This window comes from Rhineura floridana, chromosome 5 (genome assembly GCF_030035675.1).
Source record: "Rhineura floridana isolate rRhiFlo1 chromosome 5, rRhiFlo1.hap2, whole genome shotgun sequence".
NCBI classification, from domain to species: Eukaryota; Metazoa; Chordata; class Lepidosauria; order Squamata; family Rhineuridae; genus Rhineura; species Rhineura floridana.
In genome coordinates, this window is record NC_084484.1 from 129846030 (window position 1) to 130134387 (window position 288358).

The 288358-nt window shown below is 41.2% G+C and overlaps 4 protein-coding genes across 12 annotated transcripts; 2 read left to right on the forward strand and 2 right to left on the reverse strand.

Moving 5' to 3' along the window:
• Positions 1–60375: 60375 nt before the first annotated feature.
• Positions 60376–90916, reverse strand: NSUN3 (NOP2/Sun RNA methyltransferase 3). Its single transcript, XM_061629716.1, is given in 9 exon segments — positions 60376–60637; positions 69838–69953; positions 77220–77374; positions 80507–80807; positions 80809–80851; positions 83394–83407; positions 85556–85666; positions 90304–90347; positions 90883–90916. Coding segments are annotated over 9 exon segments (1080 nt in total).
• A 6065-nt stretch (positions 90917–96981) lies between these two features.
• ARL13B (ADP ribosylation factor like GTPase 13B) lies at positions 96982–160719 on the reverse strand. 9 transcript variants are annotated; one of them, XR_009762849.1, is made up of 13 exons: positions 160339–160599; positions 157921–158100; positions 154602–154672; positions 151673–151922; positions 119004–119109; positions 117678–117880; positions 111116–111230; positions 108799–109054; positions 106645–106761; positions 104313–104384; positions 102546–102585; positions 101728–101776; positions 100170–100257 (listed from the first exon to the last, which is right to left on the reverse strand). XR_009762849.1 is itself a non-coding variant. In XM_061628058.1 (12 exons), exons 2-11 carry the CDS (start codon positions 157977–157979, stop codon positions 102578–102580), a joined length of 1257 nt encoding a protein of 418 aa, XP_061484042.1. In that variant the 5' UTR covers positions 157980–158100; positions 160339–160599; the 3' UTR covers positions 96982–99259; positions 102546–102577. The 9 variants fall into 9 exon arrangements, 7 of the variants coding, with proteins under 7 accessions (XP_061484042.1, XP_061484038.1, XP_061484044.1 ...); XM_061628058.1 differs by lacking the exons at positions 100170–100257; positions 101728–101776 and adding an exon at positions 96982–99259; XR_009762850.1 differs by lacking the exon at positions 104313–104384.
• Positions 128596–136792, forward strand: STX19 (syntaxin 19). The gene is made up of 2 exons (XM_061629518.1): positions 128596–128846; positions 134319–136792. Exon 2 carries the CDS (start codon positions 134375–134377, stop codon positions 135254–135256), a length of 882 nt encoding a protein of 293 aa, XP_061485502.1. The 5' UTR covers positions 128596–128846; positions 134319–134374; the 3' UTR covers positions 135257–136792.
• Positions 160720–165445: 4726 nt separating the features above from the next.
• PROS1 (protein S) lies at positions 165446–227574 on the forward strand. The gene is given in 16 exon segments (XM_061628061.1): positions 165446–165654; positions 177712–177869; positions 178956–178980; positions 186262–186348; positions 192076–192198; positions 192343–192474; positions 193264–193389; positions 197740–197861; positions 205808–205926; positions 206910–207099; positions 207889–208056; positions 211773–211941; positions 221436–221587; positions 225187–225403; positions 227123–227292; positions 227294–227574. Coding segments are annotated over 16 exon segments (2097 nt in total). The 5' UTR covers positions 165446–165575; the 3' UTR covers positions 227354–227574.
• Positions 227575–288358: the final 60784 nt, after the last annotated feature.

Below are 288358 nucleotides of genomic sequence, written 5' to 3' on the forward strand. Positions count from 1 at the left end.
AGAGTACCTAATATCCCATGTGGATAATCCACGTGGAGTCATATGGTTATACCCCACGAGGCATCTAGAAACTGATACCAAGATGAGAATTCTGACTAATCTCATTGAACTTGTAATTCCTCAAACTTTGCATTTTGATCAAGGGCCATGTTTCTCCACTGGAACTGCATGACAGTGTAGAGCAGCCTTTCCCAACCTTTGAGTCCCCAGATGTTGCTGGACTATAGTTCCCATAATTCCTGACCACTGGCCATGCTGGCTGGGGCTGATGGGAGTTGTAATCCAGCAACATCTGGGGACCCAAAGGTTGGGAAAGGCTGGTGTAAAGAGAAGGCATCGAAATGGGAATGCAGTTCACTGTGCCACTCCTATCGTACCAAGGAGTGGAATAGAAAAAAAAGGGATTGAAATGAACTCTTACCAAAGTATTAGTTAATAGCACCAAAAGCAGTGCAGCATAGTCCAGGATGTCCAAATGAGAATGTGATGTATCCAAAAATAAAGCTGGGAGAACTCCTCATTATTTGATGTACAGTGCCTTGCAAATGTAATCGGATCCCTGACCAATGCTCTCATATTACTGGATTAGAAATGGTAACACTGTAATTTCATTCTATATGATATTTTATTTTGAAAGACTGAAGCTCAAAATCAATTACTGTAAGGTGACATTGGTTTTATGTTGAGAAATGTTTGTAAAAAAACATTAAAAACTGAACCATGTTGCTTGCATAAGTATTCAGCCCACACACATTAATATTTGGTAGAGCCACCTTTGGCTACAAAAACAGCTTTAAGTGTTTTGGGGTAGGTATGTACCAGCTTTGCACACAGTGTCGGAGGGATTCTGGCCCATTCTTCTTGGCAGATTTACTCCAGGTCTTTCAGGTTGGTTGGATGTCGCTTGTGGACTGCAATTTTGAAACAGCGCCACAGATTCTCAATGGGATTGAGATCAGGACTTTGACTGGGCCACTGTAGGACATTCACCTTTTTGTTCTTGAGCCACTCCAATGTTGCTTTGGCCTTGTGCTTGGGATCATTGTCCTGCTGAAAAGTGAATTTCCTCCCAAGCTTCAGTTTTTCAGTGGACTGAAGCAGGTTGTCTCGCAGTATTTCCCTGTATTTTGCTCCATCCATTCTTCCTTTGATTTTAACAAGATGCCCAGTCTTTGCTGAGGAGAAGCATCCCCACAGCATGATGCTGCCACCACCATTACAGTGTACCATTTGTAATTCAGTAATAAGAAAGCATTGGTCAGGGGTCTGATTACTTTTGCAAGGCACTATGTATTTACATGTGGTGCCTGAATGTTTTTGCAACAGGTTATAGTAACAATAACAGTCATTTGATCCTGCTAGAATGAAGAGAAGCAACTACTTGTTCCTTCTGAACCAACTTGAGAAGAATAGCTTGCTTTCATGCCTAGCAGAGCTACACTCACAGTTTGGATCCCAGCTATGGATCAACTGGTGTAAGAAAGGATAAATGTAAATGTACTGCCTTCAAGTCGATTCCAACTTATGGCGACCCTATGAATAGGGTTTTCATGAGGCTGAGAGGCAGTGACTGGCCCAAGGTGACCCCGTGAGCTTCATGGCTATGTGGGGATTTGAACCCTGCTCTCCCAGGTCGTAGTCCAACACCTTAGTCATGGCAAAAACCTAATTGCTGGCAAAAATGATGGAAGCTCAGGTGACCACAACTTTTGTCATATATGTACGGACTAGGGGAGTATGCAAGAAGCCACCATCCCGTGTGTTTACAAGAAAGAGATGGTTTGAGTCCATTTCAGTAGTAAGTGGTTGCTCTTCCTAACCGTACTAATAGGAATGAAGGATTAGAATGTCTTGTGTTTCATATAGATTCTTTCCCCAGTACTCAGCAGTGCATTATCTACCTGTGTTCTCCTATAAAAGTGCTTCTTGGAGCATAATCAAATTGTTTGTTTGTTTGTTTCATGGAGTTGAACAATGTTCCTCATGCATCTTGTTAAACAAGAATGCATAGCTACAAACATTCACGCTGTAGGAGACCAGAGGAAAATAAATGTAATAGATACGGAAGTGCTAAGCAAGGCATGCTACTGCAAAGTTTTTCTAACCATATAAATGTGCATAACATATTGCTCAAATTCTTTATGCCCTTAAAGAGCCAGAGAGGGACTGCAAACCTATGAGTCATTAATATATAAAACATGAAATCAATAGCAGTGGTCTCAGAGCTATGGAAAATTGAAATGGCAGCGCTTGGACTGATCATTTGGCTGTAAATATGACAGGCTATAAACAGTGAAAGGCCTTGACCAGAGATGAATGACACATTCAGTTATTGGTAATACTGCCCATAACAGCTAATGTTATCTTTATGGTTGTGCATTCTTTCTAGGTCATGTATATGAGTACATACTTACTAGGAATGTGTGAGAAATTCAATTCACATTTGAAGACGAATCTATGACACTTTCCAAAACAATATGAAATTTGCACTTATTTGAATTTTGCAATGAAGTTCGCCAACCAAACAATGTTTACAAAAATGCATGTTAGGGGAACATGTGTCTAAAAACGAATGTATGAGTGAAAATAGCATACAAAATGCATTATGTGATGAGAAATTGCTTGCAAAAATGTGCATGTTAGTCAAAACCGGCTACAAAAATGTGTTTATTGGGAGAACTTTGCGCTAAAATGCTGGAGAAATTTCAGGAGGATTTTTTTTAAAAAAAAATTGCAAATTGCTGCAGAAATGGGGGAACTGAATTTAAGATAGGGAAAATGAAAAACTGAGAAAACCATAATTGACATAATACACATAGGAAAATAGAAATATTCATTTGCATAGAACCATAGATGAACATGTGCTCTCTGATCATAAAGCAAAGCATACCTCCAGCTTATGCACACAATCCTTTCAAAGATGATGCTACCCTCCCCTAAGCAACTGCTGTGATGTCATCTGTATTCAAGCCTATGTTGTATTATTATTTTTCACACAACCCCTTCCATGCATTGAAATACGATTTGGGGGGATAAAAGTGTGTGAAGAGGAGATCTATGCATGTACCAATGTAAGTGTATATAGGTCCTCCACCTAAAGAGGGACCATGGCTCAATCCCTGTATGGAGAATCAATACAAGAGCAAATTAGTGAGCACATAGAAGTCCTATGCATGTACTATAATCATGTGGGGAACATATCCACAGCTAGGGATGGGCAGTTTCTCTCAGTTTCTCATTTCCCCCCCCCAATCTTTTGTTTAGTTCTCCATATTTCCATCAGTTTGTGATCTTTTTAAAAAAAGTCCTCATGAAAATTCATCAACAAATTTATCTTAAAATGCACATGCTTGTATGCAATTTTCCCTAATATTATACATTTTATATAGTATAATACATTTTAATGCACACTGTACCATAGTGGTATACATTTTTTGTACACATTACTTGGCTGGAGAACTGCATTTGGGGAAGGGCGAATTTCTGAGGATGGCTATGTAGTTACCAAATTAGGTAGGTTCACCTTTTAATGCAAACTGAATCAAATTTCTATCCCATTCCTAGCCACAGCTTCAGAAGAAGACGTATTATTATAATAATAAATAAGACATATACACACAATGTTTTTTTTGCCTTAAAATATAGTTAAAAACTGGGGGGGGGCTTTAAGGACACCAAGGAGTAGGTCAGATTAAAAATGAGCAGAGTACGAAAATCTATCAAGCTCTACAGTCTCCTCATGCCTCAGCTACTTAATAAAAGGCATGCAATCAAGCCACCATTCTGAGCTGAATGTCTCAAACTTATTAATTCCTCACTGACAAGATAAGGTGAAAGAAAACCTCTGAAGCATGTAAAGTCCATTGTTTTAAAGAACAATCACTTTAACCCTCTGTAGTCTTGCCAGAGCTTTGAAGTACATCCTGTCCGCCCCTGAATGTTAAATAGCGGTGTATTTCCCATCTAGTGATGGTTATCCTAGTGTACTTGTTCTGAGCTTAAGAAAACAGGGTGGGGAATGGGGGAGGGGAGTTTATGGGAGGACAGAGATTTAAAGAGCACTTGGCAACAAGATGCAGTTTGCCCCAAACCCCAAGACAAATATCTATGGCAAACTAAATGATTCGGATTAGAAAATGAAGTATTGTGCAAAGTAGATTGCTACTAAAAAGAGAGAGAATAGCTGTGGGATTCTTAAATATATATATATATATATATATATATAATATATACGTAATATATATATAATTATTATTTATTTTGCAGAGGATAGGGCTTGTTTCTACTATGACTATATTTGGAGTCAATACAGATACATTTCCCAGGTCAGATCATTTGGTGATGGCCTTTATAACGAAATGAAATATCCTTGTAGTTGTGAAACTCTGTCTCCACAGAGGTTTACATTGGCTCCCTCCCTTTTAAGGTTTAGGCTAGGACTAAAGATTTCTGCTGAGGTTGTAGTCTTTTAAAATTCTCCCATTGCACTGAACAGGGGGTTGCACTCAATGTACTTATAGTCCCCTTCCAACTGATTCAGTATAAGGCAGCTGCCTACTGTATATTCCTATGTGGGGGTAGTACCTTCTAGACAGCCATGTATAAACAATGGTCTTCAGCAGCTGTCATTGTCTAGGGGTGTGTTCATATGATGCTCTTTCAGTTTGCCTTATTGCTGCTCATAAGTCTGTTCAGAGTACATTTTCTCTCTCAGAACTGATGCACAAGGTTCCATTCACATATGCACATTCATCCTGCTGCTTGTGGGCATATTTGTGCCTCCGTAAAAACAGTTATCTTCTAGGGTTGCCAGGTTCAGGGCCTAAGACTGATCCTGTATCTTTAGGAGAAGAGAATGTCAGCCAAGTGCAGGTGTTCTTGCAACATTGTAATGGGAAAAACCACAATGTGGAATTCTCCCTTCCCCCTGCACAACTTTTAAAGATACAGAAGAGCTCTTGGAGGCCAAGCTTGGCAACCAAGAGGTCTTCTGTATCTTTAATTCTTGCACAAATTCCTGATTTACTTATTTTTAAAAAAGAATGGTGTTCCCGCCTTAAGCGGGAGCATGTTTGCCGCCACCCGACTGCTAGAAGGCTCAGGAAACTTTTCATGGTTTCCAAAGATGGTCAGCTGGGGTTTCCTGACCAATGAGACATGAGGCATGAGTAGGTTTAAAAGCCACTCCTCCCTCTAAACCTTGTCTGTTGTCGCCTTGAGGCAGTGACAGTGTTTGCTCCTGCTGTGACATGAGAGGCTCTGCTCCGCTTTTGGGTGGCGAGTGTTGCCTGTTCATGCGCACCCTGCTCCACAGCAGCTTTCACGCCTTGCTGGACATCTTCGGGCTCCGGCCTGCCTGGGCCCGCATGGATTGAGTTGCGGGAGTGGGAGGTGGCTGCGGTCTTCTCCAGGCACGTGGCTGCGCTGGGGTTGTTACCCCATCAGCTGTTTGGTGGACTGTGGGGGGGGCCTCCCAGTGCCTTGCAGGTGGTGTGTTTGGTGCTGGTCTTCTGGGGCCTTCCTAGAGCGGGCCTTTCGCTGGCGCATTGGTTTGCGGGAGTAGGAGGTGGCTGCGGCCTTTTCCGGAAGTGTGACCACATCAGCTGTTTGGCAGGCTGTGGGGGGGCCCTCCCGGTGCCTTGCGGGACCAGCTGTTTGGCGGGCCATGAGCCTCCCTCCCCCTTATGGGCAGTGTGTTTGGTGCCGGCCTTCTGGGGCCTTCCTAGAGAGGGCCTTTTTGCTGGTGCATTCTGGCACCAGTTCCCCCACCATTTGGTTTTTAGGGGCCTTCATTGCTCTCCACTGGGGCCTTGCTAGAGTGGGCCTTTTATGGACGCACTTCGCATCAGCACCCCTCCTTGTTTGTCAGTAGCCTTCATTATGGCCCCCCTTCTGCTCAGCCTGCTGCGTAATCCCCCATCCCTTTTGGGGTGTTGTGGTGTTGTGTGGAGTTGGGTCTTTTACCCCCTCCCCTTAGGTTGTCCCCCATTGTTCCTTTTGCTCCTTTCATGTCTGGCTAGTTATTTGTGTGGGGGAGGTGTGAGTTGCTTGGAATAATTGCCTTATTAATTTTCTTATATATAAAATAATTTTATTATTATTAAATAAATAAATAATTAGATAAATAAATTCATAAATTAATATTAAAATATTTATAGATATATATGTATATGTATATATTGATTTAAAGGTTATTCTGGGTGGTGGCATTGCAGAGATACAGGTTTTGGATAGACCTTCATTTATTGATCATCTCCATATCAATTTTTATTTTATACACTCAGTTCTGTTCCTCCTCCTAAATTCTTTACTTGAGTTTTATAATGCTGTATTAGATTATTTGCTTCATATTTCTGCTGCATGTATCATGCATGGAGAAAATGATATATGCCTATGCAATATCATCTTTAGAGGGCATAATAGATATTTTACATTAATGTGAGTAAATTAAAATCCCACCTCTCATAATTCATACAAGGCTTCAAATTATGTAAATAAGTGAGACTCAGAGAAAGGTAATGTATGCTATGTAAGTTTAAAGGAAATGCTCTTCAGCCAGATAAAACTCATCATTGTGGCTGTCATTATGAGAGCCAAGACATTTAAGGTAAACGACAAAAATTTAAAAGATTACAAGTTTGCTGAATCTGAAGCCTGGCTTTTTGTATGATTAAGTTTTAACTGTAATTTTCTTAGGGATCTCTAGTAGCTAACAAGCTACTAGATAGTTTTTAATATAGCAGGAGTATAGCAGGAATATTTTGATATGTTTGGTTGCCTAAGGCATCCTACTGCCTGTAGTTTCAAATGCTCTGTTTTCATCCCTGAAATATATAAATGAAATATAAAATATGCTCACTTTAAAAATGACAGATTACTGGTCCTTGCTTCAAATGCTGCTCTAGCGTTTGGTAAATCTATTACAGGGCTTGTTTAAATCGATTTAACTTTATTCCAAAAATATCAATTGTATACTACATGTTTCACAATATACAGGTACCCTCTTAAATCATGACCATTTCTCGGCAGTCTTGTGCATAAGAGGCGATTGCTACTGTCAGATTCACATTCATTCATACTTCAGGCTGGCAGTACTTGTTTATATCATCTGAAGGTAAACCTTCGGTGGGAAGCCTGCACAGGTTGTGTGGGCATTTGCATCATGACCAGGCCGACGTCTAGATCCCGAGCATTTCTCTGGGATTGTACAAGTGCTGCTGGCCAGATGTGTGAATAATTGAAAATTGGCCCATTCGTCATATCCAGTATTAACTCTTTTAGGGCCAGCGCGGTCCTGGCAACTGGTGGCTGGCTTAAACCACTGTGCACAAGCACTCTCTCAGACAGTAACATGCCTTTTTGATGATACTTCAAACACACATTTAAAGGACTTTGTATTGTCATGCTTAAAGGCAGATCCAGTGCATCATGTCATTGGTCCTATGCTTACACTTCTTTTATTTCAGGAGTTGCTTGGTCATTTCTCCTGACGGAGCATTCTTTTCGTGCCTTTGTGAGGACACTTATTTATTTATTATTTTATTTATACTCCGCCCTTCCTTCCAGCAGGAGCCCAGGGCAGCAAAGTGGTGTGCTCATGTTTTTCAGGACATGGAAGTGGTGTGCTCATGTTTTTCATTTCAGTAGAGTCTCAGATATGAGGTGTGAGGATTTCCCCTGTGGCTTACCTTTTGAAGGACTTCAATGGCCGTTCTTTCTTTGGGAGAAGAGGACTTGCTCCTGGACGCTGAACAGCAGGTAAGCTTTGATGCAGTTGGTGGTTGGAATTTTGGTGTCAATTTCAGGACCTTTGGTGTGCTGAGCAATGGCTGGCTGCCTTGAGGGGCATGAGGCTCTCTCTAGATTTTATTTTCTTGGACTATTTTCCAGTTGTGCTCGCGGTACATATGTGGCCTTCTGCCCTTCAGAACCGCACAGTACGTTTTCAGTACAGCACTTGGCTATGGTTCTTTGGTAAATCCGCAGACCCCCAACTCTACTTGTGCGTGCGTTTGTTCTGCAATGTATGTTTTCATATTCTGATCGTAGCTCAGCATGTTCCGTGTTTGCAGAATGATGCAGCTGTGCCATCTTAGCATGCCCTACCTCGGGCATGACTGATATCAGTTTTACACCTTTGCAGTTCATGCTCTCCTAAAAGGGGCAGGGTGTTACTGTATGAAATATCTGGCTGCCTTTTTTGCCCTGGCCTTTAATTTCCAAGCCAAGTGCATTCAGGAACCCACTTTATGAAAATCTAAGGGGGTTGGCTGCATTCCACCCTAAGGCTTCCTGGTCCTATGTGGCCATTCATCCCTGATGTACTCATGATGCTCCTGCCTTCGTTTAGCACTTAGCGCTTCCCTCCTTACGAGGGAAAGTTATTCCAGGCAGTGGCCTTAATGGCTTTTTAGGGAGCCTTTTGCCCTGGTAAAGTCTAGCTTTCCAAGCAAGTCACGTCATGTTGAGCCCCGCGCTTACATTTCTGTGATGTTTTCAGTGCATATGCTTTAGACGGACCAGGGAGGTAGTGGCTTGGTGGTGAAGCAGAGGGGCTGCCCATTGCCCACTCTGTGTCTGGTTTCGCTCTAATGGAGCTTTTTTTCTGTCAGGCCAGCTGGCCAGCGCTATCTTTCATATACATCGATGGATACGCATTGACTCAATTTTAATTATTAGTGTGTTGTTCACAGGGCCATAAGGGCCTGTGGGTGAGATCCCTGAATGTAGGGGTTACATTTCTTTCATATAAGAGCGGCTGCGGCCGTTGCTGTCATGGGCATGCATTCTGGAAGCATTCAGGTCATACACGCCAGCGTTACCTGTTCATACCTCTCGACGGATCCACCCTGACCCAATTCCAATGCTGGCCTGGCTTTCGGGGGACCCTTACAGGCCTGTGGCGAGATTCAGGAGAGTATGAGCTACATTCCTTTCAAAGTGGAGCAGCAGTGGCCGCCTCCCTCGTGGACATGTGCTCAGATTCTATTCAGGCCATACGAGCCAGCGTTACCTCTTCATACATCTTGACGGATCCACCCTGACCCAATTCCAGTTAGAGGGGAGGCCCTACTGGCCTGTAGGTGAGATTCAGGAGAGTATGAGTTAAAATGTTCCACCCCTAGGCCACCTGATCGTATGTAGCCACTTATGCCTGAAGTACTCATGTTGCTCCCCCCTGAGCTTAGCACTTTGCGTTCCTCCTTATGAGTTAAAGTCATGCCAGGCGATGGCCTGAATGGCTTTTTTTTAGGAAGCCTTTTGCTCTAGGGAAGTCTCGGCATCTTCCAGGAAGGACATGTCAGGTCAAGCACTGTGCTTGGGCAATTGGCACACTCTGCCTCCTGTGTGGCTGATACCAGTCTTCATCTGCTGCAGTTTATCAATTAAAAGGGGGCAGGGCATTTCAGTGACCTTTATTTATGGCCACCTTTCCGTTCTGGCTTTTATCCAAGGCTGAATGCCTCCAGGATCGTACTGTAAAACTTAGGGTCAGGAAGGTCCTTGTGGGTTGATTACGTTCCACCCCCAGGTCCCCAGACTGTAGGAGGCCATTCACTTCTAATGTCCTACAGATCCTGCACTTATTTAGCTCTTTATGCTCCTCTCTTTACAAGACACACCTTATTGCTGCAGCTGACTTGATGGCATTTTATGGTTCCTTTCGCCCAGGTGAAGTTTTAGTCTCTCTCAAGACCTGCGGGGCTTATCTATTCCAGTGCTCCCGCCATTGTGTGTTGGGCGAAGATTCTGTCATGCTCTCTTTGCACATCTCCATGACTAAACAGAGGGTCATGGCTGAATTGTGACATGCCCAGCAGGCCAGCATTATCTGTTCATACCTTGATGGATCCTCCCCTTCCCATCACATCTACACAGTTTGACTGGCCTGGCAATTGGTTCATACTTCAACAGTGGTGTTGGGATAGTGTTTTCCAATACATGTCAGATTCAGATAGGACATTTATTAACAGAGGGGGATAGCTGGAGGATGCTGAGGAGGAACTGTTAGAGGTTGCTGCTACTGCTCCTCAGCGTCTGCTGCCTCTGCTAGAAGGCAGAGCTAGCCCTGATTGGCATAACACAAAATGTACATATTCATATTGTAATAAGTGTGAGTTTAGACTAAATCAGATTTTGAGTCCCCTCAACAGGTTCCCTCAGTCCTGTAATTTGAGCTGTACAATTTGAGCCGGCAGAAAAAGGGGGCAAAATGGTCAAACATGTTGTTTGATTAAGTAAATGGCAACAGCCAGTTCTGTTAAGTATCTGCTTTGCTACGGAAGCTTGGGCCATAGTGTTGCCATATAGAAACAGAAAAGCTGGAAACACTTCTGGAAGGTGAGCTGAAGGGGCATGCCTCCACTCCCCTTGCCTTGGCTGGAGGTGATGTCATCAAGGTATTATTAATCAATCAATCAATCAATTATCCCACCCTTCTTTCCAAAGGAGCCAAGGGTGAAAAGGTATGTATCTTTTTTTTTTACAATAATTTTTATTCAAATTTTCATAAAACATACAAAACAAAATCATAAAACATTCAAAGACAAAAAAAAATGATTAAACAAAAAAAATAAAATGTTGACTTCCCATTTGTCGCAGATCAAATCAGTTATAGATCTACAATATATAACAATCCTGTCTCTTAAATTATATTATAAAATCACTTTCCTCCAGTAGTTATCTTAATTAATCATCAAATCTCATAAACATTACTTTATTCTTTCCACAAAAAGTCAAAGAGAGGTTTCAATTCTTTAAGAAATATATCTATCAATTTTTCTCCAAATAAACATGTCGATTAATCCATCTCGTTAATAATAATAATAATCTTATTGTCATAACCATAGTCCAAATAAACATATCGATTAATCCATCTCATCAAAATCTGTTAGGTCCAATAATTTCAATAGCCATTATTCCATTATCCCTATTAATTCCATCTTCCATCTTCAATAGTCCTGTTAAGTCCAGTAATTTCAGTGTCCAATCTTCCATTATCAGTATTCCATAATAATCTTGCTGTCATAGCCATAGTCATATAATAAGAGTCTGATGGGAATTTCCTCTATCCCAAATATTTTCTTGCCATCAATTCTGAATAAGTTGCTGAAATATTGTTGTAAAGTCATATCTGTGTTCTTCTTTTTTACAAAATGCACTGGCTCATCTCTTGAGAGTTTTTCCATTGTCACATGGCTGCAGTTAATTCCATAGATTTTCTCTATATCAAGCTCCATCACGTCATTCCAGTCCAGAAGATTATCCAAGCCATTGATAACTTTATCTCTAATATCTTCATTAATTTCTTCAGAGATAACGTTAAATTCCAAACAGTAGATTTTATTTCTAATATCCATAAACTCCAGATCTTTTTCCAATTCCACATTTGTTCCAATCTCCAGGGCTTGTATCTTCCCTTTATTTTTTCTTTTCTCATCTCTGATCTCATTCTTCTCTCTCACAGGATCCCCTATTTCTTTAAACTCCTGCGTCATTTTGCTCAGTTCAATTTTCAGCTCCTTACTGCCCTGTCGCAGGGTTTGTTTCGTTATCTCAATCTCATCCATTATTTTCTGAAACATAATTACTTCCAGATTCTCAGCCACTTTCTTGATTGCCATTTTTAAAACCACGAAAACAAAACAAAACAAAAATAAAGAAGAACCACTTCTTATTTCAGCAACAATTGGGTTAATATTCCAGGCTTGATGACATCACAGTATAAACAGAGCAGCCTGCCTTATCTCTCTATGTTCAAGAATACAAAACAAATTTAGTTCCCAGCATCAAAACAGTTAGCGGCGTCGTGAAGAAGCAGATTCGTCAAAATAAAATAGACCAAAAAGAGAATAGTCCCAGACAATATAATGTTCCTCGGAATAGAAATCCCTCTTCTGTTTATATCTTTAGAATGCACTTCCAGGACAGCTTTTTGCAATAGAAACAGAGATAAGCTGTTAATTTCGTGAATAACAGAGAAGAGTTATAGCTCACCCAGAAGCTCTTTAAAGCTGATTAATTTGACAAATCTCTTTTTGCTGCAACAATTTAAACCAAGTAAAAAAAAAATAGAAAGAAGGGTGCTTGCCTGTTAGTCTGTTTTCTCTTTGAAGAAAAGATAAACGTATCGCATTAAACAGATAGAGCTTGTTCGGAAGTCCGTCCGGCATTGCTGGCTGGACCTTTTCTCATAAATTAATGAAATCCAGTCCTCCCAACAAAAACAGGCTTTTGAGGTTGATCTCTACGTTTCTCCCTGCCCGGGAGAAATTTCATCAGTCAAAATAAAAAATGTTCTGACTGATTTATATCTGAATAAGCTTCTTTTGAGGAGGGAGCCCGTCTCAAAAGCAGGCACAAGCGAAGTCACCCTTCCCGGAAGTCAAAAAGGTATGTATCTGAAAGAGAAGAGTCCATTTTGGGCCCAATTTGGAAAGAGACAGAGATAACTGACTTGCTGTCTATACTGGAACCAGTGTTAAAGCACTGCAGACCCCGCCCCCTCCAGAAAGATCAGGACCTTTGGCAGTGTTAACGCTATGAACCTTCTGTCTCATGCTCCAGCTGTAGATGTGTGCAAATCAACCTTATATCACAAAAAATGCCAGCAGCCCCCTGTGACTTTCATTGCATGGAAACCAAACCTAGGATACGTGCTGGGATTCTTCAGTTCTCTTTTTACTTGGAGATTGGGGTGTATGTGATACTATGACCCTTAGTCAAATAACAAGAATGATATTAGTTTGAATGTACACAGGTGCCTAAACCCAACTAATGTTAACTGCATGCATGGATTCCCTCCCTAGCTGCATAGGGATGCAACTAAGTTCTGTGCATGTGATTTCGTTCTCTGATGTAGTAGATGGGCTACGTGTATAGAGTCTTCTTTAAAAGACAAACTCTCAACTGTTAACTATTGGGGGGGTGAGATTGAATCCAGTCCCCACCATTCTTCTGTCTCATCAAATAACTAACTGTGTGTCTTAACCTTTTGAAAAAGGATTCTGTGCATATTCCTCTGGATCAGGGTAATGTAACACACACCCCTTGGAATAGAAAGCATGTACGATGGACTTACATTTAGAGCAAGATTGTACCATTATTACATTGCTTAAAATAGCAGAGAATTCCCTAAACTAACATTGATTTATTGCAGAACTGGGCAAAATTAATTTAGTGGAGCCGAGTTTTACTTTGGGCCAAGGGAACAGAGGGAGAGACTTCAATGAATCCAAAAGGCATTTTGAACAAGCTAAAAATTCAAGAGCAGCTACAGCAAGAAATATGGCATTTCTTCTCCCATCTGAAATGACAGTGTGTGTGTGTCTTTTCCATAGAACTTTCAGAGAGAATACCAGAGTTCAGATGACTACATGACTGCAACTCACTCTCTTGCCTTTATGGTATTCATTCATTAGTGTGTGGGGTTTCAGATCCTACTTCTGCAGAGAGAGACTCAGCAGGGGCGAGAGAAAATTAATTTCCCAGAGTATTTGCAATGGCATGCAACCACACAGCCAACTTTTCAAGTGCAGGCTGACAGTGTTCAAAGAGCCCTAACTGTTTGCAGGGAATTGAATTCCAAATGATTAACCCTTACAATGACCATATTTTTTTTCCTGCTATATAGTGTTCACAGGATGGAACTGTTTATGAACAGCAAGTCTGAAAGTAGACCTCTGTGGCTCAAACCAGAGATCTGTCATGGGCACACAACGGCTATAGCCTCACTCAGTAGATCTGAAAGGAGAGGCAAAATCTCTAAGCAAGGATGATTGGAACCCTAGCTTATCATGGAGATACATAGATAATGAAGGAAAGCACCCATTAGAGATATAAAGCTCTGGATAAATCAGTACTTCACAATGTTCCAATGCTGGGTTGGTCCTGCAGTATAAGTAATTTACTAACACTCTGTAATTTTCAGGAGAAAGGGGCAAAAGGAAACACATTTTATATCGAAAGAACCAATTAACTTTACATCTCATTTAATCCTAATATCTTTGTTTGAGAGTTCAAACTGAGATATGAAATCTACAGAGCTGCTTATATTTCTCAGCAGCTAGATTATCTATAGCACAGAAATGGGAATCTAAAAGAATTAAATATAGCATTGTGGTATAGGAGTGAATGGAAAATTGCAGTGGCCAAAAAAAATTACACATTAAGTTACATGAATGAGAAACACAGGCAAACCAAGGGATTTTTATATATTATGGCATACATTTATTTACATACAAATCAGAATGAATGTGGGGGGCCTTACATCAGTCCCTCTGTCATGGACAGATCACTGCTTGCTGAAGTTTAGACTTACAGCAGCTTTTCCCCTCTGCAAGGGTGGGGGACCTATTAAATTGGTCCGCCCCCAGAGACTAATGGATCCGGATGGTTTCCAAAGGGCTCTGGGGAGTTTTCCAGCTGATAGGGCTGGCGCTCCTGTCAAAACCCTGGTCGAGCTGTGGAATACAGAAATCACCCGGGCGGTTGACATGATTGCTCCTGAGCACCCTCTCCTTTGTAGAGCTCGTATGGCTCCATGGTATACCCCAGAGTTGAGAGCGATGAAACAATATTGGAGACAGCTTGAGTGCAGATGGAGATGAACTCCTGGTGGATGCAATTATACACTGGTAAGTGGCCTATGGTAAGCTATATTTAGGGGCAGTAAGGGCAGTAAAAAAACAATATTTTGCTGCCACTATCAAATCATCAATCTGTCGCCCAGAGGAGCTCTTCAGAATTATAAACCGATTCTGGCCCGCTTGCACTGGCTGCCTTTATGTTTCTGAGCTCGATTCAAGGTGCTGGTTTTGACCTATAAAGCCTTACATGGCTTGGGACCACAATACCTGATGGAACGCCTCTCCCGATACGAACCCACCCATACACTACGTTCAAGATTAAAGGCCCTCCTCCGGGTGCCTACTCCAAGGGAAGCTTGGAGAATGGCAACAAGGGAGAGGGCCTTCTCAGTGGTGGCCCCCAAATTATGGAATGATCTTCTTGATGAGGTGTGCCTGGCACCCACACTGTTAGCTTTTCGGCACCAGGTCAAGACTTTCCTCTTCTCCCAGGCATTTTAGCATGTGTTTTATATTGTATTAACTTTTTAAATTGTGTTTTAGATTGTTTTTTAAACGATGTATTTTAAATTGTATTTGTTTTTAGTTACTGTAAACCACCCAGAGAGCTTTGGCTATGGGGCAGTATACAAGTATAATAAATAAATAAATAAATAAATAAATAAATAAAATTATCCCCTATATTAGGCAGCCTTGAAAATATGGAAATCATAAGAAAAAGAATATTAGTAACAGCAAAATAAGGTTCTGAAAATAGTTGCTTTCTCAGATCTATTCCTATAATTTAACTGTTGTTTTTTGTTCTGTACTTGATGCTTCCCCACCCCCATCCCAGGATTACCTTGTAAGTAAGTAAGTAAGTAAGTATGGAAGGGAGAGCAGAGCAGGGCTTAAATAGCCACCCTGCCCCACCCCCTGTGCAACGCAGTGTGCGTGGCCATGCCACAACTGCGGGGCTTTGAAGCCATGCCAGGTTTTCTTTTGGCATGGCTGCAAAGGCCCACCATCGACAGAGCCCTCCTGGTCTGCTGATGGGCAGGAATTGTGTTTGTGTATGTAATTTTTTATTTATTTATTTTTTAGCTAAAACTTCTGAGTCCAAGGTAGTTATGAGATGGGATTTGAATCCAGATTTCCACTATTCTGTCTCTGGGCAACACTGCTGACACCTACATAATTTTCAGTATGGGATATATTACTTTTTGTCAAAGATATCAACTACTCTTAATCATGGTCCTCAATACTAATTTAAAGAAAGTGGATCATTTTTATCATCAAGACTGGGATGAAACTGAATTAGAATTGGCTCCAATTAAGGGGTATTTAGTTGGTTCCATCTGCCAACAGCATTACCTAAAACTATTAATATTTTTAGTTGTTAACAAGAGGAAGAGGGGGACACTGATGTTTCTTCACTTTTGCTTGGAAAGCGTGGAGTCTTAACTAACTGCTTGTGTATTCCAGATAAGTGTTTATATCCATAAAAAGACTTAAGATGCAAAAAGGAGAGAAAGATGAGAATAATTTAACTTCTTCAACAGCTTAAATAGTCTATTGACAAGTTAAATGCTGAAATCAAACTTCTGTACTTCAGAGTGACAATGCTTAGTTTCCCCACTCCCATTTATATGACATACCATTTTAATAAGGACAAAAGTGAGACAAATTGCTTTACTATTTCCAGCTATCTATAGCTGGGCTTGGGGTTAGCAAAATTAGAGGGAATCAAACTTTTCTGGATTTTAAAGACCTAGCCAGAATGGTTTTTCTGGTTGCATTTTGAAGCTACTCTGTCCTCTGCTGGCCACACTTCCTTTCCCCACAGCTGACTTCATACCTTTCAGGACCACCCACAGTAAAGTGTTGGGCCAATCACTGTCTCTGCCTGAGGTTGCAGCAAAGCATTTTCATTGGCTACACCTGAAAAACAAATGGGTTGATCTACCAATCAGTTGCAAAATCTGCTTGAAGCTGAATTAAAAAAACAATAACCCTGACCTCCTCTGACCAGAGTTTTAGAGTAAAAAGAGGCAGAGTTTAACTAGTGTTATGTGCCCCCATTTTCAGAAAAGCGAGATGGAGATGGACTGGGAATTGGCACAACAGTAAGTGTGTCTCTCCCCTAATTGAAAGCTTGATATGGAAAATGAAAGCATGGAAACATTAAATTATACTGAAACTATGCTGTGTGTTATTGTGTTTCTGAAGAATGTGTCAAAATTGAGAGTAAATAGCTATAAAACCTTCTGAGCTGCAAAGAAAAAATAAGAAAAAAAAACCTCTGGTGTGAGGGAAGGTGGAAGCCATAGATCACCAAATAGCTGAAACAGTGTATTAGGCAAACCAGCTTCTTTAAAACATTGTGAACTTCTAGGAACTTTAGGTTTTGGTTGTATTTGTTTTAACCAGATATGTGTGTTCAGAATGAAAATAAAACAATATTGTGCCTGCAACCCTGTTCACACTTATCTGGAGAGTAAGCCCCATTGAATATAGTGATAATCATGTCTGAATAACTATGTAAAGGATTTTGCTGTAAAACATTTCTTACATGTCTCATGTAAGAAGCTGTCTCAAGCTGTTGAATATACATGAATCTCTGAGAACAGAATAAGACATTGGCTAATGATCTGATTAAAAAGAAATTGAATCTTCCCAGAGAAGCTATATCTTCTTCTTACATGGTAAAGAGAACTAAGATGGTCACCAACTCTTTTTGTAATCAGTAATCAGTTTCTGTAATCAGTTTCCTCCGTAGTCTCTCCTAAGTTGTAGGTTAAACTGAGAGAAACAGTTGTGTGACTCTCTGAAGCAAATTATCAAAACTTGTTGGTTCACCTGAAAATAAGGTTCTACATACCAGCAGAATTGTTGTGGCAACTGTTCGCCATGTAATACAATTGCCACCTTTCAACTCTGAGATAGGGCTTTGTTGTTGTTATATGCCTTCAAGTCGATTATGATTTATGGCAACTCTATGAATCTGTGTGTGTGTGTGTGTGTGTATTTTCATAGAGTTTGTATGGTAAGAGGTATTCAGAGGTGGTTTACCATTGCCTTCCTCTAAGCCTATGGCACCCGGTATTCCCAGAAGATCTCCCATCCAAGTACTAACCAGGCCTGACACTTCTTAGCTTCCAAGATCAGACAAGATCAGGCTTCTTCAGGGTAGGATGGCTGTAGGTGAGACAGGGCTTATGTGTATAATATTAAACTTTACCTTTCTTTTACAAATGTGGGCACACAGTTTTACTTTCACTTGCTTTAGTGATCCCATTGTATGCAGGAGTTTTGAGTCTATTTTAGTTGTAAATATTGCCATTATGCAGTAGTAGTAGATGAAGATCAGACTAGAAGTTAGGAACATATAAAGCTGCCTTATGACAAATTGTGTCATTGCTCCTTCTAGCTCAGTATTCCTTGTACTGATGGGCAGTGGCTCCTGATGATTTCAGAAAGAGGTCTTTTCCCGCCTTCCCTGGAATTGCTCGATCTACCCAATGATGTTAATGCAATGCAATGTTTTTCATTTTCATCTATGAAAGTCTACGTAAAGTTTTCTTCTAAGTGACAACTTCACAGATACCACACACAGCACAGCAGACACTCTGTGTGGGTGTTCTGTAGGTTGGGTCCTTAAATAACTCTTTGTTGCAGAGTGTGTGTGTGCGGATTGCAATGGTGTATTGAGATGCTATTTTGCACACATAAATGAAAAAACTGTCTTCTTCTCCTTGCTCTACTGTATATGAATTGCTCAGGTCTGTCCATTATGCCAATTATAGAAATAATTGTGTTTCGCTGCAATGCAGTGGACATGACTTTTTTAATGCAATAGGAGCTACTACTCAGCAAGCAAATTTATTTAGCTTTGGCTTTCTCTTCTAAGTTATATAAACAAGCCCCTGAGTGCTGCTGCCAGAGAGGGGATGACAATACTTATTGGTACTGAAGTGCATGGTGCGTGTGCATCTGTCTGCCATTGGCATTGCCCATCCCATTGCTATATGGCATAAGGGCACGCGCGCCCACATTGTCATCTAATGATGAAAGGATTCCATCTGATATCCTCTAGGCTGCGCTGCTACCAGTTCAGGAATCCTATAGGCTACCATTCCAGTGGTGGTTGACTTTTCCACAGTTAAAAATCAAAAGTACTGCAAAACAACAAGACTAGCAAATAGTGAAAGGGGTGGGAATCATTAAGCAGCACATCAGTTAGCCCAAGAAAAGAGAGACTCAAAGGGGATTATCTCCCTAATTGATATGCAAATAGGGGGGGAAACCACATGGAACACCATAATCATTTTCATAATCATTTTAGTTAAAAATTACAGGGTTTTTTTGCAACAACAAAAAGCAAGTGGGAACAAAAAAAGGGTGAACTGGAAACGAATGATGGACTATCGGAATACAAGCAGATCGGAACTAGGCAGTAAACCCTATCCCTACTGACAACTTATTGGCTGATTTCTATCAAATGCTGCTGCTTTGCATTTTTATATTGTTGTTTCTTTAAAAGTAACAATTCCATATTAGTGGTAGCTTCCCACATGGAAAAAATAACAGCTGTGGGAGAGTGATTTTCACTGGAACCATGGCTCAGGGGGAAAGAGCTGGAGCTCCCTTCACTCACACTGTGGTATCAATTCTGATTATCCCTCCCCCACTAAAGTATTACATTTAAAGTAAAAACAGGACATGTTAAATGTACACATCAAGTTATTTCTATTGTGCTTATAAGAACTTCAAAGTTGTCTTTGTAGCTACAACGGCGGTCAGCTATGTTGAAGCTTCCCTTTGCTTGGGATGCCCCTGTTAGCTTCCCTGAGACCCTTAGTGTTTTGCTGGCAGCCATCTTACAAAGTTCTATCTCTCTATGGTGGGTCCTGACCTTCCATGTGAGAATAATTTGCTTAGAATACCACATTGCCTTCACATTTAATTTCCACATTACCGGTGTAGCTGGATCTATATTTAACAAGAACGATTCCGGTTTTGTTGCTGTATCTATACAAGAAAGCTGGAAGGCTAGAATTGCCTAACCACAGAATACAACTAACTCCATGGAATTCAATGGAAATTATTCATATCCTGCTGGGAGTAAAGAAGGCCTTGGTATCAACCTCTGACATTGCATCTTTAAATCTTCTTGACAAGTACAGTATACCCATCTGTGCTGCTGTCCTGAAAATGAACCTCCTGACATAACTGACTCTTAATCTTTTGGAAAGAGCCATCGAAAGTAACTTTATCTAATGTAACTTTTTTATTACAACTGTAAAACATTTTCTTCTTTTTTGAGGTCATGGGCAGAAAGCTCACCATCACCAAGTTGCATAGCCAAAGTTGTCTATGGAAATCCAGTACACCAGCAAGCAGTATTGCACACTTAGCACTGATCTCAACTACACTGGCCAGCCCATGGGCTTCCCAAGGAATCTTTATACCCCAAAAAAGGAGGAGGAATGCTACAAACCATTTGATTATTAGTTTAGTACTGAGCATAAGAGGATTTAGGCCCAAGGACCATCAAGTCCAGCATCCCTTAGTGGCCAACCAGATGCCTAAGGGAAGTCTGCAAGCAGGACCTGAATGCAACAGCACTCTTCCCACTTGCGATTCCTAGCAACTGGTATTCAGAGGCATGCTGCCTCCAACACTGGAGATAGGACATACCCATTACGTTCTGATGGTGTGGGAGAAGATGTTATATTGTCAGTCTCTTCTGCCTCCTCCATAGTGCTTACTGCTTCACAGATTTCTGGAATCTTATTTGTAATAGCTCTTCTCAAGAACAGCAGCAAAATTCTCTTGAATTATTGTCCTGCCCCACCTAAATTTGTTCTTAGAGGGTTTGGAGGAGTCTCTCATTAACAATGATTGTTACATCTTCTCAGTTCTTCCTTTGGCAGCTTGTTCTCTACAAGCTAACTGGACCCATCAGCCATGGTTTGCTGCAGAGCCACATGGAAGAATATAGTAAAGGGAGAAAGGGAAGACGAGAGAGTTCCACACGAAAATGGAGCAGGGCAGCAGCAGAATGTCTTGTGTCCCAAAAGGACAGTGTAGGGCAGGCAGGGTGAAGGCTGAATGGTCAAAAACCATAGATCATAGAATAGTAGAGTTGGAAGGGGTCTACAAGGCCATCGAGTCCAACCCCCTGCTCAATGCAGGAATCCAAATCAAAGCAAACCAAACAAACAAAAAAGCCACCCTCACTATATAGGGTGGCATTGAGTGCTATACCCACTGAAGTTAATAGACTGTCTTAGATGCATCAGTTTCAAGAAATTGTACACAATAGCTGAGCTATACAAATGAACAAGTGTATACACTTGTTCACAAATATTTGTACATGTGTAGAAGCAGCTTATACTTGTGTTCCATGTAACATATGAACAATCCTAGTACATTAAATGTAAACATTCTACATTCAAACAATAATATACATTACCTATCCATCTATAATTTATAAAACCTCAGGTACACAAGCATTTACTGTAAAAGGCTTAGAATTTCCCCCTCCTTTTTACAGTAAACTCAAAACTGACTTCTTTCAGTTTATAACTGCTCAAGAGAAACTTCTCTTTCAGCTCACGCTAGCAGACTAAAATACAGCCAACCCAATGGAACACACCAGTCTACTTTTCAATGCTTTTACATAAGACATTTCAGATGTGATCTGTGTAATCACAAATGTGTCCAACACACCAAATCCATTGAAAATGTGAACTTGTGCTGATTTCAACACATTAAAAATGATTGCATGAATCAAGCTTTGATTATAAAGGATTGTGGTAAGGGCTAAAGACAATAATCTGAAACTTTGGTCTCTCCTAATGTGTGTGTGTGTGTGTTGGAGAGGGTTACAAACCACAGAAATTCAGCTATGTTACTTTTCATAATGGAATGAATAAGTACTCTTTATCGAAAACCCATAACTACTTGCACAATATAGCTATCTGTGAGCCTCTGAACCTTTCAAAAGTCTCTAATTGGTACCATTTTGCACCGATCAATATGTTACAAGGACCTAAAAGGCAGCCCTGCTTATAAGTGAAAACAATCCACACCAAGAATATATGACTGCATTCATATGTTGAGTGCAAAGGTTAATTCATGCTATACTTGTATTATACTGATCTAATTATCTACTGAAGGAATCTTTTCAAGGTAGGTTGTCAATTCTGCAGACTGAGTTCAATGGAGTGAAACCCAATTGAATGCCTTTTTTTTAGCTAAATATATACACATGAACTTTCTTTTTAAAGTGAATAGAAAAGGTAACCATAACTGTATGGTACTTGTGCTGCCTCCGCCAGATAGGCGGCCTAAAAATAAAATTTTATTATTATTATTATTATTGAATTCTACCTCTTCAGCAATCCTACAATATAATTACCTGCTATCAACCTACTTCATCATCATCATCCTCAGTTCACCATCCCCAGAGACAGTACGTTTTCTTTGAAGTTTCTGTATACTTTTGTGTTTTCTGCTTTAATAAAATAGTTCTGATTAAAAGAGAGAGATTGAGTTGACTGTCTGGCAAAGTGGGTTTCAGAACCACAGGCTCACAACAGTACTAAACATGATGAGGTGGCTTGTGAAGTTTTGCCATTTCCAGAGGCAGCCTTCCATCGCCATTTCCAAGCTTTCATAGGCATGACAAGTGCAAGGGTTATTGTCGGAATAAGCTTGTTTTATTTCATTTTTTTAATGCAAGAGGCTACTTTTTCAGAAGGATTCCTGTTATGCAGTAATGCAAATCTGAATAAAGGGTTTTCAAGAAGCCTTTCAGAACTGGTATTCTAATATGTAATGGCTAGCGTCATAAAGCATGTGACCTTTGATGCTACAGAGACATCTCAAGCACAGAGGATATTGCTAAGAGTTTTTACAAAAGCTCTAGCAGAAACAAAAGACCAAAAAATGGAACCAATTGCTAACAATTTAAGAAGAGAAGAAGGGAGGGAATGGTGATAAATATGTAAAGTCCCATGAAGTTGGAAGATAAAGACTGAACCACAGCTAATTACGATATGAAGGTTTGTAGAAAGCCTTATGTTGTTAAGACAACAGTGTGATGAGAGTAGTTTCTTAAGGCCCAACAGTTTTGTTTCAGCAAACTAAAAGGGGGCAACAGTTGCCATGCTGCTTCAGGATAGAAGCACACTATAATTTATTTTTAGAGAGCTCAATGTAGCATGATAGAGCAATGCCATCATTTTCTGAATGCCATCATTTTTCATCAGTGTTTCAAGCTGTTGTAGCACTTCAACAACTGTAACCAGTATGAACAGAAATGAGGGAGATGGGAACAAACTAGCTATCCCTGGGGTCAACATAGGAAGCTGCCTTATCTGAATCTGACTGCTAGTCCATCAAGCTTAGTATCATCTACGCTGACTGACAGCAGCTTTCCAGGGTTTCAGGCAGAAGACATTTCCAGCCCTACTTGGAGATGTCAGGGATCGAAACTGGAGCCTTCTGCATGCAAAGTAGATGCTCTACCATGAAGCTGCAGTCTCTCTTCCCCCCCCCCGAGTTCCTCCAGCATTGCAACAAGGAGGAGTTTGGAAGCTTTTACTTCTGTTTTGATTAACCACAGATTGCTATGCTGCCCAGACATAGCAAACTATAAATCTTAACTATGGTTTGTTTGAAACAAGCCAACACGAAACTATGGGTTATGCAGCTAGCTTTATCCATAAATTAATCAGGGTGAACCACCAGATTTGGCTGTAACACAAAACCAGAGATGAGGATTCCATGGTTATCCAGATGTGGTTGGACTCCAACCCCTATCAGTCTCAGCCAGTATGGCCAATATGAGAGTTGTAGTCTAATAATATGTTGATGGCATTGGCTTCCTTTGTCCCTGCATTAAACTGTGGTTAATTGGAAGCAAAAACATCTGAAAGAGAAAGAGAGGCGAATGCATGAGACCAGGGTGAAGCTAGACTCATTCCTAGCATAATTAGCCATAGTTTATTATGATGTCTGAACACAGCCTATATATACATTAGAATGGTATGCGAATGTTGCACACGTGTGATAGTAGTACTTTATATTAATATACCTAATCTGTATCTCTCACTCCCCCTGCCCCCGGGTATACATGTGTGCATGAGATATCTGTTCATTATAAATTCTAAAAACTCATCAGAAGCACTATTTTCTGCTAATAGGATTTTTTTTATATATAAAAAAAGTCAAGACAAGTTCAGCACCCAAAGGTGATTGCAATGACATTACTATACACGACATGTACACCTCTCTTTCTATGCTCTGAAGTGTTTTAACAGCAAATCTTATTTTCCCAGCAGCCAATATACTAGCTGCATTACACTGCAAGACAGCTTATAACAAGTATTTAATGGGCTCATTTCCACCAGTGGATGACACAGCAAAAAGTAGTAATAACTTATGGACTGATTTTTAAAAGCCACATTAAAACACTGTACTTTGTCTAAGGCTAAGCCTATCAAATATAGGTGGCAGTTCAAACCAGTGATAGAAATTGGCAACAATAGACCAGCAATATCTAGAGAGGATGGGAGGAAGAAAGGAACTAAAATATAGCCAAAATGTAGATGAATAGGAAGAACAGGAGAATATTAAATCTCACCCAGTAAGGTAAATCAAAGCCTCTTAAATAGTAATAAAAATATATAGGAATACAATACCAAAACTTAAACAAGGTCATTTATGAGAGAATATCTGTAACATAGTTTCAACCCACAGTAGTAGAGAAAATTCATGAATAATATTAGAGGTATTTACATGATCCACTTTCTGCTAGTACAGTGTTTGCCTAATGTAATGAGATCTGGATTGCTCGAATAAAATACAAATTTCAGAGTGCTATATCTGAATCTTACAGTGCACATTTTTATTATTTAAAAGGCAAACAGGAATCATTTTATGCATCTAATACTGAATGTTAATATTGACACTTGCATGCATTAATATTACAGGTTATTGTGAGTGAATTAGCAAAACTTGCAAATTAACAAATTTGTAGATTACATGAGCTCCTTCAGGATAAAGACTCAATGGGATTAATTTTTATTCAGGGCAAGGCCTTGCCATTCTAATTTCATTTGTGAAATTCAAATCTTTTTTTGACAAACAGAGAGTGCATAGAGCAGATAACATCTGCAAAGATATTGAGAGATGGATTCGCTTTATTCACAGAAATACCAAGTCAAATTTATTTTCTTGAGTCCAAGCCTTCCAAAGTCATGGTTATTTAGCTTTACATGTACATACTCACAGAGAGAAGGAGATATATAATTTTAATCTGCCCTGTTCCAAAATGTCTGAACCCTTTTAAAACATTGCTGGTTTGCTTCCTTGGTGACTCCTTCATTTTTATACTGCAATCATATAGTGTGGTTGGAGTATGACTGCAGTGGCTGGAGTGCCTGGTTGAAATCTCCGCTCTGGTTCAAAGCTTAATAGGTGACCTCCAGTCACCATCTTCAGCTTAAACTACTCATTGTGATACAAGAGGGGATCTAGGTACTACTTTGGCCTGTGAACCTTGGAGGAAGAATGGGATAAAAACATCATCATCATCATCATCATCATCATCTCCTTTAGTTGAGAATATAAGGAAAACAGCATTAAAATGGAATCTCAGTGGCACTGGACTCCCTAGAAGAACAAAATGATTAGTAGAGTGTTTTAAGCTGTTTTAATAAGGTATATTATATGCCCATGGGCCTACTGGTGAAGGTTGGTTAATAAATTTAATAACAGCATCAAACAGCCACAACAACAACAATAATAGAGTGGTGGATGGAAAATGTAGGCTCTGTCTTGAGGAACAGGGAGGTTTTTTCTTTAGGTGGTGTAGGAAAACCAAAATATTTTGGCAAATGGTTATAACAATCATTAAGAAAATGTTTCAGGTACAAATCAGTATGGAGCTATTGTTATGCTTTTTAAAATTTAAAATTGTACACCAGGCATATTTATATACCACTTGATTGCAAAAAAACCTTTAAGCAGTTTACAACATGTTTACGAAAACATTAAACATTGTCAATAAAACAATTAAAATGAGTAATTAAAACACTTTAAAAATAATTAAAACAGCAACTAAGTAAAAAGATTAAAACACATCAACATTGATGCGTCTGGATAGATTTCCCAACAAAAAAATTTTAAGCAGGCTTCAGAAACAATACAGATAAGGTGCCTGTCTGATGTCAATAGACAAGTTCGGAAGAGTAGGTGTTGCCACACTAAAAGAACCATTTCTTACAAGTGCAGAACAAGTATTATGTGGCATCGGGACAGTGCTGTTCCATAGATCAAAGGGCTTGAGTGGGTACATATGGGTACATATAGGTTAAGGCGGTCCCACAAATAAAGTGGTCCCAAGTTGTTAAGGGCTTTATATACCAGTAGTAACACCTTGAACTTGGCCTGGTAACAAATTGGCAGTGAGTGCAGAGCTCTGAGCAGAGGCGTTATTTGCTGACAGGATGTCACTCCCATCAACAATCAGCTGCAGCATTAAACTTTCTGCGACAAGTGCAAAGGAAACCCCAACAAGAGTGCACTTCAGTAATCCAATCTTGAGATCACGAATGCCTGAGCTACTGTGGTCAGGCTCTCCTGGTCCAGGAACAGTTACAGTTGTCTTACCAGGCACAGGTGATAAAAGGCACTTCTAGCACTGAGCCTACCCGGGCCTCCAGTGACAGAGCTGGATCCAGAAGCCCACCCAGACTGTACACCTGCTCCTTCAGGGGGAGTGCAACCCCACCCAGGATAGTTAATTGACCAATTTCTTAGATACAGGAACCACTCACCTATAGTGCCTCTATCTTGCCAGGATTTAAGCACAGCTGATTTTCCTTCATCTGTCCCAGGCACTGGTCCAGGTCCCACACAGACTCTGTTGAAACAGATATTATGGAGAAGTAGAGCTGAGTGTCATCAGCATGCTGATGATACCTTCCAGAACTCCTAATGACAACTTCCAGCCGCTTCATATAGATTTTAAAAAAGCATTGGGGATAAGATGGTACCCTGTGGCACAACTGCTAGGGGTCGAAAAGCAACTACTAGGGGCCGAAAAGCAATCACCCAAGCTGTTCTCTGGACTTGGTCCTTCAGGTAGCACTGGAAAATAAGAGATGAAATGAATAAATGGAATCCAACAATTCAAAATATTAAAGGAGCTGGGTATAGCAGATGTAGGGATAGACTGTATACTGCTATAGAAAGCTTAATATATTTAGAATAAGTAACTAAATAGTATGGGTGGTATTTAGTGTTAGTCATACTCAGGGGAGACCCATTGAAATACAGTCTATTTCAATGGGTCTACTTGGAGTATGACTAACATTGGATATCACCTATTTCTGGAAAGATGTATGCGATCATATCAATATGTAGCTATCTCTTCCTACTGCTTTCAGATTCCTATGTCACTCGTTGGATGAGAGAGATGGAGAAGAATCTACTTCTCTGTGGAAGCTGTGGGCAATTATGGGCTTCAGAAGGCCCAATTTCTTGTTGTTCAAAGATTAATAGACTTAAATCTACAACATTGTAGGGCTCCTGCTGGGAGGAAGGGTGGGATACAAATTAAATAAATAAATAATAAAAAAATTAAGACTGTTGCTAACAAATCTTGTTCTCCCTTACTCTATAATCACTTTACCAACTATGGACTCACTGCAGCTTCATATCTGCATACATTAACCATCCCAAAGTACAGAAGAGCATCTACTCTTGCTCTCTTTAATGAGTTGCCATCAGCACTATTAGAAGGACAATTTAGTAAGATCCCGGTTAACAAACAGATATGTCCCTGTGGCGCTGGAACAATAGAATCTGTTGAACATATTCTTTTGTATTGTAACATGTATAGGGAATGCAGAAAGAAGATAATTTTTCCATTATTAACAGCCTTTTCTGGAAGTAACTCCACAACCTTGGAACTAAACTGTTTAAGGGATGTGTCCTCTTATATCACTGAAAGGGTTTCTAAGTTTATTATGATTTCAATACAAATGAAGAAAAAATGTTGGTATCCTCCTGAGAAAGGGAATTTTATAAAACTGTATTTTGCTTTTATGTCATTTTTTAAACTATCTTTTATATGTTTTATATAACTATGCTGGTCTGTGACCATAATAAATAAATACTGTACTATTAATATGGGTATTTAAAGCCTCCAGTTATTATTTATTTTTAAAAGATATTTATGAAATGCTGAAAATATTTATGATATATTAATAGTTACAAAATGTGTATGGTATTGTAGTATATTTAAACTATCTTGTATGTAAATATTTATACAAGAATAACATTTTTAAAGTTAAATTTTTAAAAAGAAAAGAAAGATATTTCATAGAAAGACTATTCCTGTAGCCAATTGGGTGTACCAGAAGTGACTTGCCTGGTGTGCTCTGGATGAGGAGTGCCTTCAGCATCCCACCCTTGTGGTCATCTTTGTAGATCCGCCCAGAGGGTTCATGGGGTCTGATGCAGGTGTGATATTGGAGGCTCTGCTACTGCTCCCTACAAAGACCATCCATGTGTGTGCAAAGCTGGGGGCCACATGTGAGATTTATTGCACACAACAACTACATGGGAGAATTCTTGCCTGCAACTCCTCCTTGCCCTGGAATCAAGAAAAAATTATAGATGTGCTTTATTTTTAATTGCATGGGGATAAGGAAACAGGGATTGGGATATGCTTCTCCTAAGTATCTCCTCCAAATTCCAAACCACTTCTGGCAGAGCTTCTTTCTGATTCCTGGAGCTCAGTCTCACAAATCTTCTGCTGCTGGCCTTCTCCACTACTCAGGAAGGAAGGATTCCTCCCTCAAGGCCTGGTCTCCTACCACTCCTACATCTTTCTCTATAGTAACTGCCACAGAAAATTACTTTCCAGTGGCACCTTGCCTGGAAATCTTAGGTGGTGTTCACTCACTCACTCACTACTTGAACTCTTTCCCCAGTGGGCCTGGATTTCTTTCTGAAACAAGAATAAGTCACTTTGTCTGCCACAAAATTCCTCCTTAAAGCCTTCTCTGTTCCTTCTCTCCTTAGAACAAACTCTGTAAACAGGGCTGTGTGGCCTGAGCCAATCATAAGCCTGACTGACCAATCTTTTCTCTATTGCTGCCAACACATAAAGTTTCTACCTTACTCTGATTTTTAGACTCACAGTTGGCCTTCAGACCCAGCTAATAAGCATAATAAGCAGGCACCTCCTTTCCAGCCTCCCAAGGATACATTTTACAGCCAACTTAAGCCTCAAATTGGCATCTCTTCTATTTCACACACAGCTATGTAAAATATTTACTTCATCATGGCTGGGGAGAGGTCCTATAATGTCATGCTGCAATTCAGCGTCATCTTACACTCTTAATACTCCATTTCTTCTTTTTATGAAGGTATTTTGTGAAATACCAAGAATTCTGGTGAGCAATGCGGCAGGCCAATGGTACACACAGAAACTGAGGCAAGGGGCCCCTAGCTTGTGGGAGCCTGGGGCAAATTGCCCCAGTTGACCCCCTGGGCAGCCTTGCAGCTTTGCTGTTTTACCAAGTTGTATGGCTTGTGCAGGGCTGCAAAACATAGCAGTGTAACAGACTCTGCTACTCCCAGGCTTTTCCTCAGCAATGCCTATGAAAAAGGCCAAGAGTGAGCTACCTCTTATTTGTTGCTTTCCTTCCAGTGCACTCTTGCTTCAGTTTTAGAATCCCAATGAAGTTTCAGTTATGTGGTTTGGGTGGTTTTCAAATGATGACTCTCATGGAGTTGTACACCTCATGGATTTGTAAGCCATATTCGTTATTATGTCCAGCACACACACAAAATGGCTTCTGCTGTAAACGATCTTCCCTGAGCTCCAACACTCCCTCCTCAGCTATCACAGGTTTTATTTTTAATATGTTTTGTAGTAGTTCCTATCTTTTGATAAGCATTCTTTATTTAAGAATATCCATTATTTTCATCTTTAAAAATAATAAAAAAAGTTATAAATAAAAATTTATCCACTATCCAGCAGACCTCTTACAGCCTACAGCTTTATTTGATTATTATTTGTATTATATATTGTGCTTATAGTGTTTATAGTATTTGAAGTGCTAAGTGCTTGGTAACATTGCCTCAAAGTAAAGCTGTGTTCCACTTATTTTTACTTAGTGCAAATAACATCAACGTGGAAATTGAGAAAGAAACATACTTTAAAGCTAAGTGAGGGAAGATCATTTTTGTAGTTAGTATCCAAACAACCTGCAGAACTTTGAAAAGAAGGTTACAGATACTTGTTTTTTGCCACTGTAGCTCACTGCAGACAGTACAGCCACTGAGCCCATCTTGGCACCCACCCATCTCAGCTTGGTACCCCCTCTCCTCAGTTAAGGACTTCCTTCAGCTCAGCTAGGTGTCCCCTCAACACCCCCACAGCTCAGTGCCCCAGTCAACCTCCACCTTACCGACCCATAAGGATGACTCTGGGAACAGCACAGCCTCAACAATAATGTCCTGCTAAGGGCATTGCTGCTGTTTACTGGCAGGAGGAGACATGAGGTGGTGGTGGGTTTGGGGCTATGCTGATGCACCAGCAGAGCCAATCTGATGCTCCCACCAGTATACTCAGGCATCCCAGACCTTGTTGCCTCATCCTACCAGCTTCCAGTAAGTGGCAGTGACACCCCTGACAGGAGGCTATTACTGCAGCTCTGTCCTACTGGGCAAACACCCCTGGAGGAATACTGAATGCATGGAGGGCAAGGAAACACAACTGCAATGTAGGGCCTTACTCCTGGCTTCCATATGTTTATTGACTTTTCTGCACAGATGGTCTCATGAATGTTTATGAAAGGGCAGGAGTGTTATTTTATATTTTATTTTTGACAATCACTGAATCAAAGTTGTTCCAGCTATTAAGACATTGGTTTTCACATTACTGAGCTTATTTTTTGCTTCCTGGAACAGACTTTTTATGCTGTCTTTTTTTATAACAAAACTTATAGTCAGCTTGATTTATTTTTTGCCAAGCACACCAGTCTCTGGGTAATTTCTTAACAAATCCTTTACAAGCGTTGGACCATACCTGGCAACCTTGATAATGGAAATATGGGGTATACAGTACAATACATCTTTAGAGAAAGCAACAGGGACCACAAAAGACCTTCTGGCATAGAAAGACAATAATGTTTTCAGTATGACTTCAGAGCAATAGGGGTCAGCACACAGAGAGAAGCAGTTACATAGTTTTCTACTCTATCATTTGTATTGACATTTCTGAAGAGCATGTGGTGGCAAGATAAATACATTATAATATGGATTCTAAGACATAGTTACGTGAGCTGAAATTAGAAAGCTAGCAAGTATATTGTAGTTTCTTTTGATTTTGAGGAAATGGTAACATAAACAGAAGACAAATCTGAACTTGGCTTGGCATGCTATCTAGAGGAAGTAACTAGAGTATTTCTATAGTACGAAAGTCTGTACAACTGCCTAGGCTGAGGATCGAAGTACTTATATCAGTGGTACATATTATAAGTCATTTCTCTATGTAAAATCACACGCACGCACGCACGCGCACGTGCACGCGCACACACGTGCACACACACAGAGTATCCAAAATGCAACACAAGATAATGCTGGAAGATGAGACCCTCAGGTCAGAAGGCACTCACTGAGCTACTGGGAAAGAACAAAGGACAAGTACGAACAGAGCTGTGACTAATGACACAGCTGGATCAAAGCTGAAAGGAGCCCAGAGGCTGATGTGCACAGATGCGAAAGAAGAGTCCAGAGTTGTACGACGCACACAATAACATGGAATGTGAGAAACATGAACCAAGGAAAGTTAGAAATTGTCAAGCAAGAAATGGAACTCATCAACATTACAATACTTGGTGTGAGTGAATTAAAATGGATGGGAATGGGGCACTTTCAACCAGGCAACTACAAAATATTTTATGCAAGAAATGAGAAATTTAGAAGAAATGGAGTTGCTTCAATAGTGAGGTGATGTAGCAAAAGCAATTAGGAGCTATAACGCAAGGTCTGACCGAGTGATACCAATGAGATTAACCGGAAACCTATTAACATAACCATTATCCAAATCTACACTCCAACAGCAAATGCAAAACAAGAGGAATTGGAGAGATTTTACACAGAAGTACAGGAAGAAATTTATCACATGCCAAAACAAGATGTGCTGATAATCATGGGGGACTGGAATGCAAAAGTAGGGAACAGAGAAGAACTAGAAATTGTGGGGAAATGGGGCTTAGGAGATAGAAATGAAGCAGGAGAAAGACTTATTGAATTCTGTGAAGCCAATAATTTGTTTCTTGCAAACACATTTTTTGAGCAACCAGAAAGATGACTGTATACATGGACATCACCAAATGGTCAATATAGAAATCAAATTGATTATTTAATTGGTAGCGGAAGATGGAGAAGTTCCATACTTACTGTGAAAACAACACTAGGAGCAGAGCTTGGAAAAGTTACTTTTTTGAACTACAACTCCCATCAGCCCCAGCCAGCATGGCCACTGAATTGGGCTGATGGGAGTTATAGTTCAAAAAAGTAACTTTTCCAAGCTCTGACTAGGAGCAGACTGCGGTACAGATCATGAACTGGTAATATTGACAATAAAAAAAGCTAAAGAAGAACAACAAAGCAATCATAGTGCCAAAATACAGTTTAAAAAACATCCCAGAAGAATATAAAGATCACAGATTTGAGGCTTTAAACTTAGGGACAAAGAGAACTATTATAATAGTTACTGTATTAAAATAAAAGAGGACAACAAAAAGGGTAGAACAAGAGCCCTATTCCAAAAAATTAGAGAAATGAAAGAGAAATTTAAACGAAGAGTAGGGATGTTGAATAATCAACGGGAACACACTGACTGACTGAGATGAAATAAAAGGAAGAAGGAAGCAATACACTGAAGAACACTATAAAAGAGATGCAAGGATGACAGATTCATTCATGGAGGAACCATATGATGAAGAACCAAATATTTTAGAATGTGAGGTGAAAGCTGCTCTTAAAATACTTGGAAGAAACAAATCACCAGGAACAGATGGCATACCAATAGCGTTGCTACAAGCTACTGAGACTGAATCTCAGTAAAATCTCTCCAAAAATATGAAAAACTAAACAATAGCCCACAGACTGGAAGCGTTCGATATACATCCCAATTCCAAAGAAAGGGGATCCCAGGGAATGCAGTAATTATCAAATTATTGCCTTAATATCCCATGCAAGTAAAGTAATGCTCAAGATTCTACAACAAAGGCGCTTACCATATACAGAGTGAGAAGTGTTAGATGTCCAAGCTGGATTTAGAAAAGAAAGAGGTATCAGAGATCGTATTGCAAACATACATTGGATAATAGAACGGATCAAGGAATTTCAGAAGAAAATCACTCTGTGCTTTATAGATTACAGCAAAGCCTGTAGATCATAAAAACTACGGAATGCTTTAAAAGAAATGGAGGTGCCATAGCATCTGATTGTTCTGATGCGCAACCTATACTCTGGACAACAGGCTACTGTAAGGGCAGAATATGGAGAAACCGATTGGTTCCCCATCAAAAAGGGTGTGAGATAGGGGTATATTTTATCACCCTATTTGTTTAATCTATATGCAGAACATATCATACGGAAAGCAGGATTGGACCAAGATGAAGGAGGTGTGAAAATTGGAGGGAGAAATATCCGTAATTTAAGATATGCAGACGATACTTAGCAGAAACCAGTAATGATTTGAAACGAATGCTAATGAAAGTTAAAGAGGAAAGCACAAAAGCAGGACTACAGCTGAATGTCAAGAAGACTAAAGTAATGACAACAGAAGATTTATGTAACTTTAAAGTTGACAACGAGGACATTGAACTTGTCAAGGATTATTAATAACTTGGCACAGTCATTAACCAAAATGGAGACAATAGTCAAGAAATCAGAAGAAGGGTAGGACTGGGGGGGGCAGCTATGAGAGAACTAGAAAAGTTCCTCAAATGCAAAGATGCATCGCTGACCACTAAAGTCAGGATCATTCAGACCATGGTATTTCCGATCTCTATGTATGGATGTAAAAGTTGGACAGTGAAAAAGTGGATAAGAGAAAAATGAACTCATTTGAAATGTGGTGTTGGAGGAGAGCTTTGCGCATACCATGGACTGCAGTAAAGACAAATAATTGGGTGTTAGAACAAATTAAACCAGAACTATCACAAGAAGCTAAAATGATGAAACTGAGGTTATCATACTTGGGACATATAATGAGAAGACATGATTCACTAGAAAAGACACTAATGCTGGGAAAACCAGAAGGGAGTAGAAAAAGTGGAAGGCCAAATAAGAGATGGATTGATTCCATCAAGGAAGCCACAGACCTGAACTTACAAGAGCTGAACAGGGGTGGTTCATGACAGATGCTACTGGAGGTCACTGATTCATAGGGTCGCCATAAGTCATAATTGTCTTGAAGGCACATAACAACAGCAACAATCATAGTAAAGCAGTCTTAAGCAGTTTTACGTAAATGTCATGGACTTTTTCAATAGTTTCATATACTGGTTTATTTATTTATTTATTATTTAATTTATATCCCACCCTTCCTCCCAGCAGGAGCCCAGGGTGGCAAACAGGAGCACTAAAAAACTTTAAAACATCATAAAAACAGATCTTAAAACACATTAAAACAAAACGTTAACATAATTTTTTAAAAAAAGTTTACACTAATTTTGTTCTGATGCAGTTTTTGTAGAGATTCTTTTAGTTCAATTTATTATATTTGTAGTTATTGTTGTATGGATTTTAAATTGTGAACCACCCAGGGCACATGGTTGATTGGACAGTATATAAATAAATACATTTACAAGGGTACTTAAACAGTAGGTACTAAACCCCACCTCATAGAGAGACCTGCAATTGCCAAACATTCCTGATGTCCCACACTCCACCTGTTTCTGAACACTTCCAGTTCTTGCCATCTTCTTCTGTAATAGCTCCTAAAAGCTCCAGTATTAATGCTGATTCATTTCCTGCTTTGGTCAAGATCTATCCCTCAAATCTCTCAAGCCACTGTCTGTTTTCCCCTCCTCTTTTCCTATTTCCTCTTGCTATATTCTTTCATTCCTCTTTTTCTGTCCTGCTAATATGAAAACTTTATAACACCACTTTCCCCCTTGCCATTGTTAAAGGCTTCAGAAATCACATTTGTCATGGGGGAATCCACAGAAATGGAATCCCTGAGACATGCATTGCACAATACATGTACTGCTATAATATGTACAAATTCTTTCTATGTGGGAATGTGATTCACCTCATCACGTTGCAAGTAACCATGCCCCCTACCAACAGCTTTCGGAAATACAGTAGGGAATGGCACTAGCCAAAACCTTAAAGTTCAGGAACAGCAATGGATTTCTCCACCACCCTGGCTTTTTGCACAAATGAAATATTCTTGATATTTTATTGATAAAGTTAAACTTACACTAACTTGTTCTGGCCAGAGACAATGACCTTGTGGAAATGTTCTAAAAGGTCATCACCAGTGAAACTGAATTTCTCCTTCCAGTTCACAAAGGCCAAATGGAGGGAAAAGGGGAATCCTTGTCAATTACATGCATTGTACCTATACAAACAAACTTGAAATATAATGAGATGTTAATAAAGTGAGGAAAAAACCCTCTGTGGAACACTTGGACTGGTATTGTCTGCATACGTGCTACTTCTGGAGGTAAGCATGAAGACAACTGTGCCATGTGCTTGTGCTTGTATTGCAAACTCATATATTCTTTAGCCAGAGCTTGGAAAAGTTACTTTTTTGAACTACAACTCCCATCAGCCCCAGCCAGCATGGCCACTGGATTGGGCTGATGGGAGTTGTAGTTCAAAAAAGTAACTTTTCCAAGCTCTGTTTTATCATAAATAGACTTACATGTACACAAATAGAAAATTCACAAAGGAAAGATGAAAGGGTCTTCATAGCAGAAAAGGGTTTAAAAACTGCAATTCTTAAAATTTATTCTTAGAAAACATGGGAATTGAAAACGGTTAGAGAAGTGTTAAAAAATCTGGACCAGTGTATCAGGAGTTATTCTGCGATGTGATTGGAGTTTACGTGATTTAAAAAAAATTAAACTATGGTTAATAACTCTGTTTGTGGGACTTTACGTGCATTCATAAAAAGCTGCCATGTATGAAATGAGACTGCAAAGAACAGAAATTTGAGTTTTGACTAGGAAAACTAAGAAGCATCCTGAGTCATGAGTGGCTTTGTACAAATTGTTTGCTTTCAGTCTTTATTCCCCATTTTAACAAAGGAATAGTGCCCAGATTTGTGTGATTGAAAGATATGAGAACTGCAAAACATCTTAACCATGTGTGTTCTAACACCTTTAAACCCTCTCTCTGAGAACTACTCTGAAAAATTGTGTGCTCCACAACAAGAGACATCCTGGGGTCACTATTCTATGTTAAGCTCCATCTAGAACACCAGGAACAAGCCCCCCAAAGAAATGCTTTGAGGCCTGAGACACAGTATCTAGTTACATTTTAATTTCATTACTGCTAGAAAAAGAAAAAGGAGGAAAAATTACACATAATCCCTCCCCAGAACTCAAGTCTGGGCTCTAGAGACAGCAGCATTAATTGGTTAGGAAACCAAATAAATAGGAAGGTGCTATAATCAAACAGCTGGTTTCAGGTTAGCGGGCCTTATTGTCTTCCATATTCAGCCATGTTATTTGATATCAAATAAGTATCAATGGTATCAAATAAGTCAAGTAGATCACATATTAATCTGACACAGAATCAACCTCATCACAGACTCTATGTACACAAGTGAAGGGTGAATAATTTTCCATGAACCACAATAAGATTAAGACATAAGAAGAGTCTTGGTGGATCACACCAAAGGCCCATCTTGTCCAACATCCTGACCTCACAGTGGAAAAGCAGATGCACATGGGAAGACCACAAGAAGGACCTGAGTGTAACAGTGCTTTCTCCACTCAGTGACTGGTATTCAAAGGTATACTGCTTCCAACAGTGGAGGTATGAACTATCATGGCTAGTAGCCACTGATAGCCTTGTCCCCCATGAATTTGTCTAATTGTCTTTTAAAGCCATCCAAGTTTGTGGAGAACGGGAATGAGGCAGCTACTGCTCACATGGAGCTTCAAGGTATTAGATTGCCATTGAACATAGATGGATGTTAATGACAATTGTCATTATGGATTACATCATCATCATCATCATCACAATCCAGTATATGAAGTGCTATCTCAAAAGTTACTTGCTGCACAATTCTTATACTGAAGGTATTGAAAGTGGGAGGAGAGAAGTGAAGAAACACTATTGCTGTAGCTCTTTTTTATATTTTCTTAATAAAAGAAATAACTTCATTTCATTATATTTATTTATTTTCAGCTTTAACTCTTGCTTGATTTTAATCTTTGAAACCTCTAGAGCTCACAATATTTTACAGCCACTACAGCAGCATCTGCTACTGAAAGTGGGAAGATTAATTTGGAGGCGACCAGCAGCTGCTCCACATTGCCAAACAAAGTGCAAGATGAAATGTCGAAACCATTCCCTTGATACCGGATTTGAACTACCTCATGCAAAAATAATCATTTTTCTCAATTGAAAGCAAAAACAAAACAAAACTGTAGTCTAATAAAAAATATACTGTCATAGCTATCCTAGTTTTAACTAACAAGCATGTAATCATAGTAGAATTTAAAAACTGCTGCTACAAACAAAGGAGGAGTTGTTTTTCATACAGTGTCTATCAAGCACTCTGCAATTTGATCCAACAAATGTTACGAAGGGACCTTGAACTTCCTCATGAGCAGAGCTCACTAGAAGTCCAAATCCCCAAAAGAGAGCAGCAGGATCTTTTGCTGGAGTTACCCGCACATCACCCCCAGAACATGTATAATTTTACCCTTAACCCAATAACACATACACTGAAAGTAAAATAAAGAGTGGTTTTATTAAGAGAAGGAACAAGGAAAAATATTGCAGTTTACAATTGCAGTTAACAATGAGTAGTTTTCTAACTATTATTCATTCATTCATTCAGCAACACTGGATAGACTAAAGCAAAGAGACTAGCCCTATAAACACTTTCACATTAAGCTCACCCACACAGAAAGAAAGAAAAAAAGGAAAGGAAAAAGGCCCAGATAGTTGCATATACCCTTCCTGGAGAGTTGCTGCAAGCCTAAAGCTGAGAGAGAGAGACTTTTGTATCTAGCCCAACGAGCAAAAGCTCCACCCTTTGTAACCAGTGCCAGATTTGAAAGATCTCACCCAAATCCATAGCTCTGAAATTGTCCCAAAGATGCTAGCGTGCGTTGATAAGAAAAGCAGTTGTTGCAGCCCCCCAGAAGAGGAACTGACCTCCCCTTCTCACTCCTCATGTTTTATACCTTTTCCTAACTAAAATGATCCCAAAGTATACCAAAAGTAAATGTGATCAGGAAGGTGGGAACCCACTCATTTCCTGATAAGTTCCTGGATGATAGGTGTGATCTCCCTGCTGTAGATTCCCGATGATTCCTCAAGGTTAAGATTATCATAATCCTTGTGTAAAACAGTTTCTTTGTTTGACAGGAGTTTATCCTGTCTTCTCCAAAGGCTTAGAAATGCACAACACCTCTTAGTTTGAAAGGAGCTATTCTGTTTCCTCCTGGTGGCCTAGATTATCATAAGCATTTCCTTTGTTTGAAAGGAGCGCCTATTCTTACTGGGTGACAAATCCAAATTTCAATGGGAGTCAGGAAGTCTATACCTTCAGGCATTACAAGATATGTACTCAGAGGTCACAGAGGGGCTGTCTCCCAGGAATCTTTGCTGTTGCGGGCCTTTTCAAACTCTGGTTCACTGAGATGAATCAAAGATTAAAAATTCCCAATATTTGATACCTCATAACACAAATGTTAGTTAGTGATGTCACTGGCACTCATTTATTCATCATCAGAGTCATTCAATTGCAGACCATACACCTTTCACAACTGCCTTGGAAGCACTAGTGGGGAAGTGGAGGGGAAGGGAAAAGAGAATTATATTTAATCAGAAATAGCAACATATACTTTGCATGTTGGGAAAATATAAATTCTCTCCAACCATGCCCTTGTCTGGGATAAGTTTCCTCAATCCTTAACTACTTAGGAGAATATTGCCTGGATCCTGTACATATGCTGTGCTAACACAGCACCTTCTTGTGCTGAAGAAGCCTAATAGCTTAAAAGAGCCTTAGAAAAAGTATATGCAGATTTATAATTAACTATTTATATCACACCTTTCCTCACAGATACTCAAAGCAGCATACATGGTTTTCACCCTCTCTGACTTTATCCTCACAACAATTCTGTGGGGCACACTGACACGGAAGTTGGTGCAGGCATAAATAGGCCAGGCCATGTCACCTCCTGAGTCTTCATCTTTGGTAATGATGCGGTGATGTGGAAGGTCGCACATCTGGGTCTATTTAAGCCTATGCCAGCTGCAAGGGAGTATGCTGAGGGTCCACTGTAGTCTGGTGCCGGTCCCGCTCTCTCCTTCTGAAGTCAAATGGACAATGTTGTCCCACTAGGTTATTGTAAAATGATGTGTGCACTTAGGTCTTTATTCCTCAGGGGTTCTGTCGGGCCAGCTTCCCAGCAATGGTGAAGAAACTAATGTTGGTATCTGCTCTGAGCTGCAATCTCCATAGTTCATATTTTCCCCAAACAGCAGTCAAAATGTAAATTGTTAGAGGGTTCAACAATTAAGCAGTACACACATTTTAAAAATAAATTTAGATTAAAGGAAGCACTTCATCAGAAAGTATGGTGGCTTTTCAGAGGCAAACTCTTTGCTAGAGTCAGCCCACGAAGTTTTGCACATGCACACTGGCCAGCACACATATAGTACCCAAGGCTGATCAAGTTATTTTGGCACCTGAGGCAGTAAATCCCACTATTACTTCTCCCTCTCCCTGGTAGTAAAAATATAGTGATAATAAATTAAATAACCGACAATCTGCTGATGTTTCATGATATCCTGGCCACCTCACTCCACCTAATGGTAGGGCCAGCCTTGCTCTTCACACTCTCTGCCAATCCTCTCACAGCTGCATTCACTTCATAATGGAGGTCAATCAGGCCTACAAATTCCCTGATACAAGGGAACAACTCACAAATATCCCTTTTCTGACATAGCAGCAAGCTTTGGGCAAAGCTAGATATGATATGGCAGCCACTCATGTCTGTGCCACTCGTCTTCATATATAATATTTGGAGTGTCTGGCTACTGTTGCGAAGGTGAGCAAAACCTGCTCTTCCCCCCATCTTTCCTCACTGTGTTCTATTACTATAAACTTCCCCCAGAGCTTGGAAAAGTTACTTTTTTGAACTACAACTCTCATCAGCCCAATCTAGTGGCCATGCTGGCTAGGGCTGATGGGAGTTGTAGTTTAAAAAAGTAACTTCTAAGCTCTGACTTCCCCAACCTGGTGCCCTCTAGACGTTTTGGACTATAATTCCTAGTCAGTACAGCCATTGTGCCCCAGGTTAGGGAAAGCTGCTTTAACCAATTTCAAACAAACTCCTACACCTGAACTGAAATGAGCTTAGATAAAATGTCTAAAGTCAAGGAGTGCAGTGAGACAAGAGCCATATTCACATCGTACATTTATTCCACTATTATTCCACTTTAAACAGTCATGGCTTCCCCCAAAGAATCCTGGAAAATGTAATTTGTGAAAGGCATTGAGAGTTGTTACAAGAGCCCTATTTTCCTCACAGACCTGCAATTCCCAGAGTTCCTTGGGAAAAATTATTGATTGTGAAACCACTCTGAGAATTGTTGCTCTGTGAAGAGAATGAAATGGAAATAGACTGCCTTCAGATCGATCCCGACTTATGGTGACCCTATGAATAGGGTTTTCATGGAAAGCGGTATTCAGAGGGGGTTTACCATTGTCTCCCTCTGAGGCTGAGAGGCAGTGACTGGTCTAAAGTCACCCAGTGAGCTTCATGGCTGTGTGGGGATTTGAACCCTGGTCTCTGAGGTCATAGTCCAGCATCTTAACCACTACACCACACTGGATCTCTTGAAAAGAATAGGAGTCTGCTAACAACTCTCAGCACCCTTCATAAACTACACTACCCAGAATTCCGTGGGGGAAGCCATAACTGTATAAAGTGGAATAATAGTGGAATAAATGTATGGTGTGAATGTGACCAATGCAGAGGAGAGGACATGTTTTGCTCCACTCTCTTGCTCATTTTTCAAATAAAAAATAGACTCCCCACATCCCTAGTTTAATTGCAAATGGGACAGACGTGGATAAAATCCATGTGGCTGCCCTGTCAGGTATAGTTTGGTTCTCTGTCCTGTCATTACTGGAACATTTACACATAAATAGATCTTCCATTATTTTTTGCTATGCTCACATTGGGCTACTTATACCTTTAACAAACATGCATCCATACATTTAAATGGCCCTTCTTATATTAGCTTTCATCTCTCTAATTTGTGAAAATGTCCCAATTGATTTCTGAGAATTTGTTTCCTGAGCATTTCTGTCTCTATTAGGGATAGAGAATTAGAATGAAATCATGTTAAAGTACTGCTTGGTACCATGGATACATGGCACTGCCATCATCAGTCACTTAGGGTTGCCAGGTCAGAAGCATCCCAAAGCCTGAGATTTCAGGGGCAGGCCCTACTGATGTATGGGGGTGGGCCCTAATGATGTCATGGGGTGGGCCCTAGTGATTTCACAGGGGCAGACCCTAGTGATGTCATTAAGCATGATACATTAAGCATCAGCCACAGTTGCTTGGCGCATACCACTCACACATACAAAAATCTATGATTGGAAATTAAGATAGAAATCTTAGCTAAATGAGGGTGTTCTCAGGTCCAGCTGAAGTGATGGGATCATTTCTTCTCACCTTCTTAGAGAGCCTGGGTAAGAAACAGTTATTCCAGCCTACTTGCTTCTGGCAAGAAAGGTTTAGGCCAGTCATCAGAAGGCCATTGTAGGAGGAAAGCCTAGCATTGTGGAGATGTTAGATGGGAGCACTCAGGAGTAAAGATGGATGCCCCTGACAGCTGCAATTCTAAAAACACTTACTAAGGGACTAAGCCCCATAGAACTCAACAGGATTGGCTTCTGAGTAGATACGATTAGGACTGTGCTGTTGGAAAGGCTTGACTAGGGATCCTCTGCAACAATATGCATATCAAAGCAGAGTTGGCAACCCCCTGCCTAGAATGCCCTCCCTACCTTTTAACTTGGCTGCTCCAAACTTATTTACAGATTTGACCCTTCACTGAAGAGAGAGTTTGAGAAATGAGTAAGAATTAAGAAGATGCTCTACTCTTTCCTGCCTACTCTGGGCTGCTATAAACTCACTTTGACAGCCAACCCAATTCCAGTGAGTAATAATTGACAGAGAGAAAACACACATGATTTGGTCTACTTTCACAGGCAGTAGATTGGGAACAACAGTAATTGAAGCCACACTTCCCAGTATGTGAATTTGCTTTTAACACTATTGGGCAAGAAATGAACCATTATGCAAATAACAAGGTGCATCATTAGTGGCTTTAAGGTGAGCACATGGAACCACTGTCGGTGTTCCTATGGACGTAAGGGAGTGAGGTCAGAGGTAAATACGTTGGAGTGCGTTGCCATCAGTACGATGATGGCATGCAGCTCTACTTTTCCTTTTCATCTTCTTCAGGTGAGACTGTCAATGTGCTGAATCGGTGCCTGGCTGCAACAATGGACTGCATGAGGGCTAATAAACTGAGGCTCAATCCAGACAAGACTGAGATGCTGCTAGTGGGTGGTTCTTCTGACCGGATGGTGGATGTCCAACCTGTCCTGGATGGGGTTGCACTCCCCCTGAAGGAGCAGGTACGTAGCTTGGGGGTTCTCCTAGAACCATCTCTGTCCCTTTTGGCTTAGGTAGCCTCGGTGGCATGAAGTGCCTTCTACCAACTTCGGTTGGTGGCCTAGCTGCACCCTTATCTGGACAGGGATAACCTGGCTTCAGTTGTCCATTCTCTGGTAACTGTTAGATTACTGCAATGCACTCTACATGGGGCTGCCTTTGAAGACGGTTCGGAAACTGCAGCTTGTGCAAAATGCAGTGGCCAGATTGGTAACAGGGACCAGACGGTCTGAACATATAAAACCGATTCTGGCCCGCTTGCATTGGCTGCCTGTATGTTTCTGAGCTCGATTCAAGGTGCTGGTTTTAACCTATAAAACCTTACACGACTTGGGACCACAATACCTGATGGAACGCCTCTCCCGATACGAACCAACCCGTACACTACACTCAACATCTAAGGCCCTCCTCCGGGTGCCTACTCCGAGGGAAGCTCGGAGTCTGGCAACGAGGGAGAGGGCCTTCTCAGTGGTGGCCCCCGAATTATGGAATGATCTGTTTCATGAGGTGTGCCTGGCACCATCACAGTTATCTTGTCGGCGCCAGGTCAAGACTTTCCTTTTCTCCCAGGCATTTTAGCATGTGTTTTTTAAATTGTTTTAAATGTTTAAATTGTGTTTTAAATTGTTTTTAAAAGATGTGTTTTAAATTTGTATATTTTTTTTGTGTGTTTTTAGGTACTGTAAACCGCCCAGAGAGCTTCGGCTATGGGGCGGTATAGAAATACAATCAATCAATCAATCAATCAATCAATCAATCAATCAATCAAATGCAAATAGAAAAATGAAAGACTGATGATTTCCTAAATGCAATATGATACCAACCACAACAAGATTCCTATGAATAAGACAGAAAACTCAGCATCCCACAACCAGTCAGGGTTCCTAACCAAAACTAAAAAAATCTTGGCAGCCAAGGTCACAGAAATCCCATGCAGCACAACCTGACCCAGAGGCAGCAGTTAGTGCAGAATGTTTTGGCATGATTGTTGACATGAGTAACACTCTATCAGCACATGATGCCTCTGCTCTGAAATCTGCACTGGTTGCTGATTTGCTATCAAGCCAAGTTCAAGGTGTGCTTTCCATGTTACAGGTGCCACATAGTACTTGTTTTGTTCTTGTAAGAAATCAAACCTACTGTGGCAGTACCTACACTTTGGAACTCATTGCCTATTGACATTAGGCAGGCACCTTCATTGTACGCTTTTTGGTACTAGCTAAAAACATTTTTGTTTAGGCAAGCCTACCCAGGCATGTAGAAGTGATTATGCTTTTTATCTGTTTTTAATTCATTGTTGGTTTTATTATTTTGAATGTTTTCAAATACCTGTCTTTAAATGTTTTTTCCAATAATTTGATTATTTTAATTCATTTTATAAACCGCTTTGAGATTTTTTTACAATAAAGTAGTATATAAATGTTGTGAATAAAATACATAAATAAATTTTGGAGTCACTGTGGCCCTTGGGTCTCTCCTCCTTTAGGCACAAAGGAATCTACCTTATACCGACTCAGGCCATTTTGGTCCATGTACCTAGACTCGCATTGGCTCTCTAGGATTCCAGGCAATATTCTTTTCCAGAGATTAAATGTTGGACCTTTGCATGCAAAGCATGTGCCCTACCACTGAGCTACAGCCCTTCCCCTGTTTACAAAAGTATCTTTTAAAATTGTTCATTTCAATTCACTAATGAATGCACAGCATACTAGGGTAGATCCACACCATGCATTTAAAGCACATTCAACATACATTTGAAGCATATGAATCCCACCACAGAATCCGGGGGAGTATGGTTTGTATAACCCTGAGGGGAAAACTACACTTCCCATGATTCTTTGGGGAATGCCATGTGCTTTAAATATGAGTTAGATGTGCTTTAAATGTGGAGCTGCATTACTTCATAAACTTTGCCTGCATATAAATCATTTTAATTAAATTCTAAAATGGAAATAAACTACAAAGTTTACTGGGTGACCATGGGCTACACACCATATCTCAGTCCAATCTGCCCCTAAGGGTGGAAACAATAAAGGGGGACCATGACCACCCTAAGGAAGAAGGGCACACTTAAAATGTAGAGGAAATAATAATGTACAACCATAGTGTGAAATCAAATACCTCTCAGGACATAGTATGATGACATATTTATATAAGCATGAATGTCAAAGATGTTTATTATTTACACAACCTGTAAAGATATTTATAGTGCAATCCTATGCATGTTTATTCAGAAGCAAGTCCCAATGTATTCAATGGGGCTTACTCAAACAGGGAAATGTTCATAGGACTGCAATTCAGTGATAAGAAACTTCACTCACCCAACCCAAAATTCTGAATCATGCCACTTTAAGGTGTTTTGCAACTCATTTATACTTATTTAATGGTTATTGGATTTTAAATGGCTTTCTTTCTTGTTGTGAGTTGCCTTGGTTTCCAACCCTATCTCACAGGGTTGTTGAAAATATTCCATTTACACACACACTGGAGATGTACAAATACATACACCCCATATAATAGTTTATTGTCAAAACAAGTTGATCATTGCAGAACTTTTTTTAAAAATCAGTATTAGTTTCCTACCAAATAAAAGTAGGAACCTATGTAAGCCCTGCCTAATTGCTTTTTAAAAAAGGGTTGGAGGGGGGAGATAAATATTTAAAACACAATCCTTTTCTATGTTCATTCAAAAGTCCCATTGATTTTCAGCACAATCAATGAGATTTACTTTCAGGTATGTGGAATTAGCATTGCAGCTTTATTCCCAGAAAAGCTTCATATTGGGAAGGCTTTCAAAACAGGTTATGAAGAAGACAAAGCAACTGCCCTCTGCAACAGTCCAGTAAAATTTAAAATTTTTATTTTACAATTAAAAAAAACTTTTTAAAATTTCTGTTGAAAGATAAAATTTATAATATGCCTTTTTGCAAGTAATTAAAAAAAACCTGCAGGTAGATTTTTATTATAATTATAACTAAAATTGTTTGCTGTGTATGCCTACCAGGATTTTGCTGTGATCTTATGTTCTAGTGCAATCCTATGCATGTTTACTCAGAAGCAAGTCCCAATGTTTTCAGATCTGCTGTACAGAGAAAGTACTCTATATATTTACTGAATTCCTGATGTGAGACAAGCTGAAAAAGGAAACTGTTTTGAGAACTTGAAATGGGGTTTAGCTAGTGCCTGGGGGTCAACAAATCCCTTGTGAATCACAATGCTGACTTCACTTATTGGCTAAAAACCTGAAAGGGCAGAGATTAGAGCAGCCGGTACTAACAGAAGTTGCGGGGGTGGTGGCTGACATTTTGGTGTATATCTTTTGAACCAGACCACCTAGAAACTTAATTTTTAAAAAAAGAAAGCTAAGAGTCCAAAGACTGGGGTGACTCATCCAGAGACCCAGAGAGGACCCCCAAAACCAGAGTCTCTGGATGAAAACCGGAGACCTGGCAACCCTAATCACCATAAAAGATTTCTGCTAACATGTCAGGCACTTTCTCTCCAGTACATAATATGCTCCAATTGGCATCTCCTTTTCCCAATTGCAAGATTTCAAGCCAGATCTTGGAGGTATCCATAGCTAGCCTGGCAAATCTCCATTTAACTGAAAGGATTCGCATGTCAAGCTAGAATAGATGTTGCAGCAGTACAGAGCAGATAGTACCTACTAGTATAAGACAAATTGATCAGCGCTAAGAAACCATGGAGAATCTAACAGTGTTAATGGACAGTTTTCAAACACTTTTGTTTTGAGTTCCATCCTACAGTTATTAGCGGAATGCTGAAGCACTCATCATGAATCATACAGGTGTTCAGAATGCAAAATGAAATATTTAATGACTATTAAATATTAATAATAGATAATCCAAATTGAATATTAAAATTTTGAATAACATAAACATATCATTGGGGGGGATTGTTTTTGTGGCATGTTAAGGGGAAGACTGCAACACAGAACAAAGACTCCTAGTAAAAATATGTGCACATGCACATAAATAATAAAAGCTATACCAAGCTCAGTTTTATAATTTGACACCAGCCCCTCCCCTTTATAATGGTTTCACAGCTATTCATCCATGAAAGAGAGTTATGGCATTTTTGCTGAAGAAGGAAGTCATTTTATTTTAGTTACTACCTACAGTGCATTTTAAACAGCCCCTCTGAGCGATGGGATGCCTGTCACACACGGCATGTTGCTCTGTAAGCTGTACAAGTGGGGGTCAGGAAAATAATATTGCCAAGCCCACTATACCACCACCCCTGGGTTCAAGAGACATGCCAGGAAGGCTGGAAGACTAGCTGTTGAAAGTACTTTTTGACAGATGTCTCTTTGCTGTTTCGAAACAGTTTATGGGAAATTATCTTCAGTCAAAATCATGTATGGAAGACACAACACTACTTCAAAGATGAGATGAGTGAACATGTACTCCCCATGCTTGCAATCTCACTTTGACAACCTGATTACTGAATAGGTAAATAACTTTCACATTTACCTTCATTTGTATTTAACAGCGGGAAGCTGGCAGAACCTCATGAATCCCTTCCTTTACACTAAGATATGGGATGTTAAACAACAAGACTGGATTTGTGGTCAGTAATACTTTGCTGAGTTTCCCACAAGATGTAACAATAGCCACCAATTTGAATGGCTTCCAAAGAAGATTAGACAAATTCAGGGAGGAGGAGGCTATCAGTGGTTATTATTATTATTTATACAGCCACTAGAGTGGCTGTATTCTATAGCCAGCCTGGATTTTTTGCATTCTGCAATGTTAAATTGAAAATACCCCCATGCTATTCTGATGCTTCCGATAAGCTGATTGCAAAACAAAATATTATGAAACTTATAGTCCTGAACTCAGAAAGACTTGCTTAACAACCCTCTAAGTTTTCATGATGATACACAAAACATTCAGAGAGGATCGAGAGTTCAATGTGTAAAAAGAGAAAGAAAAAAATTCCAGACCCCTTTTGGATTTTTTTCTGTCAGTGGTCTCATAATTCATTGAAATTAATTAAAAATCAGCCATGTTCACAGGGTACCTATAATCCTATTTCTGACCTTGCCCCATACTCTGACCTTCATTGTCTGCAGTTTAAAAGTTTAAAAAAATGCATGGCTGATTGTTAATTGATTTAAGAAAATTAACATTGGAGTCTATTATAGCATCAGGCATGCTCAGTAAGTGTCAGCTCTGCACTGAGTCAGCAGTGGGGTTTGGAAATTCCTGGGTCGTTAGCAGGGAAGGGAAGTCTTTAGCCGGCAGACTGGTTGTAAATCTGCCAGGCCAATGAGGAGGGAACCTGATAAGGGCCAGGCTTGCCTGAAGCTTACTTGCCAAGTCACAAGTCCAGAAGCGAGGTCAGTAGAGGTCCGGGATCAATTGCCAAGGGGTCAGTCCAAGAGATGCTGCAGGGAAACTAGGTATACACGAGCCACGCCTGACGTTGCAGTCAGCAACAAGCTGCAGCCAAGGTGTGCCTTATAAAGAGCAGGGTTGACAGCAGGTGTGAGCCCTCAGCGTTTGGGCCTTAAGGAGACAGGCCTGCCTCTCTTCTGCCTGACCTTCTGCTGTCTACATTCTGCAGGTGAGGGGGGAATATCCTGTTCACTGTCTGTGTCTGGCTGCAGGGCCTCTGCTGTATCTGGGGTGCTCTGCAGCTGAGGGGGAGAAGGAGCTGGATTCTCAGGAATCTCCTCCGTGTCTCCTTCTGGGTCTGCTGCTCCTGGGTCTGCTGCTGTTACTCCCGAGTCGTCCTCATCTGAGGAGTCCTCTGACGGGGCCATGACAGTAAGAACCAATTGTCAGTGTTCTGAAAACCAGACTCACTGCTGTTTGGCTTGGCTAATCAGGGGGCCACACCCACACAAGACATTTGTTCCACTTTAAACAGTCATGGCTTCCCCAAAGAATCCTGGGGTGTAGTTTGTGAAGGGTACTGAGAGTTGTTAGGAGACTCCTATTCCCCTGCTGGAGCTCCAGTGGCTAGAATGGTTTAACAATCAGCCCCTCTTCTGGTGACTGTAGCTCTGGCAGGGGAATAGGGCATCTCCTAGCAACACTCAGCACACTTCACAAACTATACTTCCCAGGATTCTTTGGAGGAAGCCATGACTGTTTAAAGTGGGATAAATGTCTGGTTTGGATATAGCCAGGGACGGCTATGGTTTAAATACGGGTGGAAGACTACATGTGTCTGAAGCAGAACAAAAAGTTAAGGGAAACCTGAAAATGAATGACACTGTTAACAATGTTTTCCTTTTGGAAATGAAAGAAAAGGGGCTTTTCCTCTGCCCAGTACCCACCCACCCAATCTCCTCCCCATCCCTCTCCTTGTCTTCCCTTCATCTTCCTCCCTCCCCCTCCCTTCCCTCCCCTCCCCCTTCACCCCTCCCCCTTCACCCCTCCCTGCCCTTCCCCCAGGTCCCCTATCCTAAGCATGATTGCCCAGGAATAAATCCCATTGAACTCAATACACATGCAAATAATCAAACCTGCACTCCCCTCCTCCTTCTATCTCCTCCCCCTTCTTCCCCTCCCCTCCCCTCCCCTCCCCTCCCCTCTATCCCCTTCCCTTCTTCCCCTCCCCTCCCCTCCCCTTCCCTCTATCCCCTTCCCTTCTCTGCTCCCTTCCTCCTCTACCTCTCCTCTCCCCTCCTCCTCCCATGTGGTCAGTTTAATCTGTCCTAAGCATCTCATTGATCTCAGAGAGGAGGTCAGGTTTCCTGTTCCCCTGGTACATTCTCTATAGCTGCCCAATTTCCCCTTTTTTAGAGTTTGATAAAAATATCTGTTGGCTATAGGTATGTTCTTAAACTGCAAGGGTTTTTTGGCCTGTTAGTGAATTTCTCTGCTTTTTCATCCAGGAGGTAAGAAATTGCATCCTGTGCAGATTTGCTGAGAATGGATTATTAAATTAGTAGTGGCAGCACCACCAGTCACTTTCTGTAACCAATACTCCCAGAGACCTTGCCTCAGTCTCTCTATAGCTTGTTACTTTGTGACTGTGTGCCTATGCTGTTCCCAACCCCCTTGTATCTTTATATATAAAGCATACAACTCTGGGTTGCTCTGGATACTTGACTTGTTACAATATCTCCCTTCACCGCTGCCACCATTAGATACAGTTTCTGTTCAGCCTTGGTAATTACCTTGCACTCCCTTCTGGTCTGTATATTCCCCCAGTCAAGGATCAGGCCTTTGGTAAACCAAATAAGTATTTATTTACTAACAACAGGAAATAACAAGATTACTTTAGGAATGTTTCACAAGCGTATGGTTTCATATATGGTCACTCTTTATGTTTCTGTTCATATATATACTCTTTAAATATCAGCCAAATACAATCCAAACTTCCCTCAGAACTCTGCCAGCCAAGCAACCCTCACCAAACAACCTCACTCCAACCAACTCAACAACTTCTCCCCCCTTAGCCGACTCCCAAACCTCCATTTATACCTTCAGCCAGCCAGCCACTCAGCCAATCATCATCCAGCATACTTCAGCTTCTCACCCTTTCTCTCTCAGTCAATTACCATACATCACCTAATAGACCCGCACTTACCATATTTATGCTTAACCTACAGGAACATCACAGCAGCATGTTTTGTTCCCTTCCCTTTTGTATTCTGAGCTTCCCCCTCTTCACCAAATTCAAGCCACCAATTTGCCTTGGATAACTCAGTGCAAGTAATTAAACAGCTGTTCTCTGGGATTTAATCCTGGAAGAAGACATCAAACTAGTATATAAAACTGAGGATTAGATGGATCAGGGAAAGGGTTCTCTCCTGTCTCAAATGTTCACTGGTGAACTGAAGTTGAGAATGCAGAGCTACATCTTCAGAAGATTCATAGAAATGGTTTTGTTTCTGAGGACTTTTTTACCTTCTGCAGCAAGATGGGATTTAACTGGCTGGTGTGTTATCTGTTTTTATATTGATGTTTGTGCTGCTCAGATGCTTTTTGCCTTGCTTGCTTTATATGTTGTGTTAGCTGCATTGTCGTTTCATTAATTTGTTGTTTTATTGGTTACTGTATTGTTATGATAAATTGTACTGTTAACCACCTCAGCATAAAGAAAAATGAATGAAGTGGTGGTGTGTTGGCAGGCACTAAGGACAGTTCTGTCCACATATGACTTAGGATTTACCAAGAACACCCTTGGTATTTTTCTGGGATCAGAGAGGAGACAAGTGTCTAGGTGCATATTTAGATAAATACGTCCACTTCTTTGTGATCACATCACTTGGAAATTGGAACTGGGAAGTGGCGGTGAAGAAATGGCTCATTCATGTCTGCAAGCCTGAAGGAAAGATAGAGAAGACCTGTGGAAGGACCATTTACAAATGACCGTTGTGCACCACTTGCAAATAATGTAGCCCAGTACTAAATATGGACCCAAACATACATTAACATGTGTTCCAGACTCTATTTCTACTACTGCCATAATTCTGTCAACTTTGCCCTAACTCTTTAGCCACATATCCCCACTTAAATACAACTTTCATACTTAAATCTTGGTTCCTACACTGCCTGGCTGTTGTTGTTTTACCTCCCTTCATACTAAAATTCCAAGGTCCACATGACCCCCGATTGTACAATCTCCAGCTTCTTTATTTCTAGTCTAAGCAAAGCTAGGCAAGGCAGCTAAGAGAAACAATGAATTAACTGTACATTAGTTCTCATTCTCCACTTTCTCTTTTTCTATATTTATCATATGCAAAAAATATGATGTATCTCAATAGGGAAATGGGGGAGAGGAATAGGTTTCAGATCATTTAGGAGAGCACCGTCAATACATAATATTTTTCCTAAATCACCCCACAGGAACATAGCAAGCTCCCTTATACCAAGTCAGACGAATGGCCTGTCTAGCTCAGTATTGTCTGTGCTGACTTTCCAGATTTTCAAACAGGAGTCTTTCCCAGCCCTATCTGGGCACTGCTGTTCCAAGCAATACATTTGGGTTATTACTAGGGATGGGTGAGAATTTCAATCCAGTTCGCATTTCAAGCAGAATTTATCAAATTCGCAGTTTCCGAAATAATATGAAAACTGAAATATAGTCATCCTTTGAAATTCGCATTTATTAGAATTTTAGGATGCAGTTCACCAACTAAACAACATTTACAGAAATGTATATATTAGGGGAAAGTGTGCATAAAAACGAATACATGAGTGAAAATAACACGCAAAAAGGCATGACATGATGAGAAATGGCTTGCAAAAATCAGAGCTTGGAAAAGTTACTTTTTTGAACTATAACTCCCATCAGCCCAATCCAGTGGCCATGCTGGCTGGGGCTGATGGGAGTTGTAGTTCAAAAAAGTAACTTTTCCAAGCTCTGGCAAAAATGTGTACCTTTGTCAAAACTGTCTACACAAGTGTGTTTAGAGAAACTCACACTAAAATGGTGGAGAATTTTCATGAGGATTTAAAAAAAAAATCACACATCGCTGTAAAAATGTAGAGAATGGAATTTAACATTGGAAAAATGAGGAACTGAGAGAACCGACAGTTCTTTCCATCGCTAGTTATTACCACTCTACATTTCCACATCTCTTAGGACATTTCTGAACATTGCATTGTTGGACTCCAATGTGGTTCTTCCCCCCCCCCCGTGTGTGTGTTATGAATTATTAATGGAGTTTTTTAAACACTGAAACAGCCAATTCTATTCAAATTATGAAATCCCTAGAAATCTGCTTATTAAATTTGAGAGAAAGAGGCCTTTTAAAATCTGCTCCATTGATATCATACAAAAGATGTAGCAAAGATGTGTCTCTCCTTCCCTCTGTTTGAGTCTTTCTAGTTCCCCTGGCAAAAATAGCTTCCTGGCATTCTCTCTGATGCTTTTGTTGTTGCTGTCTCAGTCTCCTCCTCCTCAAAGGCAAGGCTAAGAGTGCAGCCTGGCAGTTCAGCAAAAAATCTCTAGTTTGTATTAACCATATCAATCACTTTACAGCCCCCTGACAGGATCATGTTAGACTGGGAACTGCAAACTGTTCCTAGATCTGAACAGGATGCCAAGTGAGTGACTAGATTTTTGTGTGTGACCTGTCCAGGTTTTTGTTTTATTTTTGGCCAGTTGCCAGAATTTTTGTTTGTTCTCTAATTTTTAACTACAGTTCTTGGCATTTCTAAGTAGAAATTGCTGCTGCTCCGTATAACCAGTACTGAGCTAGATGGACCAATGGCAGGTGTCCTATGTGCTGGCTGGTCATCAAACTTGTGGATAAAGCCCTTGAAAGCTGAAGAAGAATCACATGAAGAAACACACTTTCTAATACATTCAGATGACATTCCGAAAACACCTAAAAGCAGTAATCCCCAGAATATTACATGTAATGCCAGAATTTGGAATCGTTTCAAGATATAAATTCAGTTGGGTGGATCACAATATCCCTGTTGTAACACTTTCCAGCCAGTTTTATTTACCATGTAGAAAGTGTAGCAGAAAAGCAGGAATATATTTTATGCAGGATGCAAATACAGCTGAAAATAACTTGAAGCAGTGTAATCCAATGTGGAATAATGTTTGAGAAGCTGGACTTCATTACAGAACTACGGCTGTAATCCTAGCCCCATTGAACTCAATGGGATTTTTTTCCAATTAAGCATGAATAGTATTGCAGTGGGGACTTACATTTATCTGAAAGAAACCATAAACTGTAGTCAACTCAGAGTAGACCCATTGATATTAATCAATCTAAGTTTGTCATGTCAACAAGCCTTTTAAATTGAGACCTATCTCAGTCTGCGTTTGTGTTGGAATTGCTTTTTAATATGTTTTCTTAAAAACAATATGCTTTTTAACCTTTTTTAAAAAAAGATGTCTTTAAAGCTTTAAAAAATGTTTTTAAAGTTGTTTTGTTTTAATGTATTTTAAGGTCTGTTTTTATGATGTTTTAAAGTGTTTTTAGTGCTTTTGTTTGCCGCCCTGGGCTCCTGCTGGGAGGAAGGGCGGGAAAAGCAAATAATAAATAAATGTCTATTAATTTAATGGGTGTACTCTGAGTAGGAAGAGCATTGAATACTACCCTGAAGCTAAAGATGTACCTCTTCACCCTGACCTTTGGGACTTGAGATGTATGTTTTTAGGACTTTATTCCTGTGAAGGTAATGTGTTTTGTTTTTAATACTTTAAATTGGTGTAACTCACCCTAGGACCTATGGATGACGATGAGTGAGCACTACTACTACTACTACTACTCCATCTTTATGTACTTTATCTGTACTTTATCATTAGGCCTATAAATAAATGGAAATTGATGCCTAAATCTGTGACTTGCAGTCACAATCCATACTGAGAGTTTTTACAAGGTAGTCATGGGGATAGGGGAGGGAAGTGTTGTGGGAAGAGCCTCTGTAGTTTGTAGGAAGGTTGGTTTGTACATTTTTTTGCCAGTTTTATGCAAAATGTCATGTATCACAAATTTATTTTACAATTATTTTATAACTTGGTGCTTTTTAATTACTTCACTGTTATGTGGGCTAAGGGAGCTTTTAAACACGCTGTTACTAAATGCTATGTCCTTGGAGGCCAGCTCAGTCTATCGCACCCTTCACAGAGGGCTTCTCAGCCTTAAACAACCAAGGCTGCATTCCTGTGCACTCTTACTTAAGAGCAAGTCTCACTGGACTTTCTAGGTAAATATGAGTCACATCCACAGCATTTAAAGCATTCTTATATCACTTTAACATCGGGTTCTCCCAAAGAATCCTGGGAACTGTAGTTTGTAAAGGTTGACAAGAACCTTAACAATAGTTCCCAGGATATTTTGGGGGAAGCTATTACTGCTAAAGTGGTATGAGTACGCTAAATGTATGGTGTGGATGCAACCTGTCAGTTTTATGCTAAAGGAAACATACAAAATATTAACAAATGTATTGTGGCATGAGCTTTTGTAAGCAAGAAAGCCATTCCATATATGAGTCAGTGTTAGGCTGTCTGTGCAGGAAGTCCCCAAAGGCACCGAGAGCATAGGTCCAGAGAAGTCTGCCTTATATCATTTGAAAACATTGGTCCTTCTAGGTCAGCACTGTCTATATCAGGAATAGGAAACTTGTGGCCCTCCAGATGTTGTTGGATTCCAGCTGACTGGCTATGACTCTCCAGGAATTCAGACAGGGTCTGGAGCTGCCAGGGACTGAAAGCATGCCCTCTACCACTGAGCTATGGCATGCTTGAGGTGGTGCTGTCATAAGAAGGAAAGCCACTTTCTACACAGACACAGCCATACCTGATATTATTTACAGTGCATAGAAATAGCCTCTTCTGTATTATGGCAAATCACAAGAAATTACATCATAACATCTATCTACTTACATGACGGGTGAAACAGAGAAACTGAATTTATTATAGGCAAGTATAACCTCTGGACCCAGAACTTGTTGTTGTTGTTATGTGCCTTCAAGTCGATTACGACCCAGAGCTTAGCTGGAATAAAACCTGCAAAGCTTTAAAACTGAATTGAGCAAAATGTCTTCAATGAGAACCATAGTAAGACAGAGTTCAGACAGCAGTTTATTCCATTTTCTCAATGTTTCCTTACCTGATAAAGTCCACATTTTGCCCACATGACATAAAAGCCACTTCTAGAAATCTGGTGGAATATTTCCATGTTAATTGCTTCCAGTTACTCTATTTGCAACCCCATTAACCCAGTAAGTGAAGGAATTTGGGGTATTACACAGTTCATTTCTACCATTTTCATGGGGAAATCATAGGGAAACAGAAGTGCATGTGTGCAGAAAGGGTGGGGAAGTAGTGATATGTCCAATGACGTTCATTGTTGTGTCACACCATGCCAACTGGTGTGAATGAAATTTAGAGCGATATGGCATTATTTCAATCAAAAAGCTACAGTTCCACAATGCAACAGGGAGTGCAGTGTGAAAGGAATGGGACAGAAATGCTATCATTATAATCAGTAAAACCAACACAATAAACCCCATGTCTGAATGAAGCCTTTATACAGAACAATACAACAATTACTCACATAGGCTGCTTTCACATTGCACTTTATTCCGTTACTCCAGCAATTTCTTACCTGGTAACTTGCACATTTTATTTGACCTTTCACACAATGTAAAAGCTAGTTCTGAAAATCTAGTAGAATATAGTGGAAGTTTAGCATGCATTTCCTTGATAAATGATTCCAGAAATAATCCATTTGCAAGCTTGGGAATCCGGAAAATCATGGGAGTTTTGCGCTAGCTGCAGCCATTCGCATGACAGGCATCCTGGCATGTAATGCATTCCTGCCCTTTATGCGCACATCAAACATTTTTTGCCTGACAAAAATTGTAGCGGTATTCTGGTGCAGGGTGGATAGCAGCTTCCCTTTCCTCCTTCTCCCACACACAACCATGTGTCCAGACACCCCACAAAAATAATGTCAGATGCTAAAGGGAGGGGGGTTGCATGGCAATAGGATGAGGTCTTAGACCTCCTACACAGTGGGGAACTACAGTGTGTATGTGTATAACAGGCAAGGGATGTGTTACACATGTACATGTGAATCCCCAAATGCATACACACCCACTAGAAACTCAAGCACACCTCAGGATCACACTAGGACCTTTTGCTGGAATTAAAACCCCACATTGCTTTTTTCTATGTATTCCCCACGCTCAAAACACCCAATAAAGCACACCAAAGCTAAAAGAAAGCTTGGTTTATTAGAAGAGGAAAAATGTTTACAGTAACTACAATTGAGATTACAAGCAGAGTTACTTAACACCAATAATTCATTCCCTAGAACTGAGAAAGATGAAGAGAGAAGCCTATGCTACGCGCTTCCAAGTTTGAAGACGCATAAACTTGCATTCAAGAAAGAGAGAAAAAGATAGATGGATACCTTTCCTGGAGAATATCAGAACTCAAAGACAGGAATAATACCTCTGTATCTATCCCGTAAACCAAAGCTCTGCTCTTAGTGTAACCTGCAGCTAGATAGCAAGAGTTTTTCACCCTTGCCTTGGACTGATTGTCCCGTGTAGCACTGTGATGTTACCTAGAGAGTGATGTGAAGCATCAGGAATCTTGGGAGCCCCAGGAAAGTGCTATCAATTCCCACAAAACCCTGACCTTAAATGCATTTCTGAATTACATTGAGATGAATGTAAATTGGGAGAAGTGCTGATGCGACAGGTGAAGAACAATGGAAAACTCTAGAGTTTCAAGTGAGAGGCTGGGTCGACTAGATGTATTTCCTGATAAGACTTCTATCTCCTGTAAAATATTTAGTGTAAATTCCTATTTTGGGGTGATCAGTCCCTTATCTCTTAGGGGTCAAAAGATCACACAATTTCTCTCCAGATGGCACCTTTGTTTGTTACAAGCTCTCTTTCCTCTGGTGATGCTGAAACGTAGGAATTTGGTTTATGAACTCCTGAGTCAGGATGATTTTGCTGCCTCTCATGACTTCCTAAACTGCAGGGTTCACAGAAAGGGCTGCTTCTCCCAGGGTCCATTTTGATTCAGGCACTCATGTCACGATCTATTATCACGAACCCAGCTATGAGAACCCCAAAAATATAGGTACCTTCATAACAGACAAAAACAATACATTGGTCATTGCAGCAGTATGAAAGACATTTGCATGAAATGCCAGTATATTGGCCAAGAAAGCCAGTTTCTTAAATGCAGCAGGTACTACAGTGTCAAAGGTATTTTAGAGATCAGGACAGAAGCGCTACCATTTAATCTGAAAAATGGACATGATAAGCCCCATGTGTGAAAGCAGCCGTAGAGCTAAATGCATAAGTAGTCTAATACAAAATGTTGCAACCACTAGTTCCTCTTTAGTTCAAAGAAAATATACAATTCTTGCTCGGCCCCTTTAGGTTTAAACTAAACAGTAGTTCATGGGGGTTACATAAGCTTCACCCATCTCCATGCATCCCCAAATATTATCAAGAGGGTTAGTGCTTAATCAAAATGACATGCATGGTAACCAGGCTTCAACAATAGACTGTATGGGGTTTTGCCAAAATGGTCCATATGCAAATTGTACACATGTACATATGCAGACTGCCTGCAAGGGTAAATGCCATTATTTTATTTAAAGAAAGTCAGCAGCCATTTATTGTTTATAGAGCCAAAATCATCCTACAGAGGGAATATGTGGTGAAATATCACCAATAGTTTAGGATACAAGCTGATGAAAATCATAAGTTATTTGAATCAGGGTTTTGTTTTTGTTGTTTTGTTAATTGTTACGATATATCTATTGGTATATTTGTATTGCTGTGCAATAATAATGTATAGGAAGATTACAAGAGTCTAGTACAGAGAAGCACCTGGACATTTGCTTAAGAACATAATTGCTTGGTTCTTCTCACTCACATTCGGCATAGAACTGACTTGGCTTTAGACAAACCACTTGTGCATATTGTTTATACCAGTAATTATGGCTGCATTTGTGTGGAAATGCTCTTGTCACACTGTACAGTGACTACTGCTATTTGTCATCCTAGTTCCATTTCAAGTATTTGTTTTTGCAGCTGCCAGATAAAATGCATTTATGTCTCAAAACTGCATGCCAAAGCACCACATTTGTTTGGCAATCTGCTGTTTTAAGGGCCTTTCAACACAATCAACTCTTTCATTGCATATTCTGACAGAGGTAAAAGTGGCAACAGCAAGCTGGTCTCAATGTATCATCTGTGACCTCCAAGAGGAAGAAAACAATCCTTTGTAGGGACAACTTAACAAGATATGAGACTGTATTTGTTGGGGCATAGCAAAACTTTACCATAAAAGGGCAGATTCTGCACATAAATCTGATCCTGACATTTTAAAAGTGCACAATCAGGTGGAATGGTGAACGTTATATGCTATGATTGTTAGCCCAAAATGTTCGTACTTTTACATTAGTCTCTCAGTGTTCTGAAAACTAGCCCAGGTAGTATTTAATGCTAGTTCTACTCAGGGTGGACATGGCTAACTTAAGTTCATCAGTTTCAGTGGGTCTATTCTGAGTAGGACTTAGTTGACTACAATCCTAGGCCTCTTCTTTGTGTGCAATAGAATTGCTATTATGCTGTGCGTCCAGCAGTTGAAACTTCTGTTCAACTTGTTTGTTTGGGATAGATGTAAGCATTGTGCAAATTGCAAAGTTTCATGTTAAATATCAAAATGAATATACTCTGTGTAAATTAAGGCCTCATCTGCAGTATACTTTTAAAGCAGCATTATACTACTTTATACAGTCATGGCTTTCCCCACAGAATCCTGTGAACTGCAGTTAAGGTAGTGGAAAGATCCTTCAGGAGTCAGAGTGGTTTAACAAACAATCCCTCTTCCCAGGGAATTGTTTGAATTACTGTAATACTAGGGTTGCCAGGTCCATGGCCTGAGACTGATCCTGTATCTTTAGGAGAAGAGAAGGTCAGCCAAGTGCAGGTGTTCTTGCAACTCTGTAATGGGAAAAACCACAAGGTGGAATTCTCCCTCCCCACTCCACAACTTTTAAAGATACAGAAGACCTCTTGGAGGCTGGGCCAAGAACCTGGCAACCCTATGTAATACTATTTTAAATGTATAGTGCAGATGGGGTTTAAGATTAATTCTCACTGTACAGTTGGGATTCTGAGAGTTTACTGGTAAGCAACAGTGGATACAGTCAAGGCCAGCACCAGGCTACAGTGGGCCTCCTATGCAGCCGGTGTTGGCTTAAATAGGCCCAATCATGCGACCTCCTGCATCACTACGGCAGCACACTAGCACGCTGTGTGGCATGCACATACACACCATCACCCAAGATGGTGGCAGGGCTAGCAACATGCCTCCCCCCCATCTTGGCTGATGGCAGGTATGCACATGCACTCAGCATGCTGATGTGGCAACATGGGGCTCAGGAGGGCACACAGCCAGGCTTGTTTAAGCCTATGCCACTTCCTGTGCTGCAGTGACAGCGTGCTGAGTGTGTGCATACACCTGCATCACCCAAGATGGGGACAGGGACTTGTTGACATCCCTGCTGCCATCTTGGGTGATGGCGTGCATGGCAATGCAGGAAGTTTCATGTCTGGGCCTATTTAAGCCCAAGCTGGCTACATGGGGGTGGTGTTGCCATGCCTTGATCCAAGCCAGCGTCAGGTCATGGGGTGTGATAAAGACAATATACTTAAAATAGAAAACTTTAATGACAAATATACAGATTTTTTCTGTATATGAAATATGTGTGGATGTATCTGCATTTTAAACTTCTTGTATTCTTGTCACTCTATAAATATAAGGCACTGAACATTTGGAAGAGTGAATAAAAGCTGCCAATGTCTCAGCAGATACTGTATAGGCGAGTATATCTTTTTATGTTGCTCAGTAAAGATGGATCAGGTGAATTTGGTCTAATTCATTGTGATATCAATGTTAGGCCTTAGTCTAACAGGATGACCTTTTCCCATATTCTGACCTTCATCTTCTACAGTTTAAATACGCTCAGAGGCACATGCTAAGAAATTCTTCCAAGCTACACAGGAAGTGGATTGGACTGTGAAAGACCAACCCAAATTGTGTTTGCATTTTGACAAATTTGTAGGGCAGTACAATACCTCAGAGAGGAGGTCAGGTTTCCTGTTCTCCTGCTGCATTCACAATAGCTGTCCAATTTCCCTGCTTTTTAAAGTTTGATAAACATATCTGTTGGCTATATATCCATTCTTAAACCACAAGAGTTTTTTTTGTCTATTAGTGAATATAACTGGAATTCAACCTCTTGTTTAATCTTTAATTTCAAAAAGTTAACCCTATTTTTTTTAATATGACTTAAAAAAACTACACAAGGGTCATGAGAATCACACTTTCTTAAATTTATATATATACATTGGTCCCCATGCTTTCCCCCTTTCTGGAAGTACTAGAAGTTCATGCTGCTGCACACCTGACGCAAGAGTGAACTCCTGGGATGTAGAACTAGCCAAGGCACTCATATCCACTGGAAGAACATTGTTGTAGGAGTTACGGATGTATGTTATGACATCACTGTTCTCTGCCTTAGAAAGAGTGCATGTGGAATAAACCAGAGATCCTCCAGGACGCAAGGGTTTAATTGCAGACCTGTAAGCAATGACAAGGAATGGAAAATGTTGAGTTGGATTTATCAACATAAGCATTTCAAATGAGAAAGTCTTTAGTAAGACACAAACTTTAGTAGATTGGGCATCACCCCCTCTAGTATTTCAATAAGAAGTCAAACACTTATTAACACACAATCAATGAAACATATTAAATTACATTACAGAACTCATTAGCGTATTATTTGTAAAAATAATTATAAGACAATGTTATATCATTAAATCCTCTATTAGAACATCACTTTGGGGGCCCTTATATACTTATTAATAGTATCATGTTATGACTGCAATGCTAATTATGTACATGGAAGCCTTAAGACCAGGTATACATAGTGAAAAATGTCACAGCCGCATGCTCAGAAAAAAGACTTCCAATTTGTGTGTGCAGTTATAGCCATTAAGCATCAATAATGGTGCATATGTTTTTAAAACTCACACACAATATTGATTTTACTGAAAACTTGCCTTTCAATTTTGCCTATTATGGGTTCGCCAACTTGATTAGCAATATAACATTAGAAGGCTCAACTGGCAGACTATCTGTACACTGCTGGTGTAGGGATATTACATATCCCGCTGTTAGAATTACTATTACATATGCAATCGCTATTGAAATTCTGCTTTTGCATAAGATGGACAAGGTCAAATTACCCAGTTTATCAGAACTTAGTGAAATGATAAACCATCAACAAGGGCAATATGGTGAATTTGAAAGAGTTCTTATTCTATTTCAAGAGCTAAACTGAACCAAAATTTTCAGCAGTAATCTGCCAACAAACAGGGATCAGAAAACATGCAATACAGGCCATGATCTTTCCTATGGTTCATTTGTGCCAGTGGCACCAAGACTACTTTTTGGGAGAAAGAGAAGAAGAAAGAGAAGGAGATAACAAAAGATCTATCTGTGTCCTAGGTTACATCCACACCATACATTTAAAGCACATGACTCCCCCCCCCAACAATCCTGGGAACTGTAGTTTGTTAAGGGTGCTAGGAATGGTAGCTCTGTGAGGGGTAAACTACAGTTCTCAGGATTCTTTGGGGGAACCTATGTGCTTTAAATGTGTGGTGTGAATGAGACCCTAATCTAGAGAAACTTAGTTGTATTTGTATTACACTGAAAATGCTGGAACAAGAGAGTTGCAACTAACTTGGCTGACTGATTTAATTAAACTTAAGCACAACCAACTTTATTGAATCTCCCGCCCCATGTCACCTGTAATGTTTACATAATACTGGTGAGTCCTACAGTATATTGCTTTAAGGATTACTGAGATAAAATGTGAAGTATTTTAAGCACTTAGGGAAGGGGAAATTCTAAGCATTATTTTGTTGTTGCACCCAATTATTTGTTTTTTTCACAGTCCATGGTATCTGCAAAGCTCTCCTCCCACACTACATTTCAAATGACTTGATTTTTCTCTTATCCACTTTTTTCACTGTCCAACTTTCACATCCATACATTGAGATTGGAAATACCATGGTCTGAATGATGACGATTTTATTATTATTACTATTACTATTATTAATTATTATTATTATTATTATTATTAAGCATGGCTCAATTCATTGCAAATTTAGCAGAAGCTCAAAGAACAACAGTTGAACATGGTGAATGTCTGATTCAGGGAAGTTGAAGAATGTGGACTTAAACCGCAGATATAAATGGAACAATAAATGTATTTTATTCCAACAGCTGTGAAGATCAAAAAGCTGTTAAGACATTCTGAATATCCTTTAAAGGCTTCCATTAGCAGTAACTGGAGAGAAAACAAATACGAAAAAAAAAAAACTCAGGGAAAAGGAAAAAAAGAAACAAAATGGAATACGGGAGCAATAAGTATCATTTCAAATTCTCAGCAACTTTGAAAAACTCAAGACATTTTCAATGTCAAATCGCCCCCCAAACTCTTTGTCACCATAAGATGTCAAAAAGCAACTCCTTCACATTAAGATACATTAAACTTCATGATAGGTTTTTATTTGTCCTTGGTGTTTCAGGCACTTCTCTCTCTCTCTCTCTCTCTCTCTCTCTCTCTCACCCACCCACCCAGAGAGAGAGAGAGAGAGAGAGAGAGAGAGAGGGTAACAGTACTGGTACAGTCATTCATGTTGCAAACTCCACTTCCTCAACCCACTCCTTCAGAGACTAATTATATGTTCTTCATCCTGTTAGAAGGGCTGGCATTAACTATGTCACTAATTTAACCATTCTTTGTATTTTTTTTAAAAAAGCAAAAATTTCAGGACAAATTATGAGAAAACTATGCAGCACTTCAATGCTGCCATCTCGTGTTCACCATTAAAAGACATTTTCTGAGAATGCCGGGCTACTTCTGATCAGCAGAAAAGCAATCCCCTCTAAGCCACTCAAGCAGCTGAAACCACATTTACTTTCATCCCCACATTTCTTCTTATGATCATAGATTTTGTTTTCCTTTTAAAGATCAACCTGGCCTAGCCACATCACAGTCACTCAACTTACATCCCTCCATTGTTGTGGGTTTTCCCCTCCCCATAGAAAATCAATCTGAAAAGGCCAGAAAATCCCTTCTGTATCCACAATACACAATTTATCACATGCCTGTGAAGCGGCGGCATGCTGGCAGTGGTGATATGCCAGCAGCAGTACCAGAAAGCCTCATATTGTGTTTTCCTTCTCATTATGATGGCTCTTGTTGTATAAAAACAAGGCAGGACAGAACAGCATTTCAGGCTGAAACAATATGAAATTGTTTTAATAGGAAAACATTAGTTGAAGGGTTTTAATTCACATAATAATGTGTCCTTTTTTTGTTATCCAATACAGTCCTTGTGGTGGGAGATTTCAACCTTGATTAGCTTCACATTTTAACTACCCAAATATTGCCATTATAACTACAGTACTGCAGGAACTTTGCTGCCTTTAATGTCATTTGCTCCTACAACAGTAAATCAGCTCACAGTTGCTCAATACACAATGAAAAAGAAAGATTCTTCCTTTGCAGGGGGAGCACTGCCAAAAAAGAAGAAGAAAAAGATTATTTATAGGGACATAGGCGATTCTCTCCTTTTTTAGAGTTTCACAGCAGCAGTGATGTGTGTGTTTGTGCAGCCAAGAAAACATGCACATGTGCAAAAGAACATAGGCCTAGGAATAAAAATGCTTCGAGGGACACTGCAACGCATTATGGCTAGGGTTAAAACCTGATAAAAGAAACAGTAATAGATCATACGAGTTTTAGTTAGTTAAATGTTCATATGGGTTCAAAATCATTATGCCTGAAACAAGAAGCATTATTCTTTGTTTTTAGATGGTGCAGATATATGTCACAGGAGACCCCGCATGTGAGAGGAGGGGAAATGCCTCTTCTAAAAGGGTGCTTGCCATCCAGACAATCCCAAATCTAAGCTCCAGCATGTATGTTATCTCTTTGGAACATTGACAGTATTCTTAGAAGTCTGGGTACAGGTAAGTAAATAGATAAACTAGACAAAGAGGTAAAAAATAAACACTGAAAAACCTCCCATCATCCCTGACCATTGACCTTGCTGACTGGGACCAATGCGAGCTGTAGTCTGGCAACATCTGGAGGGCACCACATTGGCTACTCTTGCAAGTGGCTATAACAGGTACTATAAGGTTTTATGTGAGAAAATTAGGAAATGCATCACAGTGACAGGCCACACAATGTGGTGTGCAAAGAACTACTATTAATTATCCAATTGCAGTGAAAAAGCCATTGTGGTTACATCCTTAAGACCAGTTCACACTAAAAAATTAGTGCTAAGACCAGTTCACACTAAAGTTCCTTAAGGCTAGTTCACACTAAAGAATTTGGGCCACATGATCCAAAATTTAGTCTGAATGGGCACTAAGAATCTCAGCGGTGTAAGTAGACAAAATGATAACAATAACAATAATAAATATAAGACATAGCTAATGTACCTTATCTTTTTCACTCTACTGTACATTGCCCTGGGATCCTAGAAGGATGATTCATAAATGCAATAAATGAAATATAGCCTCACCCCTTCTCCTAGGAGCATCCCCATATTTGGTCATACTTACCTTTAAAGAAACAAATGATTTCAACTCTCATTTAAAACGTACTGTAACATACTGTAGTCACATTCATAACACCAAACAGAAAATACTTTGCCCAAACTACAGATAAAAAGGTACACAAGCAAATGTTTGAAAGATAATAGCAATACTTTGTACCTGACTGTACATCACTCACTTTCCTCTCTGTGCATTTTAGTCTTTAAACAATTCATAAAATGTGAGGAAAGTGTTAAATTATTGTGATTCTGTCAACAAAATTAAGTATGCTGTTGGCCCTGTTCACATGTCACAGGAAAACCATGGTCTGTCTGTCAGTGTTATGTCTCAGATTTGTGCAGTCTCACCCTCCTTCTTCTTTCGCTTACTCCAATTCTCTCCCACAGTTTGTCTCTAATAACTTTAGTTCACCATGATGCCTAAATTGAGCAAACTATGGTTACTGCAAACTGTCAATTGCCTTCAAACCAGAACTGGAAGCCCAGTTTAAACTAGCCTTCTTCAGGTGTTCTGATGCCGTGTTAACTAAACACAAAGGGGAGGGGCTGAGCATGCTGGCCACATTCCCTTCTTTGTTTTTGTTGCTCTCCAATTCCAGACAACCACACGCTGTAACCAAGGTTTGTTCTTGGTTTACCGCTTGTGGTTTGTTTGGGGGAGACAGATCATAAGCCCAGTTTGGGATGTAATGCTAAGCCAAACCATTGTTTACTCCTGGTTAGCGTGGCGGCAGCAGAACTCAAGGAGGAGCACAGTGGCTATGATCTTCACTCCAGGAACCTGCATGCTTGCATATTAGCACTAAGCCAGTGTTTTAATAAAACCACATTGAGTGATCTCATGAACACAAACACACATACAGAGCAAGTTGTAAAATCCCACTGTTTCAGAGTATTGCTGGTTCAAGGCAAAACAGCAAAATGTTACAGTATTAATAACACTTTCATTTGTTTTAGTCAGAGGGCATAACCAAAAAAAAAGGATGTCTAACAAATGATTAATCAATTAGTTTATTGTTTTGTTTATTTATGAATTACAGGAGATAGTGAAATTAATATTCAAAACTATGGAAGAAAGGTTATTGGTTTGCAGCTGCTATTGCTGCATATTTCATCTACTTTGGTTTGCTTTGATCAAACACTAACTTCTCCCTCTTCTAGATAGCAGGCCCAATTGGATTAAACGTGCTTTTGGGAGATGGGTAATTTTGGTATGTTTGGATTTTTCTCTACCAGTAAGGTTCTTGCTGTCAAGAATGTTCCACTTTAGTATTATAATCTAGAATGATTTATACAAATTTACAAATATTTCACTGAATGATGTATGCTTCTTTGAGCCAGAAGTTCACAAATTGGATTTTACATGTCAAATATTTGAAGGAGAAAACTGAAGGTCAGTGTTTTAAATGTGATTGATTTCTCCAAAGGAAATGGGTGACATGATACATTACTGCAATAAGACACTCATATTTCAGTTATAAATCACAAGCTTCCTGTAGACCTTTTCCTGAAGAAGTCATGCAAAGGAAAAACCACACTCTCCAACCTTCTCTTGCACTGCCATTATGTGAGCTTTCCATAAAGAACACTACTTTTAGGAAAACAAATGCCTTTATTTCTCTCTCAATTCATCTTGACAGCTGGGATACTTCTGAGGTGAAACATAGCACCACATTAAAAAGCTTTAGTATTTGATCAATAGCCATAAAATAATATCTAGCAGGAGAAAATGACTGAGGAAGAGAAAAAAAATCTTTGATTAACTCATTCGTCCCTTCTTTCAGATATCCTTATATTACATGGCTCTACATTTAAAATTTCTAATCATTTTTACTTCTCTCTGTAAAACAAAAGACAAGGGCAGCAGTGTAAGCAACAGTAGAATCATAGAATTGTAGAATTGGAAGGCACCTATAAGGCCATCAAGTCCAACCCCCTGCTCAATGCATACCCGACAGGTGGCTGTCCAGGTGCCTCTTGAAGGTCTCCAGTGTTGGAGACCCCACCATTTCCCAAGATAATTCGTTCCATTGTCATACCACTCTAACAATTAGGAAGTTTTTCCTGATGTTCAGTCAAAAACTGCCTTCCTGCAACTTGAGCCTATTATTGTGTGTCCTGTATTCTGGGACAATCAAGAAGAGATCCTGGCCCTCCTCTGTGTGTCAACCTTCCGAGTACTTAAAGAGTGGTATCATATCTGCCCCTCAGTCTTCTCTTCTTAAGGCTAAACATGCCCAGTTCTTTCAGTCTCTCCTCATAGAACTTTGTTTCTAGTCCCTTGATCATCCTTGTTGCCCTCCTCTGAACCTGTTCCAGTTTGCCTGCATCCTTCTTAAAGTGCAGTGTCCAGAACTGGACGTGGTACTCAAGATGAGGCCTAACCAGTGCTAAACAGAAGGGAACCAATACTTCACATGATTTGGAAACTATGCTTCTGTTAATGCAGCCTAAAATAGCATTTGCCTTTTTTTGCAGCCACATCACACTGTTCGCTCATATTCAGCTTGTGATCAACACCAATTCCAAGATCCTTCTCACATGTAGTATTGTTGAGCCAAGTATCATCCATCTTATAACTGTTCATTTGATTTCTTTTTCCTAGTTGTAGAACTTTCCACTTATCCCTGTTAAATTTCATTCTGTTGATTTCAGCCCAATGCGCCAGCCTATCAAGATCCTTTTGAATTTTGTTTCTGTCTTCCAGGGTATTAGCTATCCCTCCCAATTTTGTATCATCTGTAAATTTGATAATCATTCCCTGCACTTCCTCATCCAAGTAATTAATAAAATGTAGAGCACTGGGCTCAGGACTGAGACCTGAGGTCGGGCTGCAGTAAACCAAATACACTTAATTCAAAGCTGCAAATCTTCCTGAGGACACGTGTAAAACCCAGAATACATTGTTTAGAAAGTTCATGCAATTGTACAAATTTGGCCATCAGTGACCAACTGTTTATCAAAGGGTACAATGCAGAGCTTGGAAAAGTTACTTTTTTGAACTATAACTCCCATCAGCCCCAGCCTGCATGGCCACTGAATTGGGCTGATGGGAGTTGTAGTTCAAAAAAGTAACTTTTCCAAGCTCTGGTACAATGCCAAGTGAAGTAAATGCAGATAATTTGTCCCATTGATTCAATGGCACTAAAATGTGAATAACTTCCTCTGCATCCAATCCATTCATTTTAATCAGGCTTGAGCAAGAAAACTTCCCAGTTAATTGTTTAACTGGTATAGGTCCCTCTTCCTCCCTTTGAGGATTCCTGGGAATTCTACTTCTGAGAGTTGGCTAGGAATCGTCCCTCCCCCAGATCCCTGGCTCCAAGATTTTCAGTACTTTACAATCCAAACCTATAATTCCCAGATCACCTTTTACTGTTTTAACAATCAAACTAGTCTGAAATAGGTTTGTAGTGGAAGTCACAGCTATCTAAGCCCCACGACTGCTGGCAAGAGACCACGTAAACACCACTGCTCTCCTGCTGGCCTCCTGACATGGCTAAGAATGTTGATGAAACACAGCTTCAAGGCTACATATACTACAGTGGAGAGTTCCACTGGAAACATCTATGAACATGCTCTTACTATGGTAACTACGGTCTTAGGGTAGGATCATAACTGAGAACATTTCTTCTGGATAGAACAGAATTTTTCTTTATGAATCAATAACTGAGATGTTGAAAACTAAGATGCCGTATCGCCAAAAGTGGCACATGAAATACTGTGGAATATACAGAATCTGGAGGACAGTACAAACATTACTCAGCTTCTGCAAATGAAGCCCCTTTACACACACGGGATTAGAAATAGTAGGATACACATCCCTTTTCCCATATGAATCTGACTAGACACAAATAAATCTACCCTGACCTGATTTTTTAAAAAAATTCCCAGTTAGAACTTTGCTTGTATCCCAGCAAAACTGTTTTCCCCCATCGTAGCTATATGCAGAGTTTATTTTCAGTGATACAGATTCTATTTTTGTGACCTCTTTGAGCCCATTTGCATCTGTAAATGTTTGCAAACAACTTGTACCCTCATATCAAAAGGTGGTCAGACTTAATGGCAATTCTCCATCAAGGACCTTCTGTTTACAGGAAAACCTTTTAAAAATGTGTTGTTGAGGGTTGCCTCAAGCATTTTTGAAAGCAGCCAGTCCTTGCAGTTCAAAATCAAGAGCAGATGAGTTGGTTAAGAAACTTAAGAACACATTTACAGGGTTCTGGACAGAATATAGGAACTATCAACTTTCTCTCCAGGATGTCACTAACCAGGAGATTGGATTAAGAAAAACCGGACTCTGGTCGGCACATTGAAAAAAACAAAGAAATAAGAAATTCCCCCACAGTTCCATGCCCATAAATTCAGAAGTTTCAACAGCGGCATTCTTGGTTTACAAAAAGCTTTGTTATGTTTCAAAGAAAAGGAGAATAGCAATTCTTCATTGTGTAATGATTCAGCAATTTCAGATCACAAATCGAAGCCGAAGATTGTTCTTTATTATAACAAAACAGAAGGTGATGTGGAAAACTGTTACCAGATGGCTTCCAAATATGTTTCCAAATACATGATCAAATGGGGAGCAGTGTTCCCCCCTCCCCACATGTAGTAGACACTTCCTGAGTAAATGCCGGTATTACGTGGAAGCAAAACAACTCACAATGGAAAGAACATCCCAAAAGACATCTCTTTGTAACATATCTGGTGGTGAGAAAACCCTGGGTTGAATCTAGAAATAGAGCCAACTTACCAGGGATGTCAACAGAGGCAGCTTACAGCTGGTAAGCCCTGCCACTGCTGACACCAAGGAAAGGGGCAGGTGGTCACGCAGTGACAGAAAATGGCAGCAACAAATGTTTCATGCATGTTAATTATACAATATGTTATTTTATATTTTAAAAGCTTGTCCTATTTACAAGCCTATTGCACTGTATGAAGAGCAGAATGGCTCTCTCTCTTTCAACCCTGACAGTTATCAGAAGATGCCTTTTCAAATGATGACTGGCTCAGTGTGGTTGCATGTGGAGATGATAGTATATGGGTCAACAGACACAGAGCCCCAGAACACAATTCAGCATGTTCTTGAATGCAGGGTTGAGCATTACTGAATTTCAGTCTGCCTTCTTTTGTGCTTCTTACCTTAGCACCTGTATCTGTATAGCAGACAATACTTTCCTTTGTGCTAATCGTAGGGTAGCCGGCTGGATATCAGAACAGAATAACCTGTCATTTGAGCACGGGGCATCCACTAGTACCTGAGTGACCAATAAAAAGTAAAGTAAAATAAACATGGAAACTATGGACAGAAAAATGCTATACTATAGGTATTTGAGAGGATACACCCTGACAAGGCCCTACAACCCCCCCCAAATATTACATTTCAAGCACTACATATATTTTCTACAAATGCAAAAGGTAGTTACCCCCTTTCACAACATTTAGAGAAATGCAAAGAAGTTTTAAAATGTCCTTTTAGTCCTTCTATACCAGTTTCCACAAAATGTATCAGAGTATCATACAAAAATTTAAAACAATAAAATCTGATAAAACTGCATAAGCAATCAGGGCTGACATCAGCCTACCCAGGCCTGCAGCACTGTACACCCCAACACCACCTTCCAATGCAAGCGGCCTGCTCACCCCACCTACCTCCTGCATCAGCATGTGTGCACGCCCCGCACACTGTGCGCACACACTTGCCATCACCCAACATGGCAGCAGGGGCATCAACCCCTTAGAGACACCCCCACCACTATATTGGGTGATGGTAGACATGCTCATGCAGTGTGTGGGGTGTGCACACTGACACAACAGGTAAGTGCAGCAGGCGGGCTTAATTAAGCCCACACCACCTGTATTGGGGAGGGGTGCCTGGGAGCTCCCACTCTGTGATCTGTGGCATTGGGTCCAACAGTCTGATGCTCGTGTGGAGTGGGAGCTCCCCCCCTAAGAAGGGGCCTCTCAGGGTCACAGGCGCCCTCGGCCAGGGCTCAACTCGGCTGCCCACTGCCGTCAGGCCTTTAAGCAATATATACATCATACAGTAGACTAGAAATAAATAACAAACCCTTGAGTTGCTGACTGGGTCTCCAAATGCTTGGGTGAACAAGAAGTCTTCAGTTGCTGGCAGAAACTCATAATTGAAAGTGCCTGTTTGATCTCTGGGGTTGGAGTGGGGTGTTCCATAATACAGGTGACACCACAGAGAATGCCCTTTTCCTGGATGATGCCAGATGAATCAGGGCAGGGGTTGGCACCACCAAGAGGGGCTCATCTGAAGGTCTTAGTGAGCAGGCAGCTTCATATGGGAAAATGCATACTTATCCTACTATTCCTAAGCCTTACAAAATTTGTTAATTAAACCAATTGTGTCATATTTCATGTATTCCACAGTATTCCATCTGTTTGGCAATAGGGCATCTAGTTTCTAAAACTGACTTATCAGTTATTGCTTCATAAACAACATTTCTGTATAAGATTTTTTTATTTATTATTTATTTATTTAAAATATTTATACCCCGCCCTTTTTCCAAAGAACCCAGGGCGGCTTACAAAAATAATCATGAAGAGTTAAAACAGTAAATATACAGAATTAAAACAGTTAAAATGAATTAAATCAAATACAAGGTAAGAGTTAATTATCAATTCAATTAAAAGCCCGTCTGAATAGGATCGTCTTCACCTTAGCACGGAAGGAAAGAAGTGAGGAAGCTAATCGTACTTCACTGGGGAGGGAATTCCACAATCTGGGGGCAGCCAGCGAAAAAGCCATATTTTGTGTCTTTACAAGAGAAACTTGTGAAAAAGAAGTAGAAAGTAAGGCCTCACCTGATGATCTCAGAGTCCGGGCAGGATCATAGGGGGAGATACGATCTAGCATATAACCTGGACCTAAGCCGTATAAGGCTTTATAGGTCAAAACCAGCACTTTGAATTGTGCCCGGAAACATATTGGCAGCCAGTGGAGCTGGTACAACAAAGGGGTTGTGTGTTCCCTGAGCCCAGCTCCAGTTAACATTCTGGCTGCAGCTCTTTGTACCAATTTAAGTTTCCGAACAGTCTTCAAAGGCAGCCCTACATAGAGCGTGTTACAGTAGTCTAATCGGGATGTAACTAAGGCATGTGTCACCGTAGTCAAGTCAGACAGGTCAAGGAACGGGCGCAGTTGGCGAACTAATCTTAATTGAGCAAAGGCACTCCCGGCAACAGCAGAAACCTGGGCCTCCAGGCTCAAAGCTGAGTCCAGGAGTACCCCCAAACTGCACACCTGCGCTTTCAGGGGGAGTGTAACCCCATCCAGCACAAGTTGAATCCCTATCCCCTGATCCGCCTTATGACTGACAAGGAGCACTTCTGTCTTGTCAGGATTTAATTTCAGCTTGTTCATCCTCATCCAGTCCACCACTGATACCAGGCATCGGTTTAGAACCTGGACAGCTTCCTTGGCATCATTAGGTGGAAAAGAGGAGTAGAGTTGGGTGTCATCCACATATTGGTGGCACCGAACCCCAAAACTCTGGATGACCTCTCCCAGCGGTTTCATGTAGATGTTAAATAACATAGGGGATAGAATTGAACCCTGAGGGACCCCATAGGTCAATGGCCAAGGGGTCGAACAGGCATCCCCCATAACCACCTTCTGGGTTCGTCCCTCTAAGAAGGACTGAAGCCATCGTAACACCGTGCCTCCAAGTCCCATCCCAGAGAGGCGGTCCAGGAGGATACCATGGTCGATGGTATCGAAAGCTGCTGAGAGATCCAGTAAAACTAACAGGGACACACTCCCCCTGTCCAGTTCCCTACGAAGGTCATCCACCAAGGCGACCAAAGCCGTCTCAGTTCCATAACCGGGCCTGAAACCAGATTGGAATGGATCTAGATAGTCTGTCTCATCCAAAAAACTCTGGAGCTGAGCGGCCACCACCCGCTCTATTATCTTGCCCAAAAAAGGAATATTGGAGACTGGGCAGTAGTTGCCAAATATTGAGGAGTCCAGGGAGGATTTTTTCAATAAAGGTCTTATCACTGCCTCCTTTAAACTAAGGGGCATTCTGCCTTGTTGTAAGGAGGCATTAATCACTTCCCTGGTCCACTCAACCAGTCACCCTCTGGCATTTTTTATAAGCCAGGAAGGGCAAGGATCTAACATGCAGGTGGTCGGACGTGCCTCTCCAAGAATTTTGTCCACATCTTTGGGTTGAACAAGCTGGAAAGAATCCATTTTAATTAGACAAGCAGGGGCCAAAGTTACATCCACAGAGACTGTATCAATTTTAGCGTCTAAGTCGGTGCAAATCTGAGCAACTTTATCTGCAAAATATTGCGCAAACTCAGAACGGGTTGCTGAGTGGTCAACATCAGATTCATGGGGGTCAGGGTGTAAGAGATCCCTGACCACTCGAAACAGTTCCATTGGGCGAGATCCCGCAGATGCAATGGAGGCGGAGAAGAAAGATTTCTTCTGGGCCCGCACTGCCACGGAATAGGTCTTTAGGTAGACTCTGGCCCGTGTTTGGTCAGATTCGTTCAGAGTTTTCCGCCAACGTCGCTCTAGTCTCCATCTTTCGCGCTTCATTGCCAACAAATCCTCAGTAAACCAAGGGGAGGACTTGGCTCCAAAGCGCGAAAGGGGACACTTAGGAGCGATTGTGTCCACGGCCCTGGTCATTTCCTCATTCCAGAGGTCAACCAGGGCTTCGACAGAATCACCTGTTGAGGTGACAGGAAAATCCCCAAGAGTCATCAGAAAACCATCTGGATTCATCAGTCTCCTGGGGCGGACCATTCTAATTGGTCCCCCACCCCTGCAGAGGTTTTGAGCTCCAGTGAGTTTGAACCTAACCAGGAAGTGATCTGTCCATGACAAAGGAACTAATGCCAGCTCCTCCACACCAAGATCACCTACATCCCGTCCAATACAGAAAACAAGGTCCAAGGTATGACCAGCAGCTTGCGTGGGGCTAGATATTATTTGAGACAGACCCATGGTTGTCATGGAGGCCATGAAATCCTGAGCTACTCCAGTAAGGGCAGTATCGGCATGGATATTGAAGTCACCCAGCACTACAAGTCTTGGGGACTCCAGTACCAGATCTGAGACTACCCTAGTAAGCTCAGGAAGGGAGACAGTTGGGCAGCGGGGTGGGCGGTACACCAACAGAATCCCTATTCTGTCTCGAGCACCCAGCTTCAAATAAATGCATTCGAACCCTGAAGACTGTGGGAGGGGATGCCTGGTTAGGTAGATGGTATTTCGAAAAATCACTGCGACTCCACCTCCCCGTCCCCCAGGTCTAGGCTGCTGATGAACAGAGAAACCAGGAGGACAAAGCTGGGAGAGATTAACCCCCCCAGCCTCATCCAACCAAGTCTCTGTAATGCACGCCAGGTCAGCGTGCTCATCCAGTATCAGTTCCTGAATAGCATTGGATTTACCATTCACTGACCTGGCGTTCACAAGCAGTATTTTTAGCCCGGGGGAAATGTCACCAAGGCTTTCCAGGTTATCTGAATGGGGAGACAACTTGGGGGTAACCAAAAACCTAGTAGGTTTCTCCTTAGCTCGAATGAACAATTGTCTCCCAGGACCATATCTTCCCCGCCCCTTCAAGACACTAATGGGCGCCCCCGGAACCCCCTCCCTTGATTCCTCATTTACCCATATAGAGGATTGATTCCTCTTATTTATAAGAACTATGCGCAGTCAAGGTTTGATCAATTGACCCACTGAGACGGGACGTGGAAGTGCTAAGTCTAGTAAAGGAGTATTATTAATCTCAAAGTATTCATCTGGGATGAGTTCAATTTGTTCTAGAACAGGGTCCAAGCAGCATACATTTGATAGGTGTACTTGTTTAAGGTTTGAAGAAGAACCTCCCGAGGTATAAGCCTTTTGAGGAGAAGCATCTTCACCATTATCCAAGAGCCCTACATCAGTCCAATGAGATAGTAAATTAGACGATGCTGTCATAGTAGGGGAGATAGCTGGACAAACACTCTCACCAGGACCCTGAGGTACATTAAAAAAATTGGACTTAACATCTGCTGTAGGTATAGCGGCAGTGCCGTTACTGGTTACAGGTGGTGCCAGAATTAGTAAACGAAGATCCTCCCCCCATTTATCATTCTTCGGAGTCAGTGACTGAGATGGAGGATCTAATGGGTAAAGAGCGTCAACTACGGGATCCAATTCAATTGTCCCCAATAACAGCTGGTTGTAATGTTATTAATGGTCTTTTTGCATTTTTTTTTATAATCAGCGTGAAGAGCTGATTTCAGTGTCAATACAGAAGTGGTACAGTCTTTCCACATGGCTGCAGTACTTCAGATATCATAGAGTCTGTGTTTGCTTGAAAGCAAGCCCACATGAAAATTACCAGTCACCTCTCCCAGTGAAGGCTGGTATAAACATTAAAATAAAAGTATATTAATAAAATTAAAAGGCAATCATTTTGTGACTTCAGTTCACCAATACCATAGACAAGGGTATAAGCCAGCCTTTCCCAACCAGTGTGCCTCCAGATGTTGTTGGACCACAATTCCCATCTTTCCTGACCATTGGCAATGCTGTCTGAGGCTGATGGGAGTTGTAGTCTAACAACATCTGGAGGCACACTGGTTGGGAAAGGCTGGTATAAGCTAACAAAACGAATGCAATCATAGGCTGCATCCTGGGCTCCTTCTGGGAGGAAGGGCAGGATAAACATTTAATAAATAAATAACAGTGTCCAGATCATGAGAAATAATGGTTCCATTCTATTCTGCGCTGGCCAGGCCTCATCTGGAGTACTTTATCCAGTTCTGGATGCTGCATTTTCCCAGAGCTTGGAAGATTACTTTTAAAAAGGAATAAATTACAATTACTGTTACATGGCCCCAAAAAGGAATAAATTACCATTACAATTATAATTGTTCTGAAAGGAATTGATTGCTTTACCATTACTCAAAAGTAATCACTACAATTACACTTGTTACTCAAGAAAAAAAGCTAGAGTTCCTACAAGATGCCTAGCCTTGGCTGCTGCACACTACGTCACCTAAACCATCATTAAAAATAAACACAGAGAGATAATAATTGTTTTTATCCATAAGGTAGTAGTGGTGGTCTCTCTGCTGGTAAGGGAGGTGGGGAGGGAGGTAGAGGCCACTACTTAGATCTCTGCATGTCAAACCAAGTGCAATCCCCCCACACACACCCTCTCAGCCAGCAAATATCTCTCTCACTCAACCACTTCCTGGACCTGCCCTGCCACCAACTAAGGGACACCCATCCTAGCAAACATTTTCCCCTTAAATGCAAAAAAAATTAAAATACTGCAAATGCAGCAAAGTAGCCAGGGAGGGCGGTGGAGGCTGCTTTGCATGCTAAGTGCAAACACAGTATTCACACACACATTGTCATCTTTCACCTCCACAGTTCTTTATTTCCATTCTGCTTCTGCTTCCTCCTCCTTTATACATGTTCTTACCCTCCGGCTCCTTTCTCCCTCCACTCCATTCTTCTCCACCACCATCTATTTTTTTAAACAATTGTTTTCTCCACTCCACCCTCGTCTCTCTCTCCACCTCCTCCCTCGTCGCCTCCTATGCACCCACAGAGCATGAGGGAAGAGCAATGCTGCACAGAAGCCCAGTTTGAGGCACATGATTTTCATCCACAAATCAGAGGAGCAGAAGACTTCCTCTGCTCCCCTCCCCCCAAGTAATGCCCCAAAGTAATGCTGGAAACATTACAATTACTCCTCAAAAGTAATTAAAATTACTCCTTGTTCTATTACAATCAAAATGTAAGTAATTACCCATTCGTTCCTCAAAAAAGTAATGAATTACAAGTAATTCGTTTTTTGTAACTAATTACTTCCAAGCTCTGCATTTTCCAAAGGACATGGACTAGACAGTGAGGAAACTAGAAACCAAGACCTATGAGGAACAGTTGAAAGAGATGGCTATGTTTAGTCTACAGAACAGAAGGTTAAACAGAGGCAGGATAGTAGTTTTCAAATATCTGAAGGGCTGCATTGCAGGAGATGGAGAAGCCTAATCTGTTGCCTCAGCTAGCAAGACTAGAACCAATGGGTGGAAATGGCCGGAGGCAGATTTTGACTAAATGATAGGAGAACCTTCCAAATGTAGTTTGGCAGAACAGACTGTCTCAGGAGGTGGTGGACTTTCTTCCAATGAAAATATTTAAGCAGAAGCTGAATGGCAATCTGTCAGGGATGCTGTAATTGCATTCTGTACTGTTGGTCTTGCACTGGGCAGGGGATGGATTAGATGGCCTTCACGGTACCTTCCAATTCTATAATGTTATTATTATATGATGTTATCAGTGCCTGGATGGGAGATCTAATGTAAGCCAGTGGGACCCAAAGAATATAGCAAAATTAAGAAATTACAGTTTTTATATTCTGATTTATTTCAGTTTACACAAGGTAAAGTAAGAGCCATCACTGATAATTGTGATGTGTTGAAATGAAGAGTAAGTTGGAGCCCCATGGAATTATCAACCATTACATAGATACCTTATCAAACCCTTCAGGCTGAAGATTTCCAATTTGTCTTCCATCCAACTGCGAAAGAGTAACAAGGCTCATCAAAGGTTCTGGGATGAAGGACTCCAGTGTCTGCTTCAACCAATGTGATCTCAAACTGTCATATTCATTGGCATGCAGAAGCCCTAAAGAAGAACGATCTCAGATAAATAAATACATACAGTTAATCTGCCACCTGCCTAACAAGCTGGCCATGCAAACCATGTTTTAAAGTGTACAATTAGAACAATCCCTGTGTAATAAGAAGCAAAATCTAGAAGCAGCAAGATTATTGCATGAATTAGGATTAATAAACATACACACCCCTTTTTTCATGTAGATGTACCACACAGCATGCAGTGGAGAAGTTATCAACTAATGGGCCTCTCCCATTGCCAGATGATTCCACAGCTCACAATAAGCTAAGTGAAAACAATTCACCACCTAGTGATCTAGCCAGATGGTCAAACAGTTTCTTTCTGAACTCATATATTGTAAGAATGGCATTTAGGGGCAAACTACATGTTACACTGTAGTTGTGTCCAATGAAACCCCTATTGTCCCTTTTTCTGTGGCAAAGCAGCCACATTTTAAAAAATGCAGCAAAGGGATGATCTGCATTTTAAAAAGGGGGGTGGGTGCCAGTCATACTCTGCCAGTCATTTCCACCTGAAACTCACATATACACATTGCTTTTACCTGTCAGATCTCCAACCTGTTTTTCAAGGTCAGTGTGGATTTGGAGCACTAGCAGTGGTCAACAAGAGCTGGGGGGGGAGAGATATGTTCAGAGGAAAAGCAGTCTGCAGGGGAAGGGTTAATAACTCCCTTTCCACTGCATCTCTTCTGTAAAGTGTCCCCTTCCAAGGATATTAGCTACTGGGCTAGGTGCAAGATTCTAGTTTTGGTGTTCAGAACCCTGTACAGCTTGAGACCAGGATACCTGAAAGACCGTCTTACCCCTTATATACCCAGTCAATCACTGTGTTCTTCAGGTGAGGGCAGCGGCATCACTAGCTGGAATGCAGGGGGGTGCGGACCTCCGGCGTGCACCCTCCCAGGGGCATGGACAAGCTGACGGTGGAAGGCCTGTCCAGGCTTCACCACCAGTGAGCGGGCACCTGCTTTCAGCGCGCACTGGACCGGGTGCCAGGGGGCCCTTGGGGAGCCCCCAAATCTTGTGCTTAGGGCATGCATGCATGCGAGGCCAGCCACCCCCATCCATGCGCCTGGGAGGGCATGCGCCGGAGGGACACCCAGCCGGAGAAGCAGGCCTGGGAACGCCGGCGCACCTCCCTCATCCAGACGACACTGCTCCCGGTCTCGCCTGCCAGCTTGCGTGCCTCTGAGGAGGAGTTGGCTGTTCCAACCGACCTGTAGCGCTTCTCGGCTCCTTTGCCGGGCAACGGGGCGGAGCCGCTCTGGGTGTCACCCCCCTCATGGCGTCACCCAGGTGCGATCTGCACCCCCCGCACCCCGGTAGTGACGCCCCTGGGTGAGGGCCTCCTGCAGATACCATCTTATCAGGAGGTCTGTTCCGCACAACATAGAAAATGGTCCTTTAGTGTAGTGACACCTACCCTTTGGAATTCTCTCCCCATAAATATTAGACAGGTGCCATCTCTGTTACTTTTTCAGCGCCTACTGAAGACCTTCCTCTTTCAACAAGCCTATTAAGTAGAGACCTTATCCCAGTCTACATCTGTATTGGAATTGCTTTTTAATATGTTTTTAAACCTTTTTTTAAAAAATATGCTTTTAAAGCTTTTTAAGAAATGTTTTTTAAAGATGTTTTCTTTTAATATATTTTAGAACTGTTTTTATGATGTTTTACAAGTGTTTTTAGTGCTTTTGTTTGCTGCCCTGGGCTCCTACTGGAAGGGTGGGATATAAATCTAATAAATAAATAATATTTTGCAGTGGAGAAGGGGCCATCAGGGCTTCATGACACACAGCTGCAGTGTAGTGTACAATCTGATCTTTAGACCCTGCCTAAATCCAGCACAATGAAGCAGCAATACACAAGGGTATATAAACTTCCTCTTTTTCTCATTAGCACAGCAACGACTTGTGATTTTTAAGAAATACCCATCGAACTTCAACTGAAAACACCCTCCAGCATCACCAAATATGCTGCCTGACGAGATCTGGCTCACAAGACCTTCTCTCGGTCCCACCAGTTAAGACAGCTAGGCTGGTGCGGACCAGAGAGAGGGCATTCTCAGTTGTGGTCCCCACCCTCTGGAACTCTCTGCCATATGACCTTCGCCATGCCCCCTCCCTGGTAGGTTTCCGCCAAGGATTGAAAACTTGGTTGTTTCAGCGGGCATTTCTCCTAGATAATTTTAGTTTAGTGTATAGATGTAGGTTGGTGGATTATAATTGTTTTATATGTTAAAACTGTATTATATGTTGTATTTTTAATTATGTACGCTGCCTAGAGTGGCCGTTCATTCGGCCAGATAGGCGGCCTAAAAATAAAATTTTATTATTATTATTATTATTTAATGAGACACATTCATTGCCATTGTTGATAATCTTATTCCCGGGGCTGGCCCAAAACACTGTACAACCTTAGGGAAAGGGCAAGTAGCCCCCCCCCCCAATTCCATATACAGAAGCTGAATGGACGAGCACCTGAATCTTATTTCAACTCTGGTGACAGAACTGCATCCCTCTGGATCCGAGGGCAGAAAGCTAGCTCAAGGGAGCATCAGGCAGGGCATGTGGTGCACACAGCCCTGTCCTCCAATATCTTCCTGCTACCTCTCAGCATCTGCCTCTATTTGCCTAACAGTAGGGCTGGTCCTGCTAATCCCTTTACAGTCTTAAAATACTGTCTTTTTCTTTTCATGTGTCTTCTGCACGCAACTAACTGGGAAACATTCTTTTTATGTGTTGGCACCCTGTGAGCGCTTTGAGGTGACGTGTTTCTCTCTCTTTAGCTGACCCTGCAAAATTAGAGTACCAGAGTATCACAGAGACGATGTGAAAATACCAGAGGACTGCAAAACACTTCTTTTCATGTGCCTTCAAACTAATGCACGAAAAAACTGGTGTCAGGCAGCAAGGGCATAATATGCAGATTGCATTCGAAACAGAAATTAAACAAGTCTGCTTCTAGTTGCTGATGTGGTGGCTTTTGATTGCAATAGGAACAAGGAATGCCGCAAGAGTTTTCTTAATGAATGCCTCTGAATAACCTGCTTAATAGGTTATTTAAGCAATCTAGCAGCCAATTTGTGTTTTCTAATTGGTTTAAAAGTGCAGTGGTTTACCTGGTCTGGCATATTGAAGTGTTGCTATCAATTTACCCCCTGGAGCCGCACACATATCCAAAACCTTCTCTCCACTCTTGACTTCCAGGGCCAGCACAGCCAGAACCGAAGCTGCATTCAGCAGGTAATATTCCTTCAGTTTGCCAGCTCTGTGTTTTTGAGCAGGGAATCTACCAGGAGTGCTACTGATGTAACACTTGAATGACTGCTGATAACAGGAGGAGGTTTCTGGGAAAAGGAGGTGGTAGCCCTTCAAATGCAAGTCATTCTCCACTTCAGAGGAAAAATTGAATTTATTTAAGGAGGACAGCATACTGCCAGCACAGAGGTGTGGAAAGTACTTGCCTGGAGATTAAAAAAAGAAATACACATGTTAGTGTATATGTTTACACATAGGCATGCCCTGGCATATAAGGCGATGAAAATGCATCAACATCAGTAAAAGAAGAAAGAAAACAGTTCAGCACCCTGCAGAGGTTTATACCAAACTGGTGGGCTACAGCTAATCTGCAGATTCCACTACATGCAAATGCTATTTTCTTTAGCGACATTTGGATCTATACACTGAATGAGAATAACATATTGTGCCTAGTTTTTATTCTGGAATGAGTCACTGTTTAGCATGAGTTGGAGTCTGGAAACTGGCTTAGGAATCCTTCCTTGTCACATGATTTCTTTTCCGTTCACTGTGGTGTAACAAAAGAATCAGTGGTGTAATAATTAGTTGGACTAGGACTGGCAAGAGACAGGTTCAAATCCTGACTCAGGAACATCGCTTGCTGGGTAACCTTGGCTGAGTCACTCTCTTGGGCACACCTTCCTTGAAGGATTAGTGTGAGGATAAAGGGGAGGAAGAATCAGGTAGGTTGCCTTGAGCTCCTTGAAGGAAAGACAAGATCCGACAGAAGAATCCTAATCCCCTTTGTGCTGGGCTGGGGCATCGGACTGGGTGGAGGTGTCACTCTGCCAGTCTCCTGCCACCAGCATCACTCTCTTGGTGTGGAGCTTCCCCTTCCACCTGAACATGTGGGTGGGCAGAAGAGCCAGAAGGGGGCTTTCCGATGGCAGGGCTCTGTTGATCCCGAGCTCGCCCTACCACCATCATATAGGAAGCTGCCGTACACCGAGGCAGACCTTTGGCCCATCTAGCTTAGTATTGTCTACACTGACTGGAAGTGGCCCTCCAAGGTTTTACGGCGGGTTCTCACCTAGCCCTACCTGGAGATGCCAAGGATTGAACCTGGGACCTTCTGCATGCCACGCAGATGCTCTACTATTGAGGTACAGCCATTGGGCACAATTTGGGCTCAATTGTGGCACCAGCTCCAGGCTGGCACAGCAGTCTGCTTGTCATCCCATCCTCCACCCTAGCCAGCATGCCTGGCAAGGCTGCGGAAGAGGCAGCGGCCCCACCATTCTGTAAAGGGGGCAGGAGGGAGTTTTGATTGCTCCCTAGGTGTAATAAACTAATACAAGGTAATATGCTGGCAAAACAAAAGAAAGCATTGAATCCCAGGGGTCCCTTTGCTAGGGCCACATGATTTTGGGCACACTTTTATTTAATCAGATTCCAAAGAATAAATTGTTAGATGGCCTTTGCCTGTAGCGTTTCTCTCTTCACAAAACCATGGCACAGCACTACTACGGCCATGAGTTCTTGGTGCAGTTCAAACTAAAAAGTGCACAGCTCATAGTTAAACTATGGAGTTTGATCTCACAAGAGGTAGTGATGGACACCAACTTGGATGGCTTTAAAAGAAAAGTAGACAAATTCCTGGAGGGTAAGGCTACCATGATGGCTACGTTCTACCTCCACTGTCAGAGACAGTATGTTTTTGAATCCTAGTTGCTGGGAATCTCAGATGAGGAAAGTGCTCTTGTGCTCGGGTCCTGATTTTGGGCTTCCCATAGGCATCTGGTTGGCCACTGTGAAGACAGGATGCTGACTAGATGGAGTCTCTGGCCTGATCCAGCAGACTCTTTTTAAAGCACGCAAGAGTTCGAAGTAAACTCTTCTCTAGAGCCCAAGGTCAGGACAATTTCTAAAACAAGAGTTGCTAGGCTGAAGTCAGCCTTGTTCTTCAATGCCAGAAGCATTATTCCAGACATACAGGTTGGTTTGCATAAATTTTGGTCGCTGGATTAATAAACATGATCAACAATAATCCATAAACAAAAAAAAGATGTTGTTCAAATCCTCAAAGGCAATATTATGTTGTAAGAGGCATTAAAAACATTACATGACTTAGCCCTGTAATTTCCAAGGGTAGGAAATTAGTTTCCAACTAATTTGAGAATTCAATCCAGAAACCTGTAAACAGAATTTCATCATTTTATGTAGATGCTCCTGTGTTATTTGCATGTGTGCTAGGCTCCTGTGTCTAATAATGGACTCTTCTTTTACATCAGATATGGCCAAATAGTAGTGAATAGGTCAGATCAGTTTCTTCTAGACCTTGGTGGCCCTGCCAAATATCATCAAGGTACATTAAACAGCTTGCCCCCAGTTTCATCTGCAAGGGAAAATGTAATTTTTTTGCTTTGAAAAATGGGGTACAAGTTCCTAAGTAAGTAAGTAAGTAAGTAAGTAAGTAAGTAAGTAAGTAAGTAAGTAAGTAAGTAAGTAAGGTGCATGGCAAAATCTTTTTCCAGTCCCTGGACTACTGATCAGAGAATAGAGCAGGGATAGCCAGGCATGGTGCCCTCTGGATGTTGTTGGACTCCCAACTTCCACCATCTTTGACCATTGTCCATGCTAGCTGGGGCTGATGGGAGCTGGAGTCACCACACTGGCTACCACTGGAATAGAGTTTGGCTATCTAAGAATGCAGAAGTTTGTCATCCTTCTTTTACATAGCACTCGGATTCTCTCTTATTTGTTTCTCACCTCAATATAAAATACTGAATGGAAAAGAAAACACATTTGAAAACTTACAACTTCAGACTTCCGGGAAGGGTGACTTAGCCTGTGCCTGCTTTTGAGACGGGCTCCTGCCTCAAAAGAAGCTTATTCAGATATATCAGTCAGTTTTTTCTTTTTTTTTTGACTGATTAAACTTCTCCCGGGTAGGGAGAAACGAAGAGATTAACCTCAAAGCCTATTTTTGTTGGGACGACCAGATCTCATTAATTTATGGGACGAGGTCCAGCCGACGAAGGTGGGACGGATTTTCAACAGCAAGCTCTATCTGTTAAAGCGAACGTTCATCTTATCTTCTAAGAGAGAACGCACTAACAGGCAAGCACCCTTCTTTCTATATTTTTCTTTTACTTGACTTAAATTGTTGCTGTTTAAAAGAGATTTGCCAGATTGATCAGTTTTTGACATCTCACTGGGGAGCCATAACTTCTCTCTGCTACGCACTAATTAATAGCTTATCTCTGTTTTTGTTGCAAAAAGCTGTCCTGGATTTGCATTCTAAAGATATACACAGAAGAGGGATTTCTATTCCAGATTTTTATTTTGAAAAATATTATACTGTTTTGAGATTACTCTCTTTTTGGTCTATTTTATTTTGACGAATCTGTTTCTTGACGATTGCCATTAATTGTTTCGATCCTGGGAACTGCATTTTGTTTACTTAACTATTGGAGAGATAAGGCTGTCTGCTTTGTTTATACTGTGATGTCACCAAGTTTGGAGAATTAACCCAATTGTTGCTGAAATAAGAAGTGGTTTTCCTATATTTTTCTTTTAAAATGGCAATTAAGAAAGTGGCTGAAAATCTGGAAATAACTATGTTTCAGAAAATAATGGATGAGATTGAGATAATGAAAATTGAATTGAGTAAAATGAAGCAGGAGATTAAAGATATAAGGGTCCCTGTGAGAGAGGTGACCCTGGAAGGGGTCCCTGTGAGAGAGGAGACCCCGGAGATTGGAACAGGGGTCCCTGTGAGAGAGGAGACCCTGGAGACTGGAATAGGGGTCCCTGTGAGAGAGGAGATCCCGGAGATTGGAACCAACGTGGAACAGGAACAAGATTTGGAGTCTATGGACTTTAGAAATAAAATCTATTGTTTGGAACTCAATGTTATCTCTGAAGAAATGAATGAAGATTCCAGAGATAAAGTTATCAATGGCATGGATAATCTTCTGGACTGGAATGATGTGATGGAGCCCAATATAGAGAAAATCTATGGAATTAACTGCAGCCATGTGACAATGGAAAAACTTTTAAGAGATGACCCAGTGTATTTTGAAAAAAAGAACAGAGATATGATTTTACAGCAGTATTTCAGCAACCTATTCAGAATGGATGGCAAGAAAATATTTGGGATAGAGGTAATTCCCATCAGACTCTTACTATATGACTATGGCTTTGACAGCAAGATTATTATGGAATACTGATAATGGAAGATTGGATATTGAAATTACTGGACTTAACAAGACTACTGAAGATGGAAGATGGAAAATGGAACTAATAGAGATAATAGAACAATGGCTACTGAAATTATTGAACCTAACAGATTCTGATGTGATGGATTAATTGAAATGTTTATTTTGACTATGGTTATGACAATAAGATTATCATAATTAGTAATGAGATGGATTAATCGATATGCTTATCTGGAAAAAAAAATTGATAGATATATTTCTTAAAGAATTGAAACCTCTCTTTGACTTTTTGTGGAAAGAATAAAGTAATGTTTATGAGATTTGATGATTAAGTAAGATAACTACTGGAGGAAAGTGATTTTATAATATGACTTAAGAGACAGGATTGTTATATATTATAGACTTATAACTGATTTGATCTTTGACAAATGGGAAGTCAATATTTTACTCTTTATTTTTTATTTTTGTTTTTTTTTTCTTTTTTTCTTTTTGTTTAACTATTTTTGATTTTGTTTTTTGTCTTTGAATGTTTTATGATTTTGTCTTGTATGTTTTATGAAAATCTGAATAAAAATTATTGAAAAAAAAAAAGAAAACTTACAACTTCACATTAGTTTGCATTTTGAGGAGCTACGTCTACTGTAATTATTTTATGGAGCATTGGTCAGGGGGAAGAGAAAGAGAGAGGGAGATACGAAACAGAAAATTGACCTGACTTGAGTCCCATGCTTCTCCCAATTCCTTGGAGTATTGTTTCTCAAAATGATCGAGAACAACTTGGCATATTTGCTTTTGAAGCTTTGATTCTGATTTTGTTTCCAACTTAGAGAGATAACAAAAAAGCATATATGAATACCAATTAGCCAAAGGTGTACTGTAATTTACACATTAACTGTATGTAACATTTAAGGTAAACAGCTGGTATAGTACAGTGGGGAGGACAGCCTGGCTGGGAGTCCAGACTCCAAATCCCCGCTTGTGTCTCCTGGGTGTAAAGGGCCAGTTAAAGATCACCCCCACAGTGAGTGGCTCAGGGGTTATGTGCCCTGCCACCTGTGCAGTCGTGGGCAAGCTGCATAGTCCCAAGGAGCCCAGTTGCCCCCCAGCTGGCAGTTGTGGACAAGGAAGGGGCTGGCTTGTGCAGCTGTGGCAAGCTGAGCAAGCCCTAGCCAGCTGGGGAGGACTAACCTCAGAGGGAGGCAATGGTAAACCCCCTCTGAACACCGCTTACCATGAAAACCCTATTCATAGGGTAGCCATAAGTTGGAATCGACTTGAAGGCAGTCCATTTCCATTTTTTCCAACATTTAAGATACTCTCTTCTCAGCAAATAACTGATGTTTCTAAAACTGCATGGCTTCTTAGGGGGTAGCTATGAAACGTGTCAGGAAGATCCTCTTCCACTTCACCTAAAAATAGCTTGGGTTGTAATCCTAGCCCCACTTACCTGGGAGTAAGACACAATTAATTCTGTAAGACTTCTTTCTGAGTAGACAAGGTTAAGATTGCACTGTTAAGTCAAGTTACACTTCTCATAGTAGTCTCCCAATATTCCTGCTATGCAAGTGCAAAAGGTGTATCTCAATTGTCCTGGATTATCTGTGGCATTCTTGATGTTGACCTAATCCAGTGTGGCATAACACTTAAGAGTATTAGTCTTTGACCTGCAAATACCAGATTCAAATCCCCACTCAGTTCACCGGGTGACCCTTGGACAGTTATTCTGTCTCAGTCTAAATTACCTCAGAGGGGTAAGGATAAAAACAGGTAGGGAATGGAAATGATATATGCCATTGTCCCAGGCTTCTTTACCAGCATAAAAGCATAGTTTAAAAATTAAACCATTTTTAGGCCGCCTTTTTATTTCTAAAATGTTTCTGACTCTTGTCACGCGTTGGGATCACTGCTGGCAAACTCCCAAGGTGCTTGAGAACCTAGAAATTTGATGGTGATACCTAAAAATCTGAAATACTTTTGACAGCAATTTGTTTTTACTGTTGCATCTACGTCTATTTTTTTTCCTGTGAGATATTTTAACAATGTAGAAAAGCGTAATTTATTTATTTTTAAAGAAAGAGTTCTGACTACGGTGATAATTAAAGTTCACTGCTCTTGTGAATTTTGTTCTAACCAGGTGTGTGGAAACCTTTGGCCCTCTGGATGTTGCTGAACTATGACACCTATCATCCCTCACCATGGGCTCTGCTTACTGGGGCTGATGGCAGTTGTAGTTCCAACAACATCTGGAGGACCAAAGATTCCCTGCACCACTTCTAACAGACCAATACAGCTTCCTGATTTGAGTCACTTCATTTCCCAGCCTTTCTTCCCACTGTGTTTTTTTGAGTCTCCTACAGTTGACTCAGGGGGATGTAATTTGCTGCCCACTGTCTGGCAGGAACAAAAAGCGGCCACAGGAGGAGGAGTGTTTTCTACAATGCCCCAGCAGGAGGCGCAACAGACAGCCTTTGCCCTGAAGGGGCAAGCAAAGAGGACACTGCAGTGGCTTCCTTTGAGCCTCCCCTACACCCTTTGGTTTTGGACAGTCTCATTGATTCCTTAGATATGATGGCAGTGCCCGCACGAGGGTTCAGGGCCATAGGCTTCTTGCCCTCAATCTCTGGATGGTTCAGGAGACAAAACAGGGCAAGCAATGGTTGTAAGGAACTACTTCTGATTGCTAGCTTGCTGTGCTCTACCTACTAACGTTGTCTGACATCAAACAGGGAGAACTGGGGCCAGCGGGTCCATCTAGAATAAGGAAGCAGAAAACAGCCCAATATATTTAACTGCCTGTAATGCAATGGCCACCTCTGAATACTGCTTGCCACGAAAACCCTATTCATAGGGTCGCCATAAGTCAGGATCAACTTGAAGGCAGTCCGTCCATCCAGCAAAGGACAAAATGCCCCCCTCCCCCATGTGCAGAAGATGGCTGGACTGACAGTGGAAATGTACTTCACTACACCGGCAATGGGATAGCCTCCACCACTGCACACCTGAGGGCAGCAGGCTCATTTAGGGGGTGTATGGTAGGCTGTGTGGTGCGCATACAGCTCTGATTTCCAACAAAGGGGAATGGCCAGGGGTGCTACTGGCCACCACTGCCCAGTATTTGCACATGAGATGGATGCTTCCCTCTGCCTTGGCCTTAATGATAGGGCCAGTCCTGCTGAACCCAATGGAGTTTACTTCTGAGTAGACATGTACTGAATTGCAGCCTTAGACATGGGAGACCAGGGTTGAAATCCCTATTCAGCCATGAAGCTGACTGGGTGGGCACCCTCGCTGTTAATTTTCAGGCATCTTGAGGCCTTTTTTGTGCCAACAAGCCTATCCAGTTTAAATTTTCCTGAGATTGGCCAGTCATTTTAGTAATCATTCTGTATTGTTTTAATGGTATTTTATGCTTTATTGTATTTGTGTACATTTTTGTCAAAAAGACTACAGTAATGACAACAGAAGATTTATGTAACTTTAAAGTTGACAATGAGGACATTGAACTTGTCAAAGATTACCAATACCTTGGCACAGTCATTAACCAAATTGGAGACAATAGTCAAGAAATCAGAAGCAGGCTAGAACTGGGGAGGGCAGCTATGAGAGAACTAGAAAAAGTCCTCAAATGCAAAGATGTATCACCGAACACTAAAGTCAGGATCATTCAGACCATGGTATTCTGGATCCCTATGTATGGATGTGAACGTTGGACAGTGAAAAAAGCGGGTAAGAGAAAAATCAACTCATTTGACATATGGTGTTGGATGAGAGCTTTACGCATACCATGGGCTGCGAGAAAGACCACTAATTGGGTGTTAGAACAAATTAAACCAGAACTAGCACTAGAAGCTAAAATGATGAAACTGAGGTTATCATACTTTGGACACATCATGAGAAGACATGATTAGCTAGAAAATACAATAATGTTGGGAAAAATAGAAGGGAGTAGAAAAAGAGGAAGGCCAAACAAGAGATGGATTGATTCCATAAAGGAAGCCACAGACCTGAATTTACAAGATCTGAATAGGGTGGTTCATGACAGATGCTCTTGGAGGTCTCTGATTCATAGGGTCGCCGTAACTCGTAATCAACTTGAAGGCACATAACAACAACAAATATATTTTTGTATACTGCTGTATGAAATGCCAGTATACAAATATTTAAATACTTTTATAAATAGTCTCTCTGCCTAACCTACCTCAACCTTTCCTCCAAGCTCACGGTGGTGTGCATGACCCCCCTCTATATTATTCTCACAACAAGCCTGTGGGGTAGGCTAGTCTAAGAGTTGATGACTGGCCCAAGATCATCCAGTGAGCTTCATGGCCAAGTGGGGATTTGAACTCTGTCTCCCAGATCCTAGTCAACTGCTACACCACACTGGCCTGGTTAGGGTGGGACACACAAATCTATCAGAATTTCACTCCCTTTCTTTTGCTGTGATACAGAGATAAAGAAGATTTGGGGGGGGGAGGAACTAACATAAAACCAGAGATCAGCATCTGATGAATAGTGAACGTTTTTTGGGTTCATTCTAATTATCACTGTGATTGAGCCCCAGTGTGCCCACATCAACCAAAAGGCAGCAGCAGAACTCTTTCTAGCTGGGGCTACTCCCTAACATCTTATGACAGCCCTGTATTGTGGACTGTTGTTAACATTTCAGGTTGGGAGTCATGCTGAGCCTCTGATAATGTTAGGCTGAGTTACTATATCATTGGTGCAGGTTACTGGGCAGGCCAAAACTAAAAACAACCGCCAGCAGGAAGTAGCACACAACAATCCTGCAATACAGTGCCTTGTTAATAATACAGCCAGCTAGAGGTGTGGCTGGGGCTGGTTTCTAGGTGAAAAATTCCCCTGCAAAACAACCCTCAGGTTTCCTTCACACATCAACTCAGTGCTCAGTTACACAGGCTCTGTTGACCTGCTTGTGCGATCCTATGCACGCCTACTCAGAAGTAAGCCCTACAGAGTTCAACGGGGCTTACTCTCAGGAAAGTGTGTACTAGCATCACAGCCTTTTAAACTTCAAAACCGAAATAATAAGGCGGGGTTCAAAACAGCAGGAACACTATCTTTTGCTACAACCTTTGTTATCGACTAGAAGTGGGGGGGACTGAGACCCACGCTGGTGTCTGATTACGTCGGCGTTAAAATCTTGCGTTTCTTCTGTTGTTTCCATGGACAACCCTTTGAAAGATCCTGCTTTCAATTTTATTTTTTATAAATGTATGAGTGCAGCTACACAGGACTTCCAAGATTGCCCCGGTAGTTTGCAAAGGGTATGCCGGTCTCAAGAAGGAGGGAAGTTCCCCCTCCCCCAAATGGGGAGGATCTAGTGATCGTCTGTTAGCAAGGCTCTGCTTCGCCCCTCGATTTGTTCGAAAAGCCTGGACTTCACTTCTATTTCCTCTTCCTCCTCCTGCTGCTGTTGGCAACGCACGCTTCACTCTCACCTGCTCCGTGACCGAGGAGTAAGTCTTTCTTAGCTGGCAAGCAGCTGCCCAATCTTGCGACTGGGACAGCTAGCCTAAGCGCCGCAGCGAACGCATGGCGTTTGGCAGGCAGCTGGGCCGCCCCTTTGGAGCGGAAATGGCTTAGCAGAGCGCAGCGGCGGGAAAAGGGTTGGGTTGGTTCATGGAGAGGGCAGCGGCCTCTCCAAGCAGGTGAGAGCTGCCGGCCGAAAAGCTGCGCCGGCTAATGTGGTGGTGGAATTCGGGACCCACGCTCTCTTTCACAGAAAGTACTGATTGACGTACATGTTCCCATCACTGCTAATGTGTTCTCTAAGTAAGAAAGGTGCAGACTTTCCAAGTTCCTTATTTGCTTGAAACTTCAAAACACTAAAAAAGAAAAGTTGACAGCTACAGAAACTTCAAGTCAAAGTTAACATGTCTCTGAACCGTGTATGCTATAATGCTGTGATCGGGGGACTCTCCTCGTCAAGAATAACAATACATTAATGCAATAAAAACAATCAGGCTTCTGATATCATAAATGCATAATGATGTCATAAAATCATAAAAAATAAGTACCTGTGGATGCCCGCCCCAAACTGTCATTATTCATGTCGTGCGCCCAGCAAAGCTCTGGGCTAGGAGGGACACACTGCTATGTTATAGAGGACACCCTCCCCTTTTGCGGGGTGTATGGTTTGTCCTGGCCCAGAGCAGATTTTTTGGGTGGGCATCTCCAGTTACTTATTTTTTTTTTGCCTCTTTTTGTCCATTTTTGTTTTGTGTAGATACCATTATTTGTGCCCTGCTCCCAGCAGAAGCTCTAGGCCAGGCAGGACACAATGGTATGTTAGAGAGGACACCCTCCTCTTTCTTGGGGTGTATATGTCCTGGCCCAGAGCAGATTTTGGAGTGGGCACCCTCAGTTACTTATGTTTTCTTGTGTTTTTGTCCATTTTGGTTTTGCATAGATGCCATTATTCATGCCCTGTTCCCAGCAGAAGCTCTGAACCAGGCGAGACACACTGGTATGTTATAGAGAACACCCTCCTCTTTCTTGGGATTTATGATTTGTCCTGGCCCAGAGATGATCGCGGGGTGTGCACCCCGTTACTTTTTCCTTCATGTTTTTGTCTATTTTGGTTTGGCATAGATGCCCTCATCCATGCCCTGAGCCCAGCAGAAGCTCTGGGCCAGGCAGGATGCAGTGGCATCTCATAGAGGACATCCTCCCCTTTCCTGGGGTGCATGATTTGTCCTGGCCCATAGCAGATTTTGGAATGGGCACCACGAGTTACTTATTTTTTCCTGTATGTTTTTGTCTGTTTTGGTTTTGCATTGATGCCCTTATCTGTGCCCTGTGTGCAGCAGAAGCTCTGGGCAAGGCAGGATGCACTACAGTCTTGTAGAGGAAACCCTTCCCTTTCCTGGGGTGTATGATTTGTCCTCGCCCAGAGCAGATTTTGGAACGGGCACAAGAAGTTACTTATTTTTTCCTGTTTTTGTCTGTTTTGGTTTTGCATTGATGTCCTTATCCATGCCCTGCGCCCAGCAGAAGCTCTAGGCCAGGTGGGATGCACTGGAATCTTGTAGAGAACACCCTCCCCTTTCCTGGGGTGTATGATTTGTCCTGGCCCAGAGCTGATCGTGGGGTGGGCACCCCCAGTTACTTTTTCCCTTCGTGTTTTTGTCCATTTTGGTTTGGCATAGATGCACTCATCTGTTCCTCGTGCCCAGTAGAAGCTCTGGGCCAGGCTGGGAGCAGTGGCATCTCTTAGAGGACATGCTCCCCTTTCCTGAGGTGTATGATTTGTCCTGGCCCAGATCAGATTGTTGGGTGGGCACCCCTAATTACTTATTTTTTACGATTTTATGACATCATTATGCATTTATGATAATATCAGAAGCCTGATGATTTTGATTGCATAAATTTACTGTTATTCTTGATGGAGTCCCCCGATCACACCGATATATCACACAGGGTACCCAAACATATATTTTGCGGTTCAGAGACATGTTAACTTTGGCTTGACGCTGCTGTAGCTGTTAACTTTTCTTCTTTTTTAATGTTTTGAACTTTCAAGCAAATAAGGAACTGGAAACTAGGAACCAACTTTAGCGATGGTACAGTGGTGGCTGGTGCCCGTTGCGGCGGAAGGCAGGGAACACAAACAGTAGGTGGAGCCGGAGCCAATGGCGGGTGGAGGCAACTACTACTTTTGTCCCCATCCTCCTCCTTGCAGAATTCTACAAGGTCAACACTCCCCCCCTCCCCCGGCTGGATTTAATTAAAAAAACAGGCAGGTGGGGACCCGGCAGAGAGAGAGAGCAGACTGAGTTTGGCGAGGCAGTGCTCCAGTAGGCCTAACAGACCAGTCCCTGCTGCAATGGTGTGAAATCAGCCAGCACTTGTTCTTTAGTTGAAGGTGAGGCTCCCAAGCTGAATCCTTGTAGACTTGAAGGGCCACACCTATTTTACTGTATGAGGCCATTCCTAGCCATGCTGACACAAAGTCCCACTGCACTCAGAGAGGCTAGTTCCCAAATAAGAGCACCTAGATGATGATTATTATTGATTAAATACTAAAAATATATTTTAAAAACATCTTAAAAAACAATTACAATACGGACTTCCGGGAAGGGTGACTTAGCCTGTGCCTGCTTTTGAGACGGGCTCCTGCCTCAAAAGAAGCTTATTCAGATATATCAGTCAGTTTTTTCTTTTTTTTTTGACTGATTAAACTTCTCCCGGGTAGGGAGAAACGAAGAGATTAACCTCAAAGCCTATTTTTGTTGGGACGACCAGATCTCATTAATTTATGGGACGAGGTCCAGCCGACGAAGGTGGGACGGATTTTTAACAGCAAGCTCTATCTGATAAAGCGAACGTTCACCTTATCTTCTAAGAGAGAACGCACTAACAGGCAAGCACCCTTCTTTCTATATTTTTCTTTTACTTGACTTAAATTGTTGCTGTTTAAAAGAGATTTGCCAGATTGATCAGTTTTTGACATCTCACTGGGGAGCCATAACTTCTCTCTGCTACGCACTAATTAATAGCTTATCTCTGTTTTTGTTGCAAAAAGCTGTCCTGGATTTGCATTCTAAAGATATACACAGAAGAGGGATTTCTATTCCAGATTTTTATTTTGAAAAATATTATACTGTTTTGAGACTACTCTCTTTTTGGTCTATTTTATTTTGACGAATCTGTTTCTTGACGATTGCCATTAATTGTTTCGATCCTGGGAACTGCATTTTGTTTACTTAACTATTGGAGAGATAAGGCTGTCTGCTCTGTTTATACTGTGATGTCACCAAGTTTGGAGTATTAACCCAATTGTTGCTGAAATAAGAAGTGGTTTTCCTATATTTTTCTTTTAAAATGGCAATTAAGAAAGTGGCTGAAAATCTGGAAATAACTATGTTTCAGAAAATAATGGATGAGATTGAGATAATGAAAATTGAATTGAGTAAAATGAAGCAGGAGATTAAAGATATAAGGGTCCCTGTGAGAGAGGTGACCCTGGAAGGGGTCCCTGTGAGAGAGGAGACCCCGGAGATTGGAACAGGGGTCCCTGTGAGAGAGGTGACCCTGGAGACTGGAATAGGGGTCCCTGTGAGAGAGGAGATCCCGGAGATTGGAACCAACGTGGAACAGGAACAAGATTTGGAGTCTATGGACTTTAGAAATAAAATCTATTGTTTGGAACTCAATGTTATCTCTGAAGAAATGAATGAAGATTCTAGAGATAAAGTTATCAATGGCATGGATAATCTTCTGGACTGGAATGATGTGATGGAGCCCAATATAGAGAAAATCTATGGAATTAACTGCAGCCATGTGACAATGGAAAAACTTTTAAGAGATGACCCAGTGTATTTTGAAAAAAAGAACAGAGATATGATTTTACAGCAGTATTTCAGCAACCTATTCAGAATGGATGGCAAGAAAATATTTGGGATAGAGGTAATCCCCATCAGACTCTTACTATATGACTATGGCTTTGACAGCAAGATTATTATGGAATACTGATAATGGAAGATTGGATATTGAAATTACTGGACTTAACAAGACTACTGAAGATGGAAGATGGAAAATGGAACTAATAGAGATAATAGAACAATGGCTATTGAAATTATTGAACCTAACAGATTCTGATGTGATGGATTAATTGAAATGTTTATTTTGACTATGGTTATGACAATAAGATTATCATAATTAGTAATGAGATGGATTAATCGATATGCTTATCTGGAAAAAAAAATTGATAGATATATTTCTTAAAGAATTGAAACCTCTCTTTGACTTTTTGTGGAAAGAATAAAGTAATGTTTATGAGATTTGATGATTAAGTAAGATAACTATTGGAGGAAAGTGATTTTATAATATGACTTAAGAGACAGGATTGTTATATATTATAGACTTATAACTGATTTGATCTTTGACAAATGGGAAGTCAATATTTTACTCTTTATTTTTTATTTTTGTTTTTTTTTTCTTTTTTTCTTTTTGTTTAACTATTTTTGATTTTGTTTTTTGTCTTTGAATGTTTTATGATTTTGTCTTGTATGTTTTATGAAAATCTGAATAAAAATTATTGAAAAAAAAAAAAAAAAAAAAACAATTACAATACAAATGCAGACTGGGACAAGGTTTTGTTGTTATATGCCTTCAAGTCGATTATGATTTATAGTGACCCTATGAATCAGTGACCTCCAATAGCATCTGTCATAAACCACCCTGTTCAGATCTTGTAAACTCAGGTCTGTGGCTTTCTTTATGGAATCCACCTCGTTTGGTCTTCCTCTTTTGTTTTTCCCAGCATTATTGTCTTTTCTAGTGAACCAACTAGCTTCATCTTCTGTCTCTCCCTGCCAATGTTATAGGAAAGGAACCATTATGCAAATATAGACTCCTATTGCAGAATGGATTCAGATGTAGTGGAGACTCCCATTGGAGTTAAATCGGGAAGGCTATTGGGGGGGTAACTTGCAGCCCTCTGTGTCACCTCCCACACTGTTCTGGAAGATCACGCAAACCTCCTGAGTTGCAGGAGTGGGGACCTTATGGACCCCCAGTGGCTGCTGGACTATAGCTCACAACATTTCTGACCCTGGGCCATGCTGCCTGAGAGTGATAGGAGTGGGAATCCCAATCATCATCTGGAGGGCTACAGATTCCCCAGCCCTGCTCCACAACCTATTTCTGGGAAGGACGAGGCGCTTCCCAGAGAGGTATCTGTGTTCTGTTCCTGGCAGACCTTGTGGCAAGAAAACTGGGGTGCTGCTTTGCTAGCAGTGGGAGAAACAGAAGTGCAGCAGGCCATATTTTGCAAAGAAAGGAATGCGAGAAGTTACATAAGTGATATTCTGAACTGCCCTGCAATTCCCACATTTGTTTTTTAAAAGATACCAAATAATTAAAACTTCTGAAATGGAAGCTGCTGCTTTTTAAGTGGCTTCGTTTGTCAGCTACCTTGAGCCCATGTGATGAAGCAGGCTGTTGGGCAGGTATGGGCACGTAAGAGACAGTGTCAGTGTAGAGATGGGGAAATTTATGCTTTCTTTATGCAGAATGAAGCTATAAAGAAGGGGTGGGGATATTGCTAGACTCCAACTCCTAGCAGCCCCTACTAGCATAGCTAATAGGTTAGGGATGATGGGAATTGTCGTCCAACAACATTGGGAAGCCCACAGGTTCCCTATCCAGTTTGGGGAGCTACCTTAGGCAAGTCCTGAACTCCATCCAACTTCAGCTGGGCTCTTTTTTGGGGGGGTGGGGAGAGGGAAGCAGCTTGAAGGTACAGGTGCATCATCTGGGGATATTGTTCCACCTTGTCACTGGAAGCATAGTGAAAGGTGGCACAGAGTAAGTACTTCCAGCTATGGCCATTCCTGGACACAGTAATTCATGCTCTAGAACCTCCCCATTAGACTATTACAACACTCTCTATGTAGGATTGCCCTTGAAGGTGGTTCGACAATCACACTAACGCAAAATACACCCACCAGCTTTGTGCTAAGACTGACAACTTGAGCCCATATAACACTGGTTCTTAAAGAGCTATTTTCTGCTGAGCCCAATGCAAGTTTTTTTAGTCTCAATATATAAAGTCCTGAATGACTTAGTACCCAATTATTGGGGATCTCACCCTGCCATTGTCCTGCCTGGGTGGTCAGATCTGCTGAGAAAGCCATCCTCATTTTTCCATAGGGGATTGGTGACTCATCAGAGGGCTTTTTATGGAATACCCTCCCGCTGGAGGCTTGCCTGGTGTCATCTTTATCCATCTTTCAACATCAGCTGAAGATCTCTTCACACATACTGAGGCATTGAGGATTTAAGGGGTTAAAAGTTTAAGCCTGTGTAATTTTATGAGGACAGATGGTTAGATTTTACTGAACTGTGTATTGTATTCTTTTAGCAGCTCTTTGGATGCATGTGATTTTAACTTTGTAACCCACCCCTGCTGAAGGCTGGGATATGAATTCTGTAATAAATAGATGTAGCCATAGATGTAGCCTTAGATATTCTTTCAGAGGCAATGATATACTTTTCTTCTTAAAAATTATTCATTACTTGTGCCTTAGCTATGATGGGTTATAAATCTACATAAGTTAGCCACAGGTTTTATATACATCTTTACTTAATATATGAAAACATTTAGATGTGATATTCAACAAATAAAAAGCCATTATAATACAGACATAAGGAAAGTGATCATAATATTAATATACAATATGTTATGAAATATTCATAGTACTTTGGTTCCTTAACAATATATATTAACAGCTATAAACAAATGTGTGGTGAACATATATGTAGTACCATAAAAACCAAAACAATGTTTCTCCACTTCAGGAACACCGGATTGGATCTCAGTAGACCTTTTGACTTCAGTTACTGAGGGGGCAACAAACTGGAAAGTGTGTCTTGTGTCCACTGTATGGTATAGGATGATGTCCAAATCCAGAAATGTCTTGGGATTATATTTGGAAACAAAGCATGCACCAGTATTTAACCAGTCCTAGGAAAGCCTTCTGGATTAGAGGAAACAGTATTCCAAAATTAAAACTGATGGCAGCTTTTGCCATTTTACGGAGTAACTAATAAACATTTGGGCAGTTTAAATCTATTTATACCCACCTGCTAAAACGGAAATAAGCAGGCTTTGAATTGGAAAGGAAGTTTGGGTACTTACTGTGAAAGTACTTTCTCTGGAGAGGTGAATGAGGCATCCATCCACTGATGGATTACTACCTCCTTTCACCCCGGTGAGATAATGAATCATATGGCCAGCTTTTAGTCTACCCACCACTTTCTTTCTGTCTGTGGCCAAGACAGTAGATGAATCAAAGTTAGAAAAAATAGTTGCTCTAGAAAAACAACAGATTCTAATCTCAAAAACTACAAAGAAGAAATAAGGTACAAGAGGAATAGGCACAAAAACAATGTATGATCTCATTTCAGGGACAACTACATGTGAGAGACGAGAAAGGCCGGACCTCTGCGACAATTAAATGTGAGATATGAGGAGTGCACACAGGCAGATAGGGTGCAGTTTGAATGCCTTGTTCACCTCTCTAGAGAATGTTCTTTCATGGCAAGTGCCCAAACTTACATTCTCTAGATGGGTTGAACAAGGCATCCATCCACTGATGGGATGTTCCCAAGCTGAGATGTGTAGGGAGGGAATGCTTGCTTGGACTAAGTATTGTGAGGGAGAGAGGACCAATTGGAGGACACCTATAATGGCACATTCATGTAGAGGAAGTCCACAGTCTGCAGATCTCTACTAGAGCAAACATTAGATGAAGATGCCCTGGTAGAGCGGCCTGTGTCATGTTTTGCCTTAGTTATGTGTTGAGAATCAAAGGCAAATAGAATATAGACCCTGAATACAGGTGGCAATAGAAGTACTAGAGGCCTTTGTGCCCAGGGATCTAGGAGGGAATGGAAAAAAAGACAGGAAATTGACATCTTTTGCATGTGCAATTTAGTTCTTTAGTGCCTGTCTTAAAGCATCTCTGTATTTTTCACAGAGACAGGGTCATCATCAGGCTCAATACAAGGTAATCATATGGTTTCTTGCCTCTCTTGAGCAGTAGATGTTAACCAATCAATGGATGGATGCCTCTTTTACCCCATCCAGAGAAAATTAATATCTACACAAGTTTAGGGTAGATATATTTCAGGTAATGTTTTCTTAGTATTACACAACGGGGGTGAAATCACATGTTAATAATGAAAAGTGAGATTTCTATTGTCAGTTTTATCTATGGTGTACAAGTTATTCTCTTCAAATGAAATTTAAACACACACAGTATTGAAGAACTATTACTGTGTTCCTTTCCTGATATCAGTTTCTTAAAATGAGTGTAGAAATGCATTGTTAGAACATGACAATTTCCAAAGTTCCAAAGGACTCTGATATACCAATACAATATAAGCAGAAGCTTCACTTTAATACTGGGGACAGATTTGTACCCACTGTGAACAAAAACATGTATAGGGGCTTCCCTGATCACATGTTCCCATAAACACAAATCTGAGCATGAAAGTGCAAAAAAGCGGAATTTCAGGGTTCTAGAAAATGCATGCACACTAACTCAGGGATCAGGATAGGAACCTGTAGGTCCTCCAGATGTAGTTTGCCTCCAACTCTCAGTCAGTTGCAGAGGTGAGAGATGATCAGAGCTGTAGTTTAAAAGTATCTGGAGGGCCAGATGTTCCCCACCCCTGCACTAAATCATACAATTTCCCAAGAAACTTAAGTTATTTTCAATTTTTTTGTTGTTGCTTGAGGTTTTTGTTCTTGGAACTTCAAGTTTTCATTCTTAAGATAATTCATTTGAGGTTACGACAGTCAAAACTCCTTGAAGCTTCCATAATCACCATAATTTTGGATACAATTCCATTTGTCACATGAGATCAATACAGAGATACTCCAATCTAACGGGAAGAAACGAGTGTGTTACCACTTTGTACATGTTTCCCCAAGATGAAAATAATTCATTCCAGGAACTGTGCTTGCACACATGGACCTCCCATTTATGGATTATGACAAATAATCTATTGGAAAGTAGAGTAGGGTCTGAATTTAGTCCTCTACTCCTGCCTCCAGAAGATATAACTGGTACTACTTTGGAGATTCTAGCTGTGGTTTACTGTGCACAGCACCTGGAATTAGATGAGTGCAACACCCATTTGTGCACACATTTCTTCTCGGGGAAGAAAATATGACATACTATCAACATAACTTGTGAGGCAAGTCACATGAAAACTAGTGTTGTGACAACATGACATTCTTAAATATGTTCTCCTTATGAACGTTAATATTTCAAAATAGTTGAACCAAATAATTCTGTTAAAATAAACAAAATACTAGAAAAATATAAAAATAGTTAAAATGTGGACTTCATATCCTTCCCCATCCTTTGACCATGAATATATTTTACAACCCCCCCCCCAAAAAAAAACTCCTTAAAGTATTAAGCCAAATCAAAGAACAGTCCTTGCATGTGCACAGTGAAGTTGCATTTGGTCTTGAATTGTTTTTTTTTCTTCAGGATTACAACTTTCATTTCCAAGAAGGAAAACAAGCAAGAAACCTTGTTCCCATTTCCCAAGAGTTCTACTCATAAAAGCTTTCTCATTCCACATTAATCCTGAAGAAGAGCTGGTGAGTCAAGAAGGAAATATGTTAAGTCCATCAGGACCATCTTCACTGCTGAGCTTCCAAGGCAATCTTACTGTCCTTGCCCAGTAACTTTTAAGAACAGCAGATGTCTTTTCAAACAAGAAAACTTTGTCTAATATAGGCCTTCCCTTTACATAGTACATGCTTCTTTAAAACTGCTATATTACTGCCAGTTAAGAAATGACTTCATGGGTATCGCTGTTAGGTCTTTGCCGTATAGTCAGCGGAGGCAGCGGCTTTCCATAGAAATCTAACACACATTAGAAAAAAAACCAAATTAACATATATTATACCATCTATCTAAGCTGCTTTTTTGAAAAACAGCAATACCAGCATGGAATTGTCTGCTAGTTTGAGGAGTATGGGAAAACATGGGGCTCTATCTGCTATTACAAGTTTTTTTTGACCCTCAGTTCATCTCATGGCAAAACACACAATATTGAAAAGATGCACCTTTGCTTGAAAGTTTTTTTTAACCCTTATTTTATATTTTGCAATTCCTTCTAAGGACATTATTTTATCACGGGAGTGATTTGCTGAAGGAAAATGGTGTCACACTAAACCGATTTCAGATCAGCAAATATTTAGCCCACAGGTACTCTTATCTCAGGCACAAAGGTAAAAACACAGCAAGAGTGGCCCCTTGATTCCATTGCAATTGCATGTCTTAAGAGAAAACTGTAATGTGTTCAAAGAAATATAGGAATATGGTCAAATGTAATATGAAGAAGAGGGAACAAAATTCTGAAACTGGTTGGGGTGTTATATTGTTTTTATTGTATGCACAGACACACCCCAAACGCTGCCGTTATCCCCATCTACTTCATAGTTAGCAATATAAAGCTGAAGTTGACCAGAAGCAATACAGAAAGGGAAAGGAAGTATCTCAAGAGCCTATTCCCTTACAGGAATCTGCCCTCTTTTCCTCCTGTTCCCACACTGCCCGAGCCAACTATAAAGAAGCAGTAGACTAAAGCAGGGTTTTTTAAGTGGACACCTTCAACTGTGATGCTGCCCAGAGGCACCAGCTCCTGTTCTGCTTGTACACGTCCAAATTTGGCCCATTTGGGCAATTTTTTAGACAATGGAATGTGTTTCTTAAGATGAAGAGGATTTGGGAAAATGAGACCTCCTGGTGCCAATTTAATAAATATTGCTATTAGAGAAGGAAAACATTTATCTTTACACAAACGCTTAAAAAAATTGAGGTATAATACATGCAAGCTTAGCACAGGCAAAATTATAAAGTTAGAAAAAAGGAAACTATTGGTTTGTGTGCTCAACAGGAAGGGGAGAGAGACAGAGAGAACAGAAAAGTGAATACAGGCAGCTCTTAGGATATTTTTAACTTTGAGACGGTAAAAATAGATCTTAAATCATATAAATCTTGATTCTCCTAGTTTTGCTTTAGTTTGTAAAGTTTTTTGTAAACCACTTAGAGGTCTTTACATTCAAGCAGTTTATAAATTTTTAAATAAACTTAAATTTCCCCCCCATGTAATTCTGTTTTAAATATAATGGCTGCTGTTAAATGGCCGCTGTTAATATTGACTGAACCTCTCCAGTTGAGAAAAGCTAGTAGATTCTGATCCATTGCATGATGTTATTTTCATAAATATTTTCTACATAATTTCCTCCCATAAAATATATGCATGAAACCAATGATTCAAATCTTTTTGGTAAACTAAAACTATACTGATATACAAACCCCAAGTCTTACCTTAAAACAGAGATAGAATTGTGAGATAGAATTGTGAAACTTATCCTCTCTGTTTAAAAGGAAAGTAAATTATACAAAGTTGACAAGATAATTTAATCAATATGGCAAATATTTAATTGTGTTTGCTGGTGACTTTGAGGGGACAGAGACCTTCTTTCAAGGGCCTGAACTTTTGGAAAACTGTCTTAACATTCCCCAACCTTGTGCCTTCTCGACGCTTTGGACTACAACTTCCAGTAGCCCTGGCTAGCCATGCTGGCTGGGGATGACGTGAGTTGCAGTCCAAAACATCTGGAGGGCACAAGGTTGGGGAAGGCTCCTGTATCTCCTGAAGCTGAAGAGTCTTAGAATTCTGGCAAATTCATACTTTCTAACTGTTAAACTTAGTACCCATAGGAGTGCCAACAAAAGCCATGATAAAGGTCTCTCAATTGGTGCCCAGATTGTTTCATCGTCTCATATCCAAGTTCTGTGGTTTTATAATGAAATGTGGACAAGAATGCAAGGAACTCCATGAAAGATGAGTGTTATTAATGGTATCTCTTCCTGGTAATCAAATCTATAGGAGGTGAGTATCACTTGCATTATGTCAGCTATGTACCAGATTGAGTAACCAAGTGCAATCAGAAGTATTTCTTGCACCAGGAGAATTTCCATTTCACTTTTACATGTGGGAAAGAAAGGGACAGTAGTTCAGCTTTATGTCTAAGGATACACCTTCAATTTCCATTCTCATGCTCCAGGCACAAATCAGGCTGCCTTGTTATGAGCAAAGAGAACACAATCAAATAATATAAGCCCTTCACTCTCCTCCCTACCTCTGTTGTTCTTTTTTCTTGCTTTCTTCTCTTTATACTCCTTAAAAAGAAAGATGGATTTTGTTATACAAATTTGTTAAAAAGCATACTACGTAATTGTTCCATTACAATGCATAATATCTATGCTTACCATCACAAGTATTCTTATCAAAACAATTTTATTTGAAAAATACTGATTTTTCAAATGTATGAAGCTGCCTTCATCCATCTCACCCAGTATTATCTACTCTGACTGGCAGCAGCAGCTCTCTATGGCATGGGTCTTTTCCAGCCTTTTCTAGGGAAGATCCTTTAAGCAGAGGCGCTAGGATTGTAGATAGATATGCAAGGCATGTACTCTACCACATACATAAGGGCTTTCCCAATTTTAGAAATACTACTCAAGAGGAAGTCGTAAGCAATGAGGACATGCTACAGTACAAAAGCATCTAGATGCCTTGTAAATGTCTTGAAATAATTTGCCTTGGTAGCCATGTAAGAATAAAAGGGGGGAAAACAGCTATATTTCAAGAATAATTGGATCTTTTTATGTATAAGAACTTCCTATATTTTAAAAAGAATTGAATCATTTAATGTACTGCCAATAAGATGTAGAGCAAAATTATATTTTACATAAATTGGAATTAGAAGTAACTATATAAATATTCACTCTTTGCACTTAGCAATTCTTTCTACATAGTCTGAGAAAAATGCATATGGACAATGCATACAAAGGTTTTTCTAGGCATGTTCAGGTGTTTGCTTGAACGAGAAAATGCTGAATCTGTGGATGGGAGAAGGGGCACATGTGCAAGCAGTAGGGTACTGGCAAATTCAAAGTGCAGGGTCCCTTTGTGATAGTCACACCACACACTCTTACAGCCATGCCCCCAGCTAAGATTATACAAACTTCTAAGATTACACAATACAATCAGCTTTCAGTCTCTTACTTTGGAGTACGCTGAAGACATAGGGACCTTACTAGGACCCTGCTCCCAAAACATAAGGGGTCTAAGACCCCTTGGGACCCTGGACTACTACATGCCTGTGCACAAGCCTCAGCCCCCAAAGTCCCAGTGCACGCTGGCTCACCCAATCAGTTCCCGGGCCTCCTGGGAAAGATCTGCAGGGGGTTTTTACTTGTAATTCGGGGCCTGATCATGCGGAGGGTTCGAGTTGAAGAGAACACAAGTAGCCCTCCTGCAGAACTTCTGCACTGAATATAAGGAAAGTGAGAGACTGAGAGGGAGGGTGACAAGCGCTGGGCTACTAGTGTAGGCTTGGGCATGTGCAATCCACAGTTTTAGCTCATACATTCGAGCAAATGTCTGAACACGCCCTCTGCTTTTCTAATTAAGACATTTTAAACAGATTTCTCCTTACCTCACCTTTAGGATTTTATTGATATTTAGGTATAGCTGAGAATATATGCAACTTAGTTTTATTTTTCCTCTGAACGGCACCTAAGAACATTTTTAGTATTATGTGGAATGGGATCTGTTACTACAAGGTGGTGGTGGTTTTATCTGTAAATCATGGTATGTGGGCACACCAGTGATCAATCATCTGTATTGAAGCAAACAGAATGAAGCAAAAAGTTTATATGCAAGACACAGCTCACACCTGCTTTAAATGGGGAAAACTATAAAAGAATGAACCTTTTTAAAAACTTATAAAAATATACTATTAAAGCTGCACAAGATTAGTAGAAATGAAAAAAAAGCCAACATGCAGAATGGAATAGGTTTCTGAGGACAAATAACAAACTGTGATCTCCTCTGAAATTACCATTATGACGGGTTTCACCAAGAGGTTCAAGTTTTCGAATTCTGTTAACTTTAGTAGGTGTTTCCCAGCCAACTATAGAAAAAAATATATCAGAGCTATGCCACATTATCAAACAGAAATCTAGCAAGCATTCATCTTCGTGAAGATGGATGAAAACATCTATTATAATTTATTAATTTATAACTTGCCCTTCACCTTAGGGTCCCAGGACAGTGCACACACATATATTTAAAAACCTAACAATATATCAGATAAAACCAAAATACCGAAGTTACACCATCTCACTGAACATTTTCCTTTAAATGGCAGTGGGAACCACTTATAACACATTTGCAGAGATCTAGGCTGTTGGGGAGAAATAAACTGTACACTGAAAAATTCCAAATTAAAACCAGCTGTCAAGGATGAGAAAGAGCATAAGAACAGTCATGCCCCTTTTTCACTGTGATTAACAGCAAACCCTATCTGTAATGGGCCATTTAATCCAGCTCTCTGTCTCTAATGGTAACCAGTTAACTTTTCTTGGGACATTTATAAGCAGGGCATGAAGGAGAAAGATACTCCATATTTGTTCCCAGTTATTTGATTGGGTGGTATTTAATGCTAGTTCTACTCAGAGTAGACCCACTGAAATTAATATACATGACTAACTTAGGTTCATTCATTTCAGTAGGTTCTACTCTGAGTGGAACTTAGTTGAATACAATCTATTATTTCCAATCCATGTCACTTTCACATCTGTTCAATTAAAATTCACTTTGTCGTGTTTCTAATCTTAGATGTAAAAACAAATCTGCACAAGTACTTGCATTTAAATATATATTTTAAAACATATTTCCCCAAAATAATATTTTAATACCATTTTGAACCAAGAACTACATCAGAACATTTCAGAAGTGCAAAAACTGGTAGATAGCCCATTAACCCCAAACATGTGAATCAGGTGAATTCATTTCAGATATAATGAAGATCAGATTCCTCAAGTATCTTTATTCCAGGCATTGTAAAATGATGCTTCCAACTATTTTTGATACCATTAACCATGGTATCTTTCTGAGCCAACTTAGTGAGATAGGTATTGGAGGCACTGTTTTACAGTGGTTCCAATCCAATCTCCAGGGTCGGTTTCAGAGAATAGCATTGATTGTTGTTCAGCCCCCTGGCAGGAGTTCTGTAGCGTACCATCTTGTTCCCAATACTATTTAACATCTATATGAAGCTGTTGGGAATGGTCATTAGGAGATTTGGGTCAAAGTATCAGCAGTACACTGCTGATATCCAGCTCTATTTCTTGGCAACATCTGAATCAGGAGATGCCATGAAAGCCCGGGCTTGGTGCCTGGTTTGAATAGGGTCATACTCCCCCCTGAAAGAGCAGGTTCATAGTCTGAGAATGCTCCTGGATCCATCTTTGTCACTAGGGGCCTATGTGACCTCAGTGGCTAGGAGTGCCTTTTACCAGTTTTGCTGGTAAGACAGCTTCAGCCATTTCTGGACCATGGTAGCCTGACCGCTGTCGTCCATGTACTGGTAAACTCCAGGCTGGATTACACAATTTGCTGTATGTGGAGTTGCCCTTGAGTTTAGTCTGGAAGCTGCAGCAAAAAGTGACGGCTCAACTGCTCACTGGGCAAGATATTGCCAACACATTACGCTACTACTGAAAGAATTGTACTGGCTGCCAATTAGCTACTGGGCTAAGTTCAATATGCTGGTTTTGGCATTTGTAAAGCCCTATACAGCTTGGGACCAGGATATGTGAAATACCGTCTAACCCACAGTTGATCACTGCGCTAAAGAGGTGAGGGCCTCCTGTAGATACCATCTCATCAGGAGGTCTGTTCCTCACAACATAGGAAAGGAACCTTTAGAGCTTGGCATCTTTGGAATTCCCTCTCCTTATATATTAAGCAGGCACCATCTCAAAAGAAGGTAAGTTAAAGATCAAGGAGTAGAGCATCAGTACAGCAGACAATCACCTTAAAAATGGAAACAGCTATTTGGCAGACTGTATAGGGTATTTTATTTATAGTAGGTATTTCCAATTCTAGAACATCTATTTAATCTAATCCACCTGTGGAATAAATCTCCCATGGCACAACTTAGCTGTCTCTAGTAAACCAAAAAAACTGAAGAAAATCTATACTAGCAGAGTATTTTTCACTCTATGAAATAAAATCAAACGGCAGCAGGTTTATACTTCACATTTCTATTATGTTATGAAATAAGCCAGGTTAAATTTATTTCCCCACATTCAAGAAAGCCATTTCACTACAGCTTTCAGAAACTGACATAGCAGTAGTTTTTTTTTTTCTTTTTCATTTTTACTAACCTGGTGCAAGAGGTGCTAATGGCATAGGATTGGGGGAAACGGTCTCTTCCATATTAACTGGTTCTACTCGGTGACTCCTTTTTAATTTTAGTTTCTTTGCTTTCTTTTTACTGTTCTCTAAAGCAAACACAAGTAACACTGATCATTTAACATCTAGCATTTCACCAATGTTTTGTTTTTTTTAACAAATAAGTATTTTCAGAGTGGCTTACTATATCAAAAATAGTAAGAACAATATAATCTTTAGAAATACAAAAATGAAAACAGCAAATAAACCTGCAGCATTAAAAACAATCTTATCAGAAGTTAAAAGGCCTGAGGAAATTTTTTTTCCTGGCACTGAAAGGACATTGGCATTGGCACCGGGCAAGCCTCCCTGGGGAGAACAATGTAAATGCAGGCTGCCAGTCAAGAAGGCTATCTACAGCTGCCATTCACCTCACCTCAAATATGGAAGCATCTTAGGGAGGGCCTCCAAAGTGGGTCTCTGTGCATGGGCAGGTCAACATGGAAATAATTGCAAATGTTCAGACTAGCCTTCCTAAACCTGGTGCCCTCCAAATGTTATGGCTGACAACTTCCATTATACCCAACCACTGGCCATGCTGGAACATTCTGATGTGAGTTGTACCTGAACAACATCTGAGGGCACCATGTTGGGGGAGGCTAGTTTAGATTAAAGATCAATGACTAACAACAGCAAATAAGCTTGTTTTGCTCAAAGAGTATCCCACCGAGTTCAATGGGGCTTATTCCACAGTGTGTTTAGGATTGCATAGTAAGACTTTTTACTCCAATAATGAAGATGGGCAGGAATCTGGGGAATCAGTATGAAGGAGTGCTGATTGTGGGTTGAGGGAGCATACATTTCACTCTTCTCTGCATTCTACTGTCTCAAAGGGAAGATTTGAAAAAAGAAAAGAAAAAAGCACACCAGCATAAGGCCCTGTTTCTCCTCTAATTTTCATCAGACAGGATGTGCAAGGTTCCAACTCACTACCAGTTAACCATATCAATCCAATGGCTGGTTTCTTGGAAGCAAGCACAAGTGAGCTCAGTGGGGCTTACTCTGAAATATATACATAATTGCTGGCTTTGTTTTGTTATTATTCTTAACAGCTAAGGTTGAAATCCAGTTGTGTCCACTTGCGAGTTAATGGATACCACTGGTGGAACAGACATCCTGTGTTCCCCCAAAATCTGCTCTGGAGGGTGTGTGTTGGGCGTGTGTGAAAGGATGAAGTGGAAGACCACCTGCATAAGTGGAAGTCTACTTGCACGATGTTGGATGCCACCTTGTAATGGGTAGCTTTGCCCTTAAATAAATAAAACAGACTTTCATTAGGCCATACCACTGTACCATAGAGGTAATATATGCACATCTCTTATCCAATTAAGATAACCTAACCTAAGTTTAAGAACAACATTCATGACATGGTATCAGAATTTAAGCCCATCGGTTTATGCAGGAATAAAAAAAAAATCCACTCAATAGCTCATCAAAGGGAAGTATACTCTGCCCCTCTTGTAAGGATATACAACAACTCTTAAAAACCCCAAACCATCTCTGAGCTCAAACTTATACTGCAGTTTGGAAGCAGGAATCTCCCATGTGGTTGCTTATCTACTGCAAACCTCAGTGTACGTGAAATAAGAACCCTTTATTTCTCTCAAATCCTGTGTTATCAGAAGGCATGGGAGGGAAAGGCAGATATCCTGCTGCTTCTTTACTTCTTCAAATTTTAGTGCAAGTAAAAAGAAATTCCTGCCTTTCATCTTCTGAGGGCCTTCTCAGTGGTGGCCCCCAAATTATGGAATGTTGTTGTTGACGAGGTGCGCCTGGCGCCAACACTGTTATCTTTTCGGCGACAGGTCAACACTTGCCTCTTCTCCCAGGCATTTTAACATGTTTTGTTTTTAAATTGTGTTTTTAAATTGTGTTTTGTGTTTTAAAACTTGTATATTTGTTTTTAATATTTTTAATTGCCGTAAACCGCCCAGAGAGCTTCGGCTATGTGGCGGTATATAAATGTAATAAATAAATAAATAAATCTAACCATTCTGTGAATGCCAGGGTGGAACTGTGGCAAACACAAACAGAAGCTGGCAAGGAAGTGAAGCCAATGTTTATGAAGGCCATTAAACTCAACCTACCTATTCCTGAATTCAAGCTGGCATTATCACCAGAATTAAGACTTTCTGAAACTTGCTGGTCATTCTCATCTTCATGTTCCAACCGTTGTGTTAATGCACATTTATAGTTTTCTACCAATCGACTTTCATTTGATTGCTGGCTGTTCAGGCTCTGAGTGTCCACTTGCTCCTGAAACGTTTTAGGTTTCAAGAGAATGGCAACCTTTTCATTCCCCTCCCGCTGCCTCTTCCTTTCTTTTTCAATTTTCTTTTCATTCTAACAAAGCACAGAAAAATGTCATTTAAGTAAAGCAGCAAGGCAGACTTAATATTTTGGGAAGGGAAGGTGGAGTAGGGAAAACATCAACAACAAAAAAAGAAAAGATACTCTACATTATTGAAAGATTTCACATATTAAAGGTTTTTTTTTACAATTCATTTGCTATACATGTTTACAGTACTAACTAAGCAAAGTGTTTTATAATAGTTATTTAATTCAACTCCACAATGAGCCTGTTCAGAGACAAAAGGGGGGGGGAGAGAGAGAGAATTTTGAAAGCAACAAACAGAACTTCACCCAAGCTTGCTCTGGATCCCTATAAGGATTCCGTTAATCACCTAAAAATATATGCACGTAATTGTGATTAACCAAACAGAGGGTTTTATTGCATTAACAAAACGTTTCAGCTTCCGCCTTCATCAGCTGCTAACATACAAATGCTGTTACCAAGGTGGCAGTTATAGAGCTTTGAGGATGGAATGCTCAGAGGGGCTTCATTTGCAGAAGCTCAGTGATGCTGGTACTGTCCTCCAGGTTTCAGGCCATGCCGTGCCAATGTGTCCAGAGAGTATATCCAAAAGTTCTCCCTTTTAGTCAATGCTGCTGGATCTGTTGGCATCTCTATAGCTGTTATAGAAATGTCCAACAGGCTGTGACCCTCAATGTTGAAATATTTTGCAACTGGTTGCTCCACTTTTTTTGTTAAGATTGCCAATTTGTGGTTTCTGAAGCATGTGCGTAGGTCAGTTGTGGTTTTTACTACGTACTGGATATGACATCCTGGTCTTTTGTATTCAATGACAAATTATATTGCAGGACCTGCAGGTGATGTTCTGTTTGATGTAATATGTCCTGCCTATCCTAGTGCTTGTAAAAGTAGCTGTCTCCCCGAGGTACTCACAGGCGATACAGCGTTTGGAGTGACAATATATCTATATATCCCTATTACTCCAAAGAAGTTTAACTAAAAAGGTACCACTGTTAGGAAGCCAGTTACTTCTTTTATGACAGCCTTTGACTCATTGGGGAAGAAACAATTAGGGAAGCTGATATTAATGCTGCTTTTTTATTAACACTGCTTTTTGTTTTGCATTATACTTTATGCTTTCTGGGGCTATTAGCCACGTTGAGCAAGTTTGGAAAGGCACAGATATAATAAAATAAAAAACTGAAATTCAGTATCTACAGTTAGTGAGCATACATGTAACAAGCTCATACGTGTTTTTCCTATAACAAAGATGACAAACCTGTGGAATGGATGCTGCAACTGATACAGCAGCAGAGATTTATGGCACTTCTAGATAGGAGCCAAGCCCCAGTCCTATGCATGACACAGAGCCCATTCTTGCACTCTCATTTGCATTAACTGCAAGGAGCTGCTGCCTAATCTGCAGCACATGTTAAACTATGGAGGAGGGGTAGAGGGCTGCATATATACTGTAATATGAGATTTGTAAATAGTCTGGGATTAACCTTTGCAACATCTACCAAACAAGATGTCCACCACAGTCTTAGCTTTGTTATTTAAGAAACTAGATTATATCCACTGCTGCCATTCTGCTTGTGCAACAAATTGCTGCTTGTGTGATGGACCTTTTCCCTCTTCTCCCCTCCCGTGAACCCTCAAAATCTGCTCTAGAGTTAAGGGGAATTTCTGGAACAGATGGGAGGGACCGGGAGAAGAAGGGGAAGTGGGGAACTCTATTCACACAGTGTTGGATACAACCCACAGTATTTACTCCAAATAAACACCATGATGATCAGGATGCAAATATGTAATTGGGAAACCCTGTTAACTCTTATCTATGTATTTTAAGATTTCTAGACCACCATTCCCAACCCAAATATAATAAACTAGCACTCACCTAGGATAATTAAAATTGGCAGGGGCAGATGCTGATCTGTGTTACTCCAATGATTTTGTCTATTAAGGGGAGGTTGAGCAGGAAGAATGGTTTCTAATCAACATTCAGAATCCAGATCTACTGTCAAGTAGTATCAGTCTCAAATATGTGGTTTATCACAAGCATTTTTTCATACACATGTATGTTCTCATACCTCAGTGATTACAGTTGATATAGGCTGGAATGGGTTGCCAGATATTGACTCAGAGTCATCTTCATCCAAAACGTTCCTTCCTTCATGCTCAGCTTCTTCTCTTTCTTTCCGTTCTCTTTATTATTTTTATTTTAAAAAGAAAGAAGATCTTGAATCAACACAATTCCAAAGGAAACTATTTAGGTTATGTTCCTTAGCACATTATAAGTATCCAAAGCACTTGACATACATTATGTCAGTAATCCTTAACAAAGGCATATTATTCCCTGTGTTGCAAAGGATGGAAATGAAGCTGATGACCTCAAAAAAGCCACAGTGCTCACTAGTCAGTGGCTAAATTGCGAATGAAGCCTGAAACTTCTTGGGTCATAATACACACTCTTTTAGCTATTAGCACCACCAGTTCTCAGTATTTATTTGAATATACATTCTGCTCTATCCTTAAGGCAAGGTATTGAATATAAAATACTTAGTAAAACCAGAAAAACATTTCACAATAGGGCTAAAATACAATATAATCCTTTATTTTTCCAGAGCCACCGCTCTCCAATTTGTTTGGCTGTGTTGTTACCAGCACCTATTTTGGGTTATTTGTGACTTGCCTGTTCTTTGAAAGCACACAACAAGCCTTATTTACCAGGTGCAGTGAGGCTGAAGATAGACAGAAGGGAACCAAGCGTGTTTGGGAATTTCTGGTACAACAGGCTATGTAAAGAGGCAGCATTTAGCCACCTCACAGGTAGTGGTGCTCCCGGGCAATTAAAGTCACACATCCTTCCTTATCTCTATCCTTTCAACCTGGAACTGAAAGGAGAACATAGATGTGGAAGCCCAACTAGGAATAACGTGAGGAGGGGAAGAGAGAGGAGAAATAGTGGCAAGAAGGCTTATGTAGGGGAAAGGGAAGAATTGGCAGAGCAGGTTATTAGCAATATAAAGATTCCATAACAGATTATCTAACCCAGGTGTTCCCAAACTTTCAACAAGCCTTTTAAGCAGAAACTTTATCCCAGTATGCATCTGTACTCAAATTGTTTTTAAAGATGTTTTGTTTGTTGGTATGAAGGCAACATCTTGTCGGTTTGTAAGCCAGCCTTGGAAACTTTTATTATTATTATTATTATTATTTCTACCCCACCTTTTGGCCAAAGGCCACATTGTGGAATGGCAGAATATATCAGTCTTGAAAGCGGACCACCAGTAGTCCGCAAGCTTCGTTCAGGTGGTCCGTGGCATGTCTGTGGATTTGTGATTGAAGACAAGAGACAGCACATCCACGGCATTAAATATTTATACTAAGTTTTAACTGTATTTTAATACCTTCTTTTATTTGTTCTATTGCTTTCTATTGCATTACAATTTAAATCCCATGGAATGCAATAAAATACAATATATAAGAAACAAAAGAAGCAATAAAAATACAATTACAATAATTCAGCATTTAGCACAGGGCATCGCTATTGCTACAAAAGGCAGAAAAATCATTAAGCGGTCTGCCAAGATTCTTAATCAATTTTCAAGTGGTCTGTGGGGAGAAAAATTTGGGAACCACTGATCTAAACTATGGGTGGTGTTAAAGTAACTCATCCTATCAACACAAAGATTACTGCTAGGGCAACAGGATTTCCACCCCCATCCTCCCATGTGCCACCCCCCCATGTGCTCCAGATGATTGGGAGGACCCCTAGAACAGATTTTGGGATGTGTAGAGGAAGAAGTGGGGCCAAAGTCCTGATGAGCTAGCAGTAATCCTTGTGCTGGTGGGATCCTGACTCAGTGCCATGTTGGATACAACTCTATTCTCTTGCATACCATATGCTAAAATGACCAGAAAAGTTTTTTTAAAGAAAAGATCCCTGCTTAGAGAGAGTAACTACAAAAATCAAAGTTTGGGGGGAAGGAGGTGAAAGAGGGGAACAGAGAGATTTGGAAACAGGTCATTACTGTTAACATTTCTTTTCTATCATAAAGCTTCAATTTGGAAAGAAGAATGTCAGCTGGACTTCCGTCTACAAATATTTCCCCAAGGCATAGAACTATTTTCACCTCATTCCCCAGAGAACATGAGCAGAAAGCTGTGGAAACATGACTACGAAGGGGCATTTCTAGGATGATGACACTGAATGAGAAGAACTGGTTTAAGGTTTAGCCTTTCCCCACCTCTTGAGGAAGTATGCAGATTTTCTGCCTGTAATGTTCCATCCTTTACTGTGTTCCCAAACTTTTGTAATCATGGAAATAACTTGATGTGCTTTTCCCTGCTCAGATGGTGGATGCTTATCCTGTTCTAGATGGGGTTACACTCCCCTTGAAGGAAGAGGTTCGTAGTTTGGGGGTCCTTTTTGACCCTTCCTTGTCGCTCGAGGCTCAAGTGGCCTTGGTGGCACGGAATGCGTTTTACCACCTTCGCTTAGTAGCCCAACTACGCCCCTATCTGGACAGTGATGATCTCGCCTCGGTTGTTCATGCTCTGGTAACTTATAGACTGGATTACTGTAATGCGCTCTACGTAGGGCTGCCCTTGAAGACTGTTCGAAAACTTCAGCTAGTGCAAAATGCGGCTGCCAGGCTGTTGACAAGGACCAATCGGTTTGCGCATATAACACCTGTCCTGGATCGCTTGCACTGGCTACCTATCTGTTTCCGAGCTAGATTCAAGGTGCTGGTGTTGACCTATAAAGCCTTACATGGTGTGGGACCGCAATACCTTGTGGAACGCCTCTCCCGCTATGAACCTACCCGTTCACTTCGTTCTGTATCTAAGGCCCTCCTCCGGGTACCAACTCACCAGGATGCCCGGAGGACTGTTACTAGATCTAGGGCCTTTTCTGTGGTGGCCCCCGAATTGTGGAACAGCTTACCGGAGGAAATACGCCTGGCGCCTACGCTTCTTTTTTTTAGGCGCCAGGTTAAGACCTGGCTGTACTCCCAGGCATTTTAATGTTTAATGCTTTATGTTTAATGTTTTTCGTTTAATGTGTTTCTCTGTTACTGATTTTATTCTATATTGTATTTTAATCCTGTTTGTACACCGCCCAGAGAGCTATTAGCTATGGGCGGTCTAGAAATGAAAATAAATAAATAAATAAATAAATAAATAAATGTGTATCAAATTATACCATCTATTAATGTCATAAATTCTACTAAAAAGCAGCTTTCAGTGAAATCCTGACCATGTCTACTCAAAAGTAAGTCCTACTGAATTAAATGGGGCTTACTCCTAGATAAACGTGGTAAGGATTGCAGCCTAAATGCCATGCCTGTTCATTAGAGAAAGTAACAGAGGCAGATGGCTGAGCACATGGACTTCCTATGCTCCACCTTGTAAATGTGACATTTTTGTATTGCTTCTGAAGGGTTAGAAACTGCATTGGAATTCATTATTTAGACTGATTAAATGCTACTGGAGCTCTATACTTCATAATGGTTACTTAAATCTAATGCCTGAACAGTACACGCTGTACTGAATAAAACACTAATCAATGGAAAAGATTGGCATGCCAAGGAATTATGAATTAGGCACATTGAAATTTTTCTGTAAAATCATTCATGTTTTTTTATTCTGGAGCGAAGTACACAGAGCAGGTACAACCTGTGCCTCAGAGCAACAGCCTTACCTCAAGGACACTTCAGGTTTCAAAGAAGCAGCTGACTGCTTCTACCACCATTTATTCCTGGAAAAGTATATTGGCTAATAATCAGGGGCCATTAACAGCTGTGGTTTTAGCCATCTCAAGCATACTTACTTTTCTACTTCAGTTAAATAGTAGCATTATAATAACTATGTTAATCAGTAAAGATTTATCAATGAATGTCCCTGCTCCAGGGGGATAACAGGGCTGTGCAAATTCCATTTGTCTGAGTTGTGTTGTTGGAGCCAATTTGCCATCCAGATATTTTGAAATAATTTATTTGGATATTACTTCAGGAAGTCTCAGTACCAGAGGGGGTTGCACAGGTAAAAAGGGTGAGGGATCAGGGGCGTCACTAGGGCGGTGCGGCAGGTGCGGGCCGCACCGGGTGACACCACGAGACGGGGGTAACACCCAGAGCCGCACCGCTGGGTAGCAGGGCAGGTAGGTGGAGAGCTGCCCTGCCTGCACTAACATGTGGAAGGCGGTGGCCGCAGCACGCAGGGGAGGAGGAGAAGCCCGCGCAGCAGTGGAAGGTGCAGGGGAAGAGCAGGAAGCTAACAGGAGGAAAGCTGCCCTGCTCCCGCCCCGCGCTAACATGTGGAAGGTGTGGCACGGCGGCTAGCTCACCTTGCTGTTGGCGCTGAGCACTGCACCCAGGCAGAGCGTGCCGGGAGGCACCACCGCACCGCCACAGCATCTCCACACTATCCCACCGCCGCCGCAGGAACCAGGCTTGCTTACCCAGCTTGTGCAGCCACCGGCAGACACGTGGAGACAAGCAGTCGCCGAGCAGGAGGAGGTGCCCCCCTTTTCTAACCGCAGAACTCCCGGGAGGGGGCGAGTTAGAGGAGAGGGCAGACTGCACCAGTCAGGTGGAAATGCCCCACCCCCGGATCTAGGGCTCCCTATACTGGTAGGCAGGCTGGCGCTTCACTCTCAGGGGAAGAAGGGGGCTTGCGCCCCACAAAAAGCCACCTGGCCGGTCACCTCACAGGGCGAGGGCTCACGCGAGGAAACAAAACGCCTGGGGCCCCGAACTCCCCGGAGAGTTGCTCCTAAGGACGTCCTCTGGCTCAGTTCTGTGGGGATCAATTCCCACCCGCAGAGGGTTGCAGCGAGGGTTGCTTTCCCATCTCTCTCCCCTGCCCGTTGGAGGGATTCTCTTCCTGCAATTCTGAGGAAAGGGAAGATTCCCAGGAGACCAGGGGCACAGGGGCGTCACTAGGGCGGTGCGGCAGAAGTGGGCCGCACCGGGTGACACCAACCCTAATGACACCACTGTGAGGGATCCCCATGGTTAGGAACATAGGAAGCTGCTTTTTACAGAGTCAGATCATTGGCCCATTTACCTCAGTACTTCCTACACTGACTGGAAGTGGCTCTCTAGGGTTTCACGCAGGAGTGTTTCCCAGCCCTACCTGGAGATGCCAAAGATTGAACCTGGGACCTTCTGCATGCAAGGCAGATGCTCTACCATTAAGCTACTGTTCTTCATTCATCCTACAGAGCTACTATTCTCTGGCCACTAACTCTACACAACTATCTATCCATAAAGTTGTTAGATTGTGCAAAGTGGGCCTCCCTAGGTTATGTATACCCTGACACTGGATGGTGGACAACAGAATTTGCTGATGGCCTAGAATTTGTGTCACACTGCTCCTGCCCTGGTTGGGCTGGAAGGACAAGCCATTCAAGTTTGGAGCTTGACCAAATGGCTGCTGGGCGACAGAAGTACTTTGTCAGGAGCTGGATTGATACTAGACTGATGTTGAATGGGGAATTAGTGCTGTCTGTATGCGTTCTTGCTTTCATCTGCTAACATGCACATCGCATGACAGAAGTCACCATTTGCCTCCAGTGATCTCTTCATGCAACCATAACCTACTGCTCAGAGACGTGGGGACCAACACATCATTTTATTTCAACTTCCAGGCTCCTGACATAAATTCTAAAGCCTTTACAAGTCAGCATCTTAAAAGCAAAATTATGAAAGAAAAATGTAGATGTATGCTCAATTTCTGATGGCAAAATGGAGTAAATTTTGGTGCAGAGGGCAGATAGACCATAATTATTCTCTTCTCTTCTTATGCCACAGTTCAGAGCTGTGTGACAAGTTCTAAATGCCCAGCAGGGCTTTGAATATTTTTAGTTTATACCAAATGGAAAACTGTTGAAATTCAGTGGTGTTTGTACTACAGCACAAGGAAGGAACATTTTTGGTTCCCCTATCCCTCAAAGTTTTCCTGGCTTTCATAAGCCCTTGAGAGCATCTAAAGGTAGTTCTTTGGATTTGGACCTTAACATATGGCTCAAATGAACATTACCCACTAAACCAGGGGTGGGAAACCTCAGGTGCGGGAGCAAAATACAACTCTCCACACCTCTCTGTGTGGCCCTCTGGATTCTCCTCAAGCCACATAGTCTCCCAAGCCACAACCTTCACCAGCCTGGCTTTGCACATTTCTTGAGTGTTTTAGCCTGGCTGGAATGTGTCCTTGAACTCTGCTAAATGTCTCCTGCTTGCATGGATGGAGTTCAGAGAGGGAGATATGAGTGTAAAGAAATTAGCCTACTGTACAAAGGTAACATTCATATTTCTTGCTTTGTCTGCTTCTGCCTCTGGCCTCAGCCTCCTTGGGCTGAAAAAGATTTCCCACCCCTAACAGTACACAATGGCCCAATTTGGGAAGGACATTCTTTGTAAAGCAACTTCATCTAAGCTAAATGAAAGAGCTTGAATATTTTGTTGCTCACCTTTGGAATTTTTTTCATCTTTTACTATGCACTAATAGTGATCATATGCTGTACCGTCCCTTAAAATCTGGTATGATGGGAGGCTGTATAAAATCTTTTAAATAACTAAACAAATTTAACACTTGATATAATAATGTTCTTCCATGTAGTCCCTTCTTATAAAGGAAAGATACCTTTCTTCCCGAATCTTCCTCACTCTTTCAGCCCGTTCTTGTTTCTCTTGTTCTTCAGCTGCTTTCTGCTCTATGGTGTCTTTTTGGATTCGTTCATGTAAGGCATCAAAATCTTTGGCTATAATATGTAACAGCCAGAGTAAACCCTTCTTTATAGATTTGTCAATTTTTTTCCCATAGCCCATGATTGCTGAACAAGGCTCCTATATGCAAGAGAAAAATCAGATGTAACATCATGCTGTTAAATTATTATGAATGTGAACAATAAGATCCTAACTCACTGGCAACTGTACAGGTGCTGTGCTGTTTACTTGTCAATCAGAACTCATACACATTTTGACCTACCTCAGCTGTTAACTACAGCAGTGAACAGTAAAGAGTATCCAGAGAGATAAAAGTGCAGATTTGTCTACACACAGAGAAAATTGCTTTTTCGAAAGCTGTCCCCATAAATTCCCAAAGGTGTTTTTAATACCAAGTTCAAGGATCAGTTTGGCAACTTGAAATTTAAATGAGGATTTAAGCGCCTAAGACAAAAGTTACTAGGGTTCTTTTAGCACATGTGCAGAATAACATGAACTGAATTCAAAAATCACAGTACAAAGAACTGAATTCAAAAATCACAGTATCAATATTGAGATAACCGTTTCCAAAGAACAACAAACCACAGCCAAAGAATAAAAAAGGGGACGCAGATGATCCCAACGAACATCCACAGAATATGTGAGAAAGGCTGTGGAGCTAAGCTTACCAGCCCATGTGTTTGGCAGTGCAGCCAAACATATGGCAGAGACCAACAGATGGGAAGGCTTCAGTGGAAATGCCAATATTACAACTTTGGAATAAAACTTATGGTGAAAGACATTTCAAGAAGATCTGCTGTTGCTTAAATTATTTCACTGGATTACAATAAAGTTTATTGGTCCCTTCCACCCCCTTGATGGGAAACAGAAAAATAAATTTTAGAAAAGCTCAATAGCTACAGTTAAATTTACTGTTATGCTGGACACCACAGCTGGAACAGTTGCCTAAAGCATTTGAGTGGGACCCAAGGCTAGCATGGGTTTGTTTGGGTTTCCTTACAGTCTGGGTATTAAGCAGCCGAAGTAAGTCTACCTGTCCTGTATTAAAACCCTTTTAAACTAACACGGCCATCACAATCAGACTTCAGAAGCACAGAAGCAAGAACAGCATATGGCTGTAGAGTGGATGGAAATAATGGGATTACACAATTCGAGTTTCAAAGTGCTGCCCAAACACAAGGTTTAAGGAAGTTGATCAATCTTATTAAAATACTCCTACAGTCAGTCATTAAAATGCACTTACAATCTGACACAGACATTTGTGCTCGTTGACAAGCTTTTCAAGCGATAAACACTCGATTACATCTGCTTCTGCCAGGGCACCTTCTTTGTCCTGCTTATTTGCTAACCTAAGAAAAAGAAAACTGTCAGGTGAGAAGATGCAACAGTGCTGCTTACATTGGTAAAAGTTCTAGTCAGCAAGCAATAGCAATAAATTGTGGAAAATCTCAATCCATGTGGGCAATAGAAGCCTTATATTTCAACTCAATAACAGTCTCCAATATTGCCAATTTACAATAATTATTCCTCAATGGAATAAGTCACAGAGTTTGGTTAATGCCATTCACAATTATACTCAAGTCACATTAAAAGAATGGTAGTATATTAGGGTTGGCTTCTCTTAAAAATAGAAAAGATTAAGAACTTTACAATTTAAATACTCTTAGATTGCTTTGCTTACTCATTGGTCCTGATCCACAGAATATACAGTCTCCCCAATTACCCCTAGAAAAACAGATGGTCGGGGATGTCAGCCAAAGAAACCTGATCACCTGGGGGTGGGGGGAACAGAATAAGCAGTTGTATTCAACTAAGTCGAACTTAGAGTAGACCCATTGAAATTAATGGACGCAATTTAGTCACATATTAAGTTCAACAGGTTTACTTTAAGTAAGACTAGCATTTAATACCATCTTAGGTATCCTCTAAGTGCTGAATATAGGTTGCTCATTTTAACAATCTATTAAAAAAATTAATTTAAACATGTATAAGTACAAAGATACCCAGATCAGAAGGTCTTCCATGTAAGAATGTCCATGTGGGGCCTGGGTGGCTGTATGCAGGAGGTACAGATACAAAAGGATTATATATTGCAGACTAGCTTCAGGCCTGTCCATGGCACTGAAATGACCAGGTTATCTTGGTTCATGGCATTTGTTGGAAGACAGATGGGGCAGAGTGAGATCCTGCTCATTCTTCTTGATCTCTTGACGACTTTTAATATTGTTGACCATAGTATCCTTCTGGAGTGTCTCAGGGAGGTGTGGGTTGGGGCACTGTACTTTAGTGGTTCCATTCCTACCTCCAGAGCCATTTCCAGAAAGCAGTTATTTATGGGAGGCCACTGTTTGGTGCCATGGAAGCTGTTCTGTGGTGTTCCACAGGTCCCCCATGCTATTTAACATATCTGTAAAGTAGGGTTGCCAGGTCTCTCTTTTTTGTCTAGGGACTCCAGTTTTTGGGGGTCCTCTCCAGGTCTCTGGGTGAGTCACCTTAATCTCTGGACGCTTAGCTTTCATTTTTTTTAAAAAATAAGTTTTTAGGTGGTCTGATTCAAAAAATATAAACCAAAATGTAAACTGCCCCCCCACAACTTCTGTTGTGCTCTAATCCCTGCGTTTTCAGTTTTTTAGCAAATAAGTGAAGTCAGGGTTGTGACTGACAAGATCTGTTGACCCTCCAGGCAATAGCTAAACCCACAGTTCCTGCTTGTCTCACATCAGGAATTTAGTAAATATATAGCTTTCAGCAGCATAAAGAGTACTTTCTCTGTACAGGACTAGGACTTGCTTCTGAGTAAACATGCATAGAATTGCACTACAACTGAAGATCACAAAAGGATCTTGGTAGGCATAAAAGTGTACATGCAGGGGGTTTTAATTACTTGTAAAAATGGCATATAAATTTTATTTCAAATAATTTTGAACAGAAGTTTATGCTGCAGTGCTATACTTTTCTAATTAAGGAGTCAAACAAATTTAAATTTTACTAGACTACTGAAGAGGGCAGTTTATTTGTCTTATTCATAACCTGTTTTGAAAACCTTCCCAATATGAAGCTTTTCTGGGAGTAAAGCTGCAATGCTAATTCTACATACCTGGTAGCTAACCCCATGGAATTCAGTAGGACTTACTTTTGAGTAGATATGGTTAGGATTGTGCTGCAAATCAGTGGGACTTTTGAGTGAACATAGCAAAGGAACGTGTTATAAATATTTCTCTCCCCCTTCAATTCTTTTTTAAGCAGTTAGGAAGGGCTTACTTAGGTATAACTGCTTTTATTTGGCAGGAAACTAATACTTAGTTTTTTAAAAAAATGTTCTGCAATGGCCAACTGGTTTTGACAACACACTATTATATGGGTTGTATGTATTTCTACATCTATAGAATATTTCCAACAACCCTGTGAGGTAGGGATGGAAACCAAGGCAGCTCACAACAAGAAATAAAGCCATTTAAAATCCAAAAACCATAAAACAAGTATAAAACAGTTGCAAAATAGCTTACAGTGGCATGATTCTGAATTTTGGATAAGGTGAGTGAAGTCCCTTATCACTGAATTGCAATCCTGTGCATGCTTCCCTGTCTGAGTAAGCCCCATTGAATACATTGGGACTCGCTTCTGAGTAAACATGCATAGTATTGCACTATAAATATCTTTACAGATTGTGTAAATAAAAAATATCTTTGACATTCACGCTTATATAAATATTTCTTCATACTATGTCTTGATATATCTGATTTCACACTATGGTTGTACATTATTACTTAAAATTATTATTTCCTCTACATTTTAAGTGTGCCCTTTTTCTTTGAGGTGATCATGATCCCCCTCTGTTGTTTTCACTCTGAGGGGCAGATTAGGCTGAGAGATGGTGCATAGCCCATGGTCACCCAGGAAACTTTGTAGCTTATTTCCATTTTAAAATTTAATTAAAATGAGTTATATGCAGGCAAAGTTTATGAAGAAATGAAGATCCACATAATACATTTAAAGCATATCCAACTCACCTTTAAAGCCCATGATTTCCCCCAAAGATTCCTGGGAAATGTAGTTTCACCCTCACAGTTATAGTTACCATCTCCCTTAACAAACTACAGTTCCCAGGATTCTGTGGTGGGATTCATGTACTTCAAAAGTATGTTGAATGTGCTTAACGTGCATGGTGTGGATCTGCCCTAGATATGCTGTGCATTCATTAGTGAACTGAAAACAATTTTAAAATATACTTTTTTAAACAGGGCTCTATCTCAGTGATAGGGCACATGCTTTGCATGCAAAGGTCCAAATTCAATCTCTGGAAGAGACTATTGCCTGGAATCCTGGAGAGCCAATGGTAGTCTTGTTGGCATTAGGCCGTACTGCCTAAGGATATTTTCATCAGGTCTGGAAAGTTACAAGCATGTGTTTTGAGAAGCAGTCTTATCTGCCATGTCTGGCCTGAGAGAGCAGACTTGAAGGTCAGGCAGGTTGTCATGGTAACGGGAGATAACAGCTGGGAAAGTTGTAACAGAGTCTATGTGTTGTTTTCTCTTCTGAATTATGCCTCTGAGCTGAGAGGCTGTGCTTTTGTGTTTATCTATGGAGAGAGATGTACCAGAAGGGGGGTGACTGAAGAATCTCTACATGTATTTACTCTTAAGCCTCTGGCCTTAATGTCTTTCAATAAAGACTCTTAACATGCTCTGAAGAAGTTTCTTGCTCAACTTAACTCCAACGTAATGTATGCTGTTTCACACAACAACGCACACACGCCAACAAGTCTATGTCATCAGTACTGAGCTAGACAGTACCAAATGGTCTGACTTGAGAAAAGTGACCCAAGAGCCACAGTGACTCTGAAATTTATTTATGTATTTTATTTACAACATTTATATGCTGCTGTATTGTAAAAAAACCCTCAAAGCGATTTATAGAAGGAATTAAAACAAAATTATTGGCAAAAAAAGGTAAAGACAAGTATTTTTAAAAAATCAAAATAATAAAACCAACAATGAGTTAAAAACAGATAAAAAATGTAATAGCTTCTACATGTTGGGCTGTGACCCATGGGGATTACTGTCTCTAGTTGTTTTCCATAAAGCCTGCAAGTTTGGAGAAGTAACTGTTATCTCTTGACCTGAGAGTGAGCAGACATTCAAGGCCAGCGGTTGCCATGGTAACGTGAGATAGCAACTGGGAAAGTTCTAACAGAGTCTGTAAGTTGTGTCTTCTGAATTATGCCTCTGAACTGTGAGGCTGGTCTTCTGTGTAATGTCTTTGAACTGAGAACTTCTCTCCTAGAGGGGGGGATCTTAAAGCCTTAAGCCATAATGTCTTAATAAAGACTCTTAACATGCTCTAATGCTCTGAAGAAGTTTCTTGCTCAACTTAACTCCGACGTAATGTATGCTGTTTCACGCAACAACGCACACACGTCAACACTACATGCCTGGGTAGGCTTGCCTAAACAAAAATGTTTTTAGCAGGTGTCAAAATGAGTACAATGAAGGCGCCTGCCTAATGTAAATACACAGGGAGTTCCAAAGTGTAGGTACTGCCACACTAAAGGATCGATCTCTCACAAGAGCAGCAAAAATACTATGTGGAACCCATAACATGCAAAGCACACCTTGAACTTGCTTTGGTAACAAATCGGCAACCAGTGCAGATTTCAGAGCAGAGGTATTATGTGCTGATAGAGTCTCACTTACGTTAGTAATAGGGCTGCAACATTCTGCACTAACTGCAGCCTCCGGGTCAGGTTGTGCTCCATGAGGACTTTTGTGACCTTGGCTGACTGGCTACCAGGATTTTTTTAGTTTTGGTTAGGAACCCTGACTGGTTGTGGGATGCTGAATTTTCTGTCTTACTCATAGGAATCTTGTTGTGGTTGGTATGGTATTGTATTTAGGAAACCATCACTGTCTTTTGTTTTTATTTTTCTATTAGCATTTCAGTTACCTCTGACCTTACTCCCTTATATCCATAGAAGGAACAACAGTGGTTCCACATGGTCAGCTCAACACCATTAAACCCACTGATGATGCACCTTGTTATTTGCATGGTGATTTGTTTGTTGCCCAATAGTGGTAAGAGAATTCATATACTGGGAAGTGTGACTTTAATTGCTGTTCCCAGTCTGCTGCCTGTGAAGGTAGACCAAACCATGTGTGTTTTGTCAATTATTACTCACTGGACCTCGGTTGGCTGTCAAAGTGAGTTGTCCACATAGCAGAGGCAGGAAAGAGTAGAGCATATTCTTAACTCTTACTCATTTCTCAAACTCCCTCTGCCGTGAATTTATTATTATTTATTTGTTGCACTTGTATTCCGCTCCATAGCCGAACCTGTCTGGGCGGTTTACAGCAATCAAAAACATTAAAACAAATATACAATTTAAAACACATATTTTAAAAAGAATTTAAAACACAATTTTAAAATTTAAAACAAAATAAAAACAATTTAAAACACATGCTAAAATGCCTGGGAGAAGAGGAAAGCCTTGACCTGGCGCTGAAAAGGTAACAGTGTTGGCGCCAGGCACACCTCGTCAAACAGTTCATTCCATAATTTGGGGGCCACCACTGAGAAGGCCCTCTCCCTTGCTGCCACCCTCCGGGCTTCCCTTGGAGTAGGCACCCAGAGGAAGGCCTTTGATCTTGAACGTAGTGTATGGGTGGGTTTGTACCGGGAGAGGCGTTCCATCAGGTATTGTGGTCCCAAGCCGTGTAAGGCTTTATGGGTCAAAACCAGCATCTTGAATTGAGCTCGGAAACATAAAGGCAGCCAATGCAAGTGGGCCAGAATCGGTTTTATATGTTCGGACTGTCTGGTCCCTGTTACCAATCTGGCCGCTGCATTTTGCACAAGCTGCATTTTCCGAATCGTCTTCAAAGGCAGCCCCACATAGAGTGCACTGCAGTAATCTAATTTGGAGGTTACCAGAGCATGGACAACTGAAGCCAGGTTATCCCTGTCCAGATAGGGACGTAGTTGGGCCACCAACCGGAGTTGGTAGAAGGCACTCTGTGCCACTGAGGCTACCTGAGCCTCAAGTAACAGAGATGGTTCTAGGAGAACCCCCAAGTTATGAACCTGCTCCTTCAGGCGGAGTGCAACCCCATCCAGGACAGGTTGGACATCCACCATCTGGTCAGAAGAACCACCCACTAGCAGCATCTCAGTCTTGTCTGGATTGAGCCTCAGTTTATTAGCCCTCATCCAGTCCATTGTCGCAGCCAGGCACCGGTTCAGCACATTGACAGCCTTACCTGAAGAAGATGAAAAGGAGAAATAGAGCTGCATGTCATCAGCATACTGATGGCAATGCACTCCAAAGCTCCGGATGACCGCACCCAACGGTTTCATGTAAATGTTGAACACCATGGGGGACAGAACTGACCCCTGCGGAACCCCATACTGGAGAGTCCAGTGTGCTGAGTAATGTTCCCCAAGCACCACCTTCTGGAGGTGACCTGCCAAGTAGGAGTGGAACCACCTGAATGCAGTACCTCCCACTCCCAACTCAGCTAGTCTCCCCAGAAGGATACCATGGTTGATGGTATCAAAAGCCGCCAAGAGATCAAGGAGAATCAACAGAGTCACACTCTCCCTGTCTCTCTCCCGACAAAGGTAATCATACAGGGTGACTAAGGCTGTTTCCATGCCAAAACCAGGCCTGAAACCCGACTGAAATAGATCCAGGTAATCGGTCTCATCCAAGAGTGTCTGGAGCTGGCCTGCAACCACTCGTTCCAGGACCTTGCCCAGGAAGGGTCAAGTCTGTAAAGAAGTTTGGAGCAGCCAAGTTAAAAGGCAGGGAGGGCATGCTAGGCAGGGGGTTGCCACCTCTGCTTTGATATGGACATCATGGCAGAGGATCCCTAATCAAGCCTCACCAACAGCACAATCCTAACCATATCTACTCAGAAGGAAGTCCTTTTGAGTTCTGTGGGGCTTAGTCCTTTAGTAAATGTTTAGAATTGCAGCCTTCTTTACTCCTGAGGGCTCCCATCTAACATCACAACACTACGCTTTCTTTCTGCAATGGCCTTCTGATGACTGGCCTGGCCTGAGAGCACTGAAACCCTTCTTGCGAGAAGCAAGTAGGCTCAATGAAATGTTCCTTACCCAGGCTCTCTAAGCAGGTGAGAAGGAATGATCCTGTCACTTCAGCTGGACCTGAGAACACCCTCATTTAGCTGAGATTCCATCTAAATTTCCAACTTTTTTTTTTGTTTGAGTGGTATGTTGCAAGCAACTGTGGTTGATGCTTAATTTATCATGCTGAATGACATCATTAGGGCCCACCTCTGAAATCTCAGGGTTTGGGATGCTTCTGACCTGGCAACCCTACTGTAAAGACAGTGGGAGCTGTCATCAAGACATCTGGAGTGAGATTCCATCAACATGCAGATGAGACCCAGCTTTCTCTCTGCTCAACTTGGATCAGGAGAGGCAGTTGAGGTGTTAAACCAGTGCTTGGAGGCAGTGAGGACTGGATATGGACCAAAAGACTTAGGCAGAATCCCAAAAAGGCTGAGGTATTATTTATCCTGAGTTGTTGAGTCCATGAAGTGGGGAGACACCCTGTTCTGGATGATGTTACACTTCACTGGAAGCAGCTGATCCATAGCTTGAGGGTATTCCTAGATTCAATACTGTCACTGGAGGCTCACGTGATCTCAGTGGCTAGGAGTGCCTTTTTCCAGCTCTGGCTGGTTCACCAGCTATGGCCCCTATTGGCCAGAAAAGACTTGGCCACTGTACTCCATACTGGATTATTTCAATGCACTGTATGTGGAGCTGCTCTTGAGGACATCTAGAGGGCCATAGGTTCCCCATACCTGCCCTAAAGCATGGTGAAGAAAAGTGAAACTAAATTCAAAGGTGTGCAGGTAGCAGAACGACTTCTTGTACAAGTTACTGCATAAGCAGATCCATGCGAATTTATCTTGTACAAAATTGACAACCTCTTGTACAAGTGATTGCAGAATAGCACAGGTGGCTATTTTCCTTCCACTTGCAAGGTTTTGGTATTAATCCAAAATATTTTAGAAACACAAATATATCTGATTTTGCTGTGTGTAAACTTAATAACACTTCATAAAATGGAATGAAATGTTGATAATTGGTGACATCTTTATCCTTTGTCTAAGGAGCTGAGGATGGCATACATAATTCTTCCCTAATTTATCCTCGCAACAGTTCTATGAGGTATGTTAGGCTGACAATATGTAACTGGCCTAAAATCACCTGGTAAGCTTAATGGCGGTGAGGGAATTTGAAACACTCTTAACCACTCTGGTTCTCACAAAATTGTTTAATTTCCCTCCTTAGTTAATTAAAAAAATACTTTTCTAGATAACATTCTTAAAATATTTCAAGAGCTAGGCCTAATAGAACACATGCAAATTTGCTTGCGAATGTATTGTTTCATTTAACTTTTTCTTCTGATAGATGTAAAAGTACATGCATGGGCATCATGATCTTGAGCATGACCAGTAGTTGCACTGATTTTATTTATTTATCATATAAATTATTTATTTATTATATAAGATAAATCTCCCACTTTTCCTCCAAGGAGCTCAAGTTGGCACACATGATTCTCCACATTTTATATTTCTGGCAACCCTGTTAGGTACGTTATGTGAGCTTCATGGCTAAGTGAAGATAAAACCTGGATCTTCCCGGTCCTAATCTGGCAGATTAACCACTGCAATCAAGATTACATAGTATATAGCGTTTATGTTCACAAGGGTTTTTTTTTTAAGTGTGCAAATAATTCTGCAAGAATATTTAGGGGGTTTCCTTTTAATGACGGTGAATGGACTGAGACAAGCCAATTTGTAGCTGCTAGGAGCTCCAGAACTGCCACCAAATTTCACATAAAGAAAAATTTCTGAAGTTAAAACATTCCTAAAGAGGTTTAAATATCCCAGGAAAGCAAAAAGCACTTTGTCAGGAGTCTTGGAGTACACTTTCCTACAAACAAAGGTACTTGACATCGCTTTTCAAAATGATCTTAAAAGTCCTGATCTTAATATAAACTATGTGGAAATCTATATAGAGTATGAAAGCGAAGCATTTTATTTTTACTTGCATTAAATGCATCTTTTTTTAAAAAAAAAAGACATGAATTTGAAGAAAAGTGTTCCTATATCTAGCATTCATTTTAAACATTTTAAAAAATATTTCAAGCTTGCTAATATTTATAGATGGACCAAACTTTGCATTCTTAATATATAATTAACTATATTTTTAAAGTGGATGAATTATTTCAAGCTTATTACATTGTTATAAATAATTCAATAAAAGGAATGCACAAATTCAGACAAGCAAGAAGTCCATGGCACATTAAAACAGTTACTTTTAAAGAGCGTTCAAACTTATGTGCATTCAGTGGGCTGTACATTATGTCCTGTGCTTACATGGCAGCTTTTCTAAAGGTCATCCCTGCTCCTATTGAAGCAGCATCTCAGGGAGGTCCAAGGGGATGGCACTGGAAGAAAAAAATCAGCCACTCCCAATATATACATGGCAGCACTTTGTGCTCATGGGCCTCTCAGGATCCTAATCAACTATTTTGAAGCATTTTTTCCTTTCATATTATCTGAGACTCCTGGCGGCAATACATATACTATAATAATTCCTCTGATATGCATGCCAAGTATCTGATGTCCAGGGAATTTATTTTTAGAAGTGGAATCGTATTAAGCAATAGGCATTTCCATTGTAAGCAAGCAAGTCCAATAAGGAGGAAGGCACACAAAGGTACTTCCTGGTGTTGGCTAATTAGAATAGAATGGCCTGCCTTAGAAGCAAGGCTGGGTCTCCAACAGGCAGAACCAGATTCCCCAAGTGTAAAGTAACCAATTTGCTCTGTTGTACATCGTAACCAGTGAAGGCTCTCAAGCTCCACAGCTTTCCAAGATGCACTTTCCCAATGGCCATTAAGGTCTAGGAGGATTAAGCAAGCAGAAACTGTTTTAATGGAAATCACACACTGTTATTTATGCTCACAAGGATACTGCAAATTACATTAAATCATTAGATCCTAACACAGAAGTAAGAGAGACTTCCGGCAACTTGGGATTTCAAAAAGGTAAGTAGTTTGTTTTTATTTTAACTCAAATACTGAAAAATAAAACACTAAGCAATTTAAAAGCCTCAAGTGTTAAGATGCATTTCAAAAAATAGGAGACCCTTGCTCTCTCCAAAGTTTTAAAATATTTCCAACAGATATGTTTGTAAAGGTTTATTGCTCAGGTACATGAATACTAATTTGCTAAGACACATTTATGCACCCAAACGTTTCGTTTGGAAGTATGCCAGGAGTAAATCAGAAGCGAAGAGTTCATTTTTAATTTTCCAAGTCAATAAAACCTTTCTTTGCACAAGTGTCTCATTTTAAAATTATAGGAGGCTTACAGCAAAATATGTACTCAAAGCTATATTCTGGGAGAGTGGATAACTTGGTTTGCAAAATTAATACCACCAAGTTAAGCACTGCATGAAGGATACTTGTTTTATTTACATGAACTTGTAAATATGCTTCGATTTGAGAACAGTGTATGCTTATTACTACCTACTTGAAAACACCGTGGAATCAAGAAAACAGAAATAGGTTATGAAGTGCCTGAGGGGACTTTATTACAGCCAGAGAACTTCAGCACTTTTATTTTGGGAATCATGGGAAAGGGAGTGTATGTGTACATTTGACAGAAATGACATCATCATGTGTTTATGGAAAAAAATATTAGTACTGTATGCAGAAACTCTTTCAGTCAAAGTTCTTGCTCAGAGGTAACAGAAGGAATGAAACTTTACTCCAATATTTCCCTTAAGCCTCAAAAAGTTGGGCTATTATTAAAAGCATGAGTTTTTAAAAGTTAAGCTAAACTTGCAAGCAGCAGAGTTAGCTCAATATAATGCCTCACTGCCATCTTCATTGGTTCATAAAAGATCTCCTATAAAGTCTGCTTTTACAAGCAATTTAAAAACATGTTTGTTCCTGCACTTTGAATCTACAAAGCAGTTTTCTTTCACATTCTACACCAACTTATCTGCCAACAAACCACTTCAAAACGTGTGCATTATAGAAAATTATATAATATTCAGAACACACACCTATTCACATGAGGCATACTGGCAAGATCTCTTGTGCTTCACTGTTAGCTTGTGCAAAGTCACTTTATACTCTAGATAACAGGTTGTCAACTGAGGGGTTACAGCAGGGCCTGCAGTGGGTCTTACCAGCAACACCATACAAACATATGTTAAAATATTAACTAATGAACTCCAGTTGGGGCTAAAATATGGATCCCAAGTCTGAAAAGGTTGAAGATTACTGCTCTAGAACACCTGGAACATTTCACTTAGGCTGTTCTTCTCATTGAACAATACCTGATAGCCTCTTAAAGATTCTCATGGTTCCCCAGAATCCAGTTTGGAAAAGACTTCTGTAGATTAATGGTGCAAAAGCAACTCTGCAAACACATAAAACTTAAATCTCTTGGCTTGATTAAATTCTCAATACAGTTGTCAACATTTCAGTAACTCACACTATTTCAGGATACCCAACTTCTTAGGGTGCTCTGCCAATACAGTAGGGCCCCACTCATATAGCGGGCTACGTTCCGGAAAAGCAAAAACCGCTGAAAAGCGGAACTCATTGAATAGAATGGCACGCGACGCCCGAAAACCGCCATAAAAGCAGAACAAGTGCCGTATGAGTGGGGCTTTAGTCTAATTGCGTCTAATTGAGACCGCTGCATTAGCGAAGCGCTGTAAAGCGGGGCCCTACTGTACAGAGACAGGCATTTTGTTAAGCAGCTGAAACAGTTTGAGACACCCAGCTTACCAGAAAAGTCTCAACAAGGGGATAAATCATGCCTTGTCCTCCAGAGCTTGCAACACAAACCTGTCTCATAATGGCAACCAAAATTCCTACAGAGAACAAATCATACCAGTACTGGCATAACCCATATGAACTGGTTCATAGCAGTGTTCAACCAACATTGTAGTTGCAATTAGAAATGCAGTTGATTTCTCCACTCACAAACATTAGATCAATTTATACAGCCACGAGAAGACATGCAAATTTGCTTGCTGAATGTATAGTTTCATTTAACTTTTTCTTCTGATAGATGTAAAAGTACTTGCATCGGCATCATGATCTTGAGCATGCCCAGTAGTTTCACTGATTTTATCAGGTCATAAACTACATCTGTATAATTGCCAAGTACTTAAACTGTTACATAAATATGCATGCAAGGTGTTGCATGTTGCTTGTATTTACGCACAATCTTCTTTCAAAGGCACTGGGTATCTGTAGTGTCAGACAAGCACTACTGCCAATCCATTGATTAAAATATGATTTTCACTTTCACCAAGGTGAAGACTTAATTAATCTGAGAACTATTCCTGAACCAAGCAACTTAGAGAAATTCCACTGCTTCAGTATGTCAGTATTCTACAGTTGGTGGTATAACAATATGTAGGCCACTTTCTGTGTGTGTTGGTCCAATTGAATGTAGAATCTCCACACCAAAACTACACAAACCTCTTGGCCATTACTACAGAGATTTCCTATGTGATCTAGCAGAAGCTGCATAGTAAGTGATTCGTGAGTATTGAGCCTTCTTCTCCATACCAAAATGGGTTTTGCGCTGAGGCAGCCATGTTGAGGGAGCCAATGCTTGACAAATCCCATCAAGTGCAGCTCAAAGCCTACACCTCTGGTTATCCAGTTTTCACAGATAAATCCCACAGCATATGGATATAGGATATAATGAACAGACAACACAGAATAGACAGCAGCATACAAAAATCCAGTAAACAACAGAAAGAAACCACAGTGAACCAGAACAGGAAGTACGGCCTTAATACGGAGGCAATACACCAAGAGGTCAAACTGAAAGCCTACCAAGACTTTATGTTTCTCTCAAAGCTCTAAACCTTTTTGCCTTGTCCCACACAAAAAGAAGTCAATAAAAAACAAGCATCACAAGAGCCATAATCTGGTGTACAATCCTGTGGCAAATAAACTGTTATCAAAGGTCCCTGGGACTGTGTGTTAGGGCATACTCTACTGGGAACAGTTTCTTTGCAGACTTCAAAAACATGAATAGATAATTTCCTCAGGGAAATAGATCCTTAGCTAGCAGTCAACAAGCTATGTACTATGAACTACTTTGCAGACTGTACAATTAATTTTTTTGTAAAAGTCCTTAATCACCTTTTAGCATTGTCCTTGGTAGTGCCTGAACCTTTGTACAGGCTATGCCAAACAGTTCTTTAAAACAAATTCTTTAAATTGGGAGTGGGGTATGTGAGTGTGCATATATGTAAAGATACCATTTACAGATGTAAAACAAAAGAACTCCTACAATGTATAAATTTCTAATAGGACCTTTTTTTAAAAAAAAGTATTTTTATGTTTATTTTAAATACTATTTTATATTTTAAAGGATTGTTTTATGTAGCATCTTATTTATTGTTAGCTAAAAAGCGGGTAAGAGAAAAATCAACTCATTTGAAATGTGGTGTTGGAGGAGAGATTTGCGGATACCATGGACTGCAATAAAAACAAATAATTGGGTGTTAGAACAAATTAAACCAGAACTATCACTAGAAGCTAAAATGATGAAACTGAGGTTATCATACTTTGGACGCATAATGAGAAGACATGATTCATTAGAAAAGATAATAATGCTGGGAAAAACAGAAGGGAGTAGAAAAAGGGGAAGGCCAAACAAGAGATGGATTGATTCCATAAAGGAAGCCACAACCTGAACTTACAAGATCTGAACAGGGTGGTTCATGACAGATGCTCTTGGAGGTCACTGATTCATAGGGTCGCCATAAGTCGTAATCGACTTGAAGACACATAACAACAACAACAACCTTTAGCACCACTGGACAGACTGTCGTTCAGGGGTGAGAAGCCTCAGGCTCAGGGGCCAAATGTGGCCCTCCAGTCTGCTTTATCAGGCCCTTGGGACCCTTCACAGACTACATCCACTCTCACCATCCCTGCTCCATGCCCTCCTTGAGTGCCCATGCCTGGCTACTTTGTGTCCTTGAACTGCGATAATGCCTTATTCGCCTAGATGGAAAGGGGTAGGGGTAGGCAGGGCTGTGGAGTCGGTACGCCAAACCTTTGACTCCGACTCCTCTATTTTTCTACTGTCAGACTCTGACTCCACCCAAAATTGCTTCCAACTCCACAGCCCTGGAAAGTGCTATAAATGTCTTTTTAAATTGGAAGCTCTCATAGGAGCATTTTTATCACTGCCTGAATATGCGCTGATCTTGGCATCACAGCATTTGTCTTCATCTGGGTCCTGTGTCATACACTGACACACAAAATGTTTTCCATCTTGAGTTATGGTGAAATGCTCAAATGCAGCTGACTTCATGGGAAGCTTCTTTGACATTTTGAATTTATATTTTAAAAAATTTATCAATCAAAATTTATTTTGAAGCCGGAGTCGGAACATTTCTACCGACTCCATGACTCTGACTCCACAGCCCTGAGGGTAAGTGTGCACACATGACTTCTGTGAGAATGCAATAAAGCCTACTGAAAAGAGACAGGAATCACAAGCGTTGCCCCACCACCCTCTTTTGCCTATAATCCCATCCAACCCTGGCAAGAGCCTCCTAAAAGGCTGCTTTCAAGTAAAGTAGCTCAGAGACTGAAAACGGTTCCCCATCTCGATATAAGTAATCTGGTCTATCCTAATCAATAAATGAATGGTACTTTTTTCAAGTTTACCACGTATTTCAGGATTTAGAAGCAACAGCTACATCACTTCTTATGCAGTTAAAAACATCTCTCCAAATAGCAAGACAGCTATTTCAACCTCCAAAAGAAGCCAATTTGCAAAATAAGTTTTAAGTCACAGATTCACTTTCTTTTGTTGTTTTTGACTCTAGTCAGAGTTAGCAGATTTCCACAAGGTTGTATGTTCCCCTTCCTTTTCCTTTCCTCTCTTGCACAAGTTATCTTTTCTATTTCATTTCTTTTATAAATGCAGTTGTTATATATGCACAAATTAAATGTCAACCATAGCTTCAAATCAGAAATTAGCTATGGTTAGTGTTTACATAGCAAATTACAAATTAACGGTTAGCTCTGAAAAGAGAAGGAAAAGGGGAGGGATCATCCAAGTCTCCCAATCATAAGGATTTTTTTTTAAAAAAATGTTACATACATAGTTGTCAAGATTTTGCCAAATTACAGATCACTTCAGCTTGCCTCCCCCCCAAAAAAGAATATAGTGCAGAAATAGAATATTGTCTCAGTATTAGACTGTCAAAAATGATGTGTATTTTACTTCATGCATATTTCAAATTAACTTCTGAAGCTAGTCCCTGACCAAGAATTTCAAAGAGCAAGTCTGAGAGGAAAATAAAATTTGCTTTGCACGCAGTATATTTATTATAGCTTGTGCTGCTGCATTTTTCTGACATCCCCCCATCTCCGACAATTCTGTTAACAGTTTTCTGCCATCCTTGCAGTATGTCTGTGGGTAAACAATACCTAACTAAAGTGTTCTTTAATCCTTAGGTTTACGCCACTGTCTGGTTTGAAAAACAACAGAACCATAGAAAATTCTACAAAAGATGAAAGACCGCCTTCAAGAGCTTAAATTGCGAGCAAAGGAACTACAATTACTGGAAGAAAACAGCCGTGTTCCTAGTGTTGTGGCAGAGGAACAAGAAGAACTTGAACAAACTGCTGTCATTTTTGAAAAGGAGCCCACAACAGAAAGGTACCTGAATGAAATCCAGCAGCTTCACAATGATATTAACAATTTGGCAGTAGATGTTCAAAAGTTTAGCCAGCAGCAAAAAAGTCTGGTGGCTTCCATGAGAAGATTCAGTATGCTTAAAAAGGAGTGTAGTATCACAAGAGGGATAAAAGTTCAAGCAGAACACATCAGCAAGTGCTTGGATGACTTGTCAAAAACACTGAAGAAAGCAGAGAAAGAACATGGTTCATCATCTGCCATTATAAGAGTTCTCAGCTCTCAGCGGGCAGTTCTGTTCCGTCGCTTCCAAAATATCATGTTTCTATACAACGATGCCATAACTGCAAAGCAAGAAAAATGCAAGGCTTTTATTGTGCGCCAGCTTGAAGTAGCTGGAAAAGAGGTATCTGAGGAAGAAGTGAATGATATGGTTCAACAAGGAAAATGGGAAATCTTCAACGAAAACTTGCTCACTGAGGTCAATATCACGAAAGCTCAACTATCTGAGATTGAACAGAGACACAAAGAACTGGTCAACCTGGAGAACCAGGTGAAAGACTTAAAGGGCCTCTTTGTCCAAATCTTACTTCTGGTAGAAGAGCAAGGTGAAATGATCAACAACATTGAAAAGGAAGTTGTTAATACGCAGGACTACGTTCAGACAACAAGAGAAAAGTTCAGGCTGGCAGCCAAGTATCGAAAGAAGAATCCTTGCAGAGTATTATGCTGTTGGTGCTGCCCCTGCTGCAAATAGGGGCGGGGGGGGTCTAGGCAGTTAAATATTATTTGCAGTATCCCTGATCCATCATGTAATGACCAGAGGTAGCCCTGCTGCAAGAAAGGGGGGAAATAGCTGCACTGTCGGGCAAATCCACAGTTTTGTCCACTGTTTTTCTTTTCTTTCACATGTCCTGAATGCTACAAAGTGCCCTATGGCACCACTTTAAGACCTAGCAAAGGACTCCTTTACTATAATAGTGAAGAGCGGGAATACGCTACCTCTTTCAAGTATTAGTTGTTTAAAAGGGTAGAAGAGAGTGCTGGGTGCAAAAGGACTGTGTTACCAGTGACAGTTCATCAATGGTGTCACAGGAACTAGTCAAACAGGTGCTTGCGACAACAAGCACAGCTACATTCCACACAACACTCGCCTTCACGTTCGATTCACTTCCTCGGGAAATGACTGTACGCTCGTAGCAATTTTATTCGGCAGTTTGGATGAAGGAAAACTGCAAGTCCACTATTATAAATGCTAGAATGCTATCATCTTGAAAGTGCTCAGAAAATTAATAATGACTGTACGTTCCCCCTGTGAAAACAGGTTGTCTAGGTGCAAAAGGTTTGAATTAATTTGTGACTCTGGTATTTGACAAAATACTAGCTGAAGGAAGGGAAACAACATGTTTAGTAATAAAAGCTACAGTAATAAAGGTTAAAGGAGAGGGGAGGAAGTTACAAAAACATTATATGCATAAAGTCTTCAAGAACACAGTAAAGAATATAGCTTTTATATGTTACATTTTTGTTCTGTGTCATTGTAGAATTCTGTGTAAATGTAGCAGTTCCAGGATATTTTGGAAAATGTGCCTCTGTAACCAAGGTCCTCGTTTATACTTTCAACACATACAAAAATCCTCAGTATATACAGTGTTTTTAAAAACAAGCTGGTGTAAAGGCATATTTGTTATTCCAAAAGAAAAATTATTCTAGCAGCAGAGCTCTTGTGTGTATCTTCAACAAGTGTTAGCAGTGCAGGTTACTTAATTTCATCTTTGAGGCGAGGGCAAAAAGCAATGTGCAAAATATGTATTTTTTAAAAATAGGGCTGCTTCATACATTATACCAGGGACAAATGCATTCTGGTACAGAATGCGGCAGCTCGTCTGATTAAAGGCAGCTGCCGGCAAGATCACATCACTCCAGTGCTGAAGGAGTTGCACTGGCTACCGGTTGTTTACCGGGCCCAATTCAAGGTGTTGGTTTTGACCTTTAAAACCCTATACGGTTTTAGCCCAGTCTATCTGAAGGAGCGCCTCCAGCATCGTCAGGGATGCCGCTCAACAAGATCAGCCTCAGAAGACCTTCTCTTGATCCCACCGGTTAAAACAGCTAGACTGGTGAGGACTAGAGAGAGGGCTTTTTCAATAGTGGCCCCCACCCTGTGGAACTCTCTCCCAAATGATCTCCGCCATGCCCCTTCTATGATGAGCTTCCGCTGGGCCTTGAAGACCTGGCTCTTCAGGCAGGCTTTTGGGGTGGGTTAGGTTTTTATTGTTATGGTTTTAAATGTTAACGTTTTAATGTATTGTTTTTATCTTGTACGTCGCCCAGAGTGGCTGGACAGATGGGCGACTAATAAATTTAATAAATAAATAAAATAATTTGTCCCTTCCTTGTATACATGGCAGGAATTTGCAGCATGCTCTAGTTTCCTGGTAAAAAGAGCCTGTGTAAACTATCATGCCATAGGCCAGGACCTAGAGATCTATTTTAGGCATGTTCAAAGGCTTCAGCGGCCTAATTTTATTTTATTTTTTAAGTTGAAAAATGACACACTTCCATGCCATTAATAAAATCTCCTCAGTTCACAAATTTTGCCATGCAACATGTGAAGGACCAGGGGCTAATGTAACACAAGGTGAAAGCTATCTTGGACACATATATAAAGCTGCCTTATACAGAGTCAGACCTTTGGTCCACCTAGCTCAGTATTGTCTGCACTAACTGGCAGCACCTCCCCAGGATTCCAGGCTGGGTTCTCTCCCAATCCTACCTGAAGATGCACAGCAAATGCTTTACCACTGAGCTATGGCTCTTCCCCAAACACGAAAATTGTTGTGGGGTTCTTTGACCTTCACTATAACATTTGTTTATGTATGCATTACAACCATTACACATGAAGCAGACCATAGACAAAAGCATTGTTAAACAGTCAGTTTGTGGTCGGTCATCTTAATATGAGATTCTTGTGGTCATTTCATATAGTTTGCCCCGCAAGTAAGTCAGAACACAGTATTAAGATGCTGAATAAAAATACAAAATGTTGTATTACAACCGAAGCTACTTCATGCTTAAGTCAATTGATTTCAATCAGTTTTCTCTGAGTATGGTGAACACTGGATATCACCCACAGTCATAATTACTCAGAAACAGCTACTCCCTTTAGGACAATTTTTATGCTTTCAGCAACCTTAGCTCTCCAGAGTTGTCAAACTTCCACATTTCACAAATGCTAATTTAATTTATTTAAGCAGCTAATTTATTTTCACTCAAAGGACCAGAGTACTACTATATATACCGTTGGTTATATAAAGTAAAAATCTATCACTATGCGAGAGAAGCATAATGTACATGTGGGAAAGATTAAATTAAACCATGTTGGCAATTCACATATTGGACAACTATATAAATTGTGTTTTGTTGTAACCACAAGAAAGGAAGGGTAGTAAAATATTTGAAATTTGCAGCTGAAACGTTAAACAGCCCTAAAACAGGAAATGAAATGATGGCTTAACTATAACAGGACAGCCGCTGGACATTGCAAGGGGAGGAAAAATATATATACTTTCAATCTTGTTCCAGACTTTTATAAAGGCTTTATTATATGCAATATAATTGATAACTACTTCATACATGTTATACAAAAATAAAGCCTTTTAAAAATGACTTTAAGATTACAGACTACATTCAGAACAGATTAACACATTACATTTTGAACTCTGGTAGAAAATGTGATGGCTAGGTTTCCTTCACAATCAACATGGAATCAACAAATGAAAAAGGATCTGGCCCCACTTGCAGGCCAAGTTCAGAAAATCTTTAAGAAACCAGGGCTGTAGAGTCGGTATGCCAAACCGTCGACTCCGACTCCTTTATTTTTCTACTGTCCGACTCAGACTCCTTCATAAATGGCAAATGTATATTAACTAGTAATAACAAATATACTGTAGTAAAATGTTAGCACAAGGCATTTCATTACCACCACGTGAATCATCAGGCTAGATTGATAAAACATAAAATATATTTATTTGATTAAAATTTCTGAACAAGAAAACTTTCCTAAATTCCTATGAAAGTTTTTATTTTGAAGTCAGAGTCGGTACATTTCTACTGACTCCGACTCCACCCAAAATTGCTTCCGACTCCACAGCCCTGTCAGAAACTATGGTTCATAAAGCTGAGAATAAAAGTCGGGAATGACCAAGGAATACTCCCACTCCCAGCTTTTGGGCTTCATTCCTGGGTGGCATAAAACCAGAGGGATGTGTCCAAGAAGAACATTATGTGTGCAAAATGACTTCTGCAAGTGCAACAGAAGTTCCCAACCTTCTTTCTCTGCACCACCACAAAATCTGCTGTAGAGGTTTAGGCGGAAAGCCAGAGCAAGGTCCCATTGTGCTTGCATAAGTCATTCTGCCCATGCAGTGATTCAGTTGGAATTTCCCTTTAGGCCAAACCAGGGAACTCCTGCTTAATCCAGCCTTGTTATTGAACCCTTATGGTAAGCACTGGTGACTAAAAGTTCTATACAGGAGAAAGGAGAGGGCTGGAGGATGGAGAAGGAGCAGAGCAATCTGCCCAACAGCCCACCTGGTTTTTGCCCTAGCAGCAGCAGAAGGAAATACTTTCTCTGTGTCACTAGCATGAAAATGCAACGGGCTGGTGGAAGCTAGTCTGCTTGATAAAAGGCTTTTAAAAATAATGAACCTACCAAGTTTCCATGTGAACTGCCAAGTATAGGACCTTTCTGCTATGGCCAATATGGAAATACAGAGTGCTTAATTTGTAGCAGGCTAGTACTTTTTGTTGGCTTACTGACATGGCTGACTTATCCATCTGCTAACAACCCAGGACAGTAAGGCAAAGTCAGTTCTTTGTTTATTATCCTGATCGGTTAACAGGGAGTAAGACGCTATCCCCCAGTTTCCTCTTCTCTGGCTTTAAACAATCCAGAAAGTCAGCTGCAAAGCCAGCATGTGACAGGAGGGGTGAGCAAGGAACACTCTGCTTCAATACTTGTTCTGAGCATCATAAATTATGGTTTATAAAGTCAGGAACAAATGTGCAAACCTGGCATTTATGCAGGGAAATCAAACCATTTAAAAGTACTCACAACAGACTGCACCACATACTTACAATGGAGGAGTTTTTTGTACCAGAGTTCAAAAATCAAAGCGTGAATTGATTCTCAGTAGCTGAAGCTGTTCTTCAGCTCTAACACTTAAAATTCTTTTTCCACAAGTACGGTTTTTAAAAATCCAGTCCTTCCCATTTTGCAAGAGTAGCACATACTAGTTGCTGCCAAGCTAGTCAGGTTTTTCAAACCAAGCATGTCCAGTTAAAATCTCGTGTTACATTTTCTTCCAACACCAGCTTCTTCAGATTCATGCAATGTTGTAATATAAAGTCACCGGAAGGAACAGCTATGGCAAAAATTTAACTACAATACAGAGGATTTTACGTTTGTAGAACAACATTTTGTGTTGAAAAGCAAATGCTTTATAATTGATTGTGGTTGAAAAATTCATATTTAATGAATGTTTTAATGAGGTGAATTAACTACCCTAGAGTCTAAGGATAGTTTTCCTGAACTATTTGTTGTGACATCTTGGTTACCCCCCCCCCCATCCACTCTGGTACAGCACCATAGCATAATGGCTGCATTTACATCCCACACTGGCTTTGGTCACACAATGGCTTAGCATGAATGAGCAAATGCACAATGAGAAAACCACAACTGCTTCGCTCCACCTCCACTTCTACTGTGCTAAAAGCAGCTAAGCCATGGTATTGCTTAGTAATTATGAACCTGGGCTCATAGTTAGTCTCCCCTAAACAAATTACAGGCGGTAAACCAAAAATAAACCTTGGTTACCACTTGTGGATTGTTTGGAACATGAGCCCAGGTTTGGACATAATACTAAGCAAAACCACAACTTCTTGCTGACATGAGTCATGCTTCTGGTCCATGAGGGACCACTAATAGTACTCCCCCAGATTATCTTAATGATCAACCTGGGACATACAGTATAATTACATGGGCATGAGATAGACTGAACTTAATGGGGTTTGCCTCTCAAGTACTTACACAGGGGATCAGGCTTTAGCCATAAGCTCTCTTTGGGTGTTACAATTAGGCGGTAGTAAACCGGTGAGGAGAGGACAGCAGGGATGAGTCTGCTAGCTCTATTTCCCACTGCCCTTGTCACCTTCCAACCTATGGAAGACTGACTGAGAGTGGCTGTATACTACAGCCAGCATGGATTTTCACATTCCGCCATGTAAAATTGAAAATACCTCCATGCCATTATGCTGCTTGTCATGAGTTCATATCAAAACAAAATCTTACAAAACATATACCCCTGAACTTAACAACCCTGTAAGTTTCCATGGTGATACACAAAACACTCAGAGAATCCACAATTCAAAGTCTAAAATAATCCAGACTCCTGTTGGACCTTTTTCTGTCAGAGGTCTCATAATTTGTTGAAATTAATTAAAAAATCAGGCAGATTCAAAGAATACATTTAATCCTATTACTGACCTTGTCCCATACTCTGACCTTCATCTTCTGCAGTTTAAAAGTTTTAAAAATTCATGGCTGATTTTTAATTAATTTAATAAATGTAACAATGGACTCTATGATAGTGCAGGCATGCTCAGTAAGAACCAATTGTTAGTGCTCTAAAAGCCAGACTAACAGCTGTTCAGCTTGGCTAATCAGGGAGCCATACCCATGCCAGACATCTTTTCCACTTTAGACAGCTATGGTTCTCCCAAAGAATCCTGGGAAGTGTAGTTTGTGACTGGTGCTGACAGTTGTTAGGAGACTCTTATTCCCCTGGCAGAGCTCCAGTGTCCAGAATGATTTAACAGTCATCCCCTCTTCCCAGAGAATTCTGGTGACTGTAGCTCTGTAAGGGGAATAGAACATCTCCAAACAACTCTCAGCATTCTTTGGGGGAAGCCATGACTGTTTAAAATGAAATAAATGACAGGTTTGGATATGACCAGGGACAGCTTTAGTTTAAATTTGTATGGGATATTACATGTGTCTGCTGTAGAATAAAAAGATGGCGGAAATCCAAAAAAATAATGATACTGGTAATAACGTTTTACTTTTACTTTTGGAAGGGGCTTTCTCTCTGCCCAGAGCCCACCCAATCTCCTCCCCTTCCTCAGGTCAGTTTTACCTACCGTAAGCATGATTGCACAGGAGTAAAACCCACTGAACTCAATAATCCTGCAAATGATCAAACTTGCGCTCCTCCTCCCCTCACACCTGCTCCCATCCTCATCCTCCCCTCTACCCTTCCTCCTCCCCTCCCTTCTCCTCCCGTGGTCAGTTCCACCTATGATTGCAGGAGAGTAAATCCCACTGAACTCAGTAAGCATGCAAATGATCAATACATACATAAGCCGGCTGGCTGAGGTGGCCTGGGTTTTTGTCTTTTGTTTTGTTTTCTTTTGGGTGCCATTGGTTTTAGCTATGGGTGGGTTCGGTTTCATTTTATATTGTAGTTCTTGGGTTTTTATGTAGTTTGTATGTTATATTTTTCTTTATCTTGTACGCCGCCTAGAGTGGCCGCTTGTGCGGGCAGATAGGCGGCCTAGAAATAAAATTTATTATTATTATTATTATTATTACATTCTCAGCAAACTTTCACAGGATCCCATTTCTTACCTCCTGGATTAAAAAGCAGAAAAAATCACTAATAGGCAAAAAAATCCTTGTGGTTTAAGAGTGTACGTATAGCCAAAAGATTTTTCTATCAAACTTTAAAAAGCAGGGAAGTTGGGCAGCTATAGTGAATGCATGAGACGTCCTCTCTGAGATATTGTACTGACCTGCAAATTTGTAAAAATGCAAACATAATATGAGTTGATCTTTCACAGTCCAACACACTTCCTGTGTAGCTTAGAAGAATTTGGTGACGTGCCTCTGAGCATATGGTGAGTGGTGGCAACACCTGCAATCAGGACTATATCTCCAAACACGGAGAATTACATTTTTTGTAAGTTGATGTTATTCTTACTCTGCTTCTTTCCTGTGTTACTACTGTTTCCACAGAGAATCTAACCTAGAAAATTATATTTCTCTCATTATTTAACCTAGAAATCTGCGCAAATTTATTAATTTCAAAGCCTTTTTATTGGCCAATGTCTTATGATGGTGAAGACAACCTCCTCTTAGTGCCCCCACTTCCAGAGGTGATGTTGGAAATATTGGGACAGAATTTTTGTTTGAGTGGTGGTATCCCATTCCTGGAACACTCTTTCCTAGAGATCTTCCTTTCTTTAAGGCATCAGGACAAGAACTTTTTTTATTTTCCTAACTTTTTTTCAATAAATAGCAATTCTTATTTTCTGTGCTACTTGCTCTTCTGATATTATTTTACTGTTGTTACTGCTTCTTTAAAAAATCATTTTGAGATGTTAGGAGTATCCAAAAAAATTATGTTGGCGCGATGACTTCTGCTGGTGCAATGGAAATTCACCCTCCCTATCCCTTCCCAGTGCCCCCCCCACATCTGCTGTTGAGGTTTGGGGAAACCCTGAGAATAGTTTGGGGTGTGGAAGAGAAGAAGAGGAAGCTCCATTGTGCTAGCAGAAGTCCTTGTGCTTGCACAACGACTTCATTGGCTACAACCCTGTTTTTTTAAAATCACTTCTCATTCTACTGTAGTTTTGTGCCGATTCTGCACTGCTTTCTCCATAGTAGTTCATATTCTCCCTCCCTGTCCCCACTTTTTAAAACTATCAGACAGGATATAGAATGTTCTTCCTCTGTCAAGAATAGTATTATCCTTCTGTAAAGAATTATTGGTGTTGGATCTTGGTTAGCACAAGTATGGTTTTGATAATAGCTTTATCTGACAGGGTCTTGAATAAGAGTTGTTTATTCCAGAGGTAAGATTCAAATGATACAGGGTGGAGATCACTAAGTGAATACTCCCAGAGAAAGATAATGTGATTCAGAAATGAGGAGGAGTACTCCATAAAAGGAAACTGCTCACAGTGAAACTAGAGCTTCAGTTGTCAATCAGCAGCAATGAACAATGAATAAAATAGCACTATAAATTTGCATGGTACTTAGAAAGACCCATAAATAATTCATTAATAGGCAAAAAACCCTTGCAGTTTAAGAACGTACCTATAGCCAACAGATATTTCTATCAAACTTTTAAAAGCAGAGAAACTGGGCAGCTATAGCGAATGCACAAGGGGAGCAGGAGACCTGACCTCCTCTCTGAGATATTGTGCTGCCCTACAAATTTGTCAAAATGCAAACACCATTTGGGTTGGTCTTTCACAGTCCAATCCACTTCCTGTGTAGCTTGGAGGTAACATGTGCATCTGAGCATATGGTGAATGGTGGCAACACCTGCCATGTCCAAGAAAGGAGAATTACATCTTTGTATGTTGGTGCTCTTCTTACATTGCTTCTTTCCTGTGTTACTACTGTTTCTACAAGAATCTAACCTAGAAAATTATATTTATCTCATTATTCATCCTAGAAATGTGTCTCAAATTTATTTTTACTAATTTCAAAGCCTTTTTTCTTGGTCCCTGCCATATGACGGTGAAGTCAGCCTTTTGTGTTTCAAAGTGTAGGTTATGTTCTATTTGTATTTTGGGTGCATTAACAGTTGAATCTGAAATTGCAGTTTGATGTAAAATCTAATTGATTACAATATGTTACTACTTAAGCAATGAATGTAGCTGTTGGGAAAAAAATTAACTTGGCATGCCCAAGATGCATGTTTTTAGCCTGCTATGCTTAAACCACTCTACTTAAGGAAAGGCGGGCATGGTAAATTAAAAATAGAGAGCACACCTAGAATTTTGTTAGAATATATTTCACCTCCCACTCTTTTATCTTGTGCAAACTGAGACACTCCTCATGTCCAGTGAAAATTGTTCTGCAGAATAGTCAGTGCCATTATTGCACAATTATTTTGAGATTTTTTAGTGTTGCAAAGTGTTGCTATACTTCACATATTCACAGAAATAGAAACAAAAATGATTTACTATAGGAAACTTCACTAAAATTGCAAAGTAAATCAGACATATTTAAAGTGACTATCTGAACTATATGAACTGTCTTAATAATGTTGCTTCCTGCTAAAACAAGATCAGCACAGCACATGTCTTCTTTTTATTATTTGGGCTGATTGCAGGTATTGCCACCACTCACCATATGCTCAGAGGCACGTTACCAAATTCTTCCAAGCTACACAGGAAGTGGATTGGACTGTGAAAGACTAACTCAAATTGTGTTTGCGTTTTGACAAATTTGTAGGGTAAGTACAGTATCTCAGAGAGGAGGGTCAGGTCTCCTGCTCCCCTAGTGCATTCACTACAGCTGCCAAATTTCCCTGCTTTTTAAAGTTTGATAGAAATATCTTTTGGCTATAGGTACATTCTTAAATCACACGGGTGGTTTTTTTTTGCCTATTAAGTGAATATTCTCATAGTTGGTGTGTGTTGCTACATTTGCAGAAAAAGTACAGAACGTACTGCAAACAGTCTCAGCTTTCATTATTAGCCATTATTGTTACAAAGACACACTTGAAACCTCAGACCCAGGAGTAGCTGAACAATTTTTAGATGGACCAGAACAACAGGAGTGTTACAGCACATGTCCCATAAGAATAAATGTTTGGTAACTAAGTTCCCTTTTGAGAGGATGCGTTACTAAATTAGCTCTTCCTGGCTGCGCCACTGGGATGCCAACTAAAACAAAGTTTCAAAGAGGACAGCATTGTTTCTGAACATGGAAAAGGCCCAAGATAAGTTTATTTTTACAGGTATGCCAGACAAGCATTTTTCTCTTTGGAAATAAATAATGAACTTTTTGGGTAGCCAGGAATATGTAAGCAGTTGAAGATTTAAATACATTTTTCAATAGCACATCAGATCTCCTGCCCGCTTCTGTACTGCTAGCCATAGCTAACCAGATAGATCAGCACTGCTTTAAGATTCAGGGAGAGTTATGTATACTTGTAGCAAGGATTGTTTTTTAGTTTAGGATTTTTTGTTGTTGTTCAGTATTCCCTTTTAGAAAAAGCATAAATAGTTGATTTTCCCACTACTGTTACTGTATTATTCCCAGATAATTTAGAGTGGTATTTGTTTTCCATTTGAAGGGAGAGGGAAAAGATACTCTACCATCATAATGTGCAAAAATATGTTTGATTTTTAAGGAATGTATTTGATGAGGATACATGCACCAGGGACTCCTAGGCAACAATGAACTCTGTAGCTTGTCCCAGCTTAGGGAAACACATATCATAACTCCCCAAATAGTGAACTCAGTAGTACCACTTTGGCTCCATTCCTAGTGGCACTCACTTAGGAGAATGCTGAAGCTTACAGAATAGAATTTTTAAAAGAAACCTTAAGAGGACAGCCCTTCCCCATCTCCTACAAAATACAGTACTACAAAGACTGAGCATTCTTGAGTGCCTTCTAGGCATGCAAAAGTACATGTGCTTGTGAGTTAAAGGAAAATGACTTGAAAGCTTCCAAAGTACTTCATAGGAACCTGTAAGCTTACAGAATGTTGTCAGCCAAGTCTATAGAGAAAAGGAAAAAAGGATATAAAGCAGAGATGGAGAACTTGTGATACTCCAGACGTAGTTTGGCTACAATTCCCATCATCCTTGATGTTGTCAGTCCCAACATCAGTGATTTCTGGCCAAAGGGCCCAACTGCTCATGAGGGCCCCTTATCAGCCTGACCTGGCTATGCCACTTATCACCTTCCTCAGTCTCTTCAGATGGGTGTTTTAATCATGAATGGGTGGATAAGTGTGTCAGGGGCACCATGCCAAGAGCCCTCTGATATCTGGCTTTGGCCCTGGTTGCAATGTAGACTAGGTAAATGAATCTACCACTCAAGCGTATGAGAGCAGTTTTGAGATAAAGAATGCTTATTTAATAGATTAAGACATACCCTCAGGGGAAAAAATGTGTCTTGCAAGTATTCTGGAAAAGAGGGATGAAGACAATTAAGGTGATGAGGTGATAGGTGATACCCTTCTTTATCTTCAGAACTGTATGGCTCCTGCACCCCATCATATAGCAAAAGTGCATTTGTGGTTTGCAACCCACTTGCCCTATATAGCACAGCAATGCAGGGGGAAGGAGGGGCTGATGTCCTTCTTTCTCCTTCTCCACTCTTGAAACTGAACACTTTCCAGAGATACCTATACAGCACCACAATGGCTCCTGTTCCAACATGTCTGAAGCCATGAATGCTTCTCTTACAGGGTGGGAATACAGTGCAAAGTTTTATTGCTTATCCAACTTGTTCATATGGTATATGTATAACGTAAGGAACTTGATTGATGCCATTTGCTTTGACACTCACTCAAGGCAGTTTGTTTCAATTTGCAAACCTACAGCTCAAGCAGGGCTTCACAAGATATATACCACTCAGCAGTATATAAATAACAGGTTGTCACTGGAAGGAGAGAGGCAGATGAAATAGGGCCAGTACACCCTTTTATGCTTTATACAAAAATGCCAACTTTCCCTGTGTTGAATTCTATGTTCCTTTACTTAATATATGGAATGGCGTAGAATGCAGATGTCCACCATCACATACAACATCCAACACCAAGATTTATATTGTTTCTAGAGACTGCTGGTAGGGTTAAGGAGGATCTCTGTGTATTTTTAAATACCACCTTTCTGTAAAATGCTAAAGATGGCTTACCACATAATTTAATGGTGACTACTTGTATAGCAAGCCATTCTATACGTTACAGCTATTGAAGGGAGAACTTGCCAGTGAGATACAATTTCTCATTAGCCTCTCCATGCCCACTGCAACATATACTCCAACCTAAACTTTGCTGGAAGAGTCTGAATGATGGAATGCTCCACAAGTTTTAGAAGATAACTCCTAGACAATCTTGGACAAGTCTACTGAGAAGTAAACTCCACTGAGTTCAATGAAGCTTTTCCCCAAAGAACAATTGAATAAGAGTTCTAAATCCCCATAAGAAATCCCCATAAGAAGGTATTGCAACTCTAAACGTAGTTGATCAATTCAGTGCAAGAACACACCTGGAGAATGTATTTGCTTTTCTTATCTACAGTTTCCGATTTAAATATTGAAATCCTCACATTCCTGTGAAAGTTTTCGCTGATATATAATGCCAAAGGTAATCTAGAGCTTTATAGCCAATATTTGAAACTAAGCCTTCTATATCCAGTTCCTATGGTCTACATCAGAATAGTCTTTTTCTTGTTTTACTGGGATTGTGTTTGAACGTCACTTTAAGAAGAGAGTATTGGCGGAAGAGTACTTTGTCCCTGCAAATATCTTAAGATTCATACAGACAGCAGGTGCATTCAGATGTCACACTTAACCATGGTGTAGTGAGACATAAACAAGCCTAGTTCCCCCAGCCCAGCAAGGAGGTAAAGTACAGCAGAAGCTTTTGCTTTCAGTTAACCACCATATATCATGATATCTGAAGCAACAAACTATGCTTAAAATTAACTACGGCCAGATCTAATTTCAAACAGTGGTTAATTAACCACAGTTAATATTCAGAACAACATAGGAAGTTATAGTTAACTACTCCTCCCAGGCACGTGGAAGGAGACAGTGGGAGGGGGTGAGTGTGCTTTTATCATAGGATTTGTGTGCCCACTGAACACAATAAAACTTACTTCTCAGTAATTATGCATAGGATTTACTGTACATCTAACACACACGTGTATGTAGATACTTTATTCTGTTAACCAGGCTTAATTTGTTTCCCATCACTCATCAACACCAACTGGAGAAGGATTGAATTTTCAACATGCCCAGTTCTCTCCATTAGTTTTGACATTTGTTGAGGTGTGTAGATTTTTTAAAAACATTAATTAGTACACTGTCATTATCAGCACATCAACATATAAACAAATAAGATACATGCACTTGTAAAGAAAATTTCAATCCTATTCATGCCTCCTTAAGGGAGTCCTGTTGTACTCGGTGGAGCTTATTCCCAGATAAATGGGTACAGGACTATAGCCTAGGTCATTTAAAGATTCTGATGGGAGTGACTCACAAGGAGAAAGCACCATGAGACATCACAGTAATGTAGTGAGGCTATGGTTCAGAAAGAGTTCTGGCTTAATACAATCAGGCATCACTAAACATGGAGGTACTGCTAAAGAATGATTTTTTTGGGGGGGAATCTATTAAAAGCTGCAAAGACATACACTAGGATAATTCGTCCAACTAGTTAAATCAGGACCGACAACTGGCAACATCCCAACCTAAGATGACTTGCACTAATATAGCAATACCACTTTTAGAGCCTTAGTCACATCTTTGCTTTTCTAAAGAGATGAAAAGAAGAGGCAGAAAAACATAGGAAGCTGCCTTATACCAAGTCAACCCATTGGCTCAGTGTTGCTGCTCCTCCTCAAGGTTTCAGACATGGATTCTCTTCCAGCCCTACCTGGGGATGGTTGGGATAGAAACTGGGACCTTCTGCATGCAAAGAAGATGCTTTACCACTGAGCTACAGTCCTTCTTCCCCGTCCCCCAAAAAGTGAAAGGCGGAAAACAGCATGACAGATGTCACCAGATGCAAAGGAGGGCAAACCTTTTGAATGAAAAATGGAAATTCAGCCAATTAAGCATCTTCCAGAATTCCTTCCTATGAAAGAGAAAGAGGAGAAACAGATAGACATATACAGCAATTAAAACTGGGCCCCATCTTTCATCCATGGGTTAAAGGTAAGGGCCCTTGGCATGAAGAAGTTCAAAACTGCTGCACTAAGTAACTTAGAATAAGACACTGTACTTTTGGAAAATTGGAAATTTACAACTCATTTACAATGAAGAAAACTATCACCATAATGAACTTATTTATCTGTCAAGACTTCCGTTTTCTATGATTTGTTAGGGAATACCTGATATGTGGCAGGAGGTATGTGTACTGTAGAGGGAAGGGGGACCATCCAAACAGCATGGGAGATAACACTGTGGGTTGCAGAGTGAATTCTCAAAAGGCACCTTCCTAATGACCCCCACCCCCCCTCTGGTGGATCAGAGTCATTCTAGCAAACAGGAGAGCTTCCATTCACAGATGAGCATATCTGAAGTTAACTCTGGTTTGCTTGTCTTTTTTTTTTTTCATGAAAGGAGTTGGGAGGGGAAACAAATAGAAACAAAGGATTGGTCCAAGTAGTTGCCAGTCCTGAATTCCTGTATGCATAGAGACATATACTCGCATGATTTAGGATACAAATTCTCAAAATTGTTCTACCTCAAAATATAAAATTGTTCTACCTCAAAATATGGAGTGAAGAGATTATGAATATCTAAGATATACTTGTGTGTATTTACACAACAACTCTTGCTTATGTTTTGAGAACAGAGGGTGAAAAAGGAGGGCATTCATGGGCCTGCTACCCCACCAAAAGTTCAGTTTTCTCAGATTACAGACTGTGCAAGCCAATCTACAATTCTCAGCATCTACAACTTAATATAGTCCATTAATAAGACTGTTCAGATCACCACCAAATCCAGTATGCCAAATAGATAAAGCAAGAGTTTAGGGATAAGGGTTAAGTATCTTATTACCTTTCACAGGGAAATATGAGTAGGTGGGCACACAGCATAGACATACACACTCATTCTCTCTCTCTTTGTGGCCAGTGAAGACAGATGGACTTTCTGAAAATATTGACTGAAACTTCAACAGAAGCATTCAAATCTAATTCTAGATAGTGGCCCAGAAAAACAAATCAGGTTAGATGTTTGTCTGCAGAACCATCTATCCTAATGTTACAACCTTGGGCCGCCCTGGGCTCCTGCTGGGAGGAAGGGCGGAATATGAATCAAATAATAAATAAATAAATAAACCTTGTAGTAGCTTTAAAGGGATCATAACAAGAAACTGCCTAAAAATATAACTTCATTTGTTTCACTCCTAATTGTTTTAGAACAAAACTGTCAGCATTTCTGTTATCTAAAGTCTGTTATCTAAAGTGAAGATGGTTGGACTAGGAATCTGATCAATTTTCTTTCCCAAATACGTAGCTCAATAATTCTTTTAAGAAATAAAACTGACAGCTAGGAGCTATAGCTAACTCACTTCAAAACAAAACTGTCATTTTATAATAAAAATGGTTCAATCTTTGTCCTGACCTTATACAGTAATGAAAGTAACTGACTGCAGTTTAAGATAAGATCTTCACCTGTAGGGATCAATCTATATACAAGACGTTCATAGATAGAAATATGGAAAGAGTTCAATTAAAGCATACTTCTGCATTCGCTTCTTGCCTGAGAAATAGCAGGTGTACAGGAAATCACATTTTACACTAATGAAACAGATTATACATATAGGATTCAACTAAAGTTAAGCACTTTTAAGCCCCCCTTTTAAATGAGAAAATTAAGCACATGCTCAATTTTTACATTAATTGGACTTTGTTGTTGTTATATGCCTTCAAGTTGATTACGACTTATGGTGACCCTATGAATCTTTTGGATACGTTCATACGGTTTTCATGGTAAGAGGTATTCAGAGGGGGTTTACCATTGCTTAAAACTGCTTAATTTAGGTGGATCATGCCCATATTGTCCAGATAGGAAGAAGACATTTTACTGTGCAGGTCTAAATTGCAGTCCATCTACTTTCTGCAACATCTTTACACTGTGCATGTTTCTGGATAATGTGTAGTTATTGAGAAACTTGTGGGACAACTGCAGCTCCCAGAGATTAGGTTCTTCCAGTATGCATCACTTGCACCCTCTGGTGTTAAACATGCAATCCAAGGTTTACTAACAACTTCCTTATGTCAGACGACACAAGGGTCATTTAACTTGTGTTGACATATTTGTCAGAATGATTAGAGTTATTGCTACAAGCAACACTGGAATAAAAAAAACAGCATATAAGGAAATTATGTACCTTATTTCAGGAGAGTTTACACAGACAATTCTGCCAGACTAAACCTATCATTTCTAATTACTTTAGTAGCAGCACAATACAATTTCATTTCTCTACTCTGTTATGCTTGAAAAGAAAATATTCAGTTTCAAAGGTAGCTTATGGAATTGGCAAGATCACAAGATCTGAATGTTTTAATAAATTTATTAAGTTATAGATCAGTACTTAAAACAATTGCTTATTTATTTTACTTACACTAATATAGGTTTCCCCGATATCTTGGGATGCCTTAGAACTTCTGACATAGTCTCTTTTGTCTCTTCCATTCTCTCCACATCACTGGAATCCACAACAAATATTACCCCATACGATTCAGCGTAGTAATTCTTCCAGATAGCCCGGATTCGCTTTCCACCTCCCAAGTCAAAGATTGTGACTTCAAATCGACCTTGCTTAAGGTTAATTTTAGAAAAACCAACTGTTGGAGCCACATCCTCAGGGCACTCTGACAAAATTAAAATGTGAGTTATGAAACACTTGTGATGCAGTTTGAATTATTTTTTTGGAACTATTATTTTTATCATATTCCATTGTCCTAACCATCTATTAGAGATTGTTGGTTCCCTTATAGTCTTTAAGGCAGAAGAGCAAAACAATAGTAGTTTGAATTTTAAAATATTGTATTACTGTTTTCATTTTATTTTTACAGTAACATACACACATACATTTAGAATGAAAATTGGGAACAGTCATCCTCATAGCATGTCAAATAAAGAAAAAGTAAGAAAAGAGTAATGTCTTCTACTTCAGGATCAAGGGGGCAAAGCATCAACCTGCTAGCAGAGAAAATGCAGGATTTTTTTTTAATGCTTTCAGGACCAAATCAGGAAGTAGGGTTGAAACTTCTTCTACAAAGAGAACACATGAATTTTACAGGCCCATTACTAGTTTTTGTATAATAGCTGCAAATATTGCAACATGGATCACAAGATGTTTTGCTGACAGAACATATAAGCTGCTGTAATCATGTGTTTCCAATGCTGGAGACAATGAACATAAATTAAACTTCTGATAACCTGCCTTCCTATGAATTACGACCATAGATAGGCTAGAACAGTACTACACAAATTGTAAGCATGTCTTACCGTAGGACTAGAAATTTATGTTGATAATGGCTATTTCACATGCAAAACAATGCCAATTCATCAAGACCTAGAAAAGCTAGGTAGAATATCCTGAACTCAATGGTTCTGAAGAATCAACACAATAAGTACAGGGGAGGTAATTAGCTCCTCATATTGAAAAGATTGTGTTTCATTTGACCCCTATATTCTTAAATTTTAATCCAGATTTCTGGCCATCCTTCTACGAGAGCTTAATTACCAAGGAAAGCTAGAATGAGAATTTGTTTGGAGTTCTAAGCATCACAGTGCCCAAAGAGGCTCATGTCAATGCCAAGAACTTCCAGAGTAGTGAAGTTTTCTCTTTTGGTGCAGAATTCCAGTTAAGAAGCCTAGCCTGGAGAGTCCCCTGATCTCCAGGGGTGGCTTTGCAGGTGTCAGGAGCTTCCACTGAACTGGAAAAAATAAAAAGCCCTTGTATGCAGGCCATTTGGATGCAGGTCATATGACATTTTATCCTGAAGAAGATACTATTTCATACGTGAAACATCCATTATTATCCATAAATAATGCCTTCATGTATATCAGTAAATTGCCAAACACTTAAAAATAGTCACTTCAGAAACTTATTCTCAGCTCAAATACAATAGTTTTATCCAACTTAGAGGCTGCATGCAGTGCGCTGTTTTACTGGAGCTGGCAGAAGGGGGAAATTATGCTAAAAGTGATTTTTATGGTCCTGGTAAAAGTGATCTGGCAAATTGCTGGTACCTTCCCAAATACAAATGGGGATAAAAATCTTCATTAGAATAACGCTTCGTTATGCACATGCAATTTCCTTCCTGCTTAATTATATTATGAGTCAATATAATAACAAAATACCCACAACATTGATTTTTAGGTAAAATTCACTAATGTATGCTCATTACTGTGCATTTTCAGCAAATAAGAATTACTGCACATACAAAAGAAAAAAATGGCAGAGAACCATTGATTTTGTATCCTAAACTAAAATTTGAAATACCTCATTAACCTGAATATTTTATATATTTGCTATATTTAAAACAAATTTATGTCAGCAGTTTCTCTCATACCTACCAAAGATGTTTCCCTTCAGTTTTATGATGCAATGGCACTTCCTAAGAAAAACTATTTTCTCTACAGGGATAGGTGCACTTCTCTTGCTCCAACAGCTCTTTGTAGAACTCTCTCCCACTGCAAGAGCATGCAGTAGAGATATGTGCATTGAAGGGCTGCTGACATTCAGTAAAAGCAACAGCCTCATTTTGTACCTATAATGCTCCAGACATTTTAATGCTATCCAGAAGCTCTGCAAGTACTAACAGACATGTGGCTAATGATATTTTTAAAAAGTGACACCAATGATCACAAAAGAAAAGTATTTTGACAGTGTTAATGAATAGTAGCACCATCTATGCAGGTGTAGTACTGTGTTGAAGGGGGTTTGTTCCTAGCTTAAGTGCTGTCCATATGCCCAAGACAGTTCCAAATATACTGTGGCTCAAACAGAATCCAAAGGAGAGATATATCCATATGTTGGGAGCTTTGCTTTCTCCTATCAACCAGAACGGTATCCAGTGCTGAGGAGACACACATCGGCTTAAAAAGTGGGGCTTCCAGCATCAAACAGCAAGAAGGTCCTCAGTTGTATTACATGGTTTTCTTCACACCATATCTGCAGTCTTTGTCCCTACTTTGGATTACAGACCTCTATGAAGTAATGAAGTGCAATCTATTTAAATACAGCATGTATGCCTCAAAGTGTTAAATATCATATGAGCAACAAGAAGTAGTATATAGTCATTGACATGAACATAAAGAAAGTATTTTTTATTCATTTGGAGGTTTTATTCTTACCAGCATTTTATGACATCTTGCAGTGCAATCCTACCCATGTCTGCATAGAAATAAATCCTACAGAATTCCATGGGGCTTAGGAGATAGGTTGCAGCCTTGGCCTTGTTTTACATTACTTAAAGAAACTCATTTAATATTTTATAAAGACAATTTTCCTAAAGGTGATTAGGTTAGACGTTACTTACCTCCCTGGATTCCTTTCACTGTTGCAGTTTTTCCAGCATTATCAAGACCCACCATGATTAATGTCACACTCCTTTGAATTGTATAAAAAGAAAAAGTTTTTTGAGACTTATTCCTAACCAAATATCACACTAAGTTTTAGAAAATCTTTGCATGCATGCTTGGGAATTGTGACTAAGTACCTATTATTTATATGTAGCACCATCTCTAACTTTATAAAAAACAGGTTTGACAGGCACTACTAACAAGTAGCTTATAATCTTAAATAGATACAGAGGAACAGAGAAAAGGCAAGGGGAATGGAGGCAGTAGTAAAACCAGGGAAGTATTTCAATTATGCATACAGTAGGCTATAGGGACTCAGGGGAAAATTCCAAAGGTTTCCTGAAAGAGGCAAGTATTGAGAAAGGACTTGAACAAGCAAGAGCAATGGTCAAACAGAGGCATCCTAAGATGCAGTTACAGGCATATGTGGCAGCAGAAGATTCTGGTTTGAGTTGTTTCAGGTAGGAGGAGACCTCTGGATGGTTGAGGATGGAGGAGCTGGACAAGCAACAGTGAATAGAAAGGATGTGTTGGGATACAAGAGATGAGCAATTTTATGGGGCAGGTGGCAAGGCAATGGAAGGTTTTGAAAGTGAGGACAAGATGCTTGTGCAGGATCCAAGAGCAGACAGGAAGCTGTAGTGGGGATTTAAGGAGGCATGTGATCAAAGCAAGGAGAGAAGTGTATACCTTTGGCAGCAGAGCACTGTACAGACATGAGTGGACAAAGGCAAGACAATCTTTGAAGACAGAAGACAACTGTAGTTGTCAAGGCAAGAGATAGAGCTGAGGGGACAGAACGAAAGGGCATATTTTCTGTAATGGTGTAAAGAAAGATGTCTGATGATTTGGTTACAGATGAATATGGGGGGCAAAAACAAGACAAAACAATCAAAGAAAAAAGCAAGTGTTTTGTGCCCAGACAACAAAGAGAGAGCGAACAAGGAAAAGTATGGTCTTTTATAGATTGGGCTTGAGACAATGATGACACATCCAAGCAGAAATGTCAGAAAAAACAGGCAAAATATGGGGCATATGTTCTGGGATAGAGGGGTAAAGCTGAGTATCAAGGACAGGGAGCCATGGGATGTGAGGAGAATGTATATCAAAAGGAAAAGTGGAACCTGCAACAAAATGTCACAGAACAGAGTGTTCTTGTTGCGGATCCAACCAGCCATGCCTTCATCCAGGACACTCCATTCCATTCCCTCTCACCTTCGTTGCCTGTTTCCACACACACCATTCAACAGACGGCGTTGGAGCAATCTATAGTCAATTGCTCACTGACTACAGAATGCTCCAACACTTACAGGGCAGTTTTTGGGGTCCCTGCCCCTGCTTAAGTTTTTGTTTCTAACTTTTTTTAATAGTTGTGCAAACCTTAGGGTTTCACTGAGCCTGGTAATACCTTCCTCTTGTGCATGGATGGTGACATTTTGGCTACGTAAGGGTCCACATTTTGAGAATAAGCTTGTTATTGGTATACAGGATGGTAGAGAGCAAAGTACAGACTTCTGAGAAAGGAAAAGCAGAGGAAGTGCAACACTGGAAGAGTAATTAGACAGATCAAAAGAGCACCAACTGAAGACAGACTCACAAGGACTTAGATCGTCAAGTAAGAGTGATCAATTTTAGCAATAGTAGCAGAAACTGAATTGAATATAGGCCTTCAGATTTGGCACTTAGAAGGACCGTGGTTTTTATGAGAACACTTTCAGTGGAGTGCAGGTCAGATTGAAGAGGGTCAAAAGCAGAGTTGGAAGAAAGGTGACAATGTGAAAGTAAGAAGCATGCTCTAGGAGTTTGGAGATAAAGGCCAGAAGTGAAATTGGCTGGTAGCTTTAGAGGGCAGATGGGTCAATGTTGTTAGGAGTTTTTTTTACAACAAAGAAGTGGTGTTTGAATGCTGGAGGCAAGGAGCAAGGACAGAAAGGTAAGGTCATGTGATGGAAAATACGGAAACAGACAATAATACACAATGCATGGAAATCTTTGCACTTCCTCCTCAGTTCCTGTTTGCACTACTCAACCTCTCCTACACTGAACACACACACACACACCCCAGACATGCAGATATTTAATTCAGACAGCCGGTTGTGCCCAGTGGGCCCGAAAGGTTGGTGGCCCCTGGTTTAATGTCTCCTACTTGTCCTGCAACCAAGTCAATCAGTATGAACAGAACTATAAAGATCTACAAAGATTACTTACTAAAGACTATGCTGTAAGAGGATTAGGGTCCATATAGATTCTAGGTCTTTCAAAACCTAATCTTAAAATGCATAGGCTAATAATGGCTACGCAGTAAGGAGGAGGGTGGGTTGTGCAATGTTCAAAGACCTTCATTGCTTCCAGTGGCACTGGAAACAAGTACCAAGGGTGAACTAGCAAGCTTTGGATATTGAGTGGGATAGAAGAAAAACCTTCACTTCCAGCTAAATGCACTTTAGTACTTTCTGAGCAAAAAAAAAGTGGGGGATTCTCTGGGTGTTTACCACTTGGAGCATGTGGAAAGATGCTATCAATTGTGATCCTAAACTGTGATCATGGTTTTCCTTGTGCTGTGCTTCTGTGCCTTTAACTACCACATTTCCCCATGTACAGATAACGTTACTTCAGTTAAGAAAGGCACCATGTGCACACTCAGAAACCTTTTGTTCTTGTACTGATATCCAGCAAAAAGAGGTACAGGCACTGAGCCCTGGCTGAAAGAAAGCCCTGGATTAGGGGATAATGAAGATACATAGGGTCCCTCACCTTTAGATGCTAACAGTTCAAATAAGTTTATAAATAAAATTGGTGAATAATAATGGGCACAGGAATGTCATCAACAGAAGCCTCTTGTATGTATTTGCCCTCCCCAGCTTTGAAAGAAAAACACCTTTAAAACTGTCAATTAATTTTTCTCCTTTTATTTTTTAGTTTTAAATGTCTGTAATTTCAAAATAGTTGTGTGTGTTTAAAAAAAAAACACTGGGTTGTATTCAACACTACGCAAATAGCATTCTGTTCACACACTGAGACTTTGCCTTCCTCTCCTCATGCACCCAAAATATCATTCTAGAGGATCCCCAACTTTCTGGAGCAGATTCTGAGGGTGTGCAGAGGGTTGCAGAGTGGAGGATGGGGACATTCAGTTTACAAGTGGCAGCTTGCTGCATGAATGGAATGGCAGCACTGGATACAGTCCTTGGTTTTAGTGACACCTGCCATACATAGCGTGAGTTTTAGACCACTTCAAGTCATTGAAAAAGATTATTCTAATGTCTAGTTATTTACCTGACAGGTTCTCGCCACCGCTTTAGCCAGTTGCAACAATTGGCCATCAGACTATACATCCCTATCCAACAGCCATTCAGCACACCAAAGGAATTATAGATGCAGCATGTAGACGGATCCTGGAGTTCTAATCAAAGCTACACCACAGTAGAAAATATCAACTCAGATGGTGTCTAATTACTAAAATAAAGAAAGGGAAGGGACTACAATTAGTAACTAGTCACCAAACTTTATTATTTCAAAACCAACTTAGTAAACTCTACAAAAGTGATGGTGCCTAACTTGCTGTTAACTTTATTGTAAAGAGTTACTTTTATAAATTCTAACTTTTTCAGTGGTGTGGCTATGTGGGTAATGCTAGATAACAAACTTTATAAAAGTTTACTATCAAATGTTACCCACATAGCCACACCACTGAAAAAGTTAGAATTTATGAAAGTACAATGAAGTTACCAGCAAGTGAGGCACCATCATTTTTACTTGGGCCAGAAACATGTTTTTTGTACCACAGTAAATTGATATAAAATGTTCTCAGAGACTAAATTTGAAGAATTTATATATAAAAGACAGGATTCCTATCTTATCTACGAGATTTTGCACCAGTGTGGTGCTAGAATACACTAAAGCAATTATTCCTGCTGATTATATTATTTTAACATTTATATCTATTGCTTTAAAATGCATATAGTTCAATAATAAACTAGAGATCAAAAAACATTAAAGCCTGACAAGCTTCCTTGGGGAACTCCAGATTATGGGTGCCATCACTGAGCAGGCACTACTCTTAGTGCCTTTCAACAAAATCTTCAACAAGGCTGACAATAAGACTGAGTCTCACCTAATGACGTTAATTCAATCAGAAAGTGGATCAGACAGGTGAGGCAGATCTGTCTATATGTTTACAAACTCCTGTATCCAGGATGTATACTTTTGTAATTTTTAGTGTCAAAGAATCATGACACAGCTGGTCCACATTTTCAAAAAGAGCTACAGCACACATGCAAAATATTTGAATATTAATTTTTGGATGTATGTGTCAGCACCACAAGTATCTATGAACAACAGCAATGTTGTTATGCCCCAAGGGGCTGAATTTATTATTATACAACTAGGAAAGACAGATGAAAGATTTGTCCGGAGTAGCTTTGTAGAGTCTACCCACAAGTAATATAAGGTTTGGGTGGACACATTAGATTTGTGATTTTTAAGATGAAGGGAATTGGGTCAGAGTCATATCTCCATGAAACCTGATGAATAATCAAAACCACAAAGTCGTTCTTAAAATATAATCCAAATCGCTACTTAGCCTACTAGACTACATGGCTGTCTGGGAATGCATTTGCCACAAAAAGTCATTAAAGGATGGCTACACATATTCATGGAGTTTTACATTACTCTACATTTTTCAAATATTTTATGTACAAATCTAAATATAAAAGGTATAGTATACGTCAGACTCATGAATCTTACAGTTACATCCAACAAGTGCACCAATTGTTAGTGCTCTCTGTCCTGTGTCTACTGAGTAGTGAACCCTGGTTTCTTAATTACCAAAGTAACAACAACAGCAAAAATGCTGCAGATTGACCATTATGCTTCTAGAATTTTTTGTTCATCCATATTTTTAAAATGGATTTTTAGGTTTTGCTTTTTAAAGTCAGTGCTTCACTTTCTAACTTGAACTTGGCTGTTTTATTGTTGTTACCATATTTTAAACCATTTGTATATGCACTGCCCAGAGAACTTCAGTAATGGGGCAGCACAGAAATACTATTAGTAAAGTAAATAAATAGAATACATAGAATTTATCAAAATAGTAGGTTGTATTCAACCAAGTCCTGCTCAGAGTAGACCCATTAAGCTACTGAACCTAAGTTAGCCATATCTGTTCACTTCAATAGGTCTACTGAGGACTAGCACTGAACACCACCCAAAATATCTCAAGAACCTGAACACATTAGTTACATCCGTGCATTCTGTATCCTTTTAGCCCTAAACTTACAACTATTTAGATTTTAAGTTCCTAGAGAGAACAGTCTATTTTTGCCTTTACATTGTACAAGGAGCCACGCTCACCCATAGGCGGGGCTGTATAAATACTGTTTTATTTATCTAGTCATTCATTTTATTCCCTCTCTCCAAGGAGTTCAGAGCGGCAAACAAAGTCCCTATTTTCCCATCCTCGGGTATTCTAACGTGGGTGAGAGAAACAGGCAAAGTGGGGGCTTGCCTTTGTTGTGTCTTGAGAGTCTTATAGACTTTGCTACTGTTATTATTGCTACTGCAAATAACACCTTGAACCCAGATCTCGTTGCTCTAGGTCGAACACTCAAGCCACCCTGGCTTATTCTCGTTGAGCTCATAAGATGCCCAGAAGCAAGCTAGATCCGAGCCTCACAATCGAGCAGCCCCTCTTACCAGCTTCTCATCAGTGCGGCCACCAGGAAAGGAGGGTATCAACGTACGATGCCGGGTCCCAGTTTTCAGCCGCCACCCCCACATCACAGCCAGTCCCACGGAGAGGCCTGCTCTCTTTTTCCCGAAGTGGCGCCACTCAGGGACTCGCCAACCGCTTCCTCCTAACTGTCCCTTTCGCCTCACCCGTTACTCAGAAACCCCCAAGCGACCACGGCTTCTCAGATGGACCCTTCCAGACAACCACGTGATACTGTTCCTTACGCCTACCTTTCCCTCTTCACGTGATGCTGGCAGAGATCGCTTATTGGTCGAGTCCCAGGGATAGTTCGATAACAACGAGACGCAGAAAGGACGCGTAACCAAGCTGGTTTCCAATGGTTACGAAAGAGAGAGCGAAGGGAAAAGAAGGAAGAACAAGGAAAGGAGAGAGCCAATGAAGAGTGGGTGGTTTGTTTGATTGACGGCTACTTACCAACCATTACTTACGAAAGTGCCAGGGACGGTTTCCAGCGGGATCAGAGTGAGCGCTACGCGTGGAATTCTTGAGTAGGGTTGTTCCGTTTTATTTTGCACACATGGAGTAGAGTAGGCTGCCTATTTGGAGATCCTCATCCTATCCAGCTGTTGCATGTGTCAACGCAAGTCCTGCGCCACCAGTGAATACTATGCATGCTTGATTTTCAGTAACACAATCGGGTCCAATGTTGGGAAACAACAGCAAAATGGCATGTGTGCAGAGCAGGTAAATCAAGAAAGTTAGTCGAGCCATATATGCCGTGCATTACATCATCAAGAACTTTGCCGCCTTGGGCTCCTGCTGGGAAGAAGGACGGGATATAAATGGAATAATAAAATAAATAATAAATAACAACTTAAGCAAGTAGAAGACTTTCCATAAACCATCTTCCCTTTTTAGCGATGGGAAAATAACACTTAAGCTTGAGACATTTTAAAGGGTTTTTTTTTAAAAAAAAAACCTGATAGGCATTATACATTTAAGGCAGTATTATAGCACTTTAAATAGGTATGGCTTGCCCCAAAGCATCTTGGGAACGGTAGTTTGTTAAGGATGCTAAGAGTTGTTAGGAAACCCCAATTCCCCTCACAGACCTACAGTTGACAAAAGAGTCAATCCCTCTTCCCAGGAAACTGAAAATTGTAGCACCCTTAACAAACTACAGTTCCCAGGATTTTTTGGCTGTTTAAAGTAATATGATACTGCTTTAAATGTATAGTGCAGATGTGGCACACAGTCTCTCCTGTTTGTGAATTCCCCAAAACAAAAGGGGAATGCTGTTTTCCTTACAAACTTTTGAGAGACAGTATTTATTTATTATGCTGCCTGTCACTCAAGAAGTTCACAACAGCTGCCAGGGCGACGTAAGCAGGCGAGCCCAGATAAACAAGTAGAGCTGCAGGGAGTAGCCCTTGCTTCCCCTTGCTGTCTTCCTTTTGGAGAAGCATCTACTTGTTGGGGATGGACCCATCAAGCTCGGTTCCAACAACCATAAAGAGAGTGCAGACAAGCCAAGTGGATATGCTTGTTCCTTGGACCTGCTTCATCTCAATTCACTTACCTCTACCTCCCTATGGGCATCCTAAGCCACATCTCTCATACACCCTGCTGACAGATAGTATGCAAATGAGTGGATATGGCAACTACTACTTGTGACTTCCTCTCAGGGAGCAAGGTCATGGTGCCAGCAGCAAGACAAAAGCAGCCACCTCCACTCACCCTCCCACTTCCTGGACGGTGGTGCTGGCTTTAGTCTCCACCACTGCCCAGATAAAGGCTAGGCCCAATCCCGGGAGGGGGGGGTTGAGTGAAGAAGAAAAGGTGTTGCCTCTGTTTACTTCAGAGGCAGCCAGTGCCTCTGTCTCCTTTTTCATCTTCTTCTGGATTTATTTGTTTCAATTTATGGACACTTTCTATGAAACATCCCAAAACAATTTAACAATAAAAACATAGGTAACACTGTTTTTAAAAATTTGAAATCAACTTCAGATACAGATTGGGATAAAAAAATCTCCATTAACAGGCTTGTTGAAAAAAGGAAGTTCTTCAATAGGTGCCGAAAAGACAATAGAGATGAGAGAGAGTTCCAAAGTTTAGGATCTGCCATACTAAAAGCCAAATTACTACATTGTACGGAATGGATCTCCTCATTAGATGATATATGGAGGAAACCCTCTCCTGCAGAGTGCAGTGATCAGCTTGATGTGATGATCTTTTAGGTATCTTGGTTCCAAGTTGTATAGGACTTTGTACTCCAGTACTAGCACCTTGAAGTTAGCCCGGGACCTAATTGTCAGCCAACTCTAGAGAACTGTACAGAAAACTGCAGAGAAGAGTGGGCCTATCTGACTCCCTGCTGTCTGTGTTGTAGTGCTGCCTGTGGTGGCAATAACAGTGCCTCCTAACACACCAGCCCATATTTATGGAACAGGTAGCACAGGGCAGGCATTACTTGCTCATCTGCCAAAGTGGATGAGCAAGTGGCAGTCACAAGGAAAAGTTATTTATGCTTGCTCACCTATCCTCCCTAATAGGCAGCAGTAGTGGACCGGTGGAGTCCCCTGAGATCACTCGCCTGCCCTATTTCTCTAAAAAGAATGTTTTATATTCTTATGGGCACCCCAGTCTCCGAGCAGTGCATGACTTCCAGGGGTTCCTGTGTTTCACAGGATTTGGTTTGTTTGGAAAGATCAGCAGATACTATGGTGTCTTTATGATATATGGTTTATTTACACGTATATACAACCTAAGTGTAAGATGAAGGGGTTGTCAGCATTAAGTCCAACAGATCTTGCTTCCCCATCAGGCTTCCAGAGAGGCACCCCAAAGCCATGGCTTCGATTCAGTGCACACAGCAAGCCTCTCTGTATGTCTTTCCAGCTTTACCTAGACTCACAGTAACACACACACACACAAACTACTTCCTTTTGCGAGGAGGATCACTTTCTGGCAAGAGTTCCTAACGCAATGGGACTTCTCTGGACCACATCCTTACATATGCAGATTGATTCATCCAGCGAACAAAGAGACTGGCCAGGCCAGAGTGATCAACATATGAAAGGAAGTAGAGCAGGGCTTCTTCCACTGCGGATCCCAACTTCCAGATCCATATTCCAAATCAGAGGCTGGAAAGGGGTCCCAATCCTACCAGCCAATCCTACAACTGTTAGCCTCATGGCTGATCAGACCTGATGATGTCCTCGGCACTGTTGATGTCCTCGGCACTGTTGATATTTTGGCTGACCAGACCTGATGATGTCCTCAGCACTGTTGTCCACATTGGAATTTATATCAGTAACACTTACATCAGAATGTCCTGGTCACCAGATCCAGCAGTACGCTGCAGATGTTGTGGAAACATTACTACTACTATTATTTTTCCCTTGATCAGAATGTATTGGATACAGGGAAGCATTATAAAGAAGCTTGTTTAAAATCTAGATTCTACATGAAACAGTTTCTTTTGACTTTTCAAGCCTTATATGGCTCAGGACCACTATACCCAAGGAATCATTTTGCCCCATATAAACCTGCCCCATTCTAGATCATCTCTTAGTGCCATCTCCTAGCAGTTAAGGATGCTGACATTTTTAGAATGTCTTTGAGACTGCTCTGGCTAGTCCACTGAACCTGGAAAAGAGTTACCAAAAAGTTACATAAAATATTTTTTTAAAACAACAACAACAACCCAACTTTGTTATTGAATTCAGACCAGTTTGGGGGATAAGAGCAGTGTCCATAAGATGGATAATGTGAATTGACTTAAAATGGCCCACATATACTGATGCTGCTATGACTGCCCGATCTTGGCATTCAGCCAGAGAAGCCCTATTAAGTCACATAATTCTACAGAGGGAGGGCATTTAGTGCACCTGCACCTAGGTTTATTTTATTTATTTAAGGAATTTATATACCACTTAATCATTAGCATTTCTAAGCAGAGTACATGAAATTAAACCATACAGAGAATAAAACAATAAAAATTAATCATAAAGCTAAATAGAAACCCAAACACTATCTTAAAATGCTTGCTGGAAAAAGAAAGTGCTGACATGAGCCAAAAGTTCAGCAAGAAGGGTGTCTGTCTCAGTTGGGATAGAAATCCACAGGCTTGGGCCATAATACTTAGGTTGTAGAATGTCTTGCCTATTACTTCTAAGCAAGCACCATCAGTTTGTTTCAGATGCTTGTTTAAGACACAGGCCTTTTCTAATGTATCACTCAACCATCAGTTGTTGTGTATCGCTGTCCATATCTTAACTTAATACATTTTAAGTTAAGATATGGACCCTTCACCCAAAGGTCCCAGGGTGGGTTACAACAATTTTACAATTCAACTTTAAGAACAATGTAAAAACAACCTAAAAATCCCAAAATAGGGTAAGTCTTAAAAATACATGTCTTCAGTGTCAAAGGCCAAGGTAACGAGATGTGTATTCAGCATTCACCTAAAACTGCACAGAGAAGTTGCAAGATGCACCTTTATGGAAAGGGAGTTTCACAACTTAGGGGCCACCACAGAGAAATTCCAGACCAGCTCACCCTGAGCTTTTGAGGGTAACAGGACTACCAAAGGGCCCTCTTTTTATGGATATGTTATGGTCACCGCCTGTATACTTTGTTTATTGTGCGGCATATAAAACCTATAAATATCTATTAAAAACCTAGAAATAAAGAGAAATAAAAGCCCAGTCAAATATAAAGTAAACGTAGCAAGTAACAGCCCTTGATTTTTGGAGAATAAAGCAGTTGGGAAGGTCAGTGTTCATTCAGTGTCCTGCTAATGAAACTAGTGGGAAATATACAATCGAAAGGCAGCTTTGTGTATAATTCCCTTCCTCTGCTCTCTTTTCCAGTAAGCTGCTGGAAACCAGCACCAAGAGAGGTTTAGCAACCTTTGGGTCATGGACACAAGGTTCCCTCCAGTGCATCCTGTTTACCCACCATCTGAAACAGCAGGAATGTTTCCTGGAAATACCCTGCCTTTAATATATGCAACCAGACCCCATCCCCCCGCCAATCTCCCCTCCCTGTCCCTCAGCAGGGGGAGGTCTGCAACCTGGCAGAACATTTCTCTACTGCCTCCCTTCCAGGCACTGTGTAAACAGAAAGCGACAGGAACAAAGCAATCTGTCAGCAAATGCAAATAGCCCCCTCCCCTTCCTAACCCCCAACAGATACACACGCCCCACATAACCCACTGCAGCTACTCCCCCAAAGGATGAGGCTTTACTGCATGGCTTGTCTGTTTATTTCCTGCCTGTTTATTTCAGCGATCGTTCTCTCTGAAGGAAGGACATGTAAGTAAAAATCGGTTGGATTTCTAACTTTTGTCAAAGTTCATTTTTTGTTTGCTTTTCCATTGAAACTCAGAATAGTGTTGTTATGCCATCTTTCCCCAGCTAGCTGCTTGCAGTGCATAATGAGCAAAAACTGTTATGATGACCATTGCAAAACGTTTTAAAAACAAAGGTAGAAAGAATGCATTGTCCTGTCAACAAATGTTTGCAATCCCTTGGAATAATAAAGATGCAGCCCAGTGCCTTTGCATGCTAGAAGTAAATCCCATTCAGTTAAAGAGAATTTACTTTCAGGGAAGCGGGCATATAGCTGCAGGCACAGACTGATTTTGCTCATTTGTGTCAGGTATTGCTGAGAGATGCTGATTTTGCTTAAAGGGCAGCAAAGTTCTTGTGAAAGAAAGTGATCTTGTTCTGCTTAAGGGAGCCCCCATCCCCCATTCCTGGGCAATCAGTTTTGTGCAAAGCAGGGCTAAGGGCTGAGAAGCAATAATTGTAGTGGAGAAGTAATTAGTAATACTGACAAATAAGCATGTTTCTGATTAATGCAAAATAACTAGGTCACTTTTTTAAAACCACTGATCAATGCTGTGCTGAACAGTGTTTATGCAATATTTGACACAGGATGAAAAAGTCATGTATCGTTTCTGATCAAGGAGCAGCTCACCTCTTATCCAGAATGTTGTACTTTGGCAGTAATTTTTCACTGCTATGCTCTTTAAAAAAAAAAAAACTACTATACTCTTCCTACCACAAATTGTTGTTGTTATGTGCCTTCAAGCCGACTATGACTTATGACAACCCTATGAATCAAGAACCTCCAATAGGATCTGTCATGAACCACCCTGTTCAGATCTTGTAAGTTCAGGTCGTGGCTTCCTTTATGGAATCAATCCATCTCTTGTTTGGCCTTCCTCTTTTTCTATTGCCTCCTGTTTTTCCCATCATTAGTGTCTTTTCTAGTGAATCATGTCTTCTCATGATGTGTCCAGAGTATGATAACCTCAGTTTCATCATTTTAGCTTATAGTGATAGTTCTGGTGTGAGATGTAAGTGTTGTTGAACCGATTGGGAGCAGTGACCACAGTGCTATTAAATTAAACATACATGTAAATGGCCAATTGCCAAGAAAATCCAACACAGTCACATTTGACTTCAAAAGAGGAAACTTCACAAAAATGAGGGGATTGGTAAAAAGAAAGCTGAAAAACAAAGTCCAGAGGGTCACATCACTCGAAAATGCTTGGAAGTTGTTTAAAAACACTATATTAGAAGCTCAACTGGAGTGCATACCGCAGATCAGAAAAGGTACCGCCAGGGCCAAGAAGATGCCAGCATGGTTAACGAGCAAAGTCAAGGAAGCTCTTAGAGGCAAAAAGTCTTCCTTCAGAAAATGGAAGTCTTGTCCGAATGAAGAAAATAAAAAAGAACACAAACTCTGGCAAAAGAAATGCAAGAAGACAATAAGGGATGCTAAAAAAGAATTTGAGGAGCACATTGCTAAGAACATAAAAACCAACAACAAAAAATTCTATAAATACATTCAAAGCAGGAGACCATCTAGGGAGGCGATTGGACCCTTGGATGATAAGGGAGTCAAAGGTGTACTAAAGAACGATAAGGAGATTGCAGAGAAGCTAAATGAATTCTTTGCATCTGTCTTCACAGTGCAAGATATAGGGCAGATCCCTGAACCTGAACTAACATTTGCAGGAAGGGATTCTGAGGAACTGAGACAAATAGTGGTAACGAGAGAGGAAGTTCTAAGCTTAATGGACAATATAAAAACTGACAAATCACTGGGCCCGGATGGCATCCACCCGAGAGTTCTCAAAGAACTCAAATGTGAAATTGCTGATCTGCTAACTAAAATATGTAACTTGTCCCTCGGGTCCTCCTCTGTGCCTGAGGACTGGAAAGTGGCAAATGTAACGCCAATCTTCAAAAAGGGATCCAGAGGGGATCCCGGAAATTACAGGCCAGTTAGCTTAACTTCTGTCCCTGGAAAACTGGTAGAAAGTATTATTAAAGCTAGATTAACTAAGCACATAGAAGAACAAACCTTGCTGAAGCAGAGCCAGCATGGCTTCTGCAAGGGAAAGTCCTGTCTCAGTAACCTACTAGAATTCTTTGAGAGTGTCAACAAGCATATAGATAGAGGTGATCCAGTGGACATAGTGTACTTAGACTTTCAAAAAGCGTTTGACAAGGTACCTCACCAAAGACTTCTGAGGAAGCTTAGCAGTCATGGAATAAGAGGAGAGGTCCTCTTGTGGATAAGGAATTGGTTAAGAAGCAGAAAGCAGAGAGTAGGAATAAACGGACAGTTCTCCCAATGGAGGGCTGTAGAAAGTGGAGTCCCTCAAGGATCGGTATTGGGACCTGTACTTTTCAACTTGTTCATTAATGACCTAGAATTAGGAGTGAGCAGTGAAGTGGCCAAGTTTGCTGACGACACTAAATTGTTCAGGGTTGTTAAAACAAAAAGGGATTGCAAAGAGCTCCAAAAAGACCTCTCCAAACTGAGTGAATGGGCAGAAAAATGGCAAATGCAATTCAATATAAACAAGTGTAAAATTATGCATATTGGAGCAAAAAATCTTAATTTCACATATACGGTCATGGGGTCTGAACTGGCGGTGACCGACCAGGAGAGAGACCTCGGGGTTGTAGTGGACAGCACGATGAAAATGTCGACCCAGTGTGCGGCAGCTGTGAAAAAGGCCAATTCCATGCTAGCGATAATTAGGAAAGGTATTGAAAATAAAACAGCCGATATCATAATGCCGTTGTATAAATCTATGGTGCGGCCGCATTTGGAATACTGTGTACAGTTCTGGTCGCCTCATCTCAAAAAGGATATTCTAGAGTTGGAAAAGGTTCAGAAGAGGGCAACCAGAATGATCAAGGGGATGGAGCGACTCCCTTACGAGGAAAGGTTGCAGCATTTGGGGCTTTTTAGTTTAGAGAAAAGGCGGGTCAGAGGAGACATGATAGAAGTGTATAAAATTATGCATGGCATTGAGAAAGTGGATAGAGAAAAGTTCTTCTCCCTCTCTCATAATACTAGAACTCGTGGACATTCAAAGAAGCTGAATGTTGGAAGATTCAGGACAGACAAAAGGAAGTACTTCTTTACTCAGCGCATAGTTAAACTATGGAATTTGCTCCCACAAGATGCAGTAATGGCCACCAGCTTGGACGGCTTTAAAAGAAGATTAGACAAATTCATGGAGGACAGGGCTATCAATGGCTACTAGCCGTGATGGCTGTGCTGTGCCACCCTAGTCAGAGGCAGCATGCTTCTGAAAACCAGTTGCCGGAAGCCTCAGGAGGGGAGAGTGTTCTTGCACTCGGGTCCTGCTTGCGGGCTTCCCCCAGGCACCTGGTTGGCCACTGTGAGAACAGGATGCTGGACTAGATGGGCCACTGGCTTGATCCAGCAGGCTCTTCTTATGTTCTTATGGTTTAATTTGTTCTAACACCCAATTATTTGTTTTTTTTTTTGCAGTCCATGGTATGAGCAAAGCTCTCTTCCGACACCACATTTCAAATGAGTTGATTTTTCTCTTATCCGCTTTTTTCACTGTCCAACTTTCACATCCATACATAGAGATCGGGAATACCATGGTCTGAATGATCCTGACTTTAGTGTTCAGGGATACAGCTTTGCATTTGAGGACCTTTTCTAGTTCTCTCATAGCTGCCCTCCCCAGTCCCAGCCTTCTTCTGATTTCTTGACTATTGTCTCCATTTTGGTTAATGACCGTGCCAAGGTATTGATAATCCTTGACAAATTCAGTGTCCTCATTGACAACTTTAAAGTTACATAAATCTTCTGTTGTCATTACTTTAGTCTTTTTGACGTTCAGCTGTAGTCCTGCTTTTGTGTTTTCCTCTTTAACTTTCATCAGCATTTGTTTTAGATCATTATTGGTTTCTGCTAGTAGTATGGTATCGTCTGCATATATTAAATTATTGATATTTCTCCTCCAGTTTTCAAAACTCCTTCACCTTGGTCCAATCCCGCTTTCCATATGATATGTTCTGCATACAGATTAAATAAATAGGGTGACAAAATACACCCCTGTCCCACACCCTTTCCAATGGGAAACCAGTCGGTTTCTCCATATTCTGTCCTTACAGTAGCCTCTTGTCCAGAGTATAGGTTGCGCTTCAGGACAATCAGATGCTGTGTCACCCCCATTTCTTTTAAAGCATTCCATAGTTTTTCATGATGTACACAGTCAAAGGCTTTGCTGTAATCTATAAAGCACAGGGTGATTTTCTTCTGAAGTTCCTTGCTCCATTCCATTATCCAATGTATGTTTGTAATATGATCTCTGGTGCCTCTTCCCTTTCTAAATTCAGCTTGGACGTCTGACATTTCTCGCTCCATATATGATAAGAGCCTTTGTTGTATAATCTTGAGCATTACTTTACTTGCGTAGGATATTAAGGCAATAGTTCGATAATTACTGTATTCCCTGGGATCCCCTTTCTTTGGAATTGGGATGTATATTGAACTTTTCCAGTCTGTGGGTGTCAGCTCTACACTGCGTCAGCAGTGCCGGTGGGGGGGCTGGAAATTCCTGGGTGGTTGGCAGGGAAGCAAAGTCCTTAGCCGGCAGTCTGGTCATAAATCTGCCAGGTCTAGGAGGAGGGGAGCTGATAAGGGCCAGGCTTGTCCGAAGCGTACTTGCCGAGTCAGGAGTCCAGAAGTGAGGTCAGTAGAGGTCCGGGATCAAGTGCCAAGGGGTCAGTCCGAAAGAGGGTGCCAGGAAACTAGGAACACACAAGCCACGCCTGACGTTGCAGTCAGCAACAAGCTGCAGCCAAGGTGTGCCTTATAAAGAGCAGGATGGACAGCAGGTGTGAGTCCTCAGCGTTTGGGCCTTAAGGAGACAGGCCTGCCTCTCTTCTGCCTGACCTTCTGCTGTCTACGTTCTGCAGGTGAGGGGGGAGTATCCTGTTCACTGTCTGTGTCTGGCTGCAGGGCCAGTGCTGTCCCTGGGGTGCTCTGCAGCTGAGGGGCAGGAGGAGCTGGATTCTCAGGAGGCTCATCCGTGTCTCCTGCTGCTCCTGGGTCTGCTGCTGTTACTCCCGAGTCGTCCTCATCTGAGGAGTCCTCTGACGGGGCCATGACACTGGGCCATTGTTTAGCTTTCCATATTTCTTGACAGATTTTTGTCAAAATTTGGACAGATTCAGTCTCAGTAGCTTGTAGCAACTCTATTGGTATGCCATCTATTCCTGGTGATTTGTTTCTTCCAAGTATTTTAAGAGCAACTTTCACCTCACATTCTATAATTTCTGATTCTTCATCATACAGTTCCTCCATGAATGAGTCTGTCATCCTTGCATCTCTTTTATAGAGTTCTTCAGTGTATTGCTTCCATCTTCCTTTTATTTCATCTTGGTCAGTCAGTATGTTCCCCTGTTGATTATTCAACATTCCTACTCTTGGTTTAAATTTCCCTTTAATTTCTCTAATCTTTTGGAATATTTATTTATTATTTATTTATTTATTGTATTTGTATACCGCCCCATAGCCGAAGCTCTCTGGGTGGTTTACAGTAACTAAAAACATTAAAAGCAAATATACAAATTTAAAACATATCTTTTAAAAACAATTTAAAACACAATTTAAAAAATTTAAAACAATTCAAAAACACATGCTAAAATGCCTGGGAGAAGAGGAAAGTCTTGACCTGGTGCCGAAAAGATAACAGTGATGGCTCCAGGCACATCTCGTCCAGCGGATCATTCCATAATTTGGGGGCCACCACTGAGAAGGCCCTCTCCCTTGCTGCCACGCTCCCAGCTTCCCTCCGAATAGGCACCCAGAGGAGGGCCTTAGATGTTGAGCGTAGTGTACGGGTGGGTTCGTATCGGGAGAAGCATTCCATCAGGTATTGTGGTCCCAAGTCGTGTAAGGCTTTAAAGGTTAAAACCAGCACCTTGAATCGAGCTCGGAAACATACAGGCAGCCAATGCAAGCGGGCCAGAATCGGTTTTATATGTTCGGACTGTCTGGTCCCTGTTACCAGTCTGGCCGCTGCATTTTGCACAAGCTGCAGTTTCCGAACCGTCTTCAAAGGCAGCCCCACGTAGAGTGCATTGCAGTAATCTAACTTGGAGGTTACCAGAGCATGGACAACTGAAGCTTGGGTATTCCTGTCCACATAGGGACATAGTTGGGCCACCAACCGAAGTTGGTAGAAGGCACTCCGTGCCACCGAGGCTACCTGAGCCTCAAGTGACAGAGATGGTTTTAGGAAAAACCCCAAGCTACAAACCTGCTTCTTCAGGGGGAGTGCAACCCCATCCAGGACAGGTTGGACATCCACCATCTGGTCAGAAGAACCACCCTAACAAGAATTGGGCTCTTGTTCTTCCCTTTTTGTTGTCCTCTTCTATTTCTATACAGTAACTATTGTAATAGTTCTCTTTGTCCCTATGTACTAGTTGCCATATTGTTTCATTTAGGGAGAAATAGATGTGCTGTAGTAACGTGTTACGTTAAACCATGCCTTATAACAAAATATGGTTTAATGTGAATGAGTAGCGTGTTAGTGCATGCTGCTCAGAAGTTCTCACGGTGCCCCTCCCCTCCCATTTCTGCCACGCTGTGGAAACAACAAGCCTGAGTTTGGCTTTTCAGGTTGTCTGACCTGGGCTCGTGGTTTGTTCTCTTTAAACAAACCACAAGCATTAGCTGATCTTGGTTAGAAGTAGGGGAGGAACACCATGGGAACTTTTCAGCAGCATGCACCAGCCCACGGCCGTTCACATGATACTGTGGTTTAATGGAACTTGTAAACCAGGCCTAAATGTAGTTGTTTTCATAGTTCTAATTTCATAAGCCAGGTGCTATCACAAGGTTCACTAGCCTAGTATAGGAGGATGGGAAGAGGTTTTTTATATCCACTGTTTCCCTCCAAAGAGTTCAAGGCAGCATTCATGGTTCTCTCTGCCATTTTGTCCTCACAACAACACTGGGAGGTAGGTTAGGCTGAGAGAGAGTGACCTTGCTCAAGGTCATCCAGTGAATTTTATGGGTGACTGGAGGATTGAATCTGGGCCTGCCCAGTCCTGGTCCAGCATTCAAACTACTGTCCCGCACAGGATCTCAAGGGAGATCCTAAGATTAGGCAAGGATGTATACAGAGCCTGAAGGTGCCCCAAAGGTACAAATTTTACCAGTCACAACCAGGTACTTCATCCCATAGTCTTCACCTTGTCAAACCGTTGTCCGGAACCTTCTAATACTGAGCACATGGAACTGAGGTCTGAATGGAATCACCAGCTTCTTGAGAACAACCTATTTGTTGTATATAAACAAAGACAGAGAAACAGAGCTGTCAAATGGCTCAGCTAAACACTGATACAAGATACTTCTTCAACAAAAAGGCTTAACTTAATCTTAACTGGCTTTCCCAGAAGGATTACTTCTGATAGACCACAGAAACAGATTTTCAGAAAATTAAAGAATCAGAAAAATCCAACAAGGAAATACCAACTAAATATTTTATAAAGTAGACAACACCTAATGCAAAACTGTGAAGTGATTATGTTAGTAGCATTGAGATCTATTTAGGAAGTGCACTAGGTAAGAGTCAATGAATGCATACTAAGCATCACTATGCTATCATCCCTTTCCATCCTACCATAAATCATGTTTTTGTCTCAAACACCTGCACTAGAAAAGTTATCTAACTCAAAACGTTCAGTAATTTGAACATCGGGTCATTAAAAGATAACACTTTCACTTTTGTTCTTACTGAACTATGGAGTCCCTTTCTTTTGGAAGGATCCTGTTGACTTGAGAAAGATGGCTAGGTGTGCCTTTTACCAGCTTTGACTATTCCTGGATAGGGATAACTTGGCCACAGTAATCCAGGCATTGGTGGCCTTGAAGATTGATTACTGTAACACACTCATGTGGGGCTGTCTTTGATATCCTTGAGGTTGGCCTGGAAAGTGCGCCTAATGCCGGGTGCAGCAGTCAGGCTCCTGACTGGAACAGCCTCTCATCAGCATCTAACACCATTGCTGAAAAAACTGTACTGGCTGCCAGTATGCTGCTAGGTGAGATTAAGGTCTTGCTGATATAAAGTCATACAGGTTTTGGGACCAGCCTATTTGAGGGCTTGCCTTATTCCATATGTGCCTGCTCAGGCATTGCAGTTTTCAGAAGATGCACTTTTGACTGTGTCACATGCTTCTGAGGTCCACTTCATAACCACCAGGTGCAGGGCTTTTAGCATTGCTCTACCTATTTCATGGAATTCCCTCTCTGGACATCTAGCAAGTATCTAAGGTGGCATGGTTTGGACCAGGGCTGGACTCCAACTCCCATCAGCGCCAGGCACCATGGCTAACGGTTAGGGATGATGGGAGTTGTAGTCCAGCAACATCTGGAGGGCCACAGGTTCCCCACCCGTGCTTTAGACACTAGCTTAAAACTTTATTATTCCTTGTAGTGTGACCTAGTCACGTTGTCCATGCTATTGAAGATGCTTTACTATTTTTCTGTATTTTATTTTGCATATTCTTTCAAGTCTGAAAATGTGCACTGCTTTAGCATTATATGGTACAGAAATTTCCACAGATATATAAAAAAGTAATATAAAATATACCGTCTACTTTTGATTGGAAAGAGCCCAAAATTCATTTGAGTTACAGGCTTCACCATATTATAGTAGAGCATTTCTAAATGGCTCAATTTCTTTTAACCTGAATCAAAACATTTGGCATGCATGCAAATGAACTTGTCTTTTTTCACTCACAGTAAAACTCTTATTCATTAGTTATCCACTTGCTCAGTTATTTTAAACTCTCGAAACCCAAACCAAATCTTATTTGCTCAGGTGTCCTACTGAAATAAATGTGACTTTCTTTTCAATTAGAACTGCAGCCTTGTTTATCTAAATTCACTGTATTTGTCTGTTATTTGAATAATGTTCCCATTCTGATTATGGAGAAATTTTTCCTTCAGGCCACTCAACTGAATGATTTTTAAAAATTATTTTTAGCAGTAGTTGCTTTATATTCTCATTCTTCAAGTGTTTTTCCTTATGTAGCCAGACTGGCACCATTCACAGCAAGCCTGGGAGAACCCCATGGTTGCAGAAGTTGTTTTTTAAAAAAATCTTCAGGGGGAAAACACCCAAAAACAGCTCAGTAAGGACTTAGGCATGCTCAGTAGCCACAGAATGAGAGGTGTTTGTCGGGAGATGGGGAATAGAAAACCAGGTGGTTGCAGTATAGAGTATCTTTGAAAAAAGCACATGGCTAGAATCCTGAACAGGAGCACTCCCCGCTGCAACAATTTGTTTCATGTCTCACTTGTTTAATATACTACTGCATGATCCCTCTGTCAGGGATCTAAGATTTTAGTACTCGTAGCAGGGCCTTTGCAGTAGTGGTACTGAAGTGGTACTGAAGTACACCATCCCTAGGAAGGCTCAACAGATCATTCTATTACTTAAGCTTTAGGTGACAGTTCTTCCTAAACACTGATGCACACTTGTTGCTGGTTCCGTATTGTAATTTTTATTTATTTATTTTATTTAACAAAATTTATATAACGCTTGATTGTAATAAAACTTCTAAGTGGTTTACAAGAAATATTAAAATTATCAATAATAATGTAATGTAATGTAATTAAAAAATTTAAAAGATGATTAAAATTAACAGTAAACTAAGAAGAGGTAAAAACAGGTCAACATCTACATGTCTGAAATGGAAAAGCTTGTCAAAACAAAAATGTTTTAAGCAGGTGCCAGAAAGGGTATAGTGAAGGCACCTGTCTGATGTCAGTAGGTAAGGAGTTGCAGAGTGTAGGTGCTGCCACACTTAAGGATTGATTTCTTACAACTGCGGAAACATTTATTGTGTGAAAGGTGTAACAGCAGTGCACCTGTTACTTTAGGGCTATAGGAGTATTTTACAAGTAGCCCTCCTGCATAGTCACCACTTGGATTTTAATCACAGCACATAATTAACAGTGGAGAAATATGGAAAGAATGCTCAATTCTAGATAATCCTTCATTACAAATACAAATATGGAATGTCCTTTCTGTACATTGGTATAGACACAAATTTGCTGTTTTGGGATTTGCTACAGACCCTTTCAGGTGTTGAGATCAGCAGAGGAGGCCCATGCTCAGAACCTCCCAGGGAAGGAGTGGCCCAGGAGAGGACATTCTCTGTGGCAGCCCCTAAGTTGAACTCCCTCCTCATCAAGGTGCATCTAGCAACCTCACTCTACACCTTTAGGCAAATGCTGAAGACATAGATAACTCTTTACCCTGGCCTTTAACATCTGAGGCATATATTTTTAGGTTCCACCTTATTTTGTGATTCTAATTGTTTTTAACACTGTATTTTAAGGTTGCTGTAACCCGCCTTGGGATCTCTGGGTAAGGGTGGACAATTAATGATGATGAAGATGATAATATACTATTTGCTTTAACAATGAGGCCTGAGATACAATAATAAATTGTATCTCAGGCTTTATTTTAAATATCTTCTGAGATATACAATGCTACGTAACTAGGCCATTTCAATGTTTTGTTCTTTTTACCCAGTTAGATATGCCTGATCCTAATAACCCTTCTTACATATTCTTAGTAATGCTTACAAGACTTGTCCAAGTAGGAAGATGTAGAGCCTAGTTAAGCTGGAGTGTCCTTGTTCTTTCACTAGAGTGCCAATTATATGCCAAACACTCTCTGCTGTCCTGTGCCTCATACAACACTCACAACATGTTAAAAAGTGAGCTTGTTCATTCCTGTTGTATAGGCTTCATTGATTGTCCATACCTTCAGATAGCTAACTGAAATATTCTTAAAATTACCCCCTCTGTCATTTTGACATATAATTCTCACAAGTGACTGTTCAGTAACAATCCCATGGTAGTGTTTGGGAGGGCAGATAAGGGCAGCTGAGCAATTCTTCATTTTGACCTACCCCTTTCCCATATTTTCTTTTCCAGCTACCACTCAAAATTCTGTGGCTATTGAGCATGCTCAATGCGCTGTCTATGTAGGTGATTTCGGAAAAGATTTCTTGTATGTTTGCAAACATCAGGGCTTCCCCAACCATTCTGATACCACCCTCATGGTTTTCAGTGGCTCTCTTTTGGCTCCAATTCTGTTGGTGCTTAACCTGTGTCTGCTATTAGAGGGAGTAATTAATTCATTTAAGACAATGGTTGTGTTTTTCATGTTCATTGTAATGTGGATGCACATTGGTTGTGGAACAATGTCACCATGAAACTTCCTGTATGAAATGATAGGCCAGAGTGTTATGAAACTTGCCAGGCTGGTGAACCCCATTCTGGTCACATCCACACCATGCATTTTAAGCACATGGCTTCCCCCAAAGAAACCTGGGAACTGTAGTTTACCCCGCACAGAGCTACAATTCCCAGCACCCTTAACAAACTACAATTCCCAGGATTCTTTGGGGGAAGCCATGTGTTTTAAATGTATGGTGTGGCTGTTTGTATGAGGCCTTATGAAAGACAGTGAGGTAAATGTGGTAATACTGTTGCTGGTAAGTAGTGGTAATAAAGCCTTTCCTCGGCCTTACTATGCAATTAAACCTAAGAAGAACTCTGTTCAAAAGGGAGGGTTCCAGTTTGCCCCTATCTTGACAGGCATCTTAGGTTTAGTTAGTGTCCTTTCTGACTGAGTGGAGAAGGGAATCCCATAGCTATGTTCCCACTTCTAGAGTGAAATTGACTGGACCAGAAATAGGTTTCTTTTGAGGAAGAGTTTCCAGTGTTCGTAGGGCTTCATAGATTCATTCTTAATTTTCCCAGCTGGCTTTATAGAGTTTGTGTCACGTTCTTTTATGTTTATCTGGCTCTTATTGGATTAGGATCTTTAACACACAAAGCAATACTGGTATCTGATTACTTTATACTGCTGTGACAGTGGTCCATGTGGTCACCCACATCTTGTCTTTTAGCCTTTGTTCTGATCTAAGACATTGTTTGGTTGCAAAACAGAGATTCTTCAATGCAAAATGTTTCTTTTAAAAAAGTTTTGTCACAGCATCATGCCTCAGAGTTTCTTGTCAGAAAACGCCGAGCAAATTCCTTTATGGAAGAAAGTAAGAAGGGTAATTTGGAACGGGAATGTATAGAAGAATATTGCAACAAGGAAGAAGCCAGGGAGATCTTTGAGAACAACCCTGAAACGGTAAGAAGCTCTTAGGCCTATGGACAGTTACTAAGGGCAGAAATAGTTTTGGGAGAGCATATCCTGGTTCTCTGATTATTTTTTCATTCCCTTCCAATGTTCAAGATATATACACATGCTTATCTTACAGCCATCATAAGGCACATATTTTTGCATTATTATTCAGAATTCCTAAATGTAAATGTACTGACTTCAAGTCGATTCCGACTTATGGCGACCCTATGAATAGGGTTTTCATGAGGCTGAGAGGCAGTGACTGGCCCAAAGTCACCCAGTGAGCTTCATGGCTATGTGGGGATTCGAGGTCTCCCAGGTCGTAGTCCAGCACCTTAACCGCTGCACCACACTAGGCAGATCTAAATGCCAGAAACATGTGTTTAGGGTTTGAATAATACATCTAAGTACTGTGAGCATTCTCAAATCATTAAGCAACTGACAATACATGGGTTGTTCCAATTTTACAGCTTTAGTAACTGTTCAGATTTATACTTAACCTCGCTCTTGTGTCATTTATTTATTTTACTCCTATTCAATCTTCACTCCTGTTCCATTTACATGGAGACCCACCATACAACAAAGCTTTTGGTAGTTCTTATGTGGGGTGGGTGGTATCATCTAAATTGGTCCTTAGCATCCAAGAGTGATCTCCAAATATACATAGCATACATTTGTGTCAGGTTTGACCATAAAATTATGAATCCTTCAAATTCTAGAGCAACCAAACAAATTTCTCTGAAATTGAGAATGAGATTGAATAGTGAACTCAGTTACAGGCTATTGGCAGCATAATCAGAAATGATAATCTGCACTCCGTCTTTTTGGTTCCTAGAGGAATATTTTCAGTCAGGCTGGTTTGCACCCCTGTACTTAATAAATACTCTGTGAGTTGCATTTAAAAAAACCACAATTTAATTGAACTATTAAGTGAACAGCAAATACTAAAAATTAATAAAATCATTAAAACAATTTTATTTTAGTTCAAGCACAAGTAAATTTTAATTATATTGCTAAGCAAAGCAAACAATTAAGCTGTTTCTCTGATTAGATTTGCATTCTAAATGGATCTTTTTTTCTTTTTAAACACAGGAATATTTCTACCCCCTATATTTAGGTAAGTTTCATTAAAAAAAAAAACCTTTAACCTCTAAGGATTTTAGGGAAAAAATGGAAGGTGGCTGAAATGAAATTGTTCTCAGTTAATGAGATCACTTAATGTGATTATATTTGTGAAGCATGCAAGTACTAGTCTGTGTGGGCAGTGTAACCAATTATAGCTTCTTCACTGTGACACAATATGGAATGTTCCTCATTGAAAGCAGGATGTGTGGCATAAAGCTTTTCTGCACTGATGCTATCCTTTCTTCAGTACAATGAAGCTAGCATTATCCTATGAGGTGACTGACTGCCCTGCTGTCTGGATTCTATCTGCAACTGCAATTCAATGGACAAAGAAACTCCACCAGAAACTATCCTTGGGAGCAATGATGCCACTTAAAGATGTCTAACTAAACATCTCTCAAAATGTACACTAAGCCATGTGGGGTCCTCTTCCCTATAGTCCTATCTCCATGACCGCAGTACATGCACAAGTACCACAAACACATGGGCAGGTCTGGTCATATGGTTTCCCTCCCCCACACATGTGATTGCTACCTTCCTTTCTTGTGAGGTGGCAATCAAATAGGAAAGACTTAGGCTGCTTTCACACTGCACTTAATTCCGTTATTCTGATGAATTCTTACCGGGTAATTTGCGCATTATATTTGATCTTTCACATGACGCACAAACTAGCTCCAGAATTCTGGTGGAATAGAGTGGAAGTGTAGCGCTAATTTCCGTGATAAATGATACCAGAAATAATCCGTTAGCAAGGCTGGCAACCCGGAAGATTGCAGGAGTTTTTTGCTAGCTGCAGCCGCTCACATGACAGGCATTCCAGCATGCAGTGCATTCCCGCCCTTTAGTTGTGCTGGGTTTTTGTTTATTTTTTGCCTGATGAACGTTGTACTGGTATTCCGGCATTGGTGCAGATAGCAGCAGCATATCCCACACATACCCCTGTCTTGATACAACTAAAACAATTTAAAAAGTCAGATCCTAAAGGGAAAGGGCTTTCATGGCGACGGGAGGAGATCTTAGACCTCCTACACATTGAGGAACAGTGTGCATGGGTGAGGGATGAAAACAAGCCTTGTGAAAGACTGTTGCATGAAATGCAGGTATATCAGCTGAAAAAGCTGCTGTTCCTTAACGCAAGAGGTACTGCAGTGTGAAAGGAATCTTAGAAATCGGGACAGAAGCGCTACCTTTTTAATCCGTTAAAAGAACGCAATCAGCCCCATGTGTGAAAGCAGCCTTAGGCTCCTACTGGGAGAAAGGGCAGGATATAAATCAAATAAATAAAAAATAAAAGAGCATACACTGCTCTGTGCCCCAACCCCAACAGAAACGGGGTGAGTGGGTACATATGGAGAGGGCCTTTTTGTTGACTCTAAAACATCTTGTCCCTGAAAACCTAGTTGGCCCCCTTTCTCTCTGCCTTCTGCAGAAAAGTAAAAACACTGCTCTTTCAACAGGCTTTGCTTTAACTACTAGTTTTAGTTTTAGGTTAGTTATCAAGTGGCGTTGAGCCTGGTGGAATATTCCCTGCTGCTATTTGTATCGCTTGTTGTTGCTGTGTTTTCATATTGTTTTACTGGAGTTTTAGCTGCTCTGAAGGTCCCATTTCTGGGATGGAAAAGCAGAACAATATCTAAAGAAAGAAAGAAGCAACTATGTGGCTGTGTGCCATTCCACAGTGGGCCTAGCAATGGAGGGGTTGATCTAAAGCCATTGTGGGACACATGAAATGGCCCCCTGGTTCTGTGAATGATTAGAAATAAGTTCAGCTAAGTTTCATGGGAATAGCTCCAAGGCACATGTGCTTTGGACTGTTGCAGCCCTAACCTAATCTTGGGTGGAAATAACTGATTACTCTGGGATTTCTCTCCCTTTCCTTTCTTGTACTGTACAGCATCAAGCACATTTTGTATCCTTGAGCAATCTCCCTTAGGATATCTGTTCCTAGGAGTGATTTTTCTGGCACTGTGTGATGGGAACACCGTAACTTTGTACAGTGTTATTCTGCAGTGGGCACCAGGACACCCCCAAGTGGGTATTGTCTTCCTGTTGCTTCAGGCAGGAAAGAGTAAACACTTCAAGGAACTCTCACCTTAGCCCCTCCCAAGGAGTGACAGTTCATTTTCCTGCCTGGCTTCAGCAGTACTGTTTTCGCATTGCTCTTCAGTCTGGCTGGCTTATATCCTTTCTTAAAATCTCAAATCTTTCTCTACTGTTGTTGATTTATTATGTCTGAGTTCCTTTCTGGGTGGTGTGTGTTTGAGTGTCATTTACAGTTTTTCCAAATGAATTGTGTGTATGTCTGAGTATCCGTTACATCCGTTGGTCAATTTATTATATCGTTACATTGATTGCCCTCAGCATTTGATACCTTGAATTAATTACCTAGATAATTAGCTGAGGTGTTCAAATTAATTTCATTTTATCTAATGACTTCTGTGTATTGATTCAGCTGTGACAAAGAAGACTTCTGAAAAGGAAAAAAAACTGCTAGCATCGAAATGCCTAAGGAGCGCTCAAAAAATAAAATAAAATAAGTATAGAAGCCTGCAAGAGCAGTTGGTGTGGTAGCGCCTTCAGCCCACTCAGAGAAAAAGATGTTGGTTAAAAACACAAGCCGCAGCAGTGCCCACGGAGGCAGCTACCATTTTAATCAACAAACAGCCTCATAGTCAGCCCATGACCCATCCACTCTTGCGGTAGCACAGAGCGAGGTCAGTAATCAGCTGCACAGCACTCTAAAAGATTAAAGTCATGGCACAAAGCGGCAGGAGCGGTAGCGCCTTCAGCCCGCTCTGGCAAGATGACTGTTAAAAACATACGCTGCGGCAGCGCGCACGGAGGCAACTGCCATTTTAATCAACAGACAGCCTCACAGTCAGCGCATGGCCCATCCACTCTTGCGGTAGCACAGAGCGAGGCCAGTAATCAGCAGCAAAGCGCTGTTAACCCTGCAGACAATGCAGCAGCAGAGCAATCGGGGAGGAAGCACGTTGCCAAAACCAAAAATGAAGAGAAGCTTGTAAGAAATGCGGTGGCACAGCTAGCAGGGACAATTTATGCTGCTAAAAATAATGAAGAGTATTAATGAAGCAGTCTTACTAACGTCATTGTTACAGTGCAGAAGGCTGCCATTTCAGCAACAAAAACCAGCCTCGCAGACAGTTGGTGGCCCATTAACTCTTACAGTATCACAGAGAGTGGCCAGAAACATGCACAAAAGCATTACAAACCCTGCAAACGATGTGGTAGCAGAGCAATCAGAGAGGGGAAATGCTGCTTAAACTAATGACAAAAATAAGAATGCAGTTGTACCATAATTATTAGAAGTGCAGAAGAGCAGCTTACGTGGGAGAGCAAAGCCAGCAGTTGGTGGCAGCAAAAGATGAGATGCTCTCTGAGGATGAAAGGTTGGTCGTTTTCAGCTCAAATTCAGAGGAAGAAGAGTGCACTGGGGTAACTTCCACAGACCTGTTTAGATATGGTGCCACTGCGTAATGCTGCTACCTCTGGTCAAAAACGGCAACAAAAGCATAAAGATTAAACACACACAGTTAATTTGCTTTCTGCTGCTATCTCTGGTTTCAGTCAAGAAATTCAGCAGGTGGAATCTTTCCATGTAAGTCCTGCTGCATTAAATCACATTAGTAGAGCCCTGATGAATGACATTTCTGCAGACCTAGCCAGTCCTTTCAAGTAGCACCTGCAAAAATGCAGCAAGTTACACAGTCACACCCTGCGCCAGGGAATAATCACTTACCTTCCAATACATTGCAGCACAGTGTTCATTTGAGTCAGCCAAACAATGCTGCTAATAAGCAGCAGCGGCAACAGAGAACACGTGTCAGTGCTTCACCAGACCCACATGACGTGTCCAGAGGTAGAGCACTGAGGCTGATGGTACAGAGGTTTAGCAGACAACCCACTGAGACGCAACAGAATGTGTATGATGATTCAGTTGTCTCTCTGGAGAAGGATATAAATGGTTCATAGGTGAAAGAGCAGTCCACCCTGATGCCTTTCCATAAAGGATGGCAAAGTCAATTCCTGATGTCTATGTAATTGTAAATTAAGTGTTTGGTCTGAATAATCCCGCTGTGTTCCCTCAATAGTCTTAGGGAGTCCCGTGGCAATGACTGAGCTGCAACTAATGGCCAATACAAGGGCAGCTGAATTGCTGGAGAGCAGGAAGACACGCTATATGAGGGAAGCGTGGCCTGGATGCCCTGGTCAGTTGAAGTGCATTAATTCAGCTTGGCAAACTGCAATGAAGCATGCAGATGAGCTCCTGTCAAATGCACAGCGCCCAGCTCAAACACAAGTACTAGGGGCTGCTTCATGTGCATTATGTGCATCAAGTGATGAATTTGTGGGCACAAGCATCAGACAAAGACGCTTCATTAAAAACAAAACAAAACTGTGGTCTCCACAAAGAAAACGCAGGAGCTATATGTTCTTATTGGCCTACATTCAGATCAACTGAGCAGGACACTTAGTCATGCAGTTATCTGATCTGCATCTGTTCCGCCTCTGTCTCAGAAACTGGTCAGATCACAGTGGCAAGATGCTAATGCATTTTTTCTTGTGCGGCATACTGCCTTGATGGCTGTTATTAGCTCCATGAACATTGAGTCTCTCAGCGAGAGGAAAATAAAATGAAAATGATACTACTCAGTAATTATGGGGTTGTCATATCAGTCATTCAGGAGTGGGGCATAAGATCCAGCTACGAGGGTCAACATCTTTTTTAGTCCTAAAAGCCAATTCATGGGTATTTGGACCCGAGAATGTTCATACAGTGCTGGAGAGTTATAAGACATGTCTGTGGAGACTGTTAGGTTTTTCCCCTCACCACACCAGAACATTAGCTTTTTGGGATGAGTCTGCTGGTTCCTCTAGAGCGCCAGAGGCATATACATAAGTAAATATCAGTTACCTCATGAGCGTCATGAGAATGTGAAGGTTGTTTCTAGGAGATAGCTCTGGAAAATTTTTGTTTGGAAGTATTTTCCTAGAGTAGCAGCACATAGCACAAGTTTGCTGTCCTGGAGAGATGCAGTCCTTAACAGTTGAAGGAATGGATAATTACATATATCAATTCTTGAGGATTTTAAGGGTCCCCTATAGGATGACCTTAACAATAATGATTAAATAGCAACAAATAAATAGAATATAGATTGTTTTTGTTTCAAGAGTTTCCAGGAGGCTTCAGCCATATCCTCTGCAACAACAATATTCCGTATTATCTTCTGCAACAACATACTTACTATTATTTTACTAGGAGGTTCAGTTCATTAACTAAGGAACTGTTGGAATGGTACTGATGTTCATTTTATTGCCTGGCCTTTGCCACCAGGTCCCAGGGCAGCATAAAACAGTTTATAGATTAATATTAATATTACAAATATTAGTTTGTAGATTAAATTATTTTTTGGATCAAAGTAACCTTTGGTAGGGATTACTACTCTGCACAACTTGGTAACTTGGCTAAGGTTCACACTTATGCAGTTTTGTTTTGTTTCCTCCTTCGAGAAAGAGTAGCAAATTTAATGCATATTTACTAAGTTAACTTGTCTTTATTCCTTGTCTTCAACAGGTAGATAGTTTTTATATAGTTTTTTTGAGAATGTGGGCAACAGAATAGAAGACAAACACATGGTTCTTATACAATCCTTAATTCACTTGAAATTAAGGCTACCAGGCCTGTTGTTCCTTTGTGTTCATTTAAACAGCAGGTTACGTTTGCAGATTACTGGCACTCAGCAGGTTCACACAGCATGGCAATATTTGAGGGATTACTGTGTAGGTATGAGAAGTTTCATCTAGTCGGAGATTTCCTGGCTGCTGTCAAAACACTCAGGAAGTTTGGTTGCATAAATTACCCCGTGTCCATTAGTGAGTTCCTCTTAGCGGGAGTTTCTCTGGCTGCTTCCGAAGCATTCAGATGGTCACCTTGCTCTGCACCTGGTATGGCACATTCAACAAGAGCAGCAGCTGCTTATGCAGCACATACAACAAATGTTCCTCCTCAAGAGGTTTGTCGGACAGCCACTTGGGCAAACCTGGATACATTTATCAAGTACTATAAGTTGAGTGTTATGCATCTGCGAAGGCAGCTCTTGGTAGGAGTTATCCAGCAGGTGCTGAAAAATCATTAACCACTTATGGCCCACCCATATAATAGGTCAGCTTTGGAACATCCCACTTGGGGGTGTCCTGGTGCCCACTGGAGAAGGAACTGTTTTAGTCAACATAAAGGTGTTTCTCTGGGGGCACCAGGACAACACCAAGGCCCACCCTGGGATGCAACATGAGGAAGAATAACACAAGGAAAATTGAAGGGTCACGGAACTGATCTAGAAGTCTGCAAGTTCATGTTTCATGTTGGTTTCATCTAATGTTATTTTGAGTCATGTTAGTGTTATAAGTGTAATACTTTTAAGCTTGGCCAGACAGTGAACTCTGGGAGGGACTAAGGTGAGAGTCCCTTGGAGTGTTAACCCTTTTCTGCCTCAAGCAACAGGAAGACAATACCCACTTGGCGGTGTCCTGGTGCCCTCGGAGAAACACCTTCCTGGTGAGTAATACAGTTCCATATACATTTTTATTTGATATGATTTGATCATATCTGGAATATGGACTGTTATCAATTGTGAAATGAGGCAGAAATAGACATGGAGTACTAAAACAGAATCATTTGCCTTTACCACTAAAGAGTGTAATATTACATGAAGCTCTGGCAAAATATAGAACCTATCACCACCTCTAACCAATTTACAGAGCATGAAGAAACTTAGTTTGAAAATCTGGCTGGCTTTCATTTTCTTTCAATCTTATGATTGCTTTTAAAATGAAAAAAAAAGGTCTCTTTAGAATCTGGTAGGACAGAGCAAAATCCTAGTTTCTGCCACTTCAACTTCATACTGTGGGTGGAACACCACATTTCCCATGCATATGGGAAGCTAGCTTGGAAGGAAGAAGGTTGCCTAAAACCATTTCCCCTGACACACTAATTTGTTACATGGGATAATCTTTAAAAATATGTGCACACACCAATTTGTCTGCAGTCTGAAGCAATGTAGTGTTGGAAGGCCTGTGCCATGTAATTTAGATGAATATATAGTTTAATCCTTAGATTTTTAGAACATGAGATTGTGGTTGTAGTGATTATTGTTTATCAGTAAGCACCTTGATTTGTTTTGAGAGGGACCGCCATGAAAAGTGGAATATAAATATAGTAAATAAATATATAAAATTGTTTATGCTTTCACAGACTGCCTGGCTTCATTTCGAACAGGAATCATCAGGGTGCCATCACTGACTTCTGAGTTTCCAGCTGACCTGCGATCCTGTGTAAAAGGTAAGCATTTGTAGTCGTATACCATACATCCTGAACGAAAAGGAACATTTATTATTTTATATTTATTTACAACATCATGGGAGATAGCACTGACAGAAAAATTAACACAGAAATTGAAGATGAGCAAAGGATTAAACAAAGGACACATTCATGAAATTTTGGCAACCAATTATTTTGTCCACATCATGGGTTGAAAGTTGGAGAATAGTACCTACCCGTTATGAGACTGTGGAGATCATGATTACTTTCTGTAGGAATTATGAAATGTGTGAGAACTGTAATGCACTGTGGAGTACAAAATATAAGGTTAAGGACAAACAGGCATTTGGAGCAATGTACGGTGAGTGGGGTGAGGATAGATGTTATGTATAGGAGGCATAAAAATCTGTTTTTTAAAAAGAACATTTCTATCCCATCCTCTTTCATTACTGACCCCAGTTGGTCTACCAGTAATTTTGATTGCAATGAATACATTTACTCAGCTTCTGCAATGCAGCTACTCATCCTACAAGAAGAGAAATTGCTCTTTTCTTGTCTTTTTTTTTTTTAGTTATAGCATAGATCTGTGCAGGCACTGCTACAGAATTGTTCCCAGGTTGATATAATAGACTGAAATAGAATGAAAGCTAACATCATTTCCCTTTCTGAACAAAATGGAGTGGTTGAAATTAAGTGTACTTCAGATAGACCAGATAGGAGACTATAGTTATGTATAATCACATAAGGTAGGTTCATTGGCATTTCAGATACTTACAGGACCAAACTACGTTATTTAAATAATGCTAAACTTTTAGGATTGTGTACAGTGGTGTGCTGGAGCTGGCTTGTACTGGCTCACGAGAGCCGATTGTTAAATTTTCAGGAATTTTCCGAAACAGTTGTTAAACACTTGCCCGTGATTCCACCTGACCCTTCACTGCGACAAGGGAGACCTGGGATGGAAGCCACAGGGCTGTCGAGCCAATTAGAAGCGGCTGCGGCTACAGCACACTTAGCCAATAGGGAGCGCCACCATGGCAGCCGGCGGTCGCTTTCTGTTGCTGCTGAGTTTCTGGCAGGTCAGCTGTGGCCGCAGAAGCGAGAAAGTGGCGAAGGCAGGTCAGGGCGATGGAAGATCCAGCCGGGTGGTGGTGATGCAGGGATGGTTCCAAGAAGGGGGCTCTGTGTTTCCTTTGGACTGGTGCTCGGTGGTGACAATGGCTCAGAGGAAAGGGCAAGAGTTGGGGGGAGGAAGGAGGATATCGTGAAGCTACATGCTTGGAGAGAATGAGATGGTCTGTCCTTGGTGGGGGTGAGAAGAATCTGTGTGAAAGAATGAGGGGAGCTCCTGGAACAATGAGTAGTCCGTGAAATAAAAGGGTTTTGTGTTGTGCTACCTTAAAGATGAACAGAACGGAGAGGTTTGTAGCACCTTAAACATCGAACTCACTTGTTATTGTATCAGGTTATGTGCACCACAGTACCAGACGTATCTAAGAAACATGTTGAGGCATTGATTTATTCATTAAGATTGCTTACCTGCCCTCCTCTATAAGGTCCCAGGACGGGTTGCCATAATATAATCCTATAACTAAAAGCAAGCAAAATAGTTTATCCAGTTTTTAAATCAAGTAAATCAATTCCAGACAAGCGTTTGTGGACTACAGTCCACTTCCTCTGATGCATGTCATCAAATGGGCTGCAGTTTATGAAAGCTTATGCCATGATATATTTGTCCATCTTTAAGGTGCCACAAGGCTCTTTGCTGTTTTTACTTAAGCAGACTAAAGTAGATAGAAAGGCCATAAGGTCAAATTGTGTGTGCATGTACTGAGTTAAAGAGCAGCATTTATGTAATAGAATCTGAAACACAAATGAAAGACATGTGGTGGAACTGAAGTTATGTGTGGTGTTGTATGCATATGTATATTCTGATACATGTGCTCGTGTTCTGTTTGTGGGCTTTCCAGGGTGTCTGGTTGCCCTACTGGACTAGATTGCTGGACTAAATTTGCCTGTGGTGACATCCAACAGGGCTTTTCTTATGCTCATTTAAAGCAATAGTGGCCTACCATTTTCAGTCTGAGGGCAGTGTTCTAAGGGCTGCCTGCCTGTGGTGGTCATGGCCAAAGTTTCCACTGAGCATTTGCTCTCATGTGCACGCACTGCAATTGTGCAGCATATACCACACACACTCTTCACTCATGCACTATTGCAATCAGTAGTGCTGAAACTGAAAGAGGTTTCAGCTGAATGAATATAATTTGCACGAGGGTGAGAAATAGTTTAACAGTAGTTCATATATCAGATTTAATAACAATAAATTTATTGGGAAAAGAGTTAGCTGATTGGGATGCCACTCCATTTGTCAAATCATGGTTGAATTGCAACCGTAGGTTGGCTACGGATACAAGAGTTCGGCAAAAATCAACGAAAGCATTCTGTGAGAATCAACTGGCCATATGGAATTTACAATAAAGAGTATTGTGTATTTTATTATTATTTGTAAATTGTGTGCTACGCATCCTTTATATTAGTAAAATTTATAATAAACTTATGTACATATATATATATGCATACATATTTTTTTTCAGAGAGCCGGTTATTAAACATTAACCAGCACACCACTGGTTGTGTCCAACGTTGTGCTAAGCAAGTGTCCCATCAGTGCAAGAATTTCTGTTTGCGCAACAGGACTTCCTCCCTCTCCTTCCCCCATGCAAGCTGCACAAATCTGCTCTGGAGGATCGAGGGAGCCGCTAGAAGAGATTTAGAGGAGGAGGAAAGTCCAGTTGCACAAGTGAAAATCTGTGCAGATTTATCCTAGATCATCCATACAACATTCCATTAGTTCTGTTATTCTTGCAAAATGTTACTTTATTATTTCCATCCAGAGGGACACTCTTGCCCTATAGAGCAATAAAAGTGGGAGAATAAAAAATCCCAGACCATTTGCGGTATGAAAAGGTGCAGGATTTCAACAGGAAGCCAGGAGACATGCACCAGTTGGAGCAAAGCAGTACATCTGCCCTGAAACTTTTGCAGGTGCAAGTAGTATTGAAAGCAGAGAGGAGAAACAGAAGTATAAAAGATAGAAAGAAGGCCTACAGATACAAATTTGTAGGTTTGGTCTCAAGGTGGAAAAGTTGGAAACTATTGCATTAAATCCTTGCTGATTTCAGTGATTTCTTTCTTTATAACCTTTAAAGTTTCAACTGCAAATGTTGATTCTGTCTGCTTAATCAGATACAAACTACTTTGTTAACCATAATGGCTGAAAAGCAATGTACAGATATTGCAGCTAAATAAATAAATACATCCAAAATTTATGTGGTAAGAAATTAGTAGGAAGCAGTCTCTCAAATACATTATCTTTCCTTTGTTCAAAGTGCTTCTTCTCATTGTTCTTATATCAAAAACTTCTACGTGTTTGGAAAGAGATCCCAAGTGGAACATACATTCTAATCCTTAAGCATCTGTCTCTGTGTTTTGTCCTTGAGAACAGATAAGGGCAAAAAGGAATCCTTGATCATTATCACACGTGCAGTCAGAGATTGAACACAGTTCCCAGACTGCTGTGCCAGCATGCCTGCAGTCACAAATTAAAATGTGTTCTTATTCATCCCTTCTCTCTTTCTCTTACTCTCATTAGATGCTCTTTGGGGGGGGGGATGTGTGAGCATATTATCTTGCTGAATAGTCTCCAGTGAGATATGATGCTGTACTTGATGTTAATTTTATTCCTCATACGTGCCTGTGTCATAAAGTAGTTGTCACAGTTTACCCATTGGAGAAACACTGACGATATTACAAGCAACAACAAAAAAGTATTGTAACTCCAATTTCATAACCTGGCAATCCAGCTTCTGCAGCATCTCACACATATCTGATATGTACTGGGCTTGGTGCATCAGCGGCAGGAAAGTATATGAAGGATCAGAGCCTCCTGCCCTGCAGCAAGCATTTTATGTCTCAGCATTCCCATAAGTTTTGACATTACCTCAAAAGCTTGATGTTCCTTAAACAGTGTTGCCTGATCTCATGGTTCAGTGGATCCTAAGGCAAGTGACATTATAGTCATTTCCAGACTGTCAGTATTTCAGGATTCATGTACTTTAGTGGATATTTTGGTTTGTACAATTAGAGTGGATTAAAGTGCTCTGTCACTCTGGCACAACAAATACACTTAAAAAAACAGATGTTTGCAGTGAGGGAAGTCGTGGGGAAATGCACTTTAAAATGTTAGATGTACAGATGATTAACAGGAAAACATAAAACCAATGCACAAGCAAATCAGGTTGAATTCAGGATGAATGCTCATATTTGTATAACTTCCCCACAAACAAATCAGAATTAATGCTCAATAAAGACCAGCCTGAGGGTAGTAAGACATGCACTGTTCTGACAATCGTCTGAAGGAGCCCTATGTTCTAAGTTGAAGCATCTTAATTCCCTTTCTAGCATTTACAAAGTGCTGGGCCTGATTCATTTATTGAATTGTATGTGTAAGTGTGAGAACCTTGATTTGAAGGCCATAGCATGTATAAAAGATTGCCACATTGCTTGGCAGCAACAGCTTCCTAATCTCTTCTATGTTACTTTTGTTCTGTTTGTGATTCCTTCCAGCCCTAGCACTTCCTTATTGTCTGCTTTTGGTACTCTCTCTTCCACAGCAGTCATTGGAAGAAGCTTTTATAGTGAGGAAGGGCAGTAGGAGGAAAAGGAACCTTAGAGGTGGGCCAATCATTTTTATGCCTGAGACAGAAAATCAAAATGGCACCCCTGCTGTTAAAAAATAATTTAACAGTTTGCTACCTTTTAATACCACCCACAAATTTTCCTTGATGGCCCAACAGATAATTTTTTGTTCACTATCTTACACCATTTTCTTCTGTCCAATGGTCAGCTTTATATATATATTTCCCTCTACCAAACTAAACTAATTCCCTTTAGTTTGCAATGTTTCTTCTTAATTTCTTGATTGATGCAGCCTTTTGGACCTTAGTTTCTGCATTTTTCCAGAAAGTGGTCAGTTACGTGTGATGGATGCATTTCTCAATATGCCTAACAAAATGGTTGAAAGTAGTGACTTTAATGTGACAAAATGGCCATGTAAATCAGACCTAATTTCACTGACTATTTCTGTTCTAGTGTACACACTGAAGTTGGATACAGCGCTGATATTCATTGTTTTTCTGGTTTGTTCTTAAGTTGTGTTCATTCTCTTCTTCTTACATGTATTGGTTACAAAGGAAGAATGATTTATTACTTTTTATTATTTATACATTGTTCTTCAACCTGAAGATTCCCATGGCGGCACACCACAACTCCCAAAAAACCCACATTGATACAAAGATAATAAAATTCACAATATAAATATTAATTAAATTTATATCCTGGCTTTCCTCCCAAAACAGCAAAGAAATCAAAAGAAACTGAAATAACAAAGTCAATAGGAGATTGAGCAGGAACTTATGTCTTACATCAATCGTTTCTATAGGCCTGAAGAAACAAATATATCTTGATTTGATACCTAAGGACAGCTTATGTAGGGGGCAACTGTATCTGTTGAGGAAGTTCCACCCATTTTATCACAGATAGGAAGCTTGTCATTGTTCAAGCCAGTTAAATGACACGGAAATAAAGCCTTTGCTAAATCTGCATCCGTTCAAGAAAGATTAGGAAAAAGCTGATCATAAGACTGAGACCTTGGGGTGGGGGGTTGTTTTGTTTTGTCTTCCTCTGCAGGAATACCAAACCAGTGTATTCCACTGCCATGCAATGAAGATGGTTATAAAGAATGCATAGATGGACAAGCCAAGTTCACTTGTGTCTGTAAACCTGGATGGCAAGGAGAGAAATGTGAAGAGGGTATGTAATTGACATTTTTTTCCTATGGTGGAAAATTGAGCTGTCTCATTTTTAAACATACCTTTCTACATCAAACAAACACTGTATTTGGGCAGCAGAGGACCAAACCATAGTTAAGGTTTGTTTTCATATCCTTTTCCCTAGATATAAATGAATGTGAAGACCTATTAAATAGAAATGGAGGATGTAGTCAAACTTGTATTAATTTTCCTGGAAGTTACCGTTGTCACTGTGAAGATGGCTATTACATTCAGCCTAATAAACTGGATTGCAAGGGTAAGGCAAGAAAATAAATATGCCAGCATTCCATAAAACAAAAAGACATTCTATATTATGTAATAGGATTAGAAGGCGACATGGTAGCTACTAATCACAGTGCCAAGGCCCATACAGGCAAGTTTGAACATGCCCATCTCGTATCTTAAATGGAATTGTGTTTATTACTACCCTGGCCCCAGTAGTAGCTGGTGGCTTGCAAAATATTAGTGTTTTAGCACATTCACATCCCAACCCAGTAAATCCCTTGGCCTTGTTAAAAAATAGAGCCTATATTTTAACAGATGGAACTGATTCAAATGGGTGGGGAGGCTACACTAATGCCTGCCGTGACCCATGTGCTCACAAAGTGCATCTGTTTTCTTGCTGCTGAGGCACTGTGGGCCCTAAATTGTGATCATACTGCTTAATTAAAAGGAAGTGGGGAGTATGCACTTCCAATACTAAAACTAACTGCTTAGCCTGATCACATGGAACCTTACCACCTGGTCAACCACATGGGAGATAAATACAGTGCACTGGGTGAAAATATGGGAAATTAGATAATTATCCCTTGAAAACTGCCCATTCATCTGACTTTTTAAAATTAGAAAAATATCCAGGTTCTGTGGATGTATGGTTTATCCTTCACATATTCACATTTTGCATATTTCATTGCTTCCTATTAGCTACCTTTCTCATTGTCTCCTGAGATCATTTCTGTCCTTAGGGCAAGTGATGAGAGAGTAGCAGCAGAAATGAATCAATTCCTTTTTGTGTGAAATTAATAACAACATTTTGTGTGTGCAGACAGGAATGAATGTATGTTGGACCCAAACATTTGTGGGACAGCACAGTGCAAGAATACGCCTGGGAAGTATGAGTGTGAATGTCCAGCAGGCTACGCCTATAATTCAACTACAAAGAAATGCGAAGGTAGAACTTCAGTTTTTAAGATACTAGACTTTGAATGTTGTAGCATATCTTTCTTAGAGTATTCACCATTATATTCTGTAGACCTTACATAGTTTTTTATAGTAATATATTTGCAATTCACTATTATTGTCTGTAGATTTTGCATTGTTTTATTTATCAATGTATGTGCAGTTCAGAATACTTTTTGTTCAGGTTGCAAATATAATATTGGGACTATGCCACCCAAATAAGCCATCTCTAGTTTCTACCATCTTGTGCCCAAATCATAAAGAAGGCTGAAGAGGGAAGTATTTTTTTTAACTGCACACTCTATGTATCTGCAATATATATGCACACCCAACTTCTGGAATAATAATAGTAATAAACCCTCTGTATGTACCATCTACATGTGAAGCAGTAAGCCCCATATTAGTGCCTTCCTGCTACAGTTGACCATGTCTCCAGGGCAGGCCTGACCATTAGTCTGAGTGAGGCAGGTATTGGGGGGTGGGGCAGGAAGTGACACCAAGATGTGGTCGTTTAGAGCTGTGTCTCCTAGCCATCCTGGGCTCCATCAGTAGAAAGGGTGGGGCATAAAAGCAATAAATACATTTTTTTTATAAACTGCCCCCCTAGCTAGCCTGCTGCCCTCAGCTGTGTGGTGGAGTTGTCAGTACTGAAGTAAGGTTCAGCTACCAGTCCATTCAGTTTCTGTACATGTTTAATCTTATCTCATGTGGTTAGCAATGTCTGATTCCACTCTGAGTTCGCTTGTATCCCATCCTTTCTTTTGGAGGCTCAAGCCATATTTTAGCTGATGTAAGTTACATTTAGAGAAACTTGCTGCTGTATTTTCAGTACCAAATGAAGACCAAGTTACTCTGCCAGGCTTTTTAACAGTCTTTTAAAGAACCTTTTGATCTGATTTTAATGTTGATTTTTAAATTATTTTAAATCACCCCGAAAACTGATCTTGGAAGGCTGCACAGAAATTCTTTAAATAAATAAATTATTTGCCTAAGAATGAAGTCCTATACCTGCTTACCTTGGTAGTAAACTCTACTGAACGCAATGGCACGTACATCTCAATAGACATATTGAGGATTGTGCTGTACCAGCTGAGCTCTGTAGCTTAGCGGGAGTTTAGACCTGCCTTTTCTATATCCAGGTCCAAGACTAATAGCCACCACACCAGACTAATTGCCGTACATGCTTTTCTTCCAAACTTCTCAGTAGATTTTACTAATTTGATTTTGTAAAAGCAGTTACATACTTCATGCTGTAGACATGACTTCTGTGATTACACCAAGTGCTGGTGTTTCCTGCAGTGGCCACACAAACGCTGGACGACATTTCAGTATCCTTAAAGACCCAGAGCCAATCACTGTGCCCTGTTTACAGCTGTGAAGCACAGGCCACATCCAGCCTCCCTATGAGTTTTTTTGTGTCTCTCCCAAACCCCCCAAAATATGTAATTTAAAAAATACCCTGGCCTTTGACACTTTGAGATGTATGTTTTAGTACCCACCCTATTCCTGTGATAGTAATATGCTTTGATTGTTCTTAATATTGACTTTTAATCTGTTGCAACCCTCCCTGGAACTGCTGGTGAAGGGCGAGTAATAAATTTAACAACAATAAGATTTAAAACAATTTTTGACTGCTCCTATGGGTCCCATGCTATGATGCCAAAATATTTTTTTGTGGGCCTCCCAAGATCCTCTCAATTTTCTTCCATTATTTTTTTTACTGACTGCTCCTATAGGTACCCCACTGTGATAGAGTTTTTGTGTGTCCCCCCAAAACCCCCCCATCCTTTTTTAAAATAAAACAACTATTTTTACGGACCACTTTTGCGGATCTCCTGCTGTGATTTTTTGATGTCAAAAGTTTTTTGTGATCTCTCCAAGGTAAAAATTGGCCACACACCCCTTTGGCATACCCACTTTACACTTTGGCCAGGCCCCTTTTGGCATGTGGCCTCTGGAGGGTTACCGATGGATCAGTATGGTCCTTTGCCTGAAAAATGTCAGCTACCCTGTTTTAAAGCTATTGATGTGTTATCTACACTTTAGAAGTTTCGCTTCAGAAAGACTGGTGCAACCCTCATGTATTCCCAGAAGTAGCATCTGCTGTGTATCGTGTGAAACTATCCTTAGTCAATGAATCTATTATCTGAGTAACTAAATCTTCATTGTCCAGTTTTCGACTTGTACTATAACAGTGAAACTATTCTTCTGTGACCACAAATGGGGCAGAAATATTGCCAAAAAGCAGAATGCCGCTGCAACTATGAAAGGGTTAAAATTACTGAGCAGTTTAGAATTCATTGGAAATCTTCAGTTTTTTTAGTCAGACAACACATGTGCTAAGCTGAGCAAAATCAAGCTCTGCAACTTTAATTTTGTACGTATCAGGACATGATAAGCTTTTATCATGCAAGTGTGATATATTAGGGACAGAATTTGCAAGACTTCCTATGCCTGTACTCATCCCAGTGGGATCTTTTCAGGCAGTGGGAGTCTTGTTTACTCTCAGAGAAGACAAGTTACTAATGTGGTCTTTCACACAGTCTTGCGCTTCTAAATTATTTATTGTGCTTAGCCAACAAAGCAGAGAACATACTCAGCTTCACTCAGTCAGGACAAAGTGTATTTTGCGCTGGTCAGCCCACATTTTCTTTCTGAATGAGTGCTTCCCAAGCTCTCTGGGCTTTGCAATTTGGCACACACATACATCTTCTAATGCAATTGCACTGAACTGATTTTTGCTGTGTAGAAGCAGAGTATACTGGATGTATGCAGTGCATTGTGCTTGAGCATATCATAGGGACTATTTTGGGATGCTACTTTTTAAAAAACAAATCGTAACACTATAAACTGAAAACCCTTTGGTCTGAGCTTTTTCACACAAGGAACTCTGGTGGTGATGGTGGTTTAGCTTTGCAGCTCAATTCTGTGAATATTTTTTTTTCTCACACAGTTTGTGCCACACTGTTATCCAGTTCACAGCTTCAGTAGACATTTTCTAGGGGTTTATATATTTGTATGAGTGGAATGTAGTAGGCAGGGGGAAGTGCTTTTGAGTTGCTGTGATTCAGGCATACAGTCACAGGTAAGATCTGTAGCCACCTTTAATTGAAATCATAGAGTTGGAAGCAGTAGTGGCTGGTGCCCACCGGGACTGGTAGGGCAGAAGACAGAGAGACCAATGTCAGGTGGAGCCAGAACCGATGACAGACTGAGCCAACTAGTTCTGCTTTTATTCCCCATCATCTTCCCTGCTGAGCCAGTGCCACCTCCTGCATTGGTTATACGTTTGAAGGCAGGAGGTGGGGCTAGTTGAGGGAAGACTGAGGTTGGCGGGGCAATGCTCCATTTGCCCTAATGGGTCAGCCTCCACTGGTTGAAAGGGACCGGCTCTTACCATTAAGAAGTTTCTTCTAGCCAAAATCTCCTTCCCTGCAATTTTTCCTCATTGATTCTAGTCCTGCTATCTGAAGCAACAGAGAACAAGTTTGCCCCATTATCTGAATGATAGCCCTTCAGATATTTGAAGACCCTCTTACATCTCCCCTTAATCCTCTCTTCCTCAGGCTAAACATGGACTACAGAAGTTAGATTTGTCTTTTGTTCCTTGTACACAAAGCAAAAAGAGACAAATACATGGAGGACAGGGCTATCAATGTCTACTAGCCATGATGGCTGTGCTCTGCCACTCTAGTCAGAGGCAGCATGCTTCTGAAGACAGTTGCCGGAAGCCTCAGGAGGGGAGAGTGTTCTTGCACTCAGGTCCTGCTTGCGGGCTTCCCCCAGGCACCTGGTTGGCCACTGTGAGAACAGGATGCTTGACTAGATGGGCCACTGGCCTGATCCAGCAGGCTCTTCTTATGTTCTTATCCTCAGGCATCCTTAAGATGCATCAATATATAATATATGTCCAGTAGGCTGGCACAATTTGTGACCCACAAAGCTGAGCAAAGCTCACCAGCCAAGTATGGTGTTCCCCCACAGGTTTGATAAAGTTGTTGGTGGCTTAGGACTACAAAATTGGTGTTTGTGCGCATGCGTGCGTGTGCGTGTGTGAAGTATCTGCTAAGCCACAATTCCTGGCCAGTAGACTGTATTTTGCTTGACTAGCCACAGGCTGTTCAACTCTGCAGTAGAGGAATGTTAGCATTCATTTTTTAAAGAAAGGAAGGGGACCATGGAGCCAACCAAAAGGATCTTCATTGCATGTATCTTAAATATGAGTATGTTGCACTCTCCCAACCTTGCAGCATCATGCCACTTAAATGCCAGATTGTTTCCCAAGAGTTCAGGCATGTGATAGATGCAAATGTTGAGCTGCATATTTCCCATTTCATTGCAGATGTGGATGAATGTGCTGAAAATGCTTGTTCTCAAATGTGTGTCAATTCTCTGGGAAGCTACACCTGCTATTGTGATGGCAAGAAGGGTTTCAAACTTTCCAAGGACATGAGGACTTGTGAGGTAATGTATCACAAGGATCTCCTCCTTACTTTTCTTGGTAATGGTAGAAGCTTAAATTTTCTTCCCCAGTGAGGTTGTAAAATACACACTATCAACCATTTATGTCTTGCTTTCTCCCTATGCTCACAGCAGTTTACAATAAAACAATATAATACAACAGTAGTCAATGAGACCACTCAAGATTAAATGCTTTGGGGCTGGTAACCACAGATGTTCAAATTTGGTTTTAAGCATTAGGAATCAAGCCAGTATGATGCAAAATCCAAAGTAAGGCTTTGTTTCATAGGGGTTTCAGTATAACAATGTAAGTAGGCAGTGACCTGTATTCATCACAATCAGTGTTGTTTGAGTCGCTGTCTGCTATTTAATGTAACTTACATTAACTTTTTACTTACATTAATTTCAATGTAAAGGAAAAGTCAAAACAGTGTAAAAAAAAAACCCTTCATTAATTAAGTATTGTTTGTGGCTGTAAAAACAACAATGATGTAAATAAATACCTATCTTATTGTCTTGACTGATTTCTGTTCCTTACCACAGATGAGCACATTGAACTGGAGCAGTATCTGCTTCCTTTATGTTTTCATCAGAATTCTCTGGCATCCTTAGCTGGGCATCACATTCCATGCCTATTCAGTCATAGGAAAAATGTCTGGAGACTTTTCTGAGCTATGCCTCTTCAGCCATTTCTTTGATGTTTTCTTCATCACATTTTTTTTTAAATTTCTTCTTCCTCCAAGAAGTTCAGAGTGTTGTTCCTGGTGTCCACCCATCTGTTGTGATGTAGATTAGTTGAGAGATGGTTACTGGCCAGAACTCATTCGCTGGATAGTCACCTTGTAGTGGTAAGTGGGCTTGTGTGTTCCAGTAAACCCTGTGAGCGATGCCATCGGGAGTCATGTACTCCAGCAGGGTTACCCATGGCGGTAAGGTCAAGGCAGAGGAACCAGACAAAGAATGATCCAAGAATGTCCTCAATGGCAGAACAGGCAGAGGATAACAATGTATATGTTACAACGGCTGTGAAGGTGGATGAAGGCTGCAGCAGATAAAAGACTTCCATTCGTCGTGGTATCCATGCCATTTGATCAAAGCCATTTCTGTCAACGATTGTGTGTTGATCATTGTGCGCTGATCTCCCCATATAAAACAAATTCACACACAGGCGTCTTCCAACCAAAACAAAACAAAAGTCCCATGGCAAATGGTGATGGGGGCAGGACTGTGAAATCTGGAAGCCCCTAGTCATGGACTGGCACATGGGTAGTGGATACATACTCAGTCGTCCTGGATCAAAGACCGAGGCAGTTGAGTAGTTCGGCAGCTATATCCACAACTGAGCAGTCCTATTCAGGATCCGCTCTGCTCACCCTGTATGGGGAGGAGGCTAGAAAATGTGCCCTAAACATAGTCTACCTCAGCTCTCTCCCTGACTGGATTTCCTCATCCAGTGGAGTCACCATTTAGTGGTTGCAAAAGACAATTGAATTTTGGAACATGGAATATACAGACATTGCTGGACAATACAGATAGTGAACGCAGGACTGCCATCATCGTGAGGAAGTGGAGACATTTTAATATTGACATAGGAGCACTCCAAGAAACTCGGAAGAGCAGGAGAAGGCCAACTGAAGGAAGAAAAAGGAGGCTACACCTTCTCCTGGAAAGGTCTGCCTGTACAAGAATGACAAATACATGTAGAAGGCTTTGCTATTAAAAATAATCTTGTGAAGCTCTTGTCAGAAGTTCCTACTGGCATTAATGAATGACTCTCAACTCTCCGGTTAAAACTCGCCCCAAACCAGCAGGCAACTATTCTAAGTACTTTTGTGCCAACATTAGATGCTAATGAAGACATCAAGGACAATTTTTATACCCAGCTCGACACCATCTTATCAGAGATACCTAAGAAGGATAAAATTATCCTTCTGGGAGATTTCACTGCAAGAGTTGGGCATGATTTCGATTTATGGCCAGAAACCATGGGGGAAGAAGGAGTTGGCAATAGCAACCTGAATGGAATTCTACTTCTGACTAAATGTGCAGAGCATAATCTTGTTATTACAAACACACTCTTTCACCAGAAAAATAAATTTTAAACATCATGGAAGCACCCTCGGTCGAAACACTGGCATCTCCTGGATTACGGAATTCTCCGTGCCAGAGATCGTTGTGATGTACTCCTCACCATGACAAGTGCTGATAATGCTGGACAGATCACCGATTAATTCTATCCACTACGGCCATTCATATTATTCCTCAATGTAGGCTCCAAGCAAGAAAACCAAGGGGTAAAATGAACGTCCATGCCCTTCAAGATCCTATTAAGTGAGCTTGCTTTGAACCAACTCTCAAGAAAGATCTACCTACAGAACTCCTGAAAACGTTGAGGAACACTGGATTAAATTGAAGACTTCCATTATCGCAGCATGTGAACAAACTATCGGATACCAAACTAAGAAACATCAGGATTGGTTTGATGAGAATGATAGTGAGATTGAACATATCAACAAAAAATGGAAAGTCTTCCAGATATGGCAGAACGACATTAACTGTGATGCTAAGAAAAACATCTATGCCAGTGCAAAGGCTGAGGTCCAAAGAAGAACTAGAGAACTTAAGAAAGCCTAGTGGATAAAGAAAGCTCAAGAAATCCAGCATTTTGCAGATGCTCATGATGCACGGGGCTTTTTAATGCCACAAAGGCCATCTATGGACCAATAAATTATGATACAAATCCCTTACGTTCAGTGGATGGTACTAAACTTCTTAAGGGTAAAGAATCTATTGCTCTGCGTTGGAAAGAGCATTACCATGACCTTAATCTTAAATCTAAGGTGGCTGGTGAGGTCTTCTCGCAACTTCCACAACAACAAACTAGAGACAAGCTTGCGGTATCCCCTAATTTGGATGAAGTCAGTGCAGCCATTAATCAAATGAAGAAGAACAAAGCTAGTGGACCTGATGGGATTCCTCCTGAAGTCTTTAAATAAGGTGGGCCTGAACTTGCACAACATCTTCATAAGCTCATCGAAAAAATCTTGATGAGGGAGGAGATCCCGGAAGACTTTAGGGATGCCATAATTATCACTCTTTTTAAGAAGAGTGATAGAACAGATAGTGGGAACTATCAAGGTATCTCTCTTCTTGCTACCGCAGGTGAAATCCTTACAAGGATCCTTGCAAATCACCTTCTACCTATCTCAGAAGATATCCTCCCCGAATCCCAAAATGGCTTCCACCTTCCAGGGGGACAGTGGACATGATCTTCACTGCATGACAGCTTCAAGAAAAATGCCGGGAGCAGATTTAACCTTTATATATGGCTTTTATTGATCTGACTCTTTGATACTGTAAATCGAACCACTCTCTGGACCATTCTTCTGAAAACTGGATGTCCTGATAGATTTGTGAATATTTTGTGACTCTTTCATGACAATATGACAGCAACAATTTTGGATAACAATGGCTTTCAGAGCGATTCATTCAGAGTCGGATCAGGTGTAAAACGGATGCATCATTGCTCCAACCTTACTTGCTAGCTTCATTGCTATGATTCTACACTTTATTGAAGGAAAACCTCCTACTGGTGTTGAAATCATATATCGAACAGATGGAAAGCTTTTTAATCTCAGTAGGCTGAAAGCAAAAAGTAAGGTAATGCCAACCTCTGTAATACAACTTCAATATGCCGATGATAATGTAGTCTCCGCACATTCAGAGAAAGATCTTCAAACTATCCTAAATGGCTTTGCAGAAGCATATGAAAGCTTGGGCTCTCACTTAATATAAAAAGTGCTTCATCAACAGGTGCGAACTGGTCCCTCTGTAGCACCATCAATCTAGCTTAGTGGTGCAACGTTGGAGAATGTTGATCACTTTTCCTATCTTGGCAGCCATCTCTCTGTAAAAGCTGACATCGATGCTGAAATTCAACATTGTCTGAGCTCTGCAAGTGCCACTTTCTCCTGAATGAAGTGTAGAGTGTTCGAGGATCAGGATATTCACAGGGAGACCAAAATGCTTATTTACAAAGCCATTGTACTACCCACCTTACTGTACACCTGTGAAACATGGACTATTTATAAACGCCACTCCCAACTTCTTGAAAGATTCCACCAACGCTGCCTCCGGAAAATTCTGCAAATTACTTGGGAAGACAGACGGACTAATGTTAGCATTTTGGAAGAAGCAAAGACTACCAGTATTGAAACAATGATCCTTCAACATCAACTTCGCTGGACTGGCCATGTTGTTCGAATGCCTGATCACCGTCTTCCAAAGCAGCTGCTTTACTCCCAACTTAAGGATGGAAAACGGAATATTGGTGGACAGCAAAAGAGGTTGTTTTTAAAGTTAATCTACAAAAATGTAATGTGAGCATTTGAGACCTGGGAAGCTTTGGCCCATGAGCGTCCCAACTGGAGGTTGGCTATTATAAAAGGTGCTATGGACTTTGAAGAAGCACGAGTACAGGGCGAACGGGACAAACGAGCTACGCGGAAGGCACGTCAAGCAAATCCTCATTGCGACTATCTTCCATCTGAAAACCTATGTCCTCACTGTGGGAGGCTGTGTGGATCTAGAATTGGCCTCCACAGTCACTTATGGACCTACCGTTAAAGACCTTATCTTGGAAGACTGTGAGGATCCCACCTGCTGCCACCTCCTGTCAGGTCCCTCCAGTCAGGATCCTGGTTTTTATTTGTTCTCTCACTGGCTCTAGTACAGATCTCGCAAGATCCCACTGCTAGGCAGCACCACTAGCCACTCCCTATTTCACAATATTGCTTTGAGACTTTGCCTTAGTCTCCTTCTGGCTTATTGTTACTTTGTGTCTGGGTGCACTTACAGGCCACAACCCCCCTGTATCTTTGTGCCAATAAAGCATACAGCCCTGGGTTGCCCTGGATACTTGATGATACACTATCTCTTCACCGCTGCCACCATTTGATACTGTTTCTCCACCTTGGTAATTACCCTGCCCTCCCTTCTGGTCTGCGTAAGCCTCAGCCAAGAATCAGGCTTTTGGTAAACCAATAAAATATTTATTTATAAACACCAGGAAATAACAAGATTACTTTAGGTATATTTAACAAGCATATGGTTTCATATAGTGTCACTCTTATGTTTCCAGTCATATATAATCTGCCTTAATACCAGCCAAATATAATCCAACCCACAACCAACTCCAACCGACAGAACTCCCAAACTCCACCAACAGAACTCTTTCTCAACTGTCATCCTCTCATTTATACCTTCAGCCACTCAAACGCTCAGCCAATCACAATACAGCATTCTCCAGCATTCTAGCCCATGTACACCCCCTTTCACTCACTCTACTTACCACATTTACCCTACAAAACATGCACTTACCATATTTACAGTAATATCTACATACAGGGACATCACAAAGGCAATCTTACTTAGCCGCGACAGATCGCCAATGAAAAAAATGACTGGCCAGAACCTCCTACAGGCTGAATAAGAATTTGAACCTGGGTCTCCCTAGCCTAAGTCCAACCCTATAGCCACTACATTGTATTGCTGGTGCTCAATCGGAACAGAGTCAGTATAGGACTCTTATCATCCTTGCTACCCACTTCCTGGACTTCATTTCCTAATCTCTAGCCAACCATTTTAGGATTTCCACTATCACCTACTTCTTCTCTGCTTTTTTCAGCAGAAATGGAGACGTAAGGAGGGTATAGGAGCTCCAACATGCTATTCCCCTGTGGAGGAAAGGAAAAGCCTGCTGTAAAAGAGGGGACAAATCCTTGACTTGTACCTCCTACACAGGGAAGAGAAAGATCACTTTCACACATATAGCTCAGCCTGTGGAAAGGAAAGCTACAAAATCTTTCCTTTGTTTTTCACCTCTATGAATCTTCCTAATACCAAGGGTCTCTTGGCTCTGCACTTGAGTCAGATATCTTTACATAGGCTTTAGCTGAGTATTTCCATCTGTGATCCTGTCTGGATGGGGATAGCTTGGCTCTGGCGGCCCATGCTCTGATAGCCTCCCATTTGGATGACTGTAATGCGTTATGCATAGGACCATCTTTGAAGATGGGCCAGAAACTTAAGCTGATGCAGAAAATGGCAGGGAGAGTGTAAACTAGGTCCAGAGGGTATGGACACATAACGCTGGTCATTTCCCAACTTCACTGGCTTCCATTTCATTTCCAGGCCTAATTCAAAGTGCTGGTTTTGGCCTACAAAACAGAGCTTGGAAAAGTTACTTTTTTTGAACTACAACTCCCATCAGCCCAATTCAGTGGCCATGCTGGCTGGGGCTGATGGGAGTCGTAGTTCAAAAAAGTAACTTTTCCAAGCTCTGTACAAAACCCTTTGTAGGTTTTGACCTACAAAGCTGGCAAGGAAAAAGGCCTTTTCAGTTGTGGCTCCCCGTCTGTAGAATGCACTCCCCAGTGAGTTTTGCCTCGTGCTTTCATTGACATCTTTTCAGTATCAGATAAAGATGTGGCTTTCCCCCCCAGGCATTTCATAGACTGAAATTATGTCTGTTATTTGGATGCTGCCATACCTTCCTATGGCTGCATGGGGGTGTTGTTGATTTATTGTTTTACTTTTGTAGAGTGAAATATTTGTTTTTGTTTTTAACATTGTTGTAAGTCGCTTCGAGACCTTTGGGTAACAAGCAACTAATAAAACTAACTAACAATAGCAATAAATGGACACTAATACCTAAAGGAACACCTCTTCCTATATGTACCTTCCAATCCCTGAGGATGGAGTGCTTTAAAAACTAACCAGAGACAATGGGGGGGGGGAACAAATAATGGCATGGGAAACAATGCACATAGGACAACACATTCAACTGTCCAACCATTGTCTCAATCTCTGTTCTCCAGACATTGTTTATTATTATTATTACTACTGCCACTACTGTAGGAGGCTTAAATCCTATATTTATGCTAGCTGTTTACTTTGTATAGCATTTTCTAACTTTAACATCTAATATACCTGATAAATAAACATGAGAGTCTGCCTTTTTCTAAAAAAATAATTCTCTCACTACAAGCTAAAAATCCATAAGAGCCATATTAAATGGGCAATGCAGTTTAACATACACACTTCTTCCTGAAGAAATTGTGAGGCTATTCAGGGACTTCACTGAAAACATTTCTCTTTTGAAAACACTTCCGTTATACTTCTTTGACAAGGCTGGGCATGTTGAAGTGTATTCAGACAGCTACCACTTAAAACAAGCTTTGACGCAGTTTAGTATAGTGGGGCTTAAATAGTTCACAGATCAAAGGTTGCTATTGTGCTTGAACATACTTAAGATAACCTAGCCAATGATAGTTAACTGTGATTTAATGATTAGGCAACCTGGGGTGTGATTCTATTCATTGAAGATAATGGAACTGGCAAGCAGGCCATTTATCTTCTGAGTAAATGTTGCCCTGGAATATTTCAGCTGCAGAGGTTTATTTTTTAATGCTAGGTAGAATAAACAGAAGTCTTAGTTAATCAGGGTAGGATTAATATGCATTTCATTTAAGACATGGACATTAGTTAGAAATAATGTATGAAAAGTTTAATACTGGAAACCAGTTAAATTATTTTATTTCACAATATTTAATTACTGCTTGATTGCAATAAAACCTCTAAGCAGTTTACAAGAATATAATTAAAACATTAAAATGTTCAGTTAAAGACAAATACAAGCAGATATTTAAAACATTCAGAAGATAATTAAAATCAATATAAATTAATAAAATTAAAATGAAATTATAGCTCATTCTTTAATCTAGAGATCATTCCAGTATAATAAATACCATTGTGGTGGGGGTGGGTGGGAAGAATTGGTTGAATTATTACATTGGTTAGGAATAAACTACAAAAATGTGACTCAGAACAGAAATGTGGCATCACTTTATCAAATTATAATATAGCATTTCTTTTCCTTTTATTTCTAGGTTGTACAAAATTGTCTCACGCTGAATCTTGAGAAGAATTATGAATTGCTTTATCTGGCAGAGCAATTTTCAGGAATCCCTGTTTTGTATTTAAGGTTTAGATTGCCAGAAGTTACAAGGTAAGTCAATATCAGTATGAATGCACATTTAGGGAGCAATCCAATTTGAGTTTATGCTGGGCTGGGGGGAGTTGGATATGGGGAACCCCTGGCTGAGCTGGCAGGCTCCTCGTGCTGCCAGGCTCCACCAGCAGAAGCCCCACATTTTAGCTAAGCCACAGCAGCACCAGGAGCCTGCCAGCGCTGCCAGGGGTTCACCGGGGACAGCCAGCTTGGTAGATGGAGAGCCGGCAGAAGCTGGTGATAGCCCCGAAAATGGGACATTCCAGGGGCATGGCAGAGGAGAAGCTGCAGGGAAGGACTTACGCAGCATCCAAGTCCCCTTTGAGCGTGTGTGTGTGTGTGTGTGTGTGTGTGTGTGTACTGCCTTCAAGTTGATTCTGACTTATGGCGACCCTATGAATAGGGTTTTCATGAGGCTGAGAGGCAGTGACTGGCCCAAGGTCACCCAGTGAGCTTCATGGCTATGTGGGGATTCAAACCCTGGTCTCCCAGGTCGTAGTCCAACACCTTAACCACTACGCCACACTGGTTCATTTGCATTCCCACCCAAATCTGGCCCAAAGTTCCACTGGCAAAAAGGCCAGCCAGTAAAATTATTCTGATGGTGGTCTATGGGGAGCACTGACTCCCCAGCAGGTCTGTTTGTGGGAGCCAGCTCTTCTCTTCGGGCTCCTGCATGCAGCTCCCGACAGAGTCTTTGTTCAGCTGGACTGGTGGTTTCCGAGTGGCAAGTGGATGCCATGGAGCTCTCTGCCAGCCCCCCTCGCCAGCTACCCCTCAGTTGGATTGCTCTGTCCGTCCTATTATTATCAATGGCTAATGTGGCTGTTTTGCGTGAAAGAGCAGTATGCAGCTCTCATATCAACACTGATTATTAAATGTATTTCATTCTGTTTCAAAATTCTTAATGTACAGATCCAGTCTCTTCATCAGTGTGTCATACTTCATTCTCTGCCCTCCCCCTTCCTCATTCAACCCAGATTTTCTGCAGAATTTGACTTCCGGACTTACGATAACGAGGGTGTTATACTGTACGCTGAATCCCCCGACAGCACAGCATGGTTTTTGCTTGCACTGCGTGATGGAAAGATTGAAATTCAGTTCAAGAATGAACTTGGAACAAAAGTAACAAGCGGTGGCAAAGCCATTAATGATGGTTTGTGGCACATGGTAAGCCTTTTTCTTCCAGCGAGTTAGGAATCTCAACACTGAATCTGCTTATAAAAGAAGAAGCCGTTTTTAAAGTAACTTGATAAATATGCAGTAGTAGCTTCATTTTGTCAGTTGCTTTTCCCAAAATACTTTCATGCCCTCAAAATATTTTCATATCTTCATAATTAAAAACCTCAGTTGGAGCTCTGAGCCTAAGATCCAAGAGAGTTCTTATTCTTAATTCAGACAAGAGTAGCTTATTTTAGAGTTTTCTGAGAGGAAGAAAATGGTTGGAAACTCCTGTTCTGGGAGAGCCTGTCCTTGTCTGTGTTTGTCTGTGCCGATTTTGTTTCCCTGCACTGCAGCCTTGCACATGAAATTCATGCACCCAACTTTTGGAAAGTGGTGGTAGAAAAGGGCCTGGATTTAGTACACTGCCCTGTCTTAATGGACAACTGGGCTTGTCAAGCTGACATAGCCAGAGCTTGGAAAAGTTACTTTTTGAACTACAACTTCCATCAGCCCCAGCCAGCATGGCCACTGGATTGGGCTGATGGGAGTTGTAGTTCAAAAAAGTAACTTTTCCAAGCTCTGCATAATACCCATTTACTTAAGCAAATGTATATGGACCTGATCCAACAACTATCAATGTGCACACCCCCTGGAGGTTACTAAACCCATCCCCTTTTTGCTTGTGCCACTATTCTCTATCAAAGTGGATTCCTTTCTGCACACAGATTACCACTGTTGGTGTAGGATGACTTCTCTCAATGTTTGTAAGCCTTATCTTTTTCCTTTTCCATTTAGATTTCTGTGGAAGAACTAGAACAGAGCATCAGTGTAAAAATAGCAAAAGAAGCAGTGATGAACATTAACAGCCCAAGAAATCTTTTTAAGCCCTCCAATGGCTTTCTGGAGACAAAAGTGTATATTGCAGGGCTACCTCGCAAAGTGGATAACACTCTCATTAAACTGGTAATGTTTAGTGTTAATGTGACATGTCAATTATTCTGTTATCTCCATTATAGTAATTCCAGTTAATGCATGTTTTTCTTTTCAAAACTTCAGTATGGACAATTGTTTCTGGGATACGCTATGAGGCTTTGTACCATTGCATTTGAGGGGCCAGTGAGGGATTACTTTGGTAAATTTCCAAATTTAGTTACTTAATTTCATTCTTAGGAGAATGGATGTAACACATTCTTTTTGACAATTAATCTACAAATCTCGTCTTCCTAGTTCCAGGTGACTCCAGATCCCAGGTAAAAAAGTGAACAGATTAGATATGTGGCAGCTTCACTAAAAATTGAAGTAATCTCTGAATGGAAGAAAAAGTGGCCCAACTCATTGTGGATTGTAACAAAGAGGACTGATATAAGGCTGCTAAACTTGGAAGAGCAAATCTGCAAAAGGCACATTTGTACTAGCAGTTTTATGCTGGAAGTATTGCTGGATTTATTTATTTAATTAGTTAGAAGATTTATACCCTGCCATTTGGCTACATTATAGGTGGATTACAATATAGATGAAAAAAGGACTAATATATATTAAAATTTATTTATTTCAATGATTTATATACCACTTAAGTACATTTGTCTCTAAGCGGTGTACAAGTAACTCAATACAATAAAAATAAAAAGCAGTTAAAACTGTAAAATCAAAATTCAGTTAAAATGCTTGCCTGGAATAAAAAGGTCAGCACCAGTTAGGGGGCCTTTCTGACCTCAGCTGGAAGGGAGTTCCATAAAACTGGGCCCATAATACTGAACAAACAGCTGATATGAGCTGGGCATCCAAGCCATGGAATGGAAATGGACTGCTTTCAAGTCGATTCCAACTTATGGGCGACCCTATGAATAGGGTTTTCATGGTAAGCGGAATTCAGAGGGGGTTTACCATTGCCTTCCTGTGAGGCTGAGAGGCAATGACTAGCCCAAGGTCACCCAGTGAGCTTCATGGTTGTGTGGGGATTTGAACCCTGGTCTCCCAGGTCGTAGTCCAACACCTTAACCACTACACCACACTGGCTCTCTGTGACCACTAACAGTGACTCCCCCGATATAATACAATGCTATTGTAATAAAATGATAAAGAATTGGGGTTAACAGAGCATTAGTAAACTAATTGCAGCAGCAGGATGCAACATTAAAGCAATCCAAAAGTCTGGTGAAATCAAAATATTTTGACAGTTCACCTACAGGCTAAGAGGGAGCCTGGTGAGCTTTCCAAGGAAGGGTGTTCCACATCCACTCCTCAAAAGATCTTGAAACAAATTACAGCTAAAAGAAGCAGCTCTAGTTTCAAGCACTTTGGGGCAACAGTGCTAAAGAGACAAAGAGGATGGATGTTAGGTAGAAAGCAACTATCTGTCCAGCTCTGCTATGAAAAGTGGCATTTTCAGAGGAAGCATTCTGTATATTCCTTAAACCACTGGAAAAAACATGGCCTGGTCAGAGAAAATGCAGACAGGAGCATACACAGGAGCATAGGAACATTGGAAGCTGCCTTATACTGAGTCAGACCATTGGTCCAATGTTGTCTACAATGATTGGCAGCAGTTCTCCAGGGTTTCAGAAAGAGGTCTTTCCCAGCACTACTTGGAGATGCCAAGGATTGAAAATGGGACCTTCTGCATGCAAAGCAGATGCTCTACCACTAAGCTTTGGATCTTCCCCAAGTAATAGTTTAGTTCAAATGGAAGTGGTAGTGAAAACCATAAAGGAGTTTGATTTTACTGCTTCTAATAATACATGATTACATGTAACGTTGGTCTTCCAAGCATGCTGAAGATTCAAGGACTATTTACTGAACTACCTGCCTTAGGGCTTCTTTATCCTATATATAATTTGGTTTTCGATCTTTTCACATGAACTTTAGGCATCTGCTAGCTATGGAAAACGGCTGAATAAGGCACAAGCATGGGGCTTTCAGCCTATGAAGAGCTGGTCATGTGCCTCACATGCAAGGATCAGAATCTGGCATGTCAGCTAAAAGGAAATGACGGGGGAAGCTGCCAATCACACAATCTTCTGTTACATTGAAAGGATTCTTATATCCTTGTTACAGCCCTTCATGTGTAAAATTTTCATGCCAGCAAACTGTGACTACAGTGAAGTTCTGCTGGGGTCCAAACACTGCACATGTACAGATGGGCAAGTTACAAGTTAAGAACCTTGTAAGTGTGAACCCTGGCCCCAAGAAAATCTTAACTTAAGGTTCTTTTTGAGAATCAGTCGGCCCACAGAAAGCTTTCTCCAGAGGTTAGTGCAGGGGTTAATTCCATTCCAGCTCTTATTTTATGAGAGTTACGTATAAATTGGCTTGTCCAAAAATTAGAATTCAGAGCATATCATTTATAGCTCTAGTGCAGCTTGCTGCCCAGCTGACAAAAAATTCACCTCTCTGAAGAAAGTGCAGAAAGCAAAATCCAGACATACTACACAGGAATTGACAGTTCTTTTGTTAGATAAAACCTCATTGTATGATAAAAACTTTTGCATCTTACTTCAGAGACTGACAAGCAATACCTCTTTATCCCAAACAATTCTTTTTTAAATGGAGCACATGGATTTCTTTCCTGAACTGTGATGGGAATGGAGGCGGCCCCTCCTAAAATAGAGCTGAACGTGCTCATTGCAGAGTGCTATGTGCATTTTCCAGAACAAGAACAAGAAAACTACATTTTCCAGAACATGAAGAAAAACACCTTGAATCTGTCTTGTCTCACCCATAATCCTTTTATTTTGCTGATGTGCAAACTGTGTGACATTTATCAGTCCTTGCAGAGGGTTGAGACCATAGTGTACGTCATTTGATTTATGGAGAGCTATGAACATAAGTCATTTTGCAGCTAAGTGCATGATCTAGAATGTCCTGGGTAGAGCTACAAAAACTGGAAATTCTTGAAAAACCTGTTTTTTTCCATTTGAGGGATTGGTGGTAAGATATTTGGGCAAATTGAATATAATACTTTGCTGTTAAACCTCAACTTGTTTTACTGATTTAATAACATAACTGATGCACTATAATTTTGTTAGCATATAAAAGTGTTTTATTTGACATATCTATGAAACTTGCATAGTAAATACAATTTACTATGCATATTTACTCAGAAGTAAGACCAAATCTGTTTAGTGGAGTTTATTCCCAGGAAAGTGCACATAGGACTACAGCTTCTAGAGAACAACTGCCTTAGTTTTATACAAGCAAAATTGAGAATATGCCCAGTGCTAAGATAGAATGTGAGCTACAAACTGATATACTTTATTCTACCTAGGCACACTTGTAGCTTAGTTTTTAGGATGTGAGAAATAGGAGGGAAATACTATCTGAAAATAGAAAGCATAAATATTGTAGTAAACAAAAGACATTTTTTTTGTTTAGACAGAAACCATTCCATGTAGTCACAATATTAAGGACTAGCAATGTATTTGGATATTGATTTAATCTTTATAACAACGCTGAGAATAAAGAGCTCTTCAATAGTGTATTCTCATTCTCTAATGCTATAGATTGTCTTACATAAAATTTTTACGTAAAAAATCTTTCATAAATCCCTGAGTTGAAATCTATATTGTTCCATGTATTGTCCAGAAATTAGGTGTCATGTGGAGTAACTTGTTCTGCATGGATGGGATATGTTTCTGGACCATTGTGGAATGCCATAAACAGTGCTGCAACTTCTTTTGCAGATTAACCCACGCCTGGATGGGTGTATTCGTGCCTGGAACTTGTTGAATCAGGGAAGTTCAGGTGTAAAAGACATCATTCAACAGAAAGAAAGCAAACACTGTTTGATAAGTGTTGTGAAAGGATCTTATTACCCTGGCACTGGAATGGCAAAGTTTCATATTAACTACAGTAAGTAATTCTCCCTCTTTCTCTGAAAATACTTTTATGCTGGGCTAATTAAATATATAATGAACAGGGGGAAAAGACATTGTCATTTACCTCATCCTTAGCTCAGTCATTTGAACTATAATAATTTTCTTCATCCAACCATTTGGGTAGTAGGGCTGATATAATGCCAGAGTTCCCAAAGCAGGAGGCAGTGTCTTCTATAGAAGGTTTGAGTTATTTCCCACGTCTCAGCCCTGCTTCTGTGTATAGGATTATAAAATGCTGGAATACATTTTGCAGTTGCCATGTGATCTCACTTTCACACTGTTGCTGTTTGAGGGTGGGATTCAGTCACGCAGTGGCAAATTCAGATTACATAATTAAATTTGGGCCTCTTGTACAACCAACCGACTTCCTAAAAAAACTGGACTTTCTGCAAATAATGAAAGTGATAGGAAAATACCCAGGAAAGTGTGGGATTACATTTGCTTGCTGCAACAGTTATCTACCCTTCCCACAAACAAATCAGTAAGAATGCTTGATAAATAGCAAATGTCATTTAACCTCCCTGAAAGCCTTATGCTAATAAATCAGGATGTTGCTCAATAAACAGGTTGTCTGGAAGTGACCAAAGTTTCCCCATAGCAAGTGATCCCTATTCAAGCTGTAACATGTAAAATTACTTACCGTGTAGACCACCATGTCATGTTTATTGGCACATTCCTGATTGAGCCTAGTTATGATTTCTTTATTATTGTAGGAGCTTCATACCAATTTTTCTTGAGAAGCCAGTTATTGAATACATACATTAACATTATAGAACCTTAACTTCTCAAGATAAATGCAGCACAAATAGTTAAAAAGACCCACCAATCCATACCTCTTATCCCAGCAATTTCAAACAAAAACTTCCTAAGTTGCTTTTAAAATATAGCCAGGCCAGCAATCAGTTGACCTTCAACAGATATCAAAGGCAGGAGTCCCATATCCTAAGGCTGAGGTGGGAAACTTGTGGCCCTTCAGATGTTGCTAGACAACAACATCTATCATTATTGGAATTGCAGTCTGATGATATTTGGACAGCCACAGGTCCCCCACCCATCCACCCACCTCCAGCCTAAGAGATACTACTGAGAATATCCTTGTGCACTCCTGTAATTCTAATATGACATAGAAATGGTGTTGAGAAGCTATTCTGATATTGGTGGTGCCTAAGACTACAACCACATGGATGGTACCAGCTGCATTGATTCCCTCTTCGTTTCTGGCCCCAATTTAAAGTTGTGGTAGTAACCTTCAAACCTAAAACGGGGTAGCCAATACAGTGCCCTTCAGATGTTATTGGACTACAGGTCCCATCGCCCCTGACCATTAGCTATGCTGGCTGGGCCATAAGAGCTGGAGTCCAACAACATTTGGAGAGTCCCATGCTGGCTACCACTGCCCTAAATAGTTTGGGAGAAGATATTTGAAGAACATCTATACATATACAAATCTGCCTGGGCCTTGTGTTTGGTTTTGGAAGCCTTGCTTATAGGCTCCCCTTTGACATCTATCTATTGGGCTGGTGGGCACAAGAGACAGGACCTTTTCAATAGAAGCCCCTTTCCCCATGCTAGTGAAATTTCCTTCCTAAGGAAATATATATGGCTCCTAACCTCCCAGCTTTTAAACAGATACTGAATACTTTTTTATTTTAAAATGTTTTTTAAAGATATGGTGTCCTGTATTGTTCTAATTCCTGCTGTTTTCATGTCATAATATTTTAATGTTTTAATTTTATTTATTTATTAGATTTATATCCCTCCCTCCCTCCCAGTAGGAGCCTATAATGTTTATTGACATTATGGTTCCAATGTAAGTTATCTTGGGAGCATTTTGCCCTGAAAGGTGGTGTGTGCAGTTTTGTCCTCTGTAAATAAATTATTCCAGACCATCAGGGACAATAGTGAAACATATGGAAGTAGGCAGTTTGGGTGTGCTCCTGGACTCAGCCTTAAACCTGGAGGCCCAGGTTTCTGCAGTGGCCAGGAGTGCTTTTGCACAGTTAAGACTAGTGCGCCAACTGTGCCCGTTCCTGGAGTTGTCTGATCTGGCCACGGTGACACATGCCTTAGTTACATCCCGCTTAGCCTACTCTAACGTGCTCTATGTGGGGCTGCCTCTGAAGACTGTTCGGAAACTTCAGTTGGTGCAACGAGCTGCAGCCAAAATGTTACCTGGGGCTGGTTACAGGGATCATACAACTCCCCTGCTGCAACAGCTCCACTGGCTGCCAATCTGTTTCCAGACACAATTCAAAGTGCTGGTTATGACCTATAAAGCCCTATACGGCTTAGGTCCAGGCTATCTGTCAGACCATATCTCCCTATATGAACCTGCCCGGACCCTGAGATCTTCAGGAGAGACCCTTCTCGCAATCCCAACACCTTCACAAGTGCGACTGGTGGGGACACGAGCCAGGGCCTTTTCGGTGGCTGCCCCTAGGCTCTGGAACTCCCTCCCTAGGGAGGCAAGAATGGCCTCTGTGCAGTTCTTCCGCTGACAGCTGAAGACTTTTTTCTTCCGGCAGGGCTTTGGAACTGAAGGCTTTAAGGGTAGTGATTGAAGAGGGTGCTGTATGTTATTGTTTTACTTGTATGCTCTTAAACTGGGTTGCAGTATTTTAAGTGTATGGTTAATTGGTTTTAACATCTTAATAGTTTAATTCTGTTTTAATGCTGATTTTTATATGTTTTATATGTTTATATGTTGTTAATGATATGTACTTACTTTCATCTGGAAGCCGCCTTGAGTTCCAGTTTGGAAAAAGGGTGAGGTATAAATAATAATAATAATATGGCCTAAATTCTAACCAGATTATTGGGTGAAGAGCTTGTTCTGGGTGATTATGTTCTGACCTCATGTAATTTGCTGGGCAACTTGATCTTTTTTAAAGTTGAGCCACAGCAGGATAGTGATCATTTACCTATCTTTTTGAAATTTAAAATTAGAACCATGGCTACTCATCTAATAGATAAGTTCAGCATAAATTTTACGTCTGCTGATGACCATAAAAGAGTCAGATGGTCTAACAAGCTAGCTAAGTACTAAATTTCTTAGATCTGACAGGGCCTTTCAATTCTGCAATGAGATTACCACAACAAACTCACCTCAGATAGCTATCTACGCATATCAAAATTTAGCCCTTGAGCTGCTACAGGTCCTAACAAAAAAACTCTTGTCCCACTAGTTCCCACCTTATAAAACACAATTCGAAGCCCTGGTTTGACCTTGAGTGTGTGGCAGCAAAGAAACAGCTGGTAGCTCATTATCAACAGTACAGACTAAGTAAAGCTACCTCAATTCCCCCAGCATTACACCTTCAAAAAAAAAATGGTACAAGGAGCTAATCAAAAAGAAAAAGAGGGAGGCATTAACCAAAGCCTGAACACAGTTGATCCAAGCAGCTAGAAGCAATGATTCTTTTGGCATATTGTAGGGAGTGGGCTTGAATTAGATTCTCCTAGGACGACCTGTCTCGTGTGCACTCTATTCAGCAGGGCTAGACTCTGCAATAACCCCCGTTATTAATTTGGCAGATACTCCTTCATGGCAGCCAGTTTCAATATTAGAAATAAGAAAAATTAGTTGGTCTTCTCAAACCTTGGAAGGCTTCTGGGATTGATTGTATTCCATCAGAGCTAATAAAAACAATATAGACTGGTGGGGCCCAGTCCTGGCCTCTCTTTTTACATTTATAGATCAGTCAGCTCAAATACAGACAGACTGGGGCCTGGCCATTATCATCCCAATATATAAAAAGGGACAAAAGGGTGACCCTCCAGTTACTGCAGTACAGTAAGCAAGCTCTAGGCCAGGCACCTGTTCTGGAAACTTTGGGACAGGCTTGATCAGGCAAACGTATTAGTCGAGGAGCAAGCCAGCTTTAGGTCTGATCGCTCCACCACCGATCAATGCCTGATCTTACATCATCTGATTAGGAAATATAGCTGTAGGCCCAATGGAGCTCTTTTTTCAGCTTTTGTTGATTTTTAATCTGCATTTGATAGCATCTCCCAGAACAGGCTGTGGGCAAAACTGGAGCCCTCCTCTCTTGATATCAGACTATTAATATTAATTCGCTCCTTGCATGAAAATAATTCTCTTAGAGTAAGGTGCAATCTGCAGGGTCATCTGTCCCCCGCAGTTCCACTAAACGGGAGTTAGACAGGGCTGCATTCTGGGCCCCCTACTATTTAATATTTACATCAACTCTCTAGTTCCAACCTTAACAAATCCAGATTTTCACCTATCCAAATTAGCGAATCAACCCATTCCTGCCTTATTGTACTGTTATATTATCTTACTCAGAAGTAGGACTCAGGAGAGCTCTTCATGCCTTTATGGCATACTGTACAGAGGAGGAGCTTACAATAAACTATCAAAAGACCCAAATCTTGGTCTTTTCCAAAAGATATAAAAAGCATAGATAGCATATTGTGTCAATGGGCACAATATCAAACAGGTCAAGGTATACAAATACCTGGGTGTAGTTTTTCAAACAACTGGCCTGTGGAGAGCCCAAATTGCACATCTTTCTGAGAATGGCCAAAGAGCTATTTCTGCTATTAGATTTTTCTTTTCGAAAGGGAGTTCCCATATTCCCTCTGTCATCAAAGTTTTCCAGGGCAAAGTGTTGGCCCAATTCCTCTATGGTTCTCAGATATGGATTTATAAAGATTTTTGCTCCCTAGAGGCAATACAGTCCAAGTTTCTATGTTCCATTTTTGGTGCCCCACGTGGCATTCGCAATGCCCTACTCAGATTGGAATCTGGGCTGGTTTCTTTTGAAGCACAAGCATGGCTAAACGCGTTAAGGCTTTTGGCTCAAGCTAAATTTTAGGCCTCAAGGACTAGCCCCCCCTGATGTTAACAGACAATCTGACCTCTGATTGGGCAAGTATGGTTGAGAAAAAAGTACATTTTTATGGACTTTCTCCCTTAGCTCTGGTTCAGCTGGGCCAAAGAAACTGTTAAGAACCGGATTAGGGATGTTGCCTTACAAGAAGACCAGGCCTTCCATTACCCGTTTCCGGTGAATTACAATAAGAATTTTGCACCTGAAGCCTATCTTTGTGACCTAGACATTCCTAAGTATCGTAGAGCCTTTACACTGACTCGTTTTAATTCTTTAGCGTCAGCCTTGTTGGAGGGGAGATACTTGTGTATTCCTTATTCCCAACTCATCTGCCTATGTCAATCAGGTGAGGTTGACTCAATCACACACATCCTGTTACACTGTACATATTATAAGGACATTCATTCCTTTTATAGTGCACCAATTTTTAAAAATTTACAAGGTAAATCTGACACATTTTATACCTCTCAGAAATTTTATACCTCTCAGAAATGTAATAACTTTTAAAATGGCAAAAATTTGTGTCTTAGCATTTACTACAAGGAAACAGATGGTTAATGCACCTTAACTTTAGTATACTAGATTTTATTTTATTTTATTTTTAAAGTTTGTTTATATATAAGCTGTATAATTCAATCTGTTTATTTGTTTATATGCAATTCTTCTGCCTTTCTGCATTTAAATACTTGTGTTTGTATGACTGGTCATTGACCATAAACAATAAAGTAAAAGTTGTGGTGTGTTATGAATCAACAGTTTTCTGTGAACACTGCAAACGTACAATTTGATCAATAACAAAGAATAAATATTTTGGGGCAATTGGCACAAGGTGACTCTGTTCCTTATCAGTTTTACTGGGGCGATGTCTGGGCTTGCTTAGGAGGCTTATAACCGTTAAAAAGGGATCTTTGAGGAAATTACACATGTTAGGTCCAAACCCAACACGCAAGCCGCCCTGTCTCCCCAACTCGCTTATTACACCCGGGAAGAGTGCGGAGCTGAGTGCAAATGAACCCGCTATCAGAGATCAAACAACACAAAACAATACCTTTGCAAAGGGGACCCAATACTTACAAGCCGAAGCAGGCGAGCATGGGAACCTCGTTTATTGGTGTTCAAGGGTTTATATAGGCTTACCCCGAAGTTTACAATATCGGGTTCACGTCATAAAATACAAAAGAAGCAATTGCTAACTGTCATAGCTTTGGGGCATATGTAAGGAGGTAAAGGGGTACAGGTGGAAGGACAAAGTGGAAACATCAAGACTATCTCTTAGACTCTATGTCTGCATATTTCGCATGTCCTTGAGATAAGCACTATGCAGGAGCAGACAAAGGCAACTATTGAGGGGAGGCCCAGCTGCAACCGGGCACCCCCTAAACTAGATACAGACATGGCATTATTCTTGCTTACATATCAAAAGGAGTAATACAAGTCAAGGATATGAGGGGTATTGGAACAGAGCTTGACATTTCTATGTGAGGCACATTAGTAACAATAAGCAAGGCCACAAGCAAGCATGAGATATAGAAATGCATAGTAGGGAAGTTCCCAGCTTAAACCGGCTTTTATTATGCGAGCCACTGGAATGTAGGTAAGGGTCAGGTCACCAGGAAATAAACCAATATTTTATATCAGAAGTCAAATAAAGGCCACTTTGGTTCTATTTCCCATAAAGCCCAAGCTGGTTTAGATAGGACAAGTGAGCTATAGTTTTACAAGCACTGGAGATTTCAATTTAAACACAACAGTCCCCCCTTTCAGCCCTGAGAGACTAACTAGTCTCTCAGGTAGCTGTACCACCTTGCTTGGGTTGCCAAATCGGTCTTAAAGCCATTTCCATGTAAGTTGGCTGTGGTTTCCGGGAAAAGGACAGTGTGAGCCGGTTCAGACAGGCTGAGGCCAATTGCATCAGATTAGGAATACATTGTAGACAACAGCAAACCGAAATCAACAAAGCACATACCATAGCAAGGTAAAACAGAATCTTGTGCCAACTGGGCCATGCTGAAAACCAATCAGAAAACGCTGAGAACAAAGAAAAATTCCCTATGCGCTCTACTTCGTGATAAATGTTCCCAATGTCATTAATGTGTTTTATAACGTCAGCCTTGCTGTCCGTTATGTGGGTACAACATTCACTCCCTATTAACGAACAGACCCCCCCATGAGAGCTCAATAAAAAGTCCAAGGCGAGCCGGTTCTGGAGAACCACGGTTCTAATTTGCCCTTGTTCATTTGTGAGATCTGAAAAGGAAATGGCCGAATCATTCATAAAACATTCAAAGGCTTGAGACAGTTCTATGAGTTCCTGGTATGTTTTGGCTGCACCGTACATTGGAAAGAAGCCTCTTAGCACTGCCTCCCCTGTGCCTCTTTTGTTACAGCGGCGCAGAGTAGGTAATGTAGGGGAAACCCGGAGCCCTGGTACCACCCTTCCCAGGGTACAAGTCCAGGAGCCTGATACCGGCAGTTTCCTTACCGCTGAGTGTCCACAAAGCCACCAGAGTCCAGCTGGGGTTTGGTGATCCACTAAGTCCGTGAGGAAAGGCACCAAATGATGGTCTGCAAAAGTCAGGCGTAGCAGATGCTGCCAGATGGATAGCCAAGTTAAACCCGCAGCTCTGCGTGTTCCGTTTAAAAAAGTCCAATTGCCCGGGTTTGTAGAATAAATCAAGCCATCACACAACATCCCTCCTGTTGGCTGGCTTCCGCTGCCTACACAAACTGATCTAGCGATGGGCCCGCTAAGAACCAACCCCCCTTCTAGTTCCTGTGAGCTGGAATGTGAGGCAAAAGAAAGATAGTCATTCAGCAGCAAGGGGGCCCCAGTCAAGGGGACTCCCGCCTGTCCGTGTGGTGGTGTGTGTGCACAAACATAACAAGTGCCCTTTTTTGGAGCTGTTTCTTCCATTAAGGCGACAAACGTATTTCCGTCCCACCCATCGCCTATTTTTGTGTTTCTTTGTTTAAACCCGCCTAAAATCTTTTTGTTATTTGTGGCTGGTGTTACCTGTTTCTGTACGGGTTTCTGAGCGCTCAGTTTGTCGTTCAACCATGCATAACATGATGGTATGCCAATACCCACACAAAACTTCATTCTTTCTGTCATTCTGGGCTGGATTCTATTATTATGCACCTGGAAAGTAAGCATGTTATACTCTGAACGTATAGATGTTATGTCCACGTTAGGAGGGCAACCATAGTTAGGCATAGGACGGTACTGCCAGCACCGGAGTGCAAGTCTAATAGGCCATTCGATTTCCACTCGAATACAATGTGTTACCCAGCGGCCTGTGTAATTATGTTGCAATATAACGGCTGCTTTATGACACAAACGTCCCGCTATGTCAGCCTTCACCATTCCTTCCTTTATCTGATTCACATCATACAGAAAAGGGTCTGGGCAGTCCTGTGTTTTCGGAATTGTTCGTCCAAAGTCTTTCAAATAGTAATAGTCATTGTCAGTGCATATTTTCACATTTGGGGGGCAGCAGAGGGGCAAGGCATGTTGAATCAGAACAGCCACCCCCCATAGGTAGACAGACATCCTCTCTCTTTGTCGGAGCATTTCTGCGTTGATGTTTACTCAATGTCCGCGTCCTGGAAAGGGAGTTGAGCCGCCTGCCACTGACCGGTTTCTTCGTTCCTCTGCAAACGTATTTTGGGGACCTGGGGTGGTGGTGGTGCCGCTACCACAGCAGGCTTTACGTGGGAATGGTGTATCCACGACCTCCGTCCTTCCAGGAAGACAGCTGCTTGTGTAGTTAACAGGACTTGATGCGGTCCTGTGTATCTCGGCTGCAAAGAATCTCCCCTCACGAACTTCTTTGCCCAAACAAAGTCCCCGGGGCTGTATGGATGCACCTGGTCCTCAAGGGGCACCGTCTTGGTGGATCCGGCAGCTTTCCACAATTCACGGAGTCTATTCTGCAGAGAAAGATACTGGGATACAGCTATGTGATCCCCCCCCAATAGTGAAACATCCACATTTGGCAAGCTCCCCCCTTTTGTGGGAGGCCTGCCATACATTAATTCAAACGGCGAGAGCCCTAACGCACGGGTAGGGCGGGTACGCAAATGGAAAAGAACGAGAGGGAGTACCTGAGGCCACCTTAAACCTGTTTCCTGAGTATACTTAGCCAAAGCTGTCTTAATTTCCCGGTTCTGTCTCTCCGTCGCCCCAGACGATTGTGGATGGTAAACAGTGTGAAATAGATGTTTGATTCCCAGACCTTCTTCAATTTTTGCCAAAATCTGTCCCGTAAAGTGTGTTCCTCGGTCTGAGTCTATTACCTCTGGAACCCCGAACCGCGGTATTATTTCTTTCAGTAGTATTTTATATCAGAAGTCAAATAAAGGCCACTTTGGTTCTATTTCCCATAAAGCCCAAGCTGGTTTAGATAGGACAAGTGAACTATAGTTTTACAAGCACTGGAGATTTCAATTTAAACACAACACACACAAAGTGGTCAGGCAACAAAGACGTTCAGGAAAGATAAAACCCAGGTGTGAAGTGCTTGAGTAGAGATTCAAGTTTTATAAAAGAAACCTAGAAAGCCATTCTTTTGTAGCTTGCTAATTGATTTTATTTGATTTTTTAAAAATAAAACAGACAACAGCCTATCCAGTACAGAAGATTGGTTAATAAATGTGACCATGGCCATCCGTCCATCCACAGGCACTGGGGTCCTGCTTGCCTTGGTTTCTGGTGAAACAGTGCCTCTTGCTTTGTCCATAGATGACTCCAGCTCCACAGACAAACAGGTAGTCCTTTTGTTTCCACTATGGATGAGTGAGAATTTTGATTCAATTTGCATTTCAAGCCAAATCTTATCAAATTCACATTCTGAAACAATATGTGAACCAAAACACAGCCATTCCTTGAAAATCACACTTATTTGAATTTTGCAATGCAGTTTGCCAAGCAAACAATATTTACAAAAATGCATATATGAGGGGAATGTGTGCATAAAAATGAATATATGATTGAAAATTATATGTAAAAATACATTACATAACGAGAAATGGCTTGCAAAAATGTACATTAGTCAGAACTGCCTACAAAAATGTGTTTATTAGGAGAGGTTTGCACTAAAATGCTGGAGAATTTTCATGAGGACTTATTTTTAAAAAAATCCACAAATTGCTGCAGAAATATGGAGAACTGAATTTAAGATTGGAAAAATGACAAACGGAGAGAACTGAAATTGACAGATCTTTCCACCCCTAGTTCCTATTGCATGTATGCATGATGGAGGTTGCTGGTGAGACACTCTTTTGGATGAGTAGGGAATAACTTTTTGTAGGAAAGTGTGGATATCATTTTTTTAGCGCTCACCTTTTCCAAGGAAAATTGATCTTAGTGAAATTCAGTATCAACACACACACAGCTTAAAGCAAGGCAAGGACTCCAGGGGCAATTAACGATGTTTGAACATGTGAATGACTAGATTGACTTTGAAAGGTGTGAATTAAGCTTTTCCACCGACAGAGGTGGACTCTGACCGTGTTCAAAGGCTCAGCTTTTTTTCTCAACTGCATCACTTTGGAATGCCCCTGGGATATTGCTTGCTTGAAAGCTCACTATGGCAAATTTCTCTTAGAAAACTTCTCCCTGATATGCTAGTTTTCTGTGGGCAGAATTTTAATAAATAGATTCTTTAAAGCAAACTCTTCTCTGTAAGGTAGCACATTCCTGTAAAAGTGCTTTGCCTCAGCAGAAAAGAGCAAGATGCTGTGCTTGAAATCCTTTGAAAATGTTGGTACAAACGATTCCTCTTGTGCCGCACTGTGAAAATGAAGGGTGATAGTCTGTCCTACTCAGAGTAGACCCATTAAGTTAATGGACATGGCTAATTTAAATGGCTCTACTCTGAGACTCAGTTGAATGCAATCCAAACTGTGTAACCACTAAAGGTAATAGAAGACTGAGCTTCCCCCAGCCTATATCACTGTCACCTTATGAGTACACTCCAGGCTGGGCTTCAGTCACAACCACCTATGGAGACAGTTGCCTCCAGCAGGTCATCTTTTTAAGTTGCCAGCTGGAGGGACAGAGACTGGTCTCTCCTTATTTCTGCCATTCTTTTAACCCAGGTTGCCTCCAGACTGTCAGTATTTTGCAAGACCTTGATGCAATAAATCCACACTTTAAAAAAAAAAAGTCTAAAAAGAGAGGAAAAAACCTCAGAGCCCTTTTGGACTTTTTTTTCTGTGAGTTCTCATAATCTGTTGAAATTCATTAAAAATCAGCCATGTTCACAGAGTACCTGTAATCCTAATACTGACCTTGCCCCATACTCTGACCTTCATCATTTTCAGTTTAAAAGTTAAAAAAATGCCTGGCTGATTTTTAATTAATTTAAGAAATTTTGGCTGGAAGCCTATGATAACGCGAGGCATGCTCAGTAAGAACCAACTGTCAGTATTCTAAAAGCCTCACAGCTGCTGGGCTTGGCTAATCAGAGGGCCACACCCACACCAGACTTGATTTCACTTGACACAGTCATGGCTTCCCTCAGAGAATCCTGGGAAGTGTAGTTTGTGAAGGGTGTTGAGAGGAGACTGCTATTCCACTGACAGAGCTTCAGTGGCCAAACTGGTTTAACAGTCAGCCACTCTAATTGACGGTCTGTGAGGGGAACAAGGCATCTAACTACACTTCCCAGGATTCTTTGAGAGAAGTCTTGACTCTCCAAAGTGAAATAAAGGCCTGGTGTGGGTGTGGCCTGGGACAGCTTTGGTTTAAATTTGGGTGGGAGGCTACATGTGCCTGCTGTAGAATAAAAAGGTGGGGGAAATGCTGAACAGCAATGATACTGTTCACAATGTTTTCCTTTTGCTCTCTGCTATCTTTTTGGCACCTTTTGAAGACTTTTCCTCTTTTAACAAGCCTTTTGAGACCTATCCCAGTCTGTCTGTTAGAATTGCTTTTAATATGTTTTCTTTAATAATGTTTTTAACCTTTTTTTTAAAAAAAAAGATGTTTTTAAAGCTTTTTAAGTATTTTGAGGTCTTTTTATGATGTCTTAAAGTGTTTTTATCATTTCTGTTTGCCGCCTGGGCTACTGCTGGGAGGAAGGGTGGGATATAAATCAAATAATAAATAAATAAATAAAGGAAAGGGGTTTCCCTTCTGCCCAGTACCCACCCACCCAATCTCCTCCCCCTCCCCTCCCTGCCCCTCCCCCAAGTCAGTGTTGGACTACGACCTGGGAGACCAGGGTTCAAATCCCCACACAGACATGAAGCTCACTGGGTGACCTTGGGCCAGTCACTGCCTCTCAGTCTCAGAGGAAGTAAGTGGTAAACCACCCCTGAATACTGTTTACCATGAAAACCCTATTCATAGGATCAACATAAGTCAGAATTGACTTGAAGGCAGTCCATTTCCATTTTTTAAACATGATTGCACAGAAATAAATCCCACTGAACTCAAAAAGTATGCAAACAATCAAACCCACCCTCCTATTCCCTCCCTCTTGCCTCTTCTCTCCCCCTCCCTTTGCCCCTCCCTCCCCATCCCCAACCCCTTCCAATCCCCTCCTTCCCCCTCCTCCCCCTCCCCTTCCTCCTCCCCATGGTCAGTTTTACCTATCTTAAGCATGATTGCACGGAAGTAAATATCATTGAACTCTATAAGCCTGCAAATGATCAAAATTGCCCATGTTACCAAAATGTTACCAAATTCTTGCAAGCTACAGAGCAAGTGGATTGGACTGTGAAAGACCAACCCAGATTGTGTTTGCATTCTGACAAATTTGTAGGGCAGTCCAGTATCTCAGAGAGGAGGTCAGGTCTCCTGCTTCCCTGGTGCATTCACTATAGCTGCCCAATTTCCCTGCTTTTTAAAGTTTGATAGAAATATCTGTGGGCTATAGGTACGTTCTTAAACCGCAAGGTTTTTTGCCTATTAGTGATATTAATAATCATCTTACAGGCTTCCTTTAGGCACCTGGTTGGCAACTGTGAGACTAGGATGCTGGACTAGATGGGCCTTTAGTGCGATCCAACAGGGCTCTTCTTATGTTCTCTTTTGGCTCTTGCTGGCTCTAGAGGGTATTTGTATGCTTCACTTGGTGTGTCCCAATATTTTTGGCATATTGTCTGTTGGAGTGTGGGTATAAGAACATTGTTCATTAAGTATTGTTTTTTCTTGAGTATTTTATTTATAGGTTATTGTGGCATTTTTATTATTGATTTGTTCACGTGGTTTGTAAAATATATATTATTGTATTTGTTTTACTATTCTATCATCGACTGCTGTGGGCTTCCTCATGGATAAAAACATTTCTATTACATTGGTGCAATAGAAATGAAATGAAATGCAATTAACATGGTCATTATTTACTTCTGGCCTGTAGGATATCATTGCATCTATTGAGAATGTCATTGTTGCCCGTTTGGAGTCCAAGCAGTTGTGTACCTCCAGAAGAATGCTCCTGGGACTCAGAGTGACTAGGCAGCAGCTTGAACTTACAGCTGATTCACAGTCTGAGATCACGTACATGGGACAGCAGCTCTCTGCTCTTGATCAAGCAATGAATGGATCTGTTGATACCTACTTAGGTGGCATTCCCGGTAAATCTTGTTTCCTTTTATTAATTTAATTTATTACACTAATTCAATTAGTTAATTTATTACACTAATTCTTTTCTTTCATTGTATTTTTCTTTTAAAGCAGTGTTGTGCAGTTTCTGTTGAAACCTAGTGATACAATAGTGACTAAAACTGCATTAGGTTAACACTAGTAGAAGCAGACTTCCTTTCAAAAAGTCTATTTTTGGACATGACCTTAGAGGACCTGTATTCCCTCCTCCCCTGCCCTTTCCTCTTCTCTCTTTTTTCCCCCTCCATGAAGCTGTTACAGTATATCGTAAGTGTCCTCTGCTGGCCAATCTGAGGAATTACATAGGCAATTCAACTAGCTGGCATATTTTGCAACTCATTATGTCTAAATTATTAATTTGGAGATGTATGATGATAAGTGTGTTTATGAGAAGCCACCCAAACTGCTACCTGGTTTTATGATTTGATGGACTTCCTTGAAAATCTGAATGTGTGTAAAAATCAAACTTGAAATGTTGAATTGCTGAAATTCTCTTTTTAACTGAGACAATACATGTTAATAAACAATGTGTTGCTTAGCTGGTGCAGTCTTGAGGACTCTGAAGCACATAGTATATCCATGTGATTCTATTTTTTTCTGTTTCCACTACTCTTATTGCCAAGGTTTAGATCAATACCATAATTTCTGTCAGCTGATCTGCCCTTCACATGAGGGGATAAATGCCCAATAGGGCTACTACTGATCAGTGGATAGCAAAGAGTATGAAACCCATACAATGCCCTATGCTTATCAAGAGGTCAATTCTGCACAGCATAGGAAGCGGACCTTTAGTGTTGTGGCACCTACACTTTGAAATTCCTTCCCCTGAAATATTAGACAGACACCATCTCTATTATCTTTTTGGCACCTACTGAAGGCCTTCCTCTTTCAACAAGCCTTTTAAGTGGAGACCTTATCCCAGTCTGTGTCTGTGGTGGAATTGCTTTTTAAGAGGTTTTTAAAGTTGTTTTTTAAAGATGTTTTTAAGATGTTTTGTTTTAATATGTTTTTAAATATGTTTTATTTTAATATATTTTAAAGTTGTTTTTAAGAAGTTTTAAAGTGCTTTTATTGTTTTTGTTTACCACCCTGGGCTTCTTGTGGGAGGAAGAACAGGATGTAAATTAAATAAATAAATAAACCCACTTTTAAATAAATGGACTTTTTTGTAGTTAGGAAATGGATGGGAACATGCATGTGTGGGACAAAAGAATGATTAAAGGGAAGATGTGTAAACAAGCAAATCAGGATGAATGCTCTTTGCTTCGGAATGAATGCTCAGAGACTGGACATAGGCTAACCTCTGCCTAAGCTTTGTGCAAGCAAATCAGGATGAATGCTCAATAAACAGGTTGTCTGGAGAAGCCCAATTTCAGGAAGTATGCAGGGAATTAAATAGCTGAAATTGTGTTTTCCATTTTATGTGTTTAATGTATATATGTGACCTTCCTAGCCCTTGTTTGATGTCTAAATTTATTTGCGTGTATATATTTTTGTACGTTTTGTGTTTCTATCGGTTGCTTTGAGTTCATCTTCCTGGGAAAAAAGCAACTAATAAATATAATTGATAATAATATGTGTGTATGAAAACACATTTTAATATTTATACATGCCAGAAAACCACTATTGAAAGCTATGCTTCAAGTTTTCAAGAAAGACAGTACTGATATCATGTATTTTTTTACTTGCAGATGTTTCAGTTGAGGCCACCCCAGTAACACTGTTTTATAATGGTTGCATGGAGGTGAAAATCAGCGATAGACAGTTGGATCTGGACGAAGCCATCTCCAAAAAGAATGACATTAGATCACATTCATGCCCGTTGCTTATGGATGAAATACATAATTCTGAAACCACTGATCTCCCATCTGTTCATTAATCTCTCAAGAGAAAATCCAGATTGTTGTGCACAAAATGAATAAGGACAGAAATTGAACTGTAAAGATTCTCTTTCCTAATAATGTGTTTTGAGAACAAATGAATTGCATCCTTTTCCAAAATAAAGGGACCGCACCGAGATTAGTATTTGTCAAAATAGTTGGTGTCAGTTATAACATTTCAAGTATTTTTAGTCAAATCATTCGCTTGTCAACAATTATACTGTTCATATTTTATACCTTGGAGAATAAATCCAGAAAACATCTGTCTGCTCTCAGTTTAATGTCTTGGTTCAAATATATGGTGGTATTGTGGCTACAAAGAATGGCACTGAATAAACTGAATCAAGATGTTTCATTTTTTTTCTAAAGAATATTGTACTAAGATCCTACAAAAAGAGCCTTACCGGTTTAGAGATGTAGAGCAAATCAACTGTTGTGTGAAGATCCTGACTCAAAGGTCACAGGTAAACAATGGTGACACAAACGTTTAGGAGCAACATACCAATGAGACAACCCCAACCATTTTTTTATACTTTTCAAGCAATTATATGAAATGGGCCCAGTCTCTTTCCCATAGCAGATCTATTAGTAGCAGCAACCAGGCTATAATTTCTAGCATCAAATAATTAGCATAATAAAGAAAACTGACATTTTATTTAAATATTCTGAGCCAAAAATATCACATTCTATTGTATATTTTAAGTTATTACATTCATAAAATATGAAGAAAGTGATATGTCTGGCTTATGAGGCAGATTGAAAGTCTGCATGAATATTAAGGCCTGTTGTGTGTTCACCTTGGGGGATCCCAGTGTTGTACTTCAGTTCTAGGAAGAATGATGTGCATGTTTTATTAGAAAGCAGCATTATGGCCTCCTGTGGCATCCCGTTTATATTTCTTCATAGCATAATATCTCTGTTGGTTGAATAAGTATGTTCTGCTCATTTCTAAGTGGAAAACGTGTTTGTGGCTTGAAACCAGCACTATATTGTCAGATGGTAATGAGCCATGGCTTCAGAATAGCTTAAAAAACACAATATTACTGCCTAAGGAACTTTGGATGCAAATAGCATTTAAATACACATCAAAAGAATTTTGCTGAAGAATTGAAGTTGGAATTCAGAACAGTCAAGTCAAGTTTTTCTACTGCATTCAAGCAAGAATATAAGTAAGGTAGTAAGCAGGGCTGATATCAGCACCTGGCATCCTTGGGTAGCCACCAAGGCCCAGGACCTTGGCAAGTGCCACTACTAATATCTGTCCTGGGCCTCCCCCTTTAATTTTTTTCTGGTCTGGCTCTCCAAGGTGGTCTAGACTTCATTTTAATTTCCCACAATGCCCCAAGGATGCTCCTCTGAGATACTATGGTAAATTTAAAATGGTGGCTACAGCTGCCTACCCAGTGTTCGTTGGAATGCTGCTGCTATCACACCCTCCACCTCCCAGCCAGGCAGGGAAACTCACCAGGACTCACTGACAGAAGGGAGCCCAACTCAAACATTGAACTAACTCTGGTAGTAAGCACGCATAAGAAATGTGTGAAGACACTCAGTTTCTGTTGCACTCTTTTTTGCAGGAACACTAGACTGTTCTTTGAAATCCTTAGGAATCATGTTTAGCCTTTACTCTCGGCCTGTATTGATGAGTTAATTATTTGTTTATGGCTGATGTTTAATTGCCCTTTATGATTTGCATTGGAATGGTTTGGCTGTTATATATAAAACTGCTTTGAGGTCACCTGTGACAAAGTGTTCTACAAAAACTCTAAATAAATACATTAAAACTGATTTTGCAGGCTGAATTCCTGGGGGCAGCGAAACTGGGAGTAGAAACACACTGTTCTGCTGGTTCCAGTGCATCTCCACTGAAAGCAAGGGCACATGATGTTAGTCATACCCCTCCCCTTTTTACTGTAAAACTTGGTGGGAGCAGCTTGAGTGCATTTTTTTTTTTAAAAAAATCAGCTTCAAAGAGATTTCGCAACTGATCAGCAGATCAATCCATTTCCCCTCCAGCTAATGGAAATGGTTAATGTGTTCAAAACCTGCATATTGAGATGGCTGCTTTACACGTGTTCATGTTTTCTCTTCGGCTGCCACAGTTCACAATACTGGAATGTATCTTACTCAACATAGATACTGGCCTGGTCCATACAATATGGTAAACAAAACTACGGCTTAACAAGCCTGCCCAAATTTGCATACTCCCAGAAAGAAGCTTGCAGCCACTTTACTCCTCCTTGGTCCTGTTTGGCCTAGCCCCTTGCTGAGCTAAAACGAGAATAAACCTTGGTTACAGCTTGTGGTTAACAAGGACAATGGTTAAACACAGGACCAGGTTTGGATGACATGCTGTGCCAAACCTTGGTTTACTAAGTTGTGTGAACCAGGCCAAAGTGTGGGGGGTGTATAATTAGTCTGCGCCATGAGCAGAGGCTAGATTTTTTCTGCTACAGTTTTGTTTGTAAAGGACTCCTTTCTAAGAAATCTAAGGCTCCAATCCTAACTGTACTCAGCAGAAGGTCCTATTGAATTCAATGGAGCTTACTTACAGGTAAGTGGGGTTAGGATTACAGCCTAAATATAAAGAGCAGTAGTTAATTACAAACATAAACCAAACATTTTTTCCTAAAATGACAACACAGTCTTTTAATAAAAGCACTCACAGGGTGCAGTAACCAGTTCAAAATGATGTATGATTATTTTTCAGAATAAAATTGGTATGAAGGTATCTTTTGTCAGAGAAGTTTACCATTACCAAACAAATTTAACTGAGTTCTATTTTGTTTCTCTTTATGGATATTATTTCAGATGGTCTGTTTTGACAAAAAATAAATAAGTAAAGGAAAATCTTCCATTTTCTTTTCATTACCATGTGCTTGATGTTTTAAGTATTAATAATATACCATCATCCTGTGCATTATACTTTACAAAGAATGAGAGGACAGGTGTTCTCATCCTTTCTGTTATAGAAATAGACAAAAGAGTGTGTTTTCTGTCAAAATTTAAAAGCACATCCTCTACAATAAGGTTTTTTTCATATTTTTCTTCACAATTGCTCAAAGTCTCTTCACTACTGTTCTTACTGTGACTATCCATACAGATTTTTGTTCATATATTTTGCTTTCTTTCACATTTGTATATCGTGTCCTCCCGTTAGAGAAGTCCTCATCAGAGAAGGACCCAGTGGTCCCCAAAGGGAACCATAGAGAGGAAATGGTGGGGGTTGTCCTCTTTCATCCTCTTGCTTAGTGGTGCATTTCCTCTTTTTCTGGTGATATGGAAGTGGCCATCTGATGTGCTCCTCAGTGTTTCAGGACTGAAAGGGCAGTGGCCTATGGGACTTTCAAGAGCTGCTACTTTTTTACCTCTCTGCCACTGCTGTTGTTACCATACTGCAATCTACTTATTGCAAGTAAGAGAAGGCTTTGTGGATGTGGAGGGCTGGCAGGTATGGCCAGAGGGAAGCTGAGAATCCTTTCATGGTATGGATATCAGTCAGGGCTAGAGAAAAGTTCAGAGAAAGGAGCTGGGTTGAAATCCCCCTGAAGGAGCAGGTTCATAGCCTGGGGGTTCTCCTAGAACCATCTCTGTCACTTGAGGCTCAGGTAGCCTCAGTGGCACGGAATGCCTTCTACCAAATTTGGTTGGTGGCCCAGCTACGCCCCATCTGGACAGGGATAACTTGGCTTCAGTTGTCCATGCTCTGGTAACCTCCAGGTTAGATTACTGCAATGCACTCTACGTTGGGCGGCCTTTGAAGACAGTTCAGAAGCTGCAGCTTGTGCAAAATGCAGTGGCCAGATTGGTAACAGGGACCAGACAGTTCGAACATATAAAACTGATTCTGGCCCACTTGCATTGGCTGCCTGTATGTTTCCGAGCTCGATTCAAGGTGCTGGTTTTAACCTATAAAGTCTTACATGGCTTAGGACCACAATACCTGATGGAACACCACTCCTGACATGAACCCACCTGTACACTACGCTCAACATCTAAGGCCCTCCTGTGGGTGCCTACTCGGAGGGAAGCTGGGAGTCTGGCAACAAGGGAGAGGGCCTTCTCAGTGGTGGCCCCCAAATTATGGAATGATCTTGATGAGGTACGCCTGGCACCAACACTGTTATCTTTTCAGCGCCAGGTCAATAATAATAATAATAATAATAATAATAATAATAATAATAATAATAATAAAAATAATAATAATAATAAACATTATTTCTACCCCGCCCTTTTTCCAATAGGACTCAGAGCGGCTTACAACTAAAAACAACACCAATTAAAACATATAGAAGTATACTATTAAAAAAGAATTAAACTATGAGAAAAATTAAAACCATAAAATATAGGTTAAAAACAGCAGACAATTTAAAATAATAAAATCATATAATGTAATCACCAAACCTATGACACTTAATCCTGGTCGTTCTCTATCCCAAATGCCAGTTGAAATAAAACAGTCTTTACTTGTCGCCGGAAAGACGGCAAGGAGGGAGCTGATCGCACCTCTCTCGGAAGGGAGTTCCACAGCCTAGGGGCGGCCACCGAAAAGGCCCTATCTCGTGTCTGCATCATATGTGCTTGCGAAGGTGTGGGGAACACAAGAAGGGCCTCACCTGAAGATCTCAAATCCCGGACAGGTTCATGTAGGGAGATACGATCTGTCAAATAGCCTGGACCTGAGCCGTATAGGGCTTTGTAGGTCAAAACCAGCACTTTGAATTGTGACCGGAAACAAATTGGCAGCCAGTGGAGCTATTGTAACAAGGGAGTTGTATGGTCCCTGTAACCAGCCCCGGTTAGCACTCTGGCTGCAGCTCTTTGTACCAATTTAAGTTTCTGAACAGTCTTCAAAGGCAGCCCCACGTAGAGCGCGTTACAGTAGTCTAAGCAGGATGTAACCAAGGCATGGATCACCCTAGTCAGATCAGGCAGCTCCAGGAACGGGCGCAGCTGGCACACCACCAGTTCAGGGGGAGTGCGACCCCATCCAGCACCGGTTGAATCCCTATTCCCTGATCTGCCCTCTGACTGACCAGGAGTACCTCTGTTTTGTCAGGATTTAATCTCAACTTGTTTGCCCTCACCCAGGTCAAGACTTTCCTCTTCTCCCAGGCATTTTAGCATGTGTTTTTAATTTTTTTTTTTTAAAAAATGTGTTTTTACATTTGTATATTTGTTCTTAATGTTTTTAATTGCTGTAAACCTCCCAGAGAGCCTTGGCTATGGGGCAGTATACAAATGCAATAAATAAATAATAAATAAATAAAGCTCACCTCTGCTTTGAAGCAGCCTTTTAAGAACACCCAAAGTTCATTTCTGACCCAGACTCAGGAAAATTTTGTTGACATATAAGAACATGAGGCCTGCTGGATCAGACCAAGGTCTGTCTAGTCCACCATTCTGTTTTCAGAGTGACAAACCTGATGTCTATGGCAGAGCTTGGAAGTAACTCATTACAAATAATGAATTACTTGAAATTTATTACTTTTCTGAGTAACGAGTGGGTAACTTCATTACATTTTGCTGGTAATAGAACGAGTAGCAACTTCATTACTTTTGAGCTGTAACTGTAACATTTCCAGAGTTACTTTTGGGCGTTACTTGGGAGGGGGAGCAGTGGAAGTCTTCTGCTCCTCTGATTTGTGGATAAAAATCATGTGCTTCAAATTGGGCTTCTGTGCAGCGTCGCTCTTCCCTCGTGCTCTGTGGGTGCTTAGGAGGTGATAAGGGAGGAGGTGGAGAGCGAAATGGGGTGGAGAAAACAATTGTTTAAAAATGGACAGGAGTGGAGGGAGAAAAGAGTCGGAGGGCAAGGAGGCAGCAGAAAAATGGACATGAAGCACTGGCTGCGGAGGTGAGAGTTGACAATGACACGTACATGTACGTGTGTGTGTGTGTGTGTGTGTGTGTGGCATGCAAAACTCGAGGGGACTTCTGCCTCCCTCCCCACCTCTCCTCTAGCCAAAACCACAGCTTCAGAGTGAGCGAGGGGCAGGCAGAAATTGCAGCAGCAAGCAGCCAGGGTCCTAAAGAGCTACTGCTTCCAGTTTTCTTTCCTGCCCTTCCCTTCCTACGAGAAAGATATTCCCTGGAAGCTCTTTTGTGCAAATCCTCTCCCTATGGCAAATGCAAAGAGTTTCAAACAGGCACTTGTCCAGGCACTTGTTAATGATTGTATTGCTGACTTACAGTACAATATATACAAGTCTACTCAGAAGTAAGTCTCTTTATGTATAATGGAGCTTACTCCCATTTGCGGGGGGGGGAGAAAAAATATGACCCTTTATAGTACAAAGATGCATCAATCTGCTTAAGGCAAGTAAAATTTGATGCATGTAATACAAGGACTAACCTGCAATCCAGTACTTGTCTACTCAGAAGTAAGTCCCATTGGGTTTAATGGGACTTACTCCCAGGCAAGTGTGTATTGTGTACACACATACCTGGGAGTAAGTACCATTGAATCCAACAAAACTTCCTTCTGAATAGACATGTATTGCATTGCAGCCTTAGTGTCCTTCCTTCCCATTTTAATTCTGCCTTCTGTATCTTCACAACAGCCCTGTGAGGTAGGTTAGGCTGAGAGCAAGGGACGGGCCAAAGGCAATAAATAAGCAAAAACAATGATGAGTAAAAATTTAATATGTGAAAATGCTCATGATCAGAGCATTTTTGTCACTCTTTGTCAAGGCTTTGTATGTGGGTTTTTATGTCTGCTATCTCATAACATCTTTTTGCCTGAGAATGTCGTATTTCATACTGTTACAGATGTTCTTTTTTTAAAAAAATTGCCCAAATACTGCGGTGGTGGTTGTTTTTTACTTGAGTTCTTTGCATGGTTTAGGGGTGGCATTACATGAGAACAGGCTCTTATGGACAGCTGTGAGGCAGGCAGAAATTAAATGGAGTAAGCCTTCTTTGTATGAAAATACAATTATGGGGAAGGCTTCACCTGTTAACATTCTATCTGTCAGACATCTTATATCTTGTGTGTACTTCCCTCCCCAGATTTATTTTTGATTTGTGAATGCCATCACCATTGCCATTCCCTCCCCCCATTTATCTTTGCAACAACCCTATGAGGTAGCTTAGGCTGAGACAATATATGTACATAAGCAGCAGTTGGTAGTTGTAGTTGGTACAGCATGAATAAAGTACAGCCCCTGAAATGCTGAAATGTATTCTGGTGGAGTCCAGTCCTATATATGTTTACTCCAAATTAAGCCTCTTTGAGTTAAATGGATAAGTATATAGGACTGTAGATTAATTTTTACCTCTGAAAGGAATGCACTGTCAGACAGAATTTAAGAGACATACTTTTCTGGATGTGTTTGAAACAGATGGGTAGGTGGGAAGGGAGTTGTGTTAATCTAATTGGGTCTTCAACATAGTGCCCTCCAGATGTTGTTAGACTACAACTCCCATCAGTCTCAGATAACATAACGACGCTGAAGTTGGTTCCTAGTTCCCAGTTCCTTATTTGCTTGAAAGTTCAAAACACTAAAAAAAAGACAAGTTCACAGCTACAATAACTCCAAGCCAAAGTTAACATGTCTCTGAACCCCAAAATATATGTTGGGGTACCCCGTATCACATATTGCTGTGATCTGGGGACTCTCCCTGCCAAGAATAACAAAACAATTTTCAATTAAAATTATCAGGCTTCTGAAATGCTCATAAATGCATAATAGTGTCATACAATCATACAAAATAACTGGGTGTGCCCACCCCACAATCTGTTCTGAGCCAGAACAACTCATACACCCCAAGGAAGGGGAGGGTGTCCTCTACAAGATGCCAGTGTGTCCCGCCTGGCCCAGAGCTTTTGCTGGGTGCAGGGCAGGGATAAGGCCATCTGTGCACAATCCAAAGCGACAAAAATATGCAGAAAACAATAAGAAACTGGGGATGCCCACCCAAAAATCTACACTGTGCCAGGCAGTAGTGTAGTGGCAAATTCAGAAGTGCAGGGTCCCTTCATGATAGCCACAGCCAGACCCCCCTCCCTCCTTATTTTGCTTCTGGGTTGAGAATGAGGTCCTTGTTAATGCCTTCTCCCACAACTACTGATGTGCCTAGGAGACGATCAGTCTGAATGCTGAGAGTATTAGCTACTGAAAAGAGTCTTCTCAGTTGGTGACTCACCTCTTTTCACTCTGATTGACTCCAATCAGCAGGAAAGGACAAGGAAGCATAATAGAAGACTCTTCTCAGTGGCTAACACACTCCCCTTTCATGAGATCAACTCATATCATGCTGGAGACTGCTCCAAATACAGTAAGAGGTCTAGGACTCCCTGAGCCCCTGGACAACTACACCCCTGCTGCTAGGACAAATCATACATCCCAGGAATCATACATCTCTACAAGATGCCAGTACTTCCCACCTGGTCTATAGTTGCTGCTGGGCGCAGGGCACTCATAATGTCATCTGTGGTGCAGAACTAAAATAATGAAGAGTAAGTAGAGAAAAACATGTAATTTGGGGTGACCACTCCAAAATCTGCTGAGGGCCATGAAACACCATTCACCTGAGCAAAGGGGAGAGTGTCCTCAACGAGATGCCACTGGATCCTGCCTCGAATGGATTTTCTTGTGGACACATGAAACCGATATGTGCATCTATGCATAACAAGCAATGTAGAAAGTATATAAGGAACTGTGGATTCCCACCCCAAAACATCCTTTGGGCACTACAAGTCATAGATCCATGCATGCAGGAGACGGTTCCCACCCAGTTCTGAGCTTCTTTTGTATGTATGGTACAGACAAGGGCATATATGTATTAGAAAAATAGCAAATATGTAGATGAAAGAAAATAAGAATGTGCCCATCCTAAAAGATTATTTGGGGCACCACATATCATACTTCCATGCATCTTGGACAGTGTGTTCTATGAGATGCCATCCATGCATACTTTAGAGTGTCATCTATGAAATTACATCTTCTTCAAGAAATCATTGTTTGTTGACCCTGCCACGAGTCCTGTCACCAACATCAGTGGCTTTTAAAAATAATAATTGAGCTATAACAAAGTAAGTAACAGGGAAGACCAGTACAAACTTTTTAAAAATCCACATAGATCATAAGCACTAGCCGTAAGCACTGGCATAGCATAGAGGACACCCTATCATTTTCTGGGGTGTCTGATTTGTCTTGACCCAGAGAAGATTTTGTGGTGAACACCACCGGATATTTATTCTTTGCTTTGCTTTTTGTCTCTTTTGGTTGTGCATAGACGCCCTTATACATGCCCTGAATCCAACAGAAACTCTGGCCCAGGTGGGAAGCATTGGCATCTTGTAGAAGATATCCTTCCCTTTCCTTGGGTGTATGATTTATCCTGGACCAGAGCAGATTGTGGGGTGGGCACCTTCCGTTTCTTATTTTTTTTCTGCATCTTTTTGTCCATTTTGGATGTGCATAAATGCCCTTATCCCTGCCCTGTGCCCAGCAAAAGTTGTGGGCCAGGCGGGAAGTACTGACATCTCGTAGAGGACACCCTCCTCTTTCCTGGGATGTATGATTTGTCCCAGCCCAGAGCAGAGTTTTGGGTGGGCACCCTCAGTTACTTATTTTTTATGATTTTATGACATCATTATGCATTTATATTTATTTATTTATTTATTTATTGTATTTATATACCGCCCCATAGCCGAAGCTCTCTGGGTGGTTTACAGTAACTAAAAACATTAAAAACAAATATAAAAATGTAAAACACATCTTTTAAAAACAATTTAAAACACAATTAAAATTTTTTAAAACAATTTAAAAACAGATGCTAAAATGCCTGGGAGAAGAGGAAAGTCTTGACCTGACACCGAAAAGATAACAGTAATGGCGCCAGGCGCACCTCGTCACAGAGATCATTCCATAATAAGGGGGCCACCACTTATGAGCATTTCAGAAGCCTGATAATTTTGATTGAATAAATTTGTTTTTATTCTTGACAGGGAGAGTCCCCAGATCACAGCAATATATGATACGGGGTACCCCAACATATATTTTAGGGTTCAGAGACATGTTAACTTTTCTATAGAGTTGCTGTAGCTGTGAACTTTTCTTGTTTTTTAGTGTTTTGAACTTTCAAGCAAATAAGGAACTGGGAACTAGGAACCAACTTCAGCATCGTGACAACATAACCAATTATCAGGGATGATGGAAATTGTAGTCCTACAACATCTGGAGGGCACTACGTTGGCTATCCCTGATCTGTAAGGCCCCACAAGTAACTTTTGTTGTTTGTTGCAATACATACAAGAACATAAGAAGAGCCTGCTGGATCCAACCAGTGGCCCTCTAGCCTAGCATCCTGTTCTCAGAGTGGTCAATCAGATGCCCTAAAGGGAAGCCCATAAGCAGGACCTCAGTGCACGAGCAGTGCTCTCCTCACTTGTATTTCCAGCAACTGATATTCAGAAGTGTACTGTCTCTGACAGTGGTAGTAGAGCATAGCCATCATTGCTAGGTGCCGGTGATAGCTTTATCCTCCATGAATTTGTCTAATCCTCTTTGAAAGCCATCCAAGTTGGTGCCCATCACTGCTTCTTGTGGTAGTAAATTCCATAGTTTCACTATATGCTGGGCAAGACCACATTTTTAACTGGGGGAGGAGGGATGATGTTTATGCTGGTGGATTATTTTTGATATGTGCATTTTCTGTTTAGCTACGTTATGTCTCTTAAGTTCTGCTTCTGACAGTTCAATTGTGTATACATGTCTACCCAATGAGTTCAATGGGACCTACTTCCTAGTAAGTATGTACAGGATTAAGTTACCTCTAAGTTATACTGTTGACAAAAAATATTACAAAGGCAACTAGTAAAGTACTACAGTTTGCATTTTTCTTTGATGACAGGGGATTGCCATATTGATCAAAATGTGTTTTAGCTGAAAGGGGTGCTGCGGTGTTTTTTGTAGCACACACAGACATGCCTTCAAGCGCCACAATAGAACGCCTGTTCAGTACTGGTGGCAACGTAATCTGTAAAAGGACATTCCTTGTCTGACGTGCTCTTTGAGCATCCTGTTCTTTTGAGACATAACAGAAATGTTATGTCTCAAGCAGCATTTCAAGTGTAAAATTTGATTTCAACTGAATTATATGGGTGTTGAGGTATCACCATTGCTGGGGGTGGGGGGATGTGAGATTCTGTTATGCCATTCTGTTAATCTTACAGATAAAAAAAATTATTCTACTACCCTCTGTGTGTGTTCTTATTTTTCATGTTGTTTTAGGCTACTTAGATGTGCAGCAGCCAAGGCCAGCACCTCGCAGGCAATTTTTTTTAAAGTAACTAAAATGTAATTGTTGTGATTACTTTTGAGTAAAAGCAAAGTAATCAGTTACTTTCAGAACAATTGTAATTGTAACAGTAATTACTACTTTTTGGGGCCATGTAACTGTAACTGTAATTTATTACTTTATAAAAGTAATCTTCCAAGTTTTGGTCTAGGGGATGCCCACAAGCAGAACATGAGTACAGTCGCACTCTTCCACTCATGTTCCCCAGCAACGCATTCAGAGGCATACCGCTACTGATTACTGAAGAGACCTCTGTGCTCAACATACTTAAGTGACTGGAAGAATTTAGGTACTTAATTACTAAGGTCCAGGATTTTGCAACCTAAGTAGGACAAGAGATATAGCATCCTTTGTGGAAAGAGTTATTTTCATATAATTAACTTTGGTTGGAAACCTCAATTTTTACTTCAGTCTAATTTATGGTAATAGTGAACTCATTCTCCACATGCCAATCTTTATGTAACTAAAGCAGCGCCATCCATGTGCAAGAGGGAGATATCAGAATGGTGAGGGAATCCCGAGGTTTGCTGAAGTACAGTAGAGAAATAACCCTAAATTGGGGAAGGCGGAAAACAGCCCAGAGCATGAGTGCCTGTTGGGGAAAAACTGGGGAGGGGGCAGCTGGGGAATGGAATGGAATAGACTGCATTCTAGAAAAAGAAAGTCAGCTGGCTGAACCCTAAACAAGAGCAGTCCACACTGCAATATTTTGTTAGAAGTCACACTCGTATTAAAATATTATAAAGCACCACACACAGAAGAATAAGCCAAATAACCACTGAGGGTGGGTTTTTAAAAAGAAAAAAAATCATCCAGTGTAATTTTTATCTGAGGACTAGGAAAAAGGCAGAGGCTTTTTTAAAAAAAGAATTATTCTACAAGAGGCCTTTTTCTGGATATTCTATGCATATGCAAGCATGGTACCCAGTCTCTCTCCCCCCTACTCTGTTTTCCCTGCTCATATCTAAAATGGAGCACCATACTGAAGTCAAGCTGACAAGATCCACTGAGAGTATTAAGCAGGCGAAACTCAAGAAGCAGGTGACTCTGTCATTTCTCTCCAGCCTGAAGTAGAGATGTCACTTTGACAGAAAAGCATGTCTGAGCCCAGACTGGCTGCTCAGATTCTAGCTAGAGTATCACCAGGGGGTCTTTTTAACAGTTCAGCTACGAACTATTTACAATACTCAACTGAGGAATATAAACTGAAAACCATGCCGTTTAAAAGGAACATGAACAGCTGCTAAATAATACGTTTTAACATCTTAGCTGAATTGTGAAGCAAGCTATTTTTGGTATAAGTTTGGATATGTCCTTTTTAGTGAAATACGACTTGTTCCATCTTTGTACTATGATTGGTTTTATTATGGTGTCATGTATGACGACTACAGATTAACATTATTTTTCCTGGTGATGTGCCTTGTTCTTTTAACTCTCTTGCCATATTAAGTAAGAATGATCATAGTAATGGAACTTGCTGCTCGATTAGAGCGAAGGGTTTCTGAGTTCTGGACTGGGTAGATTGCTAATCCAATTGCACCATTTCCATGTGGAATTGTTCTGATGCAACAAATATCAAAAACAACTGAAATCTAGTATTTTGCTTCTAAGAATGAAATCCAATATGTGTTTACTCAGATATAAGTCACATTGAACTCAGTAGTGGGATTTACTTTGAAGAAAGACTGAATAGAATCAGGTGTCACATTATTGAACTTCTCCCATGTTGGCATTGGCCACACTGCTTATCTTGAACCATAGTTGTCAAATATAACATTTTGTATGGAACAAACAGAGTAAAATATCTTTTTTTGTTTTCATTTACTTCTGCCTTGGAAATGGTTGGTTGTAATAATTTTAAATCATTCATAGTATATGTTTTCTGTGTCTATGATGAATTCTAATTGTCCCTCTTTGGGGAAGGGCCATAGCTGAGAGCATTTGCCTTGCATGCAGAAGGACCCAGGTTCAATCCCTGGCATCTCCAGGTAGAGCTGGGAGAGATTCCTGCCTGATACCATGGGAAGCCACTGCCAATCAATATAGACAATACTGAGCTAGATGGACCAATCATCTGATTCGGTATAAGGCAGCTTCCTGTGTCCCTTGCATTTGTTTTGTTTGTGCGACAATGGAGAAAAACTCAATCTGCTTCCAACCGAACACAGGCTAGAGCTCATTTCCAAGCCTATCATGTGGCAGTGCTGGCAGTGAAGAAAGTTCACTTCTCTGCCACCTTTGCGTCTGCTCAGTGTCATCCGGCGATGCTTTACCAGGTGGTCCAGGGTCTTTTGGGCTCTGGCCCTATATTAGACTCTGAGCCCTCAGTCGTTCATTGTGTTTGTGAGGCACTTTGCAGATAAAATTGCTCACATTCGGATGATGTGGACTCCTCATTAACTACAGTTGTGCCAGATGTCCCCGAGGCTTCCTCTGATCATTTTTCTATGGATACTTTTCAGCTTGTAAAGCCTGAGGATGTGGACTGGATTCTGGGAGAATCGAGGGCCACTACTTGTTCCGTTGGCCCTTGCCCATCCTCGTTAATCAGCTGCCAGAGTGGGAGTGGTTGACTGGTTGGTATATTTAATTAACATCTCCCTAAGGGAAGGTGCTATGCCAACATTGTTGAAGGAGGCTGTGATAAGACCTTTGTTAAAAAAGCCTTCGTTAGACCCTGCGGATCTTAACAACTTCCGCCCAGTCTATAATCTCCCCTGTTGGGGCAAGTTGATTGAGAAGGTAATGGCTGCTCAGCTCCAAGTTTTCCTGGATGAATCGGACTATCTAGACCCTTTTCAATCAGGCTTCACACCTGGTCATGGGACAGAGACTGCCTTGGTCACCCTGCTTGATGACCTACGCCAGGCATCCGACAAGGGGAGTGCATTCCTGTTGGTGCTGCTGGACCTCTCTGTGGCCTTCGATACGATCGACCATGGTATCCTTCTGGGCCGTCTAGCTGGGATGGGATTGGGAGGCACAGCTTTACAGTAGCTCTGGTCCTATCTGATGGACAGGACCCAGAAAATGGGGGTGGGAGACTACTGCTCAACCCCTTGGCTGTTGGCCTATGGAGTCCTGCAGGGTTCCATTCTGTCTCCCATGCTCTTTAACTTTTATATGAAGCTGCTGGGAGAGGTCATCTGGAGATTTGGAGTACAATGTCATCAATATGCTGATGACACTCAGCTCTATCTTTCCCTACCACCTGATCGCAGGTAGGGAGTGCTCATCCTAAACCGGTGCCTGGAGGCTGTGAAGGGCTGGATGTGGGTTAACAAACGGAAACTTAATCCAGGCAAGATGGAAGTGTTGCTGGTCAAGGGGAAAACTGCACCAGGGATAGGTTTGCAACCTATTCTGTATGGGATTGCACTCCCCTTGAAGGAGCAGGTCAGCAGTTTGGGAGTCCTCCTGAATCCTGCCCTGCGGCTTGAACATCAGGTGGCTGCAGTAGCCAGGAATGTGTTTGGCCAGGTCAAACTGGTCTACCAGCTGCGTCCATTCCTGGAAGCAGTTGACTCGGCCACAGTGACACATACATTGGTGACATCGAGACTTGATTACTGTAAAGCACTCTATGTGGGGCTGCCTTTAAAAACAGTTTGGAAATTACAGTTGGTTCAAAATGCAGCAGCCAGAATGTTAACTGGAGCACTGCGCAGGGAGCATATCACCCCTGTGCTTTACCGACTCTACTGGCTCCCAATTTGTTTCTGGGCCCAATTCAAAGTGCTGGTTCTGACCTTTAAACCCCTAAACGTCCTTGGACCAATGTACGTCCATATACACCTGCCTGGGATTTAAGATCATCTGCCTCCAGCCTCATCTGCGTGCCTGGAGTGAAAGATGTTAGACTGACAGGCACGTGGGAGAGAGCCTTTTCAGCTGTGGCCCCCAAGCTTTAGAATACCCTACCCCAAGAAGTCCACTCTGCTCCCTCCCTGATGGTTTTCTGGAGACTTCTGAAAATGATCTTGTTCTGGAGAGCCTGATACTGACTTTATGCCTTCTATGTTAATTTTTACCTCTGTGGTCCCTTCAGTACCACTCCCTATGTGTGTGTGTGTACAGTATTTTATGCATTTTATGTATTTTAATTTATTTTAATGTTTTTGTGAACGTTATTGTTTACAATTTTTATGTGTTGTAAGTCACTTGGAAACCTCCAGGTAACAAGTGACTAACAAGTCATCATCATTTGTCAGAGATGGGCTGTGGGCAGCAATCTGGAGTGAGTCAGGAGCTGGGAACTGGGAGGCAGCATCGAAAAGCAATCAGGATGAAAGGGCAAACTAGAATCAAGGATGGGCCGAATCAACTAGGAGCTAGGACCAGCAAGCGATCAGAGGCAGAGGCAGAATCGGCTTGCTGGGTAGGATGGAGCTGCTATGCTAGCTTCCTAATCTGATGCTGCTGCCGACATGTTTGCCCTGTGCTCAGCACCTAGCCCCTCTCCCCTCCAGTAATCAACAGTGAACCATCCACTAGGAAGCTCATGTAGCAGCTCCATTCCACCTGGCGAGTCGCTTCTGGCCAGAGGACAAACCAGGATCTGGGACCAGAGAGTAAGGCTGAAAATGCACTAGTCGACAGATCAAAGTGTTTCCATTAGCCACACCTGGAGGGGGAATGGGTTGATCTGCCATTCAGTTGCAAAATCTCTTTGAAGCTGTATTTTTTTTAACGAAAAACCACAATCAAGCTGCTTCCACCAGGTTTTTAGCATTGTATGCTCTGATTTTCAGAAAAGAGAGGTGGAGACACACTGGAACCTATAGAACAGTGAGTGTATTTGTACCCAGAAACATAAAACACAGCAAAGCTCAGGAAAACCTTGTTGTTCAAGCAAAGCACCATTACGATGTCCTTTTATACATCCTCCCAGAAAAAGTCAATGGTGGGCACAGCCAGTTGATATCCAAAAGACTGAAGTGGAGGCAGTCTCTATCTAAAAGGGCAGATAGTTGAGATCAGGGGTTCCCAGACTGTGGTCCATGAACCACCAGTGCTCCACAAGCTTCTTTCAGGTGGCCTGGGCATGTCTGTTTTAAATATTCACATTGATTTTATTGCTTCTTTTATATCTTGTATTGTATTGTGTATGCAATATAATAAATAAATATATTTAAGAAATAAAAGAAGCAACAAAATACAATCAAAATCATACAGAACCTAGCACAATGCATTACAATTGCTGCAACAGGCAGAAAATTCCTTAAGCTGTCTGCCAAGACCCTCAGCAATTTTCAAGTGGTCCATGGGTTAAAAAAAAGAATGGGAACCACAGTTCTAGATCCAGAAGGTTCAACCCTGAGAGGCTGTAATTCTCTGGCTTGCCACATGGGGAAGAAGCGAGCAGTTCCTCATATTAAGCAACTCTTGCTAACCAATGTCAAAACGCTTGTAAAATGGTGAAACAAATGAGCCTTAACTATACTTAGCATTGACACTGATGTCATTCTTAATCGTGGTAAAAGCAGGTAGGGAACGGGGAGAGGATTCATGACTTACTATTCATGATATAATTGAGTAGCCAGTTATTTTCATGGTTGTTTTGTATTGCTTTTAAATGTTTTTATGTTGCGGAACACTGCCCTGATGTTTTGCGAGAGGATGGTATATAAATACTTCTATAAATAAATAAATAAATCTCTTGCCCCATGGTCAAGAAATTGCCTTTTTTATTTTGCATCACACTTAAGAGTAATGGTATGAAAATTCTGGCTATACACATTGAACTGACAGAAGCTTGCTTAAGTTAGTTGGAAGACAAGGAGTCCTCAGCAATTTTTTTCAAGAAACATTGGAAGAAATTGCCTTGACGATGCACTGAGAACCAGTTGTGCAGTTGTCTTTTTCTTTTTCAGCGTAACATTTTCCTCTGCAGAGCCTATGGAAGTGGAGGAGGGGACTAAGATTTAGATTGGGAAAATGTATGGAGGGGAAGGGTTAGATCAAGTGAAGGTATCAGGTGGGAGATTAGCTGTTGCTGAACTACAACTTCCATCATTCCTTGACCATTGGCCATGTTGGCTGGGCTTGATGGGAACTGAAGTCCAACAGCTGAAGGGCCACAGGTTAGCCACCCCTGGATTAAATGCTCCCATTTCCAGGCTTATCCCCCAATTAAAGTTGCAGCAGTGGTTACATTAAGTGAAAAGGGGTAGGGAAGTCAAGAGATAAGTCATGGAACCCCTAGCATAACATTTGTTGCTAGAGGCACAAATTGGTTCTGTGGCACAATGTGTGTTCTACCAGCAGGCACTTCAGCTGCAACCCTACCTTGACAGAGACAGCCTGGCCTCAGTTACCCACACTCAGTTATGCGACTCTGTATTATAACGATATTACTTATGTGTTACATCATCTGTGCTTTAAAGCCCTTCATGGTCCCAGGGCACTTGAAGGACTGCCAGGCTCCATACATTAAAATCTTCAACAGTGGGCTTCCTACAGGTACTCCTGCCAATTGAGGGAGGTGGGTGGCCACCAGAGAGAGAACCTCCTCAGTGGTGGTGCCCCAGCTGTAGAACACTTTTCCCAGAAAGTGCCTGCTTTATTAACCTTGTGGCACCAGGCAAAATCCTTTTTTATTTTCCCTGACTTTTTTAGATGCAGTTTTAATCCTGCTGACTCTTTTGTGCTGCTTTTATTATTTTGTGACTTGTGGCTTATTAGTTATTATTATTTGTATTTAAATATGTTTTTTTCTTTTCTGTACGCCACCCTGGAAATGTGGTACTAAACAAACAGGAACATAGGAAGCTGCCTGAAAGCATTGGTCCATCTGCTACAGCTCTCCAGGATTTCAAACAGGGATGTCTCCACCTCATCCTTGAGATGCTATGGACTGAACCTGGAACCTTCTGAATGCAAAGCAGATGCTCTACCACTGGGCTACTTCCCTTCCCGAAATAAATAGCACATAGCTTGAACTGAAGTCACATGTCCATGTGACTTTGCCAAGTCAATAGAAGATCCAGCATGGTGTGTGGCTAGTGGTGGGTTTCGTTTCTACGATACCTTTTAGCAAGACACTGTCTTTGCCAAACCTATATCAAAGGACTGTGGTGAGCCATTTTGAACTCCTTGTAGGAAAGATGGAAAAATAAATGTTCTGTATATCCATCTATCTATGCATCTGTTTTCTATACAAATAAGGGGGATAATGACTTACAGGACTGAGAGAGGATGATGAACTATCCATGCATTTTTTCATATTTTCAATTTATTTTGCTATATAAATTATTACTAATGATGCATAAGAGAGTAATATAACCAATAACTAGATTCCATTTTATTCATATATATATTTAAAAACTGGTGCTGTGCATTTGGAAACCAGAAGGTGGAGCTGAATGACTGCAACAATTCAGCACAAATGACACTAATAACTTATGAATGATCATTTCACTAAAGATCTGAGCCTCTTTCTTATCTAAGAAGCAGAAGCATTTTTTAAATTTAAAGTTAAAATACCTTTTAATCCTGGCATTTCACAGGGAATATAGTTGTTTGGATATTCAGCAAATAGTGGTTATGAACTTCAATCACATTACTTTTTTTGGTTGTTTGACTTTCAAGACCCAATCCATTGAAAAGGTTCCATGTTCAAGCCCCACTCGTGGGAGCAATGCAAGAGCATCATGGCAATCTTGTGCATTTTATTTACAATCTTGATATTTATTTGGCAGATGAGCAACTGCACGTTTCCACAACTTGCCATCTTTGAAGTTTATTTTTGTGACTTTTACCAACCTAAGGTTGTAGTTGGAGAACCAGACTATCTGGAGAAAGCAGACTTGGCAACAGTCATACATGTGCGTATAATGGTCTCTGCAAAGGGCTGCCTTTAAAGACAGTCTGAAAACTTCAACTGGTGCAAAATACAGCTGCCAGAGCCCTGGTGGGAGCTAAACATTTTATTTGTATCATGCCAGTTTTGTGTTGTGTGCCTGTTCATTTCCATGCTCAATTTAAAATTCCAGTACAAATCTTTAAAACACTGACCCATTGGGACCAGGTTATTTGAAGGATCACCTAAATCAGTGGAGGCTGCTTCATTAGGGGGAATCGTGCACTGCCTCACCAACTTCACTCTGGCCCCAGGAACCCTCCATCTGCCTGCCTTCTTTCTTACAACCAGTCCAGGGAATAGCTCTAGCTCTCCTCTTCTTCTTCCTTAGCCTCAGGTGTTGCCCTTGTACAACTCAGCAAAGAGAAGGATGGAGACAAAACCAGAGTTACTTGCCTCTGCCTTTCGGTAGCTCTGGCTCTACCTCATGTTGGTCTCCCTGCCTTCACCCCACCAGTTTCAGTGGGCACTGGCCATCAGGATCAGTGCCAGGCATGCCAGGGTCCTTGGGCACCAGCCTGCCTTGGGCCACAGCACACGCACGCACACATGCACGCCCACCTACCTACCTTTCCCTTGGTGAATGCTGCTCGAACTGTGCATATATGCCTGCCATCAACCAAGATGGCGGCTGAGGCCTTCCTAAGGGGCTGATGCCTCCTCTGCCATCTTGGTTAATGGCATGCTTGCGTGCTACATGCATGCATCCTTGCATCAACCAAGATGGTGGCAGGGGCAACAGCCCCTTAAGGAAACCTCGGCCACCATCTTGGTTGATAACAGGCTTGCGCCCATTGCGCAACCAGCATTTATGTCAAGGGAGAGGTAGGTGGGGCATGCAGGCAGGCATCGCGGGCCTGTGAGGCAGTAGGGGGGTGCCTAGGTCAGGAGCTGACACTGCCATGGATCACGGAAGGGAGTGCTACCCACCCATCCTAAGGAGGGGCCCTTCAGGGCCCCTTGGCCAGGGCCCAATCTGGCCACCCTCTGGCGCTGGCCCTGCTGGTCACTACTGGCCTAAGCTCATAGGGCCAGGCTCTAAGATCAGCCTTGGAAGCCCTGTTCTTTAAAGTTAATCTGGTTGGTGGGTACCAAGGACAGGGCCTTTCCAGTGATGGATTCTCTGAACTCCTTACCCTAAGAACTCTGTTTGACTTATACAAAATAACAGCACAGAATAACTCTACTAAGTTATTTATTGGCTTTACTGCTATCTCTCTTGCATATAATTTATCTGATGCTGTGTTTTTGCTATGTATTTGTTTAATTATTTTGTTCAATAACAACAATAAATAATAATAATCAGCAGTGAGCAGATCACTATTGATAGCATGAACACAGAGGGGCTTGCAAAGGGTTTTAGCTGTTTCTCAGGATTACATTAAATAAAACAGTGTCGAGCTTAACATTTCTATATTGGATTCTTAGCAGCTTGAACTTCAGAGGGCTGATGTACACAGGATGGGAACATGACAACCTTTCTGGACAGCATCGTCCAGCGGCAGCATGGGGATTGCCTACATTGTACTGTGTCAGTATGTAACTGCTCAATGTATATCAGCACCCAGTGCTGACTGTTGACCTCTCTGCTGCCCAGGCAATTGCTGAGCGATAACACAGACTCAGCGGTGTTGCCCTTTGCTTTTCTGGTAACTATCCCAAAAACAAAACTTGGTCAACTTGTGTGTGTGTGTGGGGGGGGTGCCTTGTTGGTTGTCAGTCTTTACTCTTCCAGTACAGATTTTTTAAAAAATGTGAAGGATCTTATTTGGTTCCTGCTATCTTTGTAAAGGATACAGAATAAGTATCCAAATTAAGGACACTACATTAGTGGCTGAAAGCAGGGGGGGATGGGGCTGTCCCCTTTACATTTTTTGCCATCCCCTTAACATTTTTTCAGCCCCCTTAGCTATTATTCTTAGAAGCCTACAGGGGGCATGACTGGGCTGAAATGGGGGGGAGGAGGTTTCATTAAGAGCCCCCCTAAGAGCATAACAATAAATAAATAACTTCTCCAGATTCTGTGAAATTTTTATTTTATTTTATGGTATTTTGAGGCACACAAGCTCTCAGATTCATTCTTATTACAATGACTGAAAAATATGAAGGCTGAAGGCTGCACCTACCTGGGAGTAAGTTCCACTAAACTCAGTGGGAATACGTCCCGGTGAAGCTTACTTCTGAGTAGACATGGATAGGATTGCACTGTTAGGCTGCAATCCTATGCCCACTGGCTTGGGAGATAGCTTCTTTGAACTCACTGGGGCTTGCCTGAATAAACATGCATAAGGTTGAGCTGAAAAAAATTATGACATATGAAGGTGAATTAGATTCAATTCCAGAATTAATCCAGGAGTTCACTGATGATAGCATGCCTATAGTAAAGTTATAGTGAGATCCATCTTTAAAAATATGTAAAATTAGTTATTTGGCTTAAAATTATACTTAAAGTTTAACAATATAAGGAAGGAGAGGTCATTAAGAGGTTCCACATTACAAAGATAAATCAACTGTGTATGAGATAGCTAAGTATCCCGTCTTTGGTAGAAAGATAACAACCATTTGGGATGAATATTATGGAAGAAATTAGTTATTGGCAATTGCCTATGCTTTTGGCCATTACTTATCACAGTGAGAGGAAGCTTATAAGACTGGCCAAGCAAAGCAGTGTTTCTCAAATATTTTGCTCTCTGGAGCCCCTTTCTAAACTTCATTTTACCTTTCAGACCTCCAGCCCTACCAAATGTTGATAATCTGAAGTGGTGTGGGCTGGGAGAGAACAGAAGGCTGGTTTGTTGGCAGCAATGTGAGAAAGCTCCTCAGTGAATTCTGGAAGTTGGTTCTTCAGTTTCAGCAAGTTACATCACCTTTCTGACAAGGCATTATGCTCCTTTTCATGTGTGGCAGGTTGCTCGGCTGACAGGCTTCTCAGATCCATATGCAGAAGGATATATTCCATATATATATATATGGGCTCCTGCTGGGAGGAAGGGTGGGATATAAATTAAATAATAAATAAATAAATAAATATTCATAGCAAGGCTTTCTCCTTTTCTCCTATGCATTTTGCCTCTCAAAACCCTCATATGCATAGGCTCCATCTAGGGATGAAGGAGAAGTTCAATATAGTTTGAATATAAAAGCAAACCAACCTGATTCACACTTTCTGAAACAATGTGTGAACTGAAACACAGTTCTTCTAAATTTAGTTCTCCAAAATCTATATATTAGGTGAAATTCACACTAAAATGCTGATGAGAATTTTTTTTAAAAAAAAAAACATTGCAAACTGGTGTGAAAATGTGGAAAACTGAATTTAAGACTGGAAAAATGAGAAACTGAAATGGACAGATTGACCCACCCACTAGGACCATCCTGATCTATCTCTGTCTGTGCATTGGGGAGCTTGCTTTGGCTCTCTTTTCCTCTGACAGCAGTGGCATCACAGTGGCGGTGGCCAGCAGGCAGCAGCTGGAACACTGAAGAGCGGCAGGATGGTGCCAATGGTGGGTACATCCACTACATTTTGAGAAATACTGGCTGCAGTCACATCCCCTACTTCATCACCTCTGACTGTTAGCCACGCTGGCTTGGGCTGATAGAAGCTGGAGTTCAACAGCATCTGGAGGACACCATGTTGGCTACCCTTGCCCTATACTGTATTGGTTGCCACTTTAAACCACCACAATCAACCACCTAATAACATTATTGTAAGATTGGGAGTTGTGCAGAAGAGGGCAGAGCTTGGAAAAGTTACTTTTTTGAACTACAACTCCCATCAGCCCCAGCCAGCATGGCCACTGGATTGGGCTGATGGGAGTTGTAGTTCAAAAAAGTAACTTTTCCAAGCTCTGGAAAAAGGTTAATGAAGGCTGTCTTAATAGTTCTAGCAAAGTTGCTAAGTATATTCCTTTTTGTTAGGGAGATTTGGCCGATCTCTCTCAATAACTGGTCTTCTGACTGAATAGGGAAAGGAAGGCACCTCTTTCCCCACCCTAGGTAGCCAAGGATGATAAGAACTAGGACATTTAGCATGATGTGATCTAGGTCTCTGCCTTGAAGGGTTTGAATGTGATTGAGGGATAGTTGACTTTATATTCTGTACGCATCTTAGAATGCTGTCTGTCTGCTGGAGTGTTTTAAGTTATGTCTCCACCTCTGCTGAAGCTGTATATTTGTAAATAAACACAAATATATATTACAAAGTGCCAAAAAGCCTCTAGCGACCTCCTTTCAAAGGAAAACAAACCTAGGTAAGTGCTTTCTGTGCTTCTCACTGCTTGGAGAAGTGAGGTTGAATGTAATAGTATAAAATGGTGCTAAGTAGTACTCAGAGTACTAGGTTGAAAAGAATGGTCAGTGCTCAGGTTGGGGGCAATTGTTCCATGGTTTACCAGTCAATCACACTTTAATAGTCGAACTGCCCTGATAGTTGAACTGCCCTGATCTAAAGAGTAATTTTCATTTGTTGGTTGTTTACTAGTGTGTAATATCTCCTTGCTTATTTTTTTTAGTCAATAAGATCATTCCCTAGCAAAGCCAGGATTCCAAAACTTCCTGGTTTGAGGCGTTGAGAGCATTGTGCCAATCATGGTCTAAGACATTGTAGTTCATGACTAATGCAGAAGGAAAGGGAGGCTTGCAAAATTACTTAAGCAAAACATAGGCCCCCCTTCCTGCCTATCCCCACACTAAAATCCCAAGCAGCATTGTGATGTGATTTTACAACCACCACCAAAACAAGACAATTTAGAACACTCTTTCTCAAAAAAGAGTTAATTTTTTAAAACCCATCATTTGCAGATTATGCACTAGGGTTGCCAGGTTCTTGGCCTGAGGTTGATCCTGTATCTTTAGGAGAAGACAAAGTCAGCCAAGTGCAGGTGTTCCTGCAACTCTGTAATGGGAAAAACCACCAGGTGGAATTCTCCCTTCCCCCTGCACAACTTTTAAAGATACAGAAGACCTCTTGGTTGCCAGGCCCGGCCTCCAAGAGGTCTTCTGTATGTTTAAAAGTTGTGGAGGGGGGAGGGAGAATTCCACCTTGGGTTTTTCCCATTACAGAGTTGCAAGAACACCTGCACTTGGCTGACTTTCTCTTCTCCTAAAGATACAGGATCAGGATCAGGCCATGGACCTGGCAACCCTATTATGCACACCATTTACAGTCCTCCCTGACTTTGAGGATAATGGTCTGAAGTGGGACTACTTGTGGATGCTCCCTGCATGTTTGAGGCTGCATACACACTATTCTCCCCAGCCCCATCCAAGAATCCTGGGAGCTGTAGTATACCCCTGACAGAGCTACAGTTCCCAGCACACTTAACAAACATCACTTCCCAGGATTCTTTTGCGTGGGGAGAATGTGCTGGATGTGCTTTAAAGTTATGATGTATATGCAGCCTTAGAATCTCAATTGTGCAGGGTTCTAAATGGTGTGGGAAGCTTCCACAAATAGAACCAGGCTTCTCACTTCAGATCTTCGTACTTACTCATGGAGGACTATAAATGGAATAAAGATGATGTGCCAGTGGGGGAGGGGCTTGGAAATGTGACCTCATCCCAATCCCTCTCACATGAATGTTTACACACAAGTATGTTGAAAGCCTGAGTAGGGCCTTTGTATCAACGCAATCTCAGTTTCTCCCAAGGAACTGAGATTGCATTAGCTCAGAATCTAGCAGTAAAGAGGGTGATGCTGAGGTAATTTGCAGGTCTAGAAAAATGCAGCTTGTGTATTGTCACTTAAACTTTCCAAGGATGTCGTGAAACCATATTTTCAATTTCATGGCCTAGTATTTGGTCCTTCATACATACTACAAAAGGTAGTATTTCTCACAATGGGCTTTCCTCACGAACAGGATTAAAATCTCCGTTTGATTTGTGATAGAAGCCCATCTTGTCATGTTCCCAAACTCATTCAGCTTAAACATTTGTATTAGCTGCACTGAAAGGGAAAGAAAAAAGAAGGGATTTTTAGATTTGACCAATAATTCTATAACATATTGACAACAAAATATTTCTTAAGCAATAGAAGCCAGCTAACTATAACTAATTTGTTGAGCATGGGAAAAGATAGACTGTGATCTTTACATATGTGATTCATTTCTGATAGTCACAATGTAGGAATCACAATTTAGCTGAGGAAAGAAATTATCACATTCATTTTTGACACTGGAAAATTACTGTTTGCTTCACTGCTGTTTCTATTAATGGAAGCCTTTTCCATTAATGGAAGCCTTTTACAGTGGATTGTGAAGGACTATTTGATCATGAATAGGGATGGGAGAGAAAGTCTAGTCAGTGCACATTTAAAGGCGCAATCTAACTGCTATTTATATCAGGCTGAGGGGAGCTGGATATGGTGGATCTCTGGCTGAGCTGGCTGGTCCTGGCTCAGCTGGGCAATGCCAGCATAAACCCCTCATTCTGGTTCAGCTAGAGATCCTTCAGAGAAGTCCACCCCAGCATTAACGGTGCCAGTGGAAGCCTGCAGAAGCCCCCAAAAAGGGTGTTCCGTGCGGTGTTGGGGAAGGGCTGAGGGGGGACTTATGCTACATCCAGGTCCCATTCAGCTCCTTCCCATGGCCCTCCATTCCAGCAGCCGATACTCCAGGAAAAGGGATAGCGGAAGGAAACATGTATTTCATTTCCTTCCGCTGACCCCTGCTGGTGCAGCCAATGTCCTCCCCTCCTAGAGGCTCCCGAAGGTGTTCTGGAAGGAGTGGCCCCTTGCACCACCCCCACCTCTACCAGCCTCCAACACGATGAATTTCTCTATTAATTTGCACTTTCTGAAATGATATGAGAACCAAAGCACAGCCATCCTTCAAAATTTACACTTATCTGAATTTTGCAATGCAGTTCTCCAACCAACCAGTGTTTACAAAAATGCATACATTAGGTGAAAGTGTGCGTAAAATGAATATATTAGTGAAACTAACATATCAAAATGCATTATAGTAGGAAAAATCACTTGCAAAAATGTGTACACTAGTCAAAACTACACATAAAATGTATTTATTAGGAGAAATTCACACAAAACGCTGAAGGATTTTAATGAGATCCACAAGTTGCTTCAGAGCTGAATTTAAGATTGAGAAAATGAGTAACTGAGAGAACCGAAATCAACAGTTTCTTGCATCCCTAATCATGAGTCTATAGAAGCTATAATGGGCTGCTAAATACTCCTCCTCCAACAGGAAGAGAAAGTCAGGGCCAAAATATCTTGGGTGCTTTCCCCAGCTGATATGGTTCACCTTCCCATGTGTATATTTCTGTACTTTTGCCCCCTGTCAGATTTTACCCTTTTTAAAGTCAAAGAGCTTGGGACAGATCCAATGGTAATGAAGCAAATGAAGTTAGCCAGTTTTATTATAAATTATTCTTTATATAAAAATGATTTCATAACATAAAATATGTGTGATGACACAGCAACGGCAATATCAGCATCACTCAGAGCAATTCTTTACCCAAGGGCTGTAGAGCTTCAAAAACTATGTAACTTGTCAATGGTACATAAACTGTCACTGCTGAGATAACTTAACAGCTAACACAATTTTTAGTTTGTTTTTCATCAGAAAAGAGCTAGTTTTCTAGCTAAGGTTATTCTGCTTCACATTTCATATGTTATCTACTTTCATATGTTTTCTACGATGCATGATGCATTCAATCATATACCCATTTAACTGAAATGTTAAATACATAAGAACATAAGAACATAAGAAGAGCCTGCTGGATCAGGCCAGTGGCCCATCTAGTCCAGCATCCTGTTCTCACAGTGGCCAACCAGGTGCCTGGGGGAAGCCCACAAGCAGGACCCGAGTGCAAGAACACTCTCCCCTCCTGCGGCTTCCAGCAACTGGTTTTCAGAAGCATGCTGCCTCTGACTAGGGTGGCACAGCACAGCCATCACGGCTAGTAGCCATTGATAGCCCTGTCCTCCATGAATTTGTCTAATCTTCTTTTAGAGCCATCCAAGCTGGTGGCCATTACTGCATCTTGTGGGAGCAAATTCCATAGTTTAACTATGCGCTGAGTAAAGAAGTACTTCCTTTTGTCTGTCCTGAATCTTCCAACATTCAGCTTCTTTGAATGTCCACGAGTTCTAGTATTATGAGAGAGGGAGAAGAACTTTTCTCTATCCACTTTTTCAATGCCATGCATAATTTTATACACTTCTATCATGTCTCCTCTGACCCGCCTTTTCTCTAAACTAAAAAGGCCCAAATGCTGCAACCTTTCCTCGTAAGGGAGTCGCTCCATCCCCTTGATCATTCTGGTTGCCCTCTTCTGAACCTTTTCCAACTCTATAATATCCTTTTTGAGATGAGGCGACCAGAACTGTACACAGTATTCCAAATGCGGCCGCACCATAGATTTATACAACGGCATTATGATATCGGCTGTTTTATTTTCAATACCTTTCCTAATTATCGCTAGCATGGAATTTGCCTTTTTCACAGCTGCCGCACACTGGGTCGACATTTTCATCGTGCTGTCCACTACAACCCTGAGGTCTCTCTCCTGGTCGGTCACCGCCAGTTCAGACCCCATGAGCGTATATGTGAAATTCAGATTTTTTGCTCCAATATGCATAATTTTACACTTGTTTATATTGAATTGCATTTGCCATTTTTCTGCCCATTCACTCAGTTTGGAGAGGTCTTTTTGGAGCTCTTTGCAATCCCTTTTTGTTTTAACAACCCTGAACAATTTAGTGTCGTCAGCAAACTTGGCCACTTCACTGCTCACTCCTAATTCTAGGTCATTAATGAACAAGTTGAAAAGTACAGGTCCCAATACCGATCCTTGAGGGACTCCACTTTCTACAGCCCTCCATTGGGAGAACTGTCCGTTTATTCCTACTCTCTGCTTTCTGCTTCTTAACCAATTCCTTATCCACAAGAGGACCTCTCCTCTTATTCCATGACTGCTAAGCTTCCTCAGAAGCCTTTGGTGAGGTACCTTGTCAAACGCTTTTTGAAAGTCTAAGTACACTATGTCCACTGGATCACCTCTATCTATATGCTTGTTGACACTCTCAAAGAATTCTAATAGGTTACTGAGACAGGACTTTCCCTTGCAGAAGCCATGCTGGCTCTGCTTCAGCAAGGCTTGTTCTTCTATGTGCTTAGTTAATCTAGCTTTAATAATACTTTCTACCAGTTTTCCAGGGACAGAAGTTAAGCTAACTGGCCTGTAATTTCCAGGATCCCCTCTGGATTCCTTTTTGAAGATTGGCATTACATTTGCCACTTTCCAGTCCTCAGGCACGGAGGAGGACCCGAGGGACAAGTTACATATTTTAGTTAGCAGATCAGCAATTTCACATTTGAGTTCTTTGAGAACTCTCGGGTGGATGCCATCCGGGCCCGGTGATTTGTCAGTTTTTATATTGTCCATTAAGCCTAGAACTTCCTATCTCGTTACCACTATTTGTCTCAGTTCCTCAGAATCCCTTCCTGCAAATGTTAGTTCAGGTTCAGGGATCTGCCCTATATCTTCCACTGTGAAGACAGATGCAAAGAATTCATTTAGCTTCTCTGCAATCTCCTTATCGTTCTTTAGTACACCTTTGACTCCCTTATCATCCAAGGGTCCAATCGTCTCCCTAGATGGTCTCCTGCTTTGAATGTATTTATAGAATTTTTTGTTGTTGGTTTTTATGTTCTTAGCAATGTGCTCCTCAAATTCTTTTTTAGCATCCCTTATTGTCTTCTTGCATTTCTTTTGCCAGAGTTTGTGTTCTTTTTTATTTTCTTCATTCGGACAAGACTTCCATTTTCTGAAGGAAGACTTTTTGCCTCTAAGAGCTTCCTTGACTTTGCTCGTTAACCATGCTGGCATCTTCTTGGCCCTGGCGGTACCTTTTCTGATCTGCGGTATGCACTCCAGTTGAGCTTCTAATATAGTGTTTTTAAACAACTTCCAAGCATTTTCGAGTGATGTGACCCTCTGGACTTTGTTTTTCAGCTTTCTTTTTACCAATCCCCTCATTTTTGTGAAGTTTCCTCTTTTGAAGTCAAATGTGACCGTGTTGGATTTTCTTGGCAATTGGCTAGTTACATGTATGTTTAATTTAATAGCACTGTGGTCACTGCTCCCAATCGGTTCAACAACACTTACATCTCGCACCAGGTCCCGGTCCCCACTGAGGATTAAGTCCAGGGTTGCCGTCCCTCTGGTCGGTTCCATGACCAACTGGTCTAGGGAATAGTCATTTAGAATATCTAGAAACTTTGTTTCTTTGTCATGACTGGAACACATATGCAGCCAGTCTATGTCTGGGTAGTTGAAGTCACCCATTACTACCACATTTCCTAGTTTGGATGCTTCTTCAATTTCATATCTCATCTCCAGGTCTCCCTGAGCATTTTGATCAGGGGGACGATAGATCGTTCCCAGTATTAAGTCCCTCCTGGGGCATGGTATCACCACCCACAACGATTCTGTGGAGGAGTCTGCCTCTTTTGGGGTTTCGAGCTTGCTGGATTCAATGCCTTCTTTCACGTATAGAGCGACTCCGCCAACAATACGTCCTTCCCTGTCCTTCCGATATAGTTTATATCCAGGGATAACCGTATCCCACTGGTTTTCTCCATTCCACCAGGTCTCCGTTATGCTCACTATATCAATGCTCTCCTCTAAGACCAAGCACTCCAGTTCTCCCATCTTGGTTCGCAGGCTCCTAGCATTAGCGTACAGGCACTTGTAAGCAGTGTCTCTCTTCAAGTGTCTTTGGCACTTGTGGTTAGGCCTGTGGTAATTTTGCTCTTCTGAATTTATATCCTGTGCCCCTGCTCTCACAATGCCTACTTCTAGGCCTACCCCTTTTAACATTTCATCATTTCTTTGGTTTTTATCCCAGGGGGGAGGTTTATTCCGAACCAGACCTTTCTCAGCTCCTGTCGGGTTTCCCCCCTCAGTCAGTTTAAAAGCTGCTCTGCTACCTTTTTAATTTTAAGTGCCAGCAGTCTGGTTCCATTCTGGTTCAAGTGGAGCCCGTCCCTTTTGTACAGGCCCGGCTTGTCCCAAAATGTTCCCCAGTGCCTAACAAATCCAAACCCTTCCACCCGACACCATCGTCTCATCCACGCATTGAGACTGCGCAGCTGGGCCTGTCTGGCTGGTCCTGCGCGTGGAACCGGTAGCATTTCAGAGAAAGCCACCTTGGAGGTCCTGGCTTTCAGCATCCTACCTAGCAACCTAAATTTCGCTTCCAGGACCTCACGGCTGCATTTCCCCATGTCGTTGGTGCCAACGTGCACCACGACCACTGACTCCTTCCCAGCACTGTCTACCAAACTATCTAAACGACGGGCGATATCCGCAACCTTCGCACCAGGCAGGCAAAACACCTTGCGGTCTACACGCCCATCACACACCCCACTGTCTATGTTCCTAATGATCGAATCACCCACTACAAGGATCCCTCCACCCCCTGGAGATATATCCTCGGCACGAGAGGATAGCTGCTCATCCCCCAAGGAATGGGTCCCTTCTAAGGGATCGTTTCCCTCTTCCTCAGCTGGATGCTCTCCTTCCCCGAGACCATCGTTGTCCATGATAGCAGGAGAGCTATCATCGTTGGAGTGGGACACAGCTATAACGTCCCTGAAGGCCTCCTCCACACACCTCTCTGCCTCTCTCAGCTTTTCCAGGTCCGCCACCTTAGCCTCAAGGAAATGAAGTCGTTCCCGGAGAGCCAGGAGCTCATTGCACCGAGAGCATACCCACGACTTCTGTCCAACAGGCAAATAGTCGTACATGCTGCAGGCGGTGCAAAACAATGGAAAGCCCCCACACCCCTGCTGGCTTCTTACCTGCATAGTTTTGTTTAAGGTTTATTACGTCAATGGGTTGGAGACTGCAGTTTAGTTGAGGTCAGGGAACAGACGGGCAGAGTGGGGGGCCCTGGCCTCCTCGCCCTGCTGCCGAACTAGCTCTGCTGCTTACACTGAAGAATACACTGAAGAAGAAGGAATACACCCAATACAGAAAGAAATGTAGCTTTGTGGGATGCATATTTGGGTTTAGTTTGCTCAGGAGGACCCATAACTGGTGCTGATTCCTGCTACATGTGGAATACAATTAAAGAAAAGTGACCCAGAATATGTGACTTTATACAGTACTGTCCCCACCTACTTAGGATTAAGAAGCAAAGTGTCCAGAGCAGATTCTAGGCAGTCTTGAGCCCCAGCATGAAGGTCAGAGTGAATTCATACAACCACATTTTTTGATGTGATGACACCAACTAACTTCTGATAGTGTTGCAATATGCGGTTCAACTCGAGCTGGTGGGTTGAGGCTGCATGGGGTTAAAAAGGGTAGCTAGAGAGGAGACCTCCTGATTGCTAGGCTAATACCTATCCTTTGATCTCCTGCTGACTCTCCCTTCCTGCTAGACTGATACGCTTAGGATGTTGACCACATCTTCTGGTCTCCTTCCTTCTTTTTCTTTCTCTTGAGAGGGAGACCAGACATCTTCTCTTTGTCTCTCCCTCTCCTCCAAGCACGAGGGCAAACACTAGACTTAGCATTTGCATCTCCAACTTAGCTAGTTAGCTAGATGTAGAACTCTTTCATATCAAGTATGTACTTCCAGAATACAGTAGTTATTTTAAAGCTTAAAGTCTCTGTCTGACTAATTCCAGGGAAGGTGTAATCTTTAACAAAGATTCAAATACATAAACCTCACTCAGAAGCTCAAATATCTAATTTTGCTACTCTGCAACAGATAGCAAGGATAATTTTTCATCATAAACAGGCATTACCTGGTACTTTTTATTAATTTATTATTATTTATTTACTGCTTAATGCTGAAATAGGCTTCTAAGCAGTTTACAAGTATACAAATGAATTACCCAAATATTAAAATATAAACATTTCTCATTAAAATACACAATTTCATGTTACAAAATCCTTCTTGAGTAGTTCATTGTCATCAATAGCCATAGAATATGGAAACATCCATAATACCCAATGTAGTTTAAAAAAGAAAGAAGGAAAGAAAGATTGCATCAGAAGGGTGCCTAGCTGCCAGCACAATAAAATCCGGGGTAATCCTGTCTGTCTGTCTGTCTCAACCACATCCCCCACAAAAGCCATCTCCCTTTTTTCGGGGTGAACATAGAAGCATATTTTGTAGCACTACAAAAAGGCAGAAAGATTTATTACTTCTTCCCTGCCCCTCGCTTTCCAATATGCAGAATAATGTCAACTTGCAAGTTTGGAGGTTTTCATGAGATCTGAAGAAGTGGAATAAATGAAAAGAACTTTGAACATGAAAGTCCACCATGGAGTTTACTTTAATGTTGATAGTATAGGACTCTCTGAAGAAAAGAGAATAATTCTCAAAGTGTGCAAAAAGAGTTGGCAAAGGGTCTTGTCCTCCTAGCTATGGCAATCCCTGAATGTGTGATTTAGTTAAATTAGTCAAATGCCAAGCTTTCATCTTTTGAGCTCCAGTTTATACCTTTCTTAAGGCATTAATTAAAAGTGTCACAACTATCAGCTCTTCGTTCAATTAAACTTTTACATACAAGAAGCATAACCCTAGGCCATCAGAACATAAATGTTTAATGCAAAGAGGCCAAACCCAGGCAGAACAAGGGCAAAAATAAATAAAATGAAATGAAGGAAATAAATGAAGGAAATGAAATAAAGCAATACACAAAACTTTATGTGCCTGGTGTCTGATGATGGTTAAATAAACTATAAAAGCACACGGACAATGTGTTCATTGCAAAGAAAGAGATGTGGCTCTGTGGTAGAATGCATACTAGAGCTTAAAATGCTCACCAGGGTGAATAACTGGAAAGAAAGATAGGAAGCTGCCTTATACTGAGTCAAACCATTAGTCCACCTAGCTCAGAATTATCTACACTGACTGGCAGTGGCTCTCCAGGGCCAGGGCTCAGTAGTAGAGCACATGCTATGTGTGGAAAAGGTCTCAGGTTCAGTCCATTGGTCATGCTGACTATGGCTGATGGGAGTTATAGTCCACCAATATTTGGAGGGTAACACATTGGCTATCGCTGGTATTGAGAATACTGAGCTAAAAGTAACAGTAGAAGGCAGTCTCCTAGCTGGAATGTTCTTTCAGTGTTGATTCCAGGAGTAGCAATAAAGATAAATGACTCAGAATAAGTGCCTTTTCCTCACTATCAGTAACCGCAGGGCCTTGTCCCATACACTTAGGATGCAGCTTCAACAGGCTGATCACAGGCAGTCTTGAGACACTACCACCTGTACTGAATGGGTTGCACTCTCTAAGGTCACGTTTGCAGCTGGCTGGCACTTCTCCGTCCAGGTTTGGTGTTGGATGCCCTGATAAGATCTGTGGCTTGTATTGCCTTTTCCCAACCTAAGTTGGTGCACCTGCTGCATTAGGAACATAGGAAGCTGCCTTCTACTGAGTCAGACCTTGGGTCCGCCCAGCTCAATATTGTCAACACTGACTGGCATTGGTTCCCCAGGGTTTCAGGCAGGATTCTCTCCCAGCCCTGCCTGGAGATGCTGACGACTGAATGTGGGACCTTCTGCATGCCAAGCAGATGCTCCACCACTGGACTACAGCCCATCCCTGCATTCTTTCCTGGAACAGAATGAACTGGCCATGGTTATAATCTGTGTTAGCAACTTCCAGGTCTGATTTGTGAAATGCTTTATATTTTACAGCTGCAGCACTGGGGGACTGGAGCATACATGCCCTGGGAGTATTTGAGCATCTGGGTGCTTTGCTTGCTCCCCTAGATTGCTGCCTGTTGATACAGCTGAGGTCCCTGATAAGTGCTGTAAGGACTAGAACCCCCTGCCCGGCACTGATTCCAGAGAAAGGCTGTATTCAGTCTTCAAGCCTCTTGCATCAGCTCTTGGCTGGGTTAGAGGGCATAAAACCCCTGCAGAACTTAGGCAGTGGGTCTTATGCCAGAGGGGTCATCTCTGAAGGGAGTAGTCCCTTGGGGAGCTACCCCCTTCTTCTTCTTTCCAATCTAGAGGAGGTTGGATAGTGGGGAGGGCACAAGCCACATATGTGGTTCCTGTACAGGATGAAAGCTTGTTCAGTGAACTGTATGATAGGAGAAAGTCATATGCCTTCAGACTGAGAGTCTGCAATTGGCAGAAGGCTGGCCCTTCCTGGGTGTGAGACAGGGGGTGAGTAGATGTGCCCAGTATGAAATATATTGGGTGGGTCTGGTGCAGTGTAATTCTAATAATACTGTTCCCAATTCTATCAGAAGCCTACTGGGATAATTGGCTTTGGTAGGTTTTGTTGGCGGGCTGTTGTTTAAAATCATAGACCATAAAATAGTGAAGTTGGAAGGGGCCTATAAGGCCATCGAGTCCAACCTGCTGCTCAGTGCAGGAATCCAGCTTAAAGCATACCTGACAGGTGGCTGTCCAGCTGCCTCTTGAATGCCTCCAGTGTTGGAGAGCCCATCACCTCCCTAGGTAATTGGTTCTATTGTCATACTGCTCTAACGGTTAGGAAGTTTTTCCTGATATTCAGTCAAAAACTGGCTTCCTGCAACTTGAGCCCATTATTCCATTATTCCAAGAGATCCCGGCCCTCCTCTGTGTGACAACCTTTCAAGTACTGGAAGAATACTATCATGTCTCCCCTCAAGTCTTCTCTTCTCAAGGCTAAACATGCCTAGTTCTTCAATCTCTCCTTAGGGCTTTGTTTCCAGTCCCCTGGTCATCCTTGTTGCCCTCCTCTGAACCTGTTCCAGTTTGTCTGCATCTTTCTTAAAATGCAGTGTCCAGAAATAGATGTGGTACTCGATGAGGCCTAGCCAGTGCTGAATAGAGGGGAACTAGTACTTCATGTGATTTGGAAACTATACTTCTGTTAATGCAGCCTAAAATAACATTTGCCTTTTTTGCAGCCACATTGCACATTACATTCTTTATATCATGTGTTTAGGAGGACGTGGCTATACCTCCCTATACCCATGACCACTAAAACTGTGGTGGCATTATCCATGTCCCTTCTTCCCAAATTACAGTGATCATTGGTAGAGGGAGGTATAGCCATGGAAAGACGATAAGAAAGATGGAGGCACTGTGAATGGGTGGTTCTTGATTCCGGATAATTGGTTAATTGCATGCTTTGGATGGGGTTGTACTCCCTCTGAAAGAACAGGTTCGTAGTCTGAGGATGCTCCTGGATCCATATTTGTTGCTAGAGACCTAGGCGACTTCAGTGGCTAGGAGTCTATAGAATGACAACGGTTGCCCACACACTGACAACCTCCAGGCTGAATTACTGTAATGTGCTGTATGCTGGGCTGCCCTTGAGGTGGGTCTGGAAGCTGCAGCTGGTACAAAATGCAGTGATGTGACTGCTCACTGGGCCATGACATTGCCATCAAGTTATTCCACTGCTAAGAGAATTGCACTGGCTGTCCCTTAGCTACTGGGCTAAGTTCAAGTTGTTGGTTTAGATGTATAAAGCTCTATGCAGCTTGGGACCAGGATACCTGAAAGATCATGTTATCCCATGTATACCCAGTCATTCATCATGCTCTGCAGGTGAGGTCCTCCACAGATACCATCTCATCAGGAAGCCCATTCTGTCCAACGTAGGAAGCGGACCTTTAGTGTTGTGGCACCTACCCTTTGGAATTCCCTCCCCTTAAATATTAGGTGTTGCCTCTGTTGTCTTTTTGACACCTGCTGAAGACCTTCCTCTTTCACCAAGCCTTCTACATAGAGACCTTATCCCAGGCTGTATCTGTGTTGGAATTATTTTTTAAAGATGATTTTAAAAGATTATTTATTTTTAATATGTTTTATAGATTTTTTAGTGTTTTGTCATTTGGTTGCTGCCCTGGACACTTTCTGGGAGGAAGGATAGGATATAACTTTAAATAATAATATTGGGGTTATCCTTGAAAAGTCTTTGGATATTTCAATCAGTGCAGAATGTGGCAGATAACCTGTTGATAGGGGCCTGCCATTATGAGCATACATCAGTTCTTTATGTACACCACTTAGAAATGTGAATGATTAAGTGGCACATACATGTAATAAATAAATCTTCACTGGCTCACAGTGTGTGTCCAGGTACAATTCAAGGTGACATTTTTGAGTTACAAATGTTTTGAAACCAGCATACCTGAGCATGAACAGTTACAGGAGGGTGGGTGGAAGCAACATAATCCCCAGATGAACCATAATCCTCAGATTCCCAGCTTTCCTTTTTAAAAATACAATTGAAAATTATACAGCATCTAGCACAGCACGTTATAATTGCTACCATAGCCAGAAAACTCATTAAGTGGTTCACCAAGACCATCAGCAATTTTCAAGTGGTCCATGGAGAAAGGAATGTTTGGGAACCACTGTCTTAGATGAACATAAAAATTTAGGGAGGTGATTCTAGCTGAAATTTTCACTGCTGCTCCCAGTGTCCATGTTGTTATTCAACAACATTCAGTTCCTTTGGAGTCAGTCACAATCTTCTCATAGACATTATAAAGGGTTGGATTGAGATCTGATATATGATAAAAATTGTGATATTCTGTTCATCTCATCTCCTTAGGTTTTTAATGTTCTATCTGCCATTATTTTCATTGCAATTGTTTCCGAAAATCTAACTGGACCATATATTTATGTAGGTGCTACACAATTATCCCTTTGGGAAATGTGCTTGATGAATCACAATAAACTGCATTCCAAGCAAATTGTAATTATTGCCCTGGAGAGGGAACACCAAGAAATTGTTTCCTCTGTCATTTGTGGGAACTGGGTATTACTCTGCCCCTGATGAAATAAAAGAAAATACACATCAAGCGAGGTACATAGCTTTATATCCATGTGCCTACATTATTATTTGTTTAAGTCAGTGTGAAGGTTAAATATAAGTCTAGGGTAGGACTACCCTGTGGTCTGATAATTATGGTAGCATGTGTTCTGCACAGGAAACCAAGAGTTGAACATTTTCCAACAATCTTTGGGCCAGCTTCTTATTTAACCTGATTTATTTCCTCTGAGTCACTCCAGTTGTGCTCTATTGTCTTTTTCTTTTCCTTTCTTCACAGGCAAAATCAATGGAGCAAGCTCACAAGGGTTGTATCCATGACCAATTATATGCCAGGTGCTACTGATCTTAAGATAGATGGTTAGACATGGAGGGTGAATCTTCCATAAAGATAAAGACTAACTCTCCCTAAGTTTACTGCTTAGTCACCATCACAGTAAAGAGTTAATATTTGTTTCTCAAATATGCACCAGACAAAATGCAAATCCTTACTTATCCATGATAGAACTAGTTTCAGGACCATCCTCCCTTTGCTGAGAAGTATGCAAAGATGTGAAACAATCGTTCAGCTTTGTCTGGAATTCATCCAGTTATCATTTCTGCAGCTGTATCATCTGCTGCATAGCTGATTAGAACACGACATACGATTAGTCCTCATGACCAATTTCAGAAGCTTTTTAGTTTGGAAAAAAAGTGGGAGGGCATGATAGAGGTGTATAAAACTATGCATGCTATGGAGAAAACACTTAGAGGGAAGTTTTCCATCCTTTCTCTTAATACTAGAATCTGGGGTCATCCAAGGAAGTTCAATGTTGATAGATTCAGAACAGACAAAAGGAAGTACTTTTTCCCTCAGTGCATAGTTAAACTGTGGAATCCACTGCCACAGTATGTTGTGGTGGCTATCAAGTTGGATGGCTTTAAAGGGGGGTTAGACAAATTTCATGGAGGATAAGGCTATCAGTGGCTGCTAGACATGATGGTCGAATACTACATAGGATTTTGATGTTGGCCAGGAAAGACACCTGTTCACCCCAATTGGCCTCATTATTCACTGAGCCGCCCTCCCCCCACTGAACCAATGCATACCTTTATTATATGTTTCCTTCAGGATCAGAGGTGGTATGTCTCTGAATACCAGTTGTTGGGGGTCATGAGCGAAAGAGTACTATTGTATCTGTGTCCTGCTTGTGGGCTTTCTGTAGGTCTCTGGTTGGCCACAGGGAGAAAAGGATGCCATAAACAATGGTTCTGATCCAGCAGGACTCATCTTATGTTCTTATGATATACCATCATAAGTTAGAACACCCTCTGGAATACCCTCTCAAAAGAGATTTTAGAAGCTCCATTGGTTTGTTGTTTTAAACATCTATTTAAAAACTATTTGTTTATCTGGCCTTTTCTGATGTTTAGGCAGGCTACCCTGTTCAGTTGCTGACTATGTTGTTTTTGACTGATTTTTATAACATATTTGCTGCTTTCTGATTTTTTGTTTGTAATATCTTATGATACCTCTAAACCATTTAGGTATTTTTCCTAAAAAAAATTAAGCAGTATATAAATGATCTAAATAAATTATCATTATTATAATCCATGGTCAATTCTGGGGTTCTGTGACTCGTTCGTACAGATAATACAGAGAAATGTTTGGGAACTTGTTTTTCCATTCAGGTAGATCCGGTTGTTGTGGATTGAATGTGTTTATTTTAAGTGATTCATGTGACTCTGCCCTACAGTCATTTGCCTTCAGTAGTAACTGAGGCTCTATGTTTCATTACCAGAGCTGGGAAGTTTGCTACAGGGGTTAGCCCCACAACAGCTTTTCCTCTGATACTGCTGAAATTCTTTCCCACTTAGCTGCTTTCCCCAATTATTAATGTTTGTGTGTGCATCTGATTAATATTTTTATAGAATCGTAAGACTTGGAAGGGGTCTTGTCCATCTAGTCCAACCCCTTAATTCAAGAAATCTAGAGCAATAGCAGTCCCAACAATGCCTACTTGAAGACCTCTGTCAAAGGAAAGCCCACTACACCCTAAGTAATTGGTTCCATTGTTGAACTGCCCTTACTGTTAAGAAGTTGCTCCTAATGTTCAACTGACATCTACCCCCTTCTAACTGAAGTCCATTAGATCTATTCCTGCCATCTTCTATGGAATAGCCATTGAAGATCCTTATCACATTCCCCCTCACTCTTCTCCAAGCTAAACATACCTAGTTCATTCAACCTTTCCTTATCAGATTTGTTTTCTATACCTCTGACTATCTTCATTGCCCTCACATTTCAAATGAATCTACTATTCTGAATCTTCACTTATTATTTTCATGTATTTCCTGGAGAATTCTGCCAGCAGCCATCCCACTTCATCTTTTTTTCCTGTATCAAGGAATGTGCTAGGTCATTGACAGAAAGCAATTCAAAAGACTTAGATGAAGAGCTCAAAGGATAAATCTTACATTGATGGATATTATGGAAAAGTGCAGGCTCTGGGCAAGCTATATTTCCTTGCTTGGTGGACGAAGGGAGTTTGATATCTTAGAGCAGGCATGGAAAACCTGTGCCACTCCAGATAGTGTTGGACTACAACTACCATAATCTCTGACCATTGGCCATGCTGGCTGGAACTGATGGGAGTTGGATTCCAACATCTGGAGAGCCACCGGTTCCAACATTTTGGGGGAAGGGACATACCTCCCTGGAAGAACACCTCCCTTGCTTGCAGAAGTCTCAACAACTTCAAGTAGGGCTGCCTAGGAAGGCCCCTGCCTGAAACATGGAAAATGGATGGTTGGTTGGTAATTTATTTATTATTTGATTAATATCCCACCCTTCCTCCCAGCAGGAGCCCACGGCAGCAAACAAAAGCACTAAAAACACTTTAAAACATCATAAAAAGAGACATTAAAATACACTAAAACAAAACAACTTTAAAAACATTTTTTTAAAACAGCTTTAAAAACATCTTAAATAAAAAGGGTTAAAAACATTATTTAGAGAAAAAAAGGATTTTAAAAAACGTATTAAAAAGCAATTCCAACACAGACACAGACTGGGATAGGTCTCAACTTAAAAGGCTTGCTGAAAGAGGAAAGTCTTCAATAGGCGCTGAAAAGATAACAGAGATGGCGCCTGCCTAATATTTAAGGGGAGGGAATTCCACAGGGTAGGTGCCGCCACACTAAAGGTCCATTTCCTATGTTGTGCAGAACGGACCTCTTGATAAGATGGTATCTGCAGGAGGCCCTCACTTGCAGAGCGCAGTGATCGACTGGGTATATAAGGGATAAGATGGTCTTTCAGGTATCCTGGTCCCGAGCTGTATAGGGCTTTGTACACCAAAACTAGAACCTTGAACTTGCCCGGTAGCAAATGGGCAGCCATTGCAATTCCTTCAGCAGCAGGGTGACATGTTGGAGATACCCTGCCCCAGTAAGCAGTCTTGCTGCTGCATTTTTCACCAGCCGGACCAACCTCAAGGGCAGCCCCACATAGAGTACATTACAGTAATCCAGTCTGGAGGTTACCAGTGCATTGGCGACAGTGGTCAGGCTATCCTGGTCCAGAAATGGCCGCAGCTGTCTTATTAGCCAAAGCCGGTAAAAGGCACACCTTGCCACGAAGGTCACCTGGGCCTCTAGTGACAAAGATGGATCCTGGAGCACCCCCAGACTACGAACCTGCTCTTTCAGAGGGAGTACGACCCCATCCAAAGCAGGCAACTGAAGATAATGTTGAGATTATCAAAAGCCCAATGATCTGACATGGTATAAGGCAATTTCTCATGTTCCTTAGTGCTAGATGTAATCCATTGCTCTCTTTCTGTCTACTTGTATGTAGTCCTAGATTTAGGAAAACAATTGGCCCTTATCATCTCAATGATTAGACGTCTACATAGGATGAGTACTAAATTTATATACCTTTAAAAGATAGTAAATTTAAATGGCTTCCTGTTATTTACTAAGCCTAGGCTTCAGGATATAGGCACAGGTGGAGTCATTTAGGATTCTGCGTTTAGCTGCACATAAGCCATGAATCAATCTACTTTCGGGATTAGGTTAATTTAGATTTGGCAGCACTGGTCCTGTTAATTTGTTTCCCAAACACACACCAGTAGGTAGACTCATACTGAATTATAGATGAAATGGTTATTTCTTTATTAAATGATCATGCTCTATTTCATTCTAAATAGTTTTTCTTAGAAACTAACCTGGCAAAAATCCCTTTGCAAACAGAGTCCTCACTGAGTCTCCTTTTGCCAACACATAAAATCTCACATTGCTGATTCATTAGAACATGGGAGAAACAGGGATTGTACAGAAATAAGTATTGAAGTCATGTCTGAAAATTATATCCGGGAAGAGAAAATCATAGAAACGGATGCCAGTTTGACCATTATCAGGGAAATCTGAACCTGTGAGAAACAGGGAAAGGACCATTGCTCTCTAACAGAACCCAAGCTTTGCATGCAGAAGGTCCCAGGGTCAATCCCCAGCATCTCCAGCTAGAGCTGGGAAATACTTCTGAGTGAAACCTTGGGGAGCCTCTGCCAGTCAGTGAAGACAATACTGAGCTAGAAAGAAAAATGGTCTTCCTACATTCCCAAGTGCAGCCTAATCTTTACATGAATGCGTGTAGAAAATATGATATGGAGTCAGGATTGTCATTTGGTTTATGCACTTCCATTTAATTTTGTTGCAGGAGGGGAAGTTGTGCCACAGATTAGTAACAGAGGCTCCCTCTTGACTTTCACACATCTCTTGAAGACCCTTTTGTGCCGACAGGCCTTTGCAGCTGTTTAAACTGATTAGTCAGCCAGTCACTTTAATGATTATTTATATTGTTTTAAATTGTGTTTTAGGTTTTATAATTGCACACTGCCTTGATACTTTATGGTATGGCAATATGGAAATGTTTTTCTATAAATAAAATTGATGCCACCGTTCTGTCAGATGAAAGTCAACAGAAGTTGAAAACTGTTCCACATGTTAAATGGTTCTTGTGAAAGGTTTCAGCATAGGCAGCCTGGAAACAATTTTTTCCCAAAAGGTGTTTTGAACCTCTTGTGCTAATGCACAATCGATATCAGGATCCAAGAAGATTGCAGGCCTCCACAAATGCAGATGAAACTTTCTATTTATTTACGAAAGAATGTACATCAGCCTTTTAGTCATGCTATAGAACATCCTCAGCAACTCAAAATCTGAATGAAACAGTCATCAACAAGCAGGCAGTCAAATTGTAAAAAGAGGGGACCCATATGTTGCAGATGTAGGTCAACGGATGGGGCAGAGCTGCTACTTCCTAGCAGGTGAGTCTCTGTTGTTTGCCAAGAGGGAGAATGGGAAGCAGCAGGGAGTTTGGCATGGTACGAACACAAGAACACCAGATTGGCTCCACTGATGCATTTGCACTGCACCAAACTCCTCACTGCATTACCCCTACCCCTCCTGGAAGCAAAAGCAACCCACCAGCCAGGAACCTAGTATAGTAGCTTTGCCCCAGCAGGTGAGCTGCTTCTGTTGCAGTGGACAGTATTAGAACAAGACTGGGGATACCCAGTGCCCACACACACTCAGCTATGATGCTCATTGGATTACCTTGAACCTCTCTCTCCCCCCCCCTCCGGTCTCCTTTACAGGCATTGGTGGCTGGTGTCCATTGGGAATAGCAGGATGGAAATAGAGATGAGGAGAAATTCAATTCAGTTCATATTTAAAGCTGAATTTATCAAATTTGCACTTTCTGAAACAATGTGAGAAACAGAACACAGCCAACCTCCAAAATTTGCACTTCCCTAATTTTGCGATGCAGTTCTCCAACCACACAAGGTTTACAAAAGAGCATATATTAGAGGCAAATGTGCATAAAATGAATATATTAGTGGAAATAACACAGAAATTCATTATACAAGTAGAAATTGCTTGAAAAAATATGTATGTTAGTCAAAACTGCATACAAAATGTCTTTAGTAAGAGAAATGTGCATTAAATTACTGATGAATTTGCATGAGATTTTTTTAAATAAAAAAATGGCACATTGTTGTAGAACTGAATTTAAGATTGGAAAATGAGAAACCAAGATAACTGAAATTGCCAGAACTTGCCATTCCAAGATGGGAAAACAGGGAGGCAACAATAGGTGCCAAGGACAGGGAGAGCCAACTAGGTCTTGTTTTGTCCCCATCCTCATCCCAGGATGGACCAATAGTCTAACTCAGTATAAGGCAGCTTCCTAATTTCCAATGTTGTCATGTTTCACCTGTCTATGCCCCTCTCACACATGGAACGTTCCACACAACTACTAGGGAACAGGCTAAAGAGAACTTCACTTATCATTAGGGATGCATTAATATTTCTATCCTTGCCCTGAAAAGGGACAAGACTTTGTGATTTTCCTACAGGGACTACTGGGCCATATAGCCCCACTGCCAGTTCACTACTTGTGGAGCAGATGACACTCCACAAGGAAGTTTCACTCTCTTCCCTTGCCGCTGGCAGGAAAGGCAATTTGGAGGACTGGGGCCCTGTGTTCATCCTGATCCTAATCAATGCATCTAGTTGTTGGGAAATTCAGGAAGTACTTCTTCATCCATTTCAGGCTAATACTATGGAATTCATTCCCACAAGATGGAGTGATGGCCACCAATCTGGACAGCTTTAAGAGGGGTTAGACCAAGTCATGGGGGATAAGGTTTTTGATGGCTACTAAAGGTACAGATGTCCCCACACTTGTAGTGCGAGTCATTTCCAACTCTTAGGGTGACGTCTTGTGACGTTTACTAGGCAGACCGTATATATGGGGTGGGATTGCCAGTTCCTTCCCCAGCCTTTCTTTACCCCCCAGCATATGCCGGGTACTCATTTTACCGACCACGGATGGATGGAAGGCTGAGTGGACCTTGATCCCTTTTACCGGAGATTCGACTTCCTCCTTCTGTTGGAATCGAACTCCGGCAGTGAGCAGAGCTTCGGCTGCATTACTGCCTCTTATCAACATTTGAGAGCTACCATGTTGTCTACTCAAACACTAGAAAAGCCACCGAGAAAACTTACTGTTACTTAATTTATAAACCTCTTAATGCCAAATAGACTTCTAAGCAGTCTGCAAAGCATTAAAAACCAGTTACACAAACATTAAAATATAAACATTCATAATGAAAATATACAATAAAACCACTCCATTTAAAAAAATAAAATATACAAATATACATTATTAAAAACACAGCCAACAATCCCATTAAAATAACACAGCAATAAAAACAAGAGAATGGGGTCGAGAGATAGAGGGAATTCCTGTGTGAACAGGTGCATCATTAAAAGCCGGCAGAATGCCAATATAGATGGGGCCTCTTATATTTCAGCAGAAAGTATATTCCAGCATGCTGGTGCCACCAGTGAAAAAGCCCATTTCTGCATCTCCACAAGCCAATAATCATTAGACCATGGCAAGACTAACCAGGTTCCATTTATTAATTGGAAGTATAAAATGCTATAAGGAAGTAAGACAGTAAGTAAATTAGTAAGTAAATAAAAGTTTCCCAGACTCCTTAGTGTTTGGAATGTTTCTTGGCAATATTGTAGGTGTCAGGATGGGTGATCTACATAGCTGCTTCAAATAAGACTTTGCTGCCACCTTCCCTGTTGCTCTTGCTGTGATCACCAGATAGGTTTGCATAAAAAGGAAGTGGAACAAGGTTTGGGGGCTGCAGAGGGTTGTGGGGGCTTGGAGGAGGTGGCTCCTGTTGATGTTATCATAGAGGGTGCAACAAAGTCTGAATCCAGAACTGGGCTCAAAAAACTGAGTTATTCCTTTTTTCTTTCCCTTTTCCTTTTTACAGTGAAAAACAGCTTGATTTGTCTGATCCTGAATTGAGCTCATAGGGAGTTTGGCCCCTTTTAGTTTCAGGAATGCATGGAATTGGTAACACTTTTACAATGTTGTAATTAACATTTGGACACAAAACTTTCCAAAACAGAGAGCATTGTGCTGGCTAGTCAAATATATATAAATGCCAATGAAGCAAAGCTTGGAAAAGTTACTTTTTTGAACTACAACTCCCATCAGCCCCAGCCAGCATGGCCACTGGATTGGGCTGATGGGAGTTGTAGTTCAAAAAAGTAACTTTGCCAAGCTCTGCAATGAAGCTATAGCATTAGGTAAACATTCACTTTACTCACAATCTATATACATAGCTTGAAAATAAGTATTATAGGAGCTAGGAGTTATTAAAGAGATACAAATCCTTTTGCAGCTTTGCAAGCAAGCCTTCAGAAGAACACATGATGGAGAGGGAGTTGGAGTCATCTGAAAATCCAGCCCATGCTGAGCTTCTTTGAAAATCTTGGCCCACATTATGAAAGTTTGATGCAGTTTTCTGTTTGTTTTAGATGTATGTCTATAAAAGAGATGGAAAAGCTTTGAAAATCATTTTTTAAAATCTCCTGCAGATCTATGAATCAAGAGGTTATATGTTGTTCAGAATTTTTCCAAGCACCAGTACTTAATGAGTTAATCTTCACCAGCTGCACATTGCTGTGTTTCAAATTAATGAACTTTTTTCAGGGGCCAAAGAAAAGTCAGGCGAAAGTGAAAGTTCAGGTTTGTTTGCAGACACCCCATATTGGGCTCAGCAGGAAGAGGAAGGTTAAAAGTTGGCAAGAAATAGCTGAGAGATGAGGTAGAGGGTCACAAATAAAAGAGGGCATTTTAATGTTGTATTGCAGGGCTAATCTTAATGACAATAAGATGATACTTTAAACGCAGAGTGAACATTTCTGTAGGAATGCCTTTAAAAGGATATAGTTTTCTTTCTAATCTTCCTTTGGATGACCCACAGGACATTCTGAGCGTCAAAAATTCTCAAACCAGTCTGGGGTCTGGGAGATCCCTGAGGCAGCCTTCTGTAATCCAAATTTGTATAGGCCTCTCTTTTTTAAGAGTAACTATCTGAGCCAGCCTTTGCCAAGGTGATGCCCTCAAAATGTTTTGGACTACAACTCCTACGCTGGCTGGGACTGATGGAAGTTATACTCCAAAACATCTGGATGGCACCAGACTGGCAAAAGTTCATCCGAGGCATCTGGGGACTAGGGTTACCAGGTGTCCATTTTTTCAGCTGGATACTCTGGCTTTTGGGGGTTCCCTCTAGATCTCCGAGTGACTCACCTTAATATCCAGACTCTCAGCTTCAATTTTTTTTAAAAAAGTTTCTAGGTGGTTTGGTTGCCAAGAGATACACCAAAACATCAGCTGCCCCCAAACTGTTAAATCTGTTTAACAGATCTGTTATAGCAGCCCATAACTCTAACCCTGCCCTTCCACGATTGTAGCCAATAAATGAAGCCAGGGTTGTGATTTGTTGACCTCCAGGCAGTGCCTAGACCTCATTGCAATGCCAGAAAATGGTGGTTATGAGATTTTCAGTTTGAGTAAGTAAGTATATAGCTTTCAGGGTTTTTTTCTCTTGTGTTCAAGAGTCAAACCCTGGGCTGCTGAAGAGGGCAGTGCTTCGAAAACCTTCCCAATATGAAAGCTTTAATCCAATACTTGCTTTTCTGGAGGTAAAGCAATGCTAATCCCACATACCTGGAGTGAACCCCACTGAATTCAGTATGACTTACTTTTGAGTAGACATGGTTAGGATTGTGCTGTAAATTAATGGGACTTTTGAGTGAACATAGCAAAGAATTGTGTTTGTAAATCTTTCTCTCCCCCTCCAATCCTATTTTTAAAGCAATTAGGCAGGGCTTACTTAGGTATCACAGTTTTTATTATTTAGGAAACTAATACTGATTTTTTAAAAATGTTCTGCAATGATCACCTGGTCTGACAAAAAACTATTATATGAGGTGTATTTTTACATTTGCAGTGTGTGTGTGTGTGTGTGTGTGTGTGTGTGTGTGTGTGTGTGTGTGTAGTCTTTCCAATAACCCTACGAGGGTTAAAAAAAGGTTTAAAAATATATTAAAAAGCAATTCCAACACAAACTGGGATAAGGTCTCAACTTAAAAGGCTTGTTAAAAGAACAAGTTCCTTATCACTTGAGGTTGCAGTTCTCTGGACATTTCCCTATTTGAGTAACCCCATTGAATACATTGGGACTTGCTTCTGAGTTCTGTCTCGCAGCAGCCGTGAGTGGTGCCTGCTCCTGTGGAGGCCCTAGTGGGCAAAATAGCTCCGGCAACTCTGGTTCAGCAGCTCCTGAAGCCTTCCAATGGAGTGGCAAGGCTGCTGACCCCTCACCCAGTAGCCTCCAAAGCCCCGCAGATGATGACGATGCAGTTACCTGCTAACTTTCAGATTCTGCAAGTATATTATGGGGCTGCGCCTTGCTCAAGGAGAAGGAAGTAGTTTCCATTCATGTTGGCGGGTGGGGACTCCGGCAACCTGCTGCGGAGGAGGTGATGCTGGCACTGCTAAAGGTCCGCTGCTTCTTTGCATCTCTGTCTGCCACCGCCATTGCTGCCACCACCGCCCCCTCAGCCAGCGAGTAAGGCAGGCGGGTAGACAGGCAGGCAGCTGGGCAGGCGGCCTCACACACTCTCCTTACAGGCCTCGGTGGCGCGGAGGAGGAGGAGAAGCTGCAGCTTTCGACAGCCACGGCGCGGAATAAAGAGCTTCTGTCCTGTTAACTGCTGCTTTTAGCTATGGAATCGAATATCCACTCCTTGTCAGCTGATGTGATGGTGAACAGGAAGAAACTGGTGGCCATGCTGCAAGGGCCATCCCTCTCAGACTGACACAGCTGCCTAGAACGTCTCTGGAGGAGAGCAGAACCATCTATGCTACCTTGCTTCTACACTCTGATGTGTGTGTGTGTGATAATTGCTGTTTTTTTAAAAAAAAAATGGTATTGTTATTTAATTTTGTAAATTGTATTGTTTTATTTATGTGTTGATGTGTTTTTCTTGTAAGCTGCCTTGAGAGCCTTTTGGACATAAGGTGGGGTATAAATAAATAAATAAAATAAATAAACCAACATAGGATTGCACTATAAATATCTTTACAGATTGTGTAAATAATAAACATATTTGATAGTCATTTTCTTTATACTGTGTCCCAATAAGTATTTGATTTCACGCTATGGCTGTAGATAATTTTTCCTCTAAATTTTCAGTGTGCCCTTCTTCCTTGGGGTGGTCATTAGGGTTGCCAGGCTCAGGGATTGAGAATGATTCTGTATATTTAAGAGAAGAGAAAATTCAGCCAAGTGTAGGTTTCTTGCAACACTATAATGGGAAAAACCACAACGTGAAATTCTCCCTTCTCCCTGCACAACTTTTAAAGATACAGAAGACCTCTTGGTTGCCAGGCCCAGCCTCCAAGAGGTCTTCTGAATCTTTAAAAGTTGTGCAGGGGGAAGGGAGAATTTCACGTTGTGGTTTTTCCCATTATAGTGTTGCAAGAAAACCTACACTTGGCTGAATTTTCTCTTCTCTTAAAGATACAGAATCATTCTCAGGCCCTGAGCCTGGCAACCCTAGTGGTCATGGTTCTCTGTTGTTTTCATCCTGAGGGGCAGATAGGCTGAGAGATGTCTGCATGGTATCAAATGGCCTGAGCAGTGTAAGGCAGATTCCTTGGTTCCTAAATGTGAGAAGAGACTCAAGGGCCACAGTGACTCCAAAATTTATTTATGTATTTTATTTACAACATTTATATACCACTTAATTGTAAAAAATCTCAAAGTGGTTTACAGAAAGAATTAAAACAATAAAATTATTGGCCAAAACAGTTAAAGACAGGTATTTAAAAACATTCAAAGTAATAAAAGCAACAATGAGTTAAAAACAGATTTAAACAATGAGTTAAAAACACAATAGCTTCTACCTGCCTAGATAGGCTTGCCTAAACAAAAGTTATTTTTGCAGGTGCTGAAAAGAGGCATCTGCCTAATGTCAATAGGCCAGGAATTCCAAAGAGTAGGTGCTGCCACATTACAGGGCTGATTTCTTACAAGAGCAGAACAAGTACTATGTGGCACCCATAACATGGAAAGCACACCTTGAACTAACACAGATTTCAGAGCAGAGGTCTTATGTGCTGATGGGATCTCACTCATATCAGCAATTGTGCCACAACATTCTGCATTAACTGCAGCCCCCAGGTCAGGTTGTGCTGTATGGGGATTTCTGTGACCTTGGCTGTCTGGCTGCCAGGATTTTTTTAGTTTTGGTTTTCAGTTATGAATCCTGACTGGTTGTGGGATGTTGAGTTTTCTGCCTTACTCATAGGAATCTTGTTGTGGTTGGTATGGTATTGCATTTAGGAAATCATCACTGTATTTTCTTTTTCTGCTCGCATTTCATTTACCTTTAACCTCACTCCCTTACATCCATAGAAGCAACAGCAGTGGTTGCATGTGCTCAGCTCAACACCCTAAAACCCACTGATGATGCATCTTGTTGGTTGCATGACAGTTTGTTTCTTGCCCAATAGTGGTAAAAGAAAATTCACATATTTGGAAGTGTGGCTGCAATTGTTGTTCCCAAGCTGCTGTCTGTGAAGATAGATCAAACCATGTGTGTTTTCTCTCTGTCAGTTGTTACTCACTGGAATTGGGTTGGCTGTAAAGGGAGTTTATAGCAGCCCACAGGGTAGACAGAAAAGGGTAGAGAATCTTCTTACTCTTACTTATTTCTCAGACCTCTTTCTGAAGTGAAGAATCAAATCTGTAAAGAAGTTTGGAGCAGCCATGTTAAAAGATAAGGGCAGGGCATTCCAGCAGGGGGTTGCCAACCCTGCTTGGATATGGATGTCTTTGCAGAGGATCCCTAGTTAAGGTTTACCAATAGCACAATCCAAACTATATCTATGCAGAGGTGCTGCCCTGGGCTCCTGCTGGGTGGAAGGGTGGGATATAAATCAAATAATAAAATAAATAAATAAAATAAGTCCTGTTGACTTTTATGGGGCTTAGTAAGTGTGTTTAGAATTGCAGCCTTCATTGGCATCCATCTTTAATCCTGACAACTCCCATCTAACATCTCCACAACACTAGGCTCCTTTCTTCCTACAGTGGCGTTCTGGTGACTGGCCTGGCCTGAGGGCACTTAAACCCTTCTTGCTGAAAGCAGGCTCCATCTTTTTGCTAAGATTTCTATATTAATTTCCAGTCAGAGAAATGTTTTTGTAATTGTGTGCTCCAAGCAACTGTGATTGATTCTTAATGTATCATACTTAATGCATCACTAGGGCCCGCCCTGTGACATCACTAGGGCCCGCCCTGTGACATCACACAGGGCTACCCCCCTGACATCATTAGGGCCTCCCCCTGAAATCTCAGGTTTTGGGATGCTTTTGACCTGGTAGGACATGACAATGTTCAAAAATCAATGGCTGGGATTGAAAGGTGCCCTTTTTTTTCAAGCAGCAAACCAGCAGGCAGTGCGACCCTTTCTTCAGCCAGCTAACAATAATTATATTTCGCTTGCCTGCTACCCCAGGATACAAAATAGACTCAGGTCCGCCTGAACAGCCTGAACAGTCACTGTGGCAGAAGGTTACGGGGCGGCTGAGTGTGGTCGAGAGCGGCGCGGCGTGGCTTACCATTTTTCCAGCCTTCACCGTTGGGGCGCCGCGGCTTTGGGTTGCCTTGCCTTTGCTGCTGTTGGGTCGTGGACCGGGCTGTTGTGCTGCGTTCGAGCGGTCTGGGTGTTGCCGTCGTTGCTGCTTGCCGCTTTTTGCCGCTTGCGGCTGCTGTGGGGCGTCTTTGCCGCTGCCGTCGCTGCTCCTTCTCTGGTCCTCTGGCTTCTGGCCACTGTGGCGCAGCTGTTCTTGGGCCGCTGTCGTCGTGGGTGCTGTTGCCGCTTGGGTTTTTGCCCTGTTGCTGCCCTGCTCATTCTGCTCGTTCTGCTCCCGCCTTGCTGCGTTGTCGGCCGTCGCTGTTCTCGCTGGTTGTGTGGACGTTGCTTTTGCCATCGCTGTCTCCGCCATTTTCGCCATCATTGTCATTGGAGGTGGAGCGGGTCGTCATCTGTCTTTGGGGGCGTGAATGCTACATTTGCTGCTCTGGGATGCTGTGTGACTCTGTCCCTTTGTTTCATCGTCGTCTGGCCATCATTGCTGCTGTTGCTGCAGCTCCTTTAAGTGCGGCTCTGTTGCTATTATAGCTTAGCCTCTGAGATTGTAACATCTTGTCTCATTGCTGCCACCTGGAGGCAACTAATATGGTTGCATGTGTATTATGTGTGAATGATTGAGTTGTGATGTATGTGAGTTTTTATTTGGAAGTTTTGTAGTTATTTTAATATTGTTTGATTGTATTATATGTATGTTTATTGTAGTGCGTGATTGATTTAGTGTGTGTGTGTCTGTGTGAATTTTAGTGTGTATTGGTGTGAATGTGCATTGTGTGGGTGACTGTGATTTGGTGAGTGTGTATTGTGTGTTTTATTGGTTTTAATATGTGCCTGGGAGAGAGTATTATACATCGACCGGGGAGAGTTTTGGGGGCCCCAATTAGCATAGTGACGGGTAATGGGAGGTACGGCGTTGTGAGGAGAACGTGCCAGATAAGGGGAACTCGTCCCAGACAAGTAGTGTCTGTGACCTGTTCCAGTTCTCCTCACATCCCCAGGACTGCTGGTTGTCCTATCAGTCAGCCTTCGGATCTCCATGTGCTGTTGTTAAACGCCAGGTCGGTTCACCATAAGATCTCCCTTGTTCATGATTTAATTGTGGAGGAGGCGGCCGACCTGGCGTGCATAACTGAAACGTGGGTGGGCGATCAGGGAGGAGTTGCTCTTTCCCAGCTCTGCCCACCTGGGTATACGGTTCAGCATCATGGTAGAACCGAAGGACGGGGAGGTGGGGTTGCTGTGGTCTATAGGAGTTCTTTCTCACTCACCAAGCACCCTGTCCAGGTGTCGACTGGTTTGGAGTGTCTCCACCTTGTGCTGGGCCAGAGAGACAGACTGGGAATTTTGTTGGTGTACCGCCCACCCTGCTGCCCAACAAATTCCCTAACTGAGCTGACAGAGGTAGTCTCGGAGGTATTGCTGCGGTCCCCTAGACTATTGGTACTGGGGGACTTCAACATCCATGCCGAGACTGCTCTATCTGGGGCGTCTCAGGACTTCATGGCCTCCATGACAACCATGGGGCTGTCTCAGGTTGTTACTGGCCCAACGCATGTGTCGGGACATACTCTTGATTTGATCTTCACCACTGGACATGGAGATGGTGATCTGGTGGTTGGGGTTTTTTCATCTACCCCATTGTCATGGACAGATCACCGCTTGCTGAAGTTTAGGCTCACAGCGACCCTTTCCCTCTGCAAGGGTGGGGGACCTATCAAATTGGTCCACTCCCGGAGACTAATGGATCCTGAGGGTTTCCAAAGGGCTCTGGGGAATTTCCCAACTGAGAAGACTGGCGCTCCTGTCGAAGCCCTGGTCGGATTGTGGAATACGGAGATGACCCGGGCGGTTGACACGATCGCTCCCATGCGCCCCCTCCTATGTAGAGCTCATACAGCTCCATGGTATACCGCGGAGCTGAGAGTGATGAAACAAGAGAGGAGGAGGCTTGAGTGCAGATGGAGGCGAACTCCCGACGAATGCAATTATGCCTTGGTGAGTGCCTCTTCTAAGCGGTATATAGTAGCGGTGAGGGCAGCAAAAAAGAGATATTTTGCTGCCACAATTAAGGCATCTCTCTCCCGCCCGGCGGAGCTCTTTAAAATCGTACGAGGGCTTTTACATTCTGGCCCTCGGGACATCATAGATTCATCTGTAGCCCGCTGTGATGAGTTCGCGAGGCACTTCCAGGATAAGATCGCATGCATTCGCCGGGACTTAGACTCCAATATTATGGCAGTGGGATCTAATGAAGCATCCAGAACACGGTCTTGTCCTTGTTTATTGGATGAGTTTCAGTCTGTACAGCTTGAGGATGTTGACAAGATCCTTGGACTGGTGCGGGCAACCACATCTGTGCTGGACCCTTGCCCCTTTTGGCTGGTGAAAGCTGGCAGGACCGGAACCGCTGGCTGGGCCAAGGAGATAATAAACGCCTCTCTGAGAGAGTGGTCCCTGACTGCCTAAAAGAGGCGGTTGTGAGACCACTCCTGAAGAAACCCTCTTTGGACCCAGATAACCTGAACAATTATAGACCTGTGGTGAATGTTCCATTCCTGGGCAAGGTGCTAGAATGGGTGGTTGCCGGCCAGCTCCAGGGGCTCTTGGATGACACTGATTATCTTGATCCATTTCAATCCGGTTTCAGGCCCGGTTTTGGCACCGAAACAGCCTTGGTCGCCCTGTATGATGACCTTTGTCGGGAAAGGGACAGGGGGAGTGTGACTCTGTTGATTCTCCTTGATCTCTCAGCTGCTTTTGATACCATCAACCATGGTATCCTTCTGGGAAGACTCACGGAGTTGAGAGTTGGGGGTACTGCTTGGCAGTGGCTCCGCTCCTACTTGGTGGGTTGCCACCAGAAGGTAGTGCTTGGGGAACACTGCTCGATGCCCTGGACTCTCCATTGTGGAGTCCCGCAGGGATCGGTACTGTCCCCCATGCTTTTCAACATCTACATGAAGCCGCTGGGTGCGGTCATCAGGAGTTTTGGGGTGCGTTGCCATCAGTACGCTGATGACACGCAGCTCTATTTCTCCTTTTCATCCTCTTCAGGTGAGGCTGTTAACGTGCTAAACCACTGCCTGGCCACGATAATGGACTGGATGGGAGCTAACAGACTGAAGCTCAATCCAGACAAGACCGAGACGCTGTTGGTGAGTGCCTTCTCTGCCCAGATGGAGGATGTTCATCCTGTTCTTGATGGGGTTACACTCCCCTTGAAGGAACAGGTGCATAGCTTGGGGGTTCTTTTTGATCCTTCCTTGTCACTTGAGGCCCAGGTGGCCTCGGTGGCATGGAATGCTTTCTACCATCTTCGCCTGGTAGCCCAGCTACGTCCCTATCTGGACAGTGACGACTTCGCCTCAGTTGTTCATGCTCTGGTAACTTCTAGACTGGACTACTGCAATGCGCTCTATGTTGGGCTGCCCTTGAAGACTGTTCGGAAACTACAACTAGTCCAGAATGCAGCGGCCAGATTGCTGACGCGGACCAGAAGGTCCGCTCATATAACACCTGTTCTGGCCCGTCTGCACTGGCTTCCTGTTTGTTTCCGGGCTAGATTCAAAGTGCTGGTTTTGACCTATAAAGCCCTACACGGCATGGGACCGCAATACCTGGTGGACCGCCTCTCCCAATATGAACCTACCCGGACACTGCGCTCAACATCTAAGGCCCTCCTCCGAGTGCCATCCCATCGAGAAGCTCGGAGGGTGGTGACTAGAACCAGGGCCTTTTCTGTGGTGGCCCCCGAACTGTGGAACAGCCTCCCCGATGAGGTGCGCCTGGCGCCGACGCTACTATCTTTTCGGCACCAGGTGAAAACCTTTTTATACTCCCAGGCATTTTAAAGTGTGTTTTAATGGTATTTTCATAATTATTTGTATTTTTGGATGTTGTTTGGTTCTTTTATTGTTTGTTTGTTTTGTTTTCTTGATTTATTGTATTTATTGTATTTATATATTGCTTGTTTTTTATCTTTTTGTACACCGCCCAGAGAGCCTTCGCGCTTAGGGCGGTATATATATAAAATAAAATAAAATAAAAATAAATAAAGAGCCTCATTCATAACTCAAAGCACTTTTGATAATGGGTGCTGATTTTCCTTTCAGACTGCAGCCCTTTATACCATGTTAAAACTCACTCTATAAAGTGGTTTTGGGGAACATGTGGCCCTTCAGATGTTGTTGGACTCCAACTCCCATTAGCCTCAGTAAGCATGGCCTATGTTCAGGGATGATGGGAGCTGTAGTCCAACAACATCTGGACAGACACAGTTTCTCCATCCCAATTCTAGAGCGATTATCAACCGTTCTCCTACCAAAAAATACAAGCATAAAGGTGTCCTTTGAATGACTCAGTTTTACATTATCGAGAAGGAGGAGAAGAAAAACTCTATTGCATGCATGGAACTTTGGATCCAATGAATCATCACATTTTGAATTTCAAATGGATGTGGGTGGCTGAGACCAATTTTTTCTTAAAATATTAGTTAACAAAAAGGAATTATGTAAAATTGGGCTATCTGAAGGGCAGCACTTTCCTATGTGCTTTTCAGTAGGGACTCCCAAACAGAGAAGAAAATTTGCAAAATTGGAATAGCAGTCTGTTTCTACCAATTCACAATCCACATGGCACCTTTCCACAGGTATAGTAAAAAAAAATGCAGCAGCCTACTTTGCACCTGTGCCCTTTTATGGAATGGGGGGGGGGGAATCCAAAAAGACATGTCAGAAGATAAGGCTATCCTATTGTCCATACTAGATTTTTGGCTAATCACAAAAAATATATATGTATGATGCTCCCAACTGGATGAATTCTTAATGAAAAATATCTTCACAAATCCAGAACTAGATATCATCCAGAACCCACAGAAACCCTCAAGGCAAAGTAGAACTGATATGTAAGCAAGGCACAAAGCAAGTGCTGAAAGCAACAGGCAAACAGTATCAGGTAGACAGCTAGTGGACACACCAGTCTGGACCCAGGGAAATAAAATGTATTGTTTCTCTTAAACAAGAACAGGACAGACACAGGAAACTCCTAAATCCAGCTAGATGCAACTAAGTCCAGTGCCACCTAGTGACTAAACTATCTAATGACACTGTCCATACAACTTCCAAGAAAGCAACAGGTTTTCCCTTGCATAGGACAAAAGAAATGTCCAACTGAGAAGGTTTTATAAGGATTCTGTAAGTTGTGGCATGACTGAGGGAATGGAATTTATCATTGTTGGTACAAATCAGGATAAAGATACAGGAAAACATTTGTCACTAGGGCACAGCAGGATATTTTAAGGACTTTCTTTGTGGAGCATGAGAGCCCTTTCCAGTGCTTAGTTCAGAGACAGTGAATGCACATGAGGGGTAGCATTTTAGGCATCTTAACAGCAGGCTCCATCCTCATTCATTAGAACAGCTGAAAAGAACCCAACACATGTACAGCTATATATCTGGGGCTCTCTTTAGATGTCCTAATTAACCCACTTATCCCCAAACTGAAAAGGGCTGGTTCAAGACACACACTTTCCCCTTCTCTGTGGCTAACATATGAAGTGCATTATGTGACCACCCGTACAGGGCCAGCTCCCGGTTTGAGGTGGCCCTTGACAAAGTTTACTCTACTGGGTTCCTTACAAGGCCCAGCAGACATATCTGGCAGTGGCAGCAGCCCTGCAATCAGTGCCAGCTGGCTTGCAGCTGCCATTTTAAATTTCCCACCACAATGCCCTTGACTTAGCATCACTCCAGAGCATTGTGGGGAATTTTAAATGCCAGCTCCAAGCCTCTAGGTGGTGGTGGGAAACATGTCAGGTGTTAGCACAGCAGTGGGCCCTGCCCGGACCCCATCAGCTGCCCAAGGATGTCATGTCCTGAGGGCACGCCTGCTCCGCCAAGTGCTTGAATGCAGCACTTTCTTTGTTGGATTGAACTAGATGTGCACATTCCTTCATAGTGCACACATATCACTTGTGGGGATACTGACATGACAATGTAGGAGTAAATAGCTGACAGTAAGCCCTCCAAACCATCTGCAGAGATTACTATTGACAAAGAAAGAGGAAAAAAGACCACACGGCTTTGCTGCAGTACAATGGCTCTCCAAATTGACTTGGGATGCCTCACTAGAAGTGTGGCTTACATAAAGCTAAGCGTGTCTGTTATTTTCAGATGATTTACTTGTCACAGTTGCTTGCAACATAAAACCCAATAATCAATCACTGGAGTTGAGTTTTTTTTAAAATAAAATAAAATCCTGGGGTATTATGTATTGTGTTTAGACAGAGAGAACATGCTGCTATTATTTATTCATCTTGCTATAAATTATTCTCATCAAAATGAACTCAAGTCACGTAAATGCTGACTTGGAAAGTAACAGCTAGCCCTTGGGTTACTCCCACAGCATTTATTTACCTTTTTAATCAATTTGCTCTCCTACAATTGAAAGCCAAAGATTAACGGAGTTGCGGTGTCTTAAATCAGTGTCCTGCAATGAAACAGCATAGGGGAATATTTATTATGTCAGGAGTGAAGTCACAGCCTGTAAAGTGCTCAAGTGTTACACTTAAGCCAGCTCATTCAGTAATATGCTGCAGCAAAGGACAGAAAGCCTTCTCTTGTGCTCATATCTGGTAGTCATGCAGTGCAAAACCATCTTAAGGCTGCTGAGTCAGAAGTAAGTCCCATTGACTTCAGTGGAACTGATTCCATTTTACAGGCTAAGTTCTTCCAGTGACATGTATGACAAAATGGTCAGTACAAAAAGATGCTGAAAGAAACTCTAGCCAGCCAGCCTAGAAACCAAACCTATGCTGATCATAAGAACATAAAGAGATGAGTGGGAGGCAGCCAGCCAGATGAGATATGGAGTGTGGGGAGAGGTACAAAGTTTAATATCAGGCCTCTCTTGCCCTTGCAGAAACAGCGGCCTCCAAGAGGCTTTTGTTTTTGGGAGATGTTAATGTCAGGATTAGGCTCCGCTGAGGCTGCATACATCTGTTCTCACAATGGCCAACCAGATGCCTGTGGGAAGCCCACAAGCATGACCTCAGCACAAGAGCACTCTCCCCTCCTGCAGTTTCCAACAACAGGTATTCAGAAGCATACTGTCCCCGACTATGGAGGTAGAACATAGCCAATGATAGCCTTGTCCTCCACTCCACAAATGTGTCTAATTCTCTTTTAAAGCCATCCAAGTTGGTGACCATCACTGCCTCTTGTGGGAGTGAATTCCATAGTTTAACTGTGTGCTTAGTGAAGAAGTACTTTCCTTTGTCTGTCCTGAATCTTCCAACATTCAGCTTCATTGGATGTCCACAAGTTCTAGTGTTATGAGAGAGGGAGAAAAACTTTTCTCTATCCATATTCTCCGTGCCATGCAAAATTTTATACATCTCTATCATGTTACCTCTTACTCACCTTTCCTCTAAACTAAAAAGCACCAGATGCTGCAACCTTTCCTCATAGAGGAGTCACTCTACCGATTGGTCCCAATACCGATCCTTGGGGGACTCCACTTTTTACAACAGTCAACTGGGAGAACTATCTATTTATTCCTACTCTCTGCTTCCTGTTACTTAACCAGTTCCTGATCCACAAGAGGACCTCTTCTCGTATTCCATGACTGGCAAGCTTACTCAGGAGTCTTTGGTGAGGTACCTTGTTGAAAGCTTTTTGAAAGTCAAAGTACACTATGTCAACCAGATCACTTCTATCTATCTGCTTGTTGACACTCTCAAAAAACTCTAATAGGTTAGTGGGACAGAGCTTACCCTTTCAGAAGCTATGCTGGTTCTGCTTCTGCAAGGCATATTCTTGGTTGTTCTTGGTTATTTTACCTTTAACAATACTTTCCATCAGTTTTCCTGGGACAGATGTTAAGCTAACCACCTTGTAATTTCCCCCAGGATCCCTTTTTAAAAATCGGTGTTACTTTGGTCACTTTCTGGTTCTCAGGTATGGATCTGGATCTGAGGGACAAGTTACATATTTTTATTAGATCAGCAATTTTGCATTTGAGTTCTTTGAGAACTCTCGGCTCAGTTTTTATTTTGTCTATTAAGTCTAGATTTTTACCTCTCATCACCACTATTTGCTTCAGTTCCTCAGACTCCCTTCCTGCAAAACGTTAGTTCAGGCACAGGGATCTGCTCACTATCCTCCGATGTGAAGACAGATGCAAATAATTCATTCAGCTTCTCTGCAATCTACAACCAGATATGGAAAGCCTGTCCCCTGAAATTGTGTAGGTTCAGATCTGGAGCCAGAGGGAGACCAGCTCGCGGCCTAGCGCAGATTGCAGAGAGGGAGCTCCCAGGCATCCCCCCAATACAGACAATACAGACAGGGCAGGCTTCAATCAGTGCACACACAGACCCTACCTACTTCTCCCATGCCATGCTTGCCATCAACTAAGATGGCATCAGGAGCTTTCCTAAGGGATTGATGCCCCCACCACCATCTTGGTTGATGGCAGGTGTGCACGATGAGAGATGAGGTAGCTGGGATGCACGAGCAGGCGCTGCAGACCTGAGACAGACTGGTGCTCAAGGGCCCAGTCATTCCTGGTACTGACAGTGTATAGGTTGACTGATTGTGGTGATTCAGGGCTGACAGAAGGATACTGTGCCTGTGCTGTGACATTCTCTTCAGCCAGTAAGCTTGCAGATTGAGAGGGAAAGTGAATACCAGCTAATACATGAAATGACAGATTAAATCAGGAGTGTACAGTGTGGTGGAGCTCTGCCACTTATCTGACCTCTGGTTGGTCACGTGACTGCTTCTTACCGGGAGGTAGAGGGGGATGGCCAAAGTAGCGGTGAAGTTGGTGCAGTGGAAATGCACTGGCGGGGATGGCGGGGATGCTGGATTAGCTCCACTGATGCATTTGTGCTGCACCAACCTCAGACATCTCACTCCTCTACTTCCCTGTAAGCAGCAGTGACACAACCAACCAGAAGTCCAGTGAATAGCACACCCCACCACCCTGTCCTCTATTAGATTCAGTATCTAACCTCTGTGTCTGATACAGGTGCTGAAAAAAGATTTCTGATGGTTAACTAGGGGAACTTCCTTCAAGCTAGGCCTAGAATTTGGGTTCTTTTTATTTCTAGGTATACATGTAGCAAAACAGATATCCATAGGAGAGCCACGTTAATAGGAACATGGCATTTTTGTGTCAGTTGAAAAACACACCCAACATTTTATAAGGGCATTTTACTACCTTATCTACAGTGACTCAGAGCATGGCTTTTAGTGTGGCTGCCCCTGTTCTGTGGAACAGCATTCCTCACAAGATACGACAGGCACTTAACTATCTGCACTTTCTGGAAACTATCAAAGACATTTTTGTTCTAACAAGCTTTCCTAGAACAGGTCTCTGCCTTTGTATTGTTTTAAAATTGATCTGCTGCTGTTTTCTGTGTGTTTTTTAACTGTTTTTACGCTGTTCTCACCGTGTTTTATGTTGGAATGTATGAGGTGCAACTCCAACCTGGTGGGTTGAGGCTGCATGGGGTTAAAAAGGGTAGCTAGGGAGGAGACCTCTTTGTTGCCAGGCTGTACCTGTCCTTTGATCCTTGCCGTCTCTCCCCCTCCTGCTAGACTGATATGCAAAGGATGTTGATCCCAGTTCCTTCCCGCCTTCCCAGTTCTTCTTTCTCTCTTGAGAGGGGAGCAGACATCTTTCCTTTCTGGGACCAGTGCAGGCTGCTCCAACATAGCTAGTTAGCTAGATATAGAACTCTTTCCTATCAAGCATGTACTTCCAGAATAAAGTAGTTCTTTCTTATTTTGAAGCTTAAAGTCTCTGTCTGACTAATTTGCAGGGAAGGTAGAATCTTAGCAAAGATTCAAACACACACACATAAGCTCGCTCAATACTCTCCACTCTGCTACGCAACTCAATAGAATTCCAACATTTTATGCATTCCCTTGAGGCATATATGTGGAAGGTGATGTTCTATTTTTCTAGGACCATTTTAAGGTTTTGCCTCTCTCTTCTGTATTTGGTGCTCTGCCCTTTCCCCTTCACAGCTATAAATGTAAACGATGCCAAAAACAAACAAACAAAGGTTGAGAAGATACTTCATGATTAGGATCAGCCTACAAGAGAGGTAGCTATTACTGTTCTTTATTAGAAGAGGTCAGTGAGGTACACCACTAGCCTTTTCACATGTTCAACACAGACAGCAGCCGTGGTCCTTCCAAGTTTCCCCTTTCCCTGGACAGGACTTTTTTCCCAGTGGGAATATCTTCTCCTCACTCCCATTTCCTCATCACCTTCTTCTGTTTGTGCTGGCAAAGCAGGCCTTTCAGCACAGTCATCTAGAGGGCAGGTGAGTGAGTGGTTGCTGCTGTTCCTTCTCACTTCTATTGTTCTGAGAGGGAGATAGCAGATTAGCAATCGGCAATGGAGAAGCAACTGGGTGAGAAAATTCTAGGTCACATCCATGCCATGCATTTAAAGCACTCTTATACCACTTTAACAGCCATGGTTTCCCCCAAAGATTCCTGGGAGCTGTAGCTTG

Coding starts and splice junctions, on each gene's coding strand:
- STX19 (XM_061629518.1), top strand. CDS start 134,375: ATGAAAGACCGCCTTCAAGAGCTTAAATTGCGAGCAAAGGAACTACAA.
- ARL13B (XM_061628054.1), bottom strand. CDS start 157,979: ATGTATAGTCTGATGGCCAATTGTTGCAACTGGCTAAAGCGGTGGCGA. Junction 154,673..157,920: donor CGGTGGCGAGAACCTGTCAG/GTAAATAACTAG, acceptor TACAATTCAAAG/GAGTGTGACATTAATCATGG. Junction 151,923..154,601: donor AGTGAAAGGAATCCAGGGAG/GTAAGTAACGTC, acceptor TAATTTTGTCAG/AGTGCCCTGAGGATGTGGCT.